Source organism: Tachypleus tridentatus, chromosome 13, assembly GCF_004210375.1.
Source record: "Tachypleus tridentatus isolate NWPU-2018 chromosome 13, ASM421037v1, whole genome shotgun sequence".
NCBI classification, from domain to species: domain Eukaryota; kingdom Metazoa; phylum Arthropoda; class Merostomata; order Xiphosura; family Limulidae; genus Tachypleus; species Tachypleus tridentatus.
The window spans coordinates 134,626,924-134,915,281 of record NC_134837.1 but is presented as its reverse complement, the minus strand read 5'-3'; the positions used below and the strand labels follow the sequence as shown (position 1 = coordinate 134,915,281).

Genomic DNA, 288,358 nt, shown 5'->3' with positions numbered 1-288,358 from the left:
TAGTTGTATTATCTGTTCAAAGAAGTTTCCAAAATTAAATCTTTCCAGCTGAATTTTTATTCTTTTTTTGTTTAGATTCCTACCTTTCTTTGTGAGGTAGCTCCGTTATGCATAGAGTTTCAAGGGTCGGTTAAAAAAACAAAACAGATGGGAACGTAATCATTGAAGTTCTTAGCTAATAAAGTTCGTGGCCGTCTCGACGATATCCAGTCATCACTCTTGTTAAGTCGTAAAGACCTGATTGGGGAAGAAGACAAGTGGAACTTTCCGAAATCTGAGAGCAATAGCATTGTATATGTTCTGTCAGAAATATCGGTTTCCAGCTGGTTGATTTGTTTTCATCTGATGGAGCTGTATGTCACTTGAAGTGTTATTTCGTAACGATGTCCTAATAACATTCCCATTAACAAACTAAACATTTTCAGCAAGACTTACTTTCTTAATTAATAACTTCGTGTTATTTGTAGATGGGCTGAGCGTGGCCTAGTGGTTTTGTGCTCTGATGATTTACGGTTCATTAACCATTATCCGTAAAAAAAAAAGTGCTCAAAACTTTGGAGCCATGGGTACCCTATAAAAGTGACGGTAAAACCCTGATAAACTAAAAGTACTCCAAGAGTTAGCTGTTAACGCTATTGACTAGTGATTACTTTTTAGGCTATAAATTAAATTAAGGGTGGCTGTGACCAAATAGCCCTGAGTATAGCTCTTTTTGTTTTATAACGTATAGTCATTTCTGCTTTGTGAGTTTGTAACTTACCACTAATCCACCGGGCAGCAAAGAAAGTTTTAAACTCCAGTAAAAAATAAATTGTTGAATGCCCATTTAAAACAGTACCCGATCAATATTTTCCAACGTGGACGCCTTTCCAGTGGTACAACGGTATGTCTACGGACTTACAATTCTAAGAACCGGGTTTCGATACCCGTGGTGGGTAGAGCATAGATAGCCCATTGTGAAGCTTTGTACTTAAACAAATAAACAATCAAACCTATGCGGTACCGCCCCCTAGTGTGCGTTTATAAAATTTGGGGGGCAGTAAACTTTGAGGTGGCTGTAAAGGAGCGGACAAAAATGTTTTGGGGGTTTCAAAGTTATATTTGTTAAAATTAAACTATAACAGGTAACTGTTATTGCCTTACAATTGACATTTTAATGGATGAAAAATGCATTATAATGGAGAATGAGTACTCGTTGTTTGCTGAAAGAGAATAAAAAGATTGGAAAACGGTTTAAAATCATTTCTGCATATAAAACTTTATCTAGATTACATCGATTTCAGCATCGCTATCAAAATATATTTTTTTAAATACCTGAATCTTAGTTTTTGTTTCTCTAAGCAATTCGTTCTTCTGAATAATTTTAGCAAAATAGACTCGATTAAAAACGTAACTTAGTGTATGCAAAAGCAAATAACATTTTTACCAGACGTTCACAAGAGAAAAATTACATTTACACGTTTAAAGATAAATATAAATACACATCAGAGTTTTCAGATACGCCTGTACTTTTTTATTTCAAAATCTGACGAAAGCTCACGTTCCTCGAACCTGCAATCCTCATCTTGTTAACTTGTGGATTTTGTTACGCGAAAAAGGAGTAAAAAAGTGAATTGATAACGTATATGTAGAATTATTACTTTGCAAAATTTTTCTGTATTTTTGTGTGAACTTAAAAAAATAAGACACCTTTTTTCTTCGTGCGTTTATTTTATTTTTTACGTTACTGTGAATTTCTAACCCTAATGTGTCCTTTTTTGTTATACATGTCGCTGAGACTGCTATCACAAGACCTAAACTAACCAAACAAAGCGCAGTGGTTTCAAGACGCTAAACGAACCTTTGAGGGGAAAAAAATATTTTTCTCTACATCAGAACCTGAATTGCTCATGAAAGCTAATACTTCATGTCAGACTGAACACAATTGAACCAGGTTATGAAGGTGACAGACCAGTGACAGATGCAGGTTCTGCCATCACGGTAGACATCAAAGATTCCGACACAAACAGACGGCTGCTTTGAACCTTTCCACAAGATAGAGGAGGAAGAAGAGAGTTGGACACTGCTCTGGTTGGTTCTGCAGTATGTAGTCTGCAATGTAGGACGTTCCACACAAGACGGGAAATAGTTCAAATTCTGGCAAGATTAGAACGTATTCCGGCATCGCAGACTTCCGGTTCTTCAGACCTGGAAGTAGAAGGCATAAAATATTTTTTTTCCTTCTTTAGCCAATAGCGTATTGTTGTTAGAATGTGTTCGCTTTCCATCTCTGAGAGCAGAGATCAACTAAGTTGGAGGGTATGTGTTGTGTTCTAGAAATATTTCTTCGAGTTTTTTTTTTTTTTTATTTGGCTAGAGGGGGTCAAGCATTAGTCATTGCAGGCCAGCTGTTTCTTCAATCGCCTTCGTATTAATGGCACCCAACGTTCTCAAATCAAGCTGTCAACATCCATTACAAACGAAAAGCGCCCAATCTCAAAAGAGGCGATTAACTTTGTCAAAAGATATTAGCGATACACAAAAATATATAGAAAAAACGCAGCTGTCTAAGAATGAACAGAACGTGAAAATTCTATGATGTTCGGTAAACATTCACAACGACCACGCTAGCCTTTTGTATTATTTAGAATACTTATATCCTGTTTCTCACCCTTATATGTTAGTTCTAGCATAGTATTTTAAAAGTATCGATGAAAACAACTGACGAAGGTAGAAACGCCCTGCGATCATTTAAAGGGGTCATTTCAGGCCGGCCCGGCATGGCCTAGCGCGTAAGGCGCGCGACTCGTAATCCGAGGGTCGCGGGTTCGCGCCCGCGTCGCGCCAAACATGCTCGCCCCTCCCAGCCGTGGGGGCGTATAATGTGACGGTCAATCCCACTTTTCGTTGGTAAAAGAGTAGCCCAAGTGTTGGCGGTGGGTGGTGATGACTAGCAGCCTTCCCTCTAGTCTTACACTGCTAAATTAGGGACGGCTAGTGTAGATAGCTCTCGAGTAGCTTTGTGCAAAATTCCAAAACAAACAAACAAACAAAACAAACATTTCAGACCTATAGCACTGGCACCTCTTATAGATGTTTCTGTTGTCTACGATGAGTAACATATATACTATGGGTGTCCCTGTTGTCTACGATAAATGACACATATTTATAATCATGGATGTTTCTGTTGTCTCCAGAACCTGATCGTAGAATAAATTTCCGTTTTAATACATTGAATAAATTTTTTTAAATCTGGTATTAAATGGTGTTGAGTAAATTGTATAAATTTTGTTTTAAATAGTTTAGTCGTCATATCGGAGTTAGGAAAAACAAACCATCAGATGCGTTACCTTAGAGACAGGTCATCAAATGTTTTCCCTTAACAACAGCAGTACTTCTTCCGTTGACTAATTAGTTGTCATGGAAACGGAATATCTGATCTCCAGGGAAATAGATGTACGAAAGACAAAAATAAGTTACCAAAATAATGTGTTCGAACAAAGACCACCAAGTAATCAAATGTAGACATTGTTAATGGGTATCTCGTCAAATACAATAAAACAATCAATCCTATTTAACAACGACCACTATATGTTTCTATATCCCAACATCTTTAAAAGACAACTTTTTATTCTTTACCAAACCGTAATCGTCGTAAAGACGTGTAAAGACGTAAGCGATTCTTAGACGAGTATGTATGTTTTCGTTTATGTGTGTGTGCGTGCGTAATATAAAGTAGTGGTAATATTTACAAAAACACAAGGGATTCGTATGCAGCAATTACATGTAACGAGTAATGGGATTCAGTTAAGAAAATTAGAGATGATAAAAAATTTAACAGAAAGTACACAGGAAAACTGAAGGGTTCGTACAGTGCACTAGCATTCTGTATGTTAATCCACTGCTTTACATTATACTTTGTTATCATATAGATTATAATAGTACAACCGCGGAGTATTGTTTCAAATACTCTGTATTACCCCCTGTAAGTAAGTTAAGTTTGTTTGTTGTCTTTTAGCCTTCTGAGTTTCTTCATAAGCTTCCAGAAATTTTCATATTAATTCTTTCTGCAGGTCGAGGCCATAAAGTATTCCATTAGTCGTTTTACTGTCAAGACATTATTTCTCCAGATTTGCTGTAGGCTTGAGATCGTTGTCTTGCTGGAAAATAAATCTTAGCCCTTTGAGTCATGTTCTTGAAGAAATGGCATGATGGACCACAATCTGCCTATTCTTGTAAGCAGTCCGACTGCCATTAATTTTCCATATGTTATCAACAACGTTGACTCAGATGAAACCCCACAAACCAGTAAATTTCACTGTAGATGTTGTATATTGACTACAATATCGTTTTCTTCTTCGACGTTGAACCGGTTATCGTTATATGATGTCAAACATTTCGAAGTGGAGCTGATCTGTTAATACCATAAGTTCCAGCTTTACTTACTCCAACGTTAGGTTTGGTTGCTTATTCACAATAGCCTTTTCTTCATTATCAACTGAAAAAAAGACCACTTTGTGCTACCATCTAGTTTATTTTATTTTATTATTTTGAGAAACCGTTTACATCTGTATTTACAGCAAAATCGTTGGCAAAATCTGTGATCGACTTACAACTATCTTGTAAAGAATTGTTTGTTTGTTTTTGAATTTCGTGTAAAACTACTTTGTAAAGAAAATCCTTGCCTTGTGCTATCTAACCTATATAAAAGTCAGTTTGTGTCACGTCACACTTGAATTTTCGAAATAGGAAAAGTCATAAAAGCCAAAATCCATTTATTCAGATAGAATAGATCGATTACTGGTTGCTCATTATGCTTTTAGGTACAGCGGTGTAAGGGAACTGTAAGGGGGTGGGTGCCGTAAAACCTTAAAAGTGTAGTGAGTGTTGATATAATAAGCCTAAAGTAAGAGTCTAACTCTTCTCTCTGCTTAAAGTGATCATGGTATTACAAATGTACACTGAGGGAAATCGAACCTCAGATTTTAGCGTTGTAAATCAGAAGACTTACCGCTCTACCACCGGGGTACATATACCCCGAAATATAATCATCATGGGAAAAAATATCTACCGGTTTCACGTTCTGCTACGTTACACACAAATGTCGCTTTTATTTACACCGAACTTCCAACCTTACATGGTGAATTTGTGAACTGGACATAGTGAGGTAAGGTAAATAGCCTTAATTACCTTGAGAAGGAGGTCCAGCATGGCAAGGTGGGTTAAGGGCGTTCGATTTGTAATGTGAGGGTCGCGGGTTCGAATCCCCGTCACACCGAACATGCTCGCCCGTTCAGCCGTGGGGGCATTATAATGTTACGGTCAATCCCACTAGTCGTTGGTAAAAGAGTAGTCCACGAGTTGGCGGTGGGTGGTGATGACTAGCTGCCGTCCCTCTAGTCTTACACTACTAAATTAGGGACGGCTAGCGCAGATAGCCCTTGAGTAGCTTTTGCGCGAAATTCAAAAACAAAACAAAACCTTGAGAAGGTAATCATTCCGAGGCTAATGGATTGCAAATTGTAATGGTTTACTTTAAGCTAACAAGATTTAAGTGTAAGACCAGACAGATATTGACTTTATATTTTGCCCCCTCTAGCTAAGCGGTAAGTCCAATGGCTTATAAAGCTAGGCGCCAGGTTTCAGTACTGGCGGTGGGCATACGCAGATAGCTCATAGTGTACCATTGTGTTTAATAACAACAAAATATGAATTTGAAGAAAATGTAATACATCTGAGGGTTTACAAAAGGGGAAAAAATAATTCAAATTTGAAAAAGTAAAGTATTTTAATCCATTTACTAAATATTTGATACATGGTATAACGATAGTTGGTGTAGTTGTATTGAGTTTTGAACAGCTCATCTAACGGTGGTTGATATAGTTGTAATAAGTTTTAAACAACTGCTACAACATTAACTGATGCAGTCACGTTAGTTTTAAGAAACTAATATAAATGTAGTTGGCAGTATGCCTGTGGACTCCCACCTCTAAACACCGAGTTTCGATACCCGTGGTGAGTAGAGAACAGACAGCCTATTTTATAACTTTGTGCTTAATTACAATCAATCAGACAGAATCTTACATTTTGGATTTTGTGGTAAAAGAAACATCATCAATAACTTATTTTTTACAACGTTACCAGGTGGCCTTGTTTCACTTGTTTAAAATTATCTCACCATAAAAATAAAGTTGCATTGTCTTAAAGTTGAAGTTTACACTTTCCTCAACTATAGACAGACTTATGTTAACCTGAAGATGACCTAGGAAGGTCGAAACGTTTTTCTCTGCTTATCATTAAGTGTTAATACCCATACCAGCTGTTCTGAGATATAGACCAATGGAATATAAAAATAGATATTCTCATTTTTGTTTGGTAAAAAGTACATATTAAAATGTTGAAAATGTTCTAACAGAGTGATTTAATTTCATTAAAGTGATCAACACTCCCACCCTCATGTAAAAGTTTGACCACTTACACAAACTTTTTTAATTAACTTTTGTTGCAAGACATTGAAAAACGCGGAATGGGCTAGTAGGTTCGGAATGAGAATCTTCGGATTCGTGATTCACGGCGTGTTTTTCACTTTAAGGCCGTAGGTCTAAGGTACGAGCATCTGAAAGGTTGCCGATAAATGCTGTTGACTAGCTGCCTTCCACCTTGTTTATTAGTCCTAAATTAGGTCTTTGTACAGATTTACACGAGAGTGATAAAACGATCACACAGTAATTAAGTTAACAATATACAAAATATTTGCGTCAGGATATCAATTTTAAAACTGCTAAGTTGTGAAAAGTATTTTCTATTGGTGCAAAAACTCTTAAGAAATTTTTACGTAATCCAATTGTGTGTATATATAACGAGAAGATATTTCTATGGGTACAAAGTTTTTTTAAATATAATCCTTTACATTATTTTAGAAATGACATCCGATGGAATAGCGTTAAATCTAATGAATTACGACGCTGAAATCCGAGGTTTAATTCCTTGCAGTGGGCGCAGTAGATGACTTAATGAAGCTTCCCAATGGCACAATGGCATATCTGCGGACTTACAAAGGTAGAAACCGGGTTACGATACCCATGGTGGGCAGAGCACAGATAGCCCACCCAATGGCACAATGGCATATCTGCGGACTTACAAAGGTAGAAACCGGGTTTCGATACCCATGGTGGGCAGAGCACAGATAGCCCATTGTGTAACCTTGCCCTTAACTTACAAACAGAACTAATGCGGCTTTTTTAAAAAACAAACAGTGAAAATAAATTTCTTAAATCAAAAATCACTAGATACAACACTATTACGATAACAAAGTGTAATAGATACAAAGTCATGTAAAATAGAAGACAATAAAATTATTAAGAGTCTTTACACTTGCCTTAAACTCTAGTCAGAAACGAAGTTGTTTTTTAAACTTTAAAAGCTGGCGAAGTATTAGAAACTATTAGGCCTAACGTTAACCGATGGTAATTTGATCCACCTTCCTCTCAATTTATCATTTTCTGAGACAATAGGTTTGTAGCGTGCAAAAATACTATTTCAAATCTATCTTTGTCTCGCACAAGTTACTGCCTGAAAGGCTTTTTTTTCAATACCAAAATTCATCAAGTGGTTTAAACGATTAAAATAAAAGACGCTGTGCAGCCTTAATTATATTCTGTTTAAGAAGTTAGCACACAGGACCACCTACAATAGTTATAATGTTTTCGTACGAGACCCAAAACATGTTTGTCACCGCGAGTATAATGCTTAATAAGCTACCATTAACACGACGATAATTGATGAAGCCTTAGAAACAAATAGGCCTAAAATTTATGATGGAAATCATTCAAACTTCTTTTTTTCCCTCGCATATTTTTCTTAATTTGTCCATTTTGGACTCAGTATCAGGGGCATGGAAAATTAAGAGGAATGTAGAAAAGAAAATTTATATAATTTAAAATTAGGCCTAATGTTCGTGGTAAAAATCACATTAGACTACAACAACACCATAAGATTGACGATGGTTTTAAAACACTAGATAGTAAATTATAGTTTAAACGCCGAAAGCCTACGAACTGTGGGAAAGTAAGTGTTATATAAATCATTTTAAGTGCATGTTTTTTTTAATCCCACAATCTTCTTAATTTTTCCATTGTGGTTCAGAATCAGAGATGTAGAAACATCATTTTAGATCTTTTGTCTTCGGGTTTTAACGTTTAAATAGTAGCTTTCGAAACTATTATACGGTATATATACAAATAGCGTTTCATAAAATCTTTTGTCTTTCATCGACTCAGGAGTTGTGAAATTGTACGAAAAGTTTCTTTTGGGAAACGAAAGACACATTTAAAGTGCTATTTTTTTTACACACCTCTGATTTTGTGGTGCAATGGATAAATTAATAGAAATGTGAAAAAATGCATCTGAAGATAACATAATTTTTTATAACGAGTCAGTAAACATTTAAAATTAACCTAATATCCGTAACAGAACTCGCTTTTCTTATATTAGGCCTGTTGGTCACACAGTTTCGCCATATTTCAGCGTTTAACCCCATAATAGGTATTAATTATACATTATGGTCAGTCATAGTTTAAAACTTCAATATATTTATCATCATAAAGTTTTGTGTAGTAATCATTGGAATAACCGCATTTTATGTTAGATGATGGTAACCTGAATACTTGAGTATATCTTTCATTTTGTATTACTGTAATGATTTGAAGTAGCGAGCCGTAAAGAAAAGTGTTTATTTGACGAACTAACTTAAATATATTCAATGATTTATGTGAAATGGTGCATAACCACATTAAAGTACGTTATTTGTGTGTGTGTGTGTGATATTCTAAATAGATTTTGCTCAAGTTAAAGGTATAGTATCGTCTAAAAATTACCTCGTTTTCTCATTCATGTGACGCTTGTCTTCCAAACAATAAATCCATGTATCTATATGAAGAGATAGCGTCGTAAATCATAAATTATTTCTGCTAACAGTCTAAGTCTGCAGTAAACATGGATATATCTAATTTGTTTTATTAGCGTGTTAGTCAAGAAATTACCTGTAGTATAACGTAGTTGAGCGTCTTCTTGATTTTAAGATGATTGATACTGTTCATAAAAGTTTTGTAAGCTTATCTTAAAACATGGAAAGTTTTATTAGAGCGTACACAAGCTTTTCTTCAGAGCATGGTTCAGCTTACCTCAGTACATGAACAGCTTATCTTAGTGCATTGTCAGACTTACATTGGAACATTGCTACACTTATCTTAATCTTTGTCAAGCTTATCTTAGAACTTCACTAAGGTAATCTTAATAATGACTAAGTTTGTCGAAAGAATGGCCAAGTTTATCTGAGAGAAGTTTAGAAGGATTAAGAATTGAGCCTAAAAGAACGATCAAGCTCATCTTAGAGAAGTTTAGAACGATTGAAAATTGAAATTGAAAGAATTGCCAAGCTTGTCTGGGATTAGTACTGACATAATACATTTAGTAGACAATGTGTAAGATACTGAGCTTAACTCTGAAGGAGTGCATCAAGTGGACAAGCTTGTCTGAGAATAGTACTGACATGATACATTTAGTAGACAACGTGTAAAATACTGAGCTAAACTCTGAAGGAGTGCATCAAGTGGACAAGCTTGTCTGGGATTAGTACTGACATAATACATTTAGTAGACAACGTGTAAGTGGACAGTGTCAACGCACTATTAGAGATAGAGAAGGACAGACTCTAATTAAAAAATAGAAATTTGATATAGTATGACAAAGAAATGTGCTATACAAATATTCAGACAAACATGACGTTTATTCTCTTAATTTATAGTGTATTAGTTTGTTATGAATTTTGCGCAATGCTACACGAGAGATATATGTGCTAACCGTCCCTAATTTGGTAGTGACAGACAAGAGGAAAGGCAGCTACTCATCATCACCTACCGCCAACTCTTGGGTTATTTTTTCACTAATGAATAGTGAGATTTATCGTAACATTACAACACTGTTACGGCTGAAAGGGCGGGCATTTTTGGTGGGACCGGTATTCGAATCCGCGACCCTCAAATTGCGAGTCAAGCGTCCTAACAACTTATTTAGCCATGCTGAGCTGTTTTTATTGTTAGGCTCTGCGTTATAAGCCTTTGGTTTATTGCTAAACTACCGAAGTGGGAGGAAGTGTGTGATTTCTTATAGCAAAACTACATCAAGCGATGTTCACCAAGGATAATCGAACCCCTAATGTTATTCAGTTGTGATTTAATAGCTATTTTAACTCTTTATCTGTTTTTCTTAAACGATCTAATTAATTTTTAAAACGACGTTAGTTTAATGATGACAAGTTTAATAAATCATCTGAAACTAATATGAAATGACCTTCCCTTTAAAAAAAAAAATAAGAAAAACAAAAACATATTGTTGACAGCTATGGTATGAAAAATAAAAGAAAGTTAAGTATATTCTACCGAAGTTTTTCTTCTTTTTTTTTCTCTAAGAGCATAGCTGCGCAACAGTAAAGTATATAGTCTGGTATTGAAAGCTTGTTCGTAAATGAGTGGAACTCTTTCAACAGAACACAGATCTGGCTTTTTTCCTGCCTTCAACAAGAATGAATAGGAGAAGAAGGTTTAATGTATTCTTGTCAACTTCCCGCTCCTGGCAATCGTAAAAGACAAAGCTGAAAGTGTACGAAACTCTGTTGTTAGGAAACGACATCCAAGGGTCTGATTGACAGGGTAAATATTTATAGCCTCTTAATTACCTGGAGAATGTACTTAAAGTGAGAGGATATTTCAATTATCGCTACCTCGTTTTCTGGCCCACGTCTTCTTTTTTTATCACATTTACTTTTACTTTACCTAACCATACTCTTCTTCTTGTAATATTTGTCTGCGATTTCTTTTACACCCGTTTATTCTGCCTCTTAGATTATTGTTATGAAGATACAAGATGGCTTTATTTGATTTATCTCCTCTAATGGATGATACCTGGATTTTAATAAGGCTTTCGATTGGGATTGGCTTGTAAAGAACAAAACCTTTTTTAATCATGCACGGCCTGGTGATTGGGGCGTTCAACTTGTAATCTAGGGATCAAAGGTTCAAACCCTCACCAACGAACGTCAAAAGCTGAGACACCCATTCTACACCCTTGTACAAATTAATTGAAACAAGACGAGAAATTACGATTTTTTCAATTTTTTGCGTTTTATTTTTGAGAATCCAAAAATTACTCACAAATTAATACATGATATGACCGCCTTTAGTTTTCAAAAGATCATTAATCCGCTTTAGCATCGAGTCCACGAGTTGACTGCAATCTTTACTAATTTTTGGATTGCGGTACCACACCTCAATTATGGCGTCAATTAGCATATCTTTCGTAGTACAGTCTTTTCCTCGAAGTCTGTTTTTTACAAATCGCCCAAAGATTTTTAATAGGATTTAAGTCCGGAGAGTTTCCAGGCCAGTGCAGCATCTTCATTCGCGTTCTGGTCATAAAATTCTTCACAAGTTTTGATGTGTGGCACGGAGCCAGATCTTGCTGAAAAATGTCAGATCCATCTGGAAATCTTTTTTTCAATTCTGGAACGACTCTTCTCTGCAAAACTTCGATGTAGTGTGGTCCTCGCATCATACCTGCTATGATATGTAAGCCTCCGACGCCATAGTAGCTGAAAAAGCCCCAAAACATCTTCTTCAAGAAATGTTTTACGAACTGATTGATGTGAGATTCTCGAAGTTTCTCACCTGTAGATCTGCGAACATGCAGACTTCTTTGACCCTATACAAAGAAATGAGTCTCGTTACTGAATAACACCTTCCTCCATTGTTATTGGGTCCAGTTTTTGTATTTCAGACCCCATTTATACCGTTTTTTCTTCATTGAGTTGGTAAGAAGTTTTTTTAACTGGTCTCCTTGCCCTTCTAAAGCAATTTCGAATGATGTAATTTTCCTCAAAATTTCGTTATATATCCCAAAAATAGATCGACCGTACTGCAAAACACAGCTAATGACGCCGTCTGTGTGAAAAAATGACTATTAAAGGAAATCAGCGGGTCCAGCGAGCCTACACCGACCGCCATGCTAAAATTATTGTAAAATGACCATTTGTTTCAATTAATTTGCACAAGGGTGTACGTTCGGGGACATAAAGCTTCGATGTAGGGCTTGAACTACTAAATTAAATGAAATTTATATTTGCGTACATAATTTCCTTAATAATTACTTTATTCCACATTACAGAAAAGGTGTTACAGTTACAATGAATTTTTTTTCTCTTTCCACTGTTAGTATCAAAACCCGAGTTTTGTTAAGGAGATTTTATAGGTCTGAATGTCTTGAACGCACTTAGTTGTATTTATTTGATGCCAAAATGAAATTTTCTGTTCATTTTCACAGTACAAAAACAGTGGCACAATGGTATGTCTGCGGACTTATACTGCTAGAAACCGGGTTTTGATAGCCTTGGTGGGTAGAGCACATATAGCCCTTTGTGAAGCTTATCATCAGCCTACTTTATTTACATTTATCGCGTCTTTTAGACATCGCATGTGTTTGTGTGTTTTCTTATAGCAAAGCCACATCGGGCTATCTGCTGAGCCAACCGAGGGGAATCAAACTTCTGATTTTAGCGTTGCAAATCCGTTGGCATACTTCTGTACTAGCGGGGGGCGTTTAGACGTCGCTATCTAGTCGAAGATTACTTTTCGAGAATGTTTTGTATATTTTGTTTACTATTCATAATAGTCACTCGTCATGCAATTGAGGGGACGACGAATGTTTTCTTCTCCTAAGACAACACCTACCCTTAAAATATTGTGGGACTCAGATTGGACTTGGAGTAGAGCTGAGTTCGAACCAATTTGTACCACAAACTACTTCCCTCGGTTGAATTGAGCTGTTGGTGCATTATAAAAAATACAGTTAAATACTCAGCATGATTGATGAATGGTAGAATACTGCCGACTTGTGGTCAGTAGATCAAAATTCGAGACCTATGGCATAAATACAAATTAAGTATTGTAGTACAAATTTCACGTTCTGTATTGGTACTTTTACTTCTTCAGGCGAGTCGCTTAAAGTAACATTATAATTATCTCAACATAGCACAAGAACCTACATATTGACATTGTGCAGTTCAATTAATTATTGTATTGAAATTATCGTTACTTTGAGACTCTTCCACCATTTTCAAGGCCAGGTGGTTAGGGCGCTAGATTCATAATCTGAAGTCGCGGGTTCGAATCCCAAACATGCTATCCCCTTTTAGCCATGGGGTTATTATAATGTGGGGGTCAATCCCACTATTCATTGGTAAAAGAGTAGCCTACGATGTGGTAGTGGGTGGTGATGATTAACTACCTTATCCCTAGTCTTACTTTCCGAAATAGGGATGGCTAGCACATATAGCCCTCGTTTCGCTTTGCGCGAAATGCTAAAGCAAACAAAGAATTCACTATTTTCATACATAAACAATGCACATGAAATATTTGTATATATCTCCATCACCGAAGGTGAACGCATATTATGTTTTCACCCCTATGTGTGTGACGAAAACGGCTTGTTGGATTTGGACGAAAACCTGTATATGTTTGGACTATTACTCAACATAGAGGCGATTAGTTTTTAGAATGTCAAAGTAACGAAAAAAAATCTCTATCTATTAACATGAAGACCGATTTTTCACACTATTTTTGCTCTATAACTCAACCAAAAATGATCGGTGAACTTATGCAGGATATTATTCCTCACTGTCCGGCTTAAATTGGTCCGTTTACGTTGAAAACGACAGATATACGGATACATGTTCGTAGTTTTTGAGGGTCCAGTGTAATCAGCACTGCATGCGGAGGTATATACAGCACTGAGTGCCCTCTAGTTTATTATTAGTTTCGAAACGTGACCTTAGCATCGCTATAAAGCGAATATTGCATACATTTACAAACTACTAACTTATTTATTTAATTATTGATGAGAGTCTTAATAACATCCATGTCCTAGGACGTTCTTGGCCTATGTTTTAGCGTAAAGCTACACAATAAGCTGTCCTCCGCGGGGATCAAACCCCGAAATGTATCTTTCTTTGTCCTCGAACTTACCACTGAGTCACCGCGTGACTTTCTATCTGTGTCGCTCTTTTGGTAATGTGTGCATGTGTATTGTCTTATAGCAGAGCCACATCGAGCTATCTACTGAGTCCACCGAGGGGAATCGAACCCCTAATTTTAGCGTTGTAAATCTGTAGGCTTACCGCTGTACCAAGGGGAACTTTCGGTAATATAACAAAGAAAAGTTTAGTGAGCCAATCAATATGTTTTTGAAATTTCTTGAAAAATGTTGACATTCACATGCCTAAATTGGCCAATAGCTTTTGCTTACCGAAATATAATTGAACTTTAAGGTTGTTAATGTTTTAACGCGGATTTAGGTTTTATTTTTTATTATTATTATTAGATTTCATGAACTCCATTGTTCCAAGGATAACAAATAAGAAGGGACGTGTTGGATATGGATAACAAATTCCGTGTAAAATAATAATTTCAGTTAGTAGATTGTATTTAAGCTGTTTTTTGTATTTAAACAAAAAAGAAAGAACAGAGCAAAATTTTCCAGGAACATTCTGTAAAGTCAAACAAGTTGCAATTGACAGTATCTGCATGGAAATTGCGTGAGAAAGTTCTCGGCATTGTGCTCTTCCAGGCAGAACAAAGGAAATGTGACTGTCAGAAAGGATACACGCACGTGACTTCTTTTATCTGGCACGAGGCGTGGTTCTGTGGGGTAGTTTATCGTACCATTCTGCACCTGACGCTCTGCTCCGAAGTACTGATGAATTCTACCCAAACTTCCCTTTTTTTTTTTGTACCAAAGTACAGTCTTGCTAATTAAAATTAGATTTGTTCATTCTAAGCTTTTTTTTTTTGGTAATTATGTGTATTTGAAGAGCTCAGTTCAGATGGTGTTTAGGTATTAATTATTTTAGAAGGGTTATTAAAACTTAGCTTTACCAAACAGATTGATCCACCAAATAAAACAACTGTTCCGCGTGTGGTTCTTAGAAAATCTCTAGTGTGGAAGCACGTGAGTATTGCAGACGTTTTTTGATAACATCCTTTAAACCCCCTCCTTAAGTGACTCAGTGAATCTGAGGCTTAGAACTCCAACAACTGGGTTTCCACATCCATGGTGAGCACAGCGCAGATAGCTCACTGTGTAGCTTTGCGCTTAAATACAAACAGACAAGCATTCATTATAACCGAGTGAAAATTTGAAAATAAACAAGAGAAAAACAAAATAGGTTTTATTGGTCCTTTAAATCACGTGATCATTTCCAAATATGTCTTTATGCAGTAATATCAGGTAACATATGACGTCATCGTTGTTATTTGATTCCATAAAATGATTAGCTTTCAGGTTTATGTGCCAAGTAATCGAAAAAAAATTTTTTTTTTAAAGAACGAAGAATCATAATAGAAAAACTACAAGTCAAGACATTAAGTGCTTATTGAACTCTACAAGGACTACAAAATCGGTTTTCACTGGCATTTGGTATAATATAAACATTTCTGTGTATAAGCTGAACGATCTAGAAAACCTTAGCTGTGTCTGGAAATAATATGTTCAAGAAAACCCAGAACAACTCGTGTATTAATATAACATAATGTTTAGGGACAACAAGGGATCCGCTGGCCCATTTTGGCTGTCCCATCCTCTAAGCCAAATTAAAACTATTAAATAAATAAATTTAAAAACTTAAAGTCAACACTCATCATTCATACATTTATCAAGTTTTCTTTTAAACTCACTCAAAGTTACTGTCTCCACAACATGTCAAGTCAACCCATTCCATAGGCCAACCACCCTATTTGAAAAATAAAATTGTCTTTGTTGAAGACAGCTTCTACCTTGTTTAAATCTACATATGTGTTACCTAGTTTTATAATTATCGCTTCTAAGTATGACAATTTTCGATGTATTAGCATTATCAATTCATTTTACAGTCTTAAAAACACCTCAATCAGATCTCTTCTAACTCTTCTTTTACCAAGAGAAAACAATTCTGAAGATCCTAATCTCTTCTTATATGACAATCCCTTCATCCCAGTCACCATTTTGTTAATCCTTCTTTGGACCCTTTCCAACTATTCAATGTCTTTCCTGAGGTAAGGAGCCCAAGAGTGAACACAATACTTTAAATGTGGCCTAACCTCTGACTTGTACAATGAAATTGTAATAACCTCTTTAGACTTGTATTCGATATTTTCTGTAGATACAACCCAAAAGCCACTAGCAACATCATACTGCTTGGATGATTTAGCAAATTGATCAAATATTACACCAAAATCCTTTTCTTTCATTAAGCTTGCCCTTATCATCATTAAAACCCATTTGCCATTTATTTGCCCAACTCTCTATATGATATAAATCCTTTTATTAATTAGCAACATCCTCTTCACGGTCAGCAAGACCTTGATATCATCAGCAAATACAAGTAATTTTTAATTAAGTAAATATTTATATTAGCCATCAGCCATCCCTACACTTACTTCTTTTTTAATTTTTTCTTTATTTTATATATTACAACACTGTCCAGTAGCAGCATATTAGGTTATAACTCAATTAAATAACTGTATTGTACAGTGTAACTCCAACCTATAACCAATTCTTCATTACGCATGTGTATAAACCAAAGGCCTAAAACGCTTTTGTCAATAAGTTATTTAAGACTAATTTGCAATGTTAATTCTTTAGGCACAAGCAGTTTATGTTCCTCATATCCTATAAAATCTCATGGATTATTTTGTTCTGTGTTAGAGTTAAACAAGTCAATAAATTCACAACAAACACATAATAAATAAAGTAGAACGCATGCAAAGGACTATGGTTTTGCTCTCCTTTTGTTTCAAGACTCCGGTCATTAAGTATAAATCGATTGTATAATGTTGTACCAGGTTAATTGTGCTAAATATCTCAGAGCATGCGTCTATATCACTCTTATCTAAATTGAAATGTTGCCAACATATTAAATGTTGTTTGTACTCTGTTTCACATTTATGGCTAAAACTATGAAATAGAGGTAAAGTAACCAACGGAACTGTACTTAAACCAAGCAAGATTGCAACATGAACAGCATACCAGAAAACTAGCACTTATTTCTACTACATGTATTTAATATATAAGTACGAGCGCCTAGTTTCTGCTACGTGTCTTTAATATATAATAATACGACGGTACCAAAGTTGTTATTTTACACTATAATGTAAAACGGTAGTTATAAGTAAGTGTTTTAATTTTTTTTTCTAGTAATAAATATTGGCTTCATTGTTTTAAGTTTTTATGGCATGGTAAAGTAAACAACAACCCAAGCACTAGACCACATTTTATATGTTAAAACCGAAGCGATTTCAAATTCTTGGAGTCAAACCACTGTATATTTTTATTCCAAGATTTATTTGAAAGAAGTAATTAAAACCGTTAAACTTAGTATTGATTTACTTCATAGAATAAAGGCCCGGCATGACCAGGTGGTGTTGGTGCTCGACTCGTAATTGGAGGGTCGCGAGTTCGAATCCTCGTCATCCCAAAATATGCTCACCCCTTTATCCGTGGGCGGTTATAAATTCACGATCAATCCCATTATTCATAAGACAACGGGTATGGGTATTAAAACTTTAATTAAAATAAAGTACAGAACAATGTTTCGACCTTCTTAGGTCATCTTCTGGTTCGTCATCATGAATCCCACTATTCGTTACTAAAAGAGTGGCTCAAGAGTTGGCGGTGGGCGGTGATGACTAGCTGCTTTCCTTCTAGTCTTTCACGGCTAAATGAAGGACGGCTAGTGCAGAAGCTCTCGTGTAACTTCGCGTGAAATTCAAAACAAACCAATCACAGAACAATCTCAATGGTTCCAATCAAATAATAAGAAATTAGGCTCGTGTGTAAATAGTACTCAAAGGATTCGAGCTAAATAGCCTCGACGTATTATGTGTGTAGCAACAATCGAACTCGGTAATTCCTGTTATCAGTTTCTGTAATCTATCGTACCCTGGCGATAACGTATGAGGAAATACTGATAATAAATAGATAAAAAAATTATAAAAACGAGAGTCGTTTTTTTTACCAAAATATGTTGAAGAATATACTTCAGTCCCCTCTTCTCGGATTAAAAATGTTTCAAATATAAACATTAAAGTATAGAAAGCTGAGTACGTTATATTAGAATGGTATTAAATATGTAAGTCATCGAATGACGTGACAACCATGGCGGATATAAAGTTGCAGCAAACATGCTCGCCCTTTCAACCGTGGGGACGTTATAGAGGTACGTTCAATCCTACTATTCGTTGGTAAAAGAGTAGTCCAAAAGTAGGCGGTGGGTGGTGATTACTAGTTGCCTTCCCTTTAGTTTTACAATACTAAATTATGGACGGTTAGCGCAAACAGTCTTCGAGTAGCTTTACGAGAAATTCAAAACAAGCCAAACCAAAAAGTTGCAATGGAACAAACTGTATATAAGAACTACGTTTCAATGTTGTTTCGCGTTACGTAGAGAGTGTGACGTCAAATAAAACTGATTGTTTTTGGTTAGTGTGTGTAACAGCCCTTTCCTAAACAAAATATTCATACATTTGGTCGCAAATATATTTTTAGATCGAAATTCAGATTCTCTAGGACGATGACATATCTTTTACTCGATTACGTTCCATTGTTTGTTTGTTTTTGGATTTTGCGTCCTTGATGTATCTATTCGAATGAGTTTTGTATTTACTTATATGATCTTAAATGTTTCATTCTTTAATGGAGACTTTAAATAATTAACTTTCAACTGTTCTTGTTAGGGAAGAGATGTTGTTTTAGCGTAAAACTACAAACTGCACTATCTACGCTTTCTCAAACGCGGGTAATCGAACCTTGAACTTTAACATTATACGTCTGTAAACTTACTGCTGACCCATTGAGGAGACAGGGAAGAGTTTATTTGTTTGGACTTCATACAGCTACACGAGGGAGTATCTGTGCTCTGCCCCCCACAGGTATCAAAACCCGGCTTTAGCGGTGTGAGTAGATAGACACACCCCTGTGCCATTGGGGGACGGTAGGAAAGAGAATAGTTTTACAGTTAGTGGATGTGTACATATTTTTTAATAGCTCAAGGTTTATTTTCTAATAACTAGGTTCCAAACTTCATAGCTCCTTTCTACTTCTTTGATGAAGAAGATTTCGCTTTTGAAGTTGATTCTCTTTCGTTCACATAAAAGAAACAAAACTGATGGAACATTTTTTTTCTGGTCTGCTTTATCGTGTCCCGGAAGTGTTAATTGTTTGACACCGGAAGTAATGCTTCCCGTGTCTCAAAGCGAGAAGCTCAGGACACCAAACATCTCCTCCAGCGTGTCGTCGAAGCAGTTCTTTTCATTGGTCTTTCTTCTTCTTTTGGTTTATATTGAAGTCATTTTCTCCCTCTGAAATATTCCAGAAGCCACTCCCTCACCTCCTATACATGTAAATTACAGATTACCACTTCTTTACTTTATAAAGACTCGCCCGCTAATAAAGTTCTGTGCCGCTGATTAAAGGTAGATGAAATTTTAACGAAAGATGCCATTTCTGCGCTCGTGTTCTTTATTTTGTTAGCACTCGTGGATTTTAGGTAATTGTGGGTAGTTAAAGAAAAGTACAAGAGTTTCATTAATGGCGTGTAAGCTTCCTGGATTCTACTGGCTTACAACAACTTTATGAAGAAAAGTTTGTAATGAACAAAATTATTAAAATTACTTTACATATTTAGAAAAGAAAAATGGTCTGAAAGTATTATTTTCATTGCAGACGACAATTCCGTAATAAATCGATTTTAGTTCTGGTTGATCACAGCGCCCCCTTATGATAATATTAAAGTCGCAAAGTGAGATAAATTCGTTCGAATTTTTATTTATATTTTCGCTAAAGTGTGCTTTTATCTTTCTAATTCTTTAATAAAACATTCATTAATTTAAGAACCAACAATGATTACATTCGATTCGAAGCTGCTGATTAAGTTAATGCTCTCTAAAATTGACCATACAGAAATAATCGGAATGCATAATTATTTGATATCGCAATACCGATCGTACACAAACCTTCCGTGTACAGAGTTCTTTGATCTTACCGTACATACCCATTACAGTTATTATTGAACATGGGTCTCGTTAGTGCTTCCATCCCTAATGTTCGTCTCTTAAAAAATAAACTTCTATTGTAGATAAAGTTATTTTACAGGGGTCATCCACTAATGAACAAATTAATTCAAACTTGAAAATTTAACCTTGGATAAACTTGGAATTTTTATAAAGAAAAAACCGTCTGTGATAATTTTCAAACATAAAAAGTAAAAATTTAATAAAAAATATGAGCACACCCCATAAAGAACAAATTAATTTAAATTTCCCTAAGGATACACCTGGTAGCATAAAGTTGATTAACCCTCAAATTACCAAACTGTTTTTATAAGTTCATTACGGGTGTGGGGAGGGGAGGCCCACACGTTGCATTAGATTGAATAATTTTATGTATTTCTTTTTTTTTCGTTATAACGTTCTGTGTAAAGATTTCATCAAGAACACTGGGTTAAAACACTCATTTCTCATGTACGATACACAGAGAACCTCAACAGTAGAGTGTAATTAATGGGAATGTTTGTTATTACATTTTCATGTGTCTCATCTACTATTATTAGTCTGCTAGCGGTTAGGTTCATCAATAAATTAGAAGAATGTATTTCAAAAACGATATGATGTGGTAATTACAAGATTAACACTTTAACTAACACAGAATAAATTATCTTTTATTCGGTTAATCCTTCGTTAAAAATAAATGCATCAGGCGTGGCCCAATGTGATATCGTGGCGTCCTTTTGCCGTGAAATCGCACCCTGCCCTTTGAAGTCGTGCATGCGTATGTACGTGTGTGTATTGAGTAGGGGTAAAACAGTAGATTGCCAATTTCCACTATTTGATTAGAGTAACCTAAGAGTTGGCGGTGAATGCTGTTTATTGAACTTCCATTCCTCTTGTTTTACTTGAAAATCCGAAACAAACTTTTAACTACTACAGTGAACATGGTTTTGTTGATACCAGTTTATGAATGCATTCATTTCTTAAATAGTCTTTTCTCTTGTCGATACAGTTAACGTTTGCATAACCTGGCACGTGCTAGGCTCTGGAATGTTTCTTCTACATTAGGAACGTAAGTTTGTGACAGCTCTTTTGATATTTAGATAACAAAGCAGGTATAACTGTATGTACAGATGGCGGAACAAATTAGAGGTGTTTGTTTCTTGGGGGAGGGGCACCTTATCTTGTATGCTAACCATGACCATTGAATTAAAAGCTCAAACAGCGTAAGTTCCTTGATAATTATACACGGGTTTCTACTCCCTATTCGCTACCAGATCAAAAGTTTGGAGCACACGCCTGCCCCAGCGGTTCCACTGCCTGTGATTACATTATAACGCTGAAAACATAAGATTGCACTTATATTTACGCATATATCTTGTATGTGTTTTTATGCCTTCGTAAGTCACTGAGAAGCAGGGAAAGGTGGAGGTCACAAAGAGAAAACAGATGTCGTAATTCTATTTTGACAGATAATACGCTGTTTATTTACACGTGCTCGGGGTGTTCCTTGCTATTCGCTAGACAGAGACAAAGGGTTTTAACTTCAAATCAATTTCTCATCTTCCAGCTGTGTGCCTAACCTTCCGGGTGGTCTTAATTAACCCAGGAAAACGAAAGGAAATTCCAAACTAAAGGTTTTAAACTAAATGTCAAAATAGTTCTATTAATAGCACAGGTGAAGAGAAACTTTGTTTACAGAAGATGTTATTAGCAAAGGAAGGACCACCTTAAACGAGTCTAGCAGCAGCCAATGCAGATATTAGGACACAGAAGTGCTACGTTACTAGTATGTTGGTGTTTAACCTTTATCCCCATTTAAAACGTAAAGAAAAGAAAAAAAGACAAAAGCGTGACTAAGATCTGTTAAAAAAGGGAAAATATTTCGACACTTCTTATCGACAGGTTTGGTTGGGAATTTCGCACAAAGCTACTCGAGGGCTATCTGTGCTAGCCGTCCCTAATTTAGCAGTGTAAGACTAGAGGGAAGGCAGCTAGTCATCACCACCCACCGCCAACTCTTGGGCTACTCTTTTACCAACGAAATAGTGGGATTGACCGTCACATTATACACCCCCACGGCTGGGAGGGCGAGCATGTTTAGCGCGACTCGGGCGCGAACCCGCGACCCTCGGATTACGAGTCGCACGCCTTAACGCGCTAGGCCATGCCGGGCCTCTTATCGACAGAGTAAATAATTCACACAGTCTTGCACCAAAATATCACCTCACTGTTTCTCCTGACTAAGTCTACGTAATGATAAAGAACTTTATTTTATAATAGCTTACACTGTAAAACGAGGGTCCATGGTTTGAGTCCCATTGTCGTAATAAAGATCACGCCCTTTAGTTTGAAACTATGGGTATTCTACAATACGGGAGGTCTGATACCATTATTCGATTAAATTAATCCTAGATTTGGAGGTGGATGTCCTCCAGTCTACCATTAGGAACGTCAACCATAGATAACCCTAATTACGTTATTACGTCTTGAAGATCAGCGATATTCAAACTTGCAGTTTACAGCTGATGTTGGTGTTCAGCTGTACTGCGCATGCGTACTGGATATACCGATGTTACATGTTGAGTTTGAGCGTTGCGGCAACTAGATATACGAGTTGAATGATTTCGTGAGGAATTATAACATAGTGCAATTTAGCTTAGAGGGCGTTAAAATGTTACTGTATATTCAATCTAAATGTTTTTTGGATATATAAGTTAAATGTTATTTGAATATTATTGCATATCCATTGAGCTGAAGTTATCTGTAGAACTTAACCCTTTGCGTAATCGTATGTTGAACACGAGTTATTATACATTCAACGTTAGAGTTAGTACATATTGAATTAAAGTTATTTATGGTATTCTACATGACGAATTTCATAATTATTGATATTATTAAATACTGAACTGAAACTTAAATAAAACATGTAATACTGAAACATCATGGCATGAAAACGTCGTCACGTACACAATAATGAAGGAGGATATTTAAACAATTTAAAAACATGGCGTCAGATCGTTACGTAGAGAATAATGAAGGAAGATAATTAACCCAACGTACCAAGATGATATCAAAAACTACTGGAAAATATAAGTTGTGTAGAGTATAGAGGAAATGTTTGTGTTCAGAGCTGATTTTTTCTTTTTCTTTTTTTTAAGAACATTTAATATATGTGTACAAACAGCTTAGTGGATGGAACTTGTTTCAAAAAGATAAACAGATTTTTTTTTTTGTCAACAATTAAAAAGCTCATTTATCAAGTTTCCCAACAATTTCATTAGATAATTCTACTTTCAATATTCCATTTGCTAAACTCTTCTTCAGAAATCAGTAATTATTAGATTTGTATATTTGTTAATAATATTTTTTCTCGTTTTTGTAGTCCCTGCTCTCACTCTGCGAACAGCAGGTAGATATACATAGTTTTCCTAGCACTAGAAGTTCCCATGATTCCCACTTGGCAGCTTCAAAGTAAGTTTTACCCCTACCCCATACATATACAAAAAAACAACAAACGGTTCCCACAACTAAGGTGACAGACAACATCTTCTGTTCTGTTGTCTCTCTTCTATTTGTATGTTGCAATATAGTTTGTAAAGAAGTCTTTCTCCACTTCTCTGTCGTTTCAGAAATTCAACGAGAAAAACACTTGATTTAATTTGCATTTGTGGTCCGATAGTCGAGTGCAACGCCGAAGTGATCTCCTTCGCCCGACAGATGACGCTACAATATAAAATGGGCCGAAATGAGATATTATTTATATTCAAATGTTTAAAACACACATTCAAAAAGATTTTGTTTCCATACTTAACGCTATAAAAAGTCTAATAGAAGTTATGAGAGCAGCTAAAATTCTATTTTGTTATGCTAAAGTATGTCGTTCTTCTTGCTTACACACTGTTTTTAATTCGACTTCAATTTGCTTTTGTTAGAACGTGGTAATGAAAAACACTGGTTGATTTTCGAAGCGCTCCAGAGAAAGATCGAGAACACTTTTTAACTTTTAATTAACGAGAAAAATCATATAAAACAATACAGAATATGTACTTGTTTTTTCATGTTCCTGCCATTTGATTAAAGAAGATGATCTGTCACTAACTTACAACTAACCTAGTTGTATTTATGACAGTTAAACTGGGTGATATCTCTGTCACTAACCTAGTTGTATTTATGACAGCTGAGCTATGTGATATCTCAGTTACTAACATAGTTGTATTGATGAGAGCTGAGCTATGGGATATCTTAGTTACTAACATAGTTGTATTAATGACAGCTGAGCTATGTGATATCTTAGTTACTAACATAGTAGTATTGATGAGAGCTGAGCTATGTGATATCTTAGTTACTAACATAGTAGTATTGATGAGAGCTGAGCTATGTGATATCTCCGTCACTAACATAGTTGTATTTATGACAGCTGAGCTGGTTGATATCATATTGGAACATTGTTTGGATTATATTATCCGGTTTATATAAAACTTAATGTATTCTGTATAGTGGTAGTCATACCGACTGTAAAATCGTTAATCACATCCCAGACAGCACATTTATAAATATATATAATATAATTAAAATTAGCAGGTTTTTATAGAACACTATTTCAAAAGATAAAAGGTTGTTTAATGTTAATATCAATATTTACAGTGGATCGACTGCGCGTGAATAAAATCAGCACGAGATAGCAACATATCGGTTACTTTGCAGAGACTGGTGGTTGCTAAGGTGTCGTGTTAATTCACAATGACGTCAATATAGAACTGATCTTTAAAGTGCATTCATTTGTCTTAAGCTTAAGAAGATTAGTTTAATTAAACTTTACAAACTATTAAAAACGTTTTTTTGTACTTCTTTATTTTTCTTCTAATTTTTCAAGAATATTATTGGAATGAAACTTGTGAAGTGATTAGAAAAGGAAACGCCCTGTAGCCCCAAAGAACAAAAATCTAATACCACCATACGTTTCAGCTCTGAGCTTAAATTCGGAAAAAAAATTTAATAATATTTTTTAACCTAGTGCCGAAACCAGCGGTTAGATTAAAATAGTTCTGTTTCATACTCAGGTAGAACAGCACACCCTGAATTAAAAAAGGTTTTTTTTATTTCTTTAGAGTGAAACGGTCTTTCACTATCTAATTAATTTTACTCAATACTCTGTTTAACAACACGTACAATATACCGCTAGTGACGTGAATGTAATACTTATGTGGTAAAGTAGGCAATGTTTATGGCGCAATACCAGTCTCATGAAAGTAAGTTGTCGCGCCACCTAGTGATGAGATACAGCACTTTAACATGTCGTTCTTGGTACACCTAAAAGTATTTCAACCATTCATACCGTGTTAAAATATCATATAGTTACAATAAAATAAAGTCTAGCGTTTTATACCATGTTACAGTACAATAAACTCGCAAATTGCCAGAGGTATTTTGTGTGTGACGCTGTCAGTATTTATACCAGAAAATTATTTAGGTATAACAATGTTACTTGTTTCTTACACTCGGAGTTGAGTTTAGAAAATACGAATTATTGCTCCTGTAGTTTATTATAGTCATTCAATTCGATACAGAGTGCATAGTTTGGGTTTCGTAATTAGTTTTGTTATTTTAATAGTTTGGTTTTATACATCAGTTTGGTATAGTACGTAGTTTTGGTATTATACGTAGATTTTATATGGTACGCAGTTTTGGTGATTCATAGGTTCACTTATTTGTGTGTTGAGTTGTTGTGGTACATAGTTTTGTTATAATACACAGTTTAGTCTTTTGCGTAGGTTTGGTATAGTACATTACTTTGATATGGTATATGAGTTTGGTATAGTACATAGTTTTGAATCAGGGGTTCGATTCCCCTCGGTGGGCTGAGCAGATAGCCCTTTGTGGCTTTGCTATAAGATAAACACAAACACATACATTGTTTTGATCTGGTATATAGGTTTGGTATAGTACATTGTTTTGAATCAGGGGTTCGATTCCCCTCGGTGGGCTGAGCAGATAGCCCTTTGTGGCTTTGCTATAAGATAAACACAAACACATACATTGTTTTGATCTGGTATATAGGTTTGGTGTAGCACATTGTTTCGAGAATTTACATCTCACTGCTTCTTGTTGGATTTATTTTTTTGAATTTCGTGCAAAACTACTCGAGGGCTATCTGCGTTAGCTGTCCCTAATTTATCAGTGTAAGACTAGAGGGAAGGCAGCTCGTCATCACCACCTACCGTCAACTCATGGGCTACTCTTTTACTAACAAATAGTGGGATTGACCGTGACATATATAACGCCTCCACAGCTGAAAGGGCGAGCATGTTTGGTGCGACCGGGATTCGAACCCGCAACCCTCAGATTACGAGTCGTCGAACGCCTTAACCTATCTGGTCATGCCGAGCTTTCTTGCCCGCTAGTACAGCGGTAAGTTTCCGGATTTACAACGCTAAAATCAGGGGTTCGATTTCTCTCGGTGGGCTCAGCAGATAGCCCTGTGTGGCTTTGCTATAAAAACACACACACACACGGGCCTTCTTGTTGGAAATTAGACGTTAGTTCTGAGAAAAGAGCTGTCATATAGAGTCTGTATGCCACGGAGTTTAAGTACGTTATATTAAAACGATTTTGGAACCTCATCATATTGTTACAGTCCCGTTTTGCACTCTCTGACCACCGTAAATCTTGACAATAACCCTGCAACGCTGTTTTCATTGTAAAAGCCTCTGTCCTACGGGTACAAGGACGTCGAACAAAAATCCGCAGCGTTTGGCAGCTTCACTGGTACAACTCCGTAAGAAATAAAATCAATACCCATTTCATTGGCCAGCTGTTTGAGGTATGCAAAGGTTGAACGGAAGGCATGACCGGAAGCCTTATGTTGGTGAAAACTTATCCTGTTGGCCTTGTGTCTAGACGGAGATCGTTCTTGATTCTGTTGTGTATTGTGGTTTGGGACATGTGGAATGAATTTCCCATTGACCTTCGTGTATGTCAGTTTTCACCTGTTCCTATAACTAGGAACCTATAACCATTGTTTACAATGGCAAGGATGTGACTTGTTACAGGTTTTATTTTCATTATTTTAATTTCTCAACCCCACATTCCTTTGTTTTCCAGTATCAAAAATTACATGAGATATTTTTGTCTTGTAAATTATAAATCCCTGACCTGGACTCATTTTTATGATCTGAATGTATTGATATCTCGATTCAGAAATTGCTGTTTGCGCATCCTTTTCAAAAGCATCGATTTTCTGTGTTATTACATTAAACAACATCCAAATGTTGTTTTGGTACATTTCATTTCACTGTGACTTTATATCGGCTGTGGTTATCACGTGAATTACTGATTTGCATATTCGAGGTCATTTTAGTGTAACGTATTCGACCATCTGCACAAGATGAAATACACTTTTTATGTCTTCTTCAAACTTTTACAATTTCAAGGTTCAATTGATTCGTGCAAAATCTATACATAGTCACAACCAACGTGGAAAAAATAAAAATAAAAGAACGTTCGAAGATTCAGCGAATGAAACACTTGTTCTTTTTTTAATCATATGTAAAAAATAATAATAATCTTTTCCCTTCATTTTCTTCTACGAATTATCCAAGCGTGAAATGAGAACGCCAGTTTCACCAGGTTAACATTACAGAATGATAATATGATTCACGAGAGCAAACTCGCTTTGATCATCCAGAAACGGTTACTTCCATTTTTCACTCCTTTTTTTCCTTAAGAAATATTTAGCATTAAATAGCATTTCGTCACTTATACCTCACACCCTATACACTAGTGTCAGAAGAACCCCGCGAGGAAAACATCTATTTTCATTAGTAGACCCATAAAGCTGCTCCTAGTGACAGGTTGTAGAACTATTTTCCTATAGTGATTTTACAAAAGTTTTTCCCCATTGGATAATAATGGCATTACTTCCCGTTAAAGATTAGCTTTTCATTTGAATAATCCGTACAAGTTTTAAATGTGAACATTTAACCAGATTAAACTGTTATAGAAAAATTACTTACCTTTTGTGGTATGGTAGTTACACATATATAGATAAATATAGTCTGGTAATTAGATATAAAAAATGATAGAATATGAAAATGTAACTTTTTTATTAGATATTAATATATGTTTTAACATTGTTTTAATTATTTATCAAAATAAAACAGCTGTAGTAATTGTAACTTTTAACAGTAAAGGATCGTTACAACAGTATATTCTTATTTTAAATAACTTAAATAACACAAATAGGCCAAAGATCGAGTGTAGCCCAGTATTTAACTTGTCTGAGTTGTAAATTCGAGAATTCATAGTTTGCGACCCATGGCTGTACAAACGTGTTCCATACTTTAGGACTGTGGGTGCGCTGTAAGAGTAATGGTAAAATCTTATTATTAGATCAAACAAGAGTAGCCGGGAAGTTTTCTCTCTAACGTATCTGTTCAAAATTACCTAGCCCTTGTGTAGCTTTACAATATGGAAAGAGTAAATTGTATTCTATACGAGAGGTATATGTAAAGGTAGAACACACACAGCGACAGGGATAAACTGTCTGTTAAATTTAATATCGTATTATTCTCAGGTTCGTTCATTTCCGTTTCAGTAATAAAATAGAATTCACAAGTTAACATGAGGTTAAACAGAAAATGGTTTATAGAGTTCAACTGACTTCTTAGATTTTGCTGAGTTTAGAGTGAACAAATGAGGTGAAAACGATATTTACTCAATGCTCAAACACAATTACAAAGACGATTGTAACACAAAGGAGAGTACCAATGAAGATCCAAATATTCTGTTTCGGACTGTGGATCTGTCCAATCGGAAAATAATGGAGGGTGTAGTAATCTCAAAGTCTCACCTAACTCACCAAGTTGCCCGACTTTACATAGTATGTTCTACTTTGTCGCAACCTTTCATAGGCGAATGCACACGAGGTGCGAGAAGTGAATGTCCCAGACTAATAGATGACTCTTGCAAAAGAAACGTAGTCTCTCCTTTAGCCAGTTTTTTTAACCAACATACACTATATAAGTGAATATTTTGAAAACTTTAGGCGAACTTTACTAAGAGAAGAAGTTAGAAAATACATAATTTGCCAACATGTTATAATCTGTGTTTACAAGTTAAAAGCCTTACATGTAAAACTAGGAAACAGAACTAAAAAATGTCGATCATATATAAGTGATGTTCTACAGCTCAAACTGCCAAATATTTGTTGTCAGTTGTTCCTAATGGAACAGAATGGCAAGGAAAGAACTAAAAATACGTGTATTGTAGTGAAATTAAACGAAATATATTTTTATACCTCATATAGAAATAATTTCTTATATGATTTTCGCTGATACAATCTAGCACGTCTGATGAGTTCGTGTATTGAATGAAAGGCCTTCTGAAAAGTAACTTACGACATTCAAAAGATATATATGTATATATTTTTCTTACATTTTAAAAGTACTGCGAAACAAATATCACCAGTAGCCTGATTTTGATCACTTTTATTAAACCTAAAAAATTAATGAAACAAGTTATTACAAAAAGCACATTGAGATAAGTAGAAAACTATCTTCTGAAGTTTGTACCTCTTTGAACAACGTAGTGGAATCTAAGATCTTAAGTCAATACTTGCTACTATAAGAATAAAGGAGAATATAGTAATGCCCCCCATACACCTGAATATAGTAATGTCCCCCCATACACCTGAATATAGTAATGTCCCCCATACTTCTTCTTAGGTTGGTAAAAAAGTGTACCTGTTTAATAGTTATTTTGTTTTTTCTGTCACTGTCTAATGATAAACTACATTTCCATCATCAACTTTTCGTGAGTGTACCGTGTGCAAATAATGACGTGGTCAGAGACCCGGGAGAACTTGGTCACGCAACTTTTTCTTTATAACTATAGTCTTGGAGTCTAGTTACGGCAGTTAAAAATCTGATATAAGTATTATCCACACACTGGAAATATCAGTTAGGATATATACAGTGTGTCAGATTTGAGCACGTGCTTCAGCGTCTTGCTCGCTCTTGCATTTCAGAACTGGAATTTGATCTGACATATAAAGATTACAATACTTATGATAATAAAAAAGTTATCCTTTAGGAAATACGTGGACCTTACTGTACTTTTCTGCCTACTGGATCCGAAGGAAGGGATTTATAGTCCTGGTAACAAGGCTGTAGCAAGAATTTTGGTTCGGGTGGGGCAAAAAGGGGGGCTGAAAATACCCCTACCCCTTCGGGATTTAAAACAGAAGTTCCTCGTGAAAATTCATAACAAACGGGTAGCAATGCATCATCATAGTAATACACAAATTATTACAGAGTTAATCAAAATCAAACTATTCTCATGATTGTCACTTTTCAGCGAGGGAGTTAAGTTTTGTTTGTTTTTTGAATTTTGCACAAAGCTACTCGAGGGCTATCTGTGCTAGCCGTCCCTAATTTAGCAGGGTAAGATTAGAGGGAAGGCAGCTAGTCATCACCCCACCACCAACTCTTGGGCTACTCTTTTACCAACGAATAGTTGGATTGACCGTCACATTATAACGCCCCCACGGCTGAAAGGGCGAGCATGTTTGGCGCGACGGGGATGCGAACCCGCGACCCTCAGATCACGAGTCGCACGCCTTAACACGCTTGGCCATGCAGGGCCGAAGGGAGTTAAATGTTCTCAGCGCCTTGTGCTCTCACTTGTCTCGTTATCAATATTATAGTCCGGGAGGTATCAGATTTTATAGGCTCTTTTCATCCCTCTGGTAGACGTTTGTGTTTTATGTGAACATGAATTAAAATGTTGTACGAGGTTCATAGTAATCCGCACTTACTCTGACCCTCTTTCGGGACAATGTCCTTGTTGAGACATACATTGATGTTCAACGATAAATACATTATCTCTTTACAATATCATATGTATTTATCATGTGATATTAGTTTTATTTCTCATCAAGAGGATTTACATATAGTGTTACAGTGTTATCGTGTAAACACAAACCTAACGTTGATGTCTTCGTCTAGCGTTAGGAGACTTTTTTTTTCTATTGTTTGTTTTTGAATTTCGCACAAAGCCACGCGAGGGCTATCTGCGCTAGCCGTTCCTAAGTTTGCAGTGTAAGACTAGAGGGAAGGCACCTAGTCATCACCACCCACTGCTAATTCTGGGGCTACTCTTTTACCAACGAATAGTGAGATTGACCATAACATTATAACGCCCCCACGGCTGAAAGAGCGAGCATGTTTGGTGCGATTCTCTGCGACTCTCATATTACGATTCGAGCGCCTTAACCACCTGGCCATGCCAGGCCAACGAGTTTTGTATATTTTGTAATATATTTATGTGTTTCGGTGCTATGTTAATTAATACATACCAGACATGTATATTCTATTACTGGACATATTTATCTTTTGTAGATTCTGATATTGTTGTCAGGTGAAGGTCCATTGTTTTTAAATCCTGATATAATTCGGGCGTTACCAAAGTTTTGTTATGATATTTCTGATATGTTTTATCCACGTTAATTTAGAATTATATGTTAATCTGAGAAATTGGCTGATGTTGTTTTCTCGAGAACAGTTCCGTTCATGTATAATTTAGGTGGGTCTTTTTTGTGTTTTGTTAACTTTGCAAATACTACAGTTGATTTTTGGGGGCATTTATTTTGATCTGATTTTTTGGCAATGTTCCACAATGTTATTGAATTGTGGTTGTAGATTTGGCGTTACTATTGAAGATGTGGCTGCACTTTTCCAGACCGTTATATCATTATTAAACTGTGATGAAGATCCTTGATGTGGGCCTTTCAGGGGTATGTTTCTAACCATCCCTCCTCGTAGGACATCTGTCTCTGAAATAAAAGGCCCCAGAAGATTCCTTTAACATTTACTTTACTCTTCTGTTTTCCAGAAAGTTCGATAGCCAAAAAATAATACCGCATGACAGATTCATTTCTGACATGCAGAACCTCATTCAATTGTGCCATAAAATGTCGTAAGCTTTTACTATATCAAGGAAGCATGAGAACAGTGCATTTTGTCTTATAAAAACTGTTATTGTTTCAGAAAGTCTAACTAGGTTGTCTGATGTTTGTCTGGATTTTCTAAAACCGTTTTGTGTTTCAGGTAATTTTCAAGTCATTCAAGCTCGTGAATAACCAATTAACGATATTCTTTCCAAAAGTTTGCCTACACATCTAGTAAGGCTAAAAGGTTGGTATCTGTTCGGTTTTCCTTCTATGTGAAATATTAAGACAATCGCTTCCTTTAAAGAAACAGAGATGCGTCCAAAGTTTAGAGCTGTTAGGTGTCCGAACAGTCTCTGGGTGACTTTTTTGAGGAAGATAACCTGGATCCCACCTTCTCCCGGAGATTTGTTTTTATTGCTTTAATTGCTCGTGTTGCGTCTGTTTCTCTTATGATTTTTGTTATTTGTTGTGTTTTTATACATTGTGTTGTTATCATCATTTGTCCGTTCAATTCTGTTTGTTTGTTTTGAGTTTTGCAAAAAGCCTTTTCGAGGATTATCTAGCCTAGCCGTCACTAATTTTTCAAGTGATAAACAAAAAAGAAGGCAGTCAACTAATATCACCTGCTTCCAACTCTTGGACTTTGGTTAAAAATTAAAAAGCACAAGAGATTGCGGTGAGTGATATTGGCTAACTATCTTTCCTCTTGTTTATCACTTTAAAATTAATGATGACTAGTCTAAATAACGGGACTTATCGTCACTTTATAACGCCCCCACGGCTGAAAGGGCGATCATTTTCGGGAACGCGATTCAAACCCGCGACTCTCGGCTTACGAGTCCAGTGTCCTAACCATCAGGACGTATATTTAGGTCCAGAATAGCCAACGTTCGATAACGAGAGTAGAGAACAAGAACTAATTTAAGAAATACAACTTCCACATGACCTTGAGTTCAAATGTGATTTCATTATTCAGGCATGTTTCCTTTTTATTTCTATCTCTCTTGTGTTGCGTTGGGGGAAGAATCTGGGTGTTGCAGTGGATTTTCACTATTCGAAATTAATCTTCTGAATGGTTATATGAATATTTAATTCTAAAATTGATTTTTCAACTTCTTTTCGACGCTATTAGCCTACATGTGTTTTAATTTTGCGCAAAGCGTCACGAAGACAATCTGTTCTAGTCCTAGCTGTCCCTAACGAAAGCCTCTCGGTATGGATTCCTGTACATGATGAGAGGACCTCCCAGGGAAGGTTCTGTTCTTTCAGTTTTCCTCCTCTGAGATCTAAATATTCACCCACATGTTTGCCGTGCATGATGACCCGTGAAGAGGAGGGGAGGATCCTGGTTGTTGAGGGGGCCAACCCTAACACACCACTTTGGCCTTGAATTCCTGTAGACGGGCGACCATGAGATGGCCCCCCTTGGGTCAATCGGCCGGTCCACTTGGGCGAGGGTCAACCAAGTACCAGTGTTGATTGTTCTTAACAGGTGTTGTGGACATTGTATCTGATGCTTGTGTTTGGGTATAGTGCTCACGAAACCTTGGTGTTGCTGCAGTGTCCTTGTTTGGCATTGTAGTGCGTCGCCTCGTAGAGTTCCATGGTGGGTGGGGTCAATGGGCACTGAAATATTCCTTTTTTTATGGATTCTTCAAATGAAAATTCAAATAAAATAATGAAAAAACACTCCATGGGTAAACGGCCACGTTTTGAAGATTCTGAGCAGCAATCTTCAACATCTGTAACACCTGCATCTCGTTTTCTTATACTACATTCTCTTTTAGACAAACCTTTAGGGCAAATGCCTCCCATTTTTATTCAGAAGGGACTAAAGGAACTTGCTGGCTCTCCAAAGGCAATAAAGAAGCTTTGATCTAGTGATATATTGGTGGAAACATCCACATCTCAACACAGTGAACTCCTCTTACATTCAAAGGCAATTGGGGATATACCTATTGAAGTTACACCTCATGCTACTTTGAATTCATCACAAGGAGTCATTGTTGAGAGGGATTTGAGGAACATTCCAGAGTTGGAGATTCTCACTGGTTTCTCCACCCAAGGAGTTTCTGCAGTGAGGCGTATCTTCACTCGTAAATATGGAATTATGGTGCCGACCGATCTCCTCATTCTGACGTTTACATCACCACGTCCACCTACCACCATCAAGGTAGGTTATCTTAATTGCAAGGTAAGGCCATACATTGCAAACCCTCTTAGATGTTTCCAGTGTCAGCGGTTCGGTCATTTTAAGACATCATGTTGTGGTTCCTTGACGTGTGCTCGTTGCAGTGGCAAAGACCATGATGCCTATGAGTGTGAAATGGACTCTCATTGCGTCAGTTGCAATGGCTCTCACCCATCCTACTTTCTTTCTTGCTCTAAATGGTTGGGAGAGGAAAAGGCGCAGCACTTGAAAACAATTCAAAACTTTACTTACTCTGAGGCTCGAAAGTTGCTGTCCACCACTTCATCTCGGACGTATACTGCTGCACTTCGTTCCACTACTACAGTGGAAGTAAAGACAGATTTTTGTGCCTCCAAAAGAATCGTTCTCAAAACAAATGAAAAGTCTTTTGACTTCCGTGGTTAAAATGTTGATGAATCAACTTTAACATCCATCTCTGTCCATCACATACATTCTACCAAATCCCAAGATCCACTTCTTTTAGTTCCGGGTGTGAGCATTACTTCGGATGCATCTTCTTCTCCACCGTTCGGGTCTTCAGTCACTAGAATCCTCTTCCAACAGCAAAGACCTGCCCAATCGACCAAGGGCAGGATCCTTGGAGGTTGATAGACCTCCCTCAAATAAAGACAATAAAGAAAAAAGACGTTGTCGCAAATAGAAGGGTTTCCACCCAGTTCGCCTACACATAAATAAAAATGGCCACATTGATACAATGGAACTGTCGAGGTTTACCTTCTAATCTGGATGACATCAAAACACTGATTGCTTCCTACCATCCTGTATGTCTTTCCTTACAGGAAACATTTCTGAAATCTGCCGATACAGTCACCTTTTGGCAGTTTTCTTTGTACAGAAAGGACAAGTTGTGTAATGGACAAATGCGTGGAGAGGTGGCACTGTCGATTGATCAGCATGTGCCTACCCTATCTTTGTGTCTCGACACACCCTTGAAGGCCGTAGCCATCCATGTTTCCTTGGGTCATACCATCACTGTTTGTTCTCTCTACCTGTCCTCTGGAGAGACATATGATCAATCAGATCTTGATGATCTCATTGAACAGCTGCCGTCTCCCTTTTTAATCCTAAGGGACTTTAAGGGACATCATTCCCTCTGGGGAAGTGCTGATATTGATAGGAGAGGTTACTCCATAGACCGTATGCTCTCAGATCACAACCTCTCTCTTTTCAATACTGGTTCTTCCACTTATTTTTATGCACCAAGTCAGTCCTTTACTGCTGTTCATCTCTCAGTTTGCTCACCTTCACTATTCTCTCATTTATCATGGAGGGTGGACAATAATCCACAGGGCAGTGATCATTTTCCTATAATTTTAAGAGAGTCTGGCCGTGGACGATACCACCCGACCCGCGTCCCCAGTGGAAGCTGGATCAAGCAAACTGACCCTCTTTCACTGCTCTCGCAGAACTTGATCCTGCCATCGTCTGCAAGCCATCAATAGACGACTGTGTGGCAGCAGTGACTGACTATATTATACAAGCAGCTGCTCAAAATATTCCTAAAACCTCGACACGTTTTCCATGATATCCTCGTCCGTGGTAGAATTCTGCCTGCCACATGGCACGGAAGGCTCAAAATGGGCTTGGAATACTTTTCGTAGATATCTCACACTCTCGCACCGCATCTCTTTCCAGCAGGCCTGTGCATATACTCGGTGAGTAAGACGTAAAAGCCAGAAAGAATGTTGGATTAAGTTTACAACCAGCATATCTTCTACCACTAGTTCCAAAGACGTATGGGACAAGATTAGAAAGGTCAGTGGGCAATATAGTTCTGTCCCCCTCTCGATCTTGCTCTCTGATGGCCAAGAAGTAGCTGATATTCCAGGTGAAAGCTTTTGCCGGGTATCTAGCACTTCTACCTCTTCCTCCACTTTCTTAGCCATCAAGACTCGGGTAGAGCGATCACCTCTTTCCATTCGAGCTGATTGTCTCTATAACTATAATCGTCCCTTTACAGTAGTGGAACTCAAACTGGCCCTTCATCTGTCTGGCAATACATCAGTTGGACCTGATGATGTACATTATGAAATGCTGCGCCATCTATCTCCTGCTTCTCTTGCTATTATTCTGATTGTTTTTAACCGGATCTACCAGGAGAATGTTTTCTTGATGCCTAGGACCAGGCTGTTTTCCTACCTTTCTCTAAGCCTGGGAGGGATCCCAAGATTCCTTCAAACTACCGTCCAATTGCTTTGACGAGCTGTCTCTGTAAGACCTAAGAGTGGATGGTTAATATTCGTCTTGTATGGTTTCTCGAATTGAACAAGCTCCTCTTGTTCCGACGACAGCGCTCCACCATGGACCACCTGATTTGACTTGAAACGTCAATCAGAGAAGCCTTTCTCAAACTACAACATCTTGTATCAATATTCTTTGACATTGAGAAGGCTTATGGTACAACATGGAGGTATGGCATTTTGCGAGACCGCCATATGTCTGGGTTACGTGGCCATTTGCCCATTTTTATTAAAATTTTTTTAATGGACAGGAGATTCTAAGTTCATGTGGGTTCGACACTTTCCCGTTCTTTGCTACAGGAACTTGGAGTCCCTCATGGCTATGTTTTGAGTGTCACGTATTTCAGTATAAAGATCAATACCATCACTGAACAATTTCCTCTTACTGTTGCAAATGGGCTCTATGTCGACGACTTTCACATATCATGTCAGACGTCGAACATGAGGTATATTGAGTAGCAGCTACAGACTGCTCTCAATCGTTTACTGAAGTGGACCACAGCAAACGGCTTTAACTTCTCTCTCTCTTTAAAACCGTATGCATGCACTTTTGCCACCAACGGAGAATTCACCCTAATCTTGAAATCCGTATCGGTGAAGTTGTGCTGCCTGTGGTCCCTGAGACAAAGTTCTTAGGGCTAATCGTTGACCATAAGCTGACCTTTATACCACTCATCAAGCAGCTACAAGTCAAATGTACAAGAGCATTGAACATCCTCCGTGTCTTCTCTTCCACTACTTGGGAAGCGGATCGATGTTCTATGTTAAAGATATGTTGTGCTCTTATTCGATCGAAACTTGACTATAGATCACTGGTCTATGGCTCTGCCAGGACCCCATTCATCATCAAGGACTTCGGCTCTTCACTGGGGCTTTTCACACTTCCCCAGTTCAGAGCTTATACATAGAGTCTCATGAACCTTCTTTGCACCTCCGCCGTTTTCAACTGTCTTTACTATATGCTTCGAAATTTCGTTCTTTACCAGAGCATCCCACCTGGGGTTGTGTTTTCCTTCCTCGGTGGGTCGTACTTTTTCAAAACAGACGATTTGCCGTTGCTTCTTTTGGCCTTCGTATCCAGGCGCAGTTGGATGAATTGGGTCTGTCCATGAATAACATTGCTTTATCCACTTGTCGGCCCATCCCACATTGGCTTCTTACAGTCCCCAAATGTAACCTATCTTTAAGTCATCTGAGAAAAGCAGACACTCCAGATTGGAAATACTGGCTGCTGTTTGCTGAACATTTTTCGAACCATCCATCCATTCCTATTTATACAGATGGTTGAAAATCAGGTAACTGTGTGTGCTCTGTTATGGTTTGGTGATTGTGCACAGGATCCCCTCTACAACTTCTGTGTTAACTGCTGAACTATATGCCATTTCTCTTGCCCTGGATCACATAGAAGCTAAGCAGTACTCAAACTGCACTATTTACACTGACTTGCTTAGTTCTATACTGGCCCTGGAATTGCTTCACGTTAGTTCACATCCTGTTATCGCCGATATTCAAAACCGACTGGCCCATTTCTCTTTAGCATCTACTTCAATCCAGTTTTTCTGGATACCGGGCCACGTTGGTATTCGTGGGGACGAGCTCGCCAACACCACAGCTAAGTCTGTCTGCTCTGGCACTATCACTGCTGTGCCTATTCCATACATGGATTATGGTCCTGTATTCAAGGCTCAGCTCTGTGCCAGCTGGCAGTCGACTTGGAGTGAGCAACGTGAAAACAAGCTTTTCCAAATAAAGCTTTTTTGAGGGCTTTGGCCGTCTTGCTTCGGCAAGGATCAGAAAGAGGAACTGATGCACCAATGTGTAGTCTGTGCAATACTCAGGTCACAATAAGCCACATTTTACTGTCTTGCCGTCGTTATGACTCAACGATGGCGCCATTTTAAACATGTTCTGTGCCAAGGTTTGTCCATAACGTAATACAGTGTTATCGGTGATGGTGACACTGTCCACCTTGGTAATGTTTTTAGTTTTTTAAAGGCCATTAATCTTTTTAATGCCATTTAAGTTTTTTAATTTATAGATTGGACCTTTTTTAATGTGATTCACTTTTAAGCATCACTGTCCATCTAGTTCAATTTGAAATTAGCAAACGTCCGTAACGTCAAATAACTCGAAACCAGGACTGGAAAGGCCAACTTCAGGCGACTAACGCTGTTGTTTTAACTACCCGTTAGTCATCCTGGCAAGTTATAATTCAAATTTTGCTACAAGTCTTTTAAAACTTTTATTACTTTACTTTTTGAAAATCGCCATAACGTCAAATAACGCGGAACCAGGACTGGAAAGGTCAACTTCAAGTGACTAACGGTGGTTTTTGTACTTACATGTTAGTCTTCCTGGCGAGTTATGAAAATTACAGTAATGCTACAGAAAGTCCTCTGCAACTTGTATTACTGTAGTTTTCTCTTAACGCTGTAGACTAGATGTAAACATTGGTTTTATGCTATTTATGTTTTTAACTTTGTTTTGTTTTACCTTAATTTCCTTTTATGGATTTTACTAAATTTATTTTAATTTTAACTTTTTACCGGATGTTTGGCACAGATAGCCTAGTTGCTTTGTGCCATAAAACACCAAATCAACCAACCAACCCTAACGAAAGAACCAACGAATGGTGGGAGTGACCGTCATATTATAAGGCCCCCACGGTTGAAAGAGCGAATACGTTTGGTGACGAGGATTCGAATCTGCGACCCTCAGCTTACGAGATGAGTACTGTAACCATCAGGCCATGTCAGGCTTAGCCTACATGTGATATTGATTATGTTGTTTTTCAGGTAGAGTGAATGAAAATCGAAGGTCTTGATACAATAAGGATACCAGAAGGTTACGGTACAATAAATATAATAGAAGACTATAGTACAATAAGGGTACCAGAAGATCATGGTACAATAAGTGTACCATAAGACCATGGTAAAATCAGTATACCAGAAGATCATGGTGCAATAAATATAATAGAATACTATCGTACAATAAGGGTACCAGAAAGTTATAGTGTAACAATATGTAACAGAATTTTTACTTTTTCCTGCTCCTGGGCAGAAAGTGTTATTTCCTAATTGCTTATGCCTAAAGTAAATAGAAAAGACCTATTTTTTTCTTCAAACTTTACGTTGTGACCTGGGTAATGAAATTTCAAAATTTACACATTTTCCAGAACATTCCAGGTAGATTCAGTGCTGAGTAGCTGATAGAGAATTTTCTCAAACTTACAAGAATTTTCAAGAACATTTCTAAAATGTTGTAGAACTTACGAGGATTTTCTAGAGCTTTCCATAGTAATATATATATATAGGGGTTCACCACTCACCACTTCAGTTTAGTTCCAGCTACCTAAGTGAACACATAGACCTATCTGATTTTATCAGAGATGGTATCAAGAACCTGCAAGCATTCTCCAGACGCATTCTGCTATGTATGTGGCCAATTTATCAAGACAAGAGTGAAAACGTACTCTGTGACGGCATCTGCCTTGAAGTATGATGAATATGGCTGGGAGGTTATCGGACATTTCAAAATGGTTGCATTCCTGATGGGTCTCCAAGGAGGCTTTACCAAGTTTCCCTGTTATCTTTGCTTTTGGGACAGCAGGGATACAACAGCGCACTACAACAGGAAGTACTGGCCACAACAGACCGAGTTCTTTGTGTGGAGGCACAATGTCAATGTGTGAGCCTCTAGTGGATCTCCAGAAGGTGTTGTTCTCACCATTACACATAAAATTGGGTCTTATAAAACATTTGTCACAGATCTTAATGAGGAGTCTGCAGCTTTCAAGTACCTTCGAGACTTCTTCCCTAAGCTGTCTAAGGCAAAGGTCAAAGCTGGTATCTTCGTTAAACCACAAATAAAGAAGATCCTGGAGCGCACATAATTCCCCAAGAAGCTCAATAGGAAGGAAAATAAAACCTTAGGGCAGCTTTGTCGCCGTGGTTCGGGGCTTCATGGGTAATCACAAGGCCGAAAATTATGTGGAACTGGTTGGGCTCTGGTAAAGAACTACAGCAAAATGGGCTGCAGGATGTCCCTGAAAATCCATATCCTTGACGCTCATCTTGATAAATTCAAGGAGAACATTGGAACATACTCAGAGGAGAAAGACGAGTGCTTCCACTAAGATATACTGGACTTTGAACTCTGCTACCAAGAAAGGTATAACGAAAACATGATGGGAGACTAAATTTGGGGGCTGATACGTGAAAATGATTTACATTACAGTCGCAAATCTCGACAAACTACTCACTTCTAAAGATTTTTGTTCATTTTTGTATAACTTTAGTATAAATACATGTAAATCTTGATTCATATGTTGTTTTATACAGACTTCATGTAAATGAAAATGTGCAAATTTGCCCATTTTTACATAGAAAATAGGTTAATTTCTAAATTTAATTATTCAGGTCACAAAAGCAAAGTTTGAAGGGAATAATGGCCATTTTCTGTACTTTTACAACATAAGCAATTAAGAAATAACACATACTATCCAGGAACAAAATTTATGTTACGTAGTGTAATGAGTATACCAAAATGTCATGGTACAGTAAGTATACTAGAAGGCTATGGTACAATAAATATACCAGAAGGTCATGGTACAATAAGTATACCAGAAAGTAATGATGCAATAAGTATACCAGAAAGTCATGGTGCAATAAGTATACTAACTAGAAGGCTATGATACAATAATTATACCAGAAGGTCATGGTACAATAAATATACCAGAAAGCCATGGTATAATAAATATACTAGAAGGTCATAGTACAACAACAGTAAGCGTACCAAAATTCCTACTTACAGTTTTTAACTCTCTTTGTCGTCGGACAGAATTATTTTGTAGTAAATAATTACACAAGATGTAAATTTTATTTTATGAATTAATAACTTAACGACTGTAAATTAGGTTAAGACTAGAAGACAATAAATAATTCACTTTCAAAGTCTTAAAAGAATATCCTAACAACTGAAACTATGGTGTTATAAACAATCAGAAGACTTTGAAACACGAAATTCACCTCCTCAGGAGTTGGAATCTCATTTATCAGCTTATTTATGTACAATACATATATATATTACTTTTACAACTTATTCAGAATGCAATGATTTATTCCAGCTGGCGGCTAACTTTCTTTGACGTTCACTTTTCAAATTTTAAGCTGAAGTTTACTCGGGAGACTGTTATCTTTAATGTTCCAATTTGACCTTTTTTTTCCGTAGCAGGTGCTGTAGCGAGACATTTAATCATGGTCTGAGTTTTCATAAATTTTAAAAAGCTACAACTGTTATTTCACTTGTGAATCGTTTTCTTGTAAAAACAACAACAAAAAACAAACACTTCCTTTCTACGTAGGTGAAATACTGTTAAATTTGCTTGTTAGGTAAAATTGTCCTTTTCTTCTATCTAAACCTATAATCCCTTTGATAAATAGTGAGCAGATGTTTGTCTGTGAAGAAGCTCTTGCACCCAATCCATCCTTCCTAGTTTCTACGGACTAGTCCCCTCCTCCCCAGAAGTTACAGTTAGTCTTGAATTGATTATTTGCCCTCGGGTGTAAATAAGAAACTGACACACAGGACCTCAATGTGATTCAGTCCAAGGAAGAAAAATGAAGACAGGAGGACCCACAGCTTCTAGTAAAGTGTTACTTAAATACACACGCACCTGCGACCAGGACAAAAGGATTACGTTTGGAATAGGCGGGAACTTGGTTATCTTCCCGAGAGAGATTTAACAATTAGTCACCTAGATGGCTTTTGTAGAGAGAAAGAGAAAAAACATGAACGTGTTATACATGTATTTTTCGGTTATGCCGTATAAGTTACTACTTGTAGTCACAACGACAAACAGAATTTGTGGAATATATAAACTTAATCTTCTCACTGCCACATCATTAACAGTCGTCATCAGTCTTAATGTACTATTGCTTGATGGATAGCTTCAAAACGTTTAATTCATTAAATTAATAAACTCGACAACTAATTTCTATTTTGGCTGAAATGTAGGCTTAAATTAATATGTCTATACTTTGGATACTGATAGCAGTTTTTATTGTTACTATGAATTCGGAACAATCTAGCAACAGAAGCGTTTCTTTATGTACTATGCGGTTTATATTCATAGATTTATTTATTTGTATTCCTACCCCTACACTCTGAATTTTTTTAAATAAGTTCAACTTCTGATATAAAAGTAACTTAAGTGTGCAGAACAAAACTAAAAAGTGACCTCTTATTAATAAATGAGAATCGTGTAAAACAAACTGATTAGAAGTATTAACATCACATACCAATACAGATACACACACACACATGATAAAATGGATGCTGATAAAGCATTGAATCATCATTGTGGACACTTGCTGTTCAAGACAGTTTACACTGCTGTCATCAAAACATGGTTCGTTAAACTAGCTGTTATCTCGTGGCTCAGCTATAAGACCTCAGTCTTATAACGCTAAAATTCAGGTTTCGATGGCCACGATGGGCAGAGCACAGAGAAGTTTTGTAGTTTTCGCTTAACAACAACAAACTAACATTAATCTATTTCAAAATATCAGGTATTTTATTCATATGAAAGGGGTGGTCAGTATAACAAAATAACTTTATTTATATAACAGGGATGGCCGAACTACAAAACATCAGGTCACTTCACTCATAACAGAGGTGACCAATCTAACAAAATCAGGTCACGTCATTTATATAATAGCGGTGGTTAAACTAGAAATATCACGTGACTTTATTTAAGTGCGGTAATAGATAATAGTACGGATCGATAAGGATTCCAAATATTTCACGCTCTGAAATACCACCTTATCGAATTTTTAAGCGAAAAACTGACCACTTAAATTACTGGTTACGATATATTATGTGGATATATACTAATAATATGCTAAGAATGTCTCTAACGTTTCCGGTATAACAAGTCAAAAAGTAAAGTATAAAAAAGCAATTTTTGAGTGGCTATTAACGTAAAGTTCAATAGTTTTACTGTGTTTTAGTCATCTCTTATTATTGTTATTATTTAACTTATTATCCGCTATTATTGTTATTATTTAACTTTTAAAGTAGATACAGTTTCATTCTTCGTAGTCTTTTGTATATCTAATTAAAGTGACATAATTAAAATTGTTTAGATTGAATAACCGGGGCCAGCGCCATCTTTTGGATATAAATAAAATGTTAAAAGTTTTATAGTTTGTTTGGGGGGTAGTTGTTTTTTTTTTTTCAGTTTTCAAACATTAAAGTATAACTGTTAAATTTGTTACAAATATTTTTATTGCATTAAATAAGCTCGAAATCGCAACTGCAAATCTCAGTTTCTATGGAATGACAATATTCTGAGGAAATATAATATCATCCCTAACCGGACTTACGAGATCTAGAGGTTAACCAATTCGGTAATAAGTTGTGCCTTCTGTTTCTGATCGATTTAAAAACTACCAATTTTTATTACTTATCAGTTTTTATCGTTTCTTACGATGGATAAAACCCTTCCTACTGATGCAAATTGTTCACGGTTGACTACAGATTGGAAAGTCCAATGATGACATTTTAAAGATATATTTATGGTTGTCAGTTAGGAGTGACAGCTGTTATAAACATATTTTCGTAATTATGCTTAGGAGCGGAGAGATTTTTTGGATAATATCTTATAACCGCCTAGTTAATTGTGACTGTTTTTACGATCCTTTACAAATGTCTTTTGATTTAATGACTTTTTAATTAATTATATACCGTATTATTTTATATGTACGTGTGTGGACGTGGCATGACAGCTTGAACTAGTGTTTAGCATGTAACACCACCTCACGCCACAAGGTGTAATACTAGTTTTAAAAAAAAAACTAAAAGGAAATCCTTTAAAAACTGGCTTCATGAAAATAATCTCATATTCTATATATTACTGTTCAATGATCCTTAAACCTGGCATAAACACTAATAAGGAAAGATTTTATATTCATCCAAACTTGTATTGCCTATATACAGACAAGACACATACATAAATAGATAATATAGGAGCCTAGCAATATTTTTAAATCTTTGATTATAAAAAAGACAGCAATTTGTGTAACTTACATAAAAAACATTTTGTACTAAGAAAAATGTATCTGACCTACTGATAAGTCCAACAGATGCCACTAAGAGTGTATTATTGCGCTTCTCTATGTTTTATTTTTACTTTGGAAAATACTATAATAATTTGACTTTTATTTATATTATTTACAACAGTACCTATGAAAAATAAAGTAATTGTATTTTGTCTTTTTGACAGAACTTTTGCTATTAATCTTTTATAGGAATTTTCATGTGGGTGAAAATAATTATTCTAATTACCCACAAATTCAATAGGTGCCGCCAAATGTGTACTATTACTCCATTTCCTTTCGGAAATTGTTGCCAGAAGTTCATACATTAACTTTGTTGTAGAAACAAGAAAATACACATTTAAAAATATATTTGCCTCGAGACGTTCGTAATTGAAACTTTCTTGAGAAAACATTCTTTGAACAAAGTTGCTAATTCAATAGTTATGACAAGTTCATAATTAAAAGTTGTTTTGGAAACAAGGAATCGAACAGCTATTAATATATTTGTGTGTATTATTTTATTTTTTTGTTTACATGTTAGTAAAAAAAATATTTTGTAAATGTTAAGCAATATACTTTTTAAAATAGAGTTGAAGCAAAACATACATTATATTATAGAAAGTATACGTATTTTTATTTTATTTTATTTTTAAGGGTTAAAAACATATCTGACAATTCTTAGTAGGAAACCAATAGAAATAAAACGTTTCAGCATTCAAATCACAGAACAAACAAAAACAGCATTTGTGTTTATTCCCCAGTGACTCACAAGATATTCAACTTTATGTTTGAAATCATTAATTGAAATATTCTTAGAAAATGATCCACTAACGTTAAAAAATTATATATATTTGTTGGACCCTATTTAACTTTTGGTTTTGCAATAATTGCACAAAAGTTTCGTGCTAAGAAGTTTGTTTTGTTTGTTTGAATTTCGCACAAAGCTGCTCGAGGGCTATCTGTGCTAGCCGTCGCTAATTTAGCAGTGTAAGACTAGAGGGAAAGCAGCTAGTCATCACCACCCACCGCCAACAATTGGCTATTCTTTTACTAAAGAATAGTGGGAATGACCGTCAAATATATAACGACCTCACACTTAAAAGGGCGAGCATGTTTGGTGCGACCGAGATTCGAACCCGCGTCCCTCGGATGATGTTGTCTTGCCGCCAGAAGTTAAAGTCCACTGTATGTTGGTTCAGTTACTGTAGAATCCAAATGACAAGACGAATTATTCTTCTCTACTCTGTTATCACAATATAAATGGCCTGGCATGGCCTAGCGCGTTAAGGCGTGCGCTTCGTAATTTGAGGGCCGCGGGTTCGCGCCCGAGTCGCGCCAAACATGCTCGCCCTCCCAGCCGTGGGGGCGTTATAATGTGACGATCAATCCCTCTATTCGTTGGTAAAAGAGTAGCCCAAGAGTTGGCGGGGGATGGTGATGACTAGCTGCCTTCCCTCTAGTCTTACACTGCTAAATTAGGGACGACTAGCACAGATAGCCCAGGAGTAGCTTTGTGCGAAATTCCAAAAAAAACTTTTCGATTCGCACCTTACACATCAGGCCAAGTCTAGCCGGTGATTAAAAAAAAAATCAAAATTAATATTTTAGCATAGTGCTAAATCACAATAGGAATGTCTACACTGTTGAATATTTGATAAACTTTATGTACTAAAAACAAAAATCGTTTCTCTATTTAAATAACAAAGTAAGAATTCGACATTTTCTGTAAAAAGAGGATTACTTGTGCTAGTTGTTTCTCTTAGTAACCATGAGGAAAGAATGGAGTTCGGTGTGTGTTTTCTTCTGTCCAATGTCACAAGTCTACGAGAGAATGTTCTGTGAAATAATAATAATAATGAAATTAAAATAGTTAATTATCCTGTGAGGTGGTTAATTTGATTTATCTGAACTTGAGATTTATTAAATAAATATTTTTATTAGATAATTAAGTATTTTATGAATATTTTCTATTTATGTATATATATAATAAAAAAGTATCCGTAGTTTATGTAAATAAGCTTTAACGTTAAGTTTTCAGCTGTTTGCTCGGAAAGTGTATGCTACATGTATAAACGCAGATCCAGTGAAAAAAATGTTTGTAGACTTATGTTAGGTATATAAAAAAGTATTTTATATATCGTTCGAAATGTTGGAAGCAAATAAATTAGCATATCATTCTAGCGGTTTCGTGGGATATCATGTTAATATCCTCTCTATATGTATTTATTATATATATATATAAACATTATTATAAAAATTTGTTGTTGTTGTTGTTTAGGTGTTACTGCTTCTTTCCTTATAGGGAAACTTATTTTACAAAATAAATGATATTGAGAAGTTTGTAGTATAGAAACGAGAGGGCGTTGTTAAACGTCGTATAATTAACCTTTTCAAGTGAAGAAGTCATTTCCCGGCCAATGACCACCAGTTAAACATTACAACACACCATGACTTAAAAAACCTTAATCGTTAATGCCAGTAAAAGAATTTTAATACTGTGTTCAATATGAATTATTGTCATGCATACTTTAGAGAAAAGTGAATTTAATCATTGGCTCTACAAAAGTAACACAACAATACTTCAACATCAAAGCGCGGACGGCGTCGTACTTGTGTTAGAATAATGAAATTACACTCATTCGCGCCTCAGACCTAAAATCTTCGGCCAATGTGTTTTGTGTTTAATCAGTTACGAAATTCCTATGTACTATACTTTAATGATTAGTTATGGTCATGAGTATGCATGTGATTGTGTTCTGTTATTTTATTTATATACCACGTGATAAAGCAACAACCTGGCAAGATAATCTTCTTTTGAAATAGATAAAGTATTTACACTGATAAAGCATATGTAATCTTCTTGTCGTGATTAACAAGTCTTTGAAACATAGCACATAAACAAAATCTTAACGTAACCCTAACAACGTGGAAAGATAAAACCGTTTTCCGACAGATGAGAGTATTTTAGCCAAAATTAAATGATTTCATTGTTAATAATAACAATACACATAGCCAAAGCTTACAAATACATATATATACACATACACAAAAAGTTAAGGTTTTAAATAAAATAACTTTTAGTTCAAGGTGGAAAGCAATTAAATGCATTCAAACTAAAAATGTTTTAACATTATTCTCGTGATACTTGTTAAGCAGTCGACAGTATATAATATTTAATAATAATATAGAATATTTCAATCAGGTTGACGTGGACCTTTGTTAATGCTTTCTTTATATTTGCTTCTTTTATTTTGTTACAGACAGATTCCTAAACCTTACGGTTATATTGCAAATTTGTCAATACTTAGTTGTCTTTTCTTTTAATAAAACGAGCATTGTAATTATAAACAATTCATTTTTTATACTTTAAGACAATAATCTTATCACTTATTTCAGAACTGTTTTAAATGTAATTATTAAGACACTGGCTGTTACATTAATTCTATAAATTAGCTTTTCTTTTATTGTTCAAATGATACATAGTTTTGTTCAGAATGAATACGAATTACAAAGCAACCCTGACTACACATCATTGCAATCGTTAACAAATATAAAATGGGAAAATATGTATAAGGTGGCAGAAAACACTAATAACACTTCTACAGCAATTCGAAAGCATTGAATGAATCATTTATACTCGATTTTGATAGAGCGTTATAATATTTCTATCCACGGATGTAGCGTTAAGAAAACACTCACGATGTGAGAAATCAATGTGGTGATATTTTGAATTTCGCGCAATGCTACTCGAGGGCTATCTGCGCTAGCCTTCCCTAATTTAGCAGTGAAAGACTAGAGGGAAGACAACTAGTCATCACCACCGACCGTCAACTCTTGGGCTACTCTTTTACCAACGAATAGTGGAAGTGACTGTAACTTTATAACGGCCCCACAGCTGAAAGGGCGAGCATGTTTGGTGTATCGGGGATTCGAACCCGTGACCCTTGAATTACGAGCCGAATGCATTTACCATCTGGCCATGCCGGGCAGTGATTTTTGAATTTTTTTCTTTTCTTCTTTATCTTTATTTAAACTCACAAAAAAAACTTTTAAATGAAAAGTTTGTAAAATACGGCTTGATTTCAAGAAGGAATCGAAAGATAACAGTAATGATTTATATGATTTAAATGGTAAGTAATTTGCTTAAAATTAAAATAATAATAATTACGATTGTCATTTTTTGCATTTTCCATGTCAGGCTAAATAAGTGTACGTTACAGTTAGAAATTTTATTTCAGTTAGGAACATGTTATGGTACACTAAAATACGCTCTCTTGAAATAATGCCTCAGTGACGAAAAGTAAGTTTAAGGCTTATAACAAAAAAAAAAAATCGGGTTTCGACTCTCGCGATAGGTACAGTATAGATAGCCCAAATGTGTAACTTGTTCTTAACAAAAACACTAGAAATGTATTTCAAGACGGCTGATATGGGTATTAAAAACATTTATTAAAATAAAGTAGAGAACAATGTTTCGATCCCCTTAGACCATCTTCAGATTAACAAAGAGTTTGCAATTTTCACGAATCTTAATGTTTCTCCTAATTTAGAATAGCTGAATAATATAATACATTTTGCCTTATACACTTCAAATTCTGAGCAAAAGTGAGATATATATATATAGAATTATCTGAGGCGTGAAGGGGACGCAATGCAGTGTCCAACGTGTGCATACACACATATGCTTTTATTAGTCGCGATAAATGGGCTGCTTCAGTGGCATTTCCTAGTTAAATTGATTGTAAGAGAAGGTTCTCATCGCGTGGGCATATCACAGAAGTAAATTTCGGAAATAAAACATTTGATGGGCGGCGCTGCTAGCAAGCAGTCGATATTCGTAACGAATTTGGTTTCGAGAGTGTACGAGGGTCAACATGGCTAGTTTCGTTTGGAGGGTGGTAACGTGTGTTTGATTTCAGTACCCATGCGGTTTTGGGTCTTATTTTGAAAGATCTTGAACGCTTTTCCCTGTTTGTCTACTATGTCTTTGAGCATAGAAAATAAGAACTGGAAATCATCAGATAAAGAAGGTACTGTTGACATTTTGTTTCGGCTACTTTTTTGTTACGTAATCCGCGCTACTGCACTAATGTTAATAGTAATAATTATATATCATCAATAATCTCGGTGAAGGTAAGGACGTATAGACAAGGACTTTAAATTGATTTAAAACGGTACGAGTCTGTCGTGATTTTGTTACTCATTATCCATGCATCATTATTTGTTTAGGCTTGTATTTATTGTATATTTTTAATAATGTTAATAATCAAGCAGTAGAACTAGAAGTTGTACTTTCATATTTAAAATTTAAATTAATTATCAGAGCTTTTATAACATCATGTTATTGTTTGTTTGGTAAGTTTAGTGGTTGCTAACTTTTCATAGATGATATACATAACTTTAAACTAACTAAAACATAGCCTTGCATTAGATTTTGCAAAGAAAAACAAAAAAAGCAGTTGAATGAAAGAAAATGATGTCATGCGGACTTTGTGCAGTTTGTACCTTGTGATTGGGAGTGGACTTAAAGCTTTAGAGAGTGAAAATTGGTACTTGAAATATTAAGGAATGTTTATTAATTATTATTATACTACATAATTATCCAGAGTATATGTTAATATTAGTAACAAAACACGTTTATGAAGCTTGTGTACTAGGTTTCAGTTGCCTTGTTCAGTTGTGTTACTTACAAGTTTGTTTACAAATTTACCAGTTGTGCAATTCGTGGAAGTTTGGTCACGAACTAATTTGTATACGAAATTTTTTGAGTAACCCATAAAATTATTTTATTAGTAATTAACCAGTTAAGTGGTACTCTTATTTCTGAGCTTTGTAACACGTGAGCTTTGGATAAGTGAATTAACAGTAAAATATTTTATATCGGTGAAAGTAAGCGTAGGAAATGTGGACAGAAATGTTGTTAAATATTGCATTTGCTCACTTTTCACACTTGTGAAAATTTTAGTAGATGCAATTATTTTGATACTTTCAAAAAGACATAAAGCACAGGTGATGAACATATTTTGTGAAGTTGTATACGATCGATTTTGGAATATTTGTTGTTTTATATATATATATACATCATTTAGTTAGGACTGTAATTATTTTAAAATGTGCTGAATATAATTCAGTGAGAAAAGCTGACTCTGTGATGTGTTTCTTTAATAAGGAGGAGATGAAAAGAATTAGTACATTAGAAAGAATAAATTTGGTACATGCAACAAGAGACAATTTGGTCTTTCAAGGTTATTTCTACAGACACACACATCCCTGAGAAAGAATGAAAAGTTAAACCCACCTTTTGTTTTTCAGGAAATTATTTACACCCTTTTTAAAATTCTTATAAAATGCTAACTTCTACCACAGATTTACAGCTCATGAAACCAACCACCCTGTTAGAAAAATAAAACTGTCCCGGCTGAAACCTAGCCAGTTTTCTCTGAATCTTGTGTCCTCTTATCCTATTGTTCGTGCAATATAGTACAAGGAATTTAGAGGCCATAATTATATAAATTCCCCCAGCTGATCTTTATAAATATCAACTTTTACTTTGCTTTTCTCAAAAGAAAACAAAATATCTTAACCTATCCTTTTAACCCTAATATCCTCAGATCCCTCTTCTGAGCCCTTACCAATAAATTATTATTCTTTCTTAAATGACAAACTCAAACTGAGTGTGTTATATTAAATGAGGCATAAGTAGTGACTTGTATAAAATGGACAGTTACACTTTGTGACTAAAGGTTTCAATATTGAATGTGTGTAAAATGAAGTATGTATCTGGGTTTTTGGTAGGATTTTGTTTTGTGTTTGTGTGGGAGAGAGAGAGATTGGTACTGTGATGTAATGAACAAATGTCAATGTTATTATTTTGAAGTGGCTTAAGCTTCATTTGTGTTTGATTGTACTGAAAAGAACTATATTTCTAGAAATGTTAAAGTTAAGGGGTAACAAGGTTGTTATTATTTTGTACAAAATGATTAAGAACTCGTTGAGAATGCCATCATAACTTTTATCATCCTTTTTTAATTGTGGTATTAATATCTCTAGGATGTGGCATACATCTCATGCTTAAGTATTTAGTATTATAAAGCTAGTGGCTTCTTGTCAGGGAAGTGGCCTCATTCATAATCAGATTGTTTTTTAAGATCTGTGATTAGATCAGGTTGGGGATAAATGTGGAAACACACATGGATATTTACACTTAATACTGCATTAAATGAAACAGGGTCTTCTGACTTAGAAGTTAATGACAAAAGGAAAACCAGTTCAACTAAAAGTGGAATTGTGTGTCTCTTTCCACAGAAAAGTTGCTGGTAGCTTGTGTAATTGCTAACAGTCTCAAGTTGTCAACTGACAAATGTGTTATTTATCTTAATAAGTTGAATGGCATAATGGACTACAGAGAATAAATAGTTGAAATCTGTAGAAATTAGGCTCTCCTTAACATAGATGATTGAAGAAATAAGGTTGATGTTTTAATAGTATACAGAAAATATTTAAAAATGACAGTGTTCATAGTTTCAAAATAAAATAAATATTTTGTTTTACTTAATGAACTGTATAAAGTACTTGTGAGAAGGGGAACATGTACGTTATGTTGGATTGTTCCTTGTCTCAGATAATTTTATATTTATATAGTAAATTACTATGTAATGTAATATTTTACTATAGTTTGAAACTGGGGATAGTTGCATTTTTAAATATTTATTCTACACTATTAAAATTGGCTTTATTTTTTTTAATACAGCTGTGTGTATATGTGCACAAGTGTCCTGCTAACCTTAATATGTTTTTCCTTTTTTTTTTTTTGTAAGGTTTTTTTGTCAGTACTAAAGCTAGGAGAATTTTATGGTATGTTTATAAACATAGTAATCACAACTGAAAAGAGGTAACTTTGTATTCAAATTACTTGTTAGGCCTCACTTGGAATACTGTGAATAGGTTTAGTTTTTTTTATGCAAGAAATGGTCATTGCCTTATTAGAAAGGGTTTAGAAAAGGGCCACTAGGATGGCTACAGGAATGTAATGTTTCTAGCATTTAAAATACTTGTCTGTCAACACCTCTATCAGAGCACTAGTGCAAGCTGCAGATTTGGGATACAATCCCTGGTCAGACTAGATGATTAAATTACTTCAATATAAGATTGTCAACAGGTTCAATTTATAGGGACAGGTTAAACTACCAAAGTTAGCTGACTGTATGTGTTACATTGACATTCTGCTGTTCCTAGACTACCAGAGTTAGCTGGCTGTACATGTCACATTCACATTCTGCTGCTCCTAGACTATTAGAGTTAGCTGACTGTATGTGTTACATTGACATTCTGCTGTTCCTAGACTACCAGAGTTAGCTGACTGTATGTGTTACATTGATATTCTGCTGTTCCTAGACTACCAGAGTTAGCTGACTATATATGTTACATTGATATTTTGCTGTTCCTAGACTACCAGAGTTAGCTGACTGTATGTGTCACACTCACATTCTGCTGCTTCTAGACTACCAGAGTTAGCTGACTGTATGTGTTACATTAACATTCTGCTGCTTCTAGACTACCAGAGTTAGCTGACTGTATGTGTTACATTAACATTTTGCTGCTTTTAGACTATTAGAGTTAGCTGACTGTATGTGTCACATTCACATTCTGCTGCTCCTAGGCCACCAGAGTTAGCTGAGTGTATGTGTTACATTGACATTCTGCTGCTCCAAACTACCAGAGTTAGCTGACTGTATGTGTCACACTCACATTCTGCTGCTTCTAGACTACCAGAGTTAGCTGACTGTATGTGTCACACTCACATTCTGCTGCTTCTAGACTACCAGAGTTAGCTGACTACATGTGTCACATTCTGCTGCTCCTAGTCTACAAGAGCTAGCTGGCTGTGTATGGTACATTAACATTCTGCTGCTTCTAGACTACCAGAGTTAGCTGACTGTATGTGTCATATTCACATTCTGCTGCTCCAAACTACCAGAGTTAGCTGACTGTATGTGTCACACTCACATTCTGCTGCTTCTAGACTACCAGAGTTAGCTGACTGTATGTGTCACACTCACATTCTGCTGCTTCTAGACTATCAGAGTTAGCTGACTACATGTGTCACATTCTGCTGCTCCTAGTCTACAAGAGCTAGCTGGCTGTGTATGGTACATTAACATTCTGCTGCTTCTAGACTACCAGAGTTAGCTGACTGTATGTGTTACATTAACATTCTGCTGCTCCAAACTACCAGAGTTAGCTGACTGTATGTGTTACATTGACATTCTGCTGTTCCTAGACTACCAGAGTTAGCTGACTATATATGTTACATTGATATTTTGCTGTTTCTAGACTACCAGAGTTAGCTGACTGTATGTGTCACACTCACATTCTGCTGCTTCTAGACTACCAGTTAGCTGACTGTATGTGTCACATTCATATTTTGCTGTTTTTAGACTACCAGAGTTAGCTGACTGTATGTGTCACATTCATATTTTGCTGTTTTTAGACTACCAGAGTTAGCTGACTGTATGTGTCACATTCATATTTTGCTGTTTTTAGACTACCAGAGTTAGCTGACTGTATGTGTCACATTCACATTCTGCTGCTCCTAAGACTACAATTTTTTCTAAGTTTATGTACTATTATCATGTTCTTGTACTTTTCTGTTTGTTTCAGGTAAGAAAATTGATTGGTTGTTAAAGTAAGATGAATTTTCTAACATTTTTTCACAAATTAAAATACCTTATGTAAAGAATTACTACACAGTATTAACTTGAGGAGAACAGTTGTTTCTGATACAAACTGGGTCAGTCATTTTAGTACCTGTATCTTGTTTTTCATTCAACAAATGAACAACAAATAAATATTCAAAGGTGTCTCTACAAACCCACTTGTCCCCTGCTGTTACAGTGGTAAGCATACAGATTTACAAAGCTAAAATCAGGGGTTTAATTTCCCTTGGTGGACTGAGCAGACAGCCCGATGTGACTTTGCTATAAGAAAAACAAAACACAGACATACAACACAAACCCATCCCCAGCTTTCATGGGCATTATGTGCATGATTATGACATTGTAAATATATGAAAAACAGAAATGCTATTTAGTATTTGTTAAAAAAAAAGGAGAAATTAAGAAAAATCTCTTGCTGTTACTTATAATAAAGCTATAAGCAGTGTTCCTAAGCATGTCTTAAGAACTTGTGTCAGTTCTATGGTATATGAATCTATTTTAAATATATCAATTTGTAATTAATGAAAATTCAGTGTTCAGTTCTTTAAATCAATCTTAATTAATAGATTGAACCCTTGTCAGGTAAATATCAACTAAACACAAAACCTATTAACAACTTTAACTGTGTGTTGTTTTTTATTTGATAAAATTATTAGCTAAACTCAAGTTAATACTGTATAGTGATCCTTTAAATAAGGTATTTTAATTTGTGGTAAAATATGTATATTTACAAGCAGTTCATGGTGTACAGATTTTGAATGAAAAAAGGTTAATGAATTGTCTCTGTAGTGTAACATTTATGATGGATATTGTTAACAGATACACATATTCATATAGATAACACTAATATTAGAAGTGCCTTTGATTCAGCTCATTCCACTTGATTCACTGTACTTGTAAATTTACTGTTATTGTTTTGCATATAAATTTTCTGATATATTAAAAAATAGATAATATTCTATAACTTTTAGTGTTTTAGTCTTTCAAAAACTGTATGATTATGTTATTAAAAGCCTAAAGGGTGCATATCAAACTTTGTATTTGATTGGCAAGTGTAGTTAGGCTTAATGCAAAGTAAGCCTAATTTGCTTTTCGTATTCTCACAACAGTATTTGTTCTTTATCTTTTCTTAAAATAATATGCAAGTGCTTAGTGAATGGAACAATCAGGACTTAAATTTCTTTAAGAACTCTGCCCCCCTACTTGACATTATGCCATTCTTTTTAACCCCAGCACCTAATTTTTGAAAATTATATGGACAAACAAATTCTGTCAGTTAAGATTAAAAAGCAGACAAAATACTTATATTATTAATTAAACAAATAAAAATTTAATATTATAAAAATAATTATTTTTGGGGGGTCAGCTATCTAGTAAACTTGCACTTTTCCTTCAGATGTGGTAAAAAGCTGCAACACTGAGGGAGTTTCAAAAGATTTCATAAGTATTTCAGAGATCAGGATTTGGTGGAAAAATAATTTATTTTAATAATTCATACTAGTTTGGTTGTAGAAAATGGGTTTAACCTCGATGGAACAAGTGGCCTCTTGTTATCCTTTGAAATTAAAACAAAAATGAAACCCTTATTTTAAGTGGATGGAGATGTATTTGTTTTTCTACACTAATATTGTTTATTTTTTGATACATTTAAAAAATGTAGCATCAGAGGTACAATTTTACTAGTATATACAAATTCATTGTTAGAATTCAGCATTATTTGTCATTTCTAAAGAGAAGTGAGGATTATATGTCTTGTTTTATATTGTATTTTACAAATATAAATGGCAATGTATATTTAGTAATTAAATTTGCAAATAATAATAAATAGAATGCTGTTCCATTTTGAAAACTTTAATTATGAAAGAAGTTTTTTTTAAGATCACAATGGAAAGTTTGCTTGAAGGTATAAATATCTGTACAGTGGTACTTAGAGTGTTGCTTAAATTATCTTAAAATTCACAGAATTACCAGTTTGACAGATACTGAATGTAGAACACACAGACTGCTCATGTGATTTAAAATATTGAAACAGCTGTAATGGGAATATTTCAAACCAATGGATTTACTTCTCTGTCTGGTTGTCCACTACATGGGTCATCTTAGTAATTAAAGCTATACATTCAACAGGTCATTGTCATAATGCATTAGTAAATATTATCTTGGTTACACTAATTAAGCTGTTGGAAGTCTAAAATACAATGAATTTGTGTTAGTGTATGTGGATTTTCAGGAAATAGTAACAGTTGGGAGAAATCCAGTAGCTCCACTGAGACTTTGACTTCTCCGCTCCTGAGGAGTGGGGTGTATAATGTTGTGATCAGCCAAGTATGATCTCTGAGTGTGGAATTAGATTTTGTTGTTAATTCACTTCTAATGTGCTTAAGCTGTCCTTTTCTTTCACTATAGATTATCTGTTTAGTACTTTGTCTTATTTTCAGGCTGGTAAACTTGTACTAAAATTACAGTAGCAAATTTGAAAAAAATATTATAAAGGTTTTTAATAAATGAAGAGAGAACATCTGTTACTTTAGTGAATTTTGATTTTTTTCCTTCATTATTCATTAAAAATAATAGTAACTTAGTACATGAGCTGTTTTCACTCGTTTGTTTAGAAATACTGCATTTTACTGGTTTTAATTGTATGTGTACTGTGTTGCAAATCTGACTAGTTGAGTTTGTGAAGTTAATGTTGTCTATTATTTAACTAAAAAAACTGTTAAAGCTGACAATAAACTTAAAGCACTTATAATATTGTAATTGATAAGTTGTACTATCTGTTGCTGTATTTATCTCCTGAATCAGTTGGAATATTTGTAAGTTCAGAAATCTGACTCATAACCAAAAAAATGTATTTTTCCAATAATTTGATATATTTACAGTGGAAAATGAAAATAAACCTTTTTTTCACTTTGAGAAAAGTACACATTTAAACACATTGTGTTTTTCAGGAAATTGTCAATTATTTTATACTCCATGGAGTGCTGGACTCTCATACTACACAAAACTCCTTTCATGTGTCAATCACTCTGTGAAAATATTAGAACTAACTGAAGTCTGTTCTGACCTTTCCAAACCTTAAATTTATATACACTCATTTCGTTACTTACAGAATGTAACACAAAGAAATATGAACAAGACCTCTATCCTCTCAGATTATTTGATAAGCTTTAATAAGTAACATTATTATGTCAGTGATGGATTGAAAGTTGAATATCTTTCAACATAAACTGATACAAAATAATTGATTTTACAACCTTGAATTAAAATGAGTGCTAAAATCACAATTTTCAGTGCTAAGAGCATATTCCTAGATTTATTTCCTTATTATTCAGATTCTGAAACCATGAAAGTGACTTATTGTGGTTTCACTGTTTGTAATATATTGAAAATGAAGCTGATGTTCACATGAGGGCCTTTTTGAAATAGATTTTCTTGATAATGATGCATTTAAATAATGAACATTACTGGTGGCTGTTCAGTATATTCACAGGATTGAACCTCACCCCCCATTTTTGAAAAAAATAATATTTGTCAAATCACTCTCAGAAGGCATGGATATGCTTTGATTTAATTTTCTAAAGTTAATTGCTTTGTATATCACCCCTCATTTAATATGGATCAGTCTCGTGAAAAAACGTGAGCTGTAGTTTGAACAATGTTCTTTCTTAATGCAGATGTTGCTTGGATTGGATGTTAAACAATACATACATCCAAACAAGTTTTCACTTTAATGTGCTTGAATTGTATATCTGTCATCTTGTATTACAATGTAAGATATAGTTAATAAACTGTTTTAATTTTTTGTTATGATTGAAATAAAACAATTTTTTATTAACTGTGATGTTTTCTTGGTTTTTATTTGTCTGAGTTTGACTTGCATATGTTCAGCATTCAACCTTTTTTTGGATGGGGATAGTACTTACATGTCCAGTGTGGTTAAGGTTTCTAATTTTTGTCAATCTTAAAGGAACAGTAACTCAGGTGTTGGAGTCTGTTAACATTCCAAATGAACTTCTGTTTTTCTTTTGCCAGAGTCAACCAGTATTGTGTATCTGTCCTTTGATTTAGTGAATAGGTAATTGATTTGTTTTTAGAGATGTATTTTCCTCCAGCATTCATATATTCTGTGCAGTATCTATGATTATGAACAATGGACTGATAGAAGACATTCTCAAAAGCTGTTTTTTATGTGAGAACAGAAAAGTATATTTGAGTTCTGGATAACTTTTTATCTATTAAGTGCATATCTTATATGGATCATACTCAACAATGCTCTTTATATAGAGACAAGCTGATGAACATTTGGCTGATTGAAGATATTGTAGTTACCTTTGTTTAGCATCTTCCATTATGTAGAGACTAACTGACCAATGGTAATAAAGGTTCTAGGAGTTCCATATAACCAGGAATGGTTTTCAGTGTCAACTACAGACAAATTTAATGCTTGAAAAAGTGTTTGAAATGTGGCCAAGAAAATAAGAAATGAAACTTAATGTTTTAAAGGTGGCTTTTAGTACAAGCTTTTCATAACATTTTTAGAAATGTAAATTGCAAAGTCATTAGCTATGTAGCTTATCCTTTGGTTTTTAGATATGTAATTTATCCTCTGGTATTTGGATATGTAGTTTATCTCCTGAGCCAGTGGGGTTGTGAAAGGAACAGTGTTATCTTCAGAAGGTATATCTTATCAGTGATCCTTTTGTCTTCATTTAATTTTGATTTTAATACCATTATCGTCTTCGTACGCTATGTTGTGAATGATGAATTTCGTATCCAACAGGTAAACTATTCTTAATAAATGGATAAACTTAAATCACCTGGATTATTATGTCCTGTAGAGTTTGCAATAAACTCTAAGAAACGTTTGTAATAACAATAACGCTCGTGGATGGCTAATACAGTCAAACGGCTATATAACCTCGTGAATAAACATGAAGTTTAATTAGATATTCGAATACGTTGTGGAGCTTATGTACCTTATTTGAGTGAAAAGAGAGTTCTGTACTTTCACATTTTATTGTTAAAACTACATCAAAGATTAGCGCGTGGATATCACTTGAAAATTTGCAAGTTCAGAGATGTTTGTCTTCATTTGATTCTAATTAATTATTTAACATGCAGAGCGAGGGTTGTACGTGTACAATTTTCCTCGAATAGTTCACCAAACCAACTGTATTACCGCATTTAGTATGTGTAGCGGACAGTGTGCCAAACCGGTACAGTGTATTGGCAAGCAGTTACAAACCATCGATTACCGTGCCAGGCGTGGCCTAGCGGGTGTCGCACATGAACTATAAATCCGAATATAGAAGTTTGGATCTGGGAAAGTTGGTAAGTGAGCTTGATATTCGATTGCACTAAAATAAAATTGTTGCTTTCAGATAGAGGAAGGGAGGTTAAAGTAAGTGCCCTGTCTCTCCCTTATTTTACGAGCTAATATCATTACTAGCGCATGTGATTTTAGGCTGTTTGTCGACGCCTACAGCGTGTCGTTAGTACGAAGTCGATTGATGTGATTCTCTTGAGTTGGTAAGACAGAATAGAATCTTCAGTTGTTTCTTTGGCTTTCGATGAAAGTGGTCCAACATGATCGAATAACTGAATATTGCCAACGGTAGTTTTGTGTGACTTCTTTATACCATAAGGTAACTTAATTTGTGGTCTGTTGCCGTAAAAACTTTCTCTGCACTTTGGGTTTCGGACACATTATAATGATCATGCTTAAATTCCACTATACGATCAAACAAGAGTAGTTCAAGTGGTAGGTGCTGTTGACTCGCTTCCTTTTCTCTAGTCTATAAGTTTAGAATTAGGAACAACTATGTGCATATAGCCATTGTTCATCTTTGCTTTAAATTCAGAAAGCTTAAATCAGCCTTCATACATCGAGATCCAGTTACTGTTGCAGAAATATGGGATTGGCACAGCTTTTTGTAGCGCCACCTTTTACCAGATAAATAAGATTTTCTCTCTTAATACCTGATTTAACCTGTTATATTGACGAATTTAGAAAAGATGGCAATGAACAGTCGTCTTCAAAGGAAGTTTTTAGATTTTAACATTTTTTTAGAATATTAAATTGTTAACAAGGAGGCTTGTTTTTTTTTTTTGAACTTCGCGCAAATCTATACGAGTGCTATCTGCGCTAGCCGTCCCTAATTTAGCAGTGTAAGACTAGAGGGAAGGCAACTAGTCATCACCACCCGTCGTCAACTTTTAGGCTACTCTTTTACCAACGAATAGTGGGATTGACCGTCGCATCATAACGCCCCCACGGCTGAAAGGGCGAGCATGTTTGATACGACGGGGATTCGAACCTGGAACCCTCGGATTACGAGTCGATTGCCTTAACCACCTGGCCATGCGGGGCTTCTTGCCGGAGGTAAGCAAACATGTTAATAATTAGAAATTGGAAAATCAGGTTTGTAGATCAGCTGTATAAAATTCGTTTTTAGCTCTCATGATAATATACGACATTCTCTTATTCTTCGCACACGCAAAGCCTCCCACCCCACATGTCTGCGTACTTATAACTATGATAACCCATTGGGTAATCTAAGTGAATTATTCACTGATAAGAAAAATAGTTTGTCTTCTCAACTGCATTCTAAATTAATTTAATCACTCTGATTGGACTTTTGACAAGAAAAGAAAATTGTTTCGAGATTTTAGATAAAACTGTGATTTCCTATAGTGTAAATAACTTATACTTGACTTGTTAGGAATATATTACTTTAAAACGAGTGAACTGAGTGCTGCCTGTTTTGTTCGAATTTATTACTAATAATCACAGGTGCCTACTGTAGAAAAATCCTCATCCCAAATATACGTAAAACACTAATAGTTTTTAATACGACGCCACCCTATGAGATGGTATGTCTCCAGGTGTGGAAGATGCAAATTTGAACAACTTAATAGATGAGATCAAGATTAGGTACAAGAAAAGGGTTTTTGTATGAATTACGTTGTCTTTAGTAAGATATGCAAAATGGTACTGCCAAGACGATTCAAATGACTCAATCTTTGACCTCTAAAGCAATAAAAAAAAAAACCAAACAAACTCAAGGTTACCTATCTGTGCCAAGTGTAACGAATCTAATATTGGAATATGTGCGAACAGCAAAAATAATTAGAGTAGGGTACACTTTGGTGTCCAAGTTAATACTACAAAGTGTCACAAATGCCGATTGTCATTAGCTGAATGTCTGTGAAGGTCCATGTTCAGAAGTGCATTAATGACCAGTGTATATACAGTTTAATTAAAAAAAACAACAGCAGATCCATGTACCAACAAACACATCATCACTTATTAGGTTAGTTGAATGATTTTCATGAGCTAACACTAGAACAGAATTTCCTGGCAGTTGAGGTGCTGTAAAACCATCGAACAACTTCGAAACCATTGTGTATATATATAGTTGGAACCATGCACTCAAACTCCGATCAGGTGGCAATCCCATTCAAAGAGCTGGTGATTATATTTTTCTTCTAAAACCACCAGCAACTTCGCAAGAATGCCATTACGTCAAGCCAAGGATTGTTTCTCGCCCTCATGATTCCTAAAACTTAAATGAGTAATATATTTTACGTCACAAAAAACAATGTATTTAGGCTTAACTACTCGCCAACCGTTAGTTTTTCATACGTGATGTTGTCCTTTATATACAGGGTGTTCGGAAAGCCACTGTGCATTTATATATTTATTAACAAACATGTTTCAATATAGAATACAGGAGGTAAATATGAATGACAATTATAAACAATGTTGAAAGTGACCCCCGTTGACATCAATACAGGCTTGGGTCCTTCTTACTTTGTTTCTAAACACCGCTATCAGTTGGTGGCTTGAAATAGACTGAATGAATGCTGTTATCGATGCTTTCAAAACTGCACAGTGACTTTCCGAACACCCTGTATAAGGTATGGATCTGGATACAGTTTTTGACGTTAATTCTGCAACCACAGTATAACGACGACCCACGGACCGAACTTGGCTCTACGGCTTACTACCAATTACCTGTTGTTAAAATATAAAGTGTTTGCATTAAATATAACATGTTTGTGTAAAAGTCCTATTTTAATAAGTTTGGTAATAAATTAGGGTCTCGCATGTTTGTTTTGAAGTTCGAGCAAAGCTGCACGAAGGCTATCTGCGCTAGCCGTCACTAAATTAGCAGTGTAAGACTAGAGGGAAGGCAGCTAGTCATCACCATCCACCGCCAATTCTTGGGCTACTATTTTACCAACGAATAATGGGATTAGCCGTCATATTATAACGCCTCCACGGTTGAAATGGCGAGCATATTTGGTGTATCGGGGATTCGAACCAGTGATCATCACATTACGAGTGAAACCTTAACCATCTAGCCATGCCATACCACCTCGCATGTTTGTATGGCGCTCCAACCTTCCTCCTTGAAAATGCTGGCCATTTCAGCCGTGGGGGTGTTATAATGGCAAAACCCACTCGGAATCCAATCCCTATGGTCAACTTGTCTCGGATATCCCACTATATGGCTTTGTGTCAAAACAAGAGGAATAAGCACGAGAGAATGGCCTAGAAATCTTGTGGACAAGAATATATGGAAGTATATGATGTATGATTAGCTTTGTTAGGTATTGAGGAATGGTAATATATTATTACTGGTTTTTACTGGCTGTGTTAACAAAGTATATTTAAACTAGTACGGTCTATAATTGTTTACTAACTGGTGACTAATTGTTTACAGACAGACTGGCGACACACAAAGCACGTGTTTGTTTGTTTGTAGCTTGATTTGTGTTGCATGTCGTTGCTTGTAAAGTAGGCTTGAAGAGGCGAGGTCTGTCTGTAAACAATTAGTCACCTGCTGTGGGAATGACGTAGAACTTGCATGTATTTCTTTATGATGACAACACACACCCCCATAAGTTGTTTGTTCAACGATTTTCTGCTGTGTTTAGACGAGTACATTATTAAATATTTATTGTATTCGCTTGCAGAAAATAACAATGTTTAGGGACAGCAAGGGGCCTATTGGTTTACCCGGCTGTCGTATATGCTAAATTAAAGTGAAACTATTAGATAACTAGATTTAAAAGAAGAACAACCCTGAAAGCCAGGCTTTATAATTCGTATAGTTATCAAGTTTTCTCTAAAACTAACTTATATTTACTGCCTCCACAACATCTGAAAGCAACCCATTCCAATGGCCAATTACCCTGTTAAAAAATAGTTTTTTTTAAGATGACTTGCACCCTGCCAAAATTTATATTTGTGTCCCCTAGTCCTACTGTTCTCACCGTTAAGTGTGAAAAAAACATTATGCATCGATACTATCAGTTCCTTTTACAATCGTAAACACTTCAATCAGATATTCAACTCTTATTCTTTGAAGAGAACAAGTTTTAAAATTTGTAGTTCATACAAGAATGGTTTAGGCATTCTAACAATAAAGTTAAAAACAAAACGTGTTTCCAGATAGTAATAATAACTAGTTTCAGTCCACGTTTTGATATTGTGGCGTTATAAGGGTTGATACTACTTTCCCTGATCAAGACACAAAGACGAAACTTTAAATAAAGTTTCTGTTGTTATTATCTGTGTGTGAAGATCAGTTTTGTAACTTTACTGCGTAAATTTTGTAATCTTAGTAACTACAGAGACTGTGTCCATGGCTTGAAGTGTTTGTGTGTGTTTAGGGGGGGAGAGATATAAATATAGCAACATATCCATGTGTGTCATGTTTTAATGATTGCGAAAAACAGGAAATCACTTGAATAAAGAGGAAACTTGATGGGGAAGATGACATTTTCTACTTTCGTCATATAGGTGACTCAATTCTTTTATTGTATAGTCTGTTGAGTCCCAAAAACGATAAGAGAAGCAGAAGATAAATAAACAACAACAAAAAAAACAACTGATTTCTGGATGTTGTGCAGGTCCGACGGCATTGATATCAAAACGGATCTGTTTTAAATTTCTACGAGGGAGTTGGAGGAAATATACTGGTTAGACTTTAACTCACAGAAAGGGGCGTATCAACATCGGTGTTCCCTCTACTTCCAAGACTCACTCTCTGTGTGATGAATTTTCTGTTAAAATATACATATTCTAAACTAGAATGGATTTGTTTATATTGAGGATCAGACATGTCGCAGTGGTTGACATTTGTTTAATATTCATTTTTTCAGTTAATAGATTTTCATATTAGCTTCGATTTGCAGTTGACTTGAATAATTTAAATGTTTCTTTTAATCTGTGTTTTAATAGAATAACAAGGTGAGGGTGTTCTGCAGTTGTTTGTATAACCAGTTGCCTTTTCTTTGTCTCGGGTGTAGTTACACAATTCAAAGCCTTGGCTGTGTTGCAATTTAGTTGAAACGTCTATTTGACCTAAAATTGACCTCTTCTGGGATATTTGAGGATTTTTACGACGCGAAATTTCTACTGAACATGCAAAGCAAAAGTTTTGTTTGTTTGTCAAAAAAGGGAATATCTATGTAATATTGAACAATACTGATAAAACCAGTTCAGTCGTGATTCCATCAGGGAGGAAAAAATCGATTTTCCCCTCTCGGCTACCAATCACAGTCTGGAGGTATTGAAGAAAATTAAACAGTTTGTAGCTGGAGGTAACCAAAGATAGTTATCACTTGTAACTAAAGTTGGAACTTTTCTTTTAAAAGTAATGTGTATAACACACACGAACTTAGGTCTACAATACGACACAAAGTTCAGTTCACAGGCAAAGGTACAGGTGTAAGATCAACTATTGAAAGCTCGGCGTACGTGAGTTATGTGGCTCGTGCCAAACGGAAGTTTTGTTTGTTTTTTGAATTTCGCACAAAGGGCTATCTATAGTAGCCGTCCCTAATTTAGTAGTGTAAGACAAGAGGGAAGGCAGCAAGTTATCACCACCCACCGCCAACTCTTGGGCTACTCTTTTACCAACGAATGACTAGCTGCCTTCCCTCTAGTCTTACACTGCTAAATTAGGGACGGCTAGCGCAGATAGCCCTCGAGTAGTTTTGTGCGAAATTCCAAAAACAAACAAACTATTAAATGGCTTATATCTCACATGAACTGTATGTTCAACCGCCCACAAGGTGTTTATTGCAGCTTGTCAGCAGTCTCGTGAATAGAGGTCTGAGCTCATGCTAGTGATTATAGTTTTTGTTTTCTTATCTTTGTTATTGATTTATCAGATGGAGTTCTTATTCTGTGTATAAAGCTGGGTATCTACTGTGTACACCGCGGGAAACCGAATTTTAGCGTTGTAACCACGCGAACTTATCGCTGACCCACTGGAAGACTATAATGTAAAGTGATCGTTTTGTTTATTTACAAACTATATTTGTAACATTATTGTTTCTTTCTCAATGATAGAAGACCGATTATGTGGAGCTGATTGGGTCAGTGGTTAGCGTACTCATGTGTGAATCAGATGATTCACGCTTAGGGACTTTTTGCTCTAAAATACACACACACACACACACACAACACAACGAAATATAAATGTTTTTTTCCTTTTCAGACTATGGATGAGGAGTGACGGCCAAATTCTAGTATTCGATCAAATAGATTAGGTCATGAGCGATTCCGTTGACTAGATGCCTTCTCACTGATCTAGTGGTCCCAATTAGGCCTTCAAAAGCCTGATTCGCAACCCGCACTGTAATAAGATATTGTAAAAGGTAAATAAAATTGGATTTCGGGAATGATATATCCCTAACAACCTGAAACTCGTATCTTAGCTGTATGATTATCAACTGAATTGTCTTGATGTGGAAAATCATTTGGGACCTTTGCTCTAATTTTGAAATTTAAAAAGTAGGAAAGACGGCACGTAGATGTCTCTTGTGTAATTTTGCGCGAGATAATTGGATTTGAAAATTTTTTATTGATTGGTCCCTTGGTCGATTTTCTAGAAGAATAAAGGTTTCAGAGTTTCGTACAACTTTAAAATGTTTCATGTCTAACTCAAGATGATAAATAATCTTTATTCTTTTTCTACCCCACAGATGTTAGCTTGAAAGATAGAAAAACGACGATTTCTCGTATCCAGAAGTTAAAGAAACGCTTTAGCTGTAACTTCGGCCGGCTGTGTGAGTATAATTAATTCTGTTAAGCAATTCTGTTACCATTCTTCAATGGTAAGCATGCTGGAAAGACTTTGAAAATTGTTAACTGATTTTAAACAGTTACATGTTCCATTGTAATACATTTAGTATTTTATGTTGTTTGGAGGCGAGTAAAGCACACTTTACTCTAAACTGTTGTTCTGTTATTAATGGGTGGATTTGGATCCCATTGCCTTTTTAAACACTTTTTGTTTTGTTGTAGTTACAGGCATCCAGTAATGAAAATATGTATATATCACCAACAATGCAATTAATTCCTCTTATTGTCGGTATGGTTCTATATGTATTTAAGGTACAAAATGAGTGGCTTCAAATAATTTGGTAATCGACAACTGCCCTCACCAGTAGGAAAAGTTTATTAACCAGTTTAGCAGGTTCTGGGTTAATGCAACTTTACAAATAAATACGAACTTTATAAGTTGTGAGACGAATGTTTAATTTTAAAAAAATATATATATAATCGTAAATTTCGATTTGCAAAGTTGCAGTGAGAAACTGGATAAGTTTTTTTTTTTTTTTTTTCTGATTTGATTCGAGGAAGTTTAAGGATATTAATGGTAACGCATGGGTGAGTGATTGGTGTTACGTGTTTCTAAATGTGCCACACGACTGCGAGTAGTCTTTACGCTGACGCATGCTCTGTAACCATCGATGATTCTCAGTTGTTCACGTACTCTCGCAGCTTCAGACGCCAGGAAGTTTCAATGGGTGTGACATGAGTATCTGCCCGTCATTAAACTTAAGATTTAAATTGTTTAACTTATTAACGCGAGCGCGTAAAAGATGTTATCACTCTAGCAGTCGTAAGCCTAATTATATGCAAAGGCTGTCGCATCACAATGGAGTTAACACAAGTAAGATTGAACGAACTTCGGAAAGATCGTTTCACACTTTTTCAGTTTTGCCGAAACAATTAATATTCTTGATAAAAGATTTGATTAATTGAAAGAAATGCATAACCACGAGTACTTTGTTCATCTAGTGCAGTAGGTTTCAAACTCTTTGTACTCACTAGGAAAACAATGTTAACTTCGTGGCACACTCGCCAGACCTCCCACCCAAAAGAGGACAGCTTTTTTGATCCAAAACATGCAGTACATTAATTTGTGTTTATTTTGAACATCCTGTGTTAGGATGATAAGGCTAGTTTGGACTAAATATACTTTATTTTACATCGTCATTAAAAAGCATACTTGATGCTATACATTTACAAAATTTCTCAGCACACACAGAATGGCTTCACAGTGTTTGGGAACCACTGGTGTAGATCGTGAAGTATCTGGCGATAGGAACGCGATGATTATACCTTACCCACTTTGAGGTTAGAAATTTTACAGAAAATTCTTTGTGTGACGTTTCTTATGGTCAGGTGTTTCCAATACTGGTATGAGTATTAACACTTTTACTAATAAAGCAGAGAATAACGTTGTTATTTCAAGTGAGTTTCTTGTCATCAAGGATCTGCGATCTAATCCTGAAATACAAAATACCAGTTTTGTTAAAATGTTAAAGGAAAAACTGGGACATCAAAGCATACATTCTGGCGATTTTCGCAAAAAAACAAACAAACTATTGTACTAGTTTTGGTTTGAAGCTTAGCTTGTCTGGCATACAGGTGGCGTCTTCTTAAGATATCGTACTTGCAATTGTAGACATTGTAAAAGTGATACTTAATCTAATTATTCGGTTAAAACCGCTGGACAATGTACGTTGTGGTGGCGAGGTCTGCCATTCGTTTGGTCAGTAGTTCAGAACTAGTGACGATTATACCTGAATCCTAAGTCATTCTTTGCCCTAGACGTTTGAATCCCACGTGTACATAAGTTGTTCGTATTGAAGGTTTCAGTTCATGAATGAACATTTTGTATTTTAGTTAGCGACACTGATAGAAAACAAAGTTTTGTTACGGTTTACAACACGTATAGAAAGGTGGAACAATTTTGTATCGTTAAAAAACGTTCATTTTTTTGCCCTTGTTTAAAAATTAAACTCTTGTGCTTTCATGTGGTATTTACACACAAAATGTGAAAAAAGTATGAATTTGTAACTTTGTAGGTGGCGCAGTTGACGCAGTAAAGTTCATCTACACTGATCAATACTGCTACGTCTATACATATATATAATATACATATACATGTATTGTATGCCAGACGAAAAGTAGACAGAATAAAATATATTGAGCTGAAAAATTTAAACAGTTGAGATTTTATCAAAATTTAGAAAACAAGCAAAAAAAGAAACAAAAAACAAAATATGTATGCCGATTATTTCGGTTTTTGATAACGAAAACCATACGAAGCGCTGTTACCTTGAGGTCGAATCTGATTTTTGACCCTTTATTTTAATTTTTGAAAGTTCCATTACGAGTTGTTTCACCTCATTATTATTAATCTGACCGAATTTGTGTGAAGTTAGGATAAAAAAAATTATCATGTCTACATGCATTCGTTGCAGTTTGAAGTCTTCATGATATTTGTTTTGATTTGCTCACTGGTGTGACGTGATTAAAGCCAAGAACTTGGTCTTTGTATATATTGCTTCTCCCGATGCGTTTGAAAAACTGCGCACGCAGAAAAAAATCAACATTCACGTTTGGAATGACGACAGATCAGACATGAATAATGTTAATGACATATTTTGTTTTACAAGCATGATATTTTACACTAAACTGTTAATAATTAATTACACTATCGTTCATGACTGAAATGCTCAACAATTACTTTTCGCAGTGGACGGTACAAGTAGTTCAGAAATTTGGTTCCGAAGGAAACCAAGAGTGCAAAAAAATAACATTTTAAAAGTCCATGTAATAACTTAAATTGATAGATTAACTTTTCCCGCCATTGAAGACGGGTACTTTTGCTTGTTCGTTAATAGTCACACGGGTTATACCATCTGTTGTATTTATATGTTACGTGTCCCACGATAGGTCAGCGGTACGTTTATGGACTTACAACGTTAACATCTGTAGTTTCGGTCCCCCACGATAAACAAAGCGCAAATAGCCATTATGTAGCTCTGCTGTAAAAGTTACAGTAACCTGTGATTGGACTGAAATGGTTTGATGTCTATTTAAATAAAATTGTACATTAAAAAAGACATCCTCTCGATTCTACACCTCATGTTTACAGTAATGAATGTCTGTATTACATGAAGTTGAACCTGTACACGCACTCCAGTTAGTTTAATTTCATTCATCACCATAATCCACGTAATATCCATGAAATGCTCTAAGTTACAAAACACTAAACACTTTAATACTAGTTCAGTGTAATCGCAGACTTACTGTTGTTATTAGAGCAAAGCTGAACAATGGCTAACTGCTCTTTGTTTATCGTGGGGAATCGAACCTCAGATTTTAAAATTGTAAATTTATTTCAAAACCGATTGATAGTCGTGAAAAGGCTCGAAGTCGAAACATGTAGAGTGCCTTTTGTTTCTTTTTTAATTTCGTGCAAAGCTACACGAGGGCTATATGCGCTAGCCATCTCTAATTTAGCAGTGTAAGACTAGAGGGAAGGCAGCCAGTCATAACCACCCATCACTAACTCTTGGGATACTCCTTTACCAACGAATAGTGAGATTGACCGTAACATTATAACGCTCCCACAGCTGAGCGTGTTTGGTGTGATGGGGATTCGAACAGGCGACCCTCATATTACGAGTCGAGCGCGTTAATCACCTGCCCATGCAAGGTAAGAGTGACTGTTTACGACCGCGTTGATTGGTTTTTAAATGCAATGTTTATTGTATGTTATACAACGTTGGTGGTTGAATATTTTAATATAGTTATCGATGTTTGAAGAAAGTCTTTATTTTTGACCTTCTTTGTGGTATGTTTGTATTATTGTTTGTTTTTAGGGAGGAATTTTTTATCTTATTTATTCACAGTTTTCATTATAGGATTTCCTGTTGTGAATTTGTTGTTGAATTTATTTCTAGAGAGTTTGTTTTATTTAAGTCTTGTAGTGTAACATATTGATGTATAAAAGACATTTTAATATTAGTAATTATTGCTATCTTTTAGAAAGTTATATTACTTGGATAGTTTTTATCATCTGTATTCTTGTCGTCTTTTGAGGGGTTATATTTTGGGTCTTTTTTGTGATTATGTTGTTGGCTTTATTTGTGGGGAGCTTGCATTGTTGTCCTTGTTTTTGAGGAGTTTATGTTGTTCGTTTTACCATAAACAATATGGATATTGGTCTCACTTAACAAACAAAAATGATTAAAACATTAATAGAAGTCGGGAATGAAGCAAAAAGCAGTGGTCAAGACATAACAGTTTTGTGTACAGGGGCTGAGTGCTTCATAACTTACATATTCAATGAGAAGTGAAGCATGTTTTACTTATCTTGTATCATGAATGCTCATTAACATTGATTTTTGCCTTTTTTGTGTTTTCTATAAACGTGTAAAGATATTTTCTCCACTACTTTGTTCGCTCAGACTATGAATCCGGGGTTTTCTAGTTCGCGTCTCATTAAGGTAAAAATCACCTTCCGTATTTTAGAACCATGGGTGCGATATGAGAACGATAGTCAAATAGGAGTAGTTCAAAGATTGGCGGTAGGTGTTGTTGACTAGCTGTTTTTCCTCCACTTCAGTAGTTTCATATTAAGGACGGCTAGCGTATATTATCGTTGTGTAGCTATTCGGGAAAATTTTAAAATCACGACTGTTGCCAATAACACTGCACAACAATTTTTGTGAAAAGTTTTTGCTGATTGTGACACGTACCTGGTGGGTATGCACAAATAAAGATTTGGTTTTGTACTTTGAGAAATAGACAGTTAACTGTTTACCGGCGATAACGTATTTAACTGCGTTTATGTTTCTAATACGCTATTAAGTTCAACATAATTAAAAGTGTTTTGCTCCTGATTTTCATTTGTATTCAATGTCCCGTTGCATCACGTTGCAGTGTCCAACAGTAGTCAGCAAGCATTGACGGATTCCAGTTGCCGTGATATCGTTTACCCATTGTAGCAAAGCTGAGGATTTCGATGAAACGGTACGTGATGGGCAAATTTGGATGTGATTTTCGTGATAAGCAACCAAAAATCTGTAAGGAACATTCAATAGTGTTCAAGAAGCAAAAACTTTGTTTGCAGTGTGGTGAATGTTTGGTTTATTCGACACGTTATACATGTGGATATTTAATTTGTTACTGTTTGATAGTATGTACGTAGCTATCTTCAAATACTTTGCTCTCTATGTTTCTATTGCTGGAATAAAAGTATTCCGAAACCTTCGACACTTGAGTATCGCTGTGATGTAATAACCATTTAGAAAGGGGGATTCCCAGACTGGAGAATACAGGAAAGTGTCAGGATGAGTGTAGGGGCTTATTCAGGATACAGAACGTTCTCGTGGCCTCGTACTGAGAAAGTGTGAGTCCTTGTTTCAGAACATTCACTTCGCTTTTGTACATCGCAGTTTATAGAATTAGAGTATTCCGAAATGTGTACTACCTCGCTTTTGTACGTTGCTGTTGTTAGAATAAGCGTATTCCGAAACGTTTGTAACTTCCTTGTCGTCATGGCTACAGTTCACATTCCTCCTTCAAGAATCTTCAGCCGGAGATTTTTAAAACAAAGAGAAAATTGTAAAACTGATTAACCCTGAGTTGGCACTAAAAAAGTCCTAGTTGACTCAGAGGACTTACAGTCAGTCCAATGATGTCAGTTGGGTCTGAAGAATCAGACAAAGCTGCAAGTGCTTCATAAAACTTCCCTGCTTGTAATCAAAACTTCACTCAACAGGCATAACGGAAAGCCAACTGTAGGAAATTATAGGAGAGACTTGTCTTAAGCTATGCGTTATCATCAGCACCAAGAACATCAGATCCGGGAAGTGTTCTCTCTACATCGAAGAATTTGTTTGTTTTTGATGCTTTTCATAAAAAAACAAAAGACTTCACGTCAATTTGGTTCATTTTTAAAAGGAAAGAATTATAAAAGAGCAAAAGTAAAGGTAACAAAGTATCAAGTTAAATATACCATATCTTACAGTACTTTTTCAGTTAAGTTAAAAAAAGATATTTTACTTTTCTTCACATGGACAAATGTCGCAATCTGACTATTTTACCCTACCCCAGGTTTTAGGAGGTCAAGAATTCGCTAAACAACAATATTCTTATAATATTTTTGATTGTGCTAAAGAAAAGCGTCAGTAGTTTCCTCAACACTTCTCGCACTATTATACAGTAGTGTGTTCTTTGTCAGGCAGTCAATAAACACTAAAATGACGTCACATAAGGCACGTTCAACCTTGCAATTTGACGTCACTAAAATGTGTACAGTTCATGAATTGCTAGAAGGATTGTGCGTTTTATAGGCTATAATACAGCAGGACATGTTAACTTCAAAAGCAAGAAATAAAACTTTATCCTTAACTTTGGAGTTCTTTACTCTTGAAATAGAACACTTTTGCGACTCTGCGCAAGGACGTTTAGCGTACACAATATTTTATACAAATTCATTTTTTTAGGGAGCGTAACGCTGAACAATGAAAAATGTAACAACTCGTGTGTGCCCCTATTAATATCACAATAACCTATTCCAGAAAACGAAGATAATGTTTTAATGCTTTATTTAGTGTAAGCGAATTTGTCCAAGGTGTAATCTCTAGACGTTTATAATGGTTCTAAACATAGACGTCACATATGAAATTACAAAGAAAGTATCTATGTTATGTCATGGTTTCTTTGAAACGACATGAAATTGTAAACGTAATATAAACAATAAGTATTCAGTTGTTTCTGTAGAACAACTTCTTTTGTTACAGGTAGTTCTATATCATGAGAAAAATGAGAGGAATGGAACGGGTTTTCCTGACGTTTCAAAGGTCACTTTCGTTTTTCAAACACGCACGTTGCCAAATGTGTGGCATCTCTGAGGTTTTAGCACCACTGAAAAGGCCTAGCATGGCCTTTATGGTTAGACTTGCATTGCAGGCTCTAAATTCTTCATCGAACACGCTCGTTCTTTCAGACTTGGGGTCGTTATTATTTACAGGCCAATCCTACTGTTCGTTGAGAAAGAATAGTTCGAGAGTTGTAGCTGCCATCTCTAGGCCATCATATCGTAATTACAGATGATCTAGTACTTCTGACACTGATGACTAAGAACTGGATTTTTTAAAGGTTCAGGCCCAGCATGGCCAGGTGGTTAAGACACTCGGATTGTAATCTGAGGGTCGCAGGTTCGAATCCCCATCACACCAAACATGCTCAGCCGTGGGGGCGTTATAAAGTGACGGTCAATCCCACTATTGGTTGGTAAAAGAGTAGCCCAAGGATTGGCGGTCGGTGGTGATGATCAGTTGCCTTCCCTCTAGTCTTTCACTGCTAAATTAGGGACGGCTAGCGCAGATAGCCCTCGTATAGCTTTGCGCGAAATTCAAAATAAACATACGAGGCCCTAATTTATTACCCGACTTACTAAAATAGGACTTTTATACAAATATTTTAACTTTAATGCAAACTTCTCTTGTTTAACTTATAACGTATATATTTAGAACTTTTGTAAGCTCTCCTCCAAAAAAACAAAGTATTAAGTTTACGGATGACTTTTAAATTTGGTCAATAAATTGTTGTTTTGTTTCAGAAAATAGTTCTCATAGATTTATATCAGAAATCCAATACGAAAAACGATACAAGTTTCTTCTTCGTGGAGGCGTGTCTTAATGTATTTTTGTAAGTGTTACGAAAATCTGTCTGTTGTTTTGTGTTTGCCCACTTGTATCGTAAGCAACCTACGTCCAAAGGCGCCTGTAATATGTGTTTGCTGTAACACAACCGTATTGCAGCAATTAAGGTAAGTGGCGACTGTATTATTTATTGTTATATCACACTTGCATTCGCAAAAAGTTTTAATTGAGAGAGATAAGTCGAATAATGTATATACAAAACTGTCTTTAGTGCCAGGGTGTGGACATTAGTGAAATTAAGCTTATAAATGTAATAAAAAAAAAAAACGTGATTATCCATTAAAAGTATATCTGTATATTTAACGAAATAGGCAATGTGTATTGTCGTTTAAAATATTCTTTCGTTTAGGCTTAGCGCAAGTTCAAATCAAACATATGATATCTTACGAAAAAAAAATGCTTAGAGAATTTCATCTAATCCACTTAAAATATATTTGAATGGTGCATTGATTAAAATTCGCCTGTCTGATCTGGTTGTAGTTAAATGTAAAAGAAGTTAATGACATGCCGTCGAAACGGATTGTATTCGACGAGGCATGTGTAACCTGCCTATGCGTGTCATGCATGGATAATTAGGAAGTGAGCCTCTAATGTAACATACCTCGTAAGGTTCACTTTAATGAACCTTTTGAGCAGTTCGTCAGGACAAAGGTATCTTTGAGAATGAGGAAATCTCGCATTCTGTAACACCTGTGAAGAAAAGTGTCGAGTTCAATGGGCGTGAAGTTCTATTTTTGGAGAACAGAGTATTAAAAAAACAAACAAACTCCACGATCGTTTCCAACTCCATGGGTTCAACTGATACTATCAAAGAAATGAAGTTGCTTACTTCCAAGAATGTTCTATCTGTAGCTGTGTGTCTCGGGATTCATTGGATTTGCCATTGAGTCACTGTGACATCATCCGATGTACGTTTTCACCCGTAGAATCGCTATGAGGTCACGCATCGATAAATATAATCTTGTAATAATTCGTTCATTACACGGCTTGAAAAGGATTGATTTGATGCTGTCTCTTTCAGCATTTTAGGCAAGGGGCTAAAATTGTTAAAATAATTTGATGTTATTGTACAGGTCGTGAAGGTTAAGTTACAGCTATTTGCGTGTCCACACGTAATTTCCGTCAATTCACTCAAACTAAGATTAATAATAATTAAGCAACAGTTACGTTTGATTTGCGCTAAAATCAGAAAAGAGCATCCTAACATTATGAAAGGACTTCATGTAAATGAATTTACAGTTTATCTTCAACATAGCTTTTATTGGAAAAGGCTTTGTCGTACATAAGGCTGATACGTCTTAATGACGGAATTTTTTTCCTGCAAGGTTTCTATGATCCGTCTAGTGCACGAATATAACGTTATCCCAGCATTCGTTTCAATAGTCCAATCGCACAGAAATTCACAGGCACTTGCTTAATATGAAATAGCATTAATACCACTTTCCCATTTTATTCTCCAACTGCTTAAAGTATGCTACGGGTGTGCGTGTACTTGTGACTTCTAGGTGGAAATCCTTGGTTATGTTGCATACTGTTGCCTGGGACACATGGGCATCTTTCGCCATTGACCTTTATGTTTGTGGACTGTTAGCCGAGACCCCACATTTTGCTTAATATAACTGAGAAAGACTTGTTACAGTTTTCTGTCTGGATGGTTTTATTAGCTGATTCTTATTTATTTGTTTTGCGCTGTAATTAAGTAAAAGGAAATTCAAAATGTCTGATCGTCTTTATGGTTTGAGCGAACGAGCATTTTTGGTCGTAAAAGGCCATTTCGTACTCTTCCTCAAAGTAATGCTCATTCGGTGACATCACACAAGTTACGTAACGTCAAAAATGTTAAAAAGCAGTTCTGATATATTCCGTCTAACCTTTGTTTTATATGGGCTGACTTGCTGATTTGCATGTTCAAAATCGTTTTAATGTAATTCGTGTTTAGGAACTTCAAGGAATCTACTGGTTCATCTCAGTTATCCCATCCTCTAACCTAAACTAAAACTATTAGATAGATAAATAAAAATCTTAAAGCCAGCCCTTATCGGGTTAGTCATTCGGATTGAAAGTACTAAATACCAAATTAATACAATCTTATCGTCTAACAATTAATATATCTACGATACTAAACTGCTTATTGTTTCATAGTTATTGTGTTTTTTTTGTTTAGTTTAAAGTCGTTTTGACTTACCGTTTAGTGACCTGAGTTAATTCAGATTTTATGGCATTGCGTCTAATTTATTATTCGGTTTTATACAGTGAACCAACTATTTAAAGATAATATTGCAAATTTCTTTTCACCAAAGGTAAATTAAAAACGTAATCTGTGATGTAATTGTATTGGTTTCGTTGGAGCAACTAAATAGTGATTTCTAGGTAGACACCAACCTGTCTTGGTTTAGCAGGATTTCCTTTAGTATCGTGTAATGTCGGACAACTTGAGGCTGTATTTCTCCGAGGCAAGATGGATAAACAATTGATTCTGCAGTTAGCTGAATAAATGAAAACACTTAACTCCATAGGTCTTGTTATATCATTGAGAGTTCGTTTATTCTTTTGTTTGAACGAGATTTTAAAAAGTCCACACTATGGGGAAGAACACCATGAATGATTTAATATTTCGTAGAAAAATTGGAAGAAAGTGGAAGTTTAAACCCCACCTCTCCATTTACTGATGTTTTGGAATATACTGTAATGCTGCATGTTGTTATGTTTGGTAATTAATAAAACATAAATTTATAAATACCTGATATTTTTGGAGCATGCTTAATACGTTACTTGAAAGGTGATATACACTATGGGTTTTGGATAAATTCCTTTCAAATATGTGTGCAGACAAAAATTGGCTATGAATAACGTACCGTGATTGTTCATCCGAGGGTTCAAGGTTCGCATCCCGAAATGTGTTGTGTACTCTGCGATTGACGCTTAAATTCCACTATTCGGTCAGGAAGTAGTAGCATAAAAGTCAGCAGTGGGTGCTCTTAATTAATTAATTATGCTTTTCCTCTAGTCGGTTCGAAATAAGTGGCGGTAATGCGCAGATGGACTGTTCGGTGACTTTGCGCGAAAATCCTGAAGCAAATAAACAAACCGGGTACATAAGAGTATCCTGTATATCGACTGAAATTGTGTCTACGCTGATACTTTTGGTTGTTTGTTGACACATTAAAGTAACAAACATTGTCACGTGGTTGATGATGTAGAAGAGAGTTACTAACAAAACACTTCACGGAGTATTTAAGGGGAGAACTTTTTTGTTAGTGCTACAAGTATGCGATTAATGCTAAGCCTACAAGGCGACATTCACAAAGACCTCTTACATTTTGATGTTTTTTGTTTATTCGCTAGACAGTAGATTTAGCTATTGTCTTACTAATCTGATGAATTCGTGAAAACTTTCAGCTCTTAACGTATTCATCAGTTCACGCCGATACTACTTTAGTTATGTATCATAATTTAATAAGAATATTATAGTAACAATACTTTGAAACTGTGGTTGCTATGACAATTCTAAATTAGGTTACTACAATTATGATGAATGTGTAAGATTACCATAATAACCACAGTTTAAAAGTATCGTAGTAACAAGTGTTTAAAATTAACATTACAACCGGTTTCAAAGTACCAGTAACCACAACTGAAACTCTGGCTTAAAAGTTAGCAGATCTGAAACTCAAGCTCCTTCGAATAGTTCGCTATTCTTCTTCATAGTAACTATCACAGCCACTGGTTAACGGTACGATAATATCCGCAGTAGTAACCACCTTTATCTACAATTAAAAATTGTTTTAGTAACAACGATTTTGTGGCCTGACATGGCCAGGTGGTTAAGGCACTCGACTCGTAATCCGACGGTCGCAGATTCGAATTTCCGTCACACCAAACACGCTCACCATTTCAACCATGGGGGCATTATAATGTGAGGGTCAATCCCACTATTCGTTGGTAAAAGAGTAGCCCAAGAGTTGGCGGTGGATGGTGATGACTAGCTGCCTTCCCTCTGGTCTTACACTACTAGATTAGGGACGGCTAGCGCAGATAGCCCTCGAGTAGCTTTGCGCGAAATTAAAACAAACAAACAATCATAATCTCTGAAGTTCACCGTGAACCACTGGGAGTTAGTCGACATATTTCATGATGTGTATGGAATTGAACTAAATTTAACGTGTTTTTATATGCTTCTATAAACATCATCCATAAGTTACTAATCAATTTGTACCAATTGTACATCCGTTTGGGTCTTTCCTGTATTGATGTGTGTAATTAAAACCTCATGAAATCGACTTACATGATCAGTAAGCTGTTGACCAGTCAGTGTGTTATATGTATTAGAAACCTTATGAAACCAATTTCATATGAACAGGTGTGTTACAACATTGTTTTAATCGTTCATAGTTTCTTAAACATTCATTTATTCAACCAACCGTGATACAAGTTATCTAACGTTTCGTATCCTCTATTTTTCAACGCAGAGGAAAAGCGTTTTGTGTTCTTGAGCGCACTTAAACTTTTTTATAACTGATTTAAAATCATGTAAAAGTAAATGGATATGTTTGTGTGTGTAATTAATTTACGTGACATTTAATCTTTATGTGGACATTTATTCTTAAAATGAAATAAAAGTAGGCTTCTCCTTGTCGTATTAATTGTAGTTTTGTGAAATAGATTTGTTCTGGTCAAAGAAGAGGATTTAATCATTGGCTTTTTTTTAGCTTGGGGGCGGGGAGATAAATGTAAGATAATTAAAGAATAACATTTTATTCGAAAAACAGTAATCATCCCAATAACAACGACACATTCTTATTGGCGTTATTGTCTATTTGTGGGATATAAGTGGGGCCATCTGCTAGTTTTGTGCCAAGTAGAAAGAAGTAACGTGTTTTTTCAACAGTATCTGTTTTCTTGTCCTCGTTACTAGCTGTAGTTATCACTAATAACAGTAGAGGGCTTTAGAGTTTAGATCAGTAATATTTCACGGATTCTTTTGTATTGTTTTCGTTCGTGTCACTCTGATAACTTCTAATTGATAGGATTAAGTGCCTGAACTGGTTGATCACATTGGTTTATGTTTTTATTCCTCTTATATGGAGGAGACAACATAACTACTACGTGATATGTAGACGTATTACTTTCAGTAACAAAACAATGTTATATAGTTACTTGGTCAGAAAAAGTAAATTTTTCAGTCAGTTTTTTTCAGATATTGGTTTTATGTTCCAGTTGTTAGATATTAGGAAGGTTATTTATTTACGCTAAACGCATGAAAGATGAAATTTGTTTTTGCTCTAATTGTCAAATGGCTACACAAATATACGTTGTTACTACTTTATAATTTGAAGGAAATTCGTTCAGAACAACTGGATCTTAAAATCCCTTATACTTAAGAACAATAGAGTTTTTCAGTTTAATTTTCTAGATCTCTCTAATTTCGACGAAATCTGTAGCATCTACAGCAAAAGCTTTGTTTAAAACATTGTTAACAAGTTATTAGTAAACATTTTGTTTAAAATACATTGTTAACAACATATAAACATTTTGTTTAAAATAAATTGTTAACAAGTTATTTGTAAACATTTTGTTCAAAATAAATTGTTAACAACATGTAAACATTTTGTTCAAAATACATTGTTAACAACATATAATCATTTTGTTTAAAATGCATTAACAAGGTATAATAAACATTTTATTTACACTACGTTGTTAACGAGGTATAATGAACATTTTTTTTCAAATGCATTGCAAGGTATAATAAACATTTTGTTTACAATATGTTGTTAACGAGGTATAATAAACTTGTTTTCCAAGCACATTAAGAGTAAACGTTTCATTTCAAAGACATTTAGTTGAAGCAAAAATTTTAAGTCAGACATCATTAAATCTGTTGTAGTAAACATTTTGTAGTTATCGTATTTTTCATTTCTTTTTACCGACTATTAACCATAATTAGTCACTTTCTTTTAGTTTAGTTTAAAAGTAATTCACTTTTAAGTAAACCACTTATTCACTATTTTCTTCCTTTTCATATTGATTAACATGCCAGGCTATGAATCTGAGAGTTCATTGTTCAAGTCCCATTGCAGCAAAATCGTGCTCCAGACATTGGGGACGTGGCTGCGTTATAAGAGTAACAAGTAAATCCTATAATTTGATTAAAGAAGCCAAAAAGCTGGCCCTGGGTGCTGTTTACCGGCTCCTTTCCATCTGGTTTATCAGTTCAAAATTAGTGACGGTTATGCGCAGATTTCCATTGTGTAGCTTTGAGCAAATATCCGAAACAATCTTATTTTACCACAACCAGTTATTGTTTTTCATTTTTACTGAAAATAAAGCAGTTTTTAATGATGGATAACACCAATTAGCATTAGCTACAATATTTTTATTTTTTGCTATCGGTAAATCACTTAGTTACTACTATTCATGTTGACAATAATTATCCACAACTGTTTTGTTTCACTGACTGTGAACTACTTTTAGTTACTAAGTGTTTTTCTACCAATGATAGTACACAATTTTTCACTTTATTTTAACCAATGCCAGGCGTTACAGCTGTGCTTTTTAATCTTGATTTATGTAAAAGACATTTAATTAGTAATTATTTCTTTTTAATAGAAAGTTGAATAGTGTTTATATTTATTATTCATGTTTAGGAGTTTTAGTTTAAAAGCTCCTATAAGTGATAAGAAATTCTTGCTTCAAAATAAAATAGTTCCTTATGGAAACCATTGTTGTTGAAAAGAAAGTCGATTTACCCTTTTTTTTTTTTACCCAACTATGTTCTGTTTTATGCCATGTTGAGGAAAGGGCGACAGCATTTACTGGCAACAGTCTTCAGCTGTTTGGATTCGGAGAAACAACAGTGTACAGGTATGAAGAAGCAACATTGCTCTTCACGATGAGATGTTAACTTTGATGTTATTAGTTGGTTGCAGGAAGGTGGGAGGGGTCAGCTCGCGTGCATGACAAACGACGTCTGTTCTGTTAATAGCCTTTGATTGACACTCATGGGATCTTAGGATGTTTTCAGGTGCGCCTGTCTGGCGCCAATCTCCACTGGTGGTAATTCATTTCGTTACCATCGCTCTCGTTGATCGGTATCTAGGTAACGCGTATTGTTCTGGATTTGCGTGGCTTTAGATCATTAGTCTACTAAGAATTGTTGTTGTTCGATTGCTGGAAAATTGAAGGTGATAACACTTCGTATCATAAACTGTGATGTAGACTTCGAGGAGACAATTGATATATCGTCAAGTGTCAAATCATTACAAAGTTTTTCAGGTTGTCCATGTGTTTGTATGTTGTAAGTCATACAAAATCATCATACATTGTTCTCTTTTTTATTGTTTTTACACTACAGAACTAACTAAACCTTTAATTGTGTGCGTAATACTATAACATGCAAAAAAAGGTTAGTAACTGAGTTCTCAAAATATAATTGGTTTAAATACTTACCTGTAAAGCTGTTTAGTTAAGTAGGGTAACTTACCTGGCAGACGCTATCCCTTGTTTAATACATGTGAGGTTTGGTACAGTTGTTCGCCATTTATGAACGCGCGCACACACAATGCTCTAATTACGTTATGGGTAATAAAATATAAAAGACTGTATTCTGATAATACTTTATAATTCTGAACAAAAATAAGTCAATCATTAATTTATAGAATTAACTGGAATATTGATGGTATCTTTATATTTCCACACTATGTGGGCCATATGTTGTTAGAATGTATGTAACCAACGAAATAAAAGATCCACAACTAATTTCTATGTTTGAATAGTCAAACCACCTCATATGTAATTATAGAGTTAAGATATATTGTGTTAAACTATTAATCGTAAATTTTTGTAAGCGTTTGTACTTGAAAACAGTTTCAAGTGGTTAGTGAAAGTTCTCAAAATGATAAAGCTTTCTACGTTTTCATTATAAGGGTAAGATTAAAACATCTACATCACAGTGAAATATGCCAAGAAACTAATAATAAATATAATTATTTCAAGTTTTCTACACGGTTTATTAATCCTGTTTGTTTGGTGAAGACGAAAGATTAATTCTCGGAATTACTGACGGGGTTGGATGAAGTTTTCCCAAAAGGACGTTCAGAAACGGGAGACTATCATCCGTAAGACGATGTAGACACGTGGGTTGGTAGTTGAGGTAAAAAGAGTGGAAAAACGAACGAAAGAGAGTAGGATGATACTGTGATTTATATAAGGCTCTGGAGTTTAAGTTTGGAGGACCCTTACAAGGTGTTGGAGGTTAAGGTGTTTCTGGTTTGGACAGTATTTATTAAAAATCAGTCAAACTTAACGAAAGTTTTGAAACATATTCAGAAAGGGTGTTTCTAGTTAAAGCATGTTGTTAAGACAAATGTTTAACAATATGTTCATGTCACGTGTTTCTAATTGAAAGTATGCTAGTAGGTCTTCAGCTAGAAACATACATCAGGGCATTCTGTTAAATACTAGTCCTAACAACGTGCATTTCTAACTGAAGTCATGTTGGTAGGATTATTATTCAACGAAAAACACTGATGTGTTTCGTGTTGAAGGCATGTTTATAGGATTGGTATTTTATAGAATATCCTGAAGAATCTCAGCTGAAGCTATATTAGGACTGTTGTTTAACAGTATGCCTCGATGTTGTATGTTTCCAGCTAAAGACATGTTAGGACTAATATTTAACAGAATGCTCTGATGCTATATGTTTCTAGCTGAAGACATTTTAGGACTAGTATTTAACAGAATGCTCCGATGCTGTATGTTTCTAGCTGAAGATGTGTTGTTAGGACTAGTATTTAACAGAATGCCCTGATGCTGTAGTTGAAACATACAGAATGATCCGATGTTGTATGTTCCTAGCTAAAGACGTTGTTAGGGCTAGTATTCGACAGAATGCCCTAATGTTGTATGTTTCTAGCTGAAGAGATGTTAGGACTAGTATTTAGCAATGTTCTTATCACTTGTTGAATGCGGAAATCTTGCTTGCAGAATAAACAGCAAAATAAAAAGCAAAATTGTAAGAAATGAAAATATGTTTCTTATTTTGCCCATAGTCAACTCAGTTGAAATGATTAATCCATCTTCCAGTGCTTCCATGTGTATAGATCTTTCCAAGCCTAATTCCTCATTTCTTACTATCTTCTGATCAATATTTTGCTTGCATCACGTTCCTCTAATGCATGTGGTACACGGTATAATAGTGGCGACAGTCTGGCGCCACTGCCCAGGGTAAGGTTAGAAATATCTAGGTAGGTTTAATAATTATTGTTCCACAGAAGGGAAGTTCCTTCTCTGTGATTGGAACTTTCTTCTGGACGTAAATTCTAGTAGCTAAAAAATACGCATGATCAACTTTCGTGTGTGAAAAGTGTATGGATTTCGTGCAAGGAACGTGAAAGCAGGTTAAAGCGAGAAAAATGCATATAAAGCAATGAGAAAATAAAAGGTTTGGGTGAGCGTAGGGTAACAACCGATTAACTTCCCGTCTGTTATTGAAAACGTGAGTCATGGGAAACTGATTACTAGTGGGGGGAAAAGCCACACCCTTGAACCATATGCCAGTTATTGGATGTCTTTAAATAGTTTGCTGTTGTAACTTTTTTCCCCTCGATTTTCTTCTCTCTCAATTTCTAGTCTTTATAAAATGTTTACGAAGAGGAAGCACGTATATTTTATGTAAAGTAAAATACGTTTTTCATGAACTATAATTACCTGTTTTGAACTTCGATTTCAGCATAATGTAACGAGTTTTATTTATCACTACACACTTTTCGTGCGCAACTACATGCAGTGTATAGAGTTTAATAATTTCAGTTGTTTAAACTAGTGTCTAAAACTAAAACAAGTAACACGGGCATCATATGAATATGTATTAAGATTTTAGATTAAGTAACACGGGTATTAAAAGAGAATTTACTAAGACTGCCATGTCATAAAGCACTCAAATTCTATTTCCCACTCCAGCTGCTTGGGGTATGCTACGGTTTAAATAGAATATATTATTAGATTTCTAGTCTTGGTAAACTCGTATAATTTTGGCTTCTTCTCCAGATAGATGATTCCTTGATTATGTGGTGTACTATTACCTGGGAAACGTGGAAAGCTTTTATATTTTTGAATTTCCAACTGTTGTAAATTCCTCATTTTATATGTCTCTATCTGGATGGCCCTTGTATCTCAAGCTGATCCACATTCCTTTGTTTCTTTAGTGTGATTAAATACCAGAGATACTATCATTTGGAAATTGTACACACCTGATCTGAATAAATCTTAAATGATCTTAGTATGGGAATATAACATATAAGAGTCTGCATTACTTCCGTACAATTTAATACTTGAGGACAAGTTCTTCTGATTCCAGTAATCTTGTCGAGGTTCTTCTGTTAATAATATATAATTAAGTTTGATTTAATTAAATACCACCTGTCGCATCGTTTCATGCTTGCACTATTTCAATAGTTCCACCCTCTTTCCTCCAGTCTAACCTCTATTCCATCTTTTCCTTCAGCCTATATGCTATTTTCTTGACGATTTCTTACTAGGCTTGGAACATGAGTGTGTCAGATGGGCCCTTGAATCTCTTGGAGGTTATACCCATCTTGTTTGAGCAAAAAACATGTTTTCATTCTTCGCTGTTGTTTGGCAACCAAGCAAGCCCGTAAATTCTTGTTAAAGGACATCAAATTTCTCAACTTGATTTTTCAGAATATACTATGCTCGTAATGTTGTATTTTATTGCAAGCTTGCAGTTTTAAAATGTTTCCTATAAAATTTATGGATTAATATAAATATTATAAATAAATTATCCCTTTTTCGTGTGGATATAGGAAACATTTGGTCTTAGATTTGAAGCCATTTATTTTTGTTGTATGGGGTGAGCGTGGCCCAGTATTAACTGGCTAAACTGGGTATCCAAGAAACTACGATTTGCATCCTGCTATCGCAACATCTTCCTCTATACATTTGGCCTGTGGGTGTGTTAGAGGAGTGATGGTCAAATTTATTATTCGGTTAAGGTAGCACAAAAGTGAGCAATGGATGCTACTGATTAGCTGTTTTCCCATTAGACTATCAATCCAAAATTAGGGGCTCTAGCGCAGTCAGCCAGTTGTGTAGCTTGGCACGGTTATCCGAAAGAATAAAACGTTTTGTTGTTGATGAACGTTAAAGATTACTGCGATATATCTAAATTAGATGAGATAATCAGCAAAGTAAAAAATTATTTTTTCAGGTTAAAGCTTAAAAACAACCAATAATACGTTTTTTTTTTCTCCCTTTTTGTTTGTCTTGAAGCTAGTCTAAGGCGATTTTATACATGAATGCCATTGTAAGCTTTAGGTTTAAGATTCATCGTTTTTTGGTTGAAAAGGTTAAAAGAAACGAATGAAGTATTATTGCCTGGGTCTTAGATATGAAGTGAAAAGAACTATTTTCAACAATAAAATGCAAGTTGAAACTGGTTGTATTGAATATTTAATTATAGATAAATTTATTACGTTTGTTATACGTGTATAATTTACTGAATATAAAAGTTTTTAGTTCATTTCAGTTGAAGTAACTGGAACATGCATTATATACCCAGTGGCACAGCCCATTGTATAGCTTTGTGTTTAATTTCAAAACAAATGTATGTTAGAAGACAGAAACCAAAAAAGCTTTCATGTTTCTTCTGTATAAAACTTCTATAATTTATTTAATAAAAAGAGATTAACTCTTTCTACTTCTGGGTTTTCTGAATAAAAACACATAGTAATAGATTTTCTGTTTTGTTTTTCTCCTGCCTATAGCAATCTCTAAAGAGGAGATTATTCCGGAGTTTGATCACGAAAACGAGGTAAGTTCATTTGTTTCCCGTACATTTAATAACATTTTATCATAGAGTGGTATTTAATAAAGGTTTCCCGTAGAGTAAAACCACTGGACTTGAAGATATGTTATTTGATTAATGTTTAGCCAACATCGCATTGTCGTTAACACAGTTGAAAATGAAGCACAGGAAGCGGATGGTTAAATATGTGTGGAGTGGTGGTGACACGAGGAGTTATCGCATGGTTGCCCTCAACACTGTCATCATTATTACGTAAAGTTGATGCCGAACTTTGATAGTTATTACGTGGTTGTATTTAATTATATTATCATTGTACCGTGGATAACATCAAGTTTTAGAATACATATGGTTTTTGATTAAGGTTGTGTTTATTTTTGTCTTCTCATGTTTTAACTATTTTTCATTCTATATACAAAATAATGAACCTTGTTCTTTATTAACCCTAAAAACCTTTTTCAGAATTTCAGCAATACTTTTGTATTATTTCAACTCCAATAGGGTTTATGGAGTTTCCCTACCTTTTCATTTTTTCTTCAAGGTTATTGCATAGATTTGAATTGGGAGATATAAAGTTAACTAATGATTGACAGATTTAAAATAAGTATATTCACAAGGAACAGCAACATGTTGACTCAGTGCGTTAAACTGTTTTCAACATTATCATCGTATATATATATATATATATAAGTTTGTTTCATAAACGTTCTAATTCTTTTTTAAAATAAGTTTATGCTCTTAATGTACAAATAAAATCAGTGGTTTCAGTATCTGTTGTTTTTTTACATGTATTTTAAAATTAAATTTTGCAGAAGGTTTAAGAGAGGACGCTGTCCTATGTGGCATATAAATCAGCATTGTTAACCCTCGAATATCCGACTTATTTTTGTAATAATCAATACCATTGAGGTTCACACGTGACGTCACGTAGAGGAATGTTATGTTGTAACACTCCCGGAAACATTGCGTGAAATATTTTTTAATATAAAATTCACGGAGAGTCCCAAAAAGAACAAATGGGGGGGGGTAATTGTAGTATTGTTTTCTTACCCTTTACTTGCCTCCACCCCCAGTGACTCAGGGATAAATATTCAATCTTACGACGCTAGAAATCAGGTACTGATGACCGTGTTTGGAAGAGCACAGATTTGTAACTTTTTGCTTAACCAAAACCAAAAGAAACCTTTGTATGTCTGTAATTCTTACGTTATAAGAGATTCTGCAACTCAGTTATTAAACATCAAGATTAGGGCATAAATATTTTAGATAATTTTATTTTACAGAACTGATTTGAGTCTTAACGCAATTAGTAATTCTCGGGTCAAGATAGGTTAGTAGTAAATTCTGTTGAAAGCTGCTATATCGTTTCTGAAACGGCGTTGTTTACTGTTTCCGATTCTATTCGAGTGTATAAATCATTTTTGAATAAACCTTCCCAAAAGTGAATTAATAGCATCTTGTTGTTGTTTGTCTGTCTATTATCTTACTTTATCCTAGATATATTAAGTTACCCTTAAAAGTGATCTAACTTGTTAACTGCATACGGCAATTAAACTTTCAGTGTTTCAAGGAAATTTGCACTTAAACGTTCTTGTTCTTATATAATTTATGCTAATTTTATAAAATAGGTGGCACTCCAGTCACGATCCACAGAAACGCACGTTTTTGGTACACAGATTTCTTTCAAAAGAAAACAAAGTTGTTTGGAAACATTTATCGTGAATTACGAGTGTGCACAGGTTAATGCAGATGCTAGAGCATTTGTGAACAACTTAAGGTACTGATGTAGCTGTTCTAATTTTAAATGATGGATGTCTAAAAATATTAAACAGACGTCATCGAAATTACCAGTTTGTATACAGTGGTTTCGTGTAGCTTTTGGCGGAAAATTATAACATGAAGAAAAAATGTCACCTTTTTTGTGTCAGATAATTAGGCAAAAAATATACTAGTATCGCACAAGTACGACAAAGATTAAGTGCATTGTATTGTATTGTATTCAAGCGATGTGGAGACTCGCCACGTTGTATTATTACATGTCGCCAAGTCTGGTCGTGGTTAGAGCGCTCAACTTGCAACGTGAAGGTCGCGAGCTCAAATCACCGTTCCATCAAACATGCCTTCCCTCTAGTTTTACACTTCTAAATTAAGGACGGCTAGCGCAGATACTCTCGTGCAGCTTTACGCGAAATTCGAAACATACTAAACTAATCGATACATGCTTTATTGAAAACCCTGCAACATTACAATAGCCCAGCGTAGTTTTCATTAAAAAGGCTCCGTGATAAATGTAACATGTCCGAACATACCACTCCTCCTTACATGCTTTCCATAAGTTACCTAGTGTATACCCGTTTCAATAATCCTATTGCACAAACATATATTGGCGCTTCTACTGGCATCTTGACCAATAGTCTTTGTGTGGAATAGCGTGAATAACCTGTTAATTCATTATCTGTTTATGTTATGTGAAAGCTAAACAAATATGTTATGGAAGAAAGTTGAGCACACATGAATTGTATCGCTTTTCCGGAAAGAGATTCTTATTCATGATGTTGCCTCGATCATGTGAACGACTTTGCTCACCTTTTACAAAACGCCACACATTTCTTTCTACGACTTGTTGTATCTCTATTTTCGGTTGGTCTTGGCGCTCACAGTTGATCCATATTATTTTGTTTTTCAGTGTCTTTAAGTATTGAGCATGTCTTTATGATGTAATTGTATGACTATTTTATATTGGAAAAGGCAGCTACATACCATTTCTGAAAGCGATAACTTTGTAAGATTTAAAACTACTCATCGCCATATGCAGTCAATGTTTGAGAAAAGTACTTGTGACTAATGTAACATAAAGTAAAAGCAAACGTGTTGATAAAGACAGGTTGCTAGCATGACTTAACTTTCTCTTTAACCTTCAGGTTACCGATTTGTTTATAAACCGCTCGTAAAGGTAGGGTCCATATGTTGCATCTTAATGAGATTCGGTAGACATTCTGCCATCACAATCCATTAACACTTCTCTTGTTAATTTCAGTCAGTCAGCTTATTACATGAGTGTTAGTCAGCTGAATTATTGTGTCATTCAGCTGGTTAATTGAGCGTCACTCATCTGAATAATTCAGTGTCAGTCTGTCGTTAATAGGCTAGGATCGTGAATAGTTCATGGCCCGTTATTATAAAAACGCACTCCACGTATTGTGACACTAGTGCGCTATAAGTGTAACAGTCAAATCTCATTATTCGATCATACCAAAATAGTCCAATAACTGGCTGTGGATGTAGACTGGAAAGAAGAAAGGGAGAAAATTTGTTGTGATAGAAGTAACTCCTCGAAAAAACTTTATCAATCATTACAGTTGGATTTTTGGTCAGTTTGACCATGTGTTTACAAGTATGTTTAATAAACCTCAAATCTTCAGGGTTTTTTCAAAGCTTCTTTTTTACCATTCACAGCTGACGAGAACCATGTATTAAAGTAATTTACATTTGATTTGTTATAACACTGCTCAAACAATGTGGGTGACTTCACTTGTTTGTTTAAACAACGTACATAAGAGACACAACTAGTAATATCAATACTGGTAATCTTTTTCTTGCTTTGTGTGTGACTCGTGTTATTAGTCTGTGATTATAAAACTGTGGACTAACAAACAACTTTATACATTAATAATTAAAAAATTTGTTCAGAAAGTCCAACCCTATTGTACTTCCACAGTAAGCTTGCAAGTTTGTTTATTAATCTAGACATTTGTTTGAAAAAAAAGAAAAAAGATAATGAAATAAGGGATATCTCTGTCAGTTACATCTTCTAATCTAGTGTTTAACTCTCGATTTTGTTTCTCCCAGCACATTCTGCAGGTAATTCCAGTTCATCGATTTTGATTTATAAACTGTCGTTGGTTTTAGTTTAGTAATGTTGCAAACAGTATCTTTCGGTGAACTCATCTGAGTTGATAATCAACGATATTTCTGTTTTTAAACTTGTCTTTGTCAAATGTAAAATCAACAGGATCACTAAAGGTTGCTGCCCTCCCCTCCTCGACCAAACAAAAGTCTTTTATTTAGTGGGGATTTGCCAGACTGTATACTGTTCTAATATACATATTATTCACGTGTATGTTGATGTATGTTTGTTTATACCCCTTCTGTGAGGGTGAATTAGTTAAGAAAAAAGAGAGAATCCGACTCGCAATCTGCTGGTCGCGGGATCTAATCCCGTAGCTGAATCTGCTCATCCTTTCAGCCGCTGTGGCGTTATAATGTTTCAGTCAATCCAACTATTCATTGGTAAAAGAGCAGTATAAGAGTTGTTGGTGATTAGTGCTAATTTGCTGTCTCCTCTCTAGTCTGTGATTTGAAAATTAGGGACGACTGGCGCAGATATCCTCCGAGTACTTTCGTGGAGATTGACAAGCAGACGGAAATATGAGAACGAGGTTATACTTGTATCAGACCAAGTGTCAATGAAACTTTGTAGAATGGACGGCAACTGCCTGTTGTGGAGACACAAGTGTAGAGGACGACATTTCGAAAGCCTTCCGCCTTTCGTCTTCAGGCCCAAGATGAAAGGCGGAAGATTTTCAAAACGTCGTCTTCTACACTTGTGTCTCCACAACAGGCAATTGCCGTCCATTCTACAAAATTTCATCATGAATACTCACTCTGCCTAAACAATCTATCAAAGAAAGACCAAGTATCTTTTGAATCATCGTGTACATCTGAACGGTGTGTTTGTATCATTAATCTGTAGCGTTTCGGATATAGAATGGGAAGTTAAAAAGCAAACAACACACAAACTACATTGGGGAACCACTGTGATAGCTTATCCCGTGCTTTTCGTGTCGTTGAAACTTGTGCACGTGTTGATGTAGTCTGGAAACGAGTGAATCCTCCGCTGCTCTTTGGACGCATCATTTCAGTTTAGATTGAAACATTTTAAGTCATAAAAATACGTCATCAAGAGACTGTAACATTGGATCCGTTCCTCTGTTGTCTGTATTATTTAGAGAATAAGCCAAAGTAACTGTAATTTAGTTTGGAAAATATAGTAGTTCGTGATCAGAGTATACTTACCTCTCAATTTAGTTTGTAAAATATAGTAGTTCGTGATCAGAGTATACTTACCTCTCAATTTAGTTTGTAAAATATAGTAGTTCGTGATCAGAGTATACTTACCTCTCAATTTAGTTTGTAAAATATAGTAGTTCGTGATCAGAGTATACTTACCTCTCAATTTAGTTTGTAAAATATAGTAGTTCGTGATCAGAGTATACTTACCTCTCAATTTAGTTTGTAAAATATAGTAGTTCGTGATCAGAGTATACTTACCTCTCAATTTAGTTTGTAAAATATAGTAGTTCGTGATCAGAGTATACTTACCTCTCAATTTAGTTTGTAAAATATAGTAGTTCGTGATCAGAGTATACTTACCTCTCAATTTAGTTTGTAAAATATAGTAGTTCGTGATCAGAGTATACTTACCTCTCAATTTAGTTTGTAAAATATAGTAGTTCGTGATCAGAGTATACTTACCTCTCGAGAGATGAATATTTTATAACAGAACAAATGTTTCTGTCATCCTGAATTACTGAATTTCAGTACGGTGTACGGACGGAATAATCTGCGTATTTGGCTGGTGTTTTTGTCGTCTGTGAAAGATATTCGACAAGGCTCGTTAACATCATACCTCTGAAGTAACTCGGTTTAAGAGGAAACTGTTTCAAGTGTGTAACGTTAATACTAACATCTGTTACACATTTTTCTAGAAGACAAAGATAATTCACGCTCACATGTTTAAAACTCACGTCTAAAGAACTCAGGGTATCATTACATGGCGATACATTTTTGATTCTACAGAATATCGTATACCATTATGGAAAGTATATTGTTTAGTTATCACCACTTGGCGTTTGTTTCTAAAGAATATTGGATCTCATTATAGGAAGCATATAACTTAATTATCATCACTTGGTATTTGTTTGTAGGGAATATCCTTATGGGAAGTATATTGTTTAGTTATCACCATTTGTTGTTTGTTTGTAGGGAATATCGAATGTTCTTATGGGAAGTATATTGTTTAGTCATCACTACTTGGCCTTTATTTCTAAAGAATGTCGGATATTATTATGGGAAGTACATTGTTCATAATATTCCCAAGTCATTAACGTTTAATGAATAATTAACCAGCCTGTTCTACTGTATAATATGGAGATGACACGCCATTGTCTCCTTGTTTGGTCACATAGTTAAGAAAAAATAGGTGTACTCAGTTCTTCTCCTGCTGTAAATCATCTCTTCTTTCGTTAATTTTTTTTTATAAATTGTACTCGCAGATTACAGCTTCTAGTTCTCTTTCCATGTTAACGGCCGTAGTATGTATGTATATACAGACTTGGACTCTGTGGGATAACTTCTTCTGAAGTCAGGTTGCTGATTAGTTATATCCCACCACTAGAGAGCAGTTTACGTAAAGTATAGAAGAAGCAAATCGACATTTCATCACCCCTACTTTATTTAATATTCTACAAAAGGTTTAAGTGCAATGTTTCAAGTTATTTTTGGTGTAGGATAGCAATAGAATAATAAGTATTAATAGTAACAACAATAAAAGGTTGTTTAAGCAGTTTTTTTTTCCTTCTAAGCGTAACGTGTTTTTTGTTTTTTTTTCATTTTAATATGTGTACAGCCTTAACAAAGGTTTTTAATTTTAAAGTATTGTTTGAACCGAATCTTTATTCTTTATGGTGCCTTCAGCCCGAACGTTTATATTACAGTTATGAGCAGTCCTTGCGATCCATATTATGAACCACTATCGCAGTGTATAAGAATTTCAATTGTCGATTACTACCGTGCGTTTGTTACTGCAGATGTAATACACAGCAGCACATTATTATTATTATTACTAAACGGCCATTCATTCTGTCGTAATTATTACGTCCGATACTAATAATTAAGGTTAACATGGTAATGTACATATACCTTGTTTATATTGATATTTGTTATGCTACACTCGGTATTATGTGACTGTGTGTTTTGTCGTTCAAATGGCTCCTCGGTTTGTAAATGTGCAGTGCATTTTCCATTTACATATAATGCTTCTTCAGAAGATATGCCGTTCATTTCTCTCCCCGCTGACAACCATTAATTTGAATTAAACCTTAGACAAATAGAACAAGAACACGCGAAGACTTCCCTTGATAACCAAACTACATAATATATGAGGCTTCAAGTTGCTTTGGAAAACATTCAGAAGGAATGTTTTGCTCATTTCGACAAGCAGAATACGAGAGGAAAAGAAGGAAACATGCTAGACTCGAGCATTAGAAAAGTAAACATAGCAGTATATTTTCATTTATTGTTTGACCTTTTCTCGTGGATTGGTTGGCTAGCGTTCAGTCCTATATATGTTAGGTAATAGTTTGGAATCTGAAAACTCTGACCAATAGAGTTCGAAACGGAAATCATTAATTAAGACAGATAGAAACGGAAAATAGGGTTAAGTCAGTTCGAAGTCAAAAACAGTAGTTAAATAAATCTGTTCAAAGCCGAAATCTGTTGTCTAGGCAGTTTGAAACCGGAAGCCCTTTTGGAATATCACGTGCAAAACCTGATAGCGTGAAAGGCGTCTACAGTAAGAAACCGAATTCTTAACACGAACCAAACTAATAGTGCTGGTGAAGTAGGAATAGCTGCAGTTGCTTGGTGTTTTCGTTTATCTTGCCTGAAGTAGAGGTAACGTATAGTTTCTTGGTTCTCTCGTACATCCAGTTATCATAGCTTCATGGTTCTATCGTACATAGTTTCTTTGTTCTGCCGTACATCCAGTTATCCTATCGTTTCTTGGTACTATTTTATATCTAGTGCCATTTAATTTGTCAAGTCTATCGTAAACCGAATTATCCGGATATTGCTTGGTTGTACATCAAGTTGTTCTATGGTTTCTTGAATTTATGATATACCCAGTTATTCTATGGGTTCGTGGTTCTATCGTACATCGAGCTATCCCATGATTTCTTGGTTCTGTTGTATATTGAGTTATTCTGTGATTTCTTTGTTTTGTCATACATTATGTCTGAGCTATGGTTGTGACAGTTGTATGTTACCATTACATAACGAATCCTCGAAGAAGGCTTATATGCTTTTCTAAATATATTTTTGTAATTTTATGGTGGAGTTCGTTTAAACAGTGGTTGTAGGCTTTGCAGTCGTGTTGTTTTATTCGAATGCAAAGCCTTCTACTGGTTGATCCAGACTGGGTTACATTTTGAGCACATAAGCTCAAATACTACAAGCGAAGTGTTCAATGCATGTTGCTTATCTTTAAAGTTGGAGAGCTTTTTACCTAGACTGTGCTTAAATACATTTTGAATGAACATGAGTAAATAAACCTGTTTGATAATTTTCTTCTCAATCAAATATGACACAGTAGAATAGGCTTACAGTAACAGCTTTCTTCGAAGTATATAATAGCTAAAGACTCCTTCTGTTGTTATGTTACCTGTTCCAAAGAAAACTATTACATTACATTACGTTATGTGAGAAAGAGCATTATTGACCGGAAGTGTTCTGAGCTGAGCAAAATGAGCTCTTGATATGAAAGTTATCGGGTAGAGAGGGGATTATTTTCTATTTGTATTAATGTTTCTCACTCATCACTGATGTGGCTTTTAAGAATAGATATTTATTTACAACTTAAAAAGAAGAGACAACCACCTTAGCTAAGTAGACGCAGATTGAATTCATTGCTTCATTCCGCTAACGCTAGTATCAGTAAATAAAGTAAGGATTTGGTGATAGTGATCACTAAGTGTTCGTGTTGCAAGTGCTTAGTTCAACTTTGTTGTTACACTTGGGTTCTTTTTTTGTTTCTTAGCGCTCTTTCCTTAGCGGAGAATAATTGTAAAATACAGATTATTTTGGAAGTCATTTTAAAGCAGATTTTAAAATTTTGACGTCAGACATTTTTTTTTGTATTGCTAGACAAATATTAGGGGCCACTGAAATTTCTCCGTAAACGTCACGTGCTTCTAGAATCCAAATAAGATACAGTTAGAGGTGCACAGGATAAAACAACATTTGCCATTTTTAATTCTGAGTAATAATATGCAAGCATGTATATCTTATGCTTGATGAGCAAACTTTGTAAACATAAACGACTACAATAGTTTCGTTTCCTCTTTTTCTTAATTTTGACTAGAAAGTTACCGGTTTCTGTACGAAATTTAGGTTTGACTTGCAAAATTAGGTATTTTTAATAACAACAAAAATGTTGGATTTGCAGAGTTAAGCACCAAGATAAGCACTAAATATTTAAAACGAGACGATATTTTAGCCAGATTTGTGGCCTACACTCATGCCAACCATGGGTTAACATTGGAAAATGTTTGGGAAATATTTTAGACTGTTCGTACATGTCTATCTCTTATGACTTAGCAAACTCCATTAAAGCAGGCGCCTGGCATGGCCTAGCGCGTTAAGGCGTGCGCTTCGTAATCTGGGGGTCGCGGGTTCGCGCCAGAGTCGCGCCAAACATGCTCGCCCTCCTAGCCGTGGGGGCGTTATAATGTGACGGTCAATCCCACTATTTGTTGGTAAAAGAGTAGCCCAAGAGTTGGCGGTGGGTGGTGATGACTAGCTGCCTTCCCTCTAGTCTTACACTGCTAAATTAGGGACGGCTAGCACAGATAGCCCTCGAGTAGCTTTGTGCGAAATTCCAAAACAAACAAACAAACAAACAAACCATTAAAGCATGCCTACCTGTAAATCCGTATTGATTAACGAGCAAATTAAAAGAAAATGTGTGGTTTACCAAATCAGATTTATATAGAATTATACATGGAATTTTCTATCTAATAGTTTTATTTACGAACGTGCCCTTTTACTGGAACCTTCAATGTACGTTGTTGCTTGATGAAGGTTTCTCGTAAGTGGCCCGAGAGCTTGCAAATAAAAACTACTGTAACGCAGAGTAAAGCCTGTGTATAATCCTACATACTCAGTTTACTTAAGTGTCTTCAAACTAAAGTCAGGCTTGCATTAAATGAACATCCTAAGGCTTGATATCTTATCGTGCATTTACCTACTCAGCAAATATTCTTTTGTTCCTCAAATTTTTATTTCACTTTAAACACTAAATTCGTGAGATTCGAAAATAGAACAATTTCAGTTTTGAGACTAACATCATATATTGTTAGGAACATACGGTAGAAAATATTCTGAGAACAAAACATCTTAATTATTGAAGCTAGTATTGTACGACATTAAATGAAGTGACGAATGAAATGCCCCTAGATGCTCCTAAAGTGTTATTAAGAAAACTGAAAGTGAAACACTTCCGATGTTTCTTCTAAATTAGTTTACCTAGAATGTTTCTTAAGATCAGTGAGTAAGTGCTAGCAGTGGTTCCGTTTCTAAAGCATGTCATGAAATCGGATATTTTCAAAGTTTCTCACTTTTCGATGTTTATCAGTCTTCACTTCCTTTATATAGGAATCTATGCTATATTTATACATATACAGTAATAGGATTTTGTCTTGTTACGTGAAAGGCGTCTGCAGTAAGAAATCGAATTCTTAGCACGAACCAAACTGGATGAGAGTACTGGTGAAGGATGAATAGCTGCAGTTGCTTGGTGTTTTTTTTTATCGTGCTTGAAGTAGAGGTAACGTGTAGCTTCTTGGTTCTCTCGTACATATAGTTATCATAGCTTCATGGTTCTATCGTACATAGAGTTATCCTATTGTTTCTTGGTTCTGTCGTACATCTAGTTATCCTATAGTTTCTTGGTTCTGTCGTACATCCAGTTACCCTATTGTTTCTTGGTTCTGTCGTACATCCAGTTACCCTATTGTTTCTTGGTTCTATTATATATCTAGTGCCCTTTAATTTGTTAAGTATATCGTAAACCGAATTTTAGGAAGACCAGAACATAATCAGGTCGTTTAATTGTTTGTTTTTACTATAATGCTAGGTAATGATACATATGGTATTGGAATTAATAAGGCAACTACCATGTTTAAATATATTTGATTTTCTTATTGAATAATGTAATCACACGTCTTTCTGTGGCCCTCCACTATCGCAACGGTATGTCTGCGGACTCACTCTGCTAAAACTGGGTTTCGATACCCGTGGTGGGCAGATCACAGATAGCCCATTGTGTAGGTTTGTGCTTAATTCCAAACAAACCAAACCAAAGCCTTTCATGTCGTCATCCTCCTACAGTGGCACAGCAGTATTTCTGCGGACTTACCACGCTAGAAACAGAGTTTATACTTATGGTGGACAGGGCGCAGTTAACCAAATGTGTGGCTTTATTAACTACAAACAAACAAACACTTTTCTGTTGTGTATATGTACTGTGCACAGACTGACTACTCTGCTAGGATTCTGTATAATTACGTGATATTACCTTTTGCTGTGACAACAGCTTTGTTTCAGCATAAGCTGTAAAAATGCTTGGAAGCATGCTGTTCGAATGTAACTCACTAATCGATGAATATTCTCTGCAGTGTTGGTCAGAAGAGATTATTAATGCGATAGTTAACCTCATCCCAACAGTACAAAGTTGAAATTCTTTAATTCTGCTGTCCAATGAATTTTAATGATGTCACTCGAATTTTATTCTACTCATTTTAGAACAATACGAGCGCTTAGGTTATCTTAAGAGATACTTAAGTGATTTGGGTGAAAATTTACCAGTTTTGGTTGGACTTTATCGTCAATGACACAGGCCTGCGAATTTAAACTTCATAAATTCGTGATGACGAGAAACCCACTTAAAGTAAAAGTGTATCTTGGGATGGCTGACTTGGGTGTTAACTTGAAGATGACCTAAGAAGGTCGAAACGTTGTTCTCTGCTTTATTAGTAACATTGTTAATACCCTTACCAGCCATCCGGAGATACATTTAAATTTCATAAAAGTTGTTTTAATTTTAATAACGGATTTTTCATAATTCAATTAAGCAGATTTCGAAAATAATATTCTTTTGTCTAGCATCTAGGTATTTTTTGTTCTTACAAATCGGGAAGAAAATTATTTTACTTGGGTCAAATAATTATTTCGTTTATCACAATGAACATTTTTATTATCATGTTTGTAAACAAAAATACAAATAAGGTGAAGAAAGGTGAAGAACATCGATATCAAACGAATATGAATCATCATTGTTTGTGGAATCTACGTCTTTTAGTCTCAAAGCTACGTATTGTGATCTTTGTTTTATGCATTGTCTGAATCAACAAGCAGGAGTAATCACCAATCATGCTGATGTTCCATTTCCCATGATACCTCCTCTTCATTTCCCTTCTTTCCTCTTGTTCTTTTACGATAGCACCGAGATTTTCAGGGAAATGGTCAATTTGCGAATGTAAGAAGTGAACTTTCAAGCTCGTATTACAGCCCATCTCTGTGAATTTATCAAGTATGGTATTGATAATAATTTTGTAATTTGGGCCCTTGTTGTTTCCAAAAAAATTGTGAATACCATCTTCAAGGGCAATCCACGTTTCTTTTTCAACTTTCTTCATTTTTCTTTCATCCGAAGTCAATTTCCTAATCTGAGGCCCAACAAAAATCCCTTCTTTAAGTTTCACTTCTGAAAGATCTGGGAACTGCACACATAGATACTTGAAAAACGTCGCCGTCTGCGTGTAAGGCCTTCATAAGGTGTTTCATTAAGCCTAATTTTATGTGAATCAGAAGTAACAGGACTTTCTTTGTGTCCACCAAACATATTCGTTCAATGTTTTTCCATCCTGGTATCAGGCTGTCTCTGCGTGGCTATTACATCTTGATCCATTCCTGATTTCGTGCTGTACTGTCCCATTCACCCGAAAACATTAGAACTTAGAATGACCAGATTATTGACCCAATAACATACAAAATTCTTGCACTTTACATGAGCAAAAAAAAACAGTTGTCATCTCCTGGGTTTCTAGGCATCTACCAAACCACTGAAATTCCAAGAGGCAAATACTTTTACAACATTGTTTCAAGTCTTCTAAAATACGGGTAATAAACGTTTTTGATGGATTCTATAATATTTTTCCTTTGTTTCTTTACAGCAACTTTATAACAAATACAACACATATGTTTGGGTCATTTACACATCCTCTTGTTGCCATAGCGACGAACAAATAATATTTAAAAGAAAAAATAGTGTCAAAATGAACGCACAAACGAAAACTATCCAGAAATCCGAGGGTCGCGGGGTCAAATCCCAGTCACACCAAACATACTTGCTCTTTCAGCCGTGGAGCGTTATAATGTTACTGCCAATCCCACTATTCGTTGGTAAGAGTAGCACAAGAGTTGGCGATGAGTGTTGATGACTAGCTGCCTTTTCTCTAGTCTTACACTGCTAAGTTAGGGACGTTTAGCGCAGATAGCCCTCGTGTAACTTTGCTCAAAATTCAAAAAACAAACAAATATATATTAGTGATATATTTGTTGTGGGTTCGAGAGTAATGGATAAGACTCGCGTTGCGGTTGGTCTAGAGAGAGAAATCTGTAGCTAGTGGTTGTCGATATTTTAAACATACCAAATCTTACCCGATATCAATGAAAATGATTCACTTATGTAAAAGTACATATGATATTTGTGAAAAAAGGATATCATTTTCGTATTCAGGGTACAAGAATTATCGTAGGACATGTAAAATTGTTAAAACAATAAAACCACCGCAGACCTGTGTACTGTTTGATAGGTACGTTCTGTATATTGTTTGCCTGTATAAAAAAAATACAACCAATAAAGAACAAGAGTCAAGCCTCGTTACGAGGACAACACCCACACTAATACACCACTTTTGTACTTTCAAAATAAAACAAACTTTTAGTAAAGTGCTTTGTTTGGGTTTTCCATTATTTTTCACTACCAGCATTACAAGTAATAACACTTAAAACATTATGTTTGAATGTGACACAATTTTCATTAATAAACAGTTGATATCAAAAGTACTCCTTTTGTATTGCTACTGTTGACAGAATTTGGTGTCGAACGTTTTTGAAGATCTAGTCAAAGTAAATTGTCATTTTATTAGAAAGATACCAACTATCATGTCCATGTAGAAGTCGAAGACGAGTATGATTTAATCAGTTCACGTGATATTTGTATTTACGGAGCTCCCTAATCGTCTGTTTAATTACGAATTCATTCTGTTTTGCAATTGTAATTAATTTGTAGAGAATTTTAGTAACACAACTAATTAAAATATTATTAACAGGAAAGCTTCACTAATTTACGTCTAAAGAACTGTGTAAGCTGTGATTTGAATAAGTACAACAGTGTTGCCTCTAGACAGTTTAACTTGTTTGGCACGTTCGAATGACTTCACTTTCGTAGAGAGGGTGTGTGTGTGTTTCTTATAGCAAAGTTACATTGGGCTGTCTGCTGAGTTTACCGAGCGGAATCGAACCCCTGATTTTAGCGTTGTAAGTCTGTAGACTTACCGCTGTACTAGCGGAGGACTTTTCGTATAGAAATCAAGATATTTAAATAAGTTATATTTTTCTTAACCTATACGAACTTGCGTATATTTGATTAAGTACGATAGAAAGCTGTCATTTATATCACTTTTAGAGAATAGCTGAAGTTTGTGCAACATTAACTGTTATGTTTGTCACATATACTCTTCAAAAAAAGAAACGCAAAAGGCAAAATATGAGACAAATTGTTAACAAGTTTATTCCGGGTAGTTCTGTATGACATGTGTGAAACTTTGCACATTCACTGCTGGACATCCAAAGTCTGCAAAGGCAAAGTCCACGCTCACTAGGTGAAGTTTAACGTCACTCAACGTCAATAACGAGTATGCCCCCCGTGAGCATCAATAACTGCTTGGCATCTCCTGCCCTTGGAAGCGATGAGATGACGAATCACATCCTGTGGAATGGCTGTCCACTCAGCCTGCAAAGCTGCTGCAAGCTGAGGTAGAGTCTGCGGTTGAGGTTGTCGCCGTCGCAGACGTCGGTCCAACTCGTCCCAAAGATGTTCGATGGGGTTTAAATCTGGTGTTCTGGAGGGCCAGGGAAGAACGTTGATGTTGTGGTGTCTAAAGAAGACAGTGGTGAGTCGGGCTGTGTGAGGACGGGCGTTGTCATGTTGAAAAACGTCGTTGACGTTCACCATGATGGGTTGCACATGGGGCCTAAGAATCTCATCGACGTATCGTTGAGCCGTAAGATTCCCTCGAATGTGCAAAAGGTCTGTTCTGGCATTGTAGGCGATGGCAGCTCACATCATGACGCTGCCACCACCAAATCTATCAACATCCTGCACACAGTTTGCTGCAAAACGTTCACCTCGGCAACGGTAAACACGGATTCTTCCATCCTGCCTACGAAGCATAAAACGTAATTCATCGCTGAACCAAACATGCCTCCATCGTCGATGAGGCCATACCCGATGTGCCCGAGTCCACTGCAGCCGTGCTTGACGATGTTGCTGGGTGAGGATGACGCCTCTGACTGAACGTCGAGGTCGGTTTCCTGCATCTCGTAGACGGTTGCGTACGGTCTGATCGGAAATCCTACGCAGCCCTGGTATGATTGAGGCAGTAGATGTCGCAGTGGTGGTCCTATCCCGAAGGTGACGTAACCGGATGTTGCGATCTTGTGCGGGCGTGGTCACACGAGGTCTGCCTGATCGTGGACAGTCACGAGTTGATCCATGTTGTTGGTGACGATTCCATAGCCTTGTGATGGTGCTTGGGTGGACATTCACAGCTCTGGCAATATCTGATCGAGATTCGCCTGCTTCCAAGCGACCAATGGCGTTGTTGCGTTGTGCTTCAGTCAGTCTTGGCGTAACTGTATTGCGTGTCGGTGGCTTAACACTGAGCTATGGAAACCGAGAACCCGTCACTTTTATAGGGATTTTGCACATGTTGCACTTGCAGAACATGCAGATCTCTCAAACAGATTTATTGGACACGCATGCATTTTGGCTTAAAATCCGATGTTTTCCTCCGTTTTTAAAGTGCACAACTTTTATTGTCATTTTGGTCTGACAATCAGTGCCTTAACACGTGTAACATCACATACTCTAAGCTTGTAACGTTATTACATATATTTCTCTTTAAAATAACAAAAATATCCCATTTGCGTTTCTTGTTTTGAAGAGTATACCTTTGTCATTGAAAGAACGATGCGTGCTAGCTCTTTTATAGAGAAACGTAGTATTCCTTTTGGCTAATTATACAGTATTATTTTTATGTTTATACGAGTGCTTTGTTCTATACGAGTGACAATCTACGTCGTTTATAACATTAACTTTACATAAGGAAAGAGACAAGGAAACACATTACAGTTAATTCTTTACCTTTTTGTGACTTATAAATGACGGAATGCCATTACTTCTCAACACAAAACTTCCAACAGGCGCCTGAAAATGCAGAATGTAACAGTGTCTTAGGTAATGCAAAACGTAACAGACCAAAATGACAGTGTACCATTTTTGTTATCATAATGTAACAGTGACCAAATTAACTGTTGTACTTTTGTCATATTTTAGAACGTAGCAGTGACCAAGGTGACATTAAATGGCATCGATGGTGGCCGGAGAGAAGTGCTGTGTCCACCGTCGACCACCACCCTTACTACGCAGCTGTCGGACACAGTGGATAACGGCTGTACACGGGAGCTGAACGGTAACATCCCCTTGGAAGATGTGACTCTCGCTGGACAGGCTCCACCACCATCCCAGTCTCCTAGAACGAGTTCCAGCCAATGTCACTTGAATAGCTACTTTAAAAAACTCTCAGGTTTGATATTTCAAGTTTCCGTCTATTTCACAACTGATACCTTCATATAATATACAGGGAGATGCAAAAGTTATTTGTTAGCCACACCCTGATTATGTCTATCAAAAGACGTGTGAATTCCATTAGTTTCCCTCTTTTTTTGTTTGTTACAACTTGCTTTGCTTTTCCGATCACAGTTGATGAGCTATGAATTCGATGAAACTACTTTGTTGTAGTGGAAGTAAGTAATCAAAGAATATAGTATGACTCTACGTCATCGTTTCTTCACTGAAATTCATGTGTTGGTGAAGGAAAGAAATCCACGACTGATTGAAATCCCTAGCCTTATGACAGTATGTAGAAGTGATTCCGTTATGACAGTGTGCCGTGGTATCAACGAGACACACTTTCAACAGCAACAAGAACAGGACTTAAAACTCTTAATGACTTCAAACTTCTTCATCATCCTGTATGTACTTCTTTATTATTTCACTAAAATGTGTTCTGGTCGGTTTTTTTTCGCTTGGCATTTTCAAAAGTTTTAATTTCGTACATCTGAGTATATATTAGCATATATATTATATTCAGAATCCGGCACTATTTTATCTGCTTTCCACTTATAACAAACGTCATTTCTGGTTGTGTAGCATACGTTTATTCTAAAGTTTTAAAGTAGATATTTCAGAGTACCAAACTGACTTAAATAATATGTATTTGTGTGTGTATATAAAAGTATGTATGGAAAGTAAGTGATCGCTAAAGAATTATATTGATGAATAATTCTTCAAATGGATAAAAATAAGTAAATATTTCGAAGACTTTCCTTCGTATAGATGGCATAACTTCACTGCTTCCATATCAATATTTTATGGGTTAAGTTTATTTTTCGTCTTTGACTTTTCCTCTCCCACTTTCCATGAACTTTTTATCAGTGGCGACATCTATCGTCACACTCCTGCTCGGCATGGCCAGGTGGTTAAGGTGCTAGACTCGTAATTTGAGAGTTACGGGTTCAAACCCTCTTTACACCAAACACGCTCGCCCTTTCAGCTGTTGGGGCGTTATTGTGTGATGGTGAATCCCACTTTTCATTGGTAAAAAGAGTAGCCCAACAGTTGGCGATGGGTGGTGACGACTAGCCGTTTTCCTTCTATTCTTACTCTGCTAAATTAAGGATGGCTAGTGCAGATGGCCCTGGTGTATATTTGCACCAAATTCGTTAAAAAAAAATCTTCAAACGCTTACCTTGATCTTATCTGTCAGTGGCGACATCTTTTATCACATTCTTACCTGATCCTGTGTATTAGCAGTGACAACTATACTCACACTTATACAGCGATCTTGTTATCATCAATGACATCTTTGCACACTCTTACCATCACTTTATTTATTAATAGTGACGTCCTTCATCACTCACTCACTCACTGTGATCTTGATATCAGCAGTGACATCTTTGCACACTCTTACCATCACTTTATTTATTAATAGTGACGTCCTTCATCACTCACTCACTGTGATCTTGATATCAGCAGTGACATCTTTGCACACTCTTACCATCACTTTATTTATTAATAGTGACGTCCTTCATCACTCACTCACTGTGATCTTGACATCAGCAGTGACATCTTTGCACACTCTTACCATCACTTTATTTATTAATAGTGACGTCCTTCATCACTCACTCACTGTGATCTTGATATCAGCAGTGACATATTTGCACACTCTTACCATCACTTTATTTATTAATAGTGACGTCCTTCATCACTCACTCACTGTGATCTTGACATCAGCAGTGACATCTTTGCACACTCTTACCATCACTTTATTTATTAATAGTGACGTCCTTCATCACTCACTCACTGTGATCTTGACATCAGCAGTGACATCTTTGCACACTCTTACCATCACTTTATTTATTAATAATGACGTCTTTCATCACTCACTCACTGTGATCTTGTTTATAAGCAGTGACATTTTGTTTCTCACGTAGTTATTATAACCTTTTTTTATTAACATTTAACCTTACACTCTTATATCGTTTCTCAGTGGTGACATACTTCTTGCTACTCTTGCTATGATTTTGTTTATCAGTAGTGATGTATTTACTCACACTCTTACTAGGATATTGTTAGTAACACTGATGTCTTTAGTCTTCATTCACCCTGTTACCATTATATTGTTTGTTAACGGTTACATCTTTCATCACTCCCTTACCGTTATCCTGTTTATCAGAGGTTACATCTTTCGTTATCCTGTTTATCAGAGGTCTTTTCGTCACCGTTATCCTGTTTATCAGAGGTTACATCTTTCGTCACTCCCTTACCGTTATCCTGTTTATCAGAGGTTGCATCTTTCATCACTCCCTTACCGTTATCCTGTTTATCAGCGGCAACTTTTTTCATCACTTTGTTATCATTATCGTGTTTATCAACGGTGACATATTTCATGACACTTCATCTTAAACGTTTTGATACAGCTTGACTGGGTATAAAGAAAACTTTATTATAAATATACAACGTTTCATCCTCAGCCTGTTTGAATAAGGTAGGTTGAGGGTTAAGTCTACATAAGTGTTTGGTTAATTCTTTAAAATCTGCTGTTTTGTGTGTTACAGTTTGATTCCTAGTTTGCTCCTGAAGAAGAAAGTTCTCGGGTTATAGGAGTTTATCATATTTGTATCCAAACTTCTTGAATCTACACGTTTTTCTGACATCATTAATGTCTATTTTCCATTTCGAGTTACAAAGTGATAATTAATTCTAAATTTAAAAGGTAGGCTCCCACGAAAGATTATATTTATTCAAAGGCATAACCGGATTTTTAATGAGCGAAAAACCTTTGTTCTTTTTTTTCAACAACTGTTGTGACACGTGTTTAGATCTTCTTATCCAGGTTGTGTTGGGTTAAGGAATTCTGTGGTGTCATGGTACGCGGCCCTAACCGTTAATGGTAGTTAAGCGCACGTTATTAGTATTAAGCCTAATTACATTATTCTGTAATTTGTCATGAAAAATAGGGGTAAACTTAATAAAATCTGAAATAGAGCTGTAAATAGATAATATGGTATTTTAAATCCATATATGCCTTTCACTTTGATCTCAGTTCTATGCTCTGAGTCATCTCCATAATATGTCCTGTACTCTGCCCTCTACTTGGTTAATGGTTTTGACGTCATATCCGCAATACATTTTATTCTCATGTTAATTACTTTTGCATGTTACACAAGGGTAATTTGTTTAGTGACCAACCACTGCATTTATTGTTTCAAGGATAACATGCTAATGAAAATGATCTCTATATTTTGTAAAAGGTCACCATTCCCCAGTAAAAAGGCAGTGGTCAGTGGGAGAGTGGCCTATTCCACATGAAGAATTGAATAAAGCCAGTGAAGCAGAAGTACGTTTGAGGAAACCACCACGACCAAGGTCCGAGGTGATATTCAATGGTGACCGGGTACGGTGTCAGCGTTACTCTGGAGTGGGATTCGCGGTAAGTGTTTTGCCATTTATTTCAAAGGGGTTGTTAAATACGATAATATAAAATATAGATCGGGAAACAAACCAATGTATCTTCTCGTATTTTTTAAAGACGTGATGGGATTCAGATCTCACTCTTCTAGAAATTTTATTTATTCACGCGTGTTTTATAACCTTAAAAAAATTAAGCTTTCGAAATTTTGATTACAAATAATAGATATAAATTGTAGACGTTTTCAGTTGCTACCTTATTTATTTTAATTTTTTGAAATAAATGTACAAAACCTTAACAGAGACCAGTAGAACATCTGTACTCAAGTTAGTATTTGTATTACAACAGTACTTTAGCTACATGATTTTTGGAATAATATAACTCTAGTCTAATCGCCACACGGAAATATAAAAGTCCACTTTTCATAGGCCTAACAATAGCTAAGCCTTTGCTATATACAGCCTATATTCTATAGAAAGATAAATTAACATTGTAACCTGTGTTCGAAATTTGCATTATTTTAGTTAAGGCTAAACTGTATCGTATATAATATTATCAATAAATAAACTTATAATGTTATTCTACGACCTAACGTTACACTTTTCAAAATTTTTGATAAGCTTTTAATATTTTGTTGTGCAAGACGTCTACTAAAGTATATCAACATGCGTCTTTTGCTTACATTAGTTTACATGTAGATTATAAGATGAGCGTGCATTTTCTGGGCTGAAAAAACTGGGTATTATTATAATAAATTTTTAGTCATTATATGGTACATGTTGGTGTACATATGTGAATCTGTTTACCTATGAATACACGCTGATTGGACACTGAGTGTACCAGTGCTATAAACGCATGCTTATTCGGACATTGAGTGTACCAATGCTTGAACAATACAACTACATTTAAAGCATTGTCCTTATTTTCTAACACGTTACACTTGCTACGTGTATACAACCTCATTGATATACCCGTAAAAAAATACTGTAGTCATAGGTGTTGGAAGTAAGATGTGTATTTGAAGTGTGAGTGGATAAAGATTCTTAGATATGCAGACAGAACCTAGGAATGTTCGAGGCATGCTCCCTCACAGAACCTAGGAATGTTCGAGGCATGCTCCCTCGTTAAATGTTAGTCACAATGTTGTTGTAACAGCAAAAGGAACGGGGAAATTAACGGTAAATGACAAGCTTCATTTCTGGTCTGTTTTCGTCTGAATGCCTTACTTTATAACCTGGTCTGTTTTCGTCTGAATGCCTTACTTTATAACCTGGTCTGTTTTCGTCTGAATGCCTTACTTTATAACCTGGTCTGTTTTCGTCTGAATGCCTTACTTTATAACCTGGTCTGTTTTCGTCTGAATGCCTTACTTTATAACCTGGTCTGTTTTCGTCTGAATGCCTTACTTTATGGTCTGTTTTCGTCTGACCTTCATGACTTCCTCCAGCTAATAAATGCATTTCAGGATTTCATCTGTTTTTAAATGATTTTGAAACAACAACAACAAAAAAGTATTCCATTTTTTTTAAAAAAACGTTTTAATAAATCTATCGAAATTTATAGAGGGGCAGGGGACTCGTGTTGTCTTTTCCTTCGTGTACTTCTTGTACTTCGGTCTCTGGGTTTACGCCTTTCCTGAAGACTTTTATGGTTGTGATACTCTTAAAAACGTGAGTTGTGTGTTTTTTGATATTTTACAAGTGACATTTGAACATAACATCCAATGCTTCCTGTACGATGAAAAAGATGGGCTTGTTCAACTAGTTGTTAGTTTACGTTTCTAATAAAAATGTTAAGTGGGTGAGATGGGTTATTCATATACTAATTGTTTTGTTGTGTTTATATTCTGTCTATGGATTAAATGACCAAATATTTATAATATTTTTGGTACCTATGATAAAGTAGCTCAAAGTGTGGTATAAGGAAGGAGACAATCATATTGTTACTTGGATTTTCATTGGTGTTGGTAATGGATGTAACTTAGATTTAAGAACTGTCACATACTGCAGGTCCGAGGCTCGTGCAGTCGTAACGCATAACATTGTAATTACAACATACAGTCAGTTTGGTTATTTGGTTTAAAATGTCATACATAGTTTTTTTTGGCAGTGGATGCTACTATCTGCTTGCCTTCCCTTGAGAGTTGAAAGTTGGGAACCTTTCTATTTTGGTCAGAATTATGGAATTATGTATCTGAACCCGTGGAGTCTCTATTTTGGTCAAACTAGGAAAGGTTATACCTGAACCTTTGGGGTCTTCATCTTAACCAAAATTAGGGAAGGCTGTACTTGAACTCTTCAGTTCTTCTAGCCATAATTAAGAAAGGCTATTATTCTTGAATCCATGGGGTCTCTATTCCATCCGCCAAAACTTCTATAGAAGCTGGAAATATTAATTCTAATTTAAGAACTGTAGAAAGTGCCTTATTTAGTGCGACGAATTTACTACTATATATATGTTTTAATATCAGTGTTTGTTTAAGTTATATTTAAAAAACTACGTACGTAACTATTACTGTTAAATGTGTATTGCGAAATTCCAGCCTATTTACTAAAATTGTAAAGATTCTGGGTGTAAGAATCAATAATATATATATATATATATACGTATGTAAACGCTAGTGTATCTTCATCATTACTGTTGTGTAGACTGAAGTTTCTAGAAACTCACCTCACGCCTACAGTTGGGGTGCTATAAACTTCGTCAGCTATAACTGTGATTAACGCTTATTAAACGGGAACTTCAGATATTTTACCAGGAACGTTTATAAATTTCAAACATAACAAACCGTTTAACTTTAGCGAATTCACATCAGACATTAGTATTTTTACGAATACATTATATAACTTCAGTGGTGAAGAACTCGACGTGTTATTCACGAAGAATGCAAAAGTAGCTAGCTCCCTGTTAATTGAATTGCGCCTGTATCAACTCTAAATTAGTTCGCTCGCTCTGAACCCTCGATAAGACATCAAGGAAGTTTCAGGTCAAAAAAGAGACTTGATATTGTTTGTAAAACGTTTGTACATAAATCATTATTTGTAAATTGTATTATTGTTTGTATATTAAAATAGAAACTGTGTGTATTAATCTTGTTTGCAGGTATTATAAACTGGATATACAGTTATGTGAACAAATTAGGACGCCCTATGAAAGCCTGTGTAGTTTTGTAACATTTTTGGATATATAGACATTTAATCTCAATTTTAACATTACTGAGAGATTATAGGAATATAAGTAAACAATTAAAACTGAAGAAAAAGACTTCTCAAGATCTTCTATAAATGTAATTCTACAAAAATCGATTTTCTAACTGAATAAAAAGTGTTTATTCCCATGGCTCAACTTACACACAGGTGTATCACACCAGGTGCACATGATTAGAAGATCGTTACCTAATTTTGAATGAGGCTTGACCTATAAAAGACATTTAGTTTGGTGTATTCCTGACTGTTGAAAGAGTGAGCACCCCCACATTTATTCCCACTTAAAATGGCTCAACTTACACACAGGTGTATCACACCAGGTGCACATGATTAGAAGATCGTTACCTAGCATTTTGAATGAGGCTTGACCTATTTAAACCTCAGACATTTAGTTTGGTGTATTCCTGACTGTTGAAGTGAGAGTGAGCACCATGGTGAGAGCAAACGAGCTGTCTGAGGCCTTCAGAAAGAAAATTGTAGCAGCTTATGAGTCTGGTAAGGGATTAAAAAGATCTCAAAATATTTTGAAATCAGCCATTCCACTGTCCGGAAAATATTCAAGAAGTGGAGATCTTTCAAAACAACTACCAACATGCCCAAGTCTGTCTGTCTCAGCAAGTTCACCTCGAGACCGGACCGCAAGATGCTAAAAGACCTGAAATGTCATCACGGGACCTACAGCAGGTTCTGGCTACTGTTGATGTGAAAGTGCATGTCTCTACAATCAGAAAGAGACTGCACAAGTTTAACTTGCATGGGAGGTGTTCAAGGAGGAAACCTTTGCTCTCTAAGAGAAACATCAAGGCCAGACTGAAGTTTGCCAGAGAGAATGTAGACAAAGATCAGGACTTCTGGAATAATGTTCTTTGGACAGATGTGTCCAAAATTGAATTATTTGGACACCAGAACAGAGGACATGTTTGGCGTAAACCAAATACAGCATTCCAGGAAAAGAACCTCATACCAACTGTGAAGCATGGAGGTGGAAGTATTATGGCTTTGGGCTGCTTTGCTGCAGCACAACCTGGACAGCTCAGAATCATAGAATCCATCATGCTTTCTACTGTGTATCAGAGGGTGTTTGAGGAACATGTGAGTCCATCTGTAAGAAAATTAAAGCTGAAGCAGAACTGGACCCTGTAACACGACAATGACTCAAAACATACCAGTAAATCCACTAAGGACTGGCTGAAAACTGAGAAATGGAGAGTCCTGGAATGGCCGAGTCAAAGCCCAGATCTTAATCTCATTGAGATGCTGTGGGGCGACTAGAAACAGGCTGTACATGCAAGAAACCCCTCAAACATCTCACAGCTGAAAGAATTCTGCATTGAGGAGTGGGGCAAACTTTCTTCAGACCGATGTCAGAGACTGGTAGATGGCTACAAGAAGCGTCTCACTGCAGTTATTTCAGCCAAAGGGGGTAAGATTAATTATTAGGGGGTAGGATGTCCTAACTTTTTCCTCAGTTAGAATATGCATTTTTTGCAGAATTACATTTACAGAAGATCTTGAAAAGTCTTTTCAGTTTTAATTGTTTAGTTACATTTCTATAATCTCCCAGTGTTGTTAAAGTTGAGATTAAATATCTATATATCCAAAAATGTTACAAAACTACACAGGCTTTCATAGGGTCCCCTAACTTGTTCACATGACTGTACATCGCCATTTATTTAACTTGTAAATTTAAATTGTCATTTAACTCGCTTTTAGGATATTTTGAAATTGTAATACGTAATATTAATTATGCACAAGTCTCACTAAACTACCGGCCTGGCATGATCAGGTGGACAAGGCGCTCGATTCGTAATTTAAGGGTTTCGAGTTCGAATCCCTGTCGCACCAAACATGCTCGCCCTTTCAGCCGTGGGGGTGTATAATGTCACGGTCAATCCCACTATTCGTTGGTAAAAGAGTAGCCCAAGAGTTGGCGGTGGGTGGTGATGACTAGCTGCCTTCCCTCTAGTCTTACATTGCTAAATTAGGGACGGCTAGCACAGATAGCCCTCGAGTAGCTTTGTGCGAAATTCCAAAACAAAACAAACAATTTTCCAAATTTTTAATTTTTTTTTCTGGAACGTGCTTTCTTGCAGTAAGCTTTACATATATATTGAATATTGACACAGAAGTGGCATTTCGAGTATATTGAAAATTGTATATGCTTGGGAGTTTGTGGTAGTGTTTACCTAACACGTGAGGCTCGGGTTAAGTATCTTCCCCATAACAGCTAAGATTAGCGTGCGCATGCGCCCAAAGTGTTGATATCTGTTGATCTGCCCATAATGAAGCCTTTTTGCTGGCAGCTGTTTGTATTAAAAGAAGGTGTACGTGTCGTATTTTCTTAAGCTTTCATTACAAAAAAAAAGTATTTTAAAGGTTTTTCGAATTCCCTACCTGTAAATCTGCTTGTGATTTGCCATAGGATGTTTTCAAGTGTAAGAAAATGTATGTTAGGCTTAGCGGAGACAGAAAAAAGTCTGGTGTTCTACTTGAACACTGATGGCAATCAAGTAAGGATTTTAAAAACTCGTGTTTACTTCTCTCTCAGCAGGGCTATAAGTGTTGGTTTTGTTTCTTTCGTAGGCTCTCGTTTGTACATATTTACATAAATAAAGGAAGGAAACTCATTGTTACTATACTCAGAACAGCAAGCCTGGATTGCTAAAGTATCAGACCCAAAGCTGTCCAGTCTCCCCTTTTCTCTTGTCATCTGCGTTTGAAACAGATTCTTTGTGTTTAGTAAATCTTACGCAACTGACAAACATTGACCGTATGACAGATATAATTAAGGACCACATAAACAGTAACCTTATGATAATCTTAATCAAGGAACTGCATAAACAGTGACAGTACGAGAGACTTAGGGAACTCCATAAACAATAACAATATAACAGACATAGTTAAGGACTTCATAAACAGTAACCTTATGAAGGTTAAATTAAAGAACGCCATAAGCAGTGGCAGTACCAGCGACTTAATCAAGGAACTCCATAAACAGTGTCAGTGCGAGAGACTTAATCAAGGACTTTTATAAGCAGTAACAGTATGAGAAACTTAATCAGGGAATTTCATGAACAGAGGCGTTATAATAGTAATCAGACAATTGTATAAATTGTTAGGTTATAACGTTAATTAGTTTGATAAACAGCTAGATCACATGTGACAGGTTTCAGACAAACAACATATCATGACAGTAGTCAAACTGTTAGGTTATGACAAGCTTACTGAGGCAGTCTTACATAAGAACGGGTAAAGATAAAGACAAAGGGTAAACTTAAGGATAAAATGATTAATAAGGAAAATATTTAAAACATTGTTGAACTTCATTCACTTTCCCCCGATGTGGGTTTTGTAACTGAAATGTTCGTTAAAAGATGAGATTGTAAAGCAGCAGTTGTTTTATAGTCTGTATATTTTTACAGATGTTTGTAAGCCAACAATTTATATTTTTGTTTGTTTTTATAAATATTGGTCTCACCTTAACTAGTGACAATTTCAAACTTTTAACAGTTATTCTAAACGAAACTAGGTAATTCAAAAAGTTAAAACATTGCCATCTATCGGCTTAAACTGACACGAAAATATATGTGGCAAATCTACGTATCACCTACAGTACATATAATTAAACAAAACTTCTAACAAGTTTCCTAAAGATTCTATAGTATGACAGACCTTTCATCACTTGTTTGGAGATGTAAAATTTTCAACTCTTTAGAATTAATGAATAACCTTATTTACAGAACCCTGAATTTTATAATCTGTAGGCCAACAAGATTAATTTATTAACTAAATAAATGAACTATCTAATTTCATTTACTTCACGTTTCTTTTTAGTAAACATTTGTTTTAGCACGTCAATAAGAAAATGTACTTTATTGTAACCAATCTTCTTATAGCGACACTTAAGATTCTTCTCGGACCTCCGTCAGACCATTCTATTCTTTGACAGATTTCAGAAATGTATTACGTATTTTATCGCTACGTTAGGCCCTGGTCATATAATTTTAAAAAGAAAGTGAGAAGTGTAGACTTGTCATTAAAAGAACTTTTGTTTGCATTTCATGAGGTCAAGGGGTATCTTTGCTGAGAGTCCAAACTGAGGGAGCGCCACCTACTTAGTACCATCCACCGTCAACTCGTGGGCTAGTTTAACTGAATATGAGGTCGGATCATGACATCACTTTTATTACGAATACACGATTCCGATTTTTTTCATTGTTACTTTTTCGCCGGTAACGGAGTGCAAACCACGAAATCTCGGATCCACAGTCCGATACTCCAGTCACTAGGTTGTTAAGGCTACCCTAATCGAATAGTTGGATATGACTGTCACTTTTGTAACGCACCCACGGCTGCAAATTACAGAACACAATTTTTTTTTCGGCAACGGGTTGCGAAGCATGGATTCACAGTTTTGCACATCAGGATCAGGTAACACTCAATTCCGGGCCTAACATGAAATCCTGGAAAGTCGTAGAAAATAACCTTTTAAAAATGTCAACACTGGAAATAAACGAATGTTTTTAAGTTGTAGTATTGCAAAGGTTCTAAGGTTTCAGTTACAATGAAAAATAGAAATCCCTCGTGAAATAATCGACTTCGCTAAAAACTTGTATAAAATTTGTAATTTTTTTTTTTATATTTCCTTTCAACCATTATGATTCTTCTGCCTGGAGATCAAGTGTGATAGACAGACAAAGATTAATATTATTCGTCTGTTGCGTTTTTAAGCTGTATGATAAAGAACTCCCTACTGAATGATTGACATTGACATACTGTCAGTAATAACGTATTTAATAAGTGACTCATGTAAAAAAAGATCGTAAAAAAGTGTTCGATAAACGATTTGTTTCTTTTTGACTAATTATTATATCTTCACTCATCCGACAGCAGAATTGCACGTCTTTCTTTTGTTCATTGGATGCTTGTCGTCTCCTCCATCTAACTTTACTTCTATAAGATTTATACAAGTTCATATAATTTTCACACTTCTTGTATATATGACTTTACCAGTAAATATTTCTAAGACAACTCGAAATTTAAATGTTTTCGGACATTTTGTTTGTTCGTTCTTGGTAGGAAATTAGAATTAATGGTCTTTCGCACTTTGCGTTGTTCCACATTTTATATTTGGCCGAAAAGCGTTGCTGTGGAAACGAAAAACAATAATGTATTACTACAAATGTTATATAAAACCGTATAATATTTTACAGAGAAGCGTTGCTGTGACGACCTTCAACATTAATGTATTAGAATTAGAAATATTATGTATATGATTTGTTTTTCTTATGCACGTAGTATTCGAAAAGAATCGGTTCTCATAAATAGTTGTAAACTGTGTCGTTTTATATCACACGACTTATACAAACTACTCAACATCTTTCTAATGTTATAATTTTGTTGACCATGAGGTGATCATTTCTTCTTCTTGGAGTTATCAACTGTCTACGTAACAATAATCCTTTTTGTACTTCAGGTTTAGTGAACTAGAAACTGTGGTCATCGTCCATTCTTTACACCTATTACAAGGTTGGATTGAACTTGTTTTGAACCATCGAAGAAACCTTAAATTTTTACAGATGTTGTGGAAGAAATGAAGAAAAGTTACTAAGATATTTTAGTCAGCTTAGTAACATAGAAGGACACATCATGCGAAACTCGCTTGTTAGCCATTATAGGAAAATAACTCGTTGCAAGTTGCTGGTTTTATAAAAGTTTAAAGCTGGTGTACTAGAAATTACTACATGTAAATGTGTAGTTTTCGTTGTGTGCTTTACGGTAGGTAAATTATCAATTATCAACGGTAGTTTTCTAAAATTACATGGCGAGGCACGGATAATCAACATATATTAGAAATCTTGTTCTCGAGTGCTTGATACACGGCAGATCGTATAGAGAAATTGTTACACCAGTAATGTTTCATTGTTTCGGTAACAAAGCGAAAACATTCGCATGATAACTGTAGTACCATTAAGAGTACAGAAGATCTCCATAATGGAAGTGAGCCATAAGGCACTGTGTGAATTATCTGTATATCTCAACTAGAAGAGCCAGTGAAAGTGATATAAATATAAATTGTTTAGCGAAAGAAAGGTGTTCCTAACGTGGCAGATGTTCCACTGTCAGCTTGTGTTGTTACTTCTCTATAGTAATTGCCTTCAGAAAATAGTAGTTCTCTTCGATTATTATTTTCTTGGCACATCGTCTTTCATCAGAGCTGTGGAAGAAACTCATACTGCTGTGTTATGGCGATATAAATCTTCCTGTACAGTTTTCTGGTATACATTAAGCTTAATTTCATAGTAGGAAAAGTTGATTTACCCGAATATAGAAACACGTGATAAATGATGCAGGTCGTTTCTGACACAGAAACACTTGTGGTTAAGTCGGTTATTTTCCCTTATTCTAACCTTCCCCCTTCTTTCTCTCTATTATTTATATTATCATTATTTTGGTAAATAAATTCAAAATGAAACGTGCTACTGATGCACACCTTTTTGAATCGTTACTTTTGTTTGTTTGTTTTTGAATTTCGCGCAAAGCTACTCGAAGGCTATCTGCGCTAGCCGTTCCTAATTTAGCAGTGTAAGGCTAGAGGGAAGGCAGCTAGTCATCACCACCCACCGCCAACTCTTGGGCTACTCTTTTATCAACGAAGAGTGGGATTGACCCTCACATTATAACGTCCCTACGGCTGAAAAGGCGAGCATGTTTGATACGACGGGGATGCGAACCCGCGATCCTCAGATTGCGAGTCGCCGTTACTTTTGTCAAATAAAAATATGATGAACTGTGATAATTACCCGGGTCTTTTTTAATCTAATTGTTTTCATAAGTAAACAAAATGGTGGGCTTCACTTACTCGATAATGTAGTCAGACTATGAATAACAGGAGTCATAGTTCGTGGCTTTTTCTTCTTCCCCGCAAACAAGCACGTTGACATTTGTAGCCGCTGGTGTAGTATAAAAGTAACAGTCAAATTTCTCTGTTACCTGACTTTCCTCTGATCTGTCGGTTCAAACTTACGGACTAACATGCGCAGATAACCCTGTCTGGCTTTGCGCAAAACTTCTGAACTAGAATATTTTACAACTTCCATTTGATTTTGCAAACAAAAATCCACGTCTTTACTGACTTTTTAGTTGTCTCAATAAATAGATCCACTCCCGGTAGCTAGGCGATACGTTTGATAACTTGTAACAGAAAATTTGAGTTCGATCCCTGCTATGAGGACACGCAAGGAAATCCATTAGAATACGATTTCGTAGCAGCTTTGTATTCGTGCGAAACGAGCTTACTTTGATGTACCTTAAATATCACTTAATATATTCGTTTCAGTTGATAAGAAAAATATAGAACCCACGTTGTATACTAATCAGATTAAACCTTTTTTTTCTTCTACATGTCGCATCTTCCATGATAATACTATTTTTTCATTTCCTTTGAAACTTTCTCATGAAATGAATCAGCTATGACGTCAAGAGTGAGACATAAACCAGAAACGTGACTGAAATAAAGAAATAGATATTTCAAAAGCATCATCGCAACGACTAAACAAGATTTGACATTTTCTTTCCACTTTCTTTCTGATGGTTTTTGATGCGCCTACCATTTATTCAGAGCAAACCGATTTAAGGCTCATCAAATTCTTCCGCCCAGGGATGGCTTTTTTATTCAACGACTCGGTGTAGCCGTATCTCTCAGTTCTCCGTTACCGTAGCAACAAGTGATAGTGACGAAACGCCTGGATAATGAAATAGATACTGCATTGTTTGAGTGTAACCAGCTGAAAGGGGAAAGTTGTATTACCCTGAATACCATTGTTTCCTTTCCCTTTTTGATGTGCGTCTGAACAATAATGGTGAACAACACGTGATGCGAGTTTTGACCTCTTTCGTTTCTAATAGCCAAAAATCGATACAAAAATTCACGCCAGTAAGCATCAGAATTGGTTAATGGAAATCCAGCTATTTCTTTGGTCACTAGTTTTGCAACAAACAGCTATTACATATTATTTTTGAGTCAAACTGGAAGAAAACAAACCAGTGCACCTCTAGTAAATTGGCATATTTTAACACTTTGTCGGCCATATATACCCGAAGAGAAAATATAACGTTAAATAGTACAGTAAGCATACTAACAATTTTTAAGACTGTTTTGATTGTTTAATTTATTTTATTAAATCCTATCACTCTTCACTGATTATGTTCGATATTCACTTCAAGTTAGAACGATTAGAAAAACGTCACAACATTCGACCAATGAAATTACTAGAACATTTTATATAGCGTACCAATAGAAGGATTCGGATATAAATTATGAAGAATAAATACAATATTTACACTGTATTTTGAAAATAATCCTGATAAATTGCATAAAAACTATATTACGTCAGTTATTGTTCAATGCTAATGTGATTGTTTATATTGTCAGCTCGTGATTGAGGTATGGTCTACAGAGACAATTGTGTAAATATTCAAGATAAAGTGCAGAAGGAGTTATTCTTACAAGCATTTTATTGTACCTCGAATGTTAAAGATCCGTTTTCCTTTTTTTAAACTATGTAGGTGTTATGGTAATTATTTTTTTTATTCTGGTCAGTTTCTGGTTCTGAGGTTATGTATAAATCAGATAAATTCTAATGGTAGGAGGGACTCGAATCCAGATATTATTAGTTATCCGAGTTAAGATATTGCATGATTACATTTGTATCTGAATCATTAATAAAAACTAATAAAACATGATAATGTTCTAATCGTTTATATTAAACTTGTGAGACTAGAAACGTACAAAACCCTAGGTCTACGTTGATTGTTTATATTAAACTTGTAAGATCAGTAACACCGCAACAGCCATTGTATCAAGTTTCTGTTAAGACTAGAGAGGTCAGTCTTAGACCACACGTTCTGATAAACATTTTCTTAGACCCTCCACGGTATGTGAACGTTGACCTCCAAGATTATATTTAATCAGACCAAAGGCGCAAAAGGCCACTGAACAGTAAGAGACTTGTATATGATGGATTGTTCCAATTTCATTTGATGAAAGTATTCGTTAATTTCACGTGTAAGAAAGTCGTGTACTTCAGGTCGTTATTATTAAGTTGCGTCACCTTCCAGACAGACATATAACTTTAGCGACATTACCATGTCGAACAGTCAGTCAGAAGACCGCTTGAATTATATATATATATAAATAACTGTATAAATGAAGCAATTCATGAAAAGAGTGCAACTCAGACATGACAGTGTGGAGTGAGTTCAAACCCCAAAATCAAGACATGCTTCGCATAGTGGCTTCAGGTGAGGCTGGGGGGGGGTGTTCTGTAAAAACTATGAATACTGTTTTTTATTTAACGCAGGAAAAAAGTACTCGCATACTCGCATTCTAGTAGTGCTACGCCATATGGGGACGAATTTTGTGTCATTTTTTCTTGTATATTACGATAGTCACATCGTGGATTTCAATTCATCCTTAACTGTTGTCTGAACAGTGGGACAGCAGTTTGTGAACAGTGGCGTTATCCTAAAACAAACGTCTGAATTATACTCGTCTGTTTCTGTTATACAAGTATTTCTATAACTACTTTTTATCTGCTAGGCGTTTTACTCGTTTTGCCACCACACGCATTTGCAGTGTTACAACACTATTAGTGAAAACAGCATAAAATGCGATTGTTTTTCCGCTAACGTCGACAAAACAAGAGAACAAAATTCTATATTTTTATTTACGAATTAAAATGCTAAAATAAATTTAAAAACTTAATTTACTTTTATTACGGGGTTTCATCTTATTCCTAACATGATAGTTTCATCCTGCTGTTAATATGGTTTTGTCTTATTTCACCGTAGTCTTAATGTAAGGTTACTTGTTTTCACCTGTCGGGCTAATAAGAATTTACCTGTGATGACGAGAAAACCCACTTGTACAGAAAATTATATATTCAGAAATGACTGGTATAGGTAGAGAAAGCACTAGGAGCTTCTCTACTGGTGCTTTCTCTACCCACACCAGCTGTTTCTAAATATATAATTTTACCTGCTTTTACCTTCGTAAGTTTTACCACTTGTGAAATATGTACCGTTTATTTGTTAGGCTCAAACTGCTTTATGGGGAAGGTGAAAACGTTAGGAGAGCTTGAATAAATATTTAAAGAATAATGAAATGTAGTTTTATTTGGTTTTCATAAATACTTAAACCAGGTAAACACTGCTGCTCCCCAGACTAACGATCTGTTTCCCGCAGTATTTCAGTTGAATGGAAAAACTGGAGAAACGTCGCTTAATCAAACAAACCAACTTCTTACAAGGATTGAATTAAAACTGTCAGCACAGTAAACTGGGCCTTCATAACCGTCCCCACGGTCAACCCAAAGGTTCTCTGCCCACGTTTTTACATATACAGATCTAGCCAAGCGCGTTTGAACGATGAACTAAAATGTCGGTATTGGTTATGGGTGGTTTAATTATTAATCCAGAGGTAGGGCAAGATAAAAAGATAACTTATATTATAGACTTCCGAATAAGCGCTTTATATTTACAGATGCAGCAAGTAAATATTTTTCATACATTAACGTATTTTAGGTATTAATTCCATAATCACTTCTGCATACTTAATTGAAAAAGCGCACTCGTGAAATATTGATTAAAGTAAGATTGAAGCAGTTTTTTTTTCTTCTAATCTTTCGTGTGCGTGTGAGCGTTCAACAGAAACATGTAGAGTTATCAAATCATGCTAAATAAATTTCATAGCTTTGTATAAAAATTACAAATATTATCCCAGAATTGCCGATAGGGTATTAAATCATTTTATTAGTCACGCGATTACTAGTATTAATTTAGTCGCGCACAAAAATGTAGAGAAAAATACTAACAGGATTTCCGTCAGTTCCACTAACTGTTGCTGGGACCTCAGAGAATTAATGTAAAATGCGTGGTTTTACCAAACGTTTCTTTATGCAAGACAGACAGTAACAAAGTTATTTATTACAATACTTTGATCACAGTGTTATTACTTCCGCTACCGAGAGTGGACGGGGGGGGGGAGTATGTTTTCATCCCTGTGTGTGTTAGTAAAATTTCTCGAAAATGGCTGAATGAACTTGGCTGAAGGTTGATCTACACTTCGGTTGTGACCCAATGTAGAAGAGATTAGTTATTGGAGGATCTAAATCCCATCAAAGTCACGAAAAAAACAAACCGTATCTGTTAACATGGGGACATGTTAACATGTTATTAATTCTTGTATCGTTCATTGTTTTACTATATTATTTATTCTTGAGCTTATGACAGAAAGCAAGAATATAGTTATAAAGAGGAAGATTCCTTATTTTTGAAGTATGTAACCTTGATTACGAATCATTCAAACGATATTATGGAAATTAAAAAAAAAAACTCTTGGAATTTGAGGAACTAAATATATGCCAGTTTGGTGATTTTAGTCTTGGACATCGCTTTAACGGTGATTGATGAACCATAGCGTATTCTACGCATTCTCCTTTTCAGTCTCTTTTCTTAAATTAAAATAGGTTAGTCCGTGTTTACGAAGCCTTTTTTTTTTTTTTTTTTCATTAGCTCGCCCTCTCAGGAAATCAACCTGTAAAACTGCCGAACGTTAAGATTCGGCTGGAAAGTAGATGTTATTAAACCTACAGAACGAGCTAAACTTTCGGAGTAAATTTAACCAATTTTTGCAAGTAGTATTCTGTAATTTAAATGAATAAATTAAATAAACCGTGTAAACTTTTTCTAGTGTTACATCGTACTTGTTTCATGCTAATAGGAAAGAAAATATTGCTGGTTTGTTCAGGTACTTATATTGCATGTCATTGCAGCAGGGCAGTTACATAAAAAAACGAAACTTTTATATTAAATTATACCGTTATTAAAGAAATGAAAATGGGATTTTAACAACTGAGAATTATAAGTTACAATAAGGTGAAACTGGGAACTGGAATGTTCATGAGCACGTTGAAGTTCTAGGCAGAAAGCTGCAGAACGCATTTCATACTTTCAACGTTCTAAAGGTAATAGTCAGTTCCATTATTTGTTTCATAAATGTGGGTAATAGCCCTTAGAGCGAAGGATGATTTTGACCGTCCCGTCCTCACCAATCATTAGTTAAAATTAAGGACGGCAGTACCTGAATCGTAGGGTTGTCCAGTAACTTGTCCGGTTTGGTTTTCATTGGACCTAGTCCACATGGTTGTTACGTACTGACCATACAGAATGCATATCTAACTCTGTTGTTTTTAAAATTACCTGTTGTTGTTGTTGTTACTGCTGTTAAAAACTGTGGTTGTTACTATTACTATAACTTTATATTTGTTGTTGTAGTTCTTACTACTACAAACTGTGATTATTAGTACTGCTCTAACTCACTTATTCTTCCTATTGCTGGTTTTATCCATTTCTTGTTGTTGGCACTATTTTAGGTACCAATGTTTTGGTTGTTACTGATGCTGTTACCAGATTTCTATGTGCTACTACTGCAATCAGGTTTTTGGTTGGTACTACCACTAATACCAACTTTCTGGTTGCTATTGTTGCTGCTGCTAGCTTTCTGTTTGCTACTACTGCAACCAGGTTTTTGGATGGTACAACTGCTACTACTAATTAGTCCCCCGCTAGTACTGTAGTATGTCTCCGGATTTACAACGATAAAATCAGGGGTTCGATTCCCCTCGGTGGGCTTAGCAGATAGCCGGATGTGGCTTTGCTATAAGAAAACACACACTATTTTTGTAGTTGCTACTACTGCTACTCTTACCACTAAAGTGCATAATTTGAAGATAAATTTATTTATTTGATTTTGTTGGACATATTCACAACTCAAATATATGTATATTGACTCTATACAAGGTACAAGAAAATGTACGAGAAGTATTAGGAATAGCCCCAAAACATAATAACAACGTTGAAAATTTTTATTAGATCAAGGAGAACACTCATGTTTCGAAAACTGTTAACAAGTGTCTTTATTGTCAGGTGTGTTTCGACAAGTATCTGATAGGAAACATTCAAATACAGCAAATTCAGTAAATAAATAAGGGAAGTGCTCAGATAACTTGACTGGATTTCTTTAAATGCAGAACAACGAGGTCAATTTGGATTAGTAAATAATGTAACAAATAAACTGAAACATTTTGTGTGTACACCCATGCAAACTAAATAACTAGTAGATATATATTAGCTGTTTTTTCCGCAACTTTCTATCTTTCAGGATTAATTTCCTTAGAACTGCAATTCGCTGTTCTTAACAGAATTCTTCACTTGACAGTTTGCTTGTAGAAACTGAATTCAGCAGGTAAACTCTATTTCTTTGTCCAGTCGACAGCGACACCTCATAACCTATGCTCCCTAACAGCATTGGTTGGTTGTTGCATTAACTGAACGTCATAATCGGCCATCAAAGAATATTAATGTCGGTCTGTTCAACTCGGATACTATGTGTTGCTGCAATATCGTCTTTGGTAGAAAGACATTATCTGCTATAGAAAATAATGCAAGTAGAACAAAGTAATTCTAACGATTATCTGTTGTCCCCGTTACAGCGTAGAAACTAAATAACTGATTTTTATTAAATACGTATATCAATACAACAGGCATAAAACATGATATGCTTAAATATCACACACAGTTAAGGTAGGAATCCGTGATTTAAAACAATCAGCTGAGATGTCGTGCTTCATTTGTTAAGTATTGGTAAAAGCTCTCTTTCCAGAAGTATAGGCTTTCTTTGAAACGTCGATGAACTTTGTTATAACCAGCAGCGATAAAATAGATCCTTAGTTATAGATGTCTGATCCGGTTCTTGTTCAACAGTTTTATCGAACCTATTACTTCATCGCCTCCCCTTTTTTTACATAATTAGAAGATGAGACGCCAAACCAAACAGAACTGCTCACAAAATTCCCCTTCAGCAATATCATAGAACACGTTATTGGAGATAAGAATTCGTGGCACCTAACAGTTGTATATATGACATTCAAGAAGTCAAGAAAAAAGAGGGAAGGTGTAAGAAACGTATAACGACTTTGTATTAAAGGTTTATAAGAACTTGAAAACAAGTGTACGATGTGTACTTTGTCAGCGTTAAGTCATGTCTAAATATCATCTTTGATATCGGTACATGACTGCAAAATAATTTTTAGAACTTGCTCGTTCAGTAATCTGTGTTGTGTGAGGATAAAATGTGTCAAATATTTTTGTACACAACTCAACGCATGTTAAAATCATTTCTAAGTATTTTATGAAATAATTTGTGCAAAGTTTGTATATAACATTTCGCTACTTAAAATTGTAAGATATTTTTAGCACTGTAACTAGTAAGTTAAAGTAGCTTTGATTCACTAGATAGCGCACTGTTAGTTATGAGTCTAAACATTTAACTTTTTTGATAGACTGCAAAGTTAACTCTAAAATAATATAAAAATAATTAAGTACAAGGTAGTTTTGATACACCGTCGAATTAACCCTACAGTAGCATAAAAGTAATTAAGTACAAAGTAATTTTGATATGCTGCAAATTTAACCCTAGAATGAAACAAAAGTACGTATCTTTGATACGCTGCAGAATTAACCCCAGTATAACATAAAAGAAATGAAGTCCAAAGTCGGTTTGATACACTTTAGTGAGTGTATGTGATAATGAAAGTGAGTTGTTTGTTGTAAATTACAGTTTATTCCACGTCTTTTTGATATAGTGTAGATTCTAGGGTTAGGAAACATGCAGTCTTCTTAAGACTATCCAATATTTTATTTTGTTTATTTCTTCATTGCTATATATTTATGAATAATACGCTTCCGTTCGTTTGTTTGGCTGCCTGAAATTTTTCGCAAATTTCTCGATCAAACGTTACAACTCTCATATTGTTAGAAAGGCCTTTTTCCGAGAAGTCTGGGTTGCATATCGACTTTTCCATTCAGAATTACTTTATTTGCTTGTTACTTAGTCAAACTTTTTAATGCAACAAGTATGCTACACTGTGACACAATGTTGTTGTCATCACGTGACTACTGGGTTCATTTTCTAGTTTGGTTTTCTTATTTGCAAAGTATTTCACACAAACAACATGTAATTTATTTAAAAACCAACAACATCACACTCAGCATTTGTTATGGATTTTTCACACTTATTTAGGTCTAAAATACGCATACACAGTTCAAAACCATATGCTTTTTAACTGACGTTTCTGCATTTACGGCTAAGTGTGCATTCATTACAACTTCGTATTTTGCTTTGCAATGAGTTAGTTTAAATTTGTTTTATAGACGACTGTTAAAAGCTTTTGGCTACATTTTTCTTTACTATGGGTTTTATTCTTTGTTTCAACTAGTAAAACCGTTTCATACACTGAAATTTCATAACTGTTTCATACGTTGTACACTAATATATTAAGTTACGTCTGCCTGAACTGTTTGTCTGACCCTGTAAATTGTTTCTCAAATAGACCAGGATTTATCAATCTTACATGTAATGCCTGCCAGATGGCATTGTTTAAATAGCGTTTATAAAAATGATAAAATAAGGAAAAATCAAGAAAAGAGCTTGAAAACTAACGCGAAGGTTTTGCTCGTCTCGGTTAATTTCATGATAGTTTTCTTTATTGCAATACTCAATTATGTGTTGTTTTTTTCGTTTTCGTCATTTTTATGTACCTTCATTTCTTGTCAACTTTCATCAAATGTACTAAATAAAAACTTAAGACGTAAAAAGAACGTCCGTGTAAGAGATTACGAAACAAGCAAAGTTTCGGATGAAGTTCAGGAAGTTGTTTCACCTACTAATAGTGTAATTAAATGAAGCCCACAATAACCTCTTCAAACGTGTCCGTATTCTAGAGACAATTATCAGCCCTGGTACTTGTATGTTATAACAAGAGCTTTTATCCCATACCAAACTCCACACAATTAACAATCTTCTAAAGTGTCTCTTATATAAGAGTTTTCATTTCCATCTTACACCAGACCTTGTACAACACCTCGAAAGTGTTTTATTACTGGAACTTCCTTCTCAAACCACAAACCTCGCAAAGATTTTTTTTCACCCTAAACAACGAATGACTACGAGAAGCTTTACTTGAAGTAAAACAAGTGGCTGTGAAAAGGAAAAAAAAATGTTCGATTTACTCAACAAAATGGGTTATTTTATTTAAGTTCTAATCTAGTTTGTTTTCATGGTTGACAAACAATCGTATGAAGTCAGATAAGTGAATTGGAAAATTGTCCATAACTGAATGAAGCGATTTCTGTATTCATTTAGTGTGTGTTTGACTCTGTATACTTCGGTTTGTTTGTGATCAACCACGTGGACTTAAAACTTGCATATTGTTTTATAGACACGTGTCTCTAGAATATTTATGTGTATATACATTGAGACAAGTGAAAATAATTACATTTTAATGAAGTTAAATAAGTAAAATCATAAGAAAGGACTGCGTTAAAAACAGCAAATCCAAATCTCTGACTTTTTTACTTAAAATTTCTAATAACTATTTTTAGTTAAAATAAGGTTATTTAACACTATTTTATGCCACATATAAAGGCTTGTTTGGAGCATGATAGTCACAGGAGACTTGATTAATGGGTGATGGTTGGAAACTATACTAGTTTGGACAGCTGGATGGCACACTTCATGTTGGTATAGTTGGTTTGCTGTGCTGTCAATTAGTGCCTTTCTACCATATTGGGGTCTGGAATGCTAACAGCAAGAGGTAAGTTTTTTTTTATCTTACTTACCCCCAAATCGTAGTACCTTATTTCTTTTGTTTTATTTCAATTAATTCTTTACTTGGGAGAGCAGTCTACAGACAGTGAATGGTGATATAAATGTGGGACTTTGTGAGCTTGAGCACCCCGATCTCGCTCTTCTAATTTCTTTTTCTAATTCTATATCTATCGTTATTCTTTATTTCTTATGTGAGACTGGCGAATGGAGGTTAAGAATGATAGACGGTGTATCCCCACCGCTACGTGGGTCCTACTTCTGCAGTTATCTTCAAAACCTGGGATAATTTTATAATCCCACATTGTTGTGTATTGTGCTTTGTTTACAACAGACAAGTAGAACAATATACAATGACAGCACACGTACAAGAGTCAATTAGAAGACATACAAAGATATTACACATACAAGAGTCAATTAGAACGATATACAAAAATATTACACATACAAGAGTCAATTAGAACGATATACAAAGATATTACACATACAAGAGTCAATTAGAACGATATACAAAGACATTACATATACAAGAGTCAATTAGAGCGAAATACAAAGATCTTACACATACAAGAGTCATTTGGAACGAAATACAAAGATATTACACATACAAGAGTAAATTAGAACGATATAGAAAGATATTACACATACAAGAATAAGTTAGAACGATATACACATTACATACAAGAGTCAATTAGAACGATATAGAAAGATATTACACATACAAGAGTCAATTAGAACGATATACAAAGACATTACACATACAAGAATAAATTAGAACGATATACAAAGCTATTACACATACAAGAATAAATTAGAACGATATACAAAGCTATTACACATACAAGAGTCAATTAGAACGATATACAAAGCTATTACACATACAAGAGTCAATTAGAACGATATACAAAGATATTACACATACAAGAGTCAATTAGAACGATATACAAAGATATTACACATACAAGAGTCAATTAGAACGATATAGAAAGATATTACACATACAAGAGTAATTAGAACGATATAGAAAGATATTACACATACAAGAGTAAATTAGAGCGATATAGAAAGATATTACACATACAAGAGTAAATTAGAACGAAATACAAAAATATTACACATACAAGAATAAATTAGAACGATATACAAAGATATTACACATACAAGAGTCAATTAGAACGATATAGAAAGATATTACACATACAAGAGTCAATTAGAACGATATAGAAAGATATTACACATACAAGAGTCAATTATAACGATATAGAAAGATATTACACATACAAGAGTCAATTATAACGATATACAAAGATATTACACATACAAGAATAAATTAGAACGATATACAAAGATATTACACATACAAGAGTCAATTAGAACGAAATACAAAGATAGAAAGATATTACACATACAAGAGTCAATTATAACGATATACAAAGATATTACACATACAAGAATAAATTAGAACGATATACAAAGATATTACACATACAAGAGTCAATTAGAACGATATAGAAAGATATTACACATACAAGAGTCAATTAGAACGATATACAAAGATATTACACATACAAGAATAAATTAGAACGATATACAAAAACAGTTGTTCTGCATTAAAAATTACTGGATCTTGTGACATACAATTGGATGATCTTTTCGTAGTTTCTGACTCATTTGATGCGTTCTTGGAAAGTTGCAATGACGGATGATTGTGCCTCTTTCCAAACAGTAATATAGAATTAGTGTGCCGTACAAATTTCCACACACGTGCCAGTTCGTGAACGTAGTTACAACAGTACTAAACGTTTTCAGCAGTATGTTAACAACCGATGTAATAATGGTTGCTGGAATTTCTTGTTGGAGAAGTCCCAGAAAGGTTAGTTCTCTATTAATCTAGTATTTGTATTTATTGTAATCTTAACAATGTTATATCAACCTTTGTAATAGTATCTACTGGAATTTGTTGTTGTTGAAGTCTCAAAAAGGTTCGTTCATTTCTAATCTAGAAATTTAATTATAATATGAACACAAGTAGTGGTAATAGTTGTTGAGGTTTCTTGTTGGTGGACCAAGAAGGGTCAGTTTAGTTTTAGTGTCCAGTTTTGCTGTAAAGTTAAATAGTGGTGTTGTAATGGTTGATGGGATTTGTTATTCATGGTCGAAGAAGAGTTAGATGGGTATTGAGCTTGTGTCTGGTTGACTGTAACAGACGAACGAACGTGCAAATCTTCGCACACATTTATTTTAAAACAAGTGATGATGGATTTGTTTGATCTGTCAAACAGTCATATCTTCTGTTGAGGTATTAAGTTATGTTGCTTAGACACCCTGGTGTTGACGAAGGAAAACCACGCCCCTCTAAACAGGATTTCAACAGCTTAATTTTACGGGCGACGCCTTGTGTGTAGCGTGGCCAAACGGTGAATACGGATTCATCGTTTGAGACCTGTTGTTATAAAACGCGTTTTGCACTATGGGTCCATGCTTTCGTCATAAAAGTGAAAGTGATACATCGTTATTCGATCAATCAAAATTAGGCTATTTAATTCAAAATTAAGAATGTCTATAATTAAATAGCTATTTTCTAGCTTTACATGAAAAATCTTAATAAAAAAAAACTGTGTGCGTGATCACTGAGAATGATAGAATGACGTCATTAACCAAATTGGTCATCAAGTACAGCTTCCCAACGCTTTTTTTATTTTACTGTGTATTACGTTGTGGTAAATGTGCACGTGCATATTCATGCATGAGACCAACTAGTTAACTATATAATGACAATATTGTATCAATATCATAAAATGGTAGAATCACGAGAAGAATCAATTGGTTCTTAGAAAGTAACAATTAAACCTTGAGTTTGCTCATCTGTTTATACTTCTGTTTATAACATAATTTAATTATGCTCTTAATGCAGTGTTGTTTATAAGTGTAAATCACGAGAAAGTTCTTACGTTACTTGTTTTGATCATTTATGTGGTTTAAATTGCTTCGTGTTTATCACAGTATTATATTTAATATAAAAATTTGTATAGCTTAGTGTCACATCCTATAATTTTACAAAATGGGTGTTACTTAATGTCACAATATATGGTTTTACTGAATTCGTGTGCCCCCGCTATTACAGCAGTAAGTCTATGGGTTTACAACGCTAAAGTCAGGGGTTCGATTCCCCTCGGTGGGCTCAGCAGATAGTCTGATGTGACTTTGCTAAAAAAGAAAACACAAAACACTGAATTTGTGTAGCGTAGTGTCACAACTTGTATTTTCACAGAATTTCTGTAATTTTACAAACTGTGCACAACGTATGAATAAAGAAGAGTTTGATTAAATGAAAAACGTTATGCCCAGTGCAGTTATTTAGGGCCACAAGTGGCTAGTGTGTCGTACGTCGCAAGGCCCGAGGTTCGCTGATCATGTTTCACAGAGAGCTGCGATTGCATTACAAAGTTGACAATGGATTCCGTTGTTCGGTTTAAAGAGCCGGAAAAACCTGTGACGACTTTTACTGCTGGCTAACTGGTCATTAGTTTAAAATCATGGAACGATAGACCTTAATTTTAGGGTCCTTGACTTAGCCATGGGCATATAGTGTGTCTTTCATGTTGGAAATACCAACACTAATACAGGTGTTTAAGAATTGTTATAATATTTTTTTGTCGTCTGATATAAAAGTCAAAACACGGTTGCCACGAAGGGATTAAAATGAAACAATATATAGGTGGTTGAACTTTTTCCCTGAAGTATGTTTTCTCAGCCGTGCAGGAGTTTCTAGTGGAGAAACGATCATGTGTGTATTTCAGAACGGCTGGTATGGGTATTAACACTTTTATTGATAAGGAGAGAACACCGTTTCAACGTTCCTAGGTCATCTTCAGGTTAATACCCATACCAGCCGTTCTGATATATATTTTTATTTCAAGTGGGTTTCTCGTAATCAAGAAACGATCATATAGCAAAGAGATCTTAAGAATACTCACGTACGACAAACGTGTGTGAATACAGTAACAGTAGCACTGAGGCATTTTTCTAGAAGTCAAAGAGGCATGTCTGATAGAAGCTTTATTTTGTCTCTAGTGTCCAGTGGCAGTGAGAACAAGTTTGTTCCCCATTGAGTAAGATGCAAGTTTGCGGACTTACGAAGTTGAAATCCTGGGCTCGATTCCCTGCCGTGAGCAAAATGCAGATAGCCCATTGCATAACTTTACGCCGAGAAGAGTAAACAAGTGTTCGAGTGGTACATCTCGGACACTTACAGCTAATTCCGTGTAATATTACACCTGTACTTTAGCTGTAGAAGGAATTGCGACGATTATATTATCCTTTTCACCCAAAAAGATCATTGTTTTCTCTGCTTACCTTATACAACCATCGTACACGATAACATTATCTGTTTGCTCAAAGCTATACGAGTTTCGTCATTTCTTTACATTTTCTCCTTAATTTCGGCATTTTTCTAAACGTTCTTGCGGAATCACGTCATTATTGACAACCGGCTTAGCAACTGCAGTCACCGATAGGGGCGTTCTTTTTATGTTACCATTAAAAGTAAAGAAAATTATGGATTAATGGTGAAAACTATGGCCAGCAGCCTCATCAACGGGATTCTTGATGGTTTTTGTGCGTATTGGAAGAAGTTAATTTAATAGATCATGACTAACCCTTGGGCAGGAACGGTTTTAATGTATTGATCATTCTTTGTTTAAATTTTTTAATAAACCTAATTCTTTTCGTTATCATTAAAATTTCCTAGTTAATAGATCCAAAACAGTTTGACATCGATACTGTTATTTAACCTGCGAGAAAATTATATCTAAGATTTCACAAGTAATGTTATACCTCAGAAGGCTTATATTACTTGTCTGCGTCTTTATGGTGTAGTTCCGAATATGTCATCACGTGATTAAGTTATGTATCGTTTTTTGTTTGGTTGTTTTTCGTTATACGACTAATTATTATCAGAACTCCGAAAAAACGTAAAAAATCAGGTTATTAGTGACAAAGACTAAAGCCTCCCACTGGTACAGCGGTAAGTCTACGGATTTGCAACGCTAAAATCAGGGGTTCGATTCTTCTCGGTAGGCTCAGCCGATAGCCCGTTGTAGCTTTGCTATAAGAAAACACACACACATACAAAGACTAAAAACTTAAAGTTAAAATTTAAGTTAGGCCTGCTGTTGTATTCTGAAGGGCGTTTTGTGACGGAAACGTTATATGCAAGTGCAATTTTCAGCTGTTTAAATGCCACATACAACGAAACGCTATCTGAACTAAGCCTAACGTGTGAGTGCGATAAGTACTTAAGACAAGCTCTAGTATACCACGTTACGTCACGTTTTCATCCGTAATTGGTTAAATTCGTTATATTTATAACTGTGTATAACTAATCATAATTGAATTTCACACAGATTGTTTAATTACTATTTTTCACACTTTTTATGAGATGTATGATGAACCAAAAGATTTGGTGTTTAAGTATTTGAATGGTGATTTAAAAAAATGCTTTACTGAACTTTTACGCAAGGGGGCATCTTCTTCAGACGAAACCTTTGGCCCTATCGTTTAAAGATTTATTGACAGTCTGTTGTTGTTCATTATTCAGATATTAAGTTTTGTTTACTTTACTCTCATCGTTCTCAAACGTCACGATTTTTTAAATTTTATTTTCATTTATTTGTTGTTGCCAAATTTGTAGATTGGGGCTACAAATAAATTTTAGGGCCTAATCTGTTATTTCATTATGGGAGATGTTATTTAGTTAGATTTATTTCTTGAAATTCCACACATCGCTTAAACATTATTTCCAAAAAATAATAATAACGCCATTGCGCCATATATTCCATTATTTCTTTTTACGAAATCAAACAAGTCCAACATTTTGTTTTCATTACCAGTACTAACTTTTCGTTACCTGGTGTATATCCCAGTTTCTCACACCCAGTCACTGTGAAAGTAAATATGGACGTGAAATTTGGGTTTTGTTAACTGGAAATAACAGAAATCCCACCTGACTCAGGAGTCTGGTATTGTATTGGTTGTCGTGTTCTAGCTTATCAAATATCAACAATTATTTTTGTCAGCAGAATCTACACAAGAAGCAGATCAGTGAAAGAGAAAAATCGAAGAGCAGTCACTTTCTAGGTTACTTACTACATAAGCCTTATTTTCAATTGTTAAATGTAAAAAGTGACAAGAGAACACAAGAATTACGTTGCTAACAGGATAGTCCCCCCCAGTGGCGCAGCTGAATGTTTGCAAATTTGCAACTTTGTGTAGCTTAGCTTTGTGCGTAATTTCAAATAAATAAACTAACGGAATAAAAGTTTCTGAAAGTACCAGTAAAATAATAATTTATCGAAGTTTTCTGCGTTTTGTTTTAGCAACGCCACCCTGCGCTTGTCTTGTGTTTTCAACCAGGTACTGCTGGTCGCTAATATGCTGAAGACACTTTCATTTGTATAGTTATGAAATGTTTCAAATATAAATACAAAAAAACGAAACAGCAAGAAGAAATTTTCTTTTAGGGTTAGCACTGAGAATAGTAACTTGACAACCAGCACACAAGGACTTTCGCCAGGAGTTCACGCGAACTGAACCTTTTAATAGAGATTATGCTGTAAAAGATTTGTTCTGAGAAAGTGAAGGCGGTATGTTTCGACGCATCGTCACAATATGTTCTCCATACACCAAAGTAGATGCCTACGAACACAGTTCTATTTCCGCAACCTTATTACTTTATGTTGCGTTGAGGCCTGTAAGTGCGGGACTTGTTGGATTGCTGCCGAGTGATGTTGACCTGGTAACACTTACAAGTGTATGTATACGAAATATGGCAACCCCTAGTTAGTTATAACAGCCGATTTTCACTCTCTAATCAGTCAAAAGCATATGAATACGTTTTATTACTTGCAAAGAAACTTTATTAAAATCTACTTATGTACGGGTAATTCTACAATACGATGTATTTTTTTCTTTTTGTTAATGTGATTGGTAATATTAAATTACTGCGACTATGGTATTGTGAAACTGGTTGACAATACTAATACTATTTTAGTTAAAGATTTTGGAGTAGGGTTGTTTGTATGAACTGTATTTCCGCTAGGATTTGTTAGTAATTACACCAACACTGGCGCTTAGGTTTCATGACACGGGTTAAAAATACCCACATAATTTGTGTTAATGTTCATGAGCAGATTTGTTAATTCTTTCTTCTTCTGTGAGTTTCTTCTTCTGTGAGTTTGTCCGTACAGTGTTGATGATACCAGTACTACTTCCGCTATAATTTGTTGTATAATACGTAATACTTCCGCTATAATTTGATATTATGCATAATACCAGTACTACTTCCGCTATAATTTGTTGTATCGTGTTGATAGCACCAGTACTACTTCCGCTATAATTTGCTGTATTATGTTGATAATACCAGTATTACTTCCGCTATAATTTGCTGTATTATGTTGATAATACCAGTATTACTTCCGCTATAATTTGCTGTATTATGTTGATAATACCAGTAATACTTCCGCTATAATTTGCTGTATTATGTCGATAATACCAGTATTACTTCCGCTATAATTTCCTGTATTATGTTGATAATACCAGTATTACTTCCGCTATAATTTGCTGTATTATGTTGATAACACCAGTACTACTTCCGCTATAATTTGTCGTACAGTGTTGATAATACCACTACTGCTCTTTTAGCCAAATTTATAGACAGAGTTAACTGTGTAACATTTGCACTGCAGTTTTATGGGAAAGACGTGTAGAACCTATTATTTGAAGAAACTGACTTCTATACAATGCCGAGGAGTGGCCCGGCATGGCCAAGCGTGTTAAGGCGTGCGACTCGTAATCTGAGGGTCGCGGATTCGCATCCCCGTCGCGCCAAACATGCTCGCCCTTTCAGCCGTGGGGGCGTTATAATGTGTCGGTAAATCCCACTATTTGTTGGTAAAAGAGTAGCCCAAGAGTTGGCGGTGGGTGGTGATGACTAGCTGCCTTCCCTCTAGTCTTACACTACTAAATTAGGGACGGCTAGCACAGATAGCCCTCGAGTAGCTTTGTGCGAAACGCAAAAAACAAAAAACAAAACAAACAATGCCGATGACGTCATTTCTTAGTTACAAGTGTAAAATTATTCTGCGGTTAAGAAGGGTCCCATTGTGATTCAGTAAACGCTTATTTTACAGATGGTCGCTTCAGTGGAGTCTTGTCTCGTGTGGTTTAATAGTATCATGTTTCGTGTGGATTTGGGGACAAAGCAGGGTTGTTTTCATGTCTATTAAATAGTTTCTCTATCCCAAGATTATGAAACACAAAATCCGTTATTAAGGCCATATCGGCGGCGTTGTATGTAATGGATCGGATAGTTGGCGGTATGAGATAAGTCATTAATAACTCTAACCGTGTTTTCAAAGGAAGACAAGGATGGTCCCTTGATGAGAGCGGTTATTAGCCAAAGGAAGACAAGGATGGTCCCTTGATGAGAGCGGTTATTAGCCATTTCAATTGAAACTTTCAAGGAATGTTGTCAGTCGTTGACAAATGTCCGCTAGTTCTTATTTGAATGTCATGGAACTGTTAATAATTGTCAGCATGTTGCGTTTAATAATAATAAGAATAACAAACAGATGGAAGTAGTATTAAACTGTGGTAAAATCTCAAGTTACACCCCTTCCCTTTTCGGGCAGCACATGTATTTAAACAAAGAAATCCTGAATATACAGAAGTTATGAAAAACAGTCTGAATCGTAAACTAGAGAATGATCCTTTACTGAAAAAATTCGACTGTTTTATTTCTTCCTTTTTAATTTTTTTCTTACAGTGGTTTTGGTCGTTTCTATCTTCATATTTGTCATCGAAGTGTTAGTGGGCTTTAAAGTCCAGACAGACCACTTAGAAGCTCTTGGATGTTATTAGAATTGTTAGTAGGCTTAAGTTCCAGGCAGACCCCCTGGAAGCTCTTAGATGTTATTAGAATTGTTGCCCCCCGCTAGTACAGTGGTAAGTCTACGGATTATCTCATTAGATTGTTCCATAGTTTTACGGCACAAACTGTTAAAACAACAACAGTAGAAAACGCGCAAACAAGTATTTTACTGTCAAATTATTGTAACATTTTTGGAGTTCTACCTATATGTACACCCTGGGACCAAATACACATTTCTTGATTTAATAACAAGGAATCCAGTTTGAGGCTAATAAGGTATGGAAACAACTTGAATGTGTAACAAAATAAAAACCTTATTAAAAGTTTAACATTAACGTTGGGCATTTCTTACTGTGTTAAATTTGTAATAAAGCTTTCTTTGTTACCCATTCAAGCCGGCTTCAAACTTTTGTACATCTTGTTTGTTAACTAGTTGGCGTTTCTGTAATCTACCAGTTTAGAATTAGGGACGGTTAAGTGCAAAGAGCCCTCTTGTACTCTTTCACAAAAATTCTGAATTTATATATATATATGTAACAGTCATGGACGTTGTAAACAACTTGTCTGTGTAAATAGGTCGACATTACTGATTTCTTTCTCCTGTGTGTACGTTATTCCTTTTCTTGTGTGGCTTTTAATTTTTTTTCATTTCAATTTCATTTCACGCTGGACTTTAGCAAAACTTACGTAATTCATCTGTATAATCACAAATCATTTGTAGCTGAAATTCCCTCGTGAGTGGAGGTTAAAACTCTGCATTATAGTACTATCTTGTTACTTCTAAAAGATGTGTTTTCTCGTTTGTTTTTACTCGTGTTTTATCTGTTTATTAGAAAGGCACGGGAATAGGAGCTTAAGGGGTTGCTGCGCGTGCTCACAGACAGCAGTAGTGGTTAGTATATTTGGGACATACAGTGGTTCTAAAATATTTTCCTAGCCCCAGTTCATTCAGTTGAAATAGTGAGAATAGATTTGAGCCTTGCGAAGGATGATGTTCTGATAGACGTATCGTTCCGTCCCTACACCGCTCTACTCTTGTATTGATTTAAAAATTACGCAGACAAGAGCAAGACAGTATAATAATTATAATTCGAAAGGTATGTTGCGTTTGATACATAATTTCGTGAACGGAATTTATTTGTTTTCCGACATGAAACGTCAATCATGAATAATGAACATGTTCACCGTTAAATGAGGTTTTTCAGAAACGTGACCAAATCTGTTGTTACAATGAAATAATGGCCTGTTGAAGGTGCCACGAATCAAAATTCCTGAAAATAATTATATTACACAGGATATATCTAGGTTTTGTTTGTTTTATCGAAAGATTCTCAAAAGTACGTATAGAATAAAGCAGGATTACGGAAATAGCAAAATAATATTCATAATCTCTGCACATTAGACATTAAATATATATTTTTAATTACTTTTGATGAATGACTTTAATGGTAACGCGGTCCTCTTATTAAGCTATGCATTTTGAAGCTGGCGAACCGCGAATAAATCCGTGTGATACCACAAAACCCTACTGATAAGAGTGGCTGTCGATCCCTTGGCTTTGAATGGTGGGCAATATAGAATAATTCTGACAGAATGTTTTCTCCCAGGTAATTAGTTGAAAATTAGTGGCAAATCTAAAACCTTGGAACTCTTAAAAAAGAAGAAACAGTTTCGATACCCATGTTGTGAACAGCATATATATCCCATCTTGTAGTTTTATACTCAACAACAAACAAGTAGAAACAGCTGTAAAACATGGTCCTTTTAAAGTTATTTGTTATACATATATATATATATATATATATATGTGTGTGTGTGTGATGTATGTATGTGTATGTATTTGTGCAGGGAGCTTTATCCTTTGGCAAGACGGAAGCCTATGTAAAGTTAGAACAACTGGGTGAAGGTTCGTACGCTACAGTCTATAAGGGTTACAGCAAGTAAGTCGGATCTGTTATTTATAAAACTGTGTAAAAACAAAAATTAATATTAACTTCTCATCAAAGCAAACTACCCAAACAAATCAGAACTAAAAATGATCCAGTAATAAGTATAGGTGATTAAATTCTGATATTCTTACTTTTGAATGCTTTATTGAATCATTTTTGTGTGGTTGACTAATTGTTGGCTACTGCTATTGTTTTTTGTGCAATTAATTATTTGCTACTGTTGTTTTTTTGTGCACAAATAGTTAATTGTTGGTTACTGCTGTTTTTGTATACCTATTTATTTAATACTGCTATTATTTTTCTGTAACTAATTGTAAGCTATTTGTATTGTTTTTTGTGTAAATAATTGTTGGCTACTGCTATTGTTTTTTGTGCAACTAATTATTTGCTACTGTTGTTTTTTGTGCAACTAATTATTTGCTACTGTTGTTTTTTGTGTAACTAATTATTTGCTACTGTTGTTTTTTGTGTAACTAATTATTTGCTACTGTTGTTTTTTGTGCAACTAGTTATTTGCTACTGCTGTTTTTGTGCAATGAATTATTTGCTATTGCTTTTTTTTGTGCAACTAATTTTTTGCTACTGTTTTATTGTGGCTGGCTATGCTTGCAACTACTGTTTTTGGTGTGGCTTATTGTTTGCTATTAGTTTTTTGTATGACTGATTGTTTGCTAATGCTATTATTTTTTGTATAACTAATTATTTGATACTGCTATTGTTTGTTTATGTGACTGATTGTTGGTTACTGCTATTGATTTTTGTGCAACTAATTTGTAGTGTTTTTTGTGCAACTAATTTGCTACTGTTTTTTGTGCAACAAATTATTTACTCCCGCTGTTTTTTGTGCAACGAATTATTTGCTATTGTTGTTTTTTGTGCAACTAATTTTTTGCTACTGTTTTTTTTGTGGCTGGCTATGCTGTCACTACTGTTTTTGGTGTGGCTTATTGTTTGCTATTAGTTTTTTGTATGACTGATTGTTTGCTAATGCTATTATTTTTTGTATAACTAATTATTTGATACTGCTATTGTTTTTCTGTAACAAATTGTTAGCTACTGCTATTGTTTGTTTATGTGATTGATTGTTGGCTACTGCTGTTGATTTTTGTAACTAATCATTTGCTACTGTTGTTTTTTGTGCAACTAATTAGTTGTTACTGGTTTTGCACAACTAATTATTTGCTACTGTTGTTTTTTGTGCAACTAATTGTTTGCCACTATTGTTTTTTTGTGGCTGACTATGTTAGCTACTGCTGTTTTTTGTGTGGCTGTTTGTTGGTTACTGCTTTTGGATTTTTGTGTAGATTATTGTTTGTTACTGCAGTTGGATTTTTGTGTGGGTGATTGTTTGCTACTGCTATTGGATTTTTGCATGGATGATTGTTTGTTACTGCTGTTGGATTTTTGCATGGGTGATTGTTTGCTACTGCTGTTAGATGTTTGTGTGGGTGATTGTTTGCTACTGCTATTGTTTTTTTGTATAACTGTTTGTTTGATACTGCTATTGTTTTTTTGTATAACTGTTTGTTTGATACTGCTATTGTTTTTTGTATAACTGATTGTTTGATACTGCTATTGTTTTTTGTATAACTGATTATTTGATACTGCTATTGTTTTTTGTATAACTGATTGTTTGATACTGCTATTGTTTTTTGTATAACTGATTGATACTGCTATTGTTTTTTGTATAACTGATTGTTTGATACTGCTATTGTTTTTTGTATAACTGATTGTTTGATACTGCTATTGTTTTTTGTATAACTGATTGTTTGATACTGCTATTGTTTTTTGTATAACTGATTGTTTGATACTGCTATTGTTTTTTGTATAACTGATTGTTTGCTACTGCTATTGTTTTTGTATAACTGATTGTTTGCTACTGCTGTTGTTTTTGTATAACTGATTGTTTGCTACTGCTGTTGGATTTTTGTATAACTGATTGTTTGCTACTGCTGTTGGATTTTTGTATAACTAATTATTAGCTGCTGCTTGTGTGTGTGTGACTAATTGTTTGCTACTGCTGTTGTTTTTTGTGTAGCTGACTAGTTGTTGACTGCTGCTATTGTTTTGTGTGACTATTGGCTACTGTCTTTATTTTGTGTGACTGAACCCTTTGGGATTTTTAAACATATTGTTCTCTAAGCTGGTTATGTATCAAGTCATTGCTTATGGGTACATTACTGTACTGATCTCTAATAATAACAACAATATGTAACTTTTAATATTACATTTCATCCTGCTAATTACTGCTGTAACCTGTTATATGTTTTAAATTTAGAAAAGGGTGAGTTATCCAAATGTTATTTTGTAAAATCTTTAGCGTGAGTGTAATAACAGATGAATTTATTAAACACCATGCAATATGTGGACTCCATTGGTAGGATAGAGTATTTCTGTAATTTAACACTCAATCCTGTATTTCAGTGGGTTTTTTAATTTACATTCTAGCTTAACAAACAAAGTGGTGGCGCTCAAGGAGATTCGACTTCAGACAGAAGAAGGAACACCTTTCACAGCGATTAGAGAAGGTAGGTGTTGGTCTTATTTGATTACATATATTCAAACTGCTGCTTATGGTTGTGTCAGTTTTCTTATTACCATCACATTATATGAGCTGAGTTACAGCCTATGTTGTACTGTTTAGTGCCACCAGATAGTGTTGACAATTCAGTTTTGACAACAGTAGCATTGTAATGTCTGTTTATTTAGTAGTGAGCACAAAGTTATGCAGTAAATTATCTGTGCTTTGCCCACCACGGATATCGAAATTCAATTTTTAGCATTGCAAGTCCACAGACATACTGCTGTGCCACTGGTGGGCTTGCAATGTCACCGTGTAATATTAACAGCACACTATGTATTATAACGTTGTAATACCATCAGAAGCCATTGGTGGCACACTGTATATTAATAATGTTTTACTATCACTAGATGGCATTAAAAGTTCATTGCATAATATTGACATTGTAACATCGTCACCGCGTGATATTAACGGCTCTGTGAATGTTAATAGGCTAAATATTGATTCAATTTTATATATATGTGGTTTACCTAATATGTATTTACCAATCGACTTGCTTACTGTTGATTAATTATGTCATGAAGAATGTTACTGTTGACTAGTTGCATCGTGAGGAATGTTACTGTTGACTAGTTGCATCGTGAGGAACGTTACTGTTGACTGGTTGCATCGTGAGGAATGTTACTGTTGACTGGTTGCATCGTGAGGAATGTTACTGTTGACTGGTTGAACCGTGAGGAATGTTACTGTTGACTGGTTGAACCGTGAGGAATGTTACTGTTGACTGGTTGCATCGTGAGGAATGTTACTGTTGACTGGTTGAACCGTGAGGAATGTTACTGTTGACTGGTTGAACCGTGAGGAATGTTACTGTTGACTGGTTGCATCGTGAGGAATGTTACTGTTGACTGATTGCATCGTGAGCAATGTTACTGTTCATGAATTAAGTAGTGAGGGATGTTATTCCTTAGCTACATCGTGAGAAATGTTACTGTGCCCTTGCAAAAATGAAATTGTCATGTCACGTTTAATCTCTTTTTAAGTGCCCCTTTACAACTAAAGTTAAGTTTTTTTTTGAAAAAGATGAAGGTCATAAGAATATACTTGTTTCAATAGCACCACGGTATGTCTGCAGACTTACAACACCAGAAATCTAATTCCAATACCAGTGGTGGGCAGAGCACAGATAGCCCATTTTTGTAGCTTTGTGCTTAACCACAAACAATGGTATTATATTTGGGAAAAATGAAACCTTTAGTCATGAGCAAGAGTGCCATGGTTAACTAACAAGAACAGAATACAAGGTTTTATTTTGTAGATTGTCCATGTGCCCTTTATTAGCATAAATTAACATGCACTTATTTGAACTGTATCTATTTATCTATAATGCTAATACAGTACCTTGATGCAGTCGATATGGTAAGTACTTATGTACGTGGTTTGTGGCGAACTTTCTATTATGGATCATGCAATACCACCAGGTGGTGATGTGGTTGAGTGAATGTTAAAAGGAGTACTTACAAAAGGATATTTATGTATCCAAGTTGTTGAGCAGTGTGGAACCAAATGTTCTCTGTATAATTTAGGACAGGACGACTTCTGAAACCAATCTTGTGCATCACTTCTGTTTGCAAAGTGAGGCGATAGCTATACGAGAAAGGGTTATTACCTGGAAGCTAAGCTGTGTCAAGATGTCCTTTGATTAGATGCACAAACCAATCAGAAGTTCAAGATTTTATCAAGCCACACCTCAAAATCACCATCTGTTGTGCCTGTCAACAGCTTCAATTCACATTAGAGCCATTGGACTTCAGAGTCGACGTGGATGTCCAGTGAAAGATCTGGGTGAAATTTGTAAGATATGTACTTCAAGACTGACCTATTCAATCTGTACAGAAAGCCCTTCATTGGTCAGCATATGTAATAAAGTTCATGGAATTTAAAAGACAGCACGATCAGGAGCGTAACTCTTGTAGAGTAAAATTGAATGAATAAACTAATTCATTTATTATCAATTATATGTATTGCTTTTTTATGGCAGGATCAAGCAAATATCAGTAAAAAGTTATTAGGAAACTTACTGTTTCGTTGCTCTATGTATATGTAATATAAACTGCATAAGAAACGTCACACTAAAATCGATGTTGTAAAAAATATTTCTTTCCAGAAGAGGGCAGCCTTGTTGGTCAGGGCACTCGACTCACAACCAAATTGCATCACTCAACAGATCCCTCTTACAGCTGTAGGGGTACTATAATGTACGACCAATCCTACTATTTGTTGGTAAGAGTGGCGTAAGATTTAGCAAATGATGGTTTGAACTATTTGCTTCCCCTGTAGTTTGTCACTGATAAGTTAGATACGTCTAACACATACATAACCATAGAGTAGCTTTATACGAAATTCAAAAACAGTATTCTTTCCAACGGAAATTGAGTGGGTTTTAAACTATGATTAGAGATCATTACCGTTAATGCCAGAGGGCGCTCTTCTGATTAAAGGAAACGACGCTGTTTAAAGTAAAATTATGCATATGTATTTGTTATCAGTTATTAATTGTGACTGTTTTTTTGATGTAATCAGATTTTTGGTAAAAAGTTTAGATAAAACGACTTTTGCACTTCAGATACTTGTATCCTGCTGGCCAAAATCTTAAGGCCAATGAACATAAAGAAAAAATATGCATTTTGCATTATTAGACTCAAACACTTATTTGAGTAGAGCTTTGAAAGATGAAAATAAGAAAAAAGAAAATAAAAATAAAATACTTTTTTAGCATTTAATAGGGAAAATGTGAACACTATGAAATTACCCTAAATACTAGCTGGTCAAAAGTTTAAGACCACACTGAAATGAAGCGTCAATCAGTAAACACGTAACGAAATTTAGTCATTTGTGTCCTAGCATTAGCGTCATCAGCATATCTCCCACTGACATCTCCTGTGTTACATTGGGTAAAAACATGGCAAAGGCTAAAAGGTTGACAGAGTTTGAACGTGGCAGAATTGTCGAGCTGCAAAAGCAAGGTCTCTCTCAACGTGCCATCGCTGGTGAGATTGGGCGTAGTAAAACTGTTGTTGCAAATTTCTTAAAAGACCCTGAGGGATACCGAATGAGAATTTCAAGTGGTTGGCCCAAGAACATTTTGCCGGCATTTAGCAAGAAGATTTGATGGGTTGTCCAGCAAGACACCAGTCGATCGTCAAATCAATTTAAGGCCCTTACAGGCGCAGAATGCAGCTCAAGAACAATAAGACAGCATCTATGAGAGAAAAGCTTTAAAAACCGTAAACGTCTTCAAAGGCCATACCATGAAACAGCTCGATTAAACTTTGCTGAGAAGCACCAAACATAGAATGTAGAAAAGTGGATGAAGGTTTTGTTCTCTGATGAGAAAAAGAATGTAACCTGGATGGTCCAGATGGCTTTCAAGGTTACTGGCACGATAAGGATATCCCACCGGAGACATTTTGTACACGACACAGTGGAGGAGGTTCCATCATGGTCTGGGGTGCTTTTTCCTTCCATGGAACAATGGAGCTTCAGGTTATACAGGAGCATCAAACAGAAGCTGGCTACATTGGTATGTTGGAGGGAGCATCCTTATTGACTGAATGCTCTCGCTTGTGTGGAAATGACTGGATCTTTCAGCAGGACAATGCTACAATCCACAATGCCTGCAGGACAAAGAACTTTTTCAGGGCAAATAATGTGATTCTTTTGGACCACCCAGCGTGTTTGCCCGAACTGAACCCCATTGAAAATGTTTGGAGGTGGGTAGCAAGTGACATGATCTTCATGAAGCCATCTTCACCACTTGGAGTAACATTCCAGCCAGCCTTCTGCAAATGCTTATATCGACCATGCCAAAGCGAATGTTTGAAGTTATTCACAATGGCGGCCTACTGAGACCTCTTGTTGGGCATTTTCTACCCTGCTTAGGACTTCATTTTGGTATGGTCTTAAATGTTTGACCAGCTATTAAATGGTAATAAAAGTTTTTTATTTTTATTTTCCCTTTTCTTATTTTTATCTTTTGAAGCTCTACTCAAATAAGTGGTTGAGTCTAACAACGCAAAATGCATATTTTTTCTTTATGTTCATCGTCCTTAAGATTTTGGCCAGCAGTGTATTTATTATTCTTTTAATCAGCGTTTCACCATTGTTGCTTCCTCAGGTTAATATACACAACTCAATGTATATGTAACGCTACTTCCCTCACCTGCTGACACAACAATGAGTTTTCAGGTTTGTAAAGTAAATTTATTTCTGTTTAAGCCCAAAGCTGCACAAAGAGCTATCTGTGCACTGCCCACCACAAGTATGGAAACATGGTTTCTGACATTGTAAGTTCGCAGCCATTCCGCTATGCTGCTGGGGGCTTATGAAAACACAGACCATATTCTGTTGAAATGTGTAGTATGTTCCATTGTAAATAAATCACTTATATTTATAAATAATTATTTGCCTTATTATTATAATAGCATAATATGCTTCCTTATTCAACATTACAGTGTTGTTTCTTTTTGTACATTACAGCCTCTCTACTTCGTGGTTTAAAGCACGCGAATATTGTGACTCTTCATGACATCATACATACAAAGGAAACGCTAACATTTGTCTTTGAATTTGTGGTAAGTGGTTTTGTGAAATGTTAATCTTTTATTTTGAATTTATAGTATTTTTGTTTAAATTTCACACATTTATTCTGATTTAGTAGACTCCTGAGCATTTACCTTTCATTTAGCTTTCTGAACTGTGTGATGACAAATGTGCAGCAACAGGACTCCTTAATTGGAAGGAGGTTAGCTTTTAGTTTGGCCAGTACTGAAAACTGACCATACCAATAAGCTACAGTGGTATTCCAGAACCTTCTTTTGTACCCAAATTGGCACTAAAATCAATGAATTTGTCACCAATAAGTGGAGTGACACCAAAAACTCTGATGCATGTATTGGTTTTGGTATTTTATAATTTGGAATTTATTTCACTTAATAATAAAAGAAAGAATTACATTTTTTGGAAATTCTTGTCTCATTAAGTAGAACACTTGTATACAATCTGGATGATCCAGGTTTGAGTCATTGTTGTGGGAAGTTTTTGTTGTTTTTTTAACTATGCAGTGAATTTTATTTATGTGCATAATTTATGTGTATGTTACTTTGTAAAAGAAAAGTGTTATACTTTTGATATACATTTTATTAAATAATGAGAGATATCAAGGTAGAAAATGCTGGTTTTAAAGTAAGCTTATAGCTAAATAGGACTTTTTATGCTAGCTTGAAAGAATAGTAATAGAAAACCCCAAAAAAACTGTTCCTGAAAACTAAAAGAAGCCATTAGAAACTACACTAATAGTAGGAAATTAGTAAAGCTAATTAATTGTGTTAACTGTTACATCAAATTCAATGACTTAAGACATGGTTAACAAATTTATACTTTCAAACTTTTTTTTTTATCTCCACATGAGTGTTTAGAGGATCTAAAATACTCGAGGTTTGGATTGTGAATTTGAGATCCATTTCTGAAATATTGCACTCAGAGCTGTGGGTGCTTGATAAAAGTGATAATCAAAGCTTACTGTTCAATTAAAGTAATGCAAGAGTAGGTGGTGTGTGCTGTTGACTATCTTCCATCACTCTGATTGACCAATTTGAAGTTAGATAAGGCTAGCAAAGATAGTCTTTGTTTATATCCAGTTGAGTGTCTTGTATTTACTTAAACTTACAAAAGATGGTGCTGATCAAGTAATGAAACAGTTACATGTGAATTTTGAACACCAGTACAAAGAACACTACATTGAACTTTTGATTTCTTTTAACTGGTATACTAGTGTACAGTTTTTAAGATATTACAAAATGTGTCTTTTAAGTATTAGAAATATTTATCATATTGTGTTAGCACATATATTGTTTTCATTTGAAAAATAAAAAAGCTGCTGGCTTTAGTTATTATGTTAAATTTTCAAAAGCATTCAACTTTTTATCAGAGAATAGCTTACTTTTAAATATCAAAAAATATTCTAAAACAATATTTCACTCTTGAATTTTATATTGAAGCATACGGACTTGAGCCAGTACCTTGAGAGACACCCAGGAGGGCTGAATGGTAATAATGTTCGGGTATGTTACACAAGGTTTATTGATAGTTTTGAGTCCAGTTGTACTGATGAAGGGTATACCTGATGTATGGTTTTTATGTCATGACTAACAGAAACCAGAGAATAATTTATTTGTATGAACAGAATACAGTCTTATTTTTAGTTTTATTTTATATTTTAAAAACTTGTACTGCATTAGGCTTAGTGTTTTAATACTACTTGTTTGTTATATTTATTTATTTATCTATACATTATTATAAAATGAAATATATTAAATCACCAATAGTTCTCTTTACTTAACTTACAGCTGGGCAATACTTAGTTACAAAATCATGTGATTTATATTATGCCATCACCATTTTGTAATTAATTTCTTAATAGACTAATAATATTTATTTTGAAAAGAGTGTCCTACCATCTAGTCACACAGATTGGAAACGTTTACATTATCATGTAACTTGAATACAATAAGAAGAACATGAATTAATTAAGTCAAGCTCTCCATTAATTATGCTATGCACCAGTTTATATTATGTTGTTAATATTATACCAAACATTAAATATTAATATAAATATGTGGTTTTTCATATACTTATGTTAAATTACTAAGTTTTACTAGTCGTTTCTTCTTGTTGTTCCCCTCGGTGCAGATACCTGTACATAGTGAGGGGATCTCCCAGAGAAGGATGTGTCTTTTCAGTTCACCTCCTCTCGGATCTAAATATCCACCCACATGTTTGCCACCCATGAAGGGGAGGAGAGAATCCTGGTTGAGGGGCTTTTTTGTTTTCGGCTCCATGCTAAGTAGAGTCAGTGGACAATGAACTCTTCCTCATGAGTTATAACACCTCTTATCCACTAACTACTAAGGTTAAACAACCTTTTTTAGTAAGTCACCATGCTTGAAGGACTGTAATACTCAGTCTCTAGCTACAGTTGATAATGTACCTCAATTCCTCATTTTACACTCATTATCTGAGAAGTCCCTTGGGCAGATCTCGCCATTTTTATTCAGAACGGATGGGAAGGGCTCACCATCTTTCCTAAATTTGTCTGAAAATTAAGATCTGGAGATAACCTTATTGAAATATCAAAATCAGAATACACCAAACGTCTTTTGAAGTCCAGGGCTTTTGAGGATTTGTCCATTCAGGTTACTGAGAATACATCTTGAGGAGTTATTGCTGAAAGGGATTTTCTTAACACTCCCAAGTCAGAGAGTGTTGCTGCTCTCTCCAGTCATTTGAAGAGTTTCAGCTGTGTGATGTATCTCCTCTCATGTTCACTTCTCCACATCCCCTTACATTTGTGAAGGTAGGTTACTTGCATTGTAAGGTTCAGCCCTTTATCCTTAACCCTTTACAGTGTTTCGAATGCCAGTGGTTTGAATTTTCTAAGACCTCTTGCTGTGGCTCTTTGTGCTGCTTCTATTGTGGTGCAAAGACAACAAAGCAGATCTGTGTGACCAGAAGCCTTACTGCATTAACTGTGATGGGTCCCACCTTTCCTATTTCCATTCTTGCCCCAAAAAGATCAAGGAGGAAGAACATTTTCTCTCCTGAGGCACAGAAACTTTTGTCTTCCATGCTGAGAAAGACATAATGTTTTGCCACTCTACCACATCGGTGGGTGTGCAGACTGATCTTTCTGTGCCTTTTAAAGATTTTTTTCTTTTACTTTTAGAGTTTGATGCTTTCTGTGAAAAAAAGGAATTGACAGGTCCACATCAACTCCTGTCTCTGTCCCTTCCTCTGTATCTGGTGGCTGATCAGGTCCCTCTCCATCATTAGCCCTGAGGTGCAAAACTGTTATACAGTCATGCCAACAGTCACTAGAGTCACCACTTAACCTTGAGCAGAATCCATGGAGGTTGACAGACTCTGTCTTCAAAAGAGAAGTGGCATGGTTGCAAACCAAAGGCTTCTCTGCCATCATCACCTACTAAATAATAATGGTTACACTGATACAGTGAAACTGTTGAGACTTGTATTCCATCTTCGGCAACATTAAGACCTTGATTGATTCAGACTATCTAGTCTGTGTCTCACCTTACAGAAAATTTCCCTTCATCCAGTTGATGCCATCACTTTTCAGCAGTTTCTCTGTATAGGAATTCAGGTTGTGTAATGATTGAATCCATAGTAATGTGGCTTAGCTGGCTGTCCAGCATGTGCCCTTCACACCTGTGCCACAAACCACTCCAGTTAAGGCTGTGACAATTCATCTCTCTATAAGTTGTACCATCACTGTTTGTTCCTTCTCCCTGTCTTTAGGGGAGACTTACAATCAGTCAGACCTAGATGTTCTTTGAGATCAGTTTCCATCTCCCATTCTCCTTTTGGGTGGTTTTAATGGACATAGCCTCCTCTAAGGTGGTGCTGGCATTGATTGAAAGACAGTTCTGTAGAGCATATGCTCTTAGGTCACGATCTCTCTATATTTAATTTTGGTTATTTTACTTAATTTCAGGTACTTGGTCAGTCTTTTACTGCTATAGATCTCTCTATCTGCTCACCCTAATTCTATTCTCTTTTTCTTGGAGCCATAAGAGTAATCCTCATGGTAGTGGTCATTTTACCATCATCTTGCAGGAAACTGGCTGTGGTCTATATTGCTCAACCTGCATGCAAAATTGGGAGTTGGACCAGGCCAACTGGTCCTCTTTCACCACTCTGTTGGAACCTGATCTATCCATCATCTGTCTGCCATATATTTATGACTACATGGGAGCAGTGACTGACTGTGTAGTCCAGGCAGCTGCTCATTCTTTTCTGATGACTTTGACATATTCTCCATGTTATTCTCATCCATTGTAGAGTTTGGCCTGTCAGGAGGCATGGAAGGCTAAAAAACGAGCCTGAAATACCTTTTGATGATATCCCTCCCTTTTTAACTGCATCATTTATCAGCAGGCCAGTGTCAATGCTCAGCAAGTCGGGTGTCAAAGCCAGAATAAATCTAGGATTGAGTTCACCTCAAGCATCTCTAGTTCCACCACCATTAAAGTTGTTGGGACAAGGTTTGGATGATCAGTGAGTTGTAAATTTCCAAACCCCTTTTGATCTTGCTCTCCAATAGCTAGAGAAGTTGACAATATCTTCAACATTGATAACACCCTTGGGGAAGGTTTTTCTTATTTTGCCAGTTCTTCTGCCTCCTCCCCAGCTTTCTTGGCCATCAAGATTTAGGCTGAGAGATCACCACTTTCCTTTTGGGAGGTGGGTCTCTCTGATTACAATTGCCCATTCACCATGGTGGAACTGCAGGTCATTCTATATTGGTCTGGCTGTATATCAGTTGGACCTGACCATTTCATTATGAGATGCTGCACAATTTATCTCCTTCCTCTCTTTCTATCCTTTGGGATTTGGCAGAAGGACATCTTTTCTGATATTTGGCACCATGCTGTTTTACTAACCTTTTCTACTCCCAGGAAGGATCCCAAGATTTCAAAAACCTATTGACCTATTACTTTCATGTACTAACTGTGTAAAGTCATTTGCATTTGTTTCTTAGAATCAAACAACCTCCTTTTGCCCACCCAGTGTGGGCTCTCACAACAGTGCTCCACCATGGGCCACCTGATTCAGCTTGAAATATCGATCAGAGAAGCCTTCCTCGTGAGAGATCATCTAGTTTCTGTTTTCTTCAATCTTGAGAAGGCTTATGACACAACATGGAAGTATGGAATTTTACATGACCTCCACTCCTACAGGTTGCATGGCCATTTGCTAATTTTTATTCAGACGTTTTTGTTCAACAAGCAATTCCAAGTCCGTGTGGGTTCCACACTTTCTTATTCAATCCCATAGGAACTTGGAGTTCCTTAAGACTGTGTCTTGAGTACCACACTTTTAGTATTAAGATTGATGCCATCATTCATCAACTTCCTCCAACTGTTGCAAGTGTTCTATATATCATTGACTTCTATATTTCACGTTAGTTGTTGAATACAAGGTTTATCAAGAAGCAGCTTCAGACTGCCCTCAGATGTCTTGTGCATTGGAAAATTGCACATCATTTTTGTTTTCTTTGAAAACCATTTGCACACATTTTTGCTACCAGCAGAAATTGCATTCTGATCCCAAGCTTTGACTCAATGATGATGTTCTTCCCGTGCTGTCAGAAACAAAACTCTTGGGATTTGTTTTTATTGCAAGCAAACTTTTATTCCACACATCAATCAGCTTTGTATCAAATATGCCAGGGTACTGAACATCCTCTTTTCCACCTCTTTTGGAGCCAATTGATTTTCTATGCTACAGATCTATTGTACCCTCATAAGAAAAAAACTCAATTACTCCTCTCTGGATTACAGTTCATTCAGGCACTTAGAATGCTGGACTCTATTCACTATCATGGGCTCCAGCTTTGCATGTGGACATTTTGTACTTAACTGGTCCAGAGTTTGTACACTGAGTTCCATGAACCACCTTTACATCTTCAAAGCCTATAAGTAACTCTCCTTGAATTACACTCCTAAGCTATGTTCCTTGCCATAGTACCCCACATGGGATTGTGTTTTCTGTCCTCGAGTGGCTATTATATTCAGTAAATGATGATCCAGCATGGGTCTAGCATTGGACAACATTTCCAAGTCTAGTGATTGACTCTTTTGCCCATGGCATGTTACCATTTCTACATGTGATTTATCTCCAAGTCACCACCTCTTTGACGATCATCTCTCGAACCATCCCTTGATAGCTACTTTTATGGATGATTTAATGTCATGTTCCTCTGTGGGCTATGCCATGGTTTATCAAAGCTTGGTGGTTGCACACAGACTCCCTTTTACAATTTCTGTGTTCACTGCCAAGTTGCATGCCATCTCTCTTGCCATGGATTATGTGGCATCTAACTAGTACTTTGACTGTACTGTTTACATAGACCCTCTTAGCTGTATAGAGGTTCTGGAATTGCTTCACATGACTTTTCACCCTGTTCTTCTTGACATTTTGGCTTACCTGGCCAAATTTCTTTTGTTATCTGTCATATCCAATTTTTCTGGATACTAAGTCACATTGGCATTCAGGGGAACAAGCTTGTCTACATCACAGCTAAGTCTGTCTATTCTGGTACCATTACAGCAAGGTCTGTTCTGTGCATGAACTATGGAATCTTATGATCAAGGCTCAGCTTTGTGCCAATTAGCAATTGGCCTGGGATGGAGAATATTCCAACAAGCTTTTCCAAATCAAACATACTATTGTTTTTTGCACATCTAGTTTCCTCAGAGATCATAAGGAGAAAGTTATGCTTACAAGACGCTGCATTGGTCACAGTTATTTAACACATTGTTTTCTTTTATCCACTTGCATCACAATAACCTACATTTTACTGTTGTGCTATCATTAAGACCATGAGTAGTGGCACTGTTTTTGACATGTTTTTACTATTAATGTTGGATGATGTCATTGGTGATGGTCACACTATGTCTTGACTGTGTTTTTAGCTTTTTACGGGCCATTGTTTGTTTTAATTCTATTCAGATTTTTTTTCTGGGATTATGATAACAATACTAAAATAAACAACAAAACAGAAATCCCATAATTTAGCATGTACCATTTTCACCATATTTATTTTTAACTAATGTATATCTGGTGGTGTTTTTACCCTTTTAACGTTTTTCAATGAATTGTTTTACTTCCAAAAAATGAAACAATTTCTATTTTTTACAAAGGTTGGTTCACTCTTTTTTTCAGTTGTTTGGTGCAAATAACCTTGTAGCTTTGCACCATTAAATGACAAACAACCATTTTTTATTGTTGTTTAGTTATGTTCTTCATAATGTATGTGTAATATTCACCTCTGTATGTTCAGTTTAAGGCCAGTGTTTAATAATATTAAATGTAGAAATGATACTTTAACTTTTAATACAAGAAATTTAGCTTATTTGTCATCCTTATGCTCAGAAATATACAACATACATCATTGGCTTATGGAATTACATGGTACAACCACACGTTTTTTTTCAGGCATGAGTACTGCTTTTTATAGTATAAGTCTTCAAATATAATCTTAACACAAATCACAAGTTGTGGTAACACATAGAGAAGCATTTGCAAAATATGTTTGACATGAGGACACAGAAATAAGCTGTATAACTAATGTCTAATGATATAATGAATAGCATATTTCAGTGTTTTACATGTAAAATGGGTAATTTAACAAACTCTGTGGCTATACTGCTCCGAATCTTAGCTTAGAAACAAGTAGTTACATGTTAGCCCTAACACGTGCAGTGGTAAATGTTCTCAGTTTTGTTTTATTACACACTTTACTTTAGAAACACTTAGCTATGGAAAAGATCATGTATTTAAAGTCTGGACTTCAAGTCCTAATACTGTTAGTGTTGATTATAAAAAAGCTATTTCAACCTTAAACATAGTGAATAATAATTATGAGAGTTTAACTGTTCCAACCTTACATATTATTAACATTGATTAAAAGTACTATAAATATATCTAGAGCATCTAAATGGTTTTAGATTATTGTTAACGTTTGTCTTGTTTGTGTTATATTTTTTGTTGTAATTTATGATTTAATGTTACTTGAATAAAATTCCTTCCAAACTAAATATTTTATTTTGATATGAATAATATTTCATAGTTATAAGAAATGACAAAGTTAGCCCTGAAACATGGATTTTTTTTTAAAGTCATATAAACATTTTAAAAAAGTGTTATCTCCAAAAACTGGAATTTTTGTCATTTTTTGAATTAGTAATAAAAGACTCAACTAACAAAGTTTTCTGTCTTTATTTTTATAGCTTTTCTTGTTCCAGCTGTTAAGAGGTTTGGTGTACTGTCATGAAAGAAGGGTGTTACACAGGTAACAACTAAATATTAGCTTAAAATCTGAAGGAAGTTCAGACTTTTACTCAACAATTGAAAGATCACGTTTAATATTTTTGTTTTATCTACCAAGATGTTAAGTCAGTTAATGGTTATTTATTGTAGAAGTCAAACTGGTTTAAATACTACATATATAACATCCTTAAGGTTGGGGGGTGATCTAGTGGTTAGCATTTTGAGCTGTGGATCTGAGGTGTGTGGTTTACATCCAATTACCACACACATCCACAAAATGCTCTACACGTTGGGACTATTGATGCATTATAAGAATGACAGTGAAATCCAATTATTTGATTAGAGCTGTCCGAGAACTCTGTGCTTGCTTTTGACTAGTTCTCTTTCATCTCCTTAACTGGTTCAAAACCAGGGATGGCTAACACAGACAGCCCATTTTAACTTATCTTGGGTTGATGAAGAATACTTTATTGTAGTAACAGTAATGCAATTTGATTATTTATGTTTGATTGTTTTTTTTTAATACCATTATTTGTAGTGTTATGAAATATGCCAGTAGAGGATAATAATATGTCATGGGCATTTCTTTGTTTCTGTAGTAGAATATAAGCTAGTATATTCACCAAAAGATATAGTTAAAGTAATTTTTATGAATTAGCAACAATTAATAATAATGATAAATCAAATAAAATCAAAACTGGCCTTAACCAACATATTTTGAACTAGGGATAGTGTATATAAAATGAATATTTTTATCTTCCTTTATATTTGCAACAAATCTCAGGGTTTTTGTTGTTTTTTTAAAAACAAATTCCTTTAGGGATCTCAAGCCACAAAACCTATTAATAAGTGACCAAGGGGAACTAAAGCTTGCTGATTTTGGTATGTTTTTTTTAATACTGAATGTGTGTTGTATTGTAGGTTTAGAACTAACCTAAATCTCCTTAGCTGGCGAAATGGATGGGAATGTTATTAACAGTGAGATTACCTAACTGATGAAACAATGCATTTTAACCTTTGTGAGTAAGAACTGTATATTTAATTTGCTATTCTCATCACCAGGATATAGTTTGTTTTCATCAGAAGTTAATTATTTGTAATCTAAGTTTGTTTAAAATGATTTTTGAAAGTCAGTATTTCCTTTACTGTCCTTGTCTTATGTCATCCATAATGTTGTTGGTTGTAATTTTTCATGAGCACTCATTCCCTAATGAATTTATTTTCATAACTATTTTAATAATAGAATATTGATGTAAATATGATACATTTTACAAGCAACATAACTTCTGACTGGTTTCTTTATATCTTAAACTCTTCACACCAAAATGGAGTAGTTCAATAATTTGTGGTTATCAGTAATTTCTGATCAAAATAAACAGTATACACAGATCAGAACTAACAATTAATATAATATAAAAAAAAGGAATTAATTTAATATGCCAGCCTTACTAATAATTTGTAATGTCACAAAACCCTCTAGTGCTGACATTGTGTGCATTCACTGATATCAATATTTTCAGCTGCAATTCCAATTTGATGTCACAAAATTTTGATAGCTTAAAAGATTTAGGCTAGTCCTAAATCCAATAACTAGGCTGACATTGCAAAAGACTCCTTACAACTATAAACAGTAAAGTATGTAATAGAATAAAAATTTTTATATTAATCAATATGGAACACATAATTTTCTCATTCTTTGTGTTTGCCAGTAAACTATAAAATCAATTTAAATGTTTAAATCAAGCCTTGAAGCTGTAAGCTATTTGAAAATACTTGTAATTGTTGCTCAAAAGTATTTTCGTCAAAAATAAATCAAATTTGTTACAGTTCTGTAAAGTTAAATATTAACTATAATCTTGTCTCTAAATAACTTGGTAAAGTTTCTTCTCCTTCAACTTCTGTAACTTTTGTCTGTTTATAATTACACGTTATATGGTGATTGAACATTTGATTCACTAGTTTACATGTACATAAACTTGTGTTATTTCAGTCATTTATCAAATTGGAATATGTTCTCATTAAAATAACTATATGTTTTAATATCACTAGTGTGGAATTTTTTTTTAAACTTTGAATCTGTTTGAGTAATAGTTATGACATCATTACATTCCCTGAATAATACAGGACTAAAATAAAAATAGAATTTTGTTAAGTATTTAAACAATTTTTTCTTGCAAAAGACATAAAAAGTAAAATAATTCAGGGAATCTTCTGAAAGCTTAAATTTTTTCAGACTAAAATAGAAAGTACCAGGTTTTTGTAATTTAGCTTATATCTTGTTGATGTACTAATAGAAATTACTTTATATCTGTAATTTTGTTTCTGATTTCTTATTTCAATTCCCTTTTGTCTTTTAAAGAAAATTGCACTTAAGTTTTAGTTGTAACAATAGCAAATAAAAGAAAAATGAATTTAACATAATATTTTGGGACAACAAGGAACCTATTGGTCCATATCAGCTGTTACATCCTTTAAACTAAATTATTATAGATTAAAAAAAAAATTTAAAACCAGTCCTTATCATTCATATTGTGATCAAACTCTTCTCTTCACTTAAATTTACTGCCTTCATAACATCTGAAGGCAACCTATTCCAGAGGCCAGCCACCCTTTTAGAAAAAGAAAATTCTCATACCTGAAGATGACTCCTAGCCTGCCAAAATTTATATATGTGTCCTGCAGTCTTACTATTCTCACTATTAAGTATGAAAAAATATGATGTATCAACACTATGAATTCCCTTTGCAGTCTTAAAAACCTCAATGAGATCCTTCCTAATTTTTCTTTTTTCAAAAGAAAATAGTTTCAAAGATCTTAAGCTCTCCCCTTATGACAAACCCCTCCCCAATCCCAGGCACTGTTCTAAAACCCTTCCTAAGTTAAGAAGCCCAAACTAACATTTTTTTCTTCTTCCTGTCATAAATAACTCACATTTTTCTGATGGGTTAAACAACTATCATCTAATGAGATTACTTTTCCTAAGGTTTAGCCAGAGCAAAATCAGTTCCAAGCAGAACTTATTCTCATGAGGTAGTGACCTTATGGTATCGACCACCAGATGTCCTTCTAGGCTCAACAGACTATACGACTTCTCTCGATATGTGGTCAGTTGCCACTTTTTATTTTTGTTACTTTTGTATCTCAAATACAATTGTATGTTACTATAAAGTAGCTGATGAAATCTGTTTGAAAAAAATATAGATTATTTAATGGTATAATTTTAGTAATCATTCTAAGCCATAAAACTAGTTTCTGTATACTCAGCAATTGTATGTTACACTTAGATTCTTTATTCAGTGACAAATGTTAAACAAGAGACTTCATTAATATTCTTCTAGCTCTTAACTTTTAAAATGTAAAGTGTGATGCATTTGTGTTAGAAGTATCAAGATGTGCTCACAGGGTAATGGAATATAGAAATTACTCAGGAGTTCTTTTTACATATCTGTTTACTTTTTATATAATAGAAAAATCTTTTTTGTGTTAACAATCTATGTTTCCTTAACAGTTCAGTACCTTATTATTACAAATGATGAAGGTTTTTAGTGATATGATTAACAGTTTGGAGTGCTTATTTATTATATATGAACAAGTTTTAGAATTGCTGTTTTGTTGACATGTTCAGAGAAAAAACGTATATCAGCTTTACAACAAGTAGTGAAATGGTTTTTATCAAAAGTTAAACATATGAAAGTTTATATAATATAATATTTGATATTTCTAAAAGTTTTATTTGCTATTTTTGTTACAAGAGAAAAGAAAGTAAATGTTTTTGTTTGTAACCTTGGAAACATCTGACAATTTAATGATTATATCAATGGTTTTAACTCCAGATTAGAAAACTAAACTTTAACTTACTGTTATTGTTTTCATTTTGTCCAGGGGTGTAGGGTGTATTTTTATAGAAATGATTACTGGAACTGCTGCATTTCCTGGTGTAAAAGACACAAATGACCAACTGGACAAAATATGGAGGGTAATATGATGTTTTTTGTTTTTTTTTTACTTCAGTTTATATTTTCTAGTGTTGTAGGTGATATACATGAGTGTTTGTCTATTTATTATGTATTTACTGGTCATATTATTAGAACCAAGTCTAATTTTGAGTTAGACAATGTTTTGCTACAGGAGGAACCTGTACTTGGCATAGAATTCATAAGATGTTAAAGGTGTTTTGAACTAGAGCTAGCCCATTTGTTGAGGTATGTGGTTGGATATTGATTCATAGACATAAGTAGATAACCAAACTGGTGAGTGAAAAGTTAAGAGTTTATCTCAGAAATGCTTAGTTGATTTAGCTCCTTAAAACCAAACAGATGTTGTCAGTGTCTGCCCAAAAGTCCTGCTTTATCCATTAGACAGTTATGGTGTCCAATAAAATTTGTCTCTTTTGATAAAACCTAATCTGAACTATGTTATTACCCACGAAATTAAGAAAGTTGAAATTTTGTAAGGTATGGTGATAATTATTGAGAAATCATGAAAATAATTCTGGCAGAATGTGCAGAAAGTTACGGCTTTAAAGAGTTAAAATTAAAAACTGGCACAACAAGTGAAACATAACTCATTGTGCCACATCCTGTTTTATTGCTCACAGCTTGCTACAATAAGGTTGTTTGCTTTTAAGCTGAATCTTGTCCATTGTACTATTTTCAGTTATTCCAACTTTTCAGTAATTGAAATTATGATCACTAATTATATTTGTGACATTAATTGTAATATTGATTACTGGAATCATTGGAATAGTTGAAAAAAGCAGTAATCATAAACACTAATTTTGAATATTATCACAAAAATAATTAACTACTCCAGATTGATATTTCTGATTATAACTATTTTTAATTATTCCAACTATTCAAGTAATCCAAATATTGCCATTATATTTTTGTTAACTATACAATGGGTTATCTCTGCTCTGCTCACCATGGTTATCAAAACTGAAATTTTATTTTTTTAAGCAATGCTGTTAAGGAATAATGGATTAATTTTTTCTTTCTTTTTTTTAAGCCATTTTTGTCAGAGTAATCAATTAATTAGATATAATTGGTTAGTGAATATGATGTTTAATTAATTAGAAAATTCCAGTTAGTTGGAGCATGAGTGAAGGCTCATACACTTTCTGAGTTTCTAGCAGTTTCTGGTCAGTTTATTTTACATATAGAAATAAATAGAATGTTTTACAGATGAATGTTTAGAATTCCTAATAGAGGTAACAGTCATAGTTGTATAAAGATTTTTTTTATTATTATTCATAAAGGAGTGTTAAGGCTAATTTGGTTTTTACTAATATTTGCATCTTTTTTTAAATGATAGTTGTCCTGAACCATCAATAAATTCCAGAGCCAGATGGTTAATTTTTTAGTTTTGTTAAATGCACAAAGTTGAAGACTTTTTTTAACTTTTGAAACTTCTTTCTTTATTTGCTCTCATTCTTATGATGTTCAGTATGTTAAGAGTGTACAATAATTTCAATCACACTTTGCATCTTTTGCCAGTAAGGTTGCTTGATTAATGTTAGATCTCATAACGACAACCAAATTTTAAAGTAAAAATCTATATTAAAATTCTGTTTATATTTTTCATCAGGCATTATGGTCATGACAGTAAAAGAACACAGGATAAAAAAAATATTTGATAAATCACATTAAAATAAAAGTAATAGATGAAGGGCTTTTCAAAACATTAGTTTTATCTTTGATTACCAAGTATTATTCAGTTTGGCAGATTACCAAGTAGTGTTCAGTTTGGCAGAAAAACTCAGTGAATGGATAAAAGTAGAGATTTAAAATGATAAATAAATAACATGCAATGTTGAAATAGATAACCAATTAAATACATGTTTAATTTGGAGCACATCAAAACTTGTAGTCAAAATTTTAGAGGCCCTAGATTGGCCTTAATTAAGTATGTTTGTAATTGTGTATTTCTTTTAATGTTATGTGTTATTTATTTATTATTTGAACATTTTATATGAGTGCCAAGAAAACAATACCTAACATTATTCTTAATTGGGAATATATGTAATACTTCATTATAAAAGACTAATGAATTTGTGTATCAAGCTGTTAAAAAAAGAACAGCAATGTTAAAAGTTATTGACAAATAGATAAATAAATACTGAAGAGAACATAGGAAAACAGAGAAACAAGTGCACCTAGAAGTTTTCAATAAAATTATATTCAATGAAGGAAACCCAGAATATAAGCTGCTGCTTATGAACATTGAAAAAGTTCAAATTTTGTACCCTCAGGTTAGTGGTACTCCAACTGAAGAAACATGGGAAGGACTTAGTCGTTACCCGAGTTATAAACAAGGTATGTGTTACTATGTTACATCTATTGTTACCCACCTAAAGACAAGATATGTAGTGATATATTACACTTATCCATACACAATTATGTATAGGCTATGTAGTGCTACATGACACTTATTGTTACCAAAATATGAAAACATTTGTAGTGCCATGTAACATTCATTGTAATCCTAATTTAAACAAGGTGCAAAGTGCTACTTGCCACTGTGTTATTCTGTACATGTATAGTTACTGAAATTATGAAAAAGTGTCTTACTGGTAAGCTCACATTTAAATCCTACTTGTAGGAGACTCAAGGAAGTTAAATTAGTATACACGTGTGGTAATCCATAGCAGTTAAATTACTATATATATATGATAATATAAGTTATTGTTATTTTTCTTAAGTTTGATACTGAACCTGATATCCCTCATATACATCTCACTGCAGTAAAGAGTTAATGTGCTAGCAAGTGCTAATAATGACATTTTTTAACATTTTTTAACTACCACATTATTCTCTCCCTCACAAACAAGACCTGTCCTCAAGCCTTACTTCAGGGTTGTGGTATAACCACAAGTTGAATTCTAGTTTTTTCAGTCATAACCAACTGTGCTGAAAGATTAACTTTGTTACAAATGGTAATTAAGGCACATTTTAAACAAATCAAAGTAGTACATGTGTAAAGATTATATAATTTTTGTTTTTTTAAGTGAGTTGTATAAATCAACAGAAGAAATGATTACTTAAACAATGAGTTTGTTAGCCAAATAACTGGTGGCATTCAGTGAATAATAATTCTGATATAACAAGTGTTAATGTTTCTCACTCTTCTGTAAAATGACCAGTTTTAGTGTTAATGTTATAGGCTTTATAAAATGAAACATCCTGAAATTTACACCTATCCTTAAGGTGGTTTGGACACTACAGTTTAAATAATTTAGAAGTAGCAAAGTGCATAGAAACATTTTGGAAGAATATGTTTATTACTGATGCTTAAAGTAAGGGTTATCTAACCTTTCTTGATACTGTAAATTACCACTCTGGAAAGAATTTGTTGATTATGATATATTTCAAATATAGTTTTGCTGATCTGTGTGCTACCTTTGTTAGTCATGTGTCATTGTTAGTGCTTAATCGATTGAGTATTATACCCAAGTGTTTCTGTAATGTAAACGACAGAAGTTACTTATTTCATAAAGAACTTGAAGAACTTTGAATGTCTTATACAGAACAATTATTCATTTATCTTCATTTGAAACATGCAGTGCCAAGTTTTACATTAATTTTTCAATATAAAGATATAATTTGAAGGTTGCAAGTTTGAATTTATGTCATGCGAAACTTGCTTGCCCTTTCAGCCATGGGGACATTAAATTGTGATGGTTAATCCCACTATTCATTGGTAAAATAGTAGCCCAAAAGTTGATGGTGGGTGGTGATGACTGGCTGCCTTCCCTCTAGTCTTACACTGTTAAATTAGGGATGGCTAGAGCAGATAGCTCTCATGTAGCATTGTGCAAAATTTAAAAAACAAACAAACAATCAATATATAGAACATTATGGAATGGTTATGACAAGAACTTTGGTGAAGCTATTTGTACATGTTTACTCTTGGATTAAGATTTTAAACATAGTCTGAAGTTACAAAACTTGATTTGGTTTCAAGGCATTACTCCAAATCTTAAAATATTCAGAAATAAGTAAATAATTTTAAACTATTTGTAAAAAGGGAATATAGTTACAATCATCAGATGTCTCTCCATTCTAATCAAACAACTTGGTATAAAACATTACTCTGTACAAGTTGTGATAAACCAGGATAAGCAAGAAAACTTTACAGTCAACAAAACACATTTTTAATACATGAGTCTTAGTTACATCATTACTATCGAAATAAGTCTCTCTTTCTTTCTAGCAATAATAATTTTGAAGATACTTACCACCATAAAATAGAACAATTGTATCCAAATTATCTTGTATTCACCAATTCAATTCAGCATGGCCAGGTGGTTAGGGCACTTAACTCATAATTTGTGAGTTGCAGGTTCAAATATCTGTTACACTAAACATGCTTGCCCTCCTAGCCATGGGAACATTATAATGTGATGGTTAATCCCACTTTTAGTTGGTAAAAGAGTAGCCCAAGAATTGGCATTGGATGTTGATGACTAGTTGCCTTCTCTCCAGTCTTACACTGATAATTTAGGGACGACTAATTCAGATAGCCCTCGTATAGCATTGAAGCTTTACACAAAATTTGAAACACAAACAGATTCACCAGTTCACTCTGTAGAGACACATTTTGCGACAGCTAATTTCACATAAGCTGAATATTTATAAATAATTCATTGTGGGTTCAATTGGTTTTCTTGTTAGTTTATAAATATATTGTTGGATTAACTTGTTTTAATATGTGAAAACTTTAGCTAAGTTTGTATTTGTTGTCTACATTTTTTAGGAAAATATGGAAACTACAAGAAGCAACCACTTTCAAAAGCATTTCCAAAACTTATTAACGTTCCTCATGCAGAGTCTATTGCCTCACAGTTTCTTCAGGTAGGAATATTACTTTCTACCCTATATTTCTATCATCCTCACAGTTAAGTGATTGAGAATAATCTGTCTGTTTTTTCTGGTTTCTTGTGTCTTACAGATTAAGAATAATTTGATTATCATGGCTTTGTTTTGATAGTTACAACCACATAAAAGAATATCTGCCACAGAGGCCTTAAATCACGAGTTTTTCCAGGAACTTCCTCAGAAAATCCATGAGCTGCCTCCTCGTAAGTATAGAATTTAGAATGTTTTGAAATATCTAGTTTTCTGTAAATTAGTTGACAATTTCATGGTAATTGTTACAATAATTGAGGATACTGTAGAGAAGATTTAGCTTCTTTTTACACTGGGATGAAAATTCTTATTTCCAGAAAAGATTTTTGTCTTAGTTCTCTTTAGGTTTTAAAAGGTAATATTTCAAGTTCTCCACATTTATTATGTACTCCACAAAGAATATGAAATATAACCTGGGATCCATGAGAAAGCAGAAACCCATAAAAAAATTCTGTCTACATAAACTTTGTAAGAATTAAAGAATTTGGGTACTAAGAAATCTTTAGTCAAATGTATTAAAAGCCTGTAACCAATTTTTATTAAAAGCATGAAAGTATCTTTGGTAAAGCAACTGGTGATTATTTTCTACTAACCATCTACGTCTGCATGTGTCTCAGTTCATCAACAAATTATATTAATGGAAACACAGTTATGGAGTGTTATAAAAGTTCTTTAAATGATAGTTGCTTGTTTAGATTTTAAAATACGTCAAGTCAGCACTCCAAAAATGAGGAAGGTTAAACTTTTTTGAAAAACTGGCACCTCCATTTTTTCTAATCAAATTGTACATGACATCTGCATGTATATACCCTCTGTGATTACTTTATCAGCACCAAACTTAGTTTTGTCATCAGACTTTCAACAACTTTATGCATACGTAATGCTACGTAAAATGGAGCGGCAGTTGCACACATTAAAGAATCTCTGAAAATATTATAAAAAGAGACACAAACATTTTACCATATGCTATGCAAGTATTGAATGGTAACAAGTTCCTGATATACGTGGTACTTTTCTATTATAATCCTGGTATATGTGGTATTTTTTCTATTGTAACCTGTTATATGTGGTATATTTTTAGTGTAATTATGATATATAATGTTTTTCTCTAGTGTAAGACCAATAAGCATGTTATCTTCTCTATAGTAATCTCGATATGCAGTTGTGTTTTCTAGTGTAATCCTGATATACATGGTATTTTTTCTCTAGTGAAATCCTGATATGCAGTTTTTTCCTCTGTTTTAATCCTGATGTGTGGAATTTTTTCTAGTATTATCCTTATAAGCAGTTTTCCACCTAGCGTAATCCTGAAATGCACTTTTTTAATTTAGTGTAATCTTGATGTGTGATATTTTTTGTCTAGTGTAATGATGATATATATGTTACCATCTCTAATGTAATGATGATATAAATGTAATTTCTTCCCTATAATAATTGTGGTATGTGTTTAATCCTTTTTTTAATTTATTCTAGAGGCATCAATTTATAATGTTTCTGGATGCAAGCTTAGTTCTGAAACCTACAACCACTCCATGTCTGTGATTAAAGCAGCTGCCAAGCTCAGACGCTAGCTTTTTGTATTTTATGGATAACTGTGATATGGTATGTCCTTTGATTTATGGTGTAGTGTTATGTTATCAGAAAACATAAAGAAAACTAACTTTTTAGTCACAGAAATGTGTTTGTTGTTCAGGCATGTTCCACAGTGATCTATGATGTGTTTTGTTTAGTAATATATTTTGAACATGTCAGAAGGTGAGAAAAAATAATGTTATGGTTTTGGTTGTCCTTAGTTATATTTTATTAACTAGTATTAACTGATTTTAGTGATTCAGTGGTTACTCTGAGTTCACACAGTCAAACAATAAGTTTTTATACTTGTTGTTGACAAGAAACCCACTTGAAATAAAAATGTATCTCAGAATGGCTGTTGCTGGTATTAACACTGTGTTTTTATACTTGTTGTGTAGCTTTGTGTGTAGCAAAAACAGATAGACACAAGACTTAACTAGCAGGCTACTTTTATAGCAAAGTTAATCTTCAAAAAAAATTTTTTTATATGAAACCTGTAATTCATCTTTAAAATTTATCTTTAATGTAGATTTACACCATCTTGTTACTTACTCAGTAGTTTGTATGTTTGCTTTGGTTAATTTATTATGTCCTGTAGTCCAGCTTATTTAAGCTACAGAGTTCTTTTTGTACTTATGGTTTATAATGAGGTTTGGAATATTCCATACAGCTCCACTTGCACACCAGCCAGTATTTTCACTCAGAGCTGAACTCATGAACACAAAGACCTGCTTATTTTTGTTATTTTGAGAGCTTTAGTTCCTAGAATAGTACTTCTCACAACTAACAGTAACTGCTAGGTATTGAGGTTATAATATTTACTTGACATTGAAGTTGTAAGATATACTATGTAGTGAGGTTGTAATGTCTATTAGGATGTGAAAGTGGGTTTTCTATGGTTTCTCCTGTTTCCCCCCACATCTATTTCACTGACTCATTTGGATTTTACAATCTCAGTCATGTTATTGGATTTATAGATCCAAGCCACCAGGTGGTCCCCATAAAAGTGTCCATTAGATTGATGGTTCATCTGAATACTGCTGACTTTCTTCCTCTAATCTTCTAACTATCCCATCATGAAAGTTGCCTCCACAATCCTCAACACCTCCAGGTCTGACCTTGATCCTTACCTTGCCAGTTACTTCTGGATGTTTGATGGTTCTTGTAACAGATACCTACCAGATTCTCCAATTAACAAACACTGAAACCATAGACATTCTAAGCATTAAATTCCTCAAAATCTCTATAACAGATCTATGTGTGAGGTGAAGGGGGATAATCCTATCCCATAACACCCCAGTTTGAGAAAGTGAAAACTTTTCTTCAAAACTAAATGTCTGCTATGGTTGATGTTGTTATATCTACTAGCTATTGAGGTTGTAATGTGGATTGTTTAGTAAAGTTATAACATCTACAAGGTAGTGAGGTTGTAATGACTATAAGGTAGTGAGATTGGTAGTGTCTACTGAGTAGTGAGGTTATAATGTATACCAAGTATTGAGGTTGAAATATTGACTATGTGGTGAGTTTGTGATGTCTACTAGGTTGGGAGACTAATGTTTACTTAGGAGTGTATTATAATGTCTACTTTAGGATAAGCTGTAACATTTCTTAGGGATAGTTACAGTATTTATTATGGAGCGATTTACAATGTACACAGCATGTATTAGGAAGCTATCTATCATTTGTTCACTTATGTATACTTCAACATTTTGTACTCAGTTGGCTATAAAATAAGAATATATACAATGCCAGTTGAGTTCCTGTAAAAAAAGTAATTTCATTTTGTAATTAACTTTCAAAATAGTAAAGCATGTACAGTTTTAGAAAAAAACGGAAAAACCAGTTGTTGTTTTTTTCATGTTTTAAAGGGTTTTAACTGTGATTTCTAGATGAAACTATTGGATGTTTTATAAAGATTGACAAAAGATGGAAGAACAGACTTTTAACTTCTATTTTGAAAACTCTTATATTTATACATTGGTGGGATCACAGATTTATAAAACCCAAAATGTATATTACACCTTATGTATGTTTCTTCTCATGAGACTGTTGAATTTTCATCATTTAATTATTAAGCTAAGAAATACAATACAGAAATTTTACGTTTTTCTTAAAGACAGTTTTCTGTGGTATGAATGATTTGAAAAATAATTTGTTTCTTGCTTGCTTTTGATGATTGTTGTAAGTTTTTATAATCATGTTAAATCTTTTTTTTTCTAGTTTTATCTATTTTTCCAATTTTGTGCTTTGTTTCTAATAAATGAATTTATTCTCTTTCTTCAGGTTCACTTCAGCATAGCTTAGGTGATATGTGATGTGTTTTGATCTTGAATCGGTTAAAGAGTTACGGTCATAAAAATGTTGCTCAGTATTTCTCTGCCCCAGCCCTAAAAACTTGTATCTTGATGTAAACATTTATATAGTCACATACCAACCTTTAACCAATGCACTATTTTGATAATCATCCTGGTTGTCAATTTGTTTCTGCACAAGTGAAAGTTAATACATCAATTTACAGGTCTCTCTGTGTGAGTTTATGAACATTTATTGTCTCACAAAATTATTATGTGGCTGTATTGTCACCCATCTTTTTGTACATACTTTGCACCACCTAAATAAATCAAGTGACTTGTTGGTTCTGCTTAGTGCACCAGCTCTTTTGTCTAAGATTGTGATTTCTTCAATCCATGTGAACTTTCTAAACTATACTTTTCACTATAATAAAATCTACAAACTATAAAGATTTTCTGAGATATTTTTCAAGAAACCCACAAGTATTTCTACTATCAGTGAGAGAAAATGAGTGCAGTTGTATCCACCAACTTGTCCTTCACTAGCAAGAGATTTAAGTCAAAGAGTTTTGTCATGAATTGAAGGCAGTATTTTTCTTTGTGAACAACTTCGTGTGGACAGACACACTGCAGTTCCATTGTTTTGGTGACATAAGGTATAGTACTCAGGTTCAAGAGTAAAAGCCACTAACTTTCAAAATTTTTGAAATTACATGAATGATAGTTCAGGTAAAAAGTTAGAATAAACCATTTGACTTGCCTGTAGGTCAAGCTAAACTGTTGTTATTGTTTGAATTGCCTATTATAGATCAAGCTAAAAAATAAGTGTTTGTCAATCTAAACTATTATTTTTATTTTGAGTTGCCTAAAGCTCAAGGTAAACCATATTATTATTGTTTGAGTTGCCTATAGGTTATGTTAAGTCATTTGATATTGTTTGAGTTGTCTATAGGTCAAGGTAAATTGTTTTATTATTGTTTGAGTTACTTGTAGATCAAGCTAAAAATTACTGTTGTTGTTTGAGTTGTCCATGTCAAATTAAACTGTATTATTATTATTTAAATTGCCTATAGATCAAGTTAAACCATGCTGTTATTGTTTGAATTGATGTTTGATAGTGTTTACTGTTTATTCACTGAGGTATAGTGTTTACTAAATCTTTGGTAGAAGCTGTATGTTTTGATAGCTCCTCTCTAACATAACAGAAAACATAAAGAAACCAGAGGTGATTTGTCAGGTTATTATATGACAAATAAATGTCATTGTATGAAGGAATTTTGTGGTATGTTTGGAAAGATCCCTCACCAGGTGGATGTGGTTAATCTTAACTGTATTCTGCAATGGCAGTAGGTCAACAGAAACTTTCAATGTAACTTTAGTTAGAAATAATGAATAATGATTCAGCCAAGTATTTTTAGTAGTACTAACAATCAGTACTGTTTGATAAAAAACTTGATTTGGTACTTATCAAAGTTATAGGATCTATTATTTTTGTTGTATCTATTGTTTTCACTAGAACAGGTAAAACAATGATATCAGATATTACAATACATTGTGTTGCATGCTTAGACAACCTCTATAAACACTTCCAATACTGTTTCTGATTACATTTATTTTTAGAAACTGATTGCAATCTGTCATTCTTAAGTAAGATAAGAATAGCTTCATATATTCTGTGTATCATCTATTCACTGAATCTTCCTAGGTTAGGGTAACCTTACTTACTTATGTAGGTTACCATTAACTAAGTAGTTTAAATTTTGTGAGCTCAAAATTATCAGAATATTGAATTCTGTTAATAATGCATAATGTTCCATATTCTAGGGAAACAGAACAAAAGCACTTGCATATATTGGTAAATAACAAATTATTAAAAAACAACACTCATATTTGTACCATTTTAAAACAGATTGCATTGTTAGAAATATTGTTTTTAGATCTCAATGTCCAGTTAAAAGAGCTTGATAGGTGCAACTATATCAAGTTGAACAAGCTCTGTTCTGTTTCTTCTTTGTGTAAACCCACGTCAAATTGGTGACTGAAATAAAATAACATTAAGATTTTTACACATGATTGCCTAAAGACAAATAGCTCTGTGAGAATCAATCAGGAAGACCAAGTCATTACCTTAAGTGTAAAGTAACCAAAACTTACTTATCTGTAATTTTGCTTGCTTTCATCATTTATCATTTTCTTAATTCATCTGTTAAAGCATATTTTTGTTTTTTTCTACAAAATAAAAGTTCTAAATAGGTTTGAGATTATGTGAATTTAGATTGAAGAAGTTAGAAACAGTATTACAAGATTAATTCAGTTTCAATAGTGGATATGTAATGGAAAATAATCTGGTTTGGTTGCAAGAAGTTTAAATCCACAACAGAAATGGTTAACAACTGATGTGGTTGTTCCTTGTTCAGGGACAGGTCTAGGTAATGATTGACTTATGTATTCCTGGTTTGTGAATAGAAATGGTTAATGAGTGATTTAGTTACTCCTAGTTTGGGGCCAGATATGGCCAATGACTAACGTAGTTACGTCTGGTTCACAGACAGCTGAATAACGTAGTTAATCCTGGTTTGATGGCAGATATGGTTAATGACTGATGCACTTACTTCTGGTTTGGTGACAGAAATAGCCAATTACTAATGCAGTTAATGGTGTGAAAACACATATGGTTAATCATTGGTGTAGTTATTTTTCTTTGAGGGTTAACTGACTTATGTAATGATTAGTAGTAAGTTAATAAATTTAGTGATTTCTAAAACTGCATTTATCTCTGTGCCAATCAGGAACTGATGCAATGCTCTATTGGTGCTAGAAATGTAATTGCTCAGTAAGTTTAAAGTTGGCCTCTGAAATTTATGCTCTCAGTGTGCCTAGAGCTTGTGATCAAAAGTAACTAATTACGTAGTCAAAGCTGAAATAAATACATTAACGAAGGTGAAGTTTGTAATGGTATAAATCAATAAACTAGAATATTTAAACCCATGATGATGAAAATGCTGAGGATCCTCGCAGAAAATGACATTTCTGCCATGATCCCAATAATCACTCTTGAGTTATGTGTATTAATTATTCAGCCTAAGCCAGCAATGCAGGATAAACCTCATAAGTTTAGTTGAAATTATTATTGAAAATGTTTTTTCAAGCATTAGTAAGATTTAATGGATTGCAGCATAAAGAAAAATAGTTTGGAATAATACACATAGGGAGACACTTTTATTGCTACTTAAACTCACACAGTTTACCAACCCACAAAATGTGAACATAGATACTTACAAATGCCATAAATGATGCACATCGAGTGTTAGAAACTGATGGATGTCACAAAACTCCCACAAAATTGTGGATAATAATGGGAATTCAATTGATAATTTGTCACTGGTAAAGTGTATTCAAGTTTGAAAATGAAAGCTCGTGATGTTGCTACTTACTTAGTGTAACACTGTCGTTTTTTATTTATGTGTGTGTGTTTTATATTATTTTAAAACTTACTGATCTATCTGGGAAATTTATGACTCATGCCTTTTTAGTTTTTATAAACAAATTTTGAAAGGCAAAATCTATGTTAACTCAGTATTATTTTACTTTTTACAAGGTGTAAAATGGTTCATTTGTAGAATTGTATTTATTTCAAAAGTTACATGTGAAAGTCAAAAGATTTTGCTTTTTTATGCCTTGTAAAATAGCAGTGATCAAATTATCCCATGAAGAGATTATGTGCATAATGTAAAACTTAATGCAACTCATATATAGTTATCCTTTTTAAGCATGAAGCCATTTTTATTTTCTCAATGTTTTTAACTGTTTGTATTTTTTTCACTGTTGAGTTCACACAGTGAAATTATCTAAGTTGATTTTACTGTTTCGTTTTTAATGTTCAAAGATTAAAGTGCATTTGTAGTTTTAATTTATATTTGGAGTTAATTTTTGTATCTCATTGCCTATGTTCCTATACATGATGAAAGGTTGACACATGACTTAATAGTTTTAGGTTTTGAAACAAATTGATTCTTCAAAGTAAATAACTAAATATTAAGAAAATATTTAACTTTATTTTTTTCTATTGGTTGTTCACTTTGATCTAGTTCCAAGTTTTCTTAAACGTGTTATTTTTTCAGTCAGTTTGTTAACAATGCTATTTAGTTATAAACTGTATGTGTATGAGTTGATTAACTGTATACGTTATTTGTGATATATTTTTGAGTGATCTACAAATGTAAAAAATAAGTGATAATTACAATGGTTTTAGTTACAACACAATGGTTTGTGTTATTTTCATGTAAACAATTTTAATATGAAAAAAAATTAAGTAAATGGAAGAAGCTCTTCCTTGGATAATTAATTCTGTGAACTTTCATATAAATTCGTACATGGAATTTCTGGCTAATCATTTTGTCTTCTTAAATAAAAATAAATTTAAAAAAGTACAGAGGTAATTATGAATTTGATGACTTGTTTTAACCAGGGGGTCCAACAGAAAGGACTATTGTAAAAGGTTGTTGGTATTCAACCTCTTCTAGATGAACACCCCTGGGGATCTGCTACTGGAAAATTTTGAGAGCATTTTATATAAAAACAGCATAATAGGAAAAAACGAGCATTTCTCTGTTTGCAAAGTTCATATAGCTCCCAAATTGCACAGCATTATGTCTGCAAACTTACATTGCTAGAAACTGGGTTTCAATACCCATGGCAGACAGAGCACAGATAGTCCATTGTGTAGCTTTGTATTTAATTATAAAAAAGCAAAAAGGTTAATGTGGTTTATTTATTCATGTCACTAAATGTAAAAAGAAAACATGAAAAATGGATAGTGCTATGACGTTTATTTTATATCATTTTGACAACAGAACATTACATACTACATATATACTGACATTACATACTACATATATACTGACATTACATACTACATATATACTGACATTACATACTACATATATGCTGACATTACATACTACATATATGCTGACATTACATACTACATATATACTGACATTACATACTACATATATACTGATAATAAAGAAGTGAAATATAGTTTGTCTTAATTTTTCCATAGCCATTTATTATCAGATTTATAATTTGTAACCTGCCTTAACTGATACCCAAGTCTGTTGTTGAGGGCAGTGAGTGCTTTGCTGCATTTTTTTTTGTACAAGGGATAGGATGTGCCATTGCTAAAGTAGTTACAGTACCTGAGAATTGTTGCAGAAGCTGTTGTGACACTACCAACATTTTCTTGTAACTCTGTTTGCTACGTTTAATGGTGGCTGACATATGAAATCTGATAGCAAACTGGAACAACGAATTTGATGCAATCTTGGATGCCACATTCATGGATACTTAATTTGATGGCACATTCTGAGTTTCTCTTTTGGACAACTTCTCTCAGAATTCTGGCTGCTCTGTGCAGAAACTCTTGTTTAGTATCAATCATGCTGAATGCCTGTAATTGTTGAAGGTTTTCTAAAAATCACCAAGACATACCATTGATGCACATGTGAAACATGATCTGTGAGTCTGATTGAGAAAGGAAACACATGAACCAAAGTGTTTCACAAGTTTTAATTTCAAGGTACTTAACTGGTAATTGTTTGTATTTTGTTCCCCAAATCATTCATAAGTTACTGATATTTATCCTACAAAGATTTGATTAAGAAACCTTTTATACCTTGAAAAAGACTGAATTCTAGTTGCTTCACCAGAGTTGTAAATACTCTATCAAAAACATTTGGTGGACTGGTTGTGGGATTAATGGCTTTGAAGGTATTCATGCATCTTGTGTGATAGGAGATGTCAAGGACCAATTACTGTCTTGAGTATGGCCTCTCTGGTAGTAATTTTGTTTTCTCTTTTATGAACTGCTAGTTTTTTTAGTGGTCATTTTACACAGTGCTTTTTTTCCACAGTTTCATCATCAACAACATATCATACAGTAAGGTGCTGCATGTGCTCAAGTATGTGATAATTAGTACTGTGTTTGCATTGATTTTTTAACTACCTGTTGCTGTATCATATGAAGTAACTCTCTTTTCTTTCTTTTCCCACAAGCTTGTAATCTTTTTCATTCATGTATTTGATAATTGGCCATGTTGGGTGATGACGTGAATCCTTTTGTCTTCTACTCTATCAGGAATTGGAGTGTTATTTTGTCTTGTCTAGCATCAAAGTCTCACAAAGTCCCTGTTTGTACATTGTACAGTCATTTACTGTTAGCATTTTGACAAATTATGCACCTAGTATAGTCCATTGTAGAATTATCTAATTTTTGTCATTTTTCTTTATAAAGAGGCAGTTTTCCATCCAATGAATGTTTTGGGCCCTGAAATGCATGATTTTTCCATCACCTGAAAATGACAAATAAAAATATATATTCATTGTATTAATTTCCATATTGTCAAGTGAACACTTACTTAAATATTTAGTTATCATAATTTCAGTCTGTGAAATGAAAAGGCAGTCCTTGAATACTCACATGTTGATATCCTCCACTGCCCTAGAAAAGTCTTGACATTTAAGGACCTGTAGAAGCATATGGAACAACACAGTTAACATGCATATTAATATTATAATTGGTATGTTTCAACATATTGCTGACATCAAACATAAATTTGAATGCAAATTTGGGCAACTTGCGGATAATATGGTTAACTTGTTTCGGGTCATTTTTCAAACCACCAGTAGCTGGTTTGCATGGTTGTCCATCTGTATGTTGTTCTATTATAGCTAAATTTATCAGAGATATATTGCAACCTTGTACAACAGTCTCTGTCAAGTTTTGTAAAAGATTGGTTGTTTGGATCCCTGGCTATTTCCAATTTATTAGTCTGAAAAACAAAACATTTAGAATCTAACTGAAAATCTCATTTTATGACCTGTATTTTTATTGTTACTATGGTGGAAGATTGCGACTTCTTCCTTGCATTTTCTCCCTCTTGATGTTTAAGTTTGTAATTCCACGTGCTTTGGAAAAGAATTAAAACTATTTCTATTCAGTTCACTGTTGTTAAAAATATTTAGCATTATAACAAAGAGTGTAAGGAAGCTGATAGCAAAATGTTCTATGTAAGAAACACCTAACGTTGGCTCCCAATGGCTCAACAGTATGTCTGCGGATTACAACGCGACAAACTGGGTTTCGTTGCTCGTGGTGAGCTGAGCATCACGTTATTGTGACAAACGACAGCCTACTAATTGTTAGTGGTTTGGTATATGTACTTTGGAACTGTTATGGATCTTGGGTTAAATAACACATATGATAATATAATCAAATAATTATGTGAAATGGTAAGATGAGTTTGTTTGTATGTCTTGTGCTTGAAACATAAGGACTGAAGAGAAATAATCATAAATCTATTCCGGTGAGAAAATTGACAGAAGTCCGAATCTCGTGCTTTGGATATTAATGTTGCATGTGTGGAAGCTATTTAAATGTTCTTGTACTGACTGTTGTAGTACCACTTTTGTGTATTTTGGTTTATGATGTCAGTTTAGTATGAATAAAATTTAACGTTTTTATTACTGCTGGAGTGGACAATCATTTGTGTTGATCATCTGTTAGCTGGTTACAAATTGTAATTCGTTTTTCAACACAGATGGGGCTAGGCATTACCTACAGATTAACGTGCCGGGCTGCAGTAGGAAGGTCCAAGGTTCGAGCCTTTAAACACGCTTTGCACCTTCATTTGTGGTGACGTTGTAAGAGTGCATATTTAATCACGCTATTCTATTAAGAGTAACCGGTTTGCTTACTTGAATTCTGAATCTTTGACTTGGCTCTTCAGCTCATATGTCGCAGAAATATATTTAAAAAGTAATTACTGTTATACAAGCTAACCTTCCCTCATCAGAGATTATCCTCGTCTTTCTTGGGGGCGCTGTTTAATTATCTTAGTGGGAAATGTGGGGAAGTAAGAGAAAGACTTTAGTTGTCATGTCAACGTCAAAATATTTGGCTCGTATACCTAAATAACATACAAGTTTCAAATATGTGCTTCACATAACCTTATAGTAAATCGAGGGTTATTTGCGCTAGACATGACGAATTATCTAGAGGAAAAACATAGTAAACACCATTCACCGCTAACTCTTTGGCTACTCTTTTGCCAATGAAAAGTGGGATTGACCATCACATTCTACTTCCTTCACGGATGAAAAGGCGATATCGTTCGTTGACAGGATTGGAACCAGCGATATGCAGAATACCCTAACACACCAGGCTTACACAAAGAAAGAGAACAAAATAAAAACGTGTATTAGTGCTGTTGCTTCTAACTTCTGAATTGCTGCGTACATGTTTTACTGCTTTTTGAGCCGGACGTGGCTTAGGGGTGAGCGTGACGGAGTGTGAACTTGAGAGTCTACAAAAGTGAGCTTCGCACTCTGAGGCCATAGATACGTCATAAGAGAGACGGTAAAATTACACTGTTCGGGTCGCTAGGAAACAACAAACACAGTAGCGGTAGGATTGTTATTTATATAAGTCGTTTCTTACATTATGGTGTAAAGACCTTTTACAAGCTGGTAAAGCATAGATATAATTAATTGTATGTGTCATGGGACATCATTTCAGACTTTTTATAATACAACATTTTTTATCTATCTCCTCAGACCAGTGGATATGCGAATGTAATATGGCTCAAATACTATTATTATACACTCTCTGTAAGTCTTGAACAATTCTCAAATTTTTACATTTCCTTTTTTTCTTTTCGTCTGTACAAAACAGCATACACTGTGTGGCTCCATCTGGTGAGCAACACGACGTGGCAACAACTTGAGTCCAAGGCTGGTGTTACTTGTACCAAGACGTTTACTGCAGTAGAGGATAATGGGAATTTCTACTCCTCGAGCGGTGAGATCATGGGCGAAATACGAGGAATTAAATGTGAAGAGTCGCTTGCACGTGCTCACAGATGAAACTGTAATACACAGATGGTTTGACTTGTAGTATTTCTTGACGGTTCTGTGTACTAAAAGCGCTCAAATTACTAAATAGTGCATCATGTGATTAATAAAAGTCTATTAAACTCTGTTTCCACGGGTCATTATTTATGTGGATCTGGCACAAGTGTAAAAAAATAGAAATGGAATACACTGTGGTATAAGTATATATGTTGAAACAGAGAATCATAAAAGCTGTGTAGCGCCCCCACCAGGAAACATAGAACATTATTAATTGTGCAATGAGAAAAGCAACCCTGTGTGAAACATGATAATTTCTCATGCAGTTCTTGGTAATGGTACTTGTGCATCGTATTATCTGAATAATACGATGAATGATGATTTCAAAAGGTTACACATATCGGTAGCTTAGACCTGCTTGATATTTTTACCTTTTTTTCCCAGAATTCCCTCGGATCCTTAATGAGCTCTCCCCTTACGAAAATATTGGTCAAAAGTAATTTAGTAGTTCTTTAAAATCTAAGTATTCGGAATTAAAGGCCTTTATTCCTTCTGTTTAAACCAGTATACACTAGTTAAAGATCGTTTAGTAATGTTATTGAAATCGACACGTTATTAAATATTGTTCAGTGGTTTAGTTTAAACCAGTATAGAGTATTATAGGTCTTTTAGTAGTTTTTAAACGAATACGCATTGTTAAAGATCGTTTCGTAATTTTGTTTAAACTAGTACATATTATTAAAAATCGTTTAGTTTGTTTAAACCAATACACATCGTTAAGGAACATTTAGTAGTTGTGTTTAAATCAGTACATGTAGTTAAAGGTCGTTTAATGGTTTTATTTAAGTCTGTACACATCGTTAAGGAACATTAAGTTGTTGTGTTTAAACCGATACACTAGTTAAAGAACTAGTGCATACACTACTGTGCAAAAGTGTTGTGACAAAGTAAAAAATTACAATGGAAGGTAAATCACGGGTGAAACATCAACGTGTTATTAACCTTTATATTTAGTACAACAGAAACTCAGTGGAAGTTCTTGAGTTCAGCAAACACATAATATTTTGTGTGTTCTCCTTTTGCTTTAATAACTACAGACAGTCTTTCAGGCATTGTTGCAACACATTTAACCAAAGTGTCCTTTGGGGTTTTACTTCAAATGTCTCTACTCCCATAAAGTTTCTTTGGAAGTAAATTTTGGTTTGTCAAGTTTTTATTTATCAAATTTCAGATATACTCAGTTGGGTTGAGATTATGGCTCTTTAAGGGTCGTTGTGTCACCTGAATGACTTTAACAGCTTCTTTATAAATTAAGTAATTCCTACATAGGTTGGATAAGTGTTTGAAGTAATTATTTTCTTGATGGTGGAATTCTTTACTAATAATACAGAAACCACTGAGTATACTACAACGGATCAGTATCTAACGGTTCTTGCACTGGTCCATTACTTCATCCATTTGCAAATATCAAGCCATCAAACTGTCTGCCCATGCTTTATGGTAGGTAATATGCATTGAAGTAAGTAACTTTTACCTTTTTTCTGTCGGATGTACAGCCTACGCATTGAACCAAATATTTCAAACTTAGACTTGTCTGCCCATAAACCTCTTTTCCAATCATCAACAGTCCAGTTTTGTACTTTTTAGTAAATTTCAGTCTCTTGACAATATTCGTAGATCGAAGTAAAAGTTTTTAACTGCTACACAACCAAATATTCCATTCTCGTTGAGTCTTCTTGATGGTGTAAATTGGACAATTTTCTGTCATTTGGTACATGGTGGTTTATTTCCTGCTTGAGATCAGTATTAGTCTTTCTTCTGCATAAACAAGAAAAATATATATGTATGTACATCAGTATCATGGAGTTTAGATGTTATCCTTCTTCCTGATGGCCAGATGATTAAGGCGCTCGACTCGTAATCTGAGGGTCGCGAGTTCGAATCCCCGTCACACCAAACATGCTTGCCCTTTCAGTCGTGGGAGCGTTATAATATGACGGTCAATTCCACTATTCGTTGGTAAAATAGTAGCCCAAGAGTTGGCGGTGGGTGGTGATGACTAGCTGTCTTCCCTCTAGTTTTACACTGTTAGATTAGGGATGGCTAGCGTAGATTGCCCTTGTGTAGCTTTGCGGGAAAATTCAAAAACAAACAAACCCAAACCTTTCCTATTTTCAAATGCACCTGTCTTGCTCTCACGGTCTAGGCTGCACTTAACAGTGTTTGGGGAGCATTTCAAGCCTATAGCAATTTATCAGAGAGTCCAACCAACATCACGTGAAGTTCTTATGCAAACTCTCTGTTATGTATATTAACATACCATGACGACAAATCTTAATATATAGTGTTAAACACTATTCTTTATCAAGGTTTATTTACGGAGTGCTATTAAATTGATTTCCTCTAGCATATACCAGTACCATATGCTAGTTTCTTTCTATATAGTTAAGACACGGTATTAGGTACCTTGACAGTTATTAAGACCCTAAATTTGATCACTCTGTTAATTCAAATAGAACTCTTATGGCGTGTCCTTGGTATAAGTATACGGAAATTCTAAAGAATGATAAGTATTCTTACCCTGACTCCTTCAGTTGTCAACAAGGATCAGTGAACGATTACCACAGTTGTTGAAATTTACATTATGTGATGACTAGGAAGAATTAGTGCCATAAAATGGACAGAATGACAAAATATTCTATCGTCCTAACACTTTTGCACAGTATTGTATTGTTAAAGGCCTTTTCCTGGTTTTGTTTAAATCAATTCATTTTCCATGCCTTGTTTTTTAACAACTGTTTACATGTCTTTAGTCATTTTCCGGTACGTTCGTACAGCAAACCGTAAAAGCTTGCAAAATTCCCATGATTGACCATTTTGAATCACAATATGAACATTTAAAAGTTATAAATACATTTTCAATACTCACATGTATATGCTAATTTTCATGCAAGTGTGATTTAATTCTAGGAGACCCTAATCTCCTCTCAACACCATAGGAAGGCTGCTCAATTTGTCGAATTTTCAATCCCGAACTTAGTATTTCGAATGACGCTTTACATTAAAGAAATACTAATTCTCAAATAAATTGGTTCAGTCAAACCTGAGAACCTCTAAAACATCATATACCTCTCCGTTCTTGTTGTGAACAATTTTAGAAAATTTAGTAACAAATCTGTAAGCAGAAGAACTGCTTTGTTTAAAGTAAAAGAGCATGTATATCATGAACTCGATATTTTCCTTCAGACTTTATTATCAGTAAAGTAACTACAGTCGTTTGTTGCATTGTCCTTAGAGGGAGTGCAAGACTTAGTATAACTTGGACTTATCATAGACAGATATATTAATTTTTGTTTATAACAAATGATCAATAGTTAGAAATTTGAATTTGTTTTTTATAGTGTAGTCCTTCCTTTATTTCAGTTTTGTTTTGTTTTACTTCACTGTTCGGTATTAAGATCCTTTCGAGTTGTGCAGCGTTTTGATGTTTGTTTGGGTTTATATATATATTAAGGCAGATGTGAATTTGCGACAATACCAGGAATATTCATGACTAAACTTGGGGTCTTTACCCGAGTTTCCTTCCCAGAAACTTAAAAATGATTATCAACTTTATATGTTGTTACTTTGCCGGGATGTGGATCCAAAAGTTCGACGTTCGAATATCGACGTGACGCTGATAACGCCCCGTGCTTACTTCTTTGGGAGCGTTATAACTGTGACAGTAAATTCCCTCCATGGTAACGAGGAGCTGCCAAATTGGTGGATGCTGTGGCCTGATTGCTCTTCTTCTGTTTAGAAGATCTAAATTAGGGTTAGCTGTTACATAAGTCTTAACGGTGTCTGATGTAGCCGTTTTGTCCGTGCGTTGTATGAGGTGCTGTTCAGGCTGAAGTCAATAAATACATAAGCTTCTAAGAAATTCCACCTGACGAAATAAGTAATAATCCTAAAGCAAGATCCAAAACCTAGGAACAAATGTAAAAAAAACATCCAAAGTGCCTATTATGTATTATTCAACTTAAATTTTAAGTTAATTCTTTAATCTGAAGCCCAGGTGGTTAGGGCGGTCGACTAGTAATCTTAGGGTCGCAGGTTCGAATCCTCGTCCACTAAACTTTTTTCGCATGTGTTATAATGAAACAGTCCCACATTCGTTGGTTAAAAAAGTAGCCCTAAGAGTTGGCGGTAAGTAGTGATGACTAGCTGCCTTCCCTCTACTCTTACGCTGCTAAATTAGGGACGGCTAGCACAGATAGCTCTCGTGTAGCTTTGCGCGAAATTCAAAAACCAACCCAAACTTTAATCCGAAAACATCGCTAAATGGGTATATCTAAAGAGAGTGGAACATCTTTTCTTTTCACACATTGAAATATTTTAAGGGAGGATCTCCACCCAGAGGCTTGTTTGTTTATGTGTACAAGTTTACGCCATAAGCGCTGGATTTAACTAACACCTTAGAGGGCGTTTGTATTCAACGCCCGAAACCGAGTGTAAACATAATATCAATGTAGCCACCTACGTGGTTACAGCTGCTAGCATGGTTATCATTCTGTGTACAAAACATACGCCCGATAACCACCTCAAGTTAGTTATTGTCTTGTGTCAAAAGGCACATATTTTCCTTTTATTGAAAAATTATTTATTAATATTGCTTGAATCAGCATTCACAAAGCATTAAACAAATATACATATTGTAATGTATGGACTTATTATTTGAGAGTAGGTGGCATTATATACATGCTGACGTCAAAGGCGTCAGTTTCAGATTTCTCTAATTATTCTGCATGTAGGCTTCACTTGGTTTTAGAAACACCTGAAAGATTAAACACCATCTTGACTGTAGAGTACTGCTACAAACTTTATATACATTTTCTACCTTCAAACCTAAATATAGATTTGTCAAACTATCTATAAATCATGGCAATAATTTCGATTGGGTGTTCCTGAATAAAATTAAACAGCGATTGGCTTACTTTAATACCATCCAATGATACCAAAAAAACTAACCTATCTGGGACTTTATTTAGCTTTAAAGATTAACTTTTAAATAGGATTTGTCAAAATAAAAGTCTTAAAAATTATGAGTTTACACGCTAGCATGCACACACACACTTTCAAAGAGTTAAACAAAACCACAAAAAATATGGAACGTTTTTGATCAACAAATATCTCTGGGAAATACTACATGAGCTACTTGATCTAGTTTTGAAGCGCCATCTTGTAGTCGATTGAAGACAAAAATTTAATATAATTAGTTTTTGCACTAATTTTTCGTGTTGTTTTTTTTTTCTTTTACAAGCCATCAATTAAATGTTTGACAAGTAGTTAAAGACAAGCTATTCTGAAATTGTGTACTAAACAAGGGCGTCCGCCGGAGGTGTAGGGGGCATTTGCGCCCTCCTCCAAAAAATAAAAATAATTCTTTTATTTATTTATTCAGCATATGACGTTTTTATTCACTTCATAATTTCACACTACTGCAGACGTCCATGGGACTAGATAAAGCCAAGCTATTATAAAACTACGACTGCTGGGTAACGCTAAGCAATTCTAAAGTTATGTGACCTGTTTTGTTTAATAATGCAAGAACAAGCGTCACTGACTGTTCTGGTTTCAGTTCATTGATTGTCCAGTTTCATTATGCAAGAATAGTTGTCATAAGTTGTTCTGGTTTCAGTTCACTGATTTCACTGGTTTCATTCATGAAACCAGCGCATTACTTTAAATAATGCAATAGTTATTAGTTGTCATCGTTTGAATCATCTGGCTGTTTAATGTCTATCTTTGGTTTGTATCATAAGATACTTCGTCATGAATAGTTCTTGATAACTTCTAGTTGGGGTTCCTTTTCAGGGTAAGTGAAAGGAACAATGTTGTCAGATCTGATTATCCTCTTTGAACACGTATAAAAAAAGCAGCTGTGAGCACCTCCTTAATGTCAAACACAGCCGTCTCTGTCTTCATATAATCCGTCATTGTTTGCACAGATTGGCACAACAGTAGCTTTGTTTAAAAAAGGCAAACCGGATTGAAATCTAACTCCAGAACAAATGTGGCCATTCACTAGACTCTTATATCTGGTGTCGTGGACACTGTTAGTTGACCTTGAAAATGTTCACACACAAACACAAGTTTGTAATATTAACACATACATGTGTGTGTGTGTTCATTAAAAGTAGTGTTTAGCAACGTACCAGCTGTGTGAGAGTATGAAACGGTGTTAATAACACTTTGTCTTCTGTTGGAGCATGGTGTCAGTAAACTTATATTAAACTAAACAATTCTGGATGTCATTCAAATCTGGAGATAAAGCATTATTCTTACTTTATTAAACTGAACAATCAGTGAACCAGAACAATCAATGACAACTACTTTTGCATTATTAAACTGAAAGTTAGCGAAATGAAACCAGAACAAAAAATAGCAACTATTCTTATATTATTAGACTAAACAATCAATGAACTGAAACCAGAATAACCGTTCTTACATGATTAAACTGAACTGAAACCAAGACAGCTCTTCTTGCATTATCAAACTGAACGGTCAACGAACTGAAACTAGAACAACTAGTACATCTTTCCCGAAAGAGTATTATGTAGTAGTTCCTTATGTCAGTTTGAGGGCGATACATTAAAAACTGACTGACGTAACTATTCAAAACATGGGGAACAAATAAGAGCTCTCTCGTCTCTCCGTTATTGCTTTCTAGCTACAGGGTATATCGAGATCATTTCACCTTGCTCGTGCATTACAAAAACCAACTGATGCATTTTCAATGCTTGATGCCACGAAAGAAGTTTGAAAAATATTTAGTGTTATGCATAAGATTGTTGTTACGTATCTCATTGGTTAGCTTGAGGTTGGATATTGCAGATATCACTTGACATATTTTCCTGCGCTTTCACTTATTGATTTTTGGAATTTTTGTTAATTTAATTACAGGAACACGAAGACCGACTTGTTGATTCGCTGATTCTCCAACATGATTGTAATGTTAAATGCAAATGAAATAAATAAATAAAGTGTTAAATTAAAACTAAGGTTGTTTTACTGATTATTATCTAACAATATGATTCATTAATGAGTTATACAAATCTACTGGTGAAAATACCCTATTTTATTCAGATTATTTGGTTGATATGTTCTAGATGGGCCCGGCATGGCCAGGTGGGTTAAGGGATGCGACTCGTAATCTGAGGGTCGCGGGTTCGCATCCCCGTCGCGCCAAACATGCTCGCCCTTTCAGCCGTGGGGGCGTTATAATGTGACGGTGAATCCCACTATTCGTTGGTGAAAAAGTAGCCCAAGAGTTGACGGTGGGTGGTGATGACTAGCTGCCTTCTCTCTAGTCTTACACTGCTATATTAGGGACGGCTAGCGCAGATAGCCCTCGAGTAGCTTTACGCGAAATTCAAAAACAAGCAAACAATGTTCTAGATGACTACGCCAGTGAGCATATTTTGAAACCATTTTAGCATAAAAGCATAACCTATGTACTTTTATTGCTAAGAAACATGACGTAAAAGACATTGTTAGAACGCAATATTACCCAAACTCACTGGATGTACTATATTTATTAGAAGTCGTTATATAAGGAACCACTTTTTTCTATGTGAGTTTTCGCTAGGTTGCCTCATAAAAAGATGCACACGCATATAGATAAGTAATAATAGTCAGTTGCATATTCTCAGGGTTCACTTGGTATGGACGCAAAATTTCTGGTTTTTAGGTTCTTTCTTCTTGGAGCTATGGTGATCACACATACAGAGAAACACACGTGCGTGTCTGTCTCTCTATGATATCTGTTTTTAATATGACGAATCACTTCTTTTCTGTGTGTTCTTTCGCTAACTTGCCTTATTAAAAAGATATATGCGGGAGTGCACGTGGATAAGTAATAATACCCAGGTGCACACTCTTATAGTCCACTTACTATGAGTGCAAATATTCAGGTTTCCAGGTTGCTTTCTGTTAGATATATGTCGGTCACAGACACGCCCTTTCATTATTAGCTATAAAATTTTGTCGGCACTGAATATGGTATATGTAATATAGTTGATATGTGGTGTAGGTAATATAGTTGATATGTGGTATATGTAATAGTTGATATGTGGTGTATGTAATATAGTTGATATGTGGTATATGTAATATAGTTGATATGTGGTATATGTAATAGTTGATATGTGGTGTATGTAATATTGTTGATATGTGGTATATGTAATATAGTTGATATGTGTTGTATGTAATATAGTTGATATGTGATACATGTAATATAGTTGATATGTGGTATATGTAATATAGTTGATATGTGGTGTATGTAATATAGTTGATATGTGGTATATGTAATAGTTGATATGTGGTGTATGTAATATAGTTGATATGTGGTGTATGTAATATAGTTGATATGTGATACATGTAATATAGTTGATATGTGGTATATGTAATATAGTTGATATGTGGTGTATGTAATATAGTTGATATGTGGTATATGTAATAGTTGATATGTGGTGTATGTAATATAGTTGATATGTGGTATATGTAATATAGTTGATATGTGGTGTATGTAATATAGTTGATATGTGGTATATGTAATAGTTGATATGTGGTGTATGTAATATAGTTGATATGTGGTGTATGTAATATAGTTGATATGTGGTATATGTAATATAGTTGATATGTGGTGTATGTAATATAGTTGATATGTTCTACATATTTTCGTTTCCTTCTCATCATGGGTTCTGAGAATTATAACGCTGTAATTCAAGCTCGATTACCGTAACAGACACAGGACATACGTACACATCGTTCTAATACATTATTACTTTTGTTTAATAGAATGCCAATCTAACAAGAAAGTACATGAAAATTTCAAGCAAAGAGTTTCAGTTTGAACTTTTCAGTTTTCTTCAGGGGAGACTAAACTCGCAACAATAACAACAATAAAAAGCAAAATATTGGTACATACACTTTTTCAACATGCGTAAATATCCTTGACCACAAACAAACAAAAACGTCAGGAGAACTCAAGCGAAGGCTTAACTGTCTTTCATAACAAAGTCTTAAACCTGCGCCCATCTAAGTAATATTCTTTATCGTAAACTTTGCTGGGCGATGAAAGTGGCATGGCTCGAACCATCAGGACTCGTCTGTTTATGATATATGATTTATTACTAAATCTATACAAATATGTTTCATATTTATTTTTAGGTTAACGAAGCTGAATCTGTCTGGAAGGTTAATCAACTTTAAAGCCCTTTTATTTTATTTTTTTACTTCTAGTTTAAAACTACCATTAGCACCAATTTAACTTGGTATAATGATTGAATACATAGTTTCAACACGATTTCATAAAGTTTAATTCAATTTAAAAATGATTTTAACATGGGAATAATTTGTCATTTCGATAACTTTAAATGATTTCTTAGTTTTCGGAAGTGATTAAGGCTTTCGACACCTAACCCGAGGGTTGCGGGTTCGAATCCCTGTCCATCCACACATACTCGACTTTTCAGCCGTGGGCGCATTATAATGTGACGGTCAATCCCACTATTTATTGGTAAAAGAGTACCCAGGAGTTGGCGGTGGATGGTGATGACTAGCTGCCTTCCCTCTTGTCTTACACTGTTAAATTAGGGACGGCTAGCGCAGATAGCCCTCGTGTAGCTTTGCGCGAAATTCAAAACAAACCGTGTGTGTGTGTTTTTCTTATAGCAAAGCCACATCAGGCTATCTGCTCAGCCCACCGAGGGGAATCGAACCCCTGATTTTAGCGTTGTAAATCCGGAGACATACCGCTGTACTAGCGGGGGGCCAAAACAAACCAAACCAGTTTTTGGAAAACGTAAGCCTTTCTCTCTCGGTTATCTGAAGATGTATAATAACATGAAACACTGTCACGAAAACGATAAGGTAGCTATTAAAACTAAATTCATGCAAGAAACTGAACTAAAAATAAAGGGTTTGTTAAATAAACATTGATTAAGACTGTGTAGATGGATCTGTATACACTAGTGAAACTAATAGAAATCTATGAACAATATGGCAATCACGTGTAAATAAACAAATCAAACATTTAACAAAAATATAAAGAGTAGCGAGCAAGATGAACAGAGAAGAAAAAGTACAGTCATGTGAACAAGTTAGGACACCCGATGAAAGCCTGTGTATTTTTGTAACATGTTTTGATATATAGATATTTAATCTCAATTTTAACAGTACTGAGAGATTATAGGAATATAACTAAACCATTAAAACTGAAGAAAAGACTTTTCAAGATCTTCTGTAAATGTAATTCTACAAAAATGCATATTCTAACTGACGAAAAAGTTAGGACATAGTTAGTGTTATTCCCTTTGGCTGAAATAACTGCAGAGAGATGCTTCTTGCAGCCATCTACCAGTCTCTGACATCGGTCTGAAGAAAGTTTGCCCTACTCCTCAATGCAGAATTCTTTCAGCTGTAAAATGTTTGAGGGGTTTCTTGCATGTACAGCCTGTTTCAAGTCGCCCCACAGCATCTTAATGAGATTAAGATCTGGGCTTTGACTCGGCCATTCCAGGACTCTCCATTTCTTAGTTTTCAGCCAGTCCTTGGTGGATTTACTGGTATGTTTTGGGTCATTGTCGTGTCGCATGGTCCAGTTCCAATTCAGCTTTAATTTTCTTACAGATGAAGATGATCCTCAAGCATCCCCTGATACACAATAGTATTCATGGTGGATTCTATGATTGTGAACTGTCCAGTCCTGCTGCAGCAAAGCAGCCCCAAACCATGACACTTCCACCTCCATGCTTCACAGTTGGTATGAGGTTCTTTTTCTGGAATGCTGTATTTGGTTTGCGCCAAACATGTCCTCTATTCTGGTGTCCAAATAATTCAATTTTGGACTCATCTGTCCAAAGAACATTATTTCAGAAGTCCTGGTCTTTGTCTACATTCTCTCTGGCAAACTTCATTCTGGCCTTGATGTTTCTCTTAGAGAGCAAAGGTTTCCTCCTTGCACACCTTCCATGCAAGTTAAACTTGTGCAGTCTCTTTCTGATTGTAGAGGCATGCACTTTCAAATCAACAGTAGCCAGAGCCTGCTGTAGGTCCCATGATGACATGTTAGGGTGTTTAGAGACCTCTTATTGCATCTTGCAGTCTGCTATCGGGGTGAACTTGCTTGGACGACTAGACCTGGGCATGTTGGCAGTTGTTTTGAAAGCCCTCCAGTTGTTGACTATTTTCCGGACAGTGGAATGGCTGATTTCAAAATATTTTGGGATATTTTTAAATCCCTTACCAGACTCATAAGCTGCTACAATTTTCTTTCTGAAGGCCTCAGACAGCTCTTTTGTTCTCGCCATGGTGTTCACTCTCACTTCAACAGTCAGGAGCACACCGAACTAAATGTCTGAAGTTTAAATAGGGCAAGTCTCATTCACAATGCTGAGTAACGATCTTCTAATCATGTGCACCTGATGTGATACACCTGTGTGTGAGTTAAGCCATTTTAAGTGGGAATAAATGTGGGGGTGTCCTAACTTTTTCCTATAATCTCTCAGTATTGTTAAACTTGAGATTAAATATCTATATATCCAAAAATGTTACAAAAATACACAGGCTTTCATAGGGTGTCCTAACTTTTTCACGTGACCGTAAGGAGGTATTATTAATAATAAATGTATAAATATTTACAAGAAATGTCGTCTGTATCTTAATTGAACAATCTCTATCGCACGTGTTTTTTTTAATAATTTTAAAAACAACGTGCCTTCTGTTCTAGTTTTCTAGCGTCATACTGGAAGGTCTAATACCAAGTGTTAAAGACCAGTCTCTTAAAACTTTTATTCAGGATAGTGAAGAAAAGAAGTAACACATCATAAATTCGTCCAAACCCCTGCCAACATCATTACCTATTCTCTTTTACCTGTTAAGGAAGCTATACAGGACTAAAGACGTGAAATGATTGGTTCATGATTTATTTTCAGTTAACTGATTAAGAGTTCTTTTTCTTTCTAGAAGTTTAAAGAAATACTCGGATTATTTTGCCAAATAGGGTTGTTTCACACTTCAACAAACGAGGGCCTGAAGTAGTCTAGTGATTATCCTGTCCAAACTGTGTCCGAGAACTTATGGCTCCCGACCCATTGTCTCAAAAATGCGCTTCGAACTTTTGTACTTTGGGTGTGCAATAAGAGGGACAAATAATTCTTCCTTTTCGGGCAGACAAGAGTGGCTGTTGTTCACTGGCTTTCAGTATCTTTGCGCAACAATTCTAAAATCAAGTTAACAAACTTCAACTAAAAGTATGACATAAGAACATTAATTTTATATGAAGTTTTAGTTTCTCTTTAGTTTGAAAATGTCTTACTACTTAAGGATCATATATATATCACATGCTGGTTTGTTAGTTTAAATTCCTGGTCCGGTATGGTTAGGTGGCTAGAGCGCTTAACTTGCGTTCTGAGGGTTTGAATCATTATCTCTCCAAACATGCTTGCTCTTTTAACCGTGGGGGCGTTATAATGAAATGGTCAATTCCACTATTCTGTTTTGTTATGATATAATAATAAGAGTACAACTCTATTTGTACTCTAATACATAACGTAGCATATGGTTTAGATGTGAACATCATCTTATTTATACATAGCAACTCAAAATGTGCGACACCTAACACAGATCCAAAAAGGTAAACACACTGACTAAATACAGGGTGTTCGGAAAGTCACTGTGTAGTTTTGTAATCATATTTTATTCAGTCTATTTCAAGCCACCAACTGATAGCGGTGTTTAGAAACAAAATAAGAAGGATCCAGACCTGTATTGATGCCAACAGGGGTCACTTTCAACATTGTTTATAATTGTCATTCTTATGTACCTCCTGTATTCTATATTGAAACATGTCTGTTAATAAATATATAACTGCACAGCGACTTTCAGAACACCCTGTATTATACTGGTTAGAAGACAACTTTATCTTCTCGATGCTTTACTGTTTCGCAATTGACCGAATCGCTCGTATTTATGATCTATTCCTCGTTCTACGTATTAAGCAAAGTCTCTCGTTCAATAATATTCTATGAACAACGTGATCTTAGCATGATACGCCCTCTAGCAAAAATCTATATTGCAGCTTAAAAATTTAGGTTATAACATTATAAAGTTAAAACGTGTTCAAGATGTGTTTTTTAGACTAACGAATTTAAATTTACACTTAGTACTAGTGTATAGTCCCTAAAAATGATGGGTGTTAAGAAAACTCGGTAAGGATTGCTATAAATTAACTAAAAACAACTTTATTCACATTAAAATTATTTTTTTCTTTCGTAATATTTTTATACACATAATTCACAATGTTTACATGATATTTCTAATGATAAAAATCATCCTAATAGAAAGTGGAAAACGTTTCAACATTTTAGTTATTGTTGCGCAATACCACATTTTAACACGTTTTCACATTATTGCTTTTATTCATGTTGTAACTTTTCACGTTTTGTAAAAAAAATATGTAAATATTAAAAATATGTAATTTATTTAATTGCATAGTTTATATACTATCCTTTCACACTTCTACACATGTAACAAAATACTATCTGTCTCAATCAGGGGTTCGATTTTCCTCGGTGGACTCGGCAGATAGCTCGATGTGGCTTTGCTATAAGAAAACACAAACACACCTGTCTAACGTTAATAGTAACAGGCCTATTTGAAGTCTAATTTGAGCATTATACTACAAATAAAACTGTGGTAGCATGTAATAAAAGTGAAATAACATGACGGCGTAGAATAAATATTATTATACGTTATCTCAGCTGCACACAAGACTTAGCTTTATTAAAATCCTTAGTAACTTTTATTTTGCTTTTGTCTACAACTCAATGTTAAAAATTTAGTTGTTCATTAAACAACTGAAAAAATATAAATAAAATGTTACTTAACTTAACACGGCGTGATAAGAGAGCCTAAAGTTTTGTTTTGTAATTAAGTGTGTTTGTTTTGAATTTCGCACAAAGCTACTCGAGGGCTGTCTGTGCAAGCCGTCCCTAATTTAGCAGTGTAAGACTAGAGGGAAGGTAGCTAGTCACCACCATCAACTCTTGGGCTACTCTTTTACCAACGACTAGTGGGATTGACCGTCACATTATAACGCCACCACGGCTGATAGGGCGAGCAGATTTAGTGCGACCGGGATTCGAACCCGCGCCGCTCGGATTACGAGTCGAACGTCTTAACACGCTTGGCCATGCCAGGCCCTAAGCCTAACGTAAAGACATAGTGTACAATTACTTACCCTAGACTCAAGTGCATAAAACTTCTCATGGAACAAATTATAACAGTTCTAAATCTAAATCATTTCTAAATTAAACTATTTTGCTGTTATTTCACCAAAGTTATAAAAAACGAAGAATGAAACCAAAGCTTTCTAACAAATCAACTTGTGTTTTAAGCAATGAACATAAACATCATACTTGGCCTGACAACAATATCAGGTGATATATATTGTTGAGCATTACAAAAAAAAAAAAAAAAGAGTGTCACACGAAGACAAAAACTGTTTATAATATATATTAACTAGTGTATAGCCTGTCAGAAATGACGAGGCAAGTACTACCTACCCCACCCCATAGTATACCCTAACCTCACATTTCATAGCTAACTGAACTAAATAAATTTTGTGAAATAACGCTTCACCAACAGAGAGGCTTTTATGTCATGCCCATGAGCAATAAAAGTATAATTTAATATTGTTATCAGAGTGTTTACTGAAAATAAACCAATAGGTGTTGATTTATTAATTTAGTCTCTGTTGATTGATGTTTTTTATATTAAAAAGTTGACGATATAACAGAAAATAGCTTAATTCAAAAATTATTTTAGTTTAAAAATGAAATATATTTTTATTTTCATGATAAATTTTATGCATTTGGCTCTAGGCTAGGTGATCCCGCACTACGTCTTCACTATAGGCTTATTATACCAACACATATACATAACACTTATAAGGTTTCATCCCCACCTCTTTACGATTCCTGTTGCTGAAATCATAATAGCAGACATAGATCGAACTATATTCTATCTGGATAAATGCATTTTGTCTTTTATGATGACTCCTATTTCAAGAAATTAAGTGTGACGTGACACATGATGGCTTTTATGTAGGCTAATTTTTCCTGTACCTTTGACACATCGATATACTTATTTACTAGCTATTATTCATAAACATCTCGAACATTGCCCTTATAAAGGTTTTGTACACTGTATAGTTAAATTAATTTATAAGAAAGTTTTTTATGATCAGCATTTTACTTTTTTACAACATTATAATGTAAAACATGAAATTTTCTACAAGTAAGTTTACTTTTTAGTGACGTAAATTGTTGGTGTTTTTTAATTTCATGCACAATTACACAACGGCTATTTGCTCTAGCCGTCCCTAATTTAACAGTGTAAGACTAGAGGGAAGTTAACTAGTCATCACCATCCACCGCCAACTCTTGGGCTACTATTTTACCAACCGTCACATTATATAACGCCCACACAGCTGAAAAAGCGAGCATCTTTGGTGTGACGAGGATTCAAACATGCAACCCTCGGATTGTGAATCGAGCGCCCTAACTTCCTGGCCATACCGGGCCGCCACAATGATTGAAATAGCTAATATACTATTGTTGTAAAGAGTTGTTTAAATTCGTAATATAACTTAACAATTAATAACTACTCTGCATGTAGAAAGCACAGAACAATTTTGCTTTGTTCTAACAAAGCCAAGAACAAAGATTTGATAATAAAATCAAATAGGTGTTTGATATGTGGGTGTGTATTATCCTTTTCCTTTTCAGAATTCAAAATTCTGAATACCAAAATTCTTCTGTAATTTTCACAATTACATGTGAAAAATCACATTTTTCAAGATGTGAAAAATACAAGTTATAATTAACAAATTACCAACCCGATTATATTCTCACTTGGTTAAACAAAACTTCTTTTGAAGTAATATTCCTCACATAATTAGATTCTCACTTTGAAACAAACCTAAAATTGCAAACAAACAAGGTTTCAAGATGTGAAATTACTCATTGTTGCTAAAACTTCGGCACTTTGTTTAATGAAATTGGTGTCTCATTAGAAACAAATGGTTCTATGTCAATAAAACAATTGTCAAACACATTTTTCTTTCGAATACATGAGACTAAACGTTTTCAAAAAATAATTGGTCAATACAAAAGACATACACGAAAAAAATTTGTCTGAACATAAAATTAAAAAAATATGCAATTCAATTCATGTAAAGAAAAACTTAGGGCAGTTCCCCACAATTGAAACATGGTTCAAAAAACCTCTTGAATATTTATAAAAATTAGAGAAATTTGGGGGGTAGAGTCTGCTAGTGATAAACTATGTACTATTATATATTGTAACATGTGTTATAATCTGTGTTATTATATATGGCATATCGTGCAATATTACATAATAATTACTTTTGTAACGTAAAATAAAATAAAACAATAAATACATCTAGTGTAAACCTCTAATTGTTTGCTCCAATAAGACATTGTCCTGTATCCATGCGTGGACATCTATAGGTTTTCTTCACAAAACGTTTTTGACCCAAACTGAGCCAACAATAAAATAAAAAATTGCGAAAAGTTAAGAAGTAAAATTTTCTCCCCAATCATGAAAATTCGGGAACTTAGCCCTGTTTCCCCTTCTTGTTTTTTTTTATATTTTGTATGGGAATAAACCCACAGACCGCTCGTGTTTATGGTTATTTACTTCTTACTAGGGCCTCTGAACAACATATTAGAAATTTTGCGTTATAGACAGTGTGATAAAGAAGGTTGTACTTGCATCAAGTCTTCTGTATCTTGAATCTGCCTCTGGGGTACTGAGGTCTTTGTCCTCATCAACAGGGAACCCTCAGCTGTTGTAACAGTGAAAGAAATCATTGAAAACATATCATAAGGAAAGTCTGTAAAATAGTTGCATGAATCTACACGTATCCTGAAGTTGTCGCTAAACTTAATAAATAACAACACAATTTTATTTACTATTTGTCTAACATAAAATATCCCCATTCAGTCTACTACAGACTATTCCGTCACCAGGGGGTGCATGCTTCTCGTACTGTAAACAATTGAGCTGGCCTGCTCACACTTTACGATTTTATACACATCTGTAAAACAGATCATAAGGACTACATTCAGCTGTTTGCGAGACAAAATGATGGACAAGAAAAGATCATAAGGACTACATTCAGCTGTTTCAGACATAGAATGATGGATAGGAACAGATCGTAAGGACTACATTCAGCTGTTTCAGATATAGAATGATGGACAGGAACAGATCATAAGGACTACATTCAGCTGTTTCAGATATAGAATGATGGATAGGAACAGATCATAAGGACTACATTCAGCTGTTTCAGATATAGAATGATGAACAGGAACAGATCATAAGGGCTACATTCAGCTGTTTCAGATATAGAATGATGGATAGAAACTTTATGATTCTTGTTTTGTTGATATTATTACCTTCTTTTTTTCTTTTAACCTGCATTAAGTTCCATAAAGATTGTAAATTGTTAACATTAACTTTCAGAGAAAGCTAACTACTTGACTAACAATCAACATGTACCAGATTAGAAGCTAAGCCTAATCATTAGAAGACGACATATGTATTATTAATTAAAACGTTTTTAGATGTATGAAATCATCTGGACATCTGAAATGGGACAGACCAATATTTGTGTGTTTGCTCGTATTTCTTCATTAAGGTTAAGCTGAGAAAACCTTATAAATAAAGTTATTTTCGCTGTATGTGAAGTCTTCTATTCATCATTTCCAAATTGTATTTAACCGCCAACTTCCAGTTCCTTGTATGATCAAACAAGAAATTCAGAAAATAAAATCTTTGGGCTGACTCACGTAACTCACTTTGGTCATAAGCCCCGATTTTTACTTTTTCCGAGGGGGTGGGGATACGATTATGGCAAGCAACTTGGTTCTTTAATAGAGGAGCACCTTGAGATATAACAGATTTTTAAAATTGTACCCACTTTGAAATTGGTTCAAAGCACATGCGTGGACCCAATATGAAAAAACAAAACACGTTCTGTATTAGGTTCCGGGCCCGGCATGGCCAAGCGCGTAAAGCGCGCGACTCGTAATCCGAGGGTCGCGGGTTCGCGCCCGCGTCGCGCTAAACATGCTCTCCCTCCCAGCCGTGGGGGCGTTATAATGTGACGGTCAATCCCACTTTTCGTTGGTAAAAGAGTAGCCCAAGAGTTGGCGGTGGGTGGTGATGACTAGCTGCCTTCCCTCTAATCTTACACTGCTAAATTAGGGACGGCTAGCACAGATAGCCCTCGAGTAGCTTTGTGCGAAATTCCAAAACAAACAAGTATTAGGTTCCGAAACGTTCTACTTGAGCTTCTTCAATGGATACATCTTTCAACAAAAAATAATATTCGCTGCACCTTTTAATGTTAAGGAAGAAAGTGGTAACAAATTAAATGTTGTCTCCTGAAAGAGTTTATTCATAATTAAAATGGACTCTATTTAAACTCCTCCTCATGAGTTTTGTGTTTCTGGATTATTAATAGTAAGGCCTACACAGCTCGTTCGAGTTATGTTTGCTTTTGGGTCACATGACTTGTGAGGTCATCCTGGTGTATTGAAACAGCTGGGGTTAAACAAAACCAAAACTAATTGGGTATCGCTCCCTCGTTGCCTACAAGCAACATCTGGAAACAACCCTCACTCGCCCTTCTTAAAACAGGATAATTCTTACACATTTTTTATTACCAAAAAGCCCTTGAAATTTCAAATGTGGTGTTATAACACTTGATAATTTCTTTCATTTAACCACAAGTACATATTTAAATCATTGTCATGCGTTTTGACGTACAAAATGCGCTGAATCACGTGCTGTTAAAGTCCTTAACGTTCTTATAATCAAGTTAAAGGTGTTAATTTTAAATGCACCAAAGATACTATTAAACAGCCAAAAGTGGTACCGTGCCTTTCAATTATTTGTTTGTTCATAAGCATTATATCTATTAACCGTGTTCTTCCGGGTATTTTTTATTGCGCGTGATACAAAGTTTTAGTGTCTTACATTCAGCATTTTGTTAAACTATTTTTGTTTATGTTATGCCAGTTAGAATAACATACAATATTAGCTAACAATTACAACTATATCATAAGTAATGAAATGCTTTCTTATGTAAATATCCACTAGAGGACGCTAATGCGAGAGATTAAAACAATCCTCTAGATTACTATTTTATTATTTACAAGCACAAACGCACAAAAATAATACGTTTACTAACCGCTTAAAATATTTAACCCAACAGAATATACAAAATAAAAATAAATATACTTCGTAATAAACGTATGGAGGTCAGCCATAGGTGAGTGGCCAGTGTGTCTGAGTCTGGATTATAAGATTCCTAGTTCGCATCGCTATGTCACAAGGTTGCGCTCTACACTTTTAGGACTGTAGCTGCATTATAAGAGTGACGTTCAAATCCCAACTCTAGAGCTTGATGTTGGTAATGTATCACCTTCGCTAACGTTCGAAACAAGGAAACAAACAAAACATAAAGTTATAAAGGTTAAACTTTAGCTTAGTTTTTAATTGAGGTAAACTAAGATTTTTACCTATATTTTATATCTTCATAATTACCACTAGATGTTTATAGCATCAGAATAATCATGACTGTGTAGGTTTTACGTCGATTCTACGGTTCTCTACTGTTTACCGTTATGAGACATGGTTTCATATTCGTACGAAACGTACAATCTATAAAAAACATATAAACTTACCTAAAAAGTCTAGAATTTGTACGACAATTAAGAAATTTACCGAGTAAAAAAATATACTTCCGTAAAATAAAGTTCAAAAGTTTTCATATTATGATTTGTTTCTCGTGACAATGGCCAGGTGGGTTAAGGCGTGCGATTCTTAATCTGAGGGTCGCGGGTTCGCATCCCCGTCTCACCAAACATGCTCGCCTTTTCAGCCATGGAGGCGTTATAATGTGACGGTCAATCTCACTATTCGTTGGTAAAAGAGAAGCCTAAGAGTTGGCGGTGGGTGGTGATGACTAGTTGCCTTCCCTCTAGTCTTACACTGATAAATTAGGGACGGCTAGCACAGATAGCCCTCGAGTAGCTTTGTGCGAAATTCAAAAAGAGAAAATTATCGTGACAACATTAAATAATATTACTATTAAGTAGATTTTGAAGAACGTTCGCAAAATAAGATCAAAATTTGTAACAAAAAATATTGCATGTTGAAAGATTGTTCTTTTATTTTTCTTCGTATCTTGTACATTTAAGAGGTAAGTTAAGTTTTGTTCTAACGTGAATAACTGATAAATAAAAAAATTGAGTTTTTACCAGTAGTGATACCAAAATTTGTAATACGGTGATGTATGAATGACGTAACAGAAGCCCGCTGCTTCTTCAAAAAATGGTTTGTTTCAAATACTGAATCACATTAGCTAAATTCTAGTGCTTTTACAGGTTTTACTGATTGAACTTTACTTTAGTATTCCTTTTATTACATCTCTATTACAGACTTTGTGTATATTTTACTATTATTAAATATCTTAGGTTAAATGTAGAATTATTTCACGGATAGATGGCGCTATAAAACATTAACTTTTACACATTCATTTTGATACCCTAGAGCTACTCTTGTCAACAGCGCATAAAACGTAACTGCAATGAATATTGATATTAGGTTATTTATCAACATCAGGGTCAGAGCTTTGCGTGGAAATTTACATGTTATCGCTTCTAATGTTGGGAGGGGGCGTTGTATACACACACACACACACACACACACATATATATATATATATATATACAAAACCATATTAATACACGTGCATACGAAAATATGCACAGAAATTCACAATATTAAAATCATCAAAATGATCATATACATACAATTATGCTCAACCCCTTGTTCACTCTCCTGGATCAAACTAGTGGTATAAGGTAAAAAATACAATTACTACGATTATTCTGTTGAGTTAATTACTGGGGTTGATTTTTGTCCAGTTTCACATGCTTCTATGTCGAATAAAGCTGATTCTTGTTAAAGGAGCTGCTAAATGCCTGTAAATCATGACGTAGATACTTAATAGGATCTGCAGCGGCCCTTTTGATATGCAAATAGGTTGTTTTTTTTCCTTATTATGTCTTGCCAGCTGGAGCGAGGAATTCAGTGTGTGGTGCATGGCAATTGTCAGCCGCCAAGGTCGCGCACAAAGAACACGTTATTCACAGGAATAAAGATGCCTGTATATGTTTAACAGCATAATTGCGTTGCGTAGAAGTAGGGTGAAATGAAAACCAATTATTTTAGAATAGGGCGAGCGATAAAAACTATTTCAAAGAACTGAATTCTTCCATAAAGGTTTGTGGGTAAGAAGAACTAAGTATGTTTTGATGACTCGACATGAACACCCACTGTAAAAACTTTAAAATACGATAAAATACTAGGGTGAGACAGCCAACCGTGACGAAAGAGAAGGGTCTATTTGTCATGACTACATAGACCTGATCGTCGAATGTTGTGAACATATTTCGGGGCATATCTAACCGTGTTCTACAAGTAAGTTAAGATTGAACTCATTATTTTCCTTTTTTTAACAAATAAAGGATCTTGAGAGATTGGGCAGTACACTCCAACTTTGCCACGAAACCTGTTGAGACAAATAGTCTATTGTGTTTAGATATTTTCTTATTAATGGAGAACTAAACAGGTGGTCCCTCAAGCACTGAAAGCATCCAGCTAACAGAATGAAAGGAACTCTTAGCCAATGAAATTAACGCGCAATGTTTACAAGACCTGTGCCGATAACCAGGGGGCAGAAAAAAGCAGTAATCCGACCTTGACTTCATAAATGGCTTTCGGTAAAGCTGGAAACAGGATTTAGATATGCATTTTAATAAATTTGTGGCTTGAGTGTTTCCGCTTACCGATGTCGGAACCCTCTGTTCTTTAGTTCGTTTTTACTTTTATGGACACTACTTACTCTATCCCTGAAATAATTAATAAAATCCAGTTCAGTATTTCATTTAATTTTCGCGACTCGAAAACAGGCGCATGATATATCAGATTTATAGTAGATACTCGAGGAAGACAAAGCCTCGCAGGAGAACAAGTTTTTATGTTTCTGTCAGTTCTTAGAACTCTCGCTTCACGCAACACTTATGTGTGTTAAACTACTCATGAATTCGTGCTACCTAATGGTTTCGTTTTTATGGATGTTTCTTGACAAATGGCTTTGTCGTTACGTAAATTGTAACAGGCACGTTAAAGGACCAATCGAAAATTTAAATGTCATCTTATGCGAAAAACAGACAACTTTCTCAGTACTTGACATATTTGTATTTAAACTCTTTAGAATTGCAATTATAACTAATTTGCTATCCCTGAAACATTATTTCTTATCAGAAAAAATTATCTAAAGAAATAACTCAGGTAATCGCCACAGTATTATAAATCATGGGAAAAAATGGTTTTAAGGTTTAAAAATAAACCCACACTTTACAAAATTTTTTGTTTGCTAATTTATTTACCATATTATTTAACATAGACACATTTTTGTCGTGTAGCTTAGCTTTTCCTTGTTTAATAATTGATGATTATTCTAAATAATAATATTATCTTCATTTATTGGAGAAGGGGGAAAAAACGCGATCCACTTGCATGGCTAAAAATCACCTCCATGCATCTGATAACTAATTATTCATGGATAAAAAAGCGCAAGTTAGGCCTAATATAAGTAAAATTAATTGCACTCGAGGTGAAGTTTTTGTTTCCATTAGTTCTTGTTTATTCGGAAACATTGTAACTATGAATTAGGATCACACTCGTCTTTAAATATGCACTGCTGGCCAAAATCTTAAGGCCAATGAACATAAAGAAAAAATATGCATTTTGCGTTGTTAGACTCAACCGCTTATTTGAGTAGAGCTTTGAAAGATGAAAATAAGAAAAAGGAAAATAAAGATAAAAACCTTTTTAGTATTTAATAGGAAAATGTGAACACTATGAAATTAACCTAAATAGTAACTGGTCAAAACTTTGAGACCATACCAAAAAGAAGTCCTAAACAGGGTAGAAAATGCCCAATAAGAGGTCTCAGTAGGTCGTCATTGCGAATAACTGCAAACATTCGCTTTGGTATGGTCGATATAAGCGTTTGCAGAAGGCTGGCTGGAATGTTACTCCAAGTGGTGAAGATGGCTTCACGAAAATCATGCACTGTTTGGAATTGACGTCCATTTCAATAGACTTTCCTTGCCACCCCCCCCAAACATTTTGAATGGGGTTCAGTTCGGGCGAACACGTGGATTACAGCGTTGTCCTGCTGAAAGATCCACTCATTTCCACACAAGTGAGGGCCTTCAGTCAATAAGAATGCTCTCTCCAACATGCCAATGTAACCAGCTGCTGTTTGATGCACCTGTATAACCTGAAGCTTCATTGTTCCATGGAAGGAGAAAGCACCCCAGATCATAATAGAATCTCCTCCACTGTGTCATGTAGAAAATGTCTCCGGTGGGATATCCTTATCGTGCCAGTAACGTTGGAAGCCATCTGGACCATCCAGGTTACATTTTTTTCTCATCAGAGAACAAAACTTTCGTCCACTTTTCTACGTCCCATGTTTGGTGCTTCTCAGCAAAGTTTAACCGAGCTGTTTCGCGGTGTGGCCTTTGAAGACGTTTACGGTTTTAAAAGCTTTTCCCTCGTAGATGCCGTCTTATTGTTCTTGAGCTGCATTCTGCGTATGTAAGGGCCTTAATCTGGTTCGACGATCGGCTGGTGTCTTGCCAGACAACCGTCAAATTCTCCTGCTAAACGCCGGCGAAATGTTCTTGGGCCGACCACTTGAAATTCTTGTTTCGTATCCCTTAGGGTCTTTCAAGAAATTTGCAACAGCAGCTTTACTACGCCCAATCTCAGCAATGGCACGTTGAGAGAGACCTTGCTTTTGCAGCTCGACAATTCTGCCACGTTCAAACTCTGTCAACTTTTAGCCTTTGCCATGTTTCTACTCAATGTAACACAGGAGATGTCAGTGGGAGATGTTGACAACGCTAATGCATGGACACAAATGACTAAGTTTCGTTACGTGTTTACCGATTGACCCTTCGTTTTAGTATGGTCTTAACCTTTTGACCAGCTAGTATTTAGGTTAATTTCATAGCGTTCACGTTTTTTCTATTAAATCCTAAAAACGTTTTTTTTTATTTTCCCTTTTCTTATTTTCATCTTTCGAAACTCTACTCAAATAAGTAGTTGAGTCTAACAACGCAAAATGCATATTTTTTCTTTATGTTTATTGGCCTTGAGATTTCGGCCAGCAGTGTATATACACATACACTGGAACCTATATTAATAGCTATGGAGAGTGAAGTGCTTATAACTTGAAAAAATGTCCGTTAAAGAATATGCTTATTTTTTTAGCCGTGGGGACGATATAGTATGATGGTTTGTTTGTTTCTTGAATTTCACGTAAAGCTACACGAAGGCTATCTGCGCTAGCCGTCCCTAATTTAGCAATGTAAGACTAGAGGAAAGGCAGCTAGTTATCACAACCCACCGTCAACTCATGGGCTGCTCTTTTACCAACGAATAGTGGGATTGACCGTCACATTATAACGCTCCCACGGCTGAAAGGGCGAGCATGTTTGGTGCGACCGGGATTCGATCCCGTCACCCTCAGATTACGAGTCGAGTGTCTTAATCACGTTGCCATGCCGAGCCTGTGGTATGATGGTAAATCCAAGTATTCGTTGGTAAAAAGTTAGTGTGGATAGCATTGGCTAGCTCTCCCCTTCCAGAGACGGCTAACACAGATATCCTTCACATAGCTTTGAGCGAAATTCAACTAACAAACTTGAAAGGTTAATTCCACTGTAGTAGTTGTACTGATAATTAATACGAGGAAATTCTGTAACAAAACTGGTTCCAGATTTGCAACTTTGAACTAGGACAACGCACATCAAAATGATATCAACCCTCATAATAGCGACCCAATACTTCTAAAATACTAAACAATTTCAGCCTACTCATAATACAGATAAGAATATTTCAAATACAGACCTCACCCTAAATAAGCAATATCTTGACTACTTCCAACCAGTACAAAAGAAAGTGACACCTTCGTAGTGTTTGCAAATTTATTGGGCTTTAGTGGCCTTGCACGTTCGGTCCTGAGTTTTTAGGTCGTTGAAGACCTGGGTGGGTCATGTCTGGTGGTCTTTACAGGGTTACTGATCTGACGTTTGAATGTGGTAACACAGCAGTCATTGGCCGTTAAATGGTTTCAAATTGAACCGACTGGAGAGGGTGATTTTGTTAATTAATATGCTGCTTTTTGGCATTAAGGTTAAACTTTAGTTGCAACTACTTTTTGTACCAGTGGCTACCAGTTGGATTCACACATTACATCAAACTGAGTAAAGGTGTCTTTGGCTGTTAAAACACACGGTGTAAAGAACTGGTTAATTAAAATTATGTCAGAATTCACTCATTTTCTTTATGAAATTGATAGAAAACCCCACCATTAAACAGTGGTATTAAGTGCAAGATTATTGGTATTTTTGTTTATTTTTTTCTGTCGTTTATATGTCATTAGAGACTTTGTAACCAACAAAGTTATGGACTTACAAGTAGCTTGTTGCATAAATAGTTCTCAAGAAATGTGTTTGCCAAAGTAATTTGTAGACATAAGACATGCCTTAACTTTATTGAATTCATATTGATACAAGTATTTCACATAAACCGAGGTTTAGGGGTTTTATGCCCTTGTATTAAGGTTTGTATCACTGTAATGATTTTAGTAGAACATAGAAGATTAGATCCCACATCTATTATGTTGTAGTGTATATATACAAACCAAAACGTTCACAATGAGACTAAAGAGAAATCCATCACCAGTCCTTCTCATCATCATTAACTCACAGAGGAAAATGTCTGTGGTCATATCTCCCGGGCCTGGCATGGCCAAGCGCGTAAGGCGTGCGACTCGTAATCCGAGGGTCGCGGGTTCGCGCCCGCGTCGCGCTAAACATGCTCGCCCTCCCAGCCGTGGGGGCGTTATAACGTGACGGTCAATCCCACTATTCGTTGGTAAAAGAGTAGCCCAAGAGTTGGCGGTGGGTGGTGATGACTAGCTGCCTTCCCTCTAGTCTTACACTGCTAAATTAGGGACGGCTAGCACAGATAGCCCTCGAGTAGCTTTGTGCGAAATTCCAAAACAAAAAAATCATATCTCCCAACAGCGTTGTAGATATTCCAACTGAGAGACATAATCCAAACATAGATACCGAATTAATTACTACATATGAAGAATCAGTTAAAGGTAAGGAAGTCAGTGCTTGAACTCACAACTCCTCAAATCCTAAAGCTAATTTAATGTATAAAAAATCTAATTGGAGTAATTCAAGGTGGCTTATTTGTCCGACTGCTATGAATTTTAAAATCTGCTTCAAGATGGATAACGTAATCTATCTGTTAAGGTTAATTAACCTAGATCTCCTAATAATAAACATTTTCCTCATTCCACTAAGAAGGAAAAGTTATAATAAGCATTCATTTAACAATATTAAAATTACTGATGCGTAATGTTAATTTTTAATGGAATGATATTATTTTATTTTGAAAGAAAAAATTGTTTTTCATTATGGGTAAAACCAGATTAAAAAAAAAGACACTTGGTTTAAATGTTTATTTCAAATAAATATTTATAACATTAAACAAAATAAAAAGAGTAACAGTAAAAATAGAAAAAATAATTAGTTTGAGAACTTTTGTTAAAAATTATATTCTGGTTTTGAACTAATAAAATATGTTTTAATTAAATAATGCAAAATTTAAATATTGACAAATATGTTAAATTTGAAATTTATATTCATGTTAGAGATTTAACTGTAGATCTAATCAAATGCCGATTAGAAATTGAGTCAATTTACAATGAATACTTTGGTAAAGAACCTATAGAAGACATTATATGGTAATAGATTTTAGACGTAATATATATTATGATATAAGTTGACCATATTTAATTCATAAAAGCGTTCAAGAAGAAATATTTCCTATTAAATCATTTCCATCTATAGTTAGTTTTAAATAAAATAAACCGTTAGGAAAATAGTGTTTCAATAATTAAATCTCAAGGAAATCGGTAACTTATTTAGTAATTATATCAATAATATTTTTTATTATTTTCACAAACGTATTGTTAAAGATAAGAGCTGAAATTTATTTTAGAAAAAAACAACAACTAATTTTGGGGTCGTCCCAGCGGCAAGTCCGCTGACTTCCGCCACTATAAACCAGGTTTTGATACACTTGGTGAGAAGAGAACGGATTTGTGTAGCTTTGTACTTAATTCCAAACTAAACGTAATTTTATAAAATATAAAAAAGGTGAAATCTTAAAAGACGAGAAAAATTATTGATGATTATATTATTGAAATCACTAAAATCCTATTTATTACCATTATCATTTTTAATGGGAACGATTTTATTACTTCTATAAAAACAGTTAAAAACTTTAAATTTGTCTAATTATAAACGAGTTTAGAAAAATTCAAAAACAATTTATTATTGCCCCTTGTTGATAAAGCAGGTTGTAATTTTGGTTTTATATGTAAAAAATTATGTGCACAAATTTTAATTAATGAAATTGGTACAAATAGCATATTTGTAGAAGGTAAATTAAGTAAAAATAATTATCCCTAATTTGAAGAAAGCCAATAAAAAGTGGAATATAAATATATATTTTACCTGTTCTAACTTACCATTATTTATGCAATTTCGAAATGGCGTAAACCTTCCGTTTAAGTTTAAATTTATTATATATTCTTTAAATTCTCACAAATTTCTTTCTATTATACTTAATAAAATTATATATGTTTCATTTGATGAAATAAAATAACTGTCATTAAATAATTTGGGCTATTTTAGATCATCAAAAACAATATTATGATTTTAGAATATTTAACCAACTGAAATGCTTTGAAAACGGTTATTTCTGTTGCTGCTTATGAGTTTAATACATTATATAACAAAATAAATCTACAAGATTTAATTAGGGTTTTTAATGATTTAATTGATATACTTGTAGGTAGAGAAATAATTATTTCAAAAGTTGAATTTATTAAGAATCAGTGCAAAAATATATAAATATTTATATTTATAACACTTACGTTATTCTTTATGAACAAGTATAATAAAAAACCTGGCTATTCCGACGGGTGCTAATTTCTCTTTAAAACTTGTTTGTATCTGTACCTCTACGAAAATTTATTATTTTAACAGGTAATAAAAAAATCCATAATTTCTGAAGTTGTTCTATCCGTTACATAGGTCAATGGTGCCCAAACTCTTTTAGCCTGAGCTTTCTTGAAATGAATAAAAATGTTTGAGACTCCTAACCTATAACTTTACCATGGTAAAGAAATAGTGCCGTAATGAAAAAACAAAAACAAGAATAACGTCTCCTTTCAACACATTGTGTCATTCAATTAATTCAACATCATTTCTATCGGGTTATGATTTATTTAGAACTAAAATTAGTTCCGTGTGTTTACTTTCGGCCCATTTTAAAGTGGCTTTAAGTTTGGGAAACACTATTTGTTTGTTTTTAAATTTCGCGCAAAGCTACACGAGAGGTATCTGTGCTAGCCGTCCCTAACGTAGTAGTGAAAGACTAGAGTGAAAACAGCTAGTCATCACCCACGGGTATCTCTTGGGCTACTTCTTTTACCAAAGTATACTGGAATTGACCGTCACATTACAACGCACCCACGGCTGAAACGGCGAGCATATTTGGTGCGACGGGGATGTGGACTCACGACCCTCAGATTAAAAGTTGAGTACCTTAACCACCTTCTCATCCAGGGCCTGGTCAAGCTTGAGATTAGGGTATACTATGGATGAAAGTGGTAGTACTTGTCCAGTCATTTTTTACTGGCTGTACGCTATTCTAAATTTGAATACACTTAGATGTTAGAACAACAGTGAAAAAACAATTCTAGTGGTATAAGCATGTCACAAAATAAGTAATGGAAACAACAATTAAAATTAATTAAATGACGTCAAAATGTTCACCCAAGGTTGACATACTTGAATTTCATCCTTACAATACATTTCAATGTCGTGGTAGTAAAAACGATATTACCTAGTTAATTAAAGCATTTGTCAAAGAACCAAATATTGGGTTCGAGTCCAGCTTTGTATTAGTTTCTACTTTTTTCAGAAAATATTTAACTTCACAGAATCGTGCGTCATCTAATGTTTGAACATCAAGATAACACAACTGACTGAACTGTAATTCAGTTCTATTTTGACAAACAAGACAAGTTTGTCAAAAATTACAATTTTTTATGGGGGTGCTCAAATGAAACTATACTTTTAATGTATTATGTTTAATTTGAACACTATTGTTCACCTTAAGTACATTTAACAGACCATGTATAACGTTGTTAGTTTTAAAGACCCAAACTGGACCCAGGTACACACATAAAAAAGATTAAAACATCAAATCAATAATCTTTCGCACGTTTACAGCAGTGGTTTTCAATCCTTAGTTCCCCCCGACAGTGCAAAATCTATGGACTTAAAACGCTAAAATAGGGTTCGATTCTCGACGGTAACCAAAGAAGATGACATAAACTTTATCGTGGCGCAACCTTTCGCTACAAATACGCAACTTCATTGCGACCGTATATTAAAAACAACAACAAATGAGGAATCGAAATAATAATAATGTTTGATTATATTTTTTTTATCAGTAAAAAAAATTGTTTTGTTGTAAGATGTACAGAAGATACAATGTTACCGGAATACATATGACCACAACTGAAACCTGTCGCGATCCACCCTTTAGTATTGGTTTGTTTTGAATTTCACGCAAAGCTATATGAAGGCTACCTGCGCTAGCCGTCCCTAATTTAACAGTGTAAGATTAGAGGGAAGGCAGCTAGTCATCACGACCCACTACCAACTCTTGGGCTACTCTTTTACCAACGAATAGTGTGATTGACTGTCACGTTATGACGACTAAAGAGAAGGCAGCTAGTTATCATCACCCACCGTCAACTCTTGGGCTACTCTTTTACCAACGAATAGTGGGATCGACCGTCACAATATAACGTCCCCACGGCTGAAAGGGTGAGCATGTTTGGTGCGACGGGGATCTACACCCGCGACTCTCGGATTACGAGTCGAGTACCTTAACCACCTGGCCATGCCGGGCTGTTAACACTGTTAGAGATTGTTTAATCTCTGTTAATAATTTAACTTTAATCAAAATAAAATGTATCCAAAGGAACTTATAATATAAAGAAGCAATAATAGTTATAATTATGTACATTACTTAGATGAGCCAGATGGTTAGGAGGCACTCGACTCGCAATTTGTGGGTCGCAGCTTCGAATACCCGTCCAACTAAACATGCTCGTCCAAAAAGTGGCATTGAGTGATGAGAACTAAAGGGAAAGCTGCTAGTTCTCATCACTCAATGCCACTTTTTGGACGAGCATGTTTAGTTGTCTAGGGAAGACAATCTTCGTCCAGCTTTGCGCAAAATTCATAACACCTCCCCCCCAAAAAAAACATTTACCGTAAATTCCGGCGTATAAGTCGAGGTCTATAAGTTTGGCCTAAAAATCATGATTTTGACATGTACCTGCCGTATAAGTCGACCCCCTTCTCTGGCTCAAATCGCCAGAGTACCTTAACCACCTGGCCATACCGGGCTGTTAACACTGTTAGAGATTGTTTAATCTCTGTTAATAATTTAACTTTAATCGAATAATCAACATAATCAACTGCGTCATCAGCAGACTTTGTCAGACGGCGCCATTTTCAAGAATTCTTATTATCCGCTGTGACTAGCTACGCCTCGCCTCTGGTCGGCATAAAAATGACAGATTTGCACTTTACAATAGATAGCAAAAGTTCTGTCACTACGTGTTCTGAGAATTCATTTTTTGCTGACTCATTCGTGCGCTTCGCCGCGCTTTCACTCACGTGACGTTTCGTTTGCCAAAGTAAAGTGAGAAATCTGCGTTGATTGGCCAACATGACATGCTTGCTCGACAAATAAGGCTTTCACTAAAAGAAGAAGTGTCACGTTTTATGCACCTTACGGTATTCCTGTCTAGACAAATTTATTGATTTTCTTTTATCTGGTGTGTCTAACCTTGCTACGCTTAGCTAGGAAATTAGCTGACCAATCGGCTCTGAATGAATTTTTAACTGTCTATCCAGTTTCAATTTCCAGTTTCAAAATGTCAGTTACAAATTTCAGTGACAAATTTTTAAATAATTATAAATCGTTAAACAAGCAAGATGTCCAGTCAACCACGAAGAAGGATGAAATATGATGCAGCATTCAAGATAAAAGTCGTTCAAGCAGCCAAAGACAGTAGCAACAGCGCAGCAGCTCGGCACTATTGCATAAGTGAAAAATTGGTCAGAGATTGGAGGAAGGCAGAAAACACTATCAAAGAATTGCCCTTAACCAAATGTGCGAATCGTGGTCAAAATCAAGAAAAATGGCCAAGATTAGAGAAGGAAATAGCGACATGGGTGTTATCTGAACGTCAATGTGGCAGAATCGTAACAAGAGCCCTTATCCGACTGAAAGCTTTACAATGGGCAGCTAAGAATAAAGAAGACAGCATGGATTTTAAGGCAACAGTCAGTTGGTGTTCTCGTTTTATGCATCGTCATGATCTGGTCATTCGTCAAAAGACAAAATTGCTCAACAGCTACCGAAAGATTTGGACTACAAGATCACGCAATTCCAGACCTTCGTCATCAATCAAAGAAAACGAAATGAATATGATATGGCTCACATTGGAAATATGGACGAAACGCCCATGTTTTTTGATGTCGTCGTCAACACTACAATTAACAAAAAAGGAGAAAAGACAGTTCTGGTGAAGACCACAGGGCACGAAAAACAACACTTCATCGTCGTATTGGCCTGCCTCGCCGATGGAACGAAACTGCCGCCTATGATAATATTTAAAAGAAAAACGATGCCAAAAGACAAGTTTCCGCCAGGAGTCATGGTTCATGTACAAGAAAAAGGATGGATGGACGATAGTGGATGTGTCAAATGGATTAACGAAGTGTGGGCCCGTCGGCCAGGCGCCATGCTTAAACCCAAATCGTTGTTAGTGTGGGACATGTTCAAGTCACATTTAACGGATACTACGAAAAAAGCATTAAAATCGAAAAAAACAGATATGGCGGTGATTCCAGGTGGATTAACATCTGTACTGCAACCTCTGGATGTATCGTTAAATAAACCATTTAAGGATTCTATGCGCACCAAGTGGAATGAGTGGATGGCATCGGGTCAAAAAACTTACACTGCCGCCGGAAATATGCGTGCTGCATCTTTGCCTACAGTGTGTCAGTGGGTAAAAGATTCCTGGGACTCTATTGATCTAAACATCGTTGTCAACTCATTCAAAAAATGCTCAATTATCAATGCGATGGACGGTACGGAGGATGATATGTTATGGGAAGAGGATATCCCCTCATCATCAGTGGAGCATGACATTATTCCAGAAGAGGATTCTTACGATGACCATTTGAATGGCGAGGAATGGGACTTTGTGTTTGATCGATCTCATGTTGAGTAGGATTACTAGTATTTTATAAATAAATACCTATATGTCACATCATATAATTTTGATTTGCGATGGTTTTCTCGAATCTGAATTTACTAGAATTCATGTCATGAAAAACGTCACCGCCGTGTAAGTCGAGGATGGATTTTTAAACTTGAAATTTGGTGTTAAATTTTCGACTTATACGCCGGAATTTACGGTACTTAAATTCTTACATTAATTTCGTGTAGAGTCATGGGCAACATTTACTTAAATTTTTACATTAATTTCGTGTGGAGTCATGGGCAACATTTACTTAAATTCTTACATTAATTTCGTGTAGAGTCATGGGCAACATTTACTTAAATTCTTACATTAATTTCGTGTAGAGTCATGAGCAACATTTACTTAAATTCTTACATTAATTTCGTGCAGAGTCATGAGCAACATTTACTTAAATTCTTACATTAATTTCGTGTAGAGTCATGGGCAACATTTACTTAAATTCTTACATTAATTTCGTGTAGAGTCATGGGCAACATTTACTTAAATTCTTACATTAATTTCGTGTAGAGTCATGGGCAACATTTACTTAAATTCTTACATTAATTTCGTGTAGAGTCATGGGCAACATTTACTTAAATTCTTACATTAATTTCGTGTAGAGTCATGAGCAACATTTACTTAAATTCTTACATTAATTTCGTGTAGAGTCATGGGCAACATTTACTTAAATTCTTACATTAATTTCGTGTAGAGTCATGGGCAACATTTACTTAAATTCTTACATTAATTTCGTGTAGAGTCATGGGCAACATTTACTTAAATTCTTACATTAATTTCGTGCAGAGTCATGAGCAACATTTACTTAAATTCTTACATTAATTTCGTGTAGAGTCATGGGCAACATTTACTTAAATTCTTACATTAATTTCGTGTAGAATCATGGGCAACATTTACTTAAATTCTTACATTAATTTCGTGTAGAGTCATGGGCAACATTTACTTAAATTCTTACATTAATTTCGTGTAGAGTCATGGGCAACATTTACTTAAATTCTTACATTAATTTCGTGTAGAGTCATGGGCAACATTTACTTAAATTCTTACATTAATTTCGTGTAGAGTCATGGGCAACATTTACTTAAATTCTTACATTAATTTCGTGTAGAGTCATGGGCAACATTTACTTAAATTCTTACATTAATTTCGTGTAGAGTCATGGGCAACATTTACTTAAATTCTTACATTAATTTCGTGTAGAGTCATGGGCAACATATACTTAAATTCTTACATTAATTTCGTGTAGAGTCATGAGCAACATTTACTTAAATTCTTACATTAATTTCGTGTAGAGTCATGGGCAACATTTACTTAAATTCTTACATTAATTTCGTGTAGAGTCATGGGCAACATTTACTTAAATTCTTACATTAATTTCGTGTAGAGTCATGAGCAACATTTACTTAAATTCTTACATTAATTTCGTGCAGAGTCATGAGCAACATTTACTTAAATTCTTACATTAATTTCGTGTGTAGAGTCATGGGCAACATTTACTTAAATTCTTACATTAATTTCGTGTAGAGTCATGGGCAACATTTACTTAAATTCTTACATTAATTTCGTGTAGAGTCATGGGCAACATTTACTTAAATTCTTACATTAATTTCGTGTAGAGTCATGAGCAACATTTACTTAAATTCTTACATTAATTTCGTGTAGAGTCATGAGCAACATTTACTTAAATTCTTACATTAATTTCGTGTAGAGTCATGAGCAACATTTACTTAAATTCTTACATTAATTTCGTGCAGAGTCATGAGCAACATTTACTTAAATTCTTACATTAATTTCGTGTAGAGTCATGGGCAACATTTACTTAAATTCTTACATTAATTTCGTGTAGAGTCATGGGCAACATTTACTTAAATTCTTACATTAATTTCGTGTAGAGTCATGGGCAACATTTACTTAAATTCTTACATTAATTTCGTGTAGAGTCATGAGCAACATTTACTTAAATTCTTACATTAATTTCGTGTAGAGTCATGAGCAACATTTACTTAAATTCTTACATTAATTTCGTGTAGAGTCATGGGCAACATTTACTTAAATTCTTACATTAATTTCGTGTAGAGTCATGGGCAACATTTACTTAAATTCTTACATTAATTTCGTGTAGAGTCATGGGCAACATTTACTTAAATTCTTACATTAATTTCGTGTAGAGTCATGGGCAACATTTACTTAAATTCTTACATTAATTTCGTGTAGAGTCAAGAAGGGACATTTACTCCTTTACATTTGACAAAATAATTGAACATGATATGATGTAAGCTTGATATTGTCAGTAATTTCTATTAAAACTGTAAATTTGTGTTTGCGTTTATGGACATATAACACATATTTTCGCTGCTGCTATAGCGTATGGTCTACAGAAATGTTTACCCTATATCGTGTGGTCAACACAGATACTATCACCATTTTAACTTTCATTTATTAGCAGTTGGCACCAGTTATTATAAATAACATTTTGAAAGTAATAAAGGACAAAATAACGTTACATAACGTTTGGAGGCGTGCATAAACAGAATGAAATAACTTCCAACAATCAAAACTAGCATAATTATAACCTAAAATTAAGATACTCTTTTAGAACGCACAACTTACTAAATTATTATACTATTTGATGGACAAAAACATGGATAGATATAAATAATTTAACAAAAAATTATATTTTGATGAATATTTAAAGAGTGATGATGACAGTTTGAGCCGCACGTTGTAGTAGCATCCATTCTTAAAGTCTATTGGTTTACACTGTGAAAGCTGATTCCGAACATACATTGAAATATTTCTGTGAACACCTATGGATAGAGTACAGTTGACTATTTTTGACGAAAAAAGCGAGTTTGGTTTTTCCATCCTTGGTCTACCCACTCCAAATATTTTGTAATACTAATAATTCTTTTATGAGTAATGTCCAATTATTGATAAATAGGTTAATCCTTATACATTGGGAATGTTGCAGGTAGCAACATCAACTGATGATGGTCACCGTTTAAAGGTTAAAAATAATGGTTATAAAGATTAGCAAATAAAAAAAAATCAACTCTTTCGTAATAAACGCGAGAATAATTGTAAAAAGTAAACTTATTTTTGAAGTTACCTTTTGGAGAACATAAACTGTAGTTTATCAGTAAATAACTATAAAATATTTAGGTAACTGCTTAATAATTAACGTTGTAGAAGCTATTACCACAAAAGTTTTTGATACGAAAGTAATAATGATGTGTGTGTGTTTTCTTATAGCAGCCACATTGGGCTATCTGCGTGTGTTTTCTTATAGCAGCCACATTGGGCTATCTGCTGAGTTCACCGAGGGATTAATAATGGTAGTAACTGGTAATGAAAACAAAAATTGAGATATTGTTTCTTAGTTAACGTTTTGATTTATATTAATTATTATTGTAGTATAGTGCTGATTTGATCGCATATTTACAATTATTGTATCTTATAATATTATATTTATTTATTAATCATATACAAAAAGACTGGATGCCACCAAGATGCTGGTAATAAAAACATTATTGACATATATAGCAATATTTAGCCAATCTCGATGGCTAGTTGTGACGCATTTTGAATATATCATCTATACGTGAGCGTCGTAAGAAGGCAGTCTAAACGCTAGATCTTTTCTAACAATAGCTAAGCCTTAAAAAATTAATCCTCTTCCACAACAGATGGGCCTGGTAACAGGAAATTCGTGATATATTATAAATAGAATGTTTAGCACTGTAATCTACTAAATCTAAGTTCAATTTAAAATCTAAAACAACGACCAGTCAAAGCGCTTCTCTGTCGAGTTACTTTCAATGTAGGCTATGGGATAATTATATGGATTGCACCATTGAAGACGGAGGTACATACGTGTGTACTTGGGGATGAGTTACATGGTTATGTCTGCGACACAGATCTTATGTGATTTTGAGTGTTTTTACTTAAGTGGAAAACTCTCGAAATAAGAATGGTGTTTTAAAGGGTTTATTTGAATTTCAGATTTATAAATTCTCAGCCACCGTCGGAAGACTGTTTAAAGTGGAAGCTAAGTGGAGAGAAAGGATAAGCCATAAGGAGCTTTACAGAGCACCAAAAATTACAAAAGTGATTTGTTTGTTTTCAGTTTCGCGCAAAGCTACATGAGGGATATCTGCTCTAGCCGTCTCTAATCTAGCAGAGTAAAACTCTTGGACTACTCTTTTACCAACGAATAGTTGACTGTAACCTTATAACGTCCCACGGCTGAAAGAGTGAGCATGTTTGGTGCGACGGGGATTCGAACCCGCGACCCTCACATTACGAGTCGAACGCCTTAACCCACCTGGCCATACCTGGTCGTAAGGGTAATAGCGGTTGAATTCTCTTCGTAATATATTACTGTTGTGCCCCAGTAATTCCCAGGGATAAGTTTCAGGGCTTCTAGTACAAATTTGGGGTTTGATCCCTGCAGTGGACACATCCAAAATATCCTGCTCGGTGGTTCTTCGTGACTTCACTGAGAATCGTTACTGCGGCAGTTAATTGTATGTATGGATACAGCAATTTAGTTATAAATAAAACGATAACTGGAAACTCGAAACGCTCCAAGTAACTCTTAAAGCAGAAATAGAATTATTTCTGTGCAAGTTATGCCTTACTGAAACGCTAACATAGCCGTTTTGGTGTAAGTTGTTTGAATAACAAATGCATGCAGCTACAAAGATTAAAAATAAATAAAAACAAAACGGTTCAAATCAATACGAGGCAAAAAGGAAACATATTAATATTACATTACCTGACGAAGGTCGTTTTGCCAAAACGTTGACCACATAATGAGTTTTCTCTTCCAGCAACTTAAGCCGTTTTGTTTTTCCTTTCTTAGTTTACAGTTAATTACGTTGAGTATTTTATAAACTGAGTTTCGTTATTTAATAATACAGCCCTAAAGAACGTTTCTGCTTCAGGGAAAAAACTTTCATCTGGGCTCACAACTAGCTTGTCTGGTTTGGTGTGTTAACGAACTTCATGGAATTCTCTCTATCAAACTTTGTTATACAGTAGCTATCGTAGTTGTAATGTAGATAAAATCGTGTGTAAAGTCGCTATAAACGCGAAAATCGGTCGCATTTAATTTATGTCGGTCATAACACGTTTGTTTTCATTTCACACCTTTTCACATGTCCCATAACTTTTAAGAAACCCACCGCACTTCAAGGTCATTAGTTGATGTGTGCGTTAGCTGTTTTCCTTTCCGAGTGAATGAAAATTTTAAAGAGAACCGACTTGTTATCGCTGGTACTGATCGTACTACAAGCTGTCAGCCACTTATAAGTTTCTTCATTTAGTTTTTATTGCTGAAAGAGTAAGAAGTAAATAAAGCTCTATGATTAGAAAACCTCATGTATGAAAGTTATTTATATATGTGTGTTTAAATAAATAAAATGTATATGAAAAAAAAATTAAACCAACTTCAATATTTCTTAGTTTTATCATCCTTTCCTGTACTGGTATTTTTTTTTTAAGCTATTCAATTTTGAATCTTCATTATTATAGTCCTTCTCTTTCCTGGTGGATCAACGAAAAGCTTTAAAACTATACAATTAAAATTTGATATTCGATCCTTGCTATGGGTAGAGCACAGATAGCCAGTTGTACAGTTTTGCACCTAAAGAAATTCAATACAACTAGTAATATTTTAATCTTAAGCATTGCACCTTCAGAAGCTTGTCTTTCATATCTTAGGCCTAAGGGTGTGTTTAAAACAAACGTATTTTCAACAAGTCCGCTTAACAACGAAGTAGAGCTTTCATGCACCACAAGCGTTATGTGTTTCTATGAGTTACAGGTGACTTGAAGACGTTTTGATGTTGGTTTCTGTACAAAGCTACGGAGTGTAGCAACCTGTGCTCTGTTCATTGTGGGGAATTGAGCCGTGCAGTTTAGCGCTTTATATCCGTAAACTTTAAGTAGGTACTTAAAGTTTGTGTTTGTTGGATGGATGCTGTTGTCGGAAACTATAAATGTTTTATGAGAAGTGTTCTAAACCTTCTTCTTTTGTAAGTGGTTGAATACAAACACTAAATGAATAAACTGCTATTTATTTCCAAAGTTTCTTCCGGACTACGTCACATATTCTAAGAATCCGCAGGATGAGAAATGTTGTTCTAGAAATTTATATACAAAAACGGCTCGTTTGGGTTGAGAAAATATTTTACATAGAAGAGCGAACAACATTTCGACCTTCTTCGGTCATCGTCAGGCTCACAAAGAATGAGGTAATTGACCAGAAGCTGACCACATGTTTGAAGGGGGGTTGTGTAACTGAGTCTCGGAATGTAGAGGGCGGTGTTAGATGTTTGAATATATAATTTTATTTATTTTATTATATTAATAAAGAAACAAACATAAACAAACGCAAAATTAAAGAAGCCTTACTTATACAACAACTTAAACCCAAAATAAACCAATATAAAGGAACGCCTTTATACCTATATTAATATAATAAAATAGCGTACAGCCAGTAAAAAATGACTGGACAAGTACTACCACTTCCATCCATAGTATACCCTAACCTCACATTGCAAAGCCTACTGAAATAAGTAAATTTTGCGAAGTCAAGCTTGACCAGACCTGGCATGGCCAGGTAGTTAAGGCACTCGACTCGCAATCCGAGGATCGTGGGTGCGCATCCCCCTCGCAGCCTTGGGAACGTTATAATGTGAAGGCCAATCTCACTCTTCGTTAGTAAAAGAGTAGCCCAAGAGCTGTCGATGCCTTCCCTCTGGTCTTACACTCCTAAATTCACGATGGCTAGCGCAGATAGCCTTTGTGTAGCTTTGCGCGAAATTCCAAACAAAGCTTGACCACCAAAAAAAGCAGAAAAGAGCAGTTGAGGCAGTCAAACGTCGATAAGTTCCTTTGTGAGCCAAAGAAAATGATTATCATTCATGAAATTAATTTGTGATGTATTCATAAAATAATTATTGATACAAAGAAATTAGATTAACAGATTATAATATATAGAAAAATAAATATATAACCTAATACTTTTGTTAGTTTATGCACTGAAAGTATAAAATGAAACCAATAGACAACAGAACTGTAAAAATATTTCATTGATTTCTTAATTTAGAGTCTTTATTGATTAAAAAAGTTAGTTTTTTATTTAAAACGTTGATGATATAAAATAAAATAGCTTTATTCAGAAATGATTTAAGTTTAAAATTGAATCGATATTTTTGCTTTCATAAAATGTTTAGTCACTTTATTCTAGGCTTACTATACAAACACTCACAACACTTATAAGGTTTCACGGGATCCACCCTGTCATGGCTGTCTTGCATGGGTTAATGCATTTTGGGTTTTATGACTCCTTCTATTTCAACAAATCAAGTGTGACGTGATAAACACATTAGTTTTGATATAAATTAAATACCTTTATTTTACCCGAGATTTAGAACAATAGAAACTTTATTAGAGTTGAAGCTCATATATACTTCATCTATTTTAAGTTTAGAAGTGGATGACTCTTTGAGCTCTGTACTAATAAGGACGTCTATACCAGCAGAACCTACTTGAATTTTAGAGATAAACGTGTTTTGTGTAGATTCTATCTAAACTTGTCTGAATTTTCAAGGTGGATGACTTTTCTATTTATGTACTTAAACTCGATTCAGGCCTATTGACGGATCAGCCTTAACAAGATATTAAGTTTTTTGTTTTTTTCTAAATTTTCAACACGGTCCTGATTTATTCTTCTCGCATTCTTGTCACGAAGAATGAAATTTCAGTGTTAGCAGTTCCGTCGGTTCCTGAACGTGTTGTGTACATAGCTGATCAAGAAACCCGATGCAAGAGTTTTTACAATAGTACCTTCTTGACCTTGGACTAGAAGGCTCATTATTTTCGTGCTGGTAGTTCTTGAAGACCTCCAGATTGAAGCTCAAGGTCAACACACCAGAAAGCGACTTCTGTCTCCCACAGTTACAGGTTGTTAGTGGAACATGTATCGACTTCTGTCTCCCACAGTTACAGGTTGTTAGTGGAACATGTATCGACTTCTGTCTCCCACAGTTACAGGTTGTTAGTGGAACATGTAACGACTTCTGTCTCCCACAGTTACAGGTTGTTAGTGGAACATGTATCGACTTCTGTCTCCCACAGTTACAGGTTGTTAGTGGAACATGTAACGACTTCTGTCTCCCACAGTTACAGGTTGTTAGTGGAACATGTATCGACTTCTGTCTCCCACAGTTACAGGTTGTTTGTGGAACATGTATCGACTTCTGTCTCCCACAGTTACAGGTTGTTAGTGGAACATGTATCGACTTCTGTCTCCCACAGTTACAGGTTGTTAGTGGAACATGTATCGACTTCTGTCTCCCACAGTTACAGGTTGTTAGTGGAACATGTAACGACTTCTGTCTCCCACAGTTACAGGTTGTTAGTGGAACATGTATCGACTTCTGTCTCCCACAGTTACAGGTTGTTAGTGGAACATGTATCGACTTCTGTCTCCCACAGTTACAGGTTGTTAGTGGAACATGTATCGACTTCTGTCTCCCACAGTTACAGGTTGTTAGTGGAACATGTATCGACTTCTGTCTCCCACAGTTACAGGTTGTTAGTGGAACATGTAGTGGAACGACGACTTCTGTCTCCCACAGTTACAGGTTGTTAGTGGAACATGTATCGACTTCTGTCTCCCACAGTTACAGGTTGTTAGTGGAACATGTATCGACTTCTGTCTCCCACAGTTACAGGTTGTTAGTGGAACATGTATCGACTTCTGTCTCCCACAGTTACAGGTTGTTAGTGGAACATGTATCGACTTCTGTCTCCCACAGTTACAGGTTGTTAGTGGAACATGTATCGACTTCTGTCTCCCACAGTTACAGGTTGTTAGTGGAACATGTAACGACTTCTGTCTCCCACAGTTACAGGTTGTTAGTGGAACATGTATCGACTTCTGTCTCCCACAGTTACAAGTTGTTAGTGGAACATGTAACGACTTCTGTCTCCCACAGTTACAGGTTGTTAGTGGAACATGTATCGACTTCTGTCTCCCACATTTACAGGTTGTTAGTGGAACATGTATCGACTTCTGTCTCCCACATTTACAGGTTGTTAGTGGAACATGTATCGACTTCTGTCTCCCACAGTTACAGGTTGTTAGTGGAACATGTATCGACTTCTGTCTCCCACAGTTACAGGTTGTTAGTGGAACATGTATCGACTTCTGTCTCCCACAGTTACAGGTTGTTAGTGGAACATGTATCGACTTCTGTCTCCCACAGTTACAGGTTGTTAGTGGAACATGTATCGACTTCTGTCTCCCACAGTTACAGGTTGTTTGTGGAACATGTAACGACTTCTGTCTCCCACAGTTACAGGTTGTTAGTGGAACATGTATCGACTTGTGTCTCCCACATTTACAGGTTGTTAGTGGAACATGTATCGACTTCTGTCATCCACAGTTACAGGTTGTTAGTGGAACATGTATCGACTTCTGTTTCCCACAGTTACAGGTTGTTAGTGGAACATGTATCGACTTCTGTCTCCCACAGTTACAGGTTGTTAGTGGAACATGTATCGACTTCTGTCTCTCACAGTTACAGGTTGTTAGTGGAACATGTATCGACTTCTGTCTCCCACAGTTACAGGTTGTTAGTGGAACATGTAACGACTTCTGTCTCCCACAGTTACAGGTTGTTAGTGGAACATGTATCGACTTCTGTCTCCCACAGTTACAGGTTGTTAGTGGAACATGTATCGACTTCTGTCTTCCACAGTTACAGGTTGTTAGTGGAACATATATCAAAGTGTAGCAATAGCTTCGAATCATCTTCATATCTTCACGACCAACAATTACTAGAAATTTGAAGTTCAGGGTCATTTAACCCAAGGTCAAGGTCATCATTTTTTACTTGCTTCTTTTATTTTTAGATTAAATGAACACTTAAAGTTAAAAACAACCATTAAATAGCACTACAAATTTATACAGGTAGAGAATATGTTAGTAGATAACACCGGAAACTTATGCCAATAAAGGAGATATTTGTCTAAGCAGTTTGGTAAGGTATTAGGTGTATATAAGTGCATGTGAATCTTGACATATCTTAGTTTCCAATACAGAAAATTTGGAAAATGGGAGAAGGGGGAACAATCTTAGATCACCTCTGTTTATTCTTTACCAACTAAAAGTGAGATTGAAAGAGCGAGCACATTCGATGACGAGTGTATGTGTGTGTGTGTTTTCTTGTAACAAAGCCACATAGGGTTATCTGCTGATTCTACCGAGGGGAATCGAACCCCTTACTTTAGCGTTATAAATCCGTAGACTTATCGCTGTACCAGCGGGAGACGTTCGATGACGAAGGTTAATCTACAGATTGTGACTTGAGTACCTTAACCACCAGGATCATCTTGGATCAGAATATGATAGTTAGGCCTTGTTACACAGAATTCTTCAATAGAATGTTAACTGAATAAAGTATATATATTATTTATGTTTTGAAAACAGTTATAGTACGAATAATGATATTGATTAATTGTACTTATTTTAGAGCTAAATAAACCAATGAAGAACGTTTCTATATTTTGGGTCCTGGGAACCTGTACCCTCCATCTCGTATCCGCATTTGTCTGGGACCCTAAAAATTATTTCAGTTAAAAATAGAAATGGTAAAAATATATGCATTTGAGAGAAATGATTAATTACAGGTTCTACAAAGCATTTTCTTTCAAATAGGAATGGTTATACATAATTTTTAGAATGATAAACAGTTACAGTTTACCTAAAATACATATAAGAATATTCCCAGGAGAGGCCTAACCTTAAACAATAAGTGTGACATATTTACCACTTCAAACCAGTATTTCAGGAATGTTCACCTTCTTCAAACTGCTGCCCTTAGCTGGTCTCTGATTGGATCAACGGGAAAGGATTATTTTGTTATCTTGCAGCCTTGTGATATTAAATTCCAACCCTAAGATTACAGGTTAAATACAGTCGGTTAGCATACGTCAGCAAGAAGAACTCGCCAAAACAAATTTTAGAAAATCGCTCATTCTTTAGATAAAAGGTTTAGAGGACCCTCCCAATAATTATTGGGAATAATTGCAGTTTTCATGCTATGTTTATTTTGAAGAAGAAAAACAGTTATTTGTGACTTATTAGTTAGTGTAACCATCAGAAACATAGATCCAAAAACAATTTAGTTTATAAATAGTTTCACAAAAGCGTGTGTATTGAAAACATATAGTAGTTTTAGAGTTAAGTTACAGCGACTTTTGTTAGAGTTTGTCAAGTGCAAAATTCTGTCCCTCCTCACCTATTCTGAGTACAGGAACTTATTTGAGTTTCTTTTTCGGATGCGCATGCGTTCTTTTGTTCCGTCACAAAGCATTTATTCGCCGACACTCAAATTGTCGTGTTTACCATGTTTACGCGTATATATATTTTTCCGTTTCCAAAACAGTTCCAGTTTTTGAGAATTTCATTCCTGGAACATGCGCTTCTTTTTCTGCCTCTGACGTCATACAATTCAACCCTCTGTATTCATTTTCTATAAACTTGACGCATCTGTAAAGTATAAACGTTATACACTGTATAGACAGCGTCAAAAAACTGAAATAATTCGTTGGCAGATCAGGTAAACAAATCTTGCGTGCATTTCATGTTGTGTAGTTTTGCTTTTATTCACAACACCTGGTTTAAATCACCATGCAAAACACCATTAGAGGAGAACAGCTTCCGTAATATTTTCGTCACACCAAACATACTCGCCCTTTCATCCGTGGGGGCGTCACAATGTACCGTCAATCTCACTATTCGTTGGTAAAAGAGTAGCCCAAGAGTTCGCGATGGGTAGTGATAAATAGCTGCCTTTCCTTTAGTCCTACACTGCTAAATTAGGGACGGCTGGCGCAGATAGCTCTCGTGTATCTTTGCACGAAATTTAAACAAACAAATCGTCGTAATATTTTCAAGTTTTCCACTAACAAACCTACAACATACATTAGTTACTCACCCTCAAGAATGTAGATGTAGGTTCCAAAATACCCTATCTTAGTTTGTTCTCAAGTTTTGTCCGTTTTTCGAAGATCTCAAGTTGTTACTGTTACAACTAAAGTGGTTTTCCTTTGTTGTGACCTAGACCTTTGCGCCACGTTTGCCAAAAGCTCTTGGAGGTACTTAACTATTTCTCGAATCTCATCAAAATCAGGCTAAATATTTTTAGTTCTGTGTTTGACTTTGGTGTGACTTTGACCTTGGACCTACGTTTACCAAATGGTACTCAATTAATCCGAATTGAACATTCCACCTTTGTACCAAATTTGATTAAATTAGGTTGAAAAATTTTCGAGTTGTATCGTTTACGCATGTCCTTCGAACGATAAAATCCGGGGTTGACTTCTACATGGTTGATGGAGCGTAGATAACCTATTGTGTAGATTTGTGTTAAAAGAAAAAAATTTAAATCAATTTCAAACGCAGTCTGTATTTGAATAAAGAAAAGATCACGACATTACGGGGTAATATTTTAAAGAGAAAATTGTTGGGTTAATGTATAAGGAAGTCTACGTCACTCGCTGCTGTAAAAGGACGTTTGATGTTCTGTAAAAGAAGAGTCAAAACGGGTTAAACTGGTCCATGGACGTTAGACCTATAATAAAGTACAACAATGAATTTATACCGCATTAGTATATAATGTTCATATTATAAATCATTATAGAAAAACAAATTACTGCCTAACTATCAGACATGTTAATAGAGGTGATGTATGGTTTACTGACAGTGTAAATATTTTTCTAAGATTTATTTCACCTCTATTTATGTTAAATCTCGCGAACAAAATCTAAAATTGTTCTAAAAACAGAAAGAATCATCCTATTAAGGCATTACCCTACTTCAGGTATCCTTAATCTGTGGTCACTTCATTCTTTTATAGTCTCGTACCATTGCTGTGCCTTAAGGTTTCAGTAGTTGTTGCTGTTGAGGAACAGTAAAATTATTCTCTCTTAAATTACTTCCTTTCTCTGTGTGTGGCAGTTTGTTTTTGATATCTGTCAGTTACTCATAGTTATTACCCGAAGACGTTTTTTAATGGTCTTTGGAAGAAAAAGTTATAAAAATAAACAAATTGGGATGTATCAGGCCTTGGTCTTGTTTTAAGAGTTGTAAAATATTTACAAATGTTTTCAGTCTCAAAAATACACTCCATACTTAAACATAAAAGTGACGGGTTAATCCCAATATTCGGTCAGAAAGGTTTGATTTGTTTTGAATTTCGCGCAGAGCTACACGAGGGCTATATGCGCTAGTCGTCCTTAAAGTGACCGAGAAAGATTAGAGAGAAGGCAGTTATACATCACCAACTCTTGGACTACTTTTGTATCAATGGTCAGGAAAGAGTATGTCAAGAGTTAATAGTGTTACTGTTGGCTAGCTGTCCTTCCTATAGTTTATCAGTGGCTTTAATCACCAGATAAAGCCACTAAATGGGAAATTCGATCAGGGTAAGAAATTATATAGCAATATTAGAAACAATGTGCTAAATGAAACAAAGAGATTGGATAAAACGTAAGAAATGAAATGAACAATCGTAACCAACAGTGTGTGTACTTGTTTCTCGTCAAAGGGCTGGGCGAGACTGCAGGAAACAAAGCTCCGTACCGTCATCTGACCTTAGCTTCATGCCTTCAAGTTCGCATTAGCCAAGAATTAGGTTGACTCTTTGTCTTCCAGACACTAAGGTTGTTCACAGACGTTACAATGGGAATATATGAATATAAGCCGTTTAAACACAGAAAAACAAAATAGAGTGGAAGTCAAGTCTTTATCTCGACTTAACAACGTATCAAGAAGTCAAAATACTTTACAAAACTACATATCATGCCAAAACCTGAAGCTTCTCAGTATGCGTTCTTATACCACTAGATACCGGGTTTCAATACCCATGGTGGGCAGAGCACAGATAACCTTTTATTAAGCATTTGTGCTTAATAATAAACAGCAACCAAAACCAGAAAATATAGCCTTAAACACAAAATAATAAATCATTAAAAAATAAACTAAACCTTTAAACAAAGAATAGACGCAAAAATATACCTCCCTTAACATAAATGCAAACACACACGGAAGTGTGTGTGTGTGTAAAACATTACACAAGTTCTAAAAAATTAAACAATATGTAAAGGCTTTTTCAAAAACATTACTTTTTACATTTTCTATCGCAAAACAAATTATATATATACATAATATACAATATATACAGTATATATTGAAATTGCAACTACAGATTAACAAAACGCAAAATATAAAATCAAAGTTCTAATAAATGCTATACCATCATAATCCAAACTCTGTAAAGCAATGATGCATTACATATGTTCATAAGAAAGTGAAAACTTTGACATGGAAAATTAAGAATACAAACATACGTTAGTATAATGTCACAATATCTACAGATATTGATGCTACTTCTAATACAAATTTTAGAAGAAGAACGTCTGTATTACAAAATTACAACAGCCACCGAAGCGAAGTATGTGGAAACAACCGACATTATATTAAACAGAGAAATATTACAAAACTACAATAAAGCCTTTTAACAATGAAAAATGTTACAAGTTATAAAAACATGGGATCCAGATGAAACAAAATGAAGATATAAAATTCATACAACAATTTTCAGGCTCGTGAGTGTAAGGACCATTACACCTTCTCCATGAGGGAGTAACTGCTATGACCCTTCTAGTGGTAATGGATCCTGTGTTTGGAATATGACATCTATTCAAATGGTGGTGAAACTGTCCATCAGCTTTTAACCTGTTGGTTTCACACTGAAGTCTCATAATCATCAGAAGAGACCATCAGACCACAGGAAAAGTCTGCTTCATACCAGTCTCTGTCAGATGGAGATAATTCACTAACTTCTCAGTTTATCCTGTAGTTACTCTAGCCCTTGGGTATATCACTAATCATCAGGATGTAATATTCTACTGCAGAGCCCTTGTAGATTTTAGTATACGAGAGAATGGAGCACACGTCATATCAAAACAAGATCTCCAGAATCATCCACAATTTGATCTCCCTAAAAGTCAAGAATGAAAGTTAAAGATGACAGATTTTAATTGGCCAGATGAGTAGCTATTTGTGTAAGTTGAAAAGTACATAACTTTGTGGTTATGACCAATACTCACCCCTAATAATACCTTTAGAGGCCGAATTATCCATGAAATTCTTGGTCAAATGACACTTTTACTCTGTTTACATGTGCGTCATGTGAAATACACTTATTAACGGGTATCCTCCTCTTCTTTCCCAGTGCTCATGAATTTCTCGATTCACAGGCCATTCTTAAGTTTCTGCTTTACCAATACTCAACAATCCTTGCCACCACCACTGCTATTTCTTGCAATGGGGGCGTTATAATGTTACGGTGAATCCCACTATTCGTTGTTAAAAGAGTAGTCTAAGAGTTGGCGGTGGGTGGTGATGACTAGCTGCCTTCTCTCTAGTCTTACATGGCTAAATTAGGGACGGTTAGCGCAGATAGCCCTCGTGTAGCTTTGCGCGAAATTAAAAAACAAACAAACAATGCAACACTTTAACGTAACTGGTCTACCTGCATTCAACATTTGGTGAACTTTCGTGCAAATGTTTCTCATATTCTCTCAATCTTAATGGATTCAATTTTGTTGGTTATCTATAGAATCCGATAATATATTTAATCAAAGTTATGATGTTAGAAAAACATGTAGGTTCAAGGAATCTTGAATAGAAGTGAATAAAAATCCTATGATCCGTGTGCGCTTCCAGGGAAAAATTGCATATGTTTCACATAAAATAACCATATTTAGTGATTTATTAATTTATTTTTGGCATATTAAAAAGCTATATTATTTTAAAACACAACCATGCTTGGAAACCGGCAAGTATTTCTGAGTTAAGCAGCAGCCAAGTAGAAAGATACAAGACCCATATTCTGTGTTAATGAAATCAAACCTGCGTCTTTCTTGATATAGTCATCGTATAAATTAAATAATAATAAAACTTACCGACTTGCTAATTTCTTCTCGAGTGTATAAATTAGGCCAGTTGTAGTAGTTATAGATTTATGAGCAGGATAACTGTGAATGCGTTACAAGGGTGACGGTAGGGCGATGCTGACTAACTGTTTCTTTTCTAGTCAAAAGTTGAAATCGGTAATCATATTCGTTGAGCTTGAATTTAAGTCTTTCTTACTGCATATTTGCCATATTGCAATTTTGAACTACAGTTATTCTCACAATACGATCATGTGGCAGACACGTTCCATGTATTGTCCGACATGATCTGTTACATTAACTCAATGTTGCTGTTGTAACTATCGTGTTGCAGACTACTGCGTGTCTTGTAAAAGGTTTAAGAGGTGATTACGAATTCTAAGCCTACCTCTTTACAAATGTTATTATCTTAATAATTAGACACGCGACATATAAAAGCTCCACCTAGGATAAATGTAGATAAATATATATCTAGTGAATTAATTTCTTGAAACAAATTACATTACTACTCTGGAGTTCGTGGCTTAAACTGGTCCAACCTGTTACTGTGTCTAAAATAGTCTAGGAGGATCGCATTAACTTCTAAACTAAAATTGAGCTAGGTATTAATAGATAAATAATTATCCTATAAATAAAACCAAATAAAATACACGTTTGAAATGATACAGGATACAACTTACTGTGCCCGCTGATGCTGTAGATAACGCACGCAATACACCTTATATCTAACGTTGTGTGTGTGTATGTCACGTTAGGTAATATTTTGACGCTTGCATATTGAATGAGTGAGAGATTTAAAACATGAAACATGTTAATACAATATTAAATGTATACCCTTTTTCTTATTATGTTTTTTTTTTCTTTTCACAACAACAACAAAGAAAAACTGAATAAGAAAGCATTAGAGTTACACATACTACACAGAAGAAGCAATTGTTTCTGGTGGTCAAATATTTTTGGTAGCATTAAGAATGGAGTTGAATGAATCTTGATCATGTAACGACTGTCGCCACATAAATTCAGCTAAACACGACTCTAGATGTTGACGTGCAGCGCCTCGACGTTCTTCATTTCTTCACTTAGCTGATCCCCGGAACATTTCGATCTCTTGTGTGCGAGTACCAGTTTCCAGGTTGACGAAATTGTACTCGTAGTTAACTTTAAAGTGTTGAAATCCTGACTCCAGTAGAAGTTCCATGAGTCTGAGTAAATTATCGGTCTCTGAGCGATATTGTTTTGTATATCTTCCATTAGAGTAGAAGTGGTACGATCAAGAACTTGAACTAGAAAGCACTCATTAGTTTGACGGCAAATGCTTCCAAATATCCATTACTGTGGAAGTTGACAGCTGGCATTGTTCTTTTGTTTACTAAAGAGGTTTTCGTGGAGCTCTATAATTAAGTTATGACCTCCAATTTTCTCAGTAGACCGAGCCAGTAGAGCATCTGCGCATACTTTTCTGAGGTAATTATTCCAGTCTACAGTGGTTTTGTCCGCCATGTCTAATTGTCGATGGCACCAGTCTATCGAAGTCATTTCAAATGCCCAGCAGAAAATAAAACGAAGACTTGTTACAAAAGGAAGCCGTGATCCCATAAACCAGTTCCCATATTTCTAATATTACAACACCATTGAATTATTTCCTCAAAGTATACCTTCATCTTGTGACCTTTTTTACATATACTCTTCAAAACAAGAAACGCAAAAGGGATATTTTTGTTATTTTAAAGATAAATCTATGTAATAACGTTACAAGCTTAGAGTATGTGATGTTACACGTGTTAAGGCACTGATTGTCAGACCAAAATGACAATAAAAGTTGTGCACTTTGAAAACGGAGGAAAACATCTGATTTTTCGCCAAAATGCATGCGTGTCCAATAAATTTGTTTGAGAGATCTGCATGTTCTGCAAGTGCAACATGTGCAAAATCCTTATAAAAGTGACGGGTTCTGGGTTTCCATAGCTCAGTGTTAAGCCATCGACACGCAATACAGTTACGCCAAGACTAACTGAAGCACAACGCAACAACGCCATTGGTCGCTTGGAAGCAGGCGAATCTCGATCAGATGTTGCTAGAGCTGTGAATGTCCACCCAAGCACCATCACAAGGCTACGGAATCGTCACCAACAACATGGATCAACTCGTGACCGTCCACGATCTGGCAGACCACGTGTGACCACGCCCGCAACATCCGATTACGTCACCTTCGAGATAGGACCACCACTGTGACGTCTACTGCCTCAATCATACCAGGGCTGCGTAGGATTTCCGATCAGACCGTACGCAACCGTCTACGAGATGCAGGAAACCGACCTCGACGTCCAGTCAGAGGCGTCATCCTCACCCAGCAACATCGTCAAGCACGGCTGCAGTGGACTCGGACACATCGGGTATGGCCTCATCGACGATGGAGGCATGTTTGGTTCAGCGATGAATTACGTTTTATGCTTCGTAGGCAGGATGGAAGGACCCGTGTTTACCGTCGCAGAGGTGAACGTTTTGCAGCAAACTGTGTGCAGGATGTTGACAGATTTGGTGGTGGCAGCGTCATGATGTGGGCTGCCATCGCCTACAATGCCAGAACAGACCTTTTGCACATTCGAGGGAATCTTACGGCTCAACGATACGTCGACGAGATTCTTAGGCCCCATGTGCAACCCATCATGGTGAACATCAACGACGTTTTTCAACATGACAACGCCCGTCCTCGCACAGCCCGACTCACCACTGTCTTCTTTAGACACCACAACATCAACGTTCTTCCCTGGCCCTCCAGATCACCAGATTTAAACCCCATCGAACATCTTTGGGACGAGTTGGACCGACGTCTGCGACGGCGACAACCTCAACCGCAGACTCTATCTCAGCTTGCAGCAGCTTTGCAGGCTGAGTGGACAGCCATTCCACAGGATGTGATTCGTCATCTTATCGCTTCCATGGACAGGAGATGCCAAGCAGTTATTGATGCTCATGGGGGGCATACTCGTTATTGACGTTGAGTGACGTTAAACTTCACCTAGTGAGGGTGGACTTCGCCTTTGCAGACTTTGGATGTTCAGCAGTGAATGTGCAAAGTTTCACACATGTCATACAGAACTACCCGGAATAAACTTGTTAACAATTTGTCTCATATTTTGCCTTTTGCGTTTCTTTTTTTGAAGAGTATATATGTTTAGCAGGGAGAATTCCTTTGCCTTGCAAAAAAGAGACCGATTTCCAAATTTCCAAATTTTCATCATCTTTGAGGCGAGGATAAAACGTGGCTTAACTAGAAAATTTAAAAAAAAAGTTATTCATGTTAAATTGAATCACATTGCATTTATATTAAATCTGATAAAAAATAATGCCCCCCCGTTAATACGTAAGTACTTATAATTTTATATTTTCAAGGTGTAATGTTTATTGTTAACGTTTATAAAGTTTGCTTCGATGTTTTTATTATTGTTGTTATCAACGGGTAATGCTCTGTATTTGATGCTTTAAAAGAATATTTCAATGGTTGGCAAGCATATATAAAAAATGCATTGATTAAACAAAAGGTTCCAATTTCTTCAGAATATTACTGAGGAGAATGAATCAGGTGTGGCTTAATAATTATTGTACCTTGTTCCAATTCAAAAGCTTCGAGCCGTGATATGTTCGAAGAAGAATGTCGTCGGTATTTGGGTAATAAACGTTCATATCCTGGAGGGTCAGGTTCTCTATGACCTCTTTCTCCTCCCCGTACTTATGTTTTTGACGAATTTTATAACTGTGGAACTGAATATTATTTAGATCCTTTTCAGGGCAATGTCCATGTATTGTGGCTCATTTACTGTGATTATTTTATTCTATTAGGAGAAATGTCAAGTTTGTTGGTGGCATTTTTTTTAATTGTTTAGTACATATATATATAGTAGAAAGATATTTTTTATTATTATTATATTTTTTATTTATTATTATTATTTATTTATTTTTATATTTAAAATATAAGTTAACTGGGGAGAGATATTTAGGATTAGCTTCATCATATATGAGGTACCTGTCTAGTTCGCATAATAATTCGTTTTTCATCCAATTCTTATTAAAGTACATAATTGTAATATGTAGGAGTCTATCTGGTGTGGTTGGTATGTTCGAATATTTGTGAATGAATTGAGATGATATTGTTCTTGGAACTCTGTATGCAGTTGTTAGGAGTGTATTTTGGATTGTTTGTAGTTTGGTTTTAATTATTTTATTGCTCACAGTTATCCATGCTGGAGCCGCATAATCTATTACTGGTCTAATATATGCTTTATAGATTTTTAGTATGTTATCTGTAGATGCTCCGCTGTTTTTACCAGTTAGACTCCTAGCATAATTAGTTCTTCGCCAGACTTTATTTTTAATTTCGTTCACATGATTGATCCAAGTTAGTTTTGAATCATAGGTCAGACCTAAAAATTTTGCCGATGGGGCAATCTGGAGTAGAGTGCCATTCATGTATAATTCTGGCTGTTGTTTTTTGTGTTTTGTCAATTTCGTAAAAACTACGAGTTGTGTTTTTGCTGCGTTTATTTTTATTCTGTATTCTGTGTACCATACTGCGATCTATTGAGACTCAGCCTCTGACTGGGTGTCGTTGCGATAGTAATCCTGCTCAGTACGAGAGGAACCGCAGGTTCGGACACTTGGTACATGTGCTTGGTCGAGCGACCAGTGGTGCGAAGCTACTATCCGTGGGATTACGACTGAACGTCTCTAAGTCAGAATCCCGTCTAGTCACTGCAATGATACCATTCGTGACCTCTACGTTTGAGGGCGACCCTAGACGGCGGTCGAAGTCTCCTCCCGGGGAATCGACCTCGTCGAAGAAGCCCTTTGAAAGAAAGCATCCGACGGGTACGTAGGCAGATGGTACCCGTTGCTTTTCGATACTGAACCACACGGTGAAATGTGGGGGCACCAAATCGTCCGCAGACGACCTAGGTATCGGTCGGGGTGTTGTACTTAGTAGATCAGCCACCGTGATATGTTGCTGAAATTGATCCTTTCTTTCAAATGTGAAAGGATTACAAATATGACAGCCAATCACGCTATCTGGTTAAGATTGTTGTTTGTTTTGTAGCAAATCCACATTGACTATTTTCTGTATCCCCCCTCGAGAAATTGAACCTCCGAATTGAGTTCGTAAACTTACGCTATCCAACGGGTAGAGACCGTTAGGTTAAGAATACTAAGGGTACCATGCTGACTGGTTGCCCTCCCTCTGTTAATTTTTTAAATTAGGAAACTCGAGATCCCTCACGTGACTTTTCAGTTCATGTGTTCATTAAATGATGTTCACGTTGAAAATTCCTAATACTGTGGCCCCGGATTATTAATATGTGTTATTTAAGTATAGTCCTGAAATAATAATATGGATATCATACGTTCAGCATCAGTTTGGAAACGTATTCATAAACAGTTTTTTTTAGACTTTACGTCTACATTTTCCACTGATTTTTAAACAATATTTTGGGCTAGAGAATGAACAGCTCCACACAAGCGTCATTTGTAAATAAAGAAAAAAAATAACTCCCAGCGTAACCTTGTCTTTTCAAAATTCCTTCTTCATTTAATAAGACTTGAGGACATAGTTGAAGTCAGACGAATGCAAAAATTTTATTTAAAAGAAAATCTGCCATCTTCCTGTTATTTGAAATACGGTAACTATAATAAAAGCTTCAAGTTTTCCAGAGACTCGATGAACATTATAAGGAGATACAAAAACATTTTCAATCAACATTTCTGAAGTGACTAAAAACATATTACTGTTCTAAACACTGGCTGTTAAACACACATAAGTCTACTTTATTGTATCCAAACACCAGTAGGTCTAATTTATGATTACTGATGCATAAATCGTTTATGGCTTTAAGTTTGTTTGAAATTACTAACGAAAGAGTAAAATAAAATATTTACATTTATCTTGTTACTTTTATTTTTCTTTCAATTATATACCAACGCTTTAGCGTAACTTATACTTTACTAGAGCGTCTAATGTAGAGGGCTATGACCTTCGTGTATGTTAACTGCTTTTGTATTAAGCCTACTAAGAAAGAAGCGGTCTGTTTTTTAGAACGTTAACATTCTGTTGCCAGTCAACGTTAACTACCAGTTTGACAAGAGTTTTTCTTCCATTGTTTCTTGTGACAGGCTTATAACCATGACTGGCGCTACTTTTTCATTCAGGTACAGCTAGCCCGCCGCGTCCTTGGACACACATCTTTCAAGTTAAGTAGCAGAATCGTTTCCCGCTTAAAGCATATTTCATGCATGAAGTTGACAATTAGGTTCTGTTTTCTCGTTCACCTCAACTAATGCGTATATACTCCAAGACACTACTAGTCTTTACATATGTCGTCAGAAAAATATGGTTTGTCAGTCAACAGAGTTGTAATAAATTCTTTTTTCTCATTTCTATTGATCAAATAATGTATTTTTTATTCAATGGACAAATAACACATTCTTCAATTGTACAGGAATATTATCAAAGAAAACAATACAATCCTCCAAGTCAGTGCTTCCCATACTTTTTCAGATCGCGGCACACTTTTAATGCCCCAAACTTTTAGAGACTCGTGTAAATAAGTCCTTATGGCAGACATAGTTGGTAATTCTTCGACTAAGACGGGAAGAATTTATTGTAATTTATTAAATTGACAGCAAATTTACTTTACTTAAAAAATAATGTAATAATTGCAAATATTTCGGGGCACACTTGAATGCCACAGCATACAGTTTGGGAAGCACCGCTTTAAAAAGAGGGCACTGTAGTTGTTTGAAATATTGTATAAAATCCTTGTAGTTTGTTTGTAATTAAGCACAAACCTACACAATGGAATATGTGTGCTCTTCCCACCACGGAGGAGGGATATCCTTGTAGAGAGAATGGAATGTTATCAAATCACTCTTAGATGTGTTTGAAAGATAATATCGGAGAATTTAATTAAAGAGAAATGGGAATTTTTATCCAAATTTGGCTGATTTAATTCTTTTTAAAAATTTAAGTCACTTAAAATGATGTATACCTTTGGATAACATAGTTGTGGAAATAATCTGTAAATTCTGTAGTTATTTTGAGTTACTTAATAAATACAAAGACCAAGAATAAGTTTTGATCGCGGAACTTTCAAGAACTCTTAACTTACTGTGGCATGTTTCTATTTTGCCTCAACGACAATCTATCAGGCTGTTTCGTGTGAAATGTCGAATTTTCATGTACAAATTTGAAAGTTAATTTTTAGTGGCTGAAATAGAAGCATACATTTGACAGAATAATATAGTACATTGTTTGATTCATTTCAAGCTCACTTTATTTTTTTATTTCAGATATTAAATTATATTTATATTAATAAAATTGATATTCGTGTAATTTTCTTGTAGTAGTTCAGGCTTGGTCACGACGCGGCGACACCAGCTCGTAATTTCAATCATGCATTTGGTGATAGCACAGTTAGAGTGCACAGCACAGCTTTGGTTTAGCACATTTCGTTCTTGTGACACAGACCTTTGAAACGACCCTCGGGGCCGCCATCAGACAGTCATTAATGAGGAAGAATTGAAGGTCCTTGTTGATGACGAGAAACCCACTTGAAATAAAAATGTATCTCAGAACAGCTGGTATAGTTATTAACACTTTTATTGATAAGCAGAGAACAACGTTTCGACCTTCCTAGGTCATATTAGGTTAACCTTTGTTAATTGAGGGCCCTATTTGAATCAGATACCTACCAAACCATGAAAGAACTTGCCAACAAATGTAATGTTCATTGTTCAACAGTTATAACACAGGTAATACTGAAAAAATTAGTTATCGTTTCAAATATTGAAATAAATAATAGTGTTTAATTAAAAGTTCAAAAAGCACGAATGTGTGTGTGTTGTGTGTCTATTCCTTATGATCAGTCACATCTAGAAACGCCATACTCTGGGTACAAATATAACTTTTTGTGGGAAGTAACAAGGACTGTGCGGCCTCAGAGATCGTAAAGTGATGCCAAAGTAACTAATATAGCAATTTGTGGTATATAAGAGGATTAATTGGTCTCAAATCGTAAAGGTAGGATTTTTGGGGCAATGTGTGATAAAGAGTACAATTGTTTACCTATCTTCTCTCTGTGAGGATTTCCAATCATTCTGTTCTCAATTCATTAAAACAATTTAACAATTTCATGGAACCCTCGTTTGTGTTATTCCCTCCCCCCTCTCTCTCTTTTACGTATAGTTCTCTACTCTCTAATTTCCTCTTTTTTTAATTTCGCGATAGCCACACGAGGGATATCTGCACTAATTTAGCAGTGTAAGACTAGAGAGAAAGCAGCTAGTCATCACCACCCGCCGCCAACTCTTGAGCTACTATTTTACTAACAAATAGTGGGATTGACCGTCACTTATAACACCACACGGCTGAAAGAGCGAGCATGTTTGGTGCGACGAGGATTCGAACCCGTGACCCTCAGATTACGAGTCGAACACCTTAACCACCTGGCTATACCGGGCTCTCTCTGTAACTCCCCTTAACTATAAAAGACCGGTGCCTTCTCTCGGACATGTGTGCACATTTCCTCAACTACATACAGTCACAACAGAAAGTGTTCGTAGTCCTGCGTCGTGAGTAGTTTCTTCCTCATAACTTAAAAAAGTATCATGATTAGGATAATGAAAGTACAGCGTATTATAAATATTATACTGACACACATCTATATAAATTTTTATGTAAATTGAACGACAAATAAAGTGTTTATAAACAAATAACAAAACATAGGAGGGGCAGAAAGTGTTCGGGCGTCTACTTTAATGGTCAGTTGTGTAGCCTTTCAGGTGAATTACTTGGCGCAATCTCTCCTCCCAGCCCTCCATGATTGTTTGACAGTACTCGACTGGTATTTTTGGATGACACTGATGAATCCTGGTTTTCAACTTATGCCATACGTTTCCAATTGGGTTGAGATCGGGTGACTGCGATGGCCGCTCCAAAACGCTTATATGGATCCTCTGCAACCAGGATTGCACATATTTCGATGTGTGCTTAGGGTCATTGTCGTTCTGGGAGATCCAACTACGCCCAAGTCGCAAGTTCTGAGCATCATTCATGATATAAGTGCCTAATATATCAACGTACTCTTCTTTTTTCATAATTTCAATGAGGCGGTGAAGGCTGCTTACACCAGAAGAGCTGAAGGAACCCCAAAGCATGATCGAGCCACCTCCGTGTTTAACTGTAGGGACGGTGTTCTTTGGAAGATTTCGTCTCCCCCTTCTTACGGGAAATATTGCGAACATCATTAGGGCCGAAAAGCTCGATTTTAGACTCGTCTGACCAAATAATACTCTTCCAACAGGTAAAGGATTTATCTATATACTTTCTTGCATACCTTAATCGTGCTTTTAAATGAACAGGCTTTAAATATTTCTACGAGGACAGCATGCTTTGAACCCAGAAGAGCGTAACGTGTTCATAACTGTAGAGGTGTTTACTTCAACCCCAGTTTCCCTTACCAGTTTCTGTATGTCATTACGTATTAAAAGAGGGTTCCTACTAAATTCTTTGAGAACCTTCCTCTTGGTTCTCTCTGGAATTTTGGTTGGGGCGTACGGAACGAGGGAGGTTAGCAGTTGATCCTGTAAGCTTAACCTTGGCAATTATATTTTGAACAATAGATTTCGGCACATTAAGTTGTGTAGCAGTACCGGAAAGAGACACACGAGTCTTGTATTTTACAATAATTCGTTTTTTTTTTTTTAAATCACTGGACAGTTGTTTTCTGTTCGCCATGATAACCAAGCAGATAATGACGGAGACAGCGTTAAATTGCCGGAAGTACATTTTTTGCTAGCTAAATTCCAATAATTATAAACCCAGTGTCTAGTTCTCGAATGGTATAATGTAGTTTATTCGCTAAACTAAACAAAATTTTTACGGGAAAATCAGTTTTGTCACACGTTCTGAACTGTACGAACACTTTCTGCTCCTCCTATTTTTGGTTATTTGTTTATAAACAGTGTTTTGTCGTTTAATTTACATAAAAATTTATGTAGATCTTTGTTAGTTTAATATTTATAATACATCATACTTCTATTAGCCTAATCGTGATATTTTTTAAGTTATGAGCGAAAAACCACTCGGGACGCAGGGGTACGAATACTGCCTGTTGTAACTGTAGGCTTGCTTGAGCCCTATCGCTCTGGCATGCATGAACAGGTCATTAGAGCGCTCGACCCACAATCTGAGGGTCGCGGTTTCGAACTCCTGCCCTACCAAACATGAGTGCTCTTTCAGCTGTGGAGGCGTTATAATGATACGTTCAACCCCATTATTCGTTGTTAAAGAAGTAGCTCACGAGTTGGTGATAACTAGCTGCCTTCCCTATAATCTTACACTGCTAAATTAGGGATGGCTAATACAGATAACCCTCGTGTAGTTTTGCTCCAAATTTACAATAATTCAAACAATTCAGCCATATCTATTGCTCTGCTCGCTTGTACCCGCGAGAATCAGCTACATGACAACTTTACAGAAACGTTTGGTATCGGGAAACTCTGAATAATGTTGTGTTTTAACGCGAAGTACATAAATCAACATTTCATTAAACAGAACCGCAATTAAGTCAAAATACGCTGTAAACGACACTTGACCACACAACAGAAATTACGACACCATAAGGTAAAGAATTTTGTTTTGGAAAGTACGTGCAAGAAACAGGAGCAACATATCCGGTTTTACTTTAGTAGTTTAAAATAACTTTACCAATTGTTTTTCGCACATTGTTATTTTTATAGATTTTAATCAAAATACTTGGTTAGATAAAGAAATCATTTTGTTTGTTTGTTTTACAAAACTCGTGATTAATATGGTTGGTTTAATTATACAGCTCAGAATATTTAAAGCCATTTTGATCCAAACGGCATCAGGTATCCTACTAGTAATATATTTAAGCTAGGAACACCTCTTTAAAACATCATCATGGTTTTATTCTTGTTTATTATTAAGTACAAATCTAAACACAGGTATTGAAACCCGGTTTCTAGGAAACCCGGTTTATATGTCCACAGATAAACTGATTTGTCTCTGGGGACAAAGGATCAACATAACTTCATTATTACGTTTTCTAACGTTTGAAACTTAAGGAACATTACAACAAGTATTAAGGTAAAACATGTCGCTGAATAAAAAAAGCAATGTAGGGCTTGTTATTGAATCTGGAGAAAAGAACCAAACAAGATGGGGATGGAAGTGGACATATCACTTGATAGGCCAATGATCACATAGCAGACAAAGCTGCCTCAACTTTACATAGAGAGATTCCTACATCACTGGTTTCCCAACTTTCTCAAGGGGAAAATCTCAGCTTTCATCATTATACCTTAAAATATCTAAAACATCATCACGAACGTCCAGAAATTCTTAAATGTTTTAAAGGAAAAATGGAAATGAACCTGTGAAACATATCACTGTCTTACGACCTCGTATTTTTGCATTTCTTAAATCAAACAACATTATTTCTACCACTTTACTCTAATTTATAGAATGAGAAAGTTAAATCCAAACCCTCTATAAAACCGGTCAAACAAGAAGTACTTTTCACGAAGCTTTCAAGACAGATTCCTTGCCTTAAGAAGTAAAATGTTACCTTTGTAATAGACGGAGAACAAGGAACAAAATATTTCGATATCTGACATTTCCCCAAATTCAAGTGTTTTTGGTTGGAATTATATTAATTAGGATATAAACTGTTAGTTATAAAATGCTGATGGCAATCGCGACTATATGTTAATATATTTAGTCCACGTGATTCCCAATAGTACGCAAAGAAATATAGGAGCGAAATCATGAAAATTGCAGGGCCTGGCATGGCCAAGCGTGTTAAGGCGTGCGCTTCGTAATCTGAGGGTCGCGGATTCGCGCCCGAGTCGCGCCAAACATGCTCGCCCTCCCAGCCGTGGGGGCGTTATAATGCGTACGGTCAATCCCACTATTCGTTGGTAAAAGAGTAGCCCAAGAGTTGGCGGTGGGTGGTGATGACTAGCTGCCTTCCCTCTAGTCTTACACTGCTAAATTAGGGACGGCTAGCACAGATAGCCCTCGAGTAGCTTTGTGCGAAATTCCAAAAACAAACAAACAAAAACATCATGAAAATTGCATAGTCTATAACAGTGGAGTCGGGAAGGACGGGCGAAGTATGTTCTGAACGTTCATATATACTGATTACCTGATTTTTAACATAAAAATGTTAAAAAGTGTTACACTTATGCTATAACACAAGCCTTTATAAGTTAACACAGATAACTTATTGTGTAACTTTGTGATAAACAACAAACAAGCAAGTTATATTGTAATATAAAACAAGTAAACTAAAATGTTTTTTTCCCCACATTCCTTAAGATTTGTACATTTCAAATCCTAAATGAAAAAGGTGTAAGTATACCATTTTAGATACATCTTTTATATTCTAGAATTCATAACCGGAATTCGTCAGTTGAGCCGGGTGATGGAAAACAAAAAAGGTTCTTTGAAACGCCGTTTACAGTTTAATTCTTTATAAGTTACGGTTTAATCCCTGAAAGGGGCGAATCATTTAATAAAACCAATAGGCCTAACATTTGGTATTGAAAAATCAATAAGTTAAGATTTTGTTTTTCATTTTTCTTCATTTCAGACACAGAATCAACGGTCAGTGACGAGTTGGAGACATATCATCGATCTGAAATGCTATTTTTACACTCCTAGGATTTTTAAATCAGAAATGAAAACTTAAGAGAAATGTGAGGGGGAGGAGGGAAAAGAGAGTTGTAACACAAGTAGCCATACTGTCTGTTTCAGACCAAGCCTGTATGCTGTAACACAAGTAGCCATACTGTCTGTTTCGGACCAAGCCTGTATACTGTAACACAAGTAGCCATACTGTCTGTTTCAGACCAAGCCTGTATGCTGTAACACAAGTAGCCATACTGTCTGTTTCAGACCAAGTCTGTATGCTGTAACACAAGTAGCCATACTGTCTGTTTCAGACCAAGTCTGTATGTGAAATAACGAGAACACGGTTCAATCAATAAAATACAACTAACATGTGATATGCGCTCGGCATGGCCAGACGGTTAAGACACTCGACTCGTAATCTGAAAGTCGCGGGTTCGAATCTCCATCCCACAAAATATGTTCGCCCCTTCACCCGTGGAGGAGTTATAATGTGACGGTCGATTCCACTATTCATGGCTAAAAGAGTAGTCCAAGAGTTGGTGGTGATGAATTGCTACCTTCCCTCTAGTCTTGCACTGCAAAATTAGGAACGGCTAGCGCAGATAGTCCTCTTGTAGCTTTGCGCGAAATTCAAAAATAAACAAACTTGCGTAGGACAGCACAAGTATAGGGACTTAGAATACTAAAATCCGAGGTTCTATTCTCAGCAGTGACACAGTAGAATGTGGCTTTGCTCCAAAACAAATTGGGATATTTTAGAGAATCTATGTTTCATTAAACAAACATGAAAAAGTTTGATTTGTTTTGAATTTCGCACAAAGCTACTCGAGAACTGTCTGTACTAACTCTCCTTACGTTAGCATTGATAAAACAGATGGAAGGTTGCTAGCCAACACCACTCACCGCCAACACTGCCAACAAATAGTGGAATTGATCGTACATTATAATGTTCCCACACCTAAAACAGATGACGGACGAGGATTCGAATCCGTGACCAGAATATTGCTATGAAAGTCAAGTGCTTTAATTACCAGGCCTAAGAAAAAAAAATGAAGGTACAAAATTGCAATTAGTTTTAAATAGATTCGCTCTTTGCAATAATGTCAGAAACACAGTTACAAGTTATGTTTACAAAGTCTGAAATTTTGGCCTGTAGGACTTCACCCCGACTTTTTGCGAGGAACCTAAAGAACGGGTCCCACACACTGGTTATTGGGGACGCTTTTACCTAACGATAAAAAATAGACCACACATGCTAGATTGGGTTCATATCTTACGATTGGGCTGGCACCTGGAGATTGGTTATATCCTGATCTTTTGGCCATTATTTTGTGACCTGGGCGAAATGAACATGAACCACATTTTGAAGAGAACACTCCATATCTGGTAGACGGGTCATTGATGTAAATAGGCAGGTTTTGTTCAAGACTCGTGATGTATCGAGATGTAGTGATCGTCCCTTCACCAGCTGCTCAAATGACATTCCCCACCAATATCAGAAGAACCGCCACAATTTGTCATGGCTTTCAGACGGTTCAATGAAAATTCCTGGGGTATAGTTGTCGAACCCAGGTGCGTCCGTTACCTGACTAAGTCGGATAAAAGGTAGGAATTCAACATAATTTTCACAACAAAAGACGCTAATTGAAGTTGTCCGGGTAAAACGAAACATACGTTTGGTAAATACCATAAAAACAGAAACAACTATTAAATATTATTGAGTTCTTAGATTATTTTCTTAATTGTACTTTATATTTTCCCACTGTTCTTTTCATTAAAACCGTAAATGAGCTGTTTACGTTTATTAATCATGTAATAGTTTGAATTATTGTCCGGTTGGTTTATGTTGCTCGAAAAAAACGACTTGTGAACACCAGGTTTTAAATGTGAAAATGTTTATTTTCAACTCCGTAGTGAACACCAAAATCATAAGCCTGATTTTGAACTAAATTGGATTACTGTTCTCGCTGGGTTTTGTTACATAAAGAAAACGATTTGTAAACACTAAGCTTTTAAAGTGAAAACATTTATTTTCACTTTGTCTATCGAAAGCTTGGTATTTGAATAGGATCTCAACTTTCACCATTATACCTTTCCTTTAGTTAACTTTAGAATACTACTTTTATGACTATTTTGTAGGTTAGAGTAATATTGGAAATTCTAATTATATTTGTTTCGCTAGTAAGGAAACCAGTAATGTACGAACTTTATCCTCCATGCAAAGTCGAGATAGCTTAGTCTGTTATGCGATCATTAGCATAACTTCCATCCCTTTCTTGATTGGTTCCTTTTATCAAGTTCAGTAGCCAGCCTTACATAGCTTTCGTATTTAGCGATTCATTTCTTCCCTTATACTTACGGCGTTCATGGGTAACTAGTTTATAAAGTCTATTCTTAAACTATGTAAATTGTGTATAGAATAATAACAAAACCGGTAGTTATAGATCGTGAAAGATGTTTTTCTGTATCAAATGATAATAAAATTATAGTTACTGCTGGAACTAGGTGGGCATTAGGCCTGTTGAAGAAAGATGATGGTGATGAAAGAAAATCTCGTTTTTTTTTGTCGTTTGCCAATTTTCGACCTTAGGATGCTCTGGATAGTTGAAAAGCGACATATAATCGTTCTATCTCCAGTGTTATGCATTTCTTTATATCTAACTTCTGACGAGAAGAAAATTCAGATGACTTTTTTGTTTTGCTTCAATATAGGCATGCACACCATTCCTACATAGTGTGCTACCGTACTCTTTGATAATAATAACTTTTGTCTGTCTTGAAAATGTGTGTTTTCTTATAGCAAAGCCTCATGGGGCTATGTGCTGAGCTCACCGAGGGAAATCGAACCCCTGATTTTAGCGTTGTAAATCCAGAGACATACCACTGTGCTAGCGGGGAGCCTGTCTTGAAAATACGCGAACACTTCATTTCAATGGATGTAGAAAAAATAAAAGGCGGTTTTAAGTATACTCAAATAGACATTTTATACAACATATTAAAAGCTTACTACAGTTTTTTAAACATGTAGAACGTTACGTCATAAAATAAGTTTATTTACTAATAGTGTTAAGTATGGTAAAGTTTATTCTTAACTAAACTAAAGCAACAAACGTACACAAGTTACAGCATTAGTTTATCTGTTTATCGAATATATAAACCTCACATGATAAAGGTTTAACCCTATTGATAACCATGAAATTAAATGAAATGCTACAGTATTTCCAATCTTAGTGATGTTAGTGCTCTTTTAAATTAAAGCAAGGAAAAGACAACACAACGATCTTGCGAAATTCTGCTTCGAAGGTAATTTTCTTCATGTTATCTTGGTAACAGCGTGTGGTAAGGTGAAATCATTAGAGAAATAAATATATTTAAAAACAGGGATAATAGTGAATTATCAATAAGTAGAATGGACCCGCAAAACATCTGCTGTCATTTAATGTCGTTATTTAACAATATTTCTTTAAACACAAGATTTGTAGATAGTACAAAATAATTCTAATTGCAGACACCGAAATCTAAAAGTTCACTTGTTTTAGGTCTAACATTAGATAAGATAAGCTTAATCATAGATAATAAAAAATAAATTTTAACTCCTGAAGAAATAAACTTCATGATTTGTCAGTTTTTAACTTGATCTTAAATGTTACTTAAATAATTAGACATCTGGATTTATTTATAATTCAAGTAGATATTCAATAATTCTTTAATAATGACTTATTATCACCAGTATTTAAATATTTAGCTTCAATATTTCACAAGTAATTGTTGTTGTCGCCGATATTAAACTGGCTGTTGAATACTTATTAATTACATATCTTGGTGTTTAATAGTCCTAATAACAACATAACATTTATGAATGTTAAATTTTTTACCTGAGTTAGATTGGCATTTACTTTCTGTTTTTCATTTTATGATAATGATTTTAATGGGGTTTGGAGCTTTTGAGAAAACGAATAAATACAAATTTAGCATTGCGAAATAATCAGTGGTGTTGTTATGTTACAAAGTGGTGGATCAAGCCTCGAGTGAGGCAACAAAAACCGCAGTCATTTGAAAGGTAAGCTTTTAAATTTTATTTTCTAGGCCTAATGTTGAGGCGCAGAGAGCCTAGCTGCTTTGCGCCATAAAACGTCAAACCCACTTTCCAAACCTAATGTTGAGAAAACAGCGAGCTGTAAGTGTATTTGTAAAGAAATACTAGTACATATTTTGTCTTTTGGTTGCTCATGAAGTTAAAAATCCAGTATTATTCAACAGCGGTTTAAAGGTCTGAGCTACGAAACAAAAAAAAAAGCAAGTGTTTCATTACATAGACAGCAGGCAGTCATTCATGACATTGAAATAGCCTTACACTTAAATGAATATTTAATTTAAAATAATTATTTTTAAATTCTGTGATCTAAGAAAATGATTGCATTGTTTTATGAAAGTTCTTTTAAAAATCAAGAATTTTTAATAATTTGTGATAAATCGTCGCATTATTTTCTAAATTATATCCATAAATATGTTGGAGACTGATGAACAAGCATTTTTTATAGCCCGATGTAAAATTCGAAATTATATCTGTAGTTATTGTTTTGAAAACTGCGAAAGAAAGCAAGAAGTACATTGCACCCCAAACGTGATTTAGAAATATATGTTTGTTTTTTGAATTTCGCGCAGAGCTACACGAGGGCTATCTGCGTTGGCCGTCCCTAATTTAGCAGTATAAGACTAGAGAGAAGTCATCACCACCAACTCTTGGGTTACTCTTCTAGCCATGAATAATGGGATCGACCGTAACATTATAGTCCCTCCCCGGGTGAAGGGGCGAGCATGTTTGGTGGGAGTAGAATTCGAACCCGCGACCCTCGGATAACGAGTCGAGCACCTTAACCACCTGTCCATGCCGGGCCTAAAAATATACGACTTTTAATAGGATGTTAGTCAGATAACTGAAAATGCAGATAGAAAGGTTTTAGCAAATTCATTTTCTTAATTATTTATGGGTAGTATTTCTTCGAAACAAACTAGTCTGAGGGTTACCTTGGTAAACAGTTCGCAAGAGAGAAATTACATAAAAGTGAAATAAAACTTTGTGCAATATATTTGTATCAGTAAAATGTGTTTAAATAAGACATAAATTTGCTCATTTAAACCGATTAATGTTCTTGCGTCTCCAGATTTTGTTTTTGTAAATCGTTATATTTTGCGAATTTATATTTCACTTTTGAAGAGCACTGTTGCCGAAAGTTTAAAATAGTGTTCATTAAATATATACTGAGATTCTGAATAGAATATAAAATAAATTTTCGTTACGTGAGAACGACTTGAAACCATTTAATTTAAAATCGGAATATTAATTCTAAAATTAGGTTAACCTGAAATCTGATTCCAAAAAAAAACAAAACATTTAAATACTAAGATTTTTCCTGATCTCACTTCATACACTTAAAATTTGAAGGTCAGACAGTATTCAGTTATTAGCTAAAGTTAACTCTGATTAAATATTCGTACATCTAAAATTGATTGTTTGTTTGTTTTTGAATTTCGCGCAAAGCTACACGAGAGCTATGTGCGCTAGCCGACCCTAATTATGAAGTGTAAGACTTGAGGGAAGGCAGCTAGTCATCACCACCCACCGCCAACTCTAGGGCTAATATTTTACCAACGAATAGTGGGATTGATCTTCACGTTATAATGCTCCCACGGCTGAGAAAGCGGGCATGATTAATATGACGGGAATTCGAACCCGCGACTCTCAGATTTAATCACCTGGCCAACATCTTAAATAGTATCAATTTTAAACAAACCCTTTTTTATTCAGAATGGTTTGTTACATATTAGATTAGTCTATAGTAATAAACTTTAACTATCATGTAATTAGTGTCATGGTAATAGGTAGGGTATTGATATTACACATTTAATACTGTATCAGAAATATTTAATACTTTAAAAACAAAGTAATTCAGAATTTGTTTCCAGATTTGAACATAAATCATATCATTTAAATGTATGCAGTTAATATAATAACTTTTAGATTTATTTATCATTATCAAGTGTTTTATTACTACTTCTACGCATCATTATTTATCTATTAGCTCTATTAGTGCACAATATTCCTTCTCGCAGAAAACTACCCCTGAATAATGATCATTTTGGTAAAAACAAACTTTATGTCATCTAATATAGCACACACTCATCTTACAGAAAACAAGCGATTTATTTGTAAAATTATTTAATAACATATATCTGATTGTAGTAGGGCAGTGTCACTTTTATTTTAAATAACTGAAGTTATTTACCGTGTTTTTTGATCACAAGGAACATATCTATTTTCGCTTGTGACCTTTCTCGGTAAAACGTCTTCGAGGGCTTCTTCTGTAAAGAATGCACACGCTAGAACATTGTGACTAGCTTAAGGTATTCCTTCTCAGAAAATCCAAGAAATTTTATTGAATTCCTTACTAACATTACCACTGGACGGCTAGAAATACCAGAACATCAGAGATAGCTTGCGGTCACTTCTATGACACTTATGGAAGGTTTCTCGAAACTATTAGAACATGCTGGTAGTTTGAAAATACCAGGCTATTTTGTCATATTATTCTAAGATGGAAGTACGAAAACCGAATATTACATTTGCTTTATCAATAATCTTATAACAATAAAAACATGGGCAATTTAATAACAATTACCATTTATCATTAATTTTATTATGTGCATCAAAATATACTCACTTCATTAGTGGTTGGGAATATATTTAGATGGACGTCTGATCTTACAAGTGTGATAAATTTGTCTTGTTGTTCTTCAAGAAAGGTTACGGTTGAAGACTTTAGTATTAAAGTAACTAAGCTTTAGTGTCGAACTCTTAAAAACTTGTCTTAATCAGTAAATCGTTAACAGGTTAAGAAGAGAGTAATACCAATACACTAACATCTCTGTAAAAAAAAAAAAAGTTCCCTTCTTTCAATGACTCAGTAATCCACAATAATACAATAGTCACTTCTTTTCATTCCCTCCCAAGAAAAAAATGAACTTTAATATTTAATTTTTATAATATTCTAAGACTATAAAGTATAAAATAAAATTATACTGAATTATAAAACTTAGATTATTATAAAAATAAATATTAAAATATTGTAGAACATAAAAGGTACTTAGATTTTAAAAATATGAAATATAAAGTAAAGAGGTACTGAGATTATAAACTAGCAATGAATGTTACTCGTGATTAATAATGTTATTTATTAAAATTATTAAAACAAAATCCGTTAAATTTCGCGTGATTAGTTTTATAAAGTAGTGTAATTAATAAAGCACCTTATTAATTGGAATTTACCTAGTTCTCCAATATTTTCAATGTATCACAAGCTGTCGAGTTTTTGATATGAAATGAAATAATTATAGATTGAGCTTTAACAAGAGATATCTCCACCAACTAGAAGTGAGGAACAAAAACAAACAAAAATCCTATAATTTCTTATAATTCGAGGTATTTTATACGCAGTTGGATGTTTCGAAATCTTCTAAACCCAATTCTGCAATCAGTATGATGGTAACATATTTCAGAGGGGGTTTACGAGCAGTCAAAGAGACATAGGGATTCGAAGTATCTGCGCCAACAACGATCCAGCATACAAATTGATTTTTTCTTTCTTAATTTTAAAATCAAACTATGCGCCTTTCTTCGTTGTCTGTTTGATGGTTTTAGATCTTATTCTTGATTTGCTGATCTGGTGACAGGCTACTACTGCTACTCTTACCACTATCACTAATGTCTTTATCAATACCAAACCTATTTTTGAGTGCCGCCAGAAATTCTTTGAGCTTGATTTCTCTGAAACAGGACTGTCAAAAAGTCCATCGTGATCACATCTACAGCGGTTGAACAGACTGCAAGCCCAGCATCTGGGAACTTTGCACGTGCAGGTAATCAAGGGAATAATGGTGGCTGATGATGACGTTTTGAAAAGCAGCAAGGTGTCAGTCACGGTTAGAAACTATCTGTTGAAGATCTACTGGGCTTTGGTCCGAAAAACAGGTGAAACAAGAGTCGAAAAAATATTCTGTCAATAACTGTGGAGTTTCTGCTAATGATGTGGCCAGTCATAACTTAACCAGTGTTTGTCCAAGTTGGAATTGTAAACTGCAATCGTTGCAATTCACCAAAATTGGTTAAATTCCATATATTCAGAGCCTCGCTACAGAGATGCATTTGGTTGAAAGAGAGTTTATGTGCTAATGATTTATTTTAGTAACTATTTAAAAATAAATTTTATATGTTCACAGAAACAAATAATTAAAAAATAAAATATTCATTTCATTATTGTACGCAGATCAACGTTTGACAAACATTTATTATAGCTTCAAATTACGGGAATTACTGCATTAATTGCAGAAACACATTCTTCTCTCCCTCACTTTTGGCTCAACGGTAAGTCTGAAAGCTAAGAATCTGGTTTTATTACTCGTCGTACGATTAGCACAGTTATTCCATTTAGTATCTTTACATTTATACAATCACAACAAATAAAATAACGGAGGCAATTATAATTTTACTTCAGTGTAGACACACCATGTTGGGTTGCATGTAATATACCTATTTTATTTATTAGTTTTTACTATTTTTAACTTTATTTTTATTTTTAGCATTTTATCGTAATGAATATTCTTCACTTTTAGATTAGTCATTGGTTTCATAATTAACATAAGCCTCTTGCACTGGTCAATCCTTATGGCCGAAAACATCCTAGACAGTGAAGTATCCAAATGATGAAACAATGCATTCTGATCATTGTAACTGGTACACTTTGAACATTGTATATAGTTAGTTATGGTTACCACTAGGGGCACGTTTTTATTTGTGACTTTTGTAGATAGTTTGTGTTGATCAGAGGTAAACGTTACTTTTATGGCAGTTTTAACATTTACTGAAAAGAGTTGTACTTCAATTGAGAAACCCCAATCTTTTTAATACTGAAAAACCTCTTTGTAACAAGAGATAAAGAAAACGATCAGTAAATAATGATATATATATAAATGTATGTGTATGTGTTCTAGGTCTATTCCTATACCACTTGTCACCAATACGTGCCAAAACTTATCCCTGTTCAAATACTTCCCTATTTGTCACCACTAGGTAGTAAAATCTATTCCCCATCCGAATTCTACCCGTGTTCTTCGTCATTTTGAAGATAACGAATAAATATAAAAAATGTACTGATTTATCGATTTGGCCTATCTACCTTAATCGAGCAAAAGATATATCACATTCTTCATTAAACTTCTTGTAAGCCTATTATCCTATAAGAACACTGAACTTTCAGATAGGACTTGGCCGTACACCGACAAAGACTGTAAGACAATCTAATTAATAATAGTCGGGTAAAAAAGAAAAAAAAACTCGACGGAGATAAAGTTTAACACCAAGTGGCTTCACTGTTGTTTCTTGTTGTTGATCTGCCTTCAAGTCCACGTTGTGAGATCAAACTTAAAATAATGCTATCCTGAACTATGGTGAAGATAGATACCACGCACATCAACTGACTAGAACAATATATTCCACTTTTTTTCCTTTTTAGAGGCTGAACAAGAACCGGTGACAAGATGATTATTCTCTAACTATGGCTGTCACCTGTATCATGATGGATGACAGACACTTCTGGTACAAGAAAGGGATAGGTCGACACATGACTTAAGGCATGTGTACTCTCAACTCCAAAGGTTTCTTTTCCACATGTTTTATCGTGTGTTAACATTACAATTTTCTACACTGTAATTACAGTTGAAGCAAGAATAAAAAATATACAGGCTTGAATGACTTTATTTTCTATTGATAGTGACTGTAGAATTTTATTTATAAAGAAGAAACTAAAAACATAATCGTGAATAACAACTACATGAAACCACAACGTGATGAAATCTGAAAAATACAAAGAAAAAATATATATGGCCAATGTCTCGGTCAGATGAAGCCTTTGACCAAAAAGCAACTCTTCTTTCAAAGTTTTCCTAAACGCAACTTTTCCCCCCGATTGCCAAAACTTGATGCTACTTCGCAAAGTTTTCTGAAACTTAACGCTTCTAGATTTTTTCCAAAACGAGACAGAGTTAAATTAGCATGGCCGCCTGGTTACAAAAAGACACTACTATGGGCAAAACTTTGGTAGTAACTGTATACGCTACCTCAAATTACGCTTTGATAGTAAATATAAACTCTTTCCTGGGTTGTATTAGTACTAGATTTATTCATTTCAAAAACATGAACTTGATATCTCTGGTATTTTTAAGTTACCTATTGTTAACATGTTAGTGACTATGTTTGGGGGTTAAGCAGAATATGTAAGGGCTTATAACACTAAAAACTGGATTTATATACTGGAAGTGAGCACAGAACTGATAGTCCATTTTTAGCTTGGTCTTTAATAAACACAAACAAACAACGACAGTTGCATCTTGGTAGTTCAACGACAATTTTTAATACCCGCAATAGACACATTTTCTTCCTAAGAAGAAGGACGACAAGTAATGATGGTTTTACGTGGTTTAAGCAGGTTACACACAAGATAAAATCTTATGTTTTGACTGTTGTTAATCATAACTTTACGTAATGGGTTATCTGTGCTCTGCGTACTAGCTGTATCGAAACCCGAATTTTGACGCAAGTTTAATCATTTATGGACACGGATCAACAGCAAACAGTGTATCATGATCCTATATATATATATTCGCTGCTTGTAAACAAAATTTGAATATCGTCGTTCACTGTTAGTTATGAAGGTTAAACGATTAGAATACTGAATTATCATTGACGAACGTGCTGCGATGGTACTTCACAACTGCAGGAAGGAGAACCCGTGCTGTGGTCGGTGGTAGTCCTTTTAGTGTGTAACTGAGTAAATAAATACTGAAGAGATGAAACATTCATGTAATATCTTCTGAACATTTTGATTTACAATGAAGAAGCTTGAATCTGTTTATAGACAAACGGAAGTTATACAGACTAAGAAATTACTTCTGGTTGGAATTGTGATTATCTTCTGGTTAGGATTGTGGTTGTTTATGATATGATGACAATAAGTTCTATGGTTTGGGAATTTGGTGTGTAATTTAATCGTTATGTACACTAGAGTTTATGAAAATGAGATATTTTGGTCTTGTATTCATGCACTATTCAAATTAAACTATCAAAGTGTACAAAGAAAACCGCAACTCGATAACAATTTACAAAGAATATTTACTGCATTTGGAATTGATAAAAGAACCAATAAAACCAGTGGAATTTAAGATCCACTTTAAACCTATTTTAGGGTAACAAAAGAAAAGGTTGATGATATGAGAGTATATGGCGTCTAGGATGTTGTAATATAGGAGGACAACATCGAGAATTAGCTAGGGACATCTCTAGAGGTATACCCTCCAGTGGCACAGCGGTATGTCTGCGAACTTACAACGCTAGAAGCCGGTTTTCGATACCCGTGGTAGGCAGAGCACAGGGCGTCCATTATGTAGCTTTGTGCTACAGAATATGCTTACAAACAAATGAAAACAAAAAATCTAGAGATATCTAGGGAGAGAACAAACGGCGGATCTGTGATGTTACTTTGTTTATCATGAAGTATAATCATGGCTGCGCTAAACTTGAATTGATGTATTCATGGTACAACACATCAAAATTTATTATTCTGTAGCTCAAATTATCAGCCATGTATTACAAGGAATCAGTCTTCTGGTACTTGTACAATACTATTGGCCAGCACAAATGAAACAGTTCAATAAACGGCTTTCTAGACATAAAAAAAAACAAACGTTTGTGCATTTTAACAGTTTCGGTTATTAAATAATGAAGCTATTGTAGTTTCCAAGTATACTACATGTTTTTAACCTCTCGTTTGACATAAAATTGAGTTGAATATCAGTCGTAAAAGTTGCTAAATTCCTTTCACCCTAATACCTATTTTCGCGTGTTTAACTTGTGTTATCACGTGCATTTTGTTGTTGGAAAGACATATGTAAGGTTAAACTTACTACACTTCCATTTATAGGTCAGATGTTATCTGAGGTTTCGCCCCACATTATTTTGTTATGATAATAAACAACAGTAACACAGACAGCACACGCTGTGTTCTCTCTCAAGCCCATCCACTTGGTCTAATAAGTAAAGTTTACGTTTTTACTTTACCTGGTAAAATTCTCTTCTACGTTTAACAGGTAAAGATAATTAGTTCTTCATAAGCCTCTAAACATGATTTTAGGAAAATCTCAAGAGTTAATTTTCGTCGAATGCATTGATCGCATTTTTATTTCGTGTATTAAATGTATTGTTTCACTGTTTTTCATTGAAAACAGTGTTTTAATTTCTCACAAATTCGATGAGAAGTGGAGGAATTCAGGTTTTCCACACAATACATTTTCAGTCGAATCTTTTATCTTTCAAAACTAAATGATTACTCTAAAGCAGGAAATCAGTGTTTCTGAAAGTACCATTTTCTTACTGCACCTCCATTGGTCTTATGTGGCCATTTATGGTCAAATCATACTAAAACACTGAAAGTCCATCCATCCACCCACCTTCTGGTATCCTTCTGTTCGTGTCAGATAGAAACCTTAATAATCTGTCCACCCATAGGTCTCCTTCTGGTATGCTTTCCAATATACTCTAGAGCACACTGAAAACGTTGTGGTCTATCTATTCACCTTGCCTCCCAGTATCACAGAGGTATGTCTGCGTGATGGGCAGAGCACAGGTAGCCCATTGTAGATCTTTGTGCTTCAACTATTCATCGTACTGTGATACATTTGTAATAGGATTGAAGAGTCAATTTTGTTGTCATATCCCTTCCCGTTGGAATATACTAGATCGGATGTTTTGTTAATCCATTTAGACCATTTTGGTGTAATTAAACTATTAGGTTGTCCAGAAATAAATGTTGGAATTCTCACGATGACAGTTAGAAACTGAATATTGAGTAACTTATCGTTGGTAGGTCGGTTTAATTCAACGTTTATCATTTACAAAATATCTTAATTGTCTGCTGTTTCAACTCTACTCAAAGTAAGTTTCGCAACCCCCAATACAGCATGGACAAAAAGGACTTCCGTCCGATTTTCCTCTACGATTTCAAACTTGGACGAAAAGTTACCGAAACTACACGGAACATTAACCAGGTATTCGGCCATAGATTTGTTATTGAACATACAGTTCAGCGTTGGTTCCAAAGGTTTAGACATAGAGATGAAAGTCTTGAAAACCGCAAAAGTCGTCGAAAGAAGCCATCCTTCTATAAAAAACATATTAAGAGAAGCAGTTGAGACAGATCCTCGTACAACAGTATGTAAGCTTTCAGAAAAGCTAGGCACAAGCAAATCAAGCATTGCGAGCCACCTGAGTGCGATTGAAAAGACGAAAAAGTTGGATAAGTAAGTTCCACATGAACTAACTGAAGATCAACAAAATCGGCGTTAAGAAACCTATCAAGGATGATGCTCCAAAAATTGAATGAGTTAAGAATCGAGGTGCTGCCTCATCCACCTTATTCTCCAGTTCTTTCCCCTACAGATTTTCAATTTTTCAAGCACTTTGACAACATTTTGAACAATAAACGCTTTCAAAACCAGGCAACTGCAGAATAAGCTTTCAGGGAGTTAATTGACCATAAAAACTCTGATTTCTATAGCAGGGGCATAAACAGCATCGTTACATGTTGGCAAAAGTGTGTTGAAGCAAATGGTGCTTACTTTGATTGAAGCATGTTTTGCAACACTGGTTTATACTTTTTCAAACTTTGCAGTTCATAAACAACATTTACTTCTGGACAACATATTACATTAATTCAGTGCTGTTGATCCAATTAGATTATTATGACATCATTTTCGGTCTGACTACACTAGATTAATTTATTGTTTTGATACATTTACACAAAAACGACATGTTTCTAGGCGCACTTATATTGGTTGTGAAGATAAGTGTGTATTTATATACTAATAAACGTTATGTCATTATTAAATACCCTCAAATACTTCTAAACACCACAATTAAACGATACCTGCCTCACGTTAATAAGAGGAGAGGACCCCTTATATTTACAATCTAATATAAAAATATCAAATACGTATTACGTGGTAAGACTTGGCGCCAGCTACAAATGGCAATTATAAATTGGTCCTCTAAATATATATATAATAAATAGGGCTCTTGTTAACATTTAATAAAATGCTGCCAGGTTCAAACGAGTGATTACAATGCTGGACACTCATTTGAAAATGCAATTAATCACATAAAAAGCTATAAAATCGTCACAAATGCGGTAAGATCAAAGTGCAACCTTCTAATCTCTCGAGTCAGATGTAAGTCGTATGTAATTGTTTCACGTGCTCTTTAAATACCTTAAGTACAATGTTGATGAATAACGGCTTTCTTTGGTGGTGACCTTCCTTCTTGAAAGAATGCAATCCACGTTTTTGGATAGCATCATTACAGTTTTATGGACCATGCTGTACTTGTACAAACGTGTGTATTGGTAGGTGTATACAATAATGAAGGGTGAAAAGTACTGAGTCTTAAGACTGTAATCAGTGCAATTAATCTCTAGAAAAAAAAAAAGTACCTGATTCGTTGCCGATAGGTGGTAAAGTGGAAACTATGAGATTTAGACGATAACGATCTAAATGTCGTTATTTGTTTGTTTGGTTTGTTGTTTTAAATTCACAGCTGCACATTAATGGTTTATCTTCGCTACGTTAACGTCAAAGAATCTAACCTCGAATTTTAACGTTGTAAGCTCTTGATTTTATCAAGCCACAGCGGGGGTTGTTAATCGTTATTGAATGGGGTTTTAGGAGAGTAATATTGATCGCTACGTCAGTCAAGTATAAACTATATGTATTGATAAATCTGTCTTAAGATTAATTAAAACGTTTCCGCCTTTGAATATTAAAAAACAGATTCCGAATCTCAGATCTGGAAAGATCAGCCACAAATTAAGCCTTAATGTATTAATAAAGATACCCGAGCTACAAATGGCATTAAAAATTACTTTCGTGCAAGTATACGAAAATTAATTATATTTATCATAAGAAATAAGTATAAGTCCCATTATAACTCTATATTCTTTATTTAGTCTCTAAGTGATTTTTAAGAGATATGTATAATAATATTTCAACCACACTATGTCCATCATATCTGTTGTCTACGGCTTATTTCGCTAGCTTAGAAAAGCTCTTTATAACATATACGACTACTGGTTCCACTTATGATTATTAAAATTTCACTGTAAATGTATTATACAATTTTACGTCTTACAATAGTTTTATCAACTCTGAAATGTTTCAGTCTCTCCCCCACCCACAAGAGATAAAGATTTTCAGAAATAAGCAATAAGTGAAAATTGAAATGTCCATCGTATACAAAAGCATGATAAAATGAATACAGTAAGAAGCATTAGAATCCTCATGGAGTATAAACAAGAATCCCAGAGAAAGTGTCATGATCTAAGCTAATACTGGATATAAGCTAAGCCTAAAGTTGCCACAACTAGTAAACTTGAGGAAAGGGTACATTCCAAATTTCAACAATACTAATTATATAGTCAGTCTTATAACTAAAATAATGCCTTTGTTGGTTCAACGATGACAGTTTGTTGGCATTTCCAAGATGGATGTAAAGCAAAGTAAAAAAAAAGAAGAAAAAATTCAGAAAAACTTGAATTTACACAGTGTTGGGAGATAAATACAATAAAATACTTAAAACACGCAACGTTTAAACAGAAACAAGTGTTTTATCTCTAGTGTTTCATGCACGTGTTCTTCGTAAGGCTTAATACGGAATAGAAGTTAAGTCTGACGATGAGTGATTGATTGTTCGAAACGTTGTTAGAGTGTCTGTGTTTTCTTATTGTGAAGCCACACTAGGCTATCTGTTGAGTCCACCGAAGGGAATCGAACACTGATTTTATTGTTATAAATCCGAAGACTTACCGCTGTACCAGCGAGAAACACTTTGCTAGATAAAATAAATTTGATTCTATTTAAACGTTGCATTTTAAAAGTTCCTGTTTCCATATTTACAATAAAATATAAATGTCATCTACCAACATTGTTTTCGAATCTCCCTCACACCAAAGATGCTCGCCCTTTCAGCAGTGGGGGCGTTATAATGTGACGGCAATCCCGCTATTCATTGGTAAAAGAGTAGCCCAAGAGTTGGCGATGAGTGGTGATGACTAGCTGCGTTCCCTCTAGTCTTACACTACTAAATTATGGACGGCAAGCGCATATAGCCCTCGTGTAACTTTGCGCGAAATAAAAAAAAAAGAAATAAACCAACAATGTTACTTCCCTCATAGAAACTGCCATGTTACATTTTTACTGTCAACTCTCAACAATCACAAAGGTTAAGATTAGGAACAGCGCGTGCCAATGTTGACTATCAGCATTGAATTTTGGAATGCGATTCAACTAAATATGGAAGTTTCTGTTTGATAAAGGAGTTCCTTGTACGTCGCCCCTAAAGGATAGAGACTGGTAGTAGAAAAACGAACACTGGTGTGTGTGTGTGTGTGTGTGTGTGTGTGTGTGTGTGTTTTCTTATAGCAAAGCCATGGGTATGAATCCTGATTTTAGCGTTGTAAATCCGAAGATTTACTGCTGTGCCAGCGGGGGACAACACTTTGGTCATTATTTCCTTAACTAAAAAAACAAACAAAAAAGAAGCCACTTCCATCAACAGAGAATAAAATGATATCTGATAAAAGTTTGTTTTAGTATTCTACTCAATGCTACAACAATAATATTCTCACAACCGTCCCCTATTTTAAGTGTAGAAAGAAACACCCACTTTCACTTTGTTGGGTCGTTCTTTTTCGATAGAAAGTAGAACTATGTTCGTCATTCTTGCAGTGCACTCATGGCCTGAAAATATAGATAGAACCCGTAAGAGGTTGTGAACCATGAACCTTTGAGCACACAATGCCACTAGGCTACGTTCGACTTTCTTAGATGAAAATAACGAAACTTATTTTATTTATAAATGTATATGTGTGTGTGTGTTTTTAAGTATATAAGGGATGGGTAAAAGTTCTGATTATTCGTTATTGTTGTAAAACAGACGAGGAATATCGATATTTTGCTAAAATAGAACGTTTCAGATATAATGGAGGCCATTTTGACATGTGGTTTTTCTTATAGCTTTCTGAACAACTCGGGAAATTAAATTTGAATAAAAGTCAGTTTTTTGTTTCTGTTGTAAGAATGTTGTACAATTTTTGCATTGACACGTTTTAGTCAGACCGATAGCTTGTAGATAACCTTGATTTGACATCATATCAGTTAACCCCCACCCCCATATACCGAGGTCCTAGGCTCTTTGTCAGCAAATTTTCGGTATTTCTCAACTATTTCAGAGCAATGGAGAAAAAATCAGGACTTTTAACACAGATAACTGTGTATTAATACTGTATTTCTATTGTGAGATTTCCCTGGTATGTTTAATTTAAATAAATGTGATTTAATATTGAGCTTTTCTGATTAAGGAAACAGTTTATAACTGTACAGGCGCTTTAAGGATTTAGGAGTGTAACGTTCTGTGCTGAACTCCAGTTAGATGTGTTGTGGTCTGAAGGTCCACCATTTCAGAGTTTACTTTATTATGCAGAAACAAATATTAAGATCACCTTTTCCTCCCCTTTAGTTTATCCCCCCATACCTCATCAGCAATAGTATAATGAGTATAAATGAATAGGTATATCCAGTGAAGACATTCATTATAGACTTGAAAAATTATTTTGCCATCCGTAGAAGATAACTGGCTCTGAAAACAAAATGCAACGTAAGATTGGGAATTAAGTTCAGTTAAAGTTATATCTCGATTTTATTAACTATCGCATTGAAGTATTTTGCTGAAAATAAACAATCAAATCGAAATCGCTCTGTTACCAATAAACCTTACCTTAGTTTTTAATATTTCAACCTTGTAAACAGAAGTGAAATACAGCAAGCCACAGAATCCACTCAACATCCCGGAGAAGTTCATCATCCGTGGAATCCTTTTTTTACTAATGGTATGGCTAGGTGGTTAAGACACTCGACTCGTAATCTGAGGACCGTGGGTTCGAATCCTCGTCAAACCAAACATGCTCGCCCTTTCAGCCGCGGGGCGTTAAAATATTGCGGTCAATCCCACTATTCGTTGTTAAAAAAAAGGCTCAAGAGTTTGCGGTGGGTGGTGATGACTAGCTGCCTTCCCTCTAGTCTTACACTGCAAAATTAGGAACGGCTAGCGCAGATAGCCCTCGTGTAGCTTTGCGCCAAATTCAAAACAAGCAAACAAGTTGTCACTAGCCTTTTGTTATTCTGGACCTTACATTTTCTTAAAGGCACGGCATCAAAAGAGGTGCAGGAAATTACATATTCGTTGAAAATGAACACACACACACATATAAAATTCCCCTTTTAAATTTACATACCTTTTTCTTTGTGCAGCCTCATTAACAATTGAGAAAGAAACTCGAGAATTCTTCCTTCACGTTCTATTATTCATGACTTTTCCGGATGTAGCCTCTACGTGAGCATGAGCAACACAATCCTATTTCCACGAGCAATTCACAGTGAAATACCTGTGTTGTTGACGTCAATCTTGTCTAACTGTGAGCAGGAAAATAGAAATTGGCACTTCACAAAAAAAACAGAGAGTGACTGAATGTAATAATTTTACACATTGATTTGACTAAGAGAAGGTCTGTCGGTTAATTAAGGCGTTCCGGAAAAGAACCGTTCCAGTCGGACTCGGATAACCTACCAAAACTATGTTACTGAAACAACTAATAAAGATTTTATCTTTCATTATGCCAAAACAAATAAGAAAACAAAAACACCTACAAGTTATTTCCACACAATTAGATTTGGTTTTCTTTTATTTACAACTAAAAAAAAAATGAAGATGGTGTTAGTATTTCTAAACTTATAGCTTTACATACTACCGGCCCCCGAAAATAAAATTCTTCGGGCGTTTGGAAACATGGAAGTGCTGCCGTCATATTTGGCGCTCCCGAGCTTTGTGTGCATTTTTGCATGAGGGTAGGTCGCAAAAGTTCAAAGAACTTATTTATATAGCCCCTACCGTATTTGTTTGTGATAGGTGATGGGGACAAGTTAACCTATTTTATGATGTTCATTACACTTTTTGTTTACTTGTTTTGAACGATTCTTTCAATATACATAACGTGATCTTAATATTATACGTATCTACACTGAAGGTATGCACTACAAAAGTGTTATTTTTTTTATTTATTTTGTTTTTGTAAATAATTTGTGACACACCTGCTTTTGAAATAAACATTTTAAGTAAACCAACACCAAAATATACAAATTATTTCAAACTGGCAGCAGTACATTGCCAGGTTTAGCCGAAAGGTTTTACATCACGTCACCAAAAAGAAAATACTGCTGTTGTGTTACTTCCGGTTACCAGAATTAGAAAATATTCATTGATGATGAATACGATTTACCCCGAAATCGCCTATAAACTTATATCTGTTAAACACATAATTACTTTATGAAATTTAAATATTGCATCTAACGAAGAAGTGTTCATCTAGTGGTTAGCGTGCGGAGACCATGAATTCGTTCCCGTAAAATAGCGCGCCCCACAGCTTAGGGCTGTGAGTGCATCGTGAGCATGACAGTTAAATCTCATTATTCGTTCGGACGATAAACAAGAGAAGCCCAAGGATTAAGGGGGTATCTTTATCTAGTTGTTTTACTTTTAATCTAGCGGTTCTCAACCTCTCTGACACCAGGGGCAGGCTCACCACTTCTCCCAACTGTTTCGGGCCGCAATGGTGCAAGCTCAACGAAAACTCACTACGATTTACACATGAATATTCTGTCAGTTTTTGTCTGCTTTCGTGAAATCACACCGACCGACGGTTCAGACACACCGCTCTAATCTGGTGACATGCCTGTAGGCATGATTGTGTGCGTGTACGTGTTTCAGTCATCACACCCATATGTGAATAAAAGACTTTTAAACTTTTCAAAAACAGCTTTAGACACCACCAGAAGGTATCATTTTTAGTAAAAATTACAAAATATTTTCGACAGAGCATTTCCTCAGCTCCTCCCTCCCATAATATGGCTTCACTACTTACTTTATTCATTCATGGGTGGCACTAGTGAAAAACGAGTGTTTGTTTGTTTTGGAATTTCGCACAAAGCGAAATTTAGCAGTGTAAGACTAGAGGGAAGGCAGCTAATCATCACCACCCACCGCCAACTCTTGGGCTACTCTTTTACCAACGAATAGCGGGATTGACCGTCACATTATAACGCCCCCACGGCTGAAGGGGCGAGCATGTTTGGCGCGACCGGGATGCGAACCCGCGACCCTCAGATTACGAGTCGCACGCCTTAACACGCTTGGCCATGCCGGGCCTGAAAAACGAGTGAGGGGACGCACTATTTAACAGCAAGTATTGGTAGTCGGGTGGGACGGATAAGGTTCATTTTGAGGTAGCTTCAGATCCAGATACCCACCCATCCAGAATATTTTCTTAGATTTTTGCCTAAGCTGCTGGTATAAGCGCAAATAGTCCTTGTGCGTCTTTTTGCGCGAAATCGTTAATAAGCTAGTCTAATGAAAACTTCTACATGACGTCAGTGATTACATCAAGTTTATACCAGAATAAACTAGAAAATGACGCAATAATAAACATATTACTGCAGTATAATAAAGGGTGAACAAACACATACACATGCATATATATGAAAGTTAAACTGAATTTCTATTTATTAAGGTCGTTTAGTCAGAACGTTATCTACATTACTGTCTCTCTCTTTGGTTTCCGGCGATTTTAACGATCTCATTGTAAACGGAGAAAAAGAGGAGCCTCTGGTTACGAAAATCAATTCCCGTCGGGGATCTAACCTCCGAAGATTTCTGGGTTTTACGTTTGTTCAGCAGAGTAGTTTCCAAAGAAAAGCAACAGCAACCTGTCAGAAGCTGTGAAATCGAATTATTAAATTGGAATTAAAGAACGATCGGTCAAGAAACAACGCTACCTACTGTCTGGAATCACAGAAATATTAGTGGCGTCGTGGGCCGTTAATATAGTATGGAGCCATAACAAATTGACATGCGAAACTGTGAACCCTATTGCCTGGGGCGCTTGGCAAGTATGGTTAAAGTTTTCCGACTTTATGTACCTGGTGTTCCAAGATAATTACACGTGGTAACAAAGTAGCTACGTTCACTTAACAAGGTATTAAAAATCGTGTTTTCAGTGGTTGAAAGTTCGACTGATTTATTACGTTTTAATGGGGTTTACGACTTTTGATGTGTAGAAGTTTGTTTTTTCTTTTTGTAATGTGAGTATTGCTACCTTTTTTCAGCAAATAATTAAATTAAAATAGTGCTGAAACAAGATCTGTGGGAAATGTTCACTTCTACTTTAATAACCATAACTCTTCTAATTCAATGTTTGAAAAAAAGAACCAAAACAACACGAACATTTCATAGTAAATGTCTTTTGTTTTATACAGTAATATTTTACAAATTAAGTGTCATTATCAATGATGAGAAACCGTTTGAAAAAAAAATCCTTAAAATAATACCAGAATATCTTATAAAACTGTTATTATATTATCGTCAGTACCTTTAACAGTTGCAGAAAAATCTTACAAATAATAAAACATATAAAAGTGTAATATTTTATGTACTATTTTATTGTAATAACTCACTACTTGAAATTACATTGTCCCCGAGGTAAGCTTTAGAGCTTATAGTCAAAATTCGGGTTTTGCTGCCTGCAGTGGGGCATTATATATAGTCCATTGTACAGTTTTGTACTTAAATTGTACATAAAGTTTTCACAATTTACTATTTCAAATAACGTCCTCTTTCCATCCAGTTTCTTTACTGAAGAAAATATACTCCACTCGGTTGATTATCTTTGAATCGGATCACAAAGGCTTAGTTAACTCTGAGCATGACATATGTTCAACAATAAAACCTTTGTCACAAGACATAAACTGTTAACTTGGAGAAAAAAGGCTGCGAAAATTATTGTATTTTGGGTCGCCATGGAAAACGTTTGAGATGTTTCCTCGCTGAGAATTTAGTGCGCTATTAAATGAGAGGTGACAAAAGTTTCTAATTGTATACGTAGCTTTACTGATTATAACCAAAAATAATGTGTGGTACACTATACATTGTTCATAGTAATAAGTTTGGTTTGAATTTCGCGCAAAGGTTATCTGCGTTAGCCATCCCTAATTTAGAAGTGAAAGACTAGAGGGAAGGTAGTTAATCATTACCGCTCACCGCCAATTCTTCGGTTACTGTTTTATCAACAAATAGTGGAACTTACATTATAACGCTCCTATGACTGGAAAGGCGAGCATTTACGTTGTGACGAGGATTCGAATCTGCGATCCGCAGATTGCGAGTCGAGCGCCCCAATCACCTGGATATGCCAGGGCCTCGTGAGAATATTCAGTACTACGCTATTTTAAACCGTACATTAAATGAAAACTATGAGACGTGCAATAACGTTGATGCACCTACTTTGGACTAGAACATCACTAAAAAAATTAATGGAAACATCAATAATTTCATTAAATTAGTGGACAGATTGAACGAGCTAAGACTTGTTTCAAGTGGACATCACACGTAACACCTACCCATTTTAACGTACAAGCCGCCGTAATAAAATATTACAACGTAGCCAACCCCATCTATCATTATAAGCTAAAATATATATGTATTACCGGTTTCCTTAATAAATATATAACACTTTTTTACAGTTATTTAAGAAGTAATTAATACAGGAACTATACTGTGGTTAACCTGTATTTTCACTCACACACACTCGTGGCTGCCATCTAGGAATGTATAACGTAGATGAAGATATAACTCGTAAAAAAACAACTCATCTGGCACTATACACGTGTTATTTTCACCAATTTTGAGTTTCTCCTGAGCCTTTTTCATTTAAACCAGTATTTCTTCCAAACATTCTACGCATCCATTACTCTTCAGACGATGTCAATTTATTCATTCTCCATTTTTAAAGTGTTTATAATGTTTAGCAAAACTAAAAACATTGCACCATTATCTTAAGATTCACATTATATTTTGCTGTACATGCATCTTACGAAAGAAAAGTCAACTACTGGATTGATCATAAAAGCCTAACGATATAAATAATTCAAGAAACACTAACGTGCAAATGGAAACTTTAAACGGAACTTCGAAAAACAAACTGTCCTTCTAGTTTTATCATGGGAGGTCAAAGTCAACAGCCGGCAAAAACTTTTAAATCGTTGTCAATAGCTTATTCACATTTCATTTTTAATTAAATATTAGTGAAGTAAGAAATATCTTTGAAAACATGCTCATAAACTTTCTTAAGCAGAACTGATTTTCTTTTGAACATTTTATGTACGATAGAATACACTTTTAAATGTTGTTAATTTGACATGTTTCAATGTTTGTTAGTTGAATTGGTCAGTTGATGTTGAAAATGTTATTCACGTTGGTTTTGCTGGTTAATTTTCATTATTTGGGAACTGAGGATAACTATAGTCACTGTACCTATTCTTAACTCAACGGTAGAAAAAATCTCCCTTTTACCTTACAATGGTTACACGATTAGTTCAACAGATAAGTCGCATTTTTGTGTGTTCCAAACAGATATTGGTATTTCCCTTGAAACTATTCTGAAGAGTTCAGTGAGGCAGTATCTTATCATAAGACCGTCAAATTATAATTTTTTCCATCTATTCAAAGTATCTCATTAGTTTTGTTCTGTTTGTTTATGATAGCGTGATTTGATTTCCCCAAATTATGATAACAAATTCAACAACAAAAATTTTAAATTTGTCATAGAGGAAATAAGGGTTCTGTCCAGACCACAATTATAGGCTTAACGTTTATCCAAAGATATAATTACATTATTATACTTATAATTTGAAGATCCAAAACTTTTACCTTAGGCTTAAAGCAATTTCTTATTTTTGGGTCTTTGTATCAAATGCTAAGTATTTTGTGGCATTTATTTTTTAAAAACTGCCCAAACTCCTCAGTTCTTATTATCTGCAATTTTAACTGTGATGGTATTATAACCACCAAATTAATTTCTAATATTTCTAAATTTTCATAATTCCTATGAATTTAGAGTAATAAATCTGTTGGAATAATTATTTCTGATATATATAACAGTCAAAGAACATTCCTTTCAATTCTGTTTATTCATTCTACATTTTCTCTTATCCCATATGGCGTTTCATAAAATCAATTGAAGTTCTAATAAAATTACAGTGAAAAATTTGCACTTGCAGTGAAATAAGTTAAATTTCTAACACATTAGAAATAAGAATGAATTGAAAGACTTATTCCCATCAACAATTGATATTTATTCTGATAATTGGTATCTATTAAAATAAAGGGAGTAGAATTAAAAAAAATTTACCACCTGAAATATTATTAATACAGTTAAAATGGAAGAGATTGCCATTCTTCACACAAGTTTTATTTGTCCTTAATATAATATAATGATAATCAGCAAATTAAAACACATTAATGTAGGATGGTGCAACATGTTTCAGGTTAATGTAAATGGTACAAAGCATGATACTGGCTTACAGAGGATCAAGTTTTGGTGTCACAAGAGATTTAATTTTGGTTGGGATACCTAAATTTTGGACCATACTGTAGTATGGTGTCATGGACATGGATTTAAGCCTACATGATAAAAAACAATGAATAAATGAAACTGTACAGCTGCAAGATAGTTCATATATTTTATTTTTATAAATCATATATGTACAAACATTTTTAAACAATCCCAGACTTGCCTAACTGTGTGTATTACTACTTATAGATACAAGTAGTTAGAACAATATTATGCTTAACACTAAAAACATTTAAAAATATGCATGTATAAAAAATTTATAAAAATATGAACTGAAAGCTTTACAAAAAAAAACTCAAGTGTGAAAATGTCTCCTCATATTCATCACGGATTATCCATTTAAATAATCTCACAAACAACTATAATTACCACACAACATTTAACAGTGTAAAATTTTATTTTAAAAGATGCATTAAAAAATTTACAAAACTTCCATAAATAACACATCACTGCAAGCTTGAAAAACCTGTAAATATAAGTTTAGATAAGCGGATTTTGTCTTTACATTATAGTTGTATAAAGAATTCACTTTCATAGAAAGAGGTAAATTGCTTTAAAATATAAAAAACTAAAAAGTAGACAAATATTTTACACACTAGTTTAAAATACTCAGTTCTATGTTTCATGCATTCTTCAGGCTACTTTCATAAAGAAGTTACCTTAAACTTTGATAATACCAGACTTATATCCTAGTCTATGGTAACTCCATCCTAGTTGACTTTGTAGGATATGTCACCTTTATTTGGGTGCTTTCTTTTCAGTGTCCTGCATCAAATATTATGGCTTAATAGTTTCTTTTGGTGAACAAATGTGTAATTTATGTTTTATTTTGTTTTTGAATTTTGAGCAAAGCTACAGTGCTATTTCCACTAGCTGTCACTAATTTAGCAGTGTAAGACTATACGGAAGGCAGCTAGTTATCACCACCTACTACCAACTCTTGGGATACTTTTACCAACAAATAGTGGGATTAAATGTCACATTATAACACCCCCACAACTGAAAGGGTGAGCATGTTTGGTATGACAGGGATTTAAACCCACGACTCTCAGATTACCAGTCGAGCACCTTAATCACTTTATGTTTTATGTTTTAATTGTCATCTACAAGATATACAATATTTATGTGACTGAAGAAAACATTTAAAGTTAACAAAATTATTTCTTTACTAAAACAGTAGCAAAGCACTGGAAAATTTGCTATATATACATACATACAATACTTAATGTATGGTTGCTAGGAGACATTAAGTTACGACCACATACCACTGTGTAAAAGGGCTAAAGCACTTGAAGTGTTAGAACTTTTCCTAAATTATGACATTTTTAACACAAATTACTCACTAATAAAATTGTACAAGTTATGTAGTTTGACTACATATTGAACAATTTCAGGATTAAAAAAAATGCTTGTGAACAATAATAAACATTTTAAAATTACTATGTGGCTAAACCAATAACTGAATTTTTTTCTAGTGGTATTTCACATGTTTGATTTGTATTCTAATGAATTGCTCAGACCATGTTGCTAAAGACTTAGCCGAGTTTTTCCAGAAATAACAATACACTAAAATCTGGCTTCTGCCAAACAAAATTACCTCTAAAGTTACTAAATTCTCATATCATTACATTAAGAAGTTACAGAAAAATTATGACAATTAATTCACTTATATGAATAACATCAAAATTTCATGAATTCACACCAACTATCATTCCAACAAGTATTTTGAGCTACTTGCAATGCTTTTAATTTAGTTACAGCAAATAACCTCATTAGCATATAAATAGATTAACAGTTTATAGAGTTACATGTTTAAGTCAAATTCTGGATATCTTGAATATATTTAACTCTTTTTTGGCACTTGTAATTACATTTATACCTTAATTAGATAATAATACAATTTAATTTATTCAGTTAGAAAAAATGACAACAAAGTCAAAATAAAGATTCTAGTACCGTTTTTATTCGTTTATAAGACGATTCGCTTATAAGACGGGTCCCAACTTCACCTGAGAGATTGTCGATATTCTGTTTAGACTCGTTTATAAGACGAAGGAAGGAAAGCAGGTAACGAGAGAAAAGTGAAAAAAATGGAAATTAATAGAAACCTAATTTTGGGTTTCGTATACGATATTTCGATTTCAGATTAGAAGGAGAAAAATAAAAGAGATAGAAAAGTGAAAATAAATGAATAAATCCAAACTCAGTGTTCAAGCGTTTAATGGAATTTCATCAACTATTTTATTTACTGTATGATAAATATTCATATTTAAAACACATAACAAAGAACAATCTAACGCACAAAACTTATCACAACATATTTCAGTATCAAAGTACGTTTATGCTAACTTTTAAACCACATTTCTTCAAAGTATTAAAAGAGTTTACGCAAACTGCACTTTAATAGAACACAGCAAATCAGTATGCAAGTTATGAAATTCAAAAGCCTTCAAATTATTCGTTGTCGCTATCTCCAAACAGTTCATAAAACTGCTCCTCGGACAATCCATCATCGTAGAGGTCACATTCCTCCGTGTTCTCCTCCTGCTCTACGTCATCTCTGCCGCCGATAAACTCGCTGAAAAGTTCATCATCCTCACTGCCGTCAATGGAATTCGAAATTCCGCATTTGAGGAACGATCTGATAAACTGAGTGAACTAAATTTATTTTCTATGTCTGTAGACCTCGCCTATAAGACGGGCCCCCCAATTTGAGCCCGAAATCTCGAGGAAAAATCCCCGTCTTATAAGCAGGTAAACACGGTACTAATTATTATTTTTCAGCTGTTCACATCATTTTGGCAGTTTTTTTATATAGCTATAAAGTTAACAAATGACATAGATTATAGTACAATACAAAAATTGTACTTGGTAATTGTTAGTTATAAAGCAACATAATCTGGTCTTAAACAACAGTCACATTCTGATGAAGAAAAAAAGATTTAAGCTGTAACTTTTAAAATGTTATTCTACACTAGTATAAAGAGAATTTCATAAAATATTTTGTTTCATTGTCAACCCCACTTGATGAGTTCTGTTATTTAACAAAAGAATATTTGGCAATGACTTGAGGGAGACAAAAATCTGAAATGCTTTTTCCCTTATCTCTGATTTTGCACCATAATGGACAAATGAGGAATGTGTGAGGGATAAAACATTTGATGGTAACTTGTTTTTACAAGAAAAATCAGTATTAACCAGGTCAGTATTGCTAAAACTCAACAAGAGAAAGTATTATACTATGTTAAACATTAAAAATAGTTAGAATGAAACAGAAACATATATGTTAAAATCTATGAAACTATATTTTACCATCATTAACACAGCATCATCAAGTACCTTATACAACAGAACACTTTAATGCAGTTAATAGTGATAGCATGGTACCTAATCAAGTCACATTAATGGTGACAAAATACTGTTCCACTGTACATTTATCATTCCATTTTAAGTGTTTTTAATGTATTTGGGATACTTCCAGAAGTTTCATTTATTATACTTGTCATTCAACATTAGTATTAGGCCTGTTATATTTTTTACATACATTTTTTATTTAGTCTCTCATGGATTTTCAAGAAAAAGAAAAAACCCAGCATATAAGCATTTTTAAACCATACTATGCCCACCATTTTGCTCAATAACGAGCTTACTAGATTGGCTAGAAGCACGAAATACAGTAGTAATTGAAACTATTTATATAAGCCATTTGTCACAACAACAATTGATATGGTGTGTATGCCTTTTCTAACCTGAAAAAACATTATTATACTTAATTATACTTTTTGTAAGACACTAAGGTTACATCTGTTCTATTTCTAACACTACTTTCATTATTTAGTCCCTTATTTTCAAAGAAATATTTAGATAAATGCTAGCCTCATATATTTGAATAGGCTTTTTTTAGTTGTTCTGGTATAGAATTAGTAGGTTTTGGTAGCTGAACCACTGGGGGTTGGACTGACAGTGATGGAGATAGTCACCCTCCTAAAATTTAAAATAGGGCTTCATATAGCAGTTTCCATGGGACATTTCTAGACAGGCTGGATAAACCTGAATACTTTAGCACAGGACTTTCAGCTGAACTGGGAGAGTGTATGGGTGTCCTTTATGTATGGGTGAAGATCAAAGTTCATATACCACAGACTGTTACTAAATCAGCATATTGGAGAACAATGAATAGTCAATAACTCTGGCACCAAACACCACAATGAATGGCATTCTGTAAAAGTTTGTTGTCAATTTACAGATATATCTTGAATAGAAATACTTTTGTAACACATTTTGTGTGCATGCATAAAACAGGTGTACCCCTTACTGAAAGCTTGCTATATTTCATGTAGATACATTTAGTAAATGTGAAATTAGTCTTTTTCCTCACTACAGGGGCATTCCAGTGGTCAATATTTCTTCTTTAATCATTACAACAAATTTTTTATTATGAATATACCATTAAAAGTATCCAAATACTACTAATTACAGCATATTCTGTTAAACTTGTAGTAAGAGCAAATTACAATAAACACCCAAACTGGTATCACATTAAGCCTAGTTGTAAACTAACTTAATGTACAAACAAGGGGCCATTTGATTATTTCAAGGCTCTCCATGCACACCCATTCTTGAGAATAGTTAAAATTTAAACTAACTATTTATTGTTCAGAAAATAATTGACTCCCTCCTAAACTCCTGTAAAATGCTGGCCACCATACAGCTAGTTATTTTGTTTCATAAGTTAATCACCATGTTAAAAAAAATTAAACATTCCTAATGGAAGATTAAAATATGACTTCCAAATCTAAAATTTGTATTATTGTCCTATCATTTTCAGAGTATTGCACAAAGAAAAAAAAAGGAGACTTTTACCCTATTGACTTCCACAAATAATTTTCTAATCTGCAATAAGAGTACCAGAGAGACTTGGTTAACAAAGAGCATTTGTTCAACATTACATAGGTTAAACAAATATGAGGTATTGAAAAACATCTTTGGCATACACTTTCCTTATCTGGAGAGCTCTTAGAGGTTTTCAACCTGTTTACATCAAAAATTAGCATCTTATGTTCAACATACTTCTTTGGCTTAGTTTCCTTCTCTGGAGAGCTCTTGAAGATTTTCAAACTGTTTACTCCAAGGATTAGCATCTTGTGCTGAATACATTAGAATTCAGTAACAAAGTAGCTAATGTCAAGTACAGAATACAGAAATGATCCATATATCTTTGTTACTAGTTTACTATAAAAAATAATTGTTTAACAATTAAAGGGATATTTAAATCTGTTTAAGTGCTTAAGACTGTTAGATAACTTATCCATTGGTGGGACATAAAAGTCGAGAATAGGACTAAGTATACTTTAAATATTGGAGAGGCTTACTAGATGTTCCTTGTTTTCATTAACATTCTTGTTATTTTCAGTAGGTGAACAGGCAACCTTAAAAAATATTAAATAATTAAATCTCTGTTAGTCAGAACACACTAGAGGTTGCAAGCAGGTGAAATAAATTAACAAAGCTTTCAAATATGAGAAAATTCTACAATCTAACAACTCTACACATAAGCTACCAGACTGTTAAGTCTATGACCAGCATTCCCTATAAGCTATGCAGTTGCACAACAAACAGTCATGTGCCATGCACATCCTCAGTACTGGTGAGGAGGCTCAACAAGTTAATGGCCTTAATGACCCTGGCAGTTCATAGACCTAAAGCCCAAATAACCAACTGGTAGCATTGCGAAGCAACCTAATGATCTGATAGAGGTTTGCTGGATTAAAAAAATACCACACCATCCCCTTAAAAAAAATGGTAGTGCACATAACCTTGATACTGATGTACATGAAAAATCATTCTACACATGGATTTAAAAACATTAGAGGAAACACTGCTCAAAACTTATATTTCAGTTAACTGTTCACCATTCTGTACAAAACATCAAATTGAAAGTACTGTATTATTGTCCTAGCCAACCAAAGAACTGAATTAATGTCTGTAATATTTCAAAACTAGAAATATGTTACTCCTATGGCTTTATCTAACATTAGCAAACTTCTTCAAATTCAACTGAAACATATCCTAACAGTTGTCAATGAAAACTGATGATCACATATATAAAAATTTATAGTGAATAAACAATTATGCTCTATTCTGGCTGGCCTTACAAACCCTAGTATCTGATTAAAGATCCTTTCAACACTGAGTTGTACTACGATTGACATAACATACTTTCCTTTACTATCACTCATAGGTTCTTAATATTTCACTATCAGAAACAATGATGTCTTTATAAAACTTCCACATCTGTCATACTTTATTCCAAAATGACTCCCTTTGCTATAGTAAACTTGTATGTACAGAGAAACTATATAAATGCTGTACCTAATTCACAGTTACAAGACAAACTTTACATTGAATGTGATTGTTAGGTTTAAATTTTTCATATTTTGGTCACAGAGCTGAAAATCATTCTATTTCTAATAATCACAAAAGGAGAAACACATTTGTGTTTGCAAATGAAAAATATTCAAATAAATATATTCATGAGTTACATGTTATGTCTTTTGAATAAATATATCACTTATTTCAACTTTAACAATGACCTTTATGAAAAAAAAGAATGGCATGTTACAATACAGTATATTTTCCATATCTCTGTATTTATGCATTTAAAAAATGCCATAGAAAAACTTATGCCTCTTAATTTCTCATGAACTAATAACTAAGTTGAAAGTGTTTCTTCACCACAACTGGAGTTGTATTCATTACTATAACACATCAGGAGCTTTTAAATAAAAGTATAACTTGAATTGATTCTAATAAAACTTCATAGAAAAGTATGAAATTAATACAGTAGATTATGAACAATCTCAAGTGTGTTATATGGAGTATAATGCAAGATAAATGAAAATGAATATTCTTTATGCAAGAAGTTACAATATAAACATAAAAAAATCAGTCACCATTTGTTTTGCTTTAAGAATGTCCTTCCCAAATATCTTAATTTTATAACATTCTGTTAAGTGCACTGTCCTCTCCTATTGCTGGTGACAACTCACTCTATAAACCAATCACCTTGTTAGAAAACAAGAACCTATCCTATCTTTTACCAATCTTGAGCACTCTCATTTTATCAATACAAGGGCAAAATTTAATATATTTAGCAGCACACTAATATAATATCTTGTATTACGTATCTACCAAAGTTTATATCCACAACACACTGATACACTTCACTAATAACTGATAACAAACAAAATTAATTACCATTTTCATAATTTCTGGATAAGACCACACTTTATACAATATAACAAGTACATATTCGAAGTTGAGTTCTTGTTCTTTAATATGAAAAAAATTAATTTATGGCATTACAAAATAATGTGGAGTTAGCCGTGCCACTTGAGACTACAAATATGCACTACGAGTCGAGAGCTAAGAACACAATTACTATAAACTCACATAAGTTAAACATAAGCCTCAGTGCAGAGGAGTCGCCGACGGATCTTGAAATAAAAATTACGCCAAGAGTTAAAAGTTTTTCCTGACCATATCCAGAAACCTGAAGTAATACCAACTACCAAAGTCATTAAGTATTTAATCATAAAGACTGCAAAGTCAGGTTTAGGCCAATGATTTTGATGAACAGGGCAAGGGATGCTATAGTTCCGCAGCTTGCACATTTGGTGTTGCCAGGTTAGCATCCACGAGTCAAAATATGTTTGTTCGTAAAAGTAGCATGCCAAGATGATAAGAGCTGGGACAGTGTAAAGGACAGAGAAAATCCCTATGCGTATCATGAGTTTCTCTAACTTGTCTGTCCTGGTACCATCGTTCTTCATGACAGTGCGAATATGGCATAGAGATATAAAACCTGCTAACAGAAATACAGTACCTAAAACAAAGTACACAAAAAGTGGGCCAAGAACAAATCCACGTAGTGCATAAACATTCCATATGCCAATGTAACATACACCACTCAACACATCACCATCTACTTTGGCCATAGCAAGAACTGTTATAGTTTTAATGGCAGGCACAGTCCATGCAGCAACATGAAAATAATGAGAATTCTTCTCAATGGCCTCGTGTCCCCATTTCAGACCAGCTGCGAGGAACCACGTTAGGGTTAAAACTACCCACCAGATGGAGCTGGCCATGCTAAAGAAATAGAGCAACATAAACAAAATTGTACAACTTTCCTTTTTACTTCCTTGAGTAATTGTCTGCACCATTTCTACACCAGCCTTACCTCCTGGAGGATCAAAAGGTTCATTACATGACACTTTGTCTCCAAGAAAGAGTCCCACAACATAGGTCAGGGCCACAACAAAATAGCATGCTGACAGAAAAATTATGGGTCTTTCAGGGTAGCAAAATCTTTTTGAATCCACAGCAAAAGTTAGCACAGTGAATGATGTTGATAACATACACAACACGGCCCATGTTCCAATCCAGATACTGGCAAACTTGCGTTCTTCATTTTTGAAAAACATCTCATGGCATGGAAGTCCACAGTCTTTCTCAGTCGTTTTACCAATTCTTACTATATAATCCAATCCTTTTGGCACTTTAAAATGCATAGGACACACAAATCCTATGTCTCTCTTGGTTGTATTGGGGTTGATTAGGCCATTCACTCTGTTTAATGGTGGAGTACCTTCATGGCTCGATTTTCCTGTGTTATTTTGTGCAACACAGAGGCTCTTTCCACCTGCCTCAGGAAACTTGGTACAATCTAAACTCTCTGGCCATTTAAAACCAAATTTATTCATTAGGCTTTCACAACCATCTTTTGCAGACATACACAGAGATCGACAAGGTGGTAAAGGATAATTTAATATAGTGCACACAGGAGCATACACTGAACACAAAAAGAACTGTAGAACTGGACTACATTTCACTTTCACCAGAGGAAAAAACTGGTGTACTTCTAAGCCAGCATCTTCTTGCTTTTGATGATTTAGAATATTTGGCATCATTGTCATATTGTACTGAATATCTTTACACAAAGGTATAGTGATGGGTTCGCACAATCCATGCTGTGGTACAGGTTGTTTACTATGATGCGATTGACCATTAGTGGATAACCCTCTATATTGTAGACTTATCAGTATAATTAACATAAATGACGCTTCAACATACGCGAAATTTCGGTTTTGGGCCATTGCTTCCTTACCGAGTTTACCCTAATGTTATTAACACTAACATCACAATCTAACTTGCACTCACTCAGAGTCGTACGAACTGTAATACTATTACTACCGTTATTATTATTAATACTAGTGCTTTCGCCTTTAAACTTGATAGAAATTTCTTTTTGGCACTACAGTCAAATGCTGGCGTAGTATTGGTTGAACATATGATTATAGCCAACATCTCTAGTTACATATTCATCCTGGGCTATGAAAATTAAAAATATATCCAAATGGCATCATACACACTTACCACATCAAAAAATCCCTCGTCAACCGACAACGAAACTGCAATAACATACTTCATAAAACAATGTTCAAGTTCATTGGCTGATAATATATAGATGGCGCTGTAATACAAACTGGCAAACAAGCCTTACATTTGATTGGTCAATAAAAGTCGACCATAATTTTAAGAGAGAGTAAAACCATTGCAAATAGTTTACGTAACATGTCATAAAAGGAGAAATTTCTGTGAGTTTTTTTTTTTAATGCGAAATAAACGATTAAACTGTATATTTACATATTTTTTCTCTACAGGCTTTTATGCTTTGGACATAAATAGTAACTATAAGGGTGTATGTAGCACGAAATATGAAGTTCTAGAATATACATTTTATAGACAGTTTTATAGGTTGATATGGCCCGGCATGGCCAGGTTGGTTAAGGCATTCGACTCGTAATCTGAGGGGCGCGGGTTCGAATCCCCGTCTCACCAAACATGCTCGACATTATAACGTGGGGATGTTATAATGTGACCGTCAATCCCACTATTCGGTGGTAAAAGAGTAGCCCAAGAGTTGACGGTGGGTTGTGGTAACTAGCTGCCTTTCCTTTAGTCTTACACTGCTAAATTAGGGACGGCTAGCGCAGAGAGCCCTCGAGTAGCTTTGCGCGAAATTAAAAAAACAAACAAAATAGTTTGACGCCGATACAATTACATAAACTACAAAAAATACAAAATTCAATCTTAACTTCAGCCTATAAAGTACCATGTAGTACTTCATCCACATTCATGCACAAGTATGCAAACATAGAGACAATATCTGTAAGACTGTTGTATAATGCACTAAATTATTTTAATAAAAATTGGCATAAAATAATTTAATGTGTGATTTCGACAGACACTACGTACATGATGAACATAGTACCTCTCTCCTATCAATATATATTTAAGAAATAAAAATCAAGTTGGCCACCATGCACTGGACGCTTAAAACAAGTATTATTTTTTATGTTTTATTTTTTTATTTTTCCTATAAATATATATAGAAAAAGGGGAATATATATATATATATATATAAGAATAAAAGTGAAAAAAAAATAAATAAAAAAAGGCAAATCAAGACAATACATGGACATTGCCCTGAAAAGGGCCGGAGTACTATGGGATACTCTGGCCCAAAAGCACTACAACAACAACATAATAACATAATAGTAGCCGACATTAAAGCTAGGGATGGAAGAAGAGGTCTTGTGCTCCTGACCCTCCTGGATATTTAAAAATTCAACATACCCAAATACCCACAAAGAAAAAGCGAACGCCGATACGGGTTGGCTGAGAAAACGACTAAATGCTCAAGAACACCGAAATAAAATAACTAAAACATGGTGTATCAAGCTAGTCATTTGACAACTCCTTCTTTTATGCTATTTATAAACAGTATTTCCAGGTGGAAGAAAACCAATTTCGGTTAGATTTGAATTTCGCGCAAAGCTACACGAGGACTAGCTGTGCTAGCGGTCCCTAATTTGACAGTGTAAGGCTAGAGGGAAGGCAGCTAGTCATCACCACCCATTTCCAGCTCTTTGGCTACTCTTTTATCAACGAATAGTGGGATTGACCGTAATATTATAACGCCCCTACGGCTGAAAGGGCGAGCATGTTTGGTGTGACGGGGATTTGAACCTGCGACTCTCGTATTACGAGTCCAGTGCCTTAACCACCTGGCCATGGCGGGCCAGCAATTTCGGATTAGTCAGACAACTCAGAATAATGCGAAAAGCATTCCAGTGCTAAATAGGTCTGAGGTTACGACCCCCAAAGTCAGTTTAAAAAACTATATGTCCTGGTAATTTTACTGTGATTTGTTGGAAGTAGTAATCATTTGCAAGTACTTCTTTATCTTTCACAAAATAGGTTCTCACTGGCACTTATACTTACTGTAGTTGTAAGCAAGCATAGGTAATTCGTGATGACGAGAAACCCACTTGAAGTAAAAATGTATTTTCAAGACGGCTAGTATGGATATTAAAATTTTAACTTTATATTACTTAAAGTTTTAATACCCATACCAGTTGTCTTGAGAATACAAGCAAACACAAGCATGTACACTTACAGATTTCTCATGTAATTTATTATGCAGTGTTACACTAATGCATACAGACTATTATAAATGTGTCTATTTAATTAGAAACAATTTTTGAAGTGCAAGTTAAAGTTTAAGAAGCCCTACAGTTACTGTGATAAAGTGTTGGTTCGGCTGATGTCCGGTCTGCCGGACTTAATCCGGCGCACGTTTCCGAGCTTCATTCATTTTAGATTCAAACAAAATATATCCAGAGTTTTTCTTATTATAAAGGAATACACAGTTTATTGTCAAAAATATGAATGTTAATAATTTCTTTTATATACAGGTGTTTCTCTTTTTTTTTCCTTTAATTGCATTAATGTACTTTCTGACTTCTTACAACATTCAACGGTTGATCGACCCTACTTGATGAAATGTGGTACTGAAAATACTCGACAGATATCGCCACATGCTAATCCTACATTTGATTTTGAAAAGTATGTTTTTAATTGTTTTGTATAAAACCTATGTATATTTCCTATGTCCTGTTTTATCACAAACTGGAAACTCGCGACAATAAAATGTACTAAATGTTTGTCGAACGAAACGCTAGATTAAAATAATTAAAAGAAATACTCGTCATTCTTGATTAGTCTCGATGAAACTTCATATTAGTTGACCAACTTCATAAATGAAAAAAATCGTTATAGCATTCTAATCCAAATCTAATCAGAATTTTCTGATCAGAACTCTCAAGATATAGCCCTTGGTTTTTCACGAATATTCCAGCTAGCTTGAATTTTTACTGTACTTCAGAAAAAAGAAAGATGAATAATGACCTGCATGCAAAAACTGGAACTTTAAATCAAAATGTCTAAAATGTCATCATAACTTCTCTCCTGATTTATTCCACCTTTACTTTTGTTCTTTTTACGACCAATATCTTTTTAATCTTTTAACTTTGGAAGTAATTTAGTTTGTTCGTTATTTGTTATTAAAGTGTAATTGTTTCAGTCTTAAGTTTTTACAAATACACGTGGGGTTTTTCATTAAAATACAAATGTTGTTGCTTCTTTCAAAAAGTACTTTGCATCAAACTTCCTGTTTTATGTCTTTCAAAATGGAACTCTTTTAACCAAAACATCAAGATTTAATTTGCAATTTGTCGTAAAAATTCCTGTTAGCTTTTGTTATTTATTTTACTAAAGAAAAAGCGAAATAATTGAAGGGGTTCAAAAATTAAAATTTGCTATTCAAATTTCTACCTCTAGAACAGTGGTTCCCAACTTTTTTTATGCCCCGCATCCCTAAAAAATTTTAATATATGTTTTCGCACCCCTCACAGTAATTATTTATTTAAGAATAAAGGTGAAGGTGGCTAAAACAAATGTTATCTCGCACCTCCTGGAACGCGAGCACCCCTGGTTGGGAACCACTGCACTAGAAGGTCATTGAGGTTTTATTTAAAGTTTATTCTGTCTTTTAAACTTTTTTAAAGAGATTTATTTTGACCTTTCGAAGCGATATATTATTTTTCAATAAGTTTTATCGTTTTAGTTTTGAATTTTTTTAAAGAAATAAACACAATCGACGATTGGAAAGGGAATTTCCTTTTAAAATACTCCCTTTTATTGCGTGTTTTTTCGAAAGCTATTATACACTAAATATTATATTGTATCATCTTTCGAAAAATAGATTTTCTATGCATTGTATTACCAGTTTCGCAACTTTTTTTATTAACACCAAAAGGGCCCGGCATGGTAAAGCGTGTTAAGGCGTGCGACTCGTAATCTGAGGGTCGCGGGTTCGCATCCCGGTCGCACCAAACATGCTCGCCCTTTCAGCCGTGGGGGCGTTATAATGTTACGGTCAATCCCACTATTCGTTGGTAAAAGAGTAGCCCAAGAGTTGGCGGTGGGTGGTGATGACTAGCTGCCTTCCCTCTAGTCTTACACTGCTAAATTAGGGACGGCTAGCACAGATAGCCCTCGAGTAGCTTTGTGCGAAATTCAAAAAACAAACAAATTAACACCAAAACTTCCGTGTCATACTCTGGAGTTAATCACTATTATTTTAACGACTGTCCGTATGATTTTGCCAAAATTAAAAATAATAAATGAATGACGTAGTGATTATTCAAACTTTTGTTGTTGTTAAAAGTTCACAAAACATTGAAATAACTCATAGATGTGACATCGAACTGTGCCAAGACGACAGACCCGTGCACTTATTTTTGGAGTGGAGGATGACGACGACTTAATTGTCTAGGTACGTCATCAATAGTTAGAAAGTTTGTTTGTTTTTGTTAATTTCGCACAAAGCGACAAGAGGACTGTCTGCACTAGCCTTCGTAATTTAGCAGTGTAAGACAAGAGGGAAGGCAGCTACTCACCACCACCCACTGCCACCTCTTGGGCTAATATTTTACCCACGAATAGTGGGATTGAGAGTTACATTATAACGCCCCCACGGCGGAAAGAGTAAGCATGTTTGGTGCGACGGGGATTCGAACTCGCGACTCTCAGATTACGATTCGAGCGCCTTAACTTGGTTATGCAGGGCCGCTAGTTAGAAAGAACAGGCTGTCAGTATTGCAGGACATTGTTACATATTATTTAAGCAATTCATTCACTAGTATAGAAAGTATGTAACACTATTATATCGTGTTAAGATGAAACATGAGTTTTCTATCTTAAATAGAGGATCGTTAGAAACTAATATTCATTATGTGCAATTCGAAAATAACAAACTAAGCCTGAAATTTATTTATAAACTACGAAATTTTGTAAATAATCTTTCCTTGTGTATTTTAAAGTTTTGTTAACGAATCTTACAACATGTGTGGCACTTATGTCCGATATTTTACTGACATTAACATAAGAGGGTATATTAGTCTGTGAGTTTCATGTAAGAAATTCACAAAACTTTAGTGATTATTTTATATTTTATGAAAGATAATTCACGTTACGATCTCAGTTTCAAAATCCAAGTGAGGAAGTGTTTCTGTTTGAAACTAGTCGAATAATATTGACTTTATAAATAAAGGTTCTTTTACGATTACGATTGCCCACTGCTTTTCGGTATCGTGGTGATATTTTTCGATGAGACTAATAATATAATAAAATACGTATATACAGCAGTTACTAGACACAGGAGCAACCTTATCTTAAATTGTTGTTTGTCAGTGCCCACGTGATGACAGAACACAGTCGTGCTGAAGCTCGAGTGATAAAAAGAACTCTGAATTTTATTTTTATTTAGTGGATTTCAAAGTGTTATATGTTTTAATTGTACGATATGATTTAAACTTAAAGTGAATGTCTGTAAAAATTGGTAAGTTTTGCTATTTTAATATGTGTGAAAAATTACATATTTAACAAGAGTACTCAATCATTTGTGAACAAAACTTCAAGACATACTAATATGCTATTTAAGAAAACTCCTTAGTTTATAAAATACTAACATATACCTCAGTGTAGTAATACTTGCCATATATACTTGTTCAATTAAATTATCAGTTACCATAAATGAAATATGAGGGGAAAATAATTAAAGTTTATTTACTTTAAAAATTACACAAAATATTTAACAACCAAACTGCCTGTTCTCAGTCTGGCTGACTTTCACATACCACTACTTTATAGCTTAAAACTAATGTGTTATCTTCAGTTGATGTAAGTAAAGTAACACACATACATTTACCAATATACTGGCGCTACCGTTATACTTAGGCTGGTTAAATACGATAATAGAATGAATAATCATACAGAAAATTTACTCAGCAGAGTTTATTCAGCCACACAACAAAATAATACGAATAAGTGATCTCTATTAGAACAGAAATAATTCAGAGCAGAGCTTAGGATAATAACTGAGATCGAACTTACTGTCATCCTTTGCATAGACTTACTTCTAGGGAAATCGAAGTATCACCCAACAATCCAAAATATTGGTCACCAACAATGGTGGAAGTACTTCCAAGGATAGAACGTGATCTAGAATATTGGGTGTAGTGTGATTTACCACTATTATATTTAATTATGAATAAATGTATGACAGAAATATTCTCAAGATAGAATAATTGTTCTGGTTTAGTTTCCTGAATAGTAATAATAATAATAATAACAATAATAATAATAATATACTCTAGGGAGTACTGAATTGTATTCAAAATTAATGCTCTTTAGAAATTAAACAGTAACTGTACGAGTATGAAGACCTAATATTTAAAAATACTCATAGATATATTTTCTTTCTATTCTCTTTCAGGTTTATTAAAAAGTTTCACCGATCTCAACGGTAAAATGCTTTTACCACAAAGTCCCAAGCCATTAGAAGACTTATGTAGTCGACACTTCCCAAAACCTGTACTGTTTTTTTGTAGGTAAAGAAGTCCTTTCGTACCTAGTAGTGGTTTTACATAATAGCAATGATAGATTAGCATGTAGGTAAATACAAATAAACGTAATCGGTGTATATTTTCAGGAGTCTCTTGAACCACTAAATCGCTGGCGAATATAGTAATACTAAAGTATACTTCATTCATCAATGTAGTGTAGTTATTTCCCGTTTTTCTTCAGATCTATATTGAAGGTTTTGATTGTGAGACGAAGTACTAAAAATACACTTTCACACTTGTAGCTGAAGACTTTAAGCTTAGAGGTTTATAACATTAAAACCGATGGTTAATATCAGTTGTAGGCACTGCTGTGTTTGTTTTGTTCGAATTTCGCGCAAAGCTATATAAGGGCTAACTGTCCTACCCGTCACTAATTCATAAGTGAAAGACTCCAGTGAAGGAAGCTAGTCATCCTCACCCACGGGTATCTCTTGGGCTACTTCTTTTACCAAAGTTTATTGCGATTGACTGTAACATTATAATGTTCCCACTTCTGAAAAAAGGAGCACGTTTGGTAGTACGAGGATTCGAACCCCCAATCCTCAGAATGCGAGTCAAGTTCACTGAACATCTGGCCTTTCCAGATCAGCACACGTAACTCATTATGTCGCTTTGCGCTTACAAAAAAAACAAAAAAACTTTTAGTCATATTTCTTTAATACAAACAGTCAGAGAACCATGCACTACTTTCAAGAGAAACTTATTACTCTTCCCTTTTGCCCCTTACGTAACCTTGAATCAAGGACTGTTGTATTTACTAATTCTTTGTTTAGCCAAATTCATACCAGCTACGTGTAAAACTTACCACTAATTAACCACTGAAATATCATCGTAAGTAATAGTATTGTCTACATGTTAATAGACTTTTCAAATATTAAAATTGCGTATAATGTTTTAAACAGGGGATGATCGACTAAATGAACAACCAGGTCTAACGGCCATCCATACGGTGTTGTTAAGACAACATAACATGATAGCAAAATCGTTGATGGTTCCAAACCCTTGCTGGGATGATGAAAAACTGTATCAGGAATCCAGGTAGAGATATTATAATATTATTGCCAGACGAACGAAACATTATTTTTAAGTGAAGTTTCAAGTATATATTACCTGTATGATATTATAAAACTATAAAAAAACACATTCAAAGTTTACTTGCTAGTTACTATCAGTTTTATAAGTTATTATCTTATTTTAATCAGAAAGAGAACTAGATAACCACGATAAATAAGTGAACTTTATATTCTGTTTAATGTACATAAAACAATGTAACACATATGATGTTTGTGTAATTTTTATAGATATTAAACAAAGAAGAATAAGAAAGCTACATCATTATGTATTTCTTATATTCTTGATATATTAAGATGTTGATACTGTTGGTATGGTGTGCATTTAAAACATACAATAGATAGTATAACATGAAAGTTTGAATGTGTATTTTATACAGTTATACGATATTAAAATATCAATATTGTTTTTTATATTACCTAATCCAGGAGATTCGTGATCGCCCAGATTCAAATGATTACATACAACGAGTTTCTTAGGGTTGTCTTAGGTGATTATTATGACTGGAATCTGGAACCTCTACAATTTGGCTTTACTAATTACGACCCGTACATCAACCCATCCATTTTGAACGAGTTTTCTGCATCAGCATTTCGATTCGGTCATACGTTAGTTCAAAACCTGTTCAACGAAATAAATTCTGCTGGAACCACTACGAGTTTTCAGCTACGGAAAGTTTCTTTAAACCATTTGCAATGTACGATGGACAACTGGATCGAGTTCTTAGAGGACTAGCTGCCCAGCCTGCACAAGAATTTGACAACTTTATTGTTGAAGACGTAACTAATCACCTATTTCAGAAGCCTGGGGAAGATTTTGGTTTGGACCTTGCGTCCTTTAACATCCAAAGAGGAAGGGATCATGGAATTCGGGGCTACGTTGACTATATCCAAGAGTTCTTTAACCTACCGATTGCAACTTTTCAGATTTGGATATTTTAATGCCTTCAACGGTTTGGACGGCGTTTGAGAATATTTATAAGTAAGCCCTAGTTTTTAATACAAACATGTAGGAGGACGTTCTGTATTTCGGTAATTATTGTGTTAATTGGTAATCAGTTTTTGGTGATGTTAACATTATACATGTTATAGTTATAAGTTTATTTTAAATAAAATACAAGTCTTATTTTTCCTTTTAGTAGTGTTATTATTCATCAAGGTTTTATAAAGTTGTTCAAAAACGAATATTATGGACAATACCAGTGTGTTACACTTGTTTTCCCCAATATTACTATTTTATTAACGTATTTCTTTACATATTGTGTACGTTTAGGGTTTCAGTATCTATATGTAAGTTTTTGTTTAATCATTATCTCGCATATTGTGTACAAAAACTTAGTAAACACCATATAGTTTACAAAATACACAAAGTTTCTAGGATATAAAACTCTAATATCTTTCTATATTAATCTTATACCGGTACATTTAATCTGTAAAATATGTTTTACTTCCTGATCAAGTATAATTTAAAAACATTTTCTGTACCAATCAAACCTATACATTATTTTTAGGTCAGTAAAAGACATCGATCATTTCTCGGGTGGAGTTGCAGAAAACCCAGTAACTAATGGAGTTGCCGGACCAAATTTTGCCACTAATATTCGTTATCAGTTTCTAAACCTGAAATATGGAGACAAATATTATTTTGAGCACTGGAACCAACCTGGTTCTTTCACACGGGGTAAGCCTACATAGTTGTTCTATTTCGAAAAGCTGTACAGAATTTATATGCAATATGAATTCGCGAAAACTTTCTATTCTAAATACATAGAGGGAATCTAATAAATGTTAATGTCTAGTTTTAGTGGCTTCGTAGTTTTTGAAAGTCGTTATTTTATGTAATATATAACAATAGTGTAAAATCGATGAGAGCCAACGTTTCCCTGCCTAGGCTTATGTTACCAGGTCAATGTCGAAAAGATTTTTTGAAACTCCGTTGAGGAATTTCCCGATGAGCATAACTTTCTTCACACGCGATCAAAGTCATACGAATAATTACCATAATCATAATAAAGCATAAAATAGTTTTTAATGTTCCAAATAGCAGGATAATACTCTTACGATCGTAAAATAAAGTACGATAAAGTTGGTATTTTAGGTAACTCGGGGTAACAACAGCGAAAAAAGTGACAACAACTGCTGTTTGTATCACATAACAACAATAAAGAAATCGATTATTAAAAAATATTAACCATGTTTTGATCGAGTGCTGCTCATTGGATGTCGGAATGTAAACCATAGATTGTGTTGTACGAAACAAAACTCTTTATCAGGGTTTAGGTCTAATACCTGGGGGTTTTAGATGCAGCAAAACCTCTCCGTCCACTTTGTTGTTCGTGTCTTGTTGCCGTCGAAAACCAAACATAGCATTCAATACTTAGAGGTCCTGGGTGCATTATAATAACGACAATTAAATCATACTATTATAATAATAACTGTTGAATCACATTATTATAATAATAACAGTGGAATCATACTCTGACAATAATATGTCAAGCTTTGTTGTAGGTGAGCTGACTGGTTGACTTCCTTCTAAGTTGTAGTCTGTGTGTGTGTTTTTTCTTTTAGCAAAGCCACAACGGGGTATCTGCTGAGCCCACCGAGGGGAATGGAACCCCTGATTTTAGCGTTGTAAATCCGTAGACTTACCGCTGTACTAGCGGGGTGGTAAGTTGTAGTCTAACATTTGAAAATTAGGGACATCTAGTGCAAATAATCCTCGAATTAGTTTGAAGAAAATTTAAAACAAACAGGTTATGCTCTCAGTGCAACAAATAAGAAAATACCTTCGTAAAAGTTTTGTGATACCCAAATATATTAGGTCTATGAAAATTATTTTTTAGTGTACCCGCTTATAAACCTCGTATCTCATTACAGATTAACTTCTTTTTCTCTCCAAATGATAGTGCCAAATTGGTCTGCTCAGAATCGAATATTTCGCTCGCATTTTAATTTTTAAAGATAAAGTCTAATAATATTCAAGTAAACGAGTATCGTCTGAAGGTTAATATTTCTTTATACACTAATGATATAAAATAATAATAATGATAAGACAAATAACCTTTTCACAAACGTCTTTCAAACATTTACAGAACCCAATAATGAATTACATTACACGCAAGAAACACAAGAGAAAATATGAATAAACAATGTAAATTAATCCACCGATCTACAACTTTAAAATACCTGGTAAGCCTAATGAATTCACTATGCTTCAGACCTCCACTTAAACGAAATATCACAATTACTTCATTACTAGAAACAGATTTGTCATAAAGTGTCTCTGTTATTTTTGTTTCACCAGTACTATTGTACTATTTCTTTTATCGGTTAACTAACTGTTTTGAGCGTTTTACTTAACCCTAATGGTTATGAAGAGATACAGGTGATTGATTCACCTTGGAAAGTGTAAAGGGCGAAGAAGATCATCATAACAATTGGAAACCTATTTCAAATAACTTTTAAATCTAGTTAACTAAATGAAATAAATACCAGTTTAATTATTTTTCTAGTGTTGCGTATTGGTTTGTAAAAATGATACAGTCATTAATATAACGGTAATTTTACGAAACCAAATCAATTTCATCGAAGTGTTTGTTATTTCTTTAGAATAAATAAACATGTTTGTATTTTAAACAGATCAGTTGAAGGAGATCCGAAAAACTACCTTGTCTAAAATTTTGTGTGACAACAGTGACGGGATACAGGAATTACAATACAATGTGTTTCTTCCAGCTTCTTTTAAGTAAGAAAAAAACTATATCTTTTATATATTTATAAACTATGTAAATAAGATGTTAACGGTTAAAATGATTATATTCCTTCACAAATAAATTTGAGAAACGTCTCAATACGTCAAATTTAAAACCGTAAAAATTAATTTATCTGTTCATTTCCTCCCGTCCAGATTACTACAGGTTAGATTTCTTAGCGCCTACAGGTCATTAGCGTAATTTATTACACTCTCATCGCCATTAGCCTAATAACTTTATTATACCCACATGGTGATGAGCCTAATTCATTTATTGTATCGACATGGTAATTACCGTAATTTCTTTATTACACTTGCTTAGTTTCTATGTTACATCTATGTAATTAGCCTAATTCTATATTACAAAAAAATAATCACTAGCCAAACTTCTTTGTTACACATACACGGTCATTAGCCTAATTTTTTATTACATTTACATGGTCCTTAGCCAAATATCTATGTTACAATGGTTTCTTACAATTTAATTAAAAATAAAATACGTTTACAATTTGAAACACGTAAGATTCTCTTGAAGTTAATTTAGGAAAATAAGAACTTAAGCCTAATGTAGTCGCTATCGTATCTCATTGTTAATGTATCACTTTTGTTTATTTGTTTCGTAATTATCATTTCTAACTAACCCAATTTTTAAAATAAAAACAAATTTTGTACTTGTTTTAGCAATCCAGTTTACCTCTACGCGGACAGACTAGAAATAAGCGTAAACCCTTGGTTTGATCGTTGTGAGTACATTTGAATTATCTAAGATTTAAATGTGTTGTAGAAGCTAAGAAATACATGAAGGTCTTAAACACCAGATGGACTTAGTGTCCTATGAAAATAAGTCATCTTTGTCGATCCGTAACTTAAAAACTGATTCCACTCTTGTACTTGATTTTGTAGATTTTGAATCAGGTGATATACAATAAATATGTATTAAACCAATTACAAAGAAACACCACGTTAATATTTTTTAGTCATGTCAAGAATAAACAAGTTAAAAACAATAAATAAATTTAGTTTTTCTATCCCTTTTCTTACACATAGTAGTGAAAGCAAAAAAAAATTACCCTCGATTGAGAGATATATTAATATTGTAAAACAAAGTGTGTTTATTTTGACTTACTGGTTTTATTTATTTTTATATTTAGCATGTAGAAAGTGATGAAAGAAAATCGTTTCTGAAAATACATGACTACCGGCATTGAACTTTTGAGATTTTGCCTTAACACAACTTTTGCACCGAAGTGATGAACTATATGCTTGATATTATTTTGATATATATTTCGCATTCAGTAACTATTAACTTTTATTTAATGGTGTTTTTCAAAGAATACTTTGAATTTTGAATAAATTATTCTTGCAGCTTTTATTATAGTGTCATTTGTTTATGTTGTAATATGAAACATCGCTTCTCAAAATCATAGTTTTGATCAATGAAAGTGGTTCAATATTTTAAACGTAATACAAGGGTTTGACGTAATCACAGTTAATCAAGTAATTCAATTACACTATGATACACCTTCAAGTTTTGTAAACAATCTATTGATGTGACATTTTACCAAGGATTGTCAGTAACAAGGAGAAATGGACAGGAAGGGTAGAGTCTAAGTTGTGGATATTAAATGATATTATATTCTATAAGAATCTAATGGAGAATTATTCAAGGAAGAGGAGATGAATTGTGACGTCACAGAATGATAAAACTTGATTTGTATTAGATTAATCAAAAGGGTGATAGTTATTTATAAGTCTAACATAGGTTATTTGAAGGAATTTATTTCATCATATTGACACTATTGGATAATAATATATTTTAGTTATAAATTGATTTGTTTTTTTGTTATGATATACATGTACACAGATCATAAGTCTTTTTTAATTTAGGTTGTAGCAGATTTTTCTTTTATTATGCCAGTAGCTGAAAATGCAAATTAAACGATTTATGTGATTAGTAATAAATTCATTTGATTGATGCGTCCCCAGTTGCACAGTAGCGTGTTTGTAGCATAATTGCGAGCTCATTTAAATATCATAATTTTTAATACTGTTGAGAATTTATACCACCAGAAGCGAAGTCATGCACTTAATAATCAGCATCTATCCATCGATATTTACCGCCATCTGTTGGGTTGAATAGAGTTTGAAAAATATTTAAGTAGTGCATGGTATGTTTACCGTTTATATATATATATATATATTTAATATATAGAAAAGCCAGTAAGTTTTGGTAACATTACGTTCCACCAATGGCTTTAATGGCAAGAAAAGTATAATCTAATGTTGTAAATGTAAGAAAAAGTAAAAATCGCAAACTGCAAAACTGAACATTTGTATGTATCCTCCAAGTCTTACTAAGTAAAATAAGTATTAGCATTGTAAATTACAGCTCACTTCTATAGCCCTCAGTACAAATTACAATAGATTTTTAAATACGACATCATCAGAAATGTGAATTTTCCTTGAGTTGTAGTTACAGAACAAAGTACAAATTGTGACATATTTCTTATCATTTATCAATTATCATAACAACCGTTCTTAACGTTATATTTATATTCAGAAATATACGTAACTTACAATGTAAAATACGTATTGCGATATACTTGCCTACGTATTGAAGTTGTAAAATATTCTCGACTGTAAGAATCAACAATATAAGTGTTCACGTACACAGTCGTTTATCGTCTATATTGTCGTGAAAGCTGAAGTTTCTAGAAATTCTTGTCAGGCCTATAAATATAACTAACGCGATGCGCCAAGAGATAGTATATATTATTGGTTTTCTAAAGATATGGAACTACAAACCACAAAGGTTCAACTACTAACTATCACATATATATTATTATTAGGAAATTTCAGATATTTGACCAGTGACGTTTATAGATTTCAACAATTACAAATCATTTAACTTCAGTGGATTCACATCGGGGATAATAAAAAAAAATCAACCTTACATAACTAACAGTGGTGGAATAACTCGGCTTGTGGTCGGTGAAGAAAGATAAGGACACAGTTATTTCCCTGATAAGTCAACTGTACCTACTTAACTAAAAACTAATGTGCTCAATCCCACTATTCGTTGGTAAAAGAGTAGCCCATGAGTTGACGGTGGGTGGTGATAAAAACTGCCTTCCGTCTAGCGCAGATAGCCCATTGATTAGCTTTGCGGAAAAATGAAAACAAACAAATAAACAAAAACAGTTATTTAGTGTCTACAAATAACATTAAATTTCACTGTGGAAAATCAAATAGTTTAAGAAATAAATTTTAGTTAAACTATTTAAATAGTTCCGAATTCACCTTCTCTTAACCACAGGACCAATGAGACACATAAATATACGAAATCTAAAATAAATTTACCATTAGATTAATTAATAGCCAGCGTTCATATGTTTTTGTTTGTTTGGGGTTTGTGTGTTATATTCTTCTGGATCGGAAGTTTCGATGATTTTGGAACTCTGTGGGTTAATTTTGTGTTTAGTAACCTTTTAACATTTTTGTTTCATTCGGTTATTTTCATTCGATAATTACCAACTGTATATAAACAATTCTTACCAATAACAAACAAACAATAGTTTCGTTACTGTTGTTAAATTTCAATTACTCTTCAGGGAAAATATTAAGAATTGAAAATCACAGTTAGTAGTCCTGGTAGCTAACCAATAAGCTTGAAAGTTTATAACACTACAAATCGAGTATAATAAAACAAAAAAACACAATGGAAATTGTAAAATTTGGGTGGGCAGTTATCGACGCTCTAGTGTTTAGTAATTCTATGAATTGTATTATGAATTTTAATACGAGTTCAACTGAAGTACAGTGAGATATAGATTAAAAAATAATTCCGTATAAAAGTCGAGTTTTCATTGTCAGCATAATAAAAGAAATGTTTTCAATTTTGTTGATATGAGAGAATAAAATATATGTCACAAAGTAAAATTAGGAATGAATGAAATTCGTATTTAACGAAAATATTTTAAATAACTGAAAAAAAATATCGTTACAAAGAATTGACGCAGGGACGATTATTTCGCTTCAAAAAAATTGCAATAAAAATATTTTTTAAAATTCTTCTTACTGTCATCTATTATCCAATACAAAAGTTATTTTATGAAATCATGTCAGTATTTAGCGTCATGTGTTCAACAAAACCTAATGTAATGAAATAGGGTAGCGTTTACCATCATATGTTATGTTGAAAAGTATTTTGTATAATTGGATGTTTATTTTTAATGCAAATTATGATAATGAGCAAATCAGGTATTTTTTTTTCTACAGATTAAACGTATGGTAGAAAATAAAAGTTCTAATTAAAATGGTATTCCAAAAAACTCTTAAATGGTAAATATTGAAAACGTTTGTTACAGAGATTTTTTAATACTTTATCACGTATGATACGTAAACTTAGTTAGTTTATTAATTTGAAAACAATCCCACCAGGTTTAACTATGTACAAATATGCTTTATGAAATGTAATTGGGATTTACTGCCCTCTTTTATCAAAGAAACTAAGTATTTTGTGTTACTGTTTGTTTATTTTTATTATTATTCGTGATAATAGTGTGCGACTCAAAATTCGTTTTTTTTTGTTGTTGTTGTCGTTAAATTGAAGTGAAATTTTGTTATAAAATTGCATTTGTTGTGAATTTAACGCAAAGCTACACAAAGTTATATATCTATAATTTAGTATTAAAACAAGGGAAGGTGCTTGTCATCACCACCAAATATGAGTTGCAATGACCGTAACGTTATAACGCCCCCACGGCATAAAGGGCGAGAATATTTGGTATGACAGGGATTCGAGCCCGTGATTCTCAGATTAAGACACCCAACCAAGGGACTTGAAGAAGTGTGCCACTTTTGGTCAAACCAACTAGTGAGTAGAGAAGGAACACTCTTTCAAAGATGGCGCCACGGAAACTCGATTAATCATGTTATAATAAGCTTTCACTTAAAAGTTTAATCTTTAGTTAACAGTATAACAAGTCTTGGGATAAAGCTTATCCTATTGTAAAGGTTATAATAAGCTTTTTGTCTTGTTATTAATGTTATAAGAAATCTTTAGACAATGTTTTACATTGTAAGGGTTATTATAGGCCCTTTGGCCTGTTATTAGTTATATGAGGTATTCAGGCAAAGCTTATCCTATTGTAAAGGTTATAATAAGCCTTTTTGCCTATTATTATTTATAAAAGGTCTTAAGACAAAGCTTATTTTGTTGTAAGGGTTATAATAAGCATTTTGACCTGTTATTAATGTTATAAAAAGTCTTCAGACAATGTTTTCCTGTTGTAAAGGTTATAATAAGCCTTTTGGCCTGTTATTAGTTATAAGCGGTCTTCAGACAAAGCTTATCCTATTGAAAGTGTTGTAGTAAGTCTTTTGGCCTATTATTAGTCATAAAAGATCTTCAAAGCAAAGCTTATCCTGTTATAAGGGTTATGATAACCATTGTGGCCTGTTATTAGTTATAAGAAGTCTTCAGACAAAGCTTATCCTGTTGTAAGGGTTATAATAACACTTTTGGCCTGTTATTAGTTGTAAGAATTCTTACGACAAAGTTTTCCTGTTGTAAGGGTTATAATAAGCCTTTTGGCCTGTTATTAGTTGTAAGAATTCTTACGACAATGTTTTCTTGTTGTAAGGGTTATAATAAGCCTTATAACAGGATAATTGGTCTATTATATCAAAATTTAACGGAGCTGGATGTATTAACATTTCAAACACGTGTCTACGTAAATGAACACATAATATATATCGTTACAACAAAGAAGAATAAACTGAATTAATAAAATTTTACATAACAGCTAAAGAAAATGAGTTGGTTGGCACTGAATAGAAGAAATCTAACAAAATATTAAAAATGTGGCGTAAATAAATCCCTAGAATTAAAACACTTATAGTGGTAAAATCATTGTATATATCTGTTCCACATTTTCGTTATTTTTTAGCTGGTAAGATATAGCTCGTTACAAAAGTGAAGCTACATCCCAAATACACGTGGCGTAAAGTTCGCCTTTTGTAAGTTGAAAAATTGTTTGATGACCACGTGCACATGAAGGGCCTAACATGCAGTATTATAAACCACACATATATTTTAGCCCAATAAACGGAGAGAAAGCGGCAAAAGTAGGAATTGTTATTTATATTTGCAGCTTTTATTCAACCGCACTGTGAATGTTGGATCTTCTTTTACCTGAAGAACCATGTTTTATCAGGCTTAATTTAAAAGTCGTTTTATTTCCGAAAACTGTAATAAAATACGTAATATAATAGTTAAGACATTTTAAAGTGTAGAGGAAACATTAATATTAAATGTAATCCCTGTGTTTAAGAGCATTATAATAAATTTAAAGATATTATAAATTACCACTATATGTCACCACAACACAATAACTGATAAACAAAGTGTGCGGTAGTCAATATTTACTGACAAAAGAGTGATTTATTTAACGGAAATAAATAAGGACATGACGTCACCTAGGATTTTTTCGACACATTTATATCTGTTATTAGCTAATTGTTGTCTTATTTTCATCCTTTAGTGTTTATCGTATAACGATTTTATCCTATTGTTTTCAACTTGTCACCTATAACTATCACTTTTAGCTTTATATTAAAATAAGTGTAATAGAAATGTTTTACATTTTATAAAGAAACCTAAGGTCTGATATGAATATATGTAACATAGATAGCTATAGATATATAGAAGGTTTTAATGCTGCTAAAAGAGTTGAAACAAAAATACAAACATTAAATTATCTAATTTTTCCCTATTTTGGCAAATTAATGTAATTATGTTAGTCTGAGCCAAAGTAGGGACTTCAGTGATGTCGAGAAAACCCACTTGTATATAACTCTAGCTAGCTAAGCTACGTATACATCGATGCTCACTTGTCTTTATAAAGTTAAAAACTATTTTATTTTACTCGTTCGTTTCCTTCTAATTTGCAGTATTTTTGTGCAGCAGCAAAACAAAGCGTGAGACGTGACTGTATCCGATTTGATTGTGTTACTCATCAGAATCTCTATCAATCTACACTCAAATCACAAACAACACATAGTTTATTTTATACTTATGTAATAATATCATTTTGGATACAAGAAAGAAACCACTGGGATTCCAGACGGATGAGTCTGTGAAAGAATCAGAAATACAAAGTTCGTCACTCTCTTCTGTGCGCTTGTCTGGAAATGTCATTTACTTATTTCACTGAAATAGTGACATTTTCATTCATTCCATAAACTCAGGATAGTTTAATTTTAAGTGTGATTGTGGAAATGAACTCTTAAGTAATAGTCAGACATTTGTATGGTTGTTGTTTTTTTCAAATTCTCTAATGTAATTTCTTACCCGTGTTGTTATTTTAACATAACCGTGATTAATATTATCTGTAACACAGAAAATTAT

General features: G+C 34.8%; 2 protein-coding genes, 1 long non-coding RNA gene and 1 pseudogene across 6 annotated transcripts; 2 read left to right on the top strand and 2 right to left on the bottom strand.

Moving 5' to 3' along the window:
• Positions 1-49,413: 49,413 nt before the first annotated feature.
• LOC143241005 (cyclin-dependent kinase 14-like) lies at positions 49,414-174,249 on the top strand. Of its 2 annotated transcripts, XR_013022135.1 has the most exons (19): positions 49,414-49,639; positions 66,329-66,412; positions 85,942-85,988; positions 102,499-102,748; positions 106,038-106,216; positions 136,905-136,996; positions 139,454-139,533; positions 144,066-144,160; positions 145,586-145,648; positions 152,396-152,457; positions 153,256-153,317; positions 155,419-155,539; positions 156,318-156,411; positions 158,686-158,749; positions 161,190-161,287; positions 161,424-161,514; positions 162,815-162,943; positions 165,200-165,863; positions 173,942-174,249. XR_013022135.1 is itself a non-coding variant. In XM_076484408.1 (18 exons), the coding sequence occupies exons 1-17, from the start codon at positions 49,591-49,593 to the stop codon at positions 162,910-162,912; spliced, it is 1,629 nt and encodes a 542-aa protein (XP_076340523.1). In that variant the 5' UTR covers positions 49,414-49,590; the 3' UTR covers positions 162,913-162,943; positions 165,200-172,735. The 2 variants fall into 2 exon arrangements, 1 of the variants encoding a protein (XP_076340523.1); XM_076484408.1 differs by lacking the exon at positions 173,942-174,249 and having other exon boundaries at positions 165,200-172,735.
• Positions 170,022-212,127, bottom strand: LOC143241006 (uncharacterized). 2 transcript variants are annotated; one of them, XR_013022137.1, is made up of 2 exons: positions 211,614-212,127; positions 170,022-171,560 (listed from the first exon to the last, which is right to left on the bottom strand). It is a non-coding gene; the product is annotated as an uncharacterized LOC143241006 (long non-coding RNA). The 2 variants fall into 2 exon arrangements; XR_013022136.1 differs by lacking the exon at positions 211,614-212,127 and adding an exon at positions 173,294-173,946.
• A 48,218-nt stretch (positions 212,128-260,345) lies between these two features.
• On the bottom strand, positions 260,346-269,739 carry LOC143236061 (frizzled-1-like). The gene has a single exon (XM_076474317.1). The coding sequence runs from the start codon at positions 269,407-269,409 to the stop codon at positions 267,709-267,711; it is 1,701 nt and encodes a 566-aa protein (XP_076330432.1). The 5' UTR covers positions 269,410-269,739; the 3' UTR covers positions 260,346-267,708.
• Positions 269,740-275,044: 5,305 nt separating this feature from the next.
• LOC143236300 (chorion peroxidase-like) lies at positions 275,045-282,317 on the top strand (annotated as a pseudogene). Its single transcript, XR_013019521.1, has 8 exons — positions 275,045-275,060; positions 275,997-276,111; positions 277,029-277,164; positions 277,626-278,128; positions 278,708-278,877; positions 280,836-280,941; positions 281,629-281,690; positions 282,099-282,317. The product of XR_013019521.1 is annotated as a chorion peroxidase-like (transcript).
• The last annotated feature ends 6,041 nt before the right edge of the window (positions 282,318-288,358 follow it).

Bases quoted from the DNA above. Each gene is read 5' to 3' on its own strand.
- LOC143236061 (XM_076474317.1), bottom strand. From the start codon at position 269,409: ATGGCCCAAAACCGAAATTTCGCGTATGTTGAAGCGTCATTTATGTTA.
- LOC143241005 (XM_076484408.1), top strand. From the start codon at position 49,591: ATGTCTTTGAGCATAGAAAATAAGAACTGGAAATCATCAGATAAAGAA. The intron at 106,217-136,904 runs GTAAGTGTTTTG...GTATTTGTGCAG, and splicing joins ACTCTGGAGTGGGATTCGCG to GGAGCTTTATCCTTTGGCAA. The intron at 139,534-144,065 runs GTAGGTGTTGGT...TGTACATTACAG, and splicing joins TTTCACAGCGATTAGAGAAG to CCTCTCTACTTCGTGGTTTA.